The 271,125-nt window shown below is 43.9% G+C and overlaps 3 protein-coding genes, 2 long non-coding RNA genes and 1 pseudogene across 7 annotated transcripts in view; 4 read left to right on the top strand and 2 right to left on the bottom strand.

Annotated features, from left to right (window-relative positions):
• The window catches only part of Rtca (RNA 3'-terminal phosphate cyclase), a 21,183-nt gene extending 17,055 nt beyond the window's left edge, over positions 1-4,128 (top strand). The window contains exon 10 of the mRNA XM_059266135.1: positions 3,772-4,128. Within this exon, the coding sequence (XP_059122118.1) occupies positions 3,772-3,873 (102 nt within the window). The 3' untranslated portion in view covers positions 3,874-4,128. The remainder of the gene's footprint in view (positions 1-3,771) is intronic.
• Positions 4,129-28,995: 24,867 nt separating this feature from the next.
• Positions 28,996-58,036, bottom strand: LOC131913486 (uncharacterized). Its single transcript, XR_009379900.1, has 2 exons — positions 57,482-58,036; positions 28,996-29,162 (listed from the first exon to the last, which is right to left on the bottom strand). It is a non-coding gene; the product is annotated as an uncharacterized LOC131913486 (long non-coding RNA).
• LOC131913977 (U1 spliceosomal RNA) lies at positions 37,109-37,283 on the top strand (annotated as a pseudogene).
• Cdc14a (cell division cycle 14A) lies at positions 52,040-227,986 on the top strand. 3 transcript variants are annotated; one of them, XM_059266133.1, is made up of 16 exons: positions 59,185-59,408; positions 60,185-60,275; positions 78,563-78,638; positions 91,959-92,051; positions 121,355-121,434; positions 138,795-138,861; positions 142,548-142,610; positions 157,717-157,804; positions 164,358-164,588; positions 170,495-170,633; positions 192,014-192,173; positions 202,477-202,589; positions 203,815-203,862; positions 206,147-206,269; positions 206,929-207,277; positions 225,914-227,986. In XM_059266133.1, the coding sequence occupies exons 1-16, from the start codon at positions 59,360-59,362 to the stop codon at positions 225,941-225,943; spliced, it is 1,800 nt and encodes a 599-aa protein (XP_059122116.1). In that variant the 5' UTR covers positions 59,185-59,359; the 3' UTR covers positions 225,944-227,986. The 3 variants fall into 3 exon arrangements, with proteins under 3 accessions (XP_059122117.1, XP_059122116.1, XP_059122115.1); XM_059266134.1 differs by lacking the exons at positions 59,185-59,408; positions 225,914-227,986 and adding an exon at positions 52,040-52,215 and having other exon boundaries at positions 206,929-207,475; XM_059266132.1 differs by lacking the exon at positions 225,914-227,986 and having other exon boundaries at positions 59,186-59,408; positions 206,929-207,475.
• On the bottom strand, positions 110,435-111,068 carry LOC131913487 (uncharacterized). The gene is made up of 2 exons (XR_009379901.1): positions 110,985-111,068; positions 110,435-110,645 (listed from the first exon to the last, which is right to left on the bottom strand). It is a non-coding gene; the product is annotated as an uncharacterized LOC131913487 (long non-coding RNA).
• Positions 227,987-255,823: 27,837 nt separating the features above from the next.
• Positions 255,824-256,978, top strand: Gpr88 (G protein-coupled receptor 88). The gene has a single exon (XM_059264987.1). It carries the CDS (start codon positions 255,824-255,826, stop codon positions 256,976-256,978), a length of 1,155 nt encoding a protein of 384 aa, XP_059120970.1.
• Positions 256,979-271,125: the final 14,147 nt, after the last annotated feature.

Below are 271,125 nucleotides of genomic sequence, written 5' to 3'. Positions count from 1 at the left end.
GTGTTGTACTCTGTGTGAAATGGTGGGTGCTGTGAGTAAAATGAGCAGAGAGGAGGCTGTTTAGTGTATAGTTCTGTTCGCAGCCTGGGTTTTGAGCACAACCTGGACGATGTTTTTGAAGGTCCTGTGGTTCTGCAGCCATCAGTGAAGGCATTCTGCTTTTAATACCATGTGAGTTCATGTTTGTACCTTTTCTTCAGGACTCTTAACTAAAGAGAGAGAGAGAGAGAGAGAGAGAGAGAGAGAGAGAGAGAGAGAGAGAGAGAGAGAGACAAGAGTATATATTTCACCGTGAAACTAATGTTAATTTCTTTGTAGAAAATGTATAAACTACTTCCTCTGGGTAGTAAAGCCACTGTGGTGTTTTTTTCCCTTTTCAGATTGTGTCTCACTTTTTTACTATGAATACACACAGCTTCTTCTTTTCCTTTCCCAGTACCAGAGCATATTTTTATTTTGGAATTTCTCTTTTACTTTTTGCATGGTTTTAGTTTAGTTTTATTGAGTCAGGGTCTCAGTCTATATTTTGGGCTGACTTTGAACTTTGTAAATGGGCCAGTAGAACTTGTGGTCCTCTGGCCTCGCCTCTGGCGTGCTGGGGTACAGCAGAGCCACCACACCCAGATGCTATGTTCTCTGTAATATAATTCTGTAAAATTTGTGGGCTCAAATTTTATGAGGTTGCTGACTTTTTGAAATTATAAAAGTAATTCTCATGAGGCATGGTAGTGAATGACTGTAATCCAGCACTTGGGAGTCAGAGGTCAGCTTTGTATACATGGCATGTTTCAGGCCAGCCTAGGCTATAAGGTAGAGACTCTTTCAAAACAAGAGCAATAAAAGGATAAAAGAACTACATCAAACTCTCTAAAGAATAGTCTTTTTTTTATTTTATTTTTTATTGACAATAGTTATTTTCATACAAAATATTCTGATCATGGGTTCCCCTCTTTGATCTCCTTCCAGTTCCTCCCCACCTTGCCCATACTTCCACCTCAACACCTTTCTTAAGAAAACGGACAAAGTAAAAAAAGACAAACAAGAGTAAAACAAAGTAAACAACCCTAAAAACGAAGCAAAGAACACCACATATTCATATTCTCTCTCTCTCTCTCTCTCTCTCTCTCTCTCCCCCTCTCTCTCTCTCTCCTCCCCCCTCTCTCTCCCTCTCTCTCCCTCCCTCTCTCTCTCTCTCTCTCTCTCTCTCCCCCCTCTCTCTCCCTCTCTCTCCCTCTCTCCCTCTCCCCCTCTCCCCCCCCTCTCTCTCTCTCTCTCCCTCTCTCTCCCTCTCTCTCTCTCCCCTCTCTCTCCCTCTCTCCCTCTCTCCCCCTCTCTCTCCCTCTCTCTCCCTCTCTCTCTCTCTCCCCCTCTCTCCCCCTTTCTCTCCCTCTCTCTCCCTCTCTCTCTCTCTCTCTCTCTCTCTCTCCCCCCCTCTCTCTCCCTCTCTCTCCCTCCCTCTCCCTCTCCCTCCCCCCTCTCTCCCCCTCTCTCCCTCTCCCTCTCCAGCCAGTGCTGTATAACAAGACGCTGTGTCAAATCTTCACTCCCTCTATCACCAAAAATAATTCACTAGCTAAAGAAAAGTTAGCATCACAGCTGTGGAGGTGCACAGAGCCGGCCCCTGCTTTTCCTCTCCGTTGCAGTTCTTAGAACTTCTACCTGAGTTTCGGTTGTTGTCGTTGTAAGGAATAGATAGGTGTCACTTAAATCAAGAAAAGCCTGGTAAGGAGGCAGATAATATCTGATGACAAGAGTGAATTAACTCTTTTATAATGTCCTTCATTCCCTGTTTCTTGCTTTTTTTTTTTTTTTTTTTTTAATTGTTCTGAGAGTCCAAACCAATGATCTGTGCATTTTGGACAAGCATTCTATCATTGAGCTTCATCCTATTATTATTTTTTTTTCTTTTTCTTTTTTTTCTCTATTATTATTTTTAAGTTTATTTTTATTTTATTTTATATTTATGGATGGTTTGTCTGCATTTATGTCGGTATCATATTTGTGCCTGATTCCCTGAGAAACTAGAAAAGGGTATCTGGTCCGCAGGAGCTGGAGTTAGCGGTGATTGTGAGCCTCCCCGTGGGTGCTGGAATTGAATCTGGGTCCTCTACAGGAACAGCCAGTGCTCTTACGGGCACAGCCATCTTCAGCCCCCTGCGCTTACCTTTATTTCTACTTCTGCTGTATTTACACTTATTACTCTTCTCTGTCATAGACTGATGTCCTTGCTAGTTGCTATCAAGTTTTATTTATTGTAGCCTTAAGTTGTACAATACTTTGTATGTTTGTAGCCACTTACACGTTACTTAAGTGAGTCCACAGCAGAAAGTACCCTGAGCTGGGGGGAGGGAGGGTTGTGACTTTCGTTTCTTATTCAGCTGTGTGCGTGCATGTGTGTGTGTAGTGGGGAGATGTTTTTCTTGAAAAAGGGTCTTACTAAGTGTAGTTTAGGCAGGCTTCAAACTCAAGATTCTCCTGCCTCAGCTTTCTGCATGCTGGGCTTACAGGTCTTTACCATCCACACTTGCCTCGTGTGCGTGTGCGTGCGTGCGTGTGTGTATGTGTGTGTGTTTTGAAACAGAGTTTCTCTGTGTATCCTTGGCTATCTTGGAACTTGCTTTGTAGATCAGGCTGGCCTGGAACTGGCCTGGAACTCATGGAGACTCAAGTGCCTCTGCCTCCTGAGTGCTGGGATTAAAGGTGTGCACCACCACACCCAGCCCCTCTGTTGTATTTTAACTGGGTGACTTGGGCCAAAGTATCTTTGTTTTTCTGTGCTTCAGTGCAAATAGCTCATCTGTAACTTCACCTAGATCTTCTCTTAGGCTCTCTGGAAGTACGCTTAAGCATAAACTTGAAATAATTCCCTATCTATTACTTGTGTTTCATATTTTCATGTTTGTAATTTGAAAAATGCAGACACATAACTACAGAAGGAGTTTGCTCCCTTGCTCAGTGTTCAGTGTTTCTTCATTCCGGGGTCATTTTTGATGTCTACTTGTACAGTTCACTGTTACGTAAACAGAAACTGAAAGCTTGTGAACGTGGCTGATCAGGAAGACCACAGGATGATGGTTTCAGATTGTTGTATTTTAGAGACTCCTAAAACTTAAGGCGTACTTGAAATCCCTTTGCCAGAATCTCAAACCTATCCAGTTGTTTTGAGTTAAATTCAGTTTTGTTAATAGGAACTACATTTTCCTTAAAAATGATGCTTCCAGAGCACAGTGACAGATCACATACCTCAAAGCCGGCTTTAGCTAAGAAGTGAGAACTGGAGCGTTAGGCTCAATGATGAAGGTTGGTAGTCACCACCACCCTCCGCCCCACCCACCCTTTCTGAACTAACTTCTTGAATTATGTATTTAGAGGATTAAATTGGCAGGAAAAATTTCGTGAGAGCAAATAATGTCATATCTGACAGGTACATGATTCAGGGCCGTGTTTTAGAACAGCAAAGGGGAAGAGAAAAGGTCCCAGCAACACTCAGCGCTTCAGAAGCTCCACTTAGCTGCACGTGTCTCTCTCTGTGTTCTTAGTCAGTGGGTGTGGGGGAGCCTGATTGCTCTGTTCCGACAGACTCCACAACAGTGAACAAGAACCATGGCCCAGGACAAAATAAGCTACTGGATTTCTTTACAAGTCACTTGATTTTTATGTGTGTGTCTTCTTCAACAAATGGACTTGATATTAACTGTCTCCTTAACTTCGAGTTCTAGGATTGTCCTCTGTCCTCTTCGTTGTACTTACATGCTAATATTCTGCTTCCAGGCCAAATTCACTGTGAAGAAGTCAGAAGAGGAAGAAGATGCCTCTAAAGACACTTACATCATCGAGTGTGAAGGAATCGGGATGGCAAATCCACATCTCTAGGGGTTTACCTGAGCAATACCTCCATGTTGCACTAACTGATTTTCTATATGCTGCAACACAGTGACTAAGAAGTAAGATGTTGACTGAATTTGGAGGAGACGAAGCATAGTACTTTGAGATGCTGAGAATGCTTCATCATGTTAAGCTCACCTTGACTGTCTCCTGAGATATAGACAGTGAAAGACAAAACTTGATGAGTGTGATCGTAAATTTCAGTATTAAAGTATTGAAATCAGATGTGGTTTATACCCCAAATATGTGCTGCTTCTCTTTTTTTTAATGTAATAAACTAAGCCAGGGACATAGAGTTGATCTGTAATTTGTGTTACTAGTGACCTCTTCTGTAGTTTTACTTTCTGTAGTTTGAGCTACCTAGGGTCAACTTTGGTCCTGAAATATTAACTAGAAAATTCGACATAAATAACTTATCAGTTTTGAATGCAACTTCTTTCTGAGTAGCATGATGAAGTCTCATACCTTCTGTTCTGTCCCACCTGTGAGATGAATCGTTTGTCCGGTATGCCAATATTATTTTTGCCATTAACTTGCCCATGACACACTTAGTAGCTGTTTGCTATCAGATCAGTAGTTGTAGTACTACAGTGTTTGTGTTCAAATGATATTAGAATATTAAAGTCTCCAGTGTGCAGGAGCAGGGGAACTTGACTATTCAGGTGTGCCCAAAAGAAATGCTTCCATTAAGTAGCACATCACATCATCTTAACCTTAGCAGGTTCGGCCACATTCATCCCAAACATGTCTGTCTGGCTTGGAGTGTTCCAGAAGAGTTGAATGCCTTTAGGACAGAAAATGTGCCACATCGCGCTCTGCTGCTTCACACCTGCTACTTTACATCTAGGTTCATATCACTTCCTGCTCCCTGTTAGCAGCTGAGGTTGTGGCCTGAGTGAGCCTGGTCTGATGTTTCAGCTCAGTATGCTGTCTCTGTCAGTGCTGCATGTAGTTCATTAAAAACGTGGAGGGATCGGTCTTGGATCTTAGCTAGTGATATGTTAAACATTGCCCAAGTCAATCCAGAGAGGGTGCTGAAGTACCTTCAGGAAATTTGAATTCGTATGTATGGACCAGTCCGCTCAGAGCCAAACATGGTCATTATCCTTGCCAGTGGTTTCTATAGCCTGGGATAGTAGGTGCAGTTTGCTTCATAGATGAAGGATAATTATATATTCACAAAGTAAGTGAGCCTTGTAAGTTGCTCACTCTGTAATAATTGAGATAGGAGATAGAATTTTATCTTTGAAGTAGAGCTTTTAGAATTATGGTAAGTCGAGGTCTCCCTCAGGCTGGTGTGACCCTTTCTGCTGGTAGGATGTTGTCAGCGGTTTTGAGGGAAGCTGGAGTGCAATCTGGACGTCTGAGAGAGAGACTCACAGCTCAGCAGCGTGAATGGTGAGAGTGTGGTTGACGTTGGTAGGAATGCCATTGTTAAATCCGGTTCTCTACAAAGGTAGGGCAGCCTAAAGCTTTGTTACTCCCTCGGGAAACTAAATTACTTCTGTTGTAATTCTAACTTGATTTCTGTGTGTAAATAAGAGACCAACAAATAGAAAGAGTTGTGGGGATTTGCCACTCAGTACAGCTCTTTAACATTATTAGACAGGGTCCTCATACTGGCCGTGCACTCCCTGTTTAGCTGAGGCTGGTCTTGAACTCTGATCCTTCTGCCTCCGTCTCCCATGTGCTGGTATTACAGCACCAAATACACTAACAGCCTGGCTCTTTAAGAATATTTTAGGGACTGATGTAACTCAGTGATAGAGTGCTTGCAATTTGTTCATGAGGTCCTGTGCGTTCTCATGCCCACAAGAACTAAAACTAATATTCCTCAAACTTGTTGTTGACCAGGCCTTTGGTTTCCGTTTGCCTACATCGGGAGTTAATTTAGAGAACTGGTTTCCAACTTTTCCTGCTTACATATTGCTTCCTCAAATTGAGGAGGAGCCTGAAAGCAGAGCAGCTTAGTGGGTTCTTCTTTTTAGATTCTCTTTCACAGCCTGCCCTTCTTCCTCTCGACAAAAGTCTTTTTTTTTTTTTTTTGTCCCCAGTCTAATATTGCTGTTATTTTTATCTTGCACTCTTCTAGACTGTAAGAAAATCTCCAGGGCACTAGAAATAAAAACTTCATTTATTATTCTCTGAAAGCCTACTCAAAGATACACATTTGTGTCTCTGTATATTATGTAAAATGAGCTTCGGTGTTTACCTAAATCATTGCTACAGTGCATCTTTAAATAAAGCTAATGTTTATGATTGCCCCATAGATTATTTATCTCATGTGCATGTGAGCGTGTGGTATATGTGTGTGTATGCATGTGTGTGTATGGGGTGCCAGAGATTGACATCAGGATGCCTTCCTCAGGAGCTAGGGTCACAAGCACTGAACTAAGAGCTGAGTGGTGTGCCTTTAATCCCAGTACTCAGGAGGCAGAGGCAGAGGCAGGAGGATTTCTGAGTTTGAGGCCAGCTTGGTCTACAGAGTGAGTTCCAGGACAGCCAGGGCTGCACAGGGAAACTCTGTCTCAGGTTTTTTCCCTGTGTGCTGAGGGTCTGAATGTGGAGCCTCCTGTTTGTACCACAAGCACTGTACCCAGTGAGCGATCTCCCAGCCTGTTAGAATGCTTACGCTCTTTAAAGAAGGGAAACGACTGGCCAGCTTGGGAAGAACATTGCTGACATGAGCAGAGGATGCAAGACTATTGGCCTGAAAGTTGGAGAGGCAGCAGGTCAGGGTAGAAACTGAGGCAGTCTCCCACCAGGATTACACATGAAGCTTAATTTGAGTTTTGTTTACTATTGTGTTTTAATGGTCCTCAAAGTCAATCAGGATCAAAATGCTAATTTTGGTCTTGCAGATTCCTAATATGCTATATGTTCTTTTATTATTTGGTATTGCAAACAGGTGATCTTTTTTTTTTCTTTATTAAGAAATTTTCTACTCACTCCACATACCATCCACAGATTCCCCCCTCCTCCCTCCTTCCACCCCCCAGCCCTCTTTCCCAAGCCACCCCAGATCTCCACATCCCCCAAATCAAGGTCTCCCATGGGGAGTCAGCAGAGCCCAGCACACTGAGCCTAGGGAGATCCAAGCCCCTTCCCACTGCACCAAGGCTATGCAAGGCGTCACACCACAGGCACCGGGTTCCCAGAAGCCTGCCCATAGACCAGGGACAGATCCTGATCCCCCTGCTTGGGTGCCCCCCAAACAGTTTAAGCCAAACAACCATCTTCCATATCCAGAGGGCCTAGTCCAGTCCCATGGGGCCTCCACAGCCATCAGTCCACAGTTCATGGACTTCCACTAGTGTGGCTAGTCATCTCTGTCCGTCTTCCCATCATGATCTCGACGTTCCTCCCTTGCGGAATCTCTCCTCTCTCTCATCAGTTGGATTTCCAGAGCTCAGCCTGATGCCTGGCCGTGGATCTGCATCTGCCTCCATCAATCACTGGACAAAGGCTCTATGATGACAGCTAGGTTATTTGCTAGGCCAGTTGCCAGAGTAAACCAGTCCAGGCACCCTCTGGACCACTGCCAGCAGACCAAAGTGGGGTGGTCCTTGTGGATTCCTGAGCGCCTCCCCAGCACCCTGCCTCTTCCTATTCCCATGATGCCCTCATCTATCATGGTATCTTCCTCCCTGCCCTCCCACTCTGTCCCTGTTCCAGCTTGACCCTCCCATTTCCCTATGTTCTCATCCCCCACTCCTCTGCCACCACCACCCCCACACACCCAGTCTGCTCATGTAGATCTCATCCACTTCTCCTTCACAGGGTCATCCATGTGTCCCTCCTAGGGTCTTTCCCTGTTAGCTAGCCTCTCTGGAGTTGTGGGTTGCAGTCTGGCCATCCCTTCCCTCACATCTAGTATCCACTTATGAGTGAGTATACTATGTATGTCCTTCTGAGTCTGGGTTACCTCACTTAAGATGATGTTTTCTAGTTCCATCCATTTGCCTGCAAATTTCATGATATCATTGTTTTTTACTGCTGAGTAGTACTCCATTGTGTATATGTACCACATTTTCTTTATCCATTCTTCAGTTGAGGGGCATCTAGGTTGTTTCCAGGTTCTGGCTATTACAAATAATGCTGATAAGAACATAGTTGAGCATGTGTCTTTGTGGTAAGATTGAGCATTCCTTGGGTATATGCCCAAGAGTGGTATAACTGGGTCCTGAGGAAGACTTATTCCCAATTTTCTGAGAAACCACCATACTGATTTCCACAGTGGTTGTACAAGTTTGCATTCCCACCAACAGTGGAGGAGTGTTCCCCTTGCTCCACATCCTCTCCAAAATAAGCTGTCTTCAGTGTTTTTGATCTTAGCCATTCTGACAGGTGTAAGTAAACAGGTGATCTTATACTGACTGGAAACTAGTGATGTAGTTCCTGTAAAGTTAAAACAAAGTTAGAACAAAGAAGAGACATTGAGGTGGCCAGAGCTCAAAAAGTGCAAGAAGCAGTTAATACTCTTAGGGTTAGGAAGACAGAAGGACAGGTGCTGTCTGCAGAACTGAGGAGCTTGAAGGAGGGGCTCTTTGGGACTGACAGGTCTCTTAGGAAAGGCTAAGTGTCCAGCTAACTGTCCAGCAGCTGATGGGGCCTCAGAGCACTATGACTGACATCCAGGTGCAGGTGCAGCGTGGCAGATGCTTGCATGGTTCGGATAGCATGGCCTGGGAGGTGCAGAGCACAGTGGGGGACAATGTCCTACTGTCCAAGGGGCCTAGTGAAGGTACAGCAGAGGTGTGGCAGGTCTGGAGAACCCCAGCACCAGAGTTTGCTGCTGCAACAGTCCCAAGAGGAACTGGAAGCAGGAAAAACCCTTGATTTCTTTCCTCCTTCCCCTTTCCACCCAGGCTTTCCCTTTTTCAGAAGCCCTGACTGTAAGCCATGTGTTAAGGAAGTCTGGAAATTGTAGACAGCATCTCAACCATGAAACAGAGTTTTGAAAGGTATGCTTGGAGTTAAGAGACAGATCTATATTCATTCAGCGTCTTTGATGGTTAACCTACATTGTCTACTTCACTGGGTTTAGAAACACCATGGAAACACTTCTGGGTGTGTCTATGAGGGTGTCCTGGCTAGTTTTGTGTCAACTTGACCCAAGCTAGAGTCATCTGAAAGGAGGGAACCTCAATTAAGAAAATGCCTCCATGAGATCCAGCCACAGGACATTTTCTTAATTGGTGATTGATGGAGGAGGGCCCAGCCCATGGTGGTGGTGCCATCCCTGGGTGGGTGGTCCTGGGTTCTATAAGAAATTGGGCTGAGCAAACCATGGTGAGCAAGCCAATAAGCAGCACTCCTTCATGGCCTCTGTATCAGCTCCTGCCTCCATGTTCCTGTCCTGTTTGAGTTCCTGTCCTGAATTCCTTCAGTGATGGACTACTATATGGAAGTGTAAGCCAAATAAACCCTTTCCTCCCCAAGTTGCTTGGTGATGACATTTTATCATAGCAATAAAAACCCTAACTAAGACAGGGTGTTTCCAGACCTTAAATGTGAGCATCACTATGCCATGGGTTGAAATTCTAGACAGTACAAGAGAGAAGGCAAGCTAAACATCAGCGTTCATCACTGATTCCTGGCTGTGGGTATATGACCAGCTGCCTCACACTTCTGTCGTGACTTCTCTACGCGATGGACCGTGCCCTCCATCTGTGAGCCTCGACAAACCCTTCCTCTCGTGAGTTGCTCTTGTCGGGTATTTGATCACAGCAGGAAGGAAAGTGACTGACACAGCACCTATTTACATACCTCTATTTTAATAGCATGTTGCCTTGGCCTAATAAGACACAATCACCCTTTTCACAAAGATGTTTCCATCCTCTGAAGAGGTCAGTCACCATAGCCTTGTTTGGGTGATGATGTCTGCTCTGTGCAGTCCCACCCCGGCATTCTAAAATAGTGACTTTGTAAAGTCAACGACAGTAACAATACCTTAAAAAACTTTATTCTTCGAAAATTTCATGCATGTATATAATGTATCTTGAATATCTTCACGCCCCACCTTCCTCTCCAGCTTCCCCTGTGAGTCTCTCATCACATCTCCTTCCTAACTTCATGTCCTCCTTTTAATGAATATTTATTTATTCTTTTAACCCACTGGCTCTAATTAGTACTGCCATATGTACATGGATGTGTGGTCATCCACTGGGGTATGAGTAACCTACCAGTGGCCACACTCGCAAGGAAAAGTGACTCTCCCCCAGCATCCACCAACTAACAATAGCTCTCCAGCTAGGGGTGAGTCTCAGGAGCTCCCTCCCTCCCTCCCTGCTGGAATTTTTAACTAGCTTGATCTTGTGCAGGTAATGACAGCTGCTGTGGGTTCCTGTGTACATCAGCTCTGCCCTGTCCAGGGGACAGCACTTCTCATCTCCTCCCCATCCTCCGGCTCTTCTCATCATTCTGTCCTTAGTGTTCCCAAAGCCTGGGGTCAGGTGGGGGAGTGGATGTAGATGTCCTGTCTACCTCTGAGCATTCACAGTTACTTATTCTCAGCACTTTGAACAGCAGGGAGTTTCCTGCCCAGTTCAAGATTGAGTCCTCTGAGGTGTACCAAAGTGTGTGGTGTCTTCAGCAGAAAGGATTTAGTTATGGTGGGCGGTCAGGAGGAATGATAATAGCTTGTATTGTTTTAGATGCCTCCGGGTTCTTCCTGACCAGAAACTAACTGGTTGGGAGGTAGTAACAATCCTGACATAAAACAAAGGTGAACAGTAGTGAAGGAGAGGAGAAAAGCAAGCATCAATATACACATAAGCTAGGGAGACAATTTATGTAGTGGCTACAGTCCTGAGTTGTTATGTCTGTTACACAGTCAATGGAGTCTCAACTAGTCATTCTTAGTGGAACTAACTCAGTTCTTCACTCCCAACATTCTAAATATTAGCAATCATTTTTATATGTATTGCCATAGTTTGCCTTGATGCATAGTGCTGGTTTTTGGTTTTTTGAGACACGGTTTCTCTGTGTAGCTTTGCGCCTTTCCTGGAACTCGCTTTGGAGACCAGGTTGGCCTCGAACTCAGAGAGATCCGCCTGGCTCTGCCCGAGTGCTGGGATTAAAGGCGTGCGCCACCACCGCCTGGCCATAGTGCTGGTTTTGATGGGACTCAAAGGCCCCCCCCCCCCCCCCCCCCCCCCCCCGAGAGCGTCCTGGGCTGTGGACACTGGCTTCTCTTCCTCCGGTGTCAAGGCAGCCACTCCATTTACCCTCAGTAACTTGGAGCAATTTACCAGCAAAAATGATGAGCCCTTCTTTGTTGGCTGGTTTAGGAATACAAAAAGCTCAGTGTGGCCTGTGGAAATTCCATCTTCTGATTCAGTGAACCGTTGTCGGGACCGCCAGAGGAAGAATTCCAGTAAACTACTGTGATTAGAGTTGCAGGATGAGGAACAGGAGTTTGTGGGTTGGAAATTAACTGCAACCATGGAGGAGTCCTTCCCCATTTTGCTCCTTTGTCCGTGTAGTGCATTCTGTCTGTGGAAGGAAGAGTACCCCATGTTCCCTGCTGAGTCCAAGAATAGCACACATGCTAAAGGACAGAGTCTAGCTTTTCAGTCCTGTCCCCAACTAGCATTACAGTTGTGAACCCTTAGTAAGCTGTTTTATAGCCCTGTCCTCTCTGAAAGATGCTACTACCCACGGCAAGACCAACGAACCATAGCCGTAGTACAACCGTGTGGCTGAAAAATGGGTTTCTCCTCAGAAGCAAGAATATGCCGGACACCTGTAAGTCCACAAACACTCTCGACCATTTGTTGTTGCATAACAAATCCCACCCCCTAAATTTAGCAGCTTGAGACAACAAACATTTATTACTTCACCATTGATGTTGTTCAAGAATCCAGGAGCAATTTATCTGGTTATTTCTGATCTAAGGTCATAAGATTGCAGTCGGGCCTTTGGCACAGCTGCAGCCATCTCCAGATGTGCATGAGGGTGAAGAGTCACGGCTCACCTTACTCATCCCTGTCAGGCTTTGTTTGATATGTGCCTTGCTGTGCCACCTGGATCTTGCCATGACTTTTCACAACCTGACAGCTCACTTCCTCCAGTGGGAGTGATCCCAGGGATGAGTAGAGAGAAAGACAGCCCCTAAATGGAAGCTGCTCAGAAGTGCTATCCCATAATTCTTCCGTTTTTCTATTAATTACAATCAAGCCACCAATCCAACACATCCCTGAGGGGATGGAGTCTCTTAAGCACTTAGGCAGCAGGAAGCATAAGTCATTCCGAGGCTGTTACAGCAGTTGGAGTGGCAGAGGGACAGACCTGGGGTGTGGGAATCGGTTAAATTATCTTTGCAGAAACAGATCTTGGTTTACTACCAGGCCATGGCAGAGACTGAACTTCAGATCAAGGGACGTTTGGTAATATATGAACTGAACTGCCTGTCATAAATTGGGTGTTTCCTGAACCACCTATATGTAAAGGTTGTCCAAAGAGGCATCAGCAGTGTGGCATCAAGTAGAAATGGTACAGAGGAGATTAAGTAAAGCAGAAGCTGTGATCATGTATAGTTCGTGAAAGGTGACGTCACTTAGAGATGAGTGCACAATGCGTTAGTATTGATAGACACAGGTGTCTGCAGTACCGCACCCCCCTTCAGCTGCTGGTGCTGCTCAGAATGACAGTCCATTTAGTTGTCCGCTTGTCTGTTAGAGAGACTGAAATCCAAGTATTCTGACTGGTAGACTGTAACTGGCAGTTTGACTGAAGGGCTGGGGACCTAGAAAAATGTCTGGTAGTTTGATGACAAGGAGGACAGGGGAGAGCTATGAATGAAACATACTGAAGAGCAGAGGGTGAGCATTCTGTTTCCCATTTTACATACCCATGTGAATACTCAGCAAAAGGGTGTCCACCATGGAGGAGCCTTCCAGTATCCAGTGGACCAAATGACCTGCTCTGGGCGATGTCAGCCTCTTCTGCAGTTACCTCGGTGCTTTTTCAGTGACCATGATGGAGGGGATGCAGGTTATGCATGGGCTCAGCGGCATGGGCTTCTCTTTCCAAGACTGGTCTAGCTGTCCTGGTGCTAAGTGCAGCACAGAGCCCTCTAGGCAACACCTTGGCCTGGGAGAGACCAGAAGCCACCTCCAGGCAGGCTGGTGACAGTGGAGGAGACAGCGTCTTCAACTCTGGGAAAAAATGTGCTCAGGACATGGCTTGTCTTCCCCGACTACGATGTTTCAATCCACATAACGGTCTGTTCCAATGGTGTTTGGGACGGCATTCTTCTGATCAAAACCTAATTTCTAAGTCATCTCTGTGTTAGGAAAACACATTTTTTTCTTTTCTTGAGATAATGTCTTGCTATGTAGCCCAGGCTGGCAATGAATCCATAGTCCTCCTGCCTCAGCTTCCTGAATGCTGGGATTATAGGTCTATACCACCATGACTGGCTAAAACACACGTGTGTGTGTGTGTGTGTGTGTGTGTGTGTGTGTGTGTGTGTGTGTAGTTAGGCATGGTTATATCTATAAATACTTGTAATTCTGTAATTCTTAAACTTCAGAAGAGTAAGTTAAGGCCATCCTGGACTGTGAGACCCTGCCTCAACAAACAAAGCCAGCACACACAAAACCAAAGCATGATGGTGATATATCAAAACATTTGTCTAATTAGGATAATTACATGGTTAATTTTTTTTTCTGTTTTTCAAGTTACTATATGGCCCAGGGAAAGATATCAAAATAAGCTGGGAAGAAAATAAAATGAAGATGATTTTTATTTTTATTAGTTTGCTCTTGGGACAGGGGCTCATGTAGCTCAGCCTGGCCTTGAACTTGCAGTGTAGATGAGACTTCTTGAACACTCGATCTTCCCGCTTCTCCTCCACTACTGGGATTATCGGCCCGTACCACCAAACCCAGCTTGTGGATACGTTTCAAGCCCCAGTGCTCACAGGGCGGTTTTCCTGACTGGGGAAGAGAGTATTGGAGGCGCTGATGATTAGCCATGGCTGTGGTGCTGTTACGTTCCAATCTCTCAGGCTGAGACTGCGTCCGTGCTTCCCTTCCCGCCCTGCGCCTTCTCTGTCATCTCAGTGAGTCTGAAGCTTCAGTGCAATTCACATCTTTATAGATAGAAAAGTCCAGTCCACTCCTCTCCCAGGACAACATTCTGAATGGGTAGATCTGGGTGTGACCCAGGGATCTGTAGTTTTTATTATAGTAATTTAGTGAGTGTGTGTGTGTGTGTGTAAGTCAGAGGACAACTTTTGGGAGTTGGTTCTCTTCCACTATGTCAGCCCCACAGATCCAACTCGGGTTGTCAGACTTGGTGGCAAGCACCTTTACCCATGTCACTGGTCCCAATCTGCTTATATTTCCACAGGACTCCCGTGTGACTCAGATCTAAGAGGTCCCCTAAAGGTCACACCTTTAAGGAACAGTGGCCCAGATCTACAGGTGGTTCCGAGGCAGGAAGGACTGAGGGACAATCTAAGTTAAGCCGTGGAAGAAGCAGGTGCAAGTTGTTATTGTTGTTGACAGAATCAGATTTCAGAAACACAAGGAGAAAGACAACCCCAAATCTTTTTTTCCCCGTTTGCTTAGCACTGATTCAAAAAGTAGCACGTCCTTGTGCTCATGTTACCGGCTCGGGTCTGTGGAGCAGTTGTCTAGTGGCATGAGAAAGGCCCACAGCACAATGCATGCTCCTATCAGATTGCTCTTCCACAACCCTATCACAGCTGCCTCCAGAGCCGGCAGACACAGCTCTGACTCAATACCAGCCTCACTGCTTCTCAGTTATCTATTTAAGGTTAATAACCGAACCTTGGCTATTTCACTGGAATAACATAATCAACTTCAGCCATGTCAGACTCGGGGATTGAACTCGAATCATCAGGCTTAGCCACACACACACCTTTACCCACTAGTCATCTCTCTGGCCCTGGAATAATATTTTTTTTTAGCTGCTATAAGAAATATAATTTGATTAGAAATACTTAATCATTTTAGAGGTCAGTTCTTGCACAAACTCAGTGAGGCAGGAATTGTCCCTCCAATGCACTCAGCCAACTCACTGCCATGGTAAAAGTGTCCAGGGATGAGAAACTGGAGTTGTGTCACACTGACTGTTCATGGCTTCAAAGGAGGGTGTGTCAACGGTGAATGACGTGACCTTCCTGAAGAGGCTTTGAGCTGAAATAGGACATGGCATCTCATCTCCCTCCTGGAGCATCTCAGGTTTCCCCAGCCTCTGTCAATGACAGAAACTATAAAGAGAGTTTCTATCAAAGCCTAGGAGCCCGGATTCTAACCTGTCTGTTCTTTCTCTTACTGTGCTGGCAATCTCCCACCCCGACTTCAAGCTTTATTGTTCTGGTTGATGTAGACAACTGACCTTTCTTGCATAGCTCTGAGAAGCAAACACTTGAGATGGTTTCTTTTTTTTTTTTTTTTTTTTTTTTTTTAAAGATTTTATTTTATTTATTTATTAGGTTTACAGCATGTATGACTGCAGGCCAGAAGAGGGCACCAGATCTCGTTGCAGATGGTTGTGAGCCACCATGTGGTTGCTGGGAATTGAACTCAGGACCTCTGGAAGAGCAGTCAGTGCTCTTAACCTCTGAGCCATCTCTCCAGCCCTTGAGATGGTTTCTTAAGCAGGCTTCAGATTGTTTGATTGGTTTTACAGTTATTTAAACTGCACGTCATACATGCTTGCCAAGAGAGCCTGGAGGTTTAGTGGGCTGACCAAGATCGTCTTCCTAGCGTTCTATGGAGTTCTTCTGGCTCCGTAAGGACCTCACTCTGGGAATTATACTTTTGGCTGAACGATCCCTTTCCCCCACTGCACACTAGGGAGTCCTCTGTTCTCTACAGGACTGTCCACAGAAGAGAAGAGGCAAGGTGGGGTAACAGAAAAAGACCCCAAAACAGCACCGCCAACAACCCCCACAAAGGCTGGGGAGGGGGCTCTGGGAGGAAAGAGTTTGCTCAGCAAGCACAAGGATCAGAGTCTGGATCCACCAGTCAACAAATGCCAAGTGTGACAACGGTGCCAGTAACCCCAGGCCCGGGTGGAGAGAGGAGACAGCCAGATCCTGGGAGCTGAAAGGGTGGGTTTTAGTTCAGTGAAGGATCCTGTCTCAAAAACCAAGATGGTGAGCGAGTGAAGTAGGGCTCTAAGATTGATCTCTGGCTTCCACATGTGTGTACAGGTAAACACACACACACACACACACACACACACACACACACACACAGAGAGAGAGAGAGAGAGAGAGAGAGAGAGAGAGCGCCAAGAATGAAGCACAAAGGTGGAAGAACTCTCAAGTCACACAGTCCGATGACATGTATCGAAAGGCAGAGGCTGAGGAGAGATTACAGATGAAGCAAAGGAAACCAGAAGCAGACCCAGAATGCCATAGACACAGAGACCCTGAATGGCCACAGTCCACTTCATGCAGGTAGCACCTCATGGTGCCTTTGCTGAATGCTGGAACAAGGACCCCAGGGGGCTCTCTCTTAGACAGGCTGGTCCAGACTCACCTTCCCATCAGAGGCCTCAGTCTTGTCCCGTTCATGATCCACACACACATTCTAGCTGTTGACAAAGCTTCGGTCGGCTCTCCTCATTTGCCTGGTACGTCTTCTCCTTTGGCATACCTTTGTTAGTCACAAAGATACTTTACCTCTTCTCTACCCCTCCCCACCCTCTCCCCTCTCCATCCCTCTTTCTTTTCATCCTGTCTTCTCCTTTATTCCCTTCCTCCGTCTCCTTTCCTTTCTTGCAGGCCGACGGTTCCATTTGTTGTATGTCCCTCCTGGGGAGAGTCCTGCTTCTCTCTACCATCATGGTTTTCTGCTCTGCGCGGTCGCTTTGGTCATTTCCTTAGCATTTCCCCTCTTTTCTCTTGCAGGTATTATTTATTAATCATGCCCTCATGCTCTACTCCTTCCTCATCAGGGCTTTTGAACAAACCGGATACCTCTTTTTAGCAGTTCTCTTGATTCAAACTGCATCTATGGTTCTCAACATGGCAACCAACTTCAGAAATGTCTCATTGTTTGGAAAGAGTTTCTATCAAACAGCGTGGTTTTCCTGGGGTTTAGTTTTTAAGTTCACTTTTCAAAGTCTTTGGTTATTTAAAAAAAAGCCTAAGTATATTCAGGATGACGAACACGCCCTTTTGAGCAGCCAAGCACTGTTACAATCTCGCATTCAGCTACACATATAATTGCACAGGCACCCAAGAAAACAGGGCTCGGCTCATCGTGTAAGTGAGGGCTTTGAACCGAGCGGAGGCTGAATGACATCATGGTACATTGTGCAGATGAATGAATGTTCTCCAGTGATTCACACAGACAAATGAAGGGGGAAGTGAATCATGACAGGACACGTAGTAAAAACCCTGACACACAGACACAAACCTGGAACAGAGCAATCAGTACTTCTGTCTAGTTTGAACCAAATCCCGTTTGTCCCCTGAAATCAAAGCAATTAATTTGACTTTTGTTTATTTTCTGGATGTTTTAGAATTAATTTATGAAATTTAAAAATGCCTTTTTAGTTAAGAGTTATATGTGGGCCACAGAGATAGCGCAGTGGACCTTGTCACTGAAGCCTGGCCACCTGAGTTCCATCCCTAGGTGTTGGAGCCCACTAGGTTTCCTAGTGGCTGTACCCAGCAGGACTGCATAAGAGGTTGATTGGACCACGGGCCTGAGTACCAGGTGTTTGGAAGGGTCTACACTTGACTGTAACTAGCAAGGGGGAGGTCTTTTGCTCCACCCCTTGGCATTGTTATAAATAGACCTTTGGAATAAAGCTCTGGGCCGGTGGATAAGGATCCAGGCCCACCTGAGTCTAGCCTGTGTTTCTGTCCCCCTCTTTATTTCTACCTAAGTCTCTTCTCCCTCATTCCTCAAGAGTCCCTTGGGTAAATACATGTGGGAGCTGGTCCCCCATACCTAGGACCCACATAAAGGTGGAACAGCAGAACCAACTCTACAAAGTTGTCCTCTGACCTCCATAGTCACTGTGGCACACGTACCCGAACACACCATACACAGACATAAATTATAACCAGTAAAAATAAAAACGATGTATGGGCTGCAATGGTTAGTCTCGTCAACCCGACTTACCTGCGAAGAGGGAACCTCAGCTGAGGCTGCCTCCGTCACATCAGCCATGAGCATGTCTGTGAGGCATTTTCTTGACAGTTGATTGATGTAGGAGGGCCCAGGCCACAGTGGGTGGTACCAGCCCTAGGGAGGTGGGCCTGGGCTGTGTGAGAAAGGCAGCTTAATGTGAGCAAAGGAGTAAGCCAGCAAACAGCGTTCCTTTGTGGTCTCAGCTTCACACTCTGGCCTTTGCTTCCCTTGATGATGATCTATAACCCCTAAGATGAAATGACCCCCCTCTCTTCCAATTGCTTTTGGTCACGGTGTTCATCACAGCAATAGTAAAGCAAATTAGAATACATGCACACATGGGTTATGATGATTTTTCTGTATATGTTTATATAATATTGCAGCAAAAACAAAGGATCGTGCTTCAGCTTCCAAACAAAGTGGAGTAAGAGGGATTAGAGGGCTGAGAGATGCCTTAGTGGAGAAAATACTTGCTGTGCAAGTGACCTGAGTTCAAATCCCCAGAGCACATGTAAAAGGTACAGCAGTGTGCATCTGTCACCCCCGTGTTCCTACAGCAGATAGGAGAAGGAGACAGGAGAATCACCAAACAACAGAGACCTTTTCTAACAAGGTGGAAGGTAAAGGCTGGTCCAAAGATAGCCTCTGGCCTTCACAAGGGCACCATGACATTCGTGTGCCATCATTCATACACAAATATGAGCGTATGCGTACACACAGACACACGAGAGAGAGAGAGAGAGAGAGAGAGAGAGAGAGAGAGAGAGAGAGAGAGAGAGAGACAGAAACACAGACACAGACAGAGACAGACAGAGAGAGACAGAGATACAGATTAGAGCTACCCTCTTCCTGTGACAGCTTAAACAGAGAGCCAAATATAGAAATATAGCATAGTAAGTTTCAAGATATTCGCTATCAAGCAATGAGAGACAGTGTTCCTTAAGATATGAAAAACAAGCACAGATTTTTCCTTTCAGCCAGGATAATGTTCTCGGCCATAGCACAGTGAGAAGAAACCTGGGTGGATCCCGTGGAGACTGCCCAAGGTGAGGGTATATTAACATATATATAACATACTATATATGTTAATTGAAATAGATTTTTTTCATACAGTGTATTCTGATTACAGTTTCCCCTCCCCCTACTTCTCCCAATTTCCCCCCATCTCTTCTCCCATCCAGTTCATACCCTTTCTTTCTCTCCTTAGAAACAAACAGGCTCTTCATTGAGATTCAGAACACTGAGCAGAGAATCCAGGTCCTCAAATTCCACATAGCCAAAGCCTTTCAACCTGTCTGGATTGCTGGGTTCATGTGGTAAGCGTAGAGCGCTGATATTTAGTCCTCTAAAGAATTCCTTAATGGAGTCTTCTGTCACATCATAGGGCAGGTTCCCTAGGAAAGCAGTGTAGGGTGGCGATTTGGGAAGATATTGGGTTCCCGAGCAGCCCGTGGAGCAGTGGGAAGGATGGATCGGTCAATTGGAGGTGCCCTGTACACATTGTCATCGGTACTGTGCCAGATTGTTGACACATCTCCTTCCAGATCGTCTATTTCATCAGCCCAGCTGACTGGTTTGGGGACAGGGTGCTTCTGCCATCGGCACCCCCATCCTCAGCTAGAAAGTCTGTTAGGGAGATGGTCTTTCCCTTCTTAGGTTTTTTGTTTTTCTCCAAATAAATCCAGTCTTTAAAGTTGGAAAAAAGAAAAAAGAAAAGAAAAGAAACAAACAGGCTCAGGACGGTGGTAGTACACACCTTTAATCCCAGCACTCAGGAGGCAGAGGCAGACGTATCTATATCAGTTCAAGGCCAGCCTGATCTACAAAGCAAGTACCAGGACAATCAGGACTGTTACACAGAGAAACCCTGTCTCAAAAAAACAAAAACAAACAAAAAGAGCAAAAGAAAGAATAAAGAAAAAGAGCGAGCCAAAGAAAAAGCACAAGAAATGTGCATAGAGGCCAATATATACTTTTGCACACACAGGAATCCCATTAAACCACAAAACAGGGGGAGAGGATAGGGGGATGGGAACAGGAGGTCGAGTTGGGGGTGGGACTGAGGGGAGAGCAATGAAAGATATCTTGATAGAGGGGGCCGTTTTAGGGTTAGGGAGAAACCTGGTGGCAGGGAAACTCTCAGGAATCCCCAAGGATGACCCCCAGCTAAGACTCTTAGCAATAGTGGAGAGGGTGCCTGAACTGGCCTTCTCCTGTAATCAGATTGGTGACTATCTTAGTTGTCATCACAGAGCCTTTATCCAGTAACTGATGGAAGCAGATGCAGAGATCCACAGCCAAGCACGGGGCCGAGCTCCGGGAGTCCAGTTGATGAGAGGGAGGGGGGATTATATGAGCAAGGGAAGTCAAGATCACGATTGGAAACCTACAGAGACAGCTGACCCGAGCTAATGGAAGCTCATGTGTGGGAGGCCAGCTCCCACCTTTTAAAAGGGTTCCTAGTGATGAGGAGAGAGGGATAAGAAACTTTTACATAGGAAGATAGCAAAGAGGAGAAAGAAACACAGGACAGCTTCGGGAGGACCTGAATCAAAACCCAAAGGCCCCTTTTGCCTCCTCAAACGGGCTTTTTATAACAATGCCAAGGGGCAGGGCAAAAGACCTCCCTCTTGCTAGATCAAAGCACACTGCACAGCCAAGTGTAGACCCTTCCAAACACCTGGTAACCACACCAGTGGTCCAATCATCCCCTTATGCAGCCCTGCTGGGTAAAGTGAGCTCAGATTCTGGGACCCTGAGTAAGTTCTCACTAGGAAACCTCTGTGGGTCTCTACACTCACTGACTCTGGGCTGACAGCTAGGGAGCCTGCATGGGACTGACTAGGCTCTCTGCATGTGGACGACAGTTGTGTAGCTTGGTCTGTTTGTGGGGCCCCTAGCAGTGGGATCAGGACCTGTCCCTGGTGCTTATCTGACTATTTGGAACCTATTCCCCATGCAGGGATGCCTTGCCCAGGCTTGATGCAGGGGGAGGAGCTTGGTCCTGCATCAATGTGGTATGACATGCTTTGTTGACTCCCATGGGAGGCCTGCCCCTTTCTGAATGGAGGAGTGGATGGGAGGCTGGGGGGCGGGGTGGGATAGACAGGAGGTGGGGAGAGGGAATGGGAAGAGAGGAGGGAGGGAAAACTGTGATTGGTATGTAAAATAAATGAAAAAAATTAATAAAACGCCCCCCAAAACAGCAATTCATATTATATATGCAAAGGACCTGTACCATTAAAAAAAATGTCCTGACTTAACATTATGAGACAAAGAACCTTCAAAGGTGCCACTGAGTTCATTTTCTGTTGGTCATCTACTCATGCGCATAGGGCCTACCCTTATGAGTGTTTTTTTCCACAGTTAAACTCCCTCGGAAAACAACTAATTTTTCATTTGCAAGTGGCTCTCAGTTGGAGACCGCTTTCGGGTTAGGGATGGGTCATGGGTCCACTTCTCCTTTCAGCTCTAGGACTCCAACTGGTGCAGACCTGGGCAGGCCCTGTGCATGCTGCCCTGTCTCTGTGAGTTCATGTGCACACCACCAGCCCTGTTCTGTCTAGAAGGCTTTGATTCCTTGGTGTCCTCCATCCTCTCTGGTCTTACATTCTTTCCGTCTCTTCCACAGAGCTCTGAGAGGAGGGATTGATGGGGACATCCCTTTCTGGGCTTAGTGGTCTCAGGTCTCTCACTTTCTGGGTATTTCTGGCTGTGGGTCTCTCTGTGTGTTCCATCTCCTGCAGGAGGAAGCTTCTCTGCTGATGGCTGAGCAAGGCATGGATCTACGAGGATGACAGAATGTCCTTAGGAGTCACTTTATTGCCACTTTCCTTTGTCAGAACAGTAGTGTTTGGTTTGCCCCCGAGGTCCCTGGCCTGTCTAGTCTCAGGTTCTTGGCCATCCAAGCAGAGTTGGGTATGGGCTCCATCTCCTGGAGTGGGCCTTAACTCAAATAAGATATTGGTTGGTTACTCCCACAAGCTATGTGCCACATTACACCAGAATATCTTGCGGGTGGGTCACAATTGTAGATCAAAGAGTGTGTGGCTGGGCTGGTGTTTACTTTTTTCCTTTGGTAGCTTGCAGAGTGCCTTCCAGTACCATGAACACTTGTCTGTAGAAGGGAAGGCTCTAGATAGGGACCAGCTCGACTTCTCCATGTTCAATGCATTGTGTAGGTGCTGTCTTCAGCAATAGGGAGAGCCACTAGTAGCCTTGGCAACAGCCTGGGTTATTTGATGGTTCCCACGGGACCCCTTTGGCCAAGAGCTTGGTTAGGTGTAGCCCATACTGGAAGCTTCATTTGGTGACAAGAGATAGGCAGCTGGGGCTCTGTCTCCCCTGTTAGTAGGGAATTTTATTTAGATCCCCTTCATATATGTACATACTTTAGGAAGCTTCTACTGTATTGGGTTTCCTTACTATTCCTCAAAGGTCCTTAGTTTTATCTGTGCTTCCCCATATTCCTTCCCTTGTCTCCTTCTCCCCTCCTCCTCTCTGTTTGATTCTCCCATTCCAGCACATATACCCCCACCCATGGATAACTATCTATTCTATTTCCCCTTCTAGGGAGATCCCTCCCTCCCTCCCTCCTAGTCCCTAACTCTCTACTTAACCTATGTTTATATGTAGCTTGTCAAGCTGAGGAGATTGGTGGGATGTTGAAGGGACTTGCCTGCCTAGAGTTGGCAGGACAGAATACTAGAGAGATGAGAGAAAGCATCACAAACATGAAGTTCACAGGGAAACCTGCAGACATTTCCCCTCTCCTACTCTGTAGAGCACTGAACCTCACTACCTTAGGCTGGGAAAGAATCATTTGAGAGGATTAGAGGAGTCACACTCACACAGGGCTGGAAGGTGAGCCTGCGTGCCACTATGCCTAACCCTTGCCAAATTAGAAAATATTGTAATTCACAGATGAGTGTATTATGTGCAGAGTATTCAGGGTAATCATGCCTCCTACCTGGGTAGTACTTGGCCACCATGCCAAAGCTGAGACACATCTTAAAAGGACAACATTATTTTCTAGTAGCATAATTATGACCTAGAACCAGTTCAAGGAATTAAAAAAAAATCCAGTCACCAAAAAGATAAAGATCCCAACAGTGTTTGATTATATATATATATATATATATATATATATATATATATATATATATAGCCAAAGTCAAGCTTGACGGTACATGTTTAGCGTGCAAGCAGATGAACATACAGACATCACCAGGAAATGATGCAGGAAAATGTGAGCCAGGATTAGAAAACAAACAAAAAACAAACAACAACTCAATAGGAACTCACTCAGAACTAATAATAATGTAGGAATTAGCAGATACTGTTAAATAGTATTGTAACTGTATCCTGTGTTTTCAAAAGCTAAAGGGAAAAAAACCACATTGGTTAGAGACAAGGGACACAGAGAAAGAACTAAGTAGAATTTAGGAATGAAATCTACAATACTTGAACAAGCTACATCCAGTGGTGTAAGCCTAGACTCTCAGCACTTGGGAGGTGGATCAGGAGTGGCAGGTTAGTTTTGGCTTCACAGTGAGTTCAAGGTCAGCCTGAGACCATTTTTCAGAAAAGCCACGAAAGAAAAAGGTAAAAACTAACAAAACAAAACTAACAGACCAAGCAGCAAAACAAAAGACAAAGACAAAAACTACCCTAGGATATCTGAGATGACTAAGACACAGAAGGTAATTAAATAGTGCAGAAAAATAGGTTAGGGAACCTGAAGACACAGCAATAGAACATTCATTCCAAAGAGAAACACACAGAAGGAAACACTCTGATTTTAAGGGAAATCGGAAAAGCAGAAACTGTGGGGCAAGTCAAACTAGTGTAACTACATACGTGTAACCAGAGTGCTCGAAGGAAGGAAACAGCGAATAACGGCAATGTCCTTCTAAGTGTGATGGCAACTATGAACCTACGTGTGTAAGAAGCTCAGTGAACCCCAAACACAAAAAGAGAAACTCCAAAGTCATCAGGAAGGTGCAAATACCCCAAGGACACAATGACAGCAGATTCCTCTCAAGAGCAACAGCAGCAGGGAGTGTTTGGGAATACATTCAACGCACTGAAACTTTAAAAATAATTATAAATAAAACAGTGTTTTAAGGTGAAGACAGAATACTTTTTCAGACCTGTAAAAGCCAAAATAACTAATCTTAATAGGTCTGCACTACAAAAAACGTGTTAAACGAAGTCCCTTAGGTAGAAGGAAAATAATACAAAAGAAATCGGCACCTGTAAGGGGTGCGTATCAGAAATGGCAGTGCCACTAGTAAATGGATGCATTACTGTCGTCCTTACACTCTTTAAAGGGCAATGGGCTGTCTACACAGAAGCCTGGTGCGGAGTTGGGATGGAGATAGCAACCGTCTGTATGACGTCAGCAGCACAGGACTGAGAGAGGAGGGATGAAAGTATTCTACAGGGGGTTCTTAAGCTGTGTGTGGGGTAATTGGATCTGCTTCTGGCTTTGCATCCTGGCTGGTAAAGACACTATGAAAAATGAGTTAGATTTTTAATGTGATCAAGTTAAATCTATAGATCTGTAATTTTTTTAAATTCATAAACATGGTGTGTCTTCCATTTATTCTGTCTTCTTTAGTGGTTTTTTTTTTTTTTTTTTTTTTTTTTTTTTTTTTTGTATGAAGGATTGCAAGATTTCCTATGATGGTCCTGTAGCTATTCCAAGTGTGTGCATGTGTGTGTGTGTGTGTGTGCGCGTGCATGTACACACACACATACACACCCCCACACACACCCATGCTTTGTGTGACCAAAGTTTTCAGCTCTTTGGGGTGGATGTCAAGGTCCGCAGTTGCTGCATACGGCAAGAGTCTGTTTGGTTTCACAAGGAAAAACCTGCCAGGCCGTCTATGGAGCGGCTGCATCCTCGCCAGTCCTGAACGCAACTTCTGTTGTGGCTCATGCTTGTCAGCGTGGTCCTCTGATTTCACGGGATGACATCCGTTCTGAAAACCACATGGAGGCTAGTTGTATTCTCTTACTTTCAAATTCATGTTTGGGGTTTTGTTTTGTTTTGTTTGTTTTTTGGAAAAGGCTTCCCTCTGCAGCCCAGGTTGCCTTGTCTCTCGAGGATGGACTTGAACTCTCGATCTTCCTGCTATACCTCCCAAGTGCTGAGATTACCAACTGCATGTGCCACCAGGCCTGTCTTAAGTGCTTTTTTAAAAAAAATTACTTTTTAAAAGCAAGTGCACAGAACGATGGGGTTTTAGATGACACGTGCTTGGCCCCTCTTTACTCCCATGATCCTTCCCTTCCTTCTCACCCCTCCTTTCATGAAATCATTCCCTTTTGCTGTGAATGAAATAGGAGCCTGGGGGAGTATTTTATATCCAAACTATAAATATAAGAATATAAATACATATCTGGACCCCACACTACAGAAAGTAAATTATCCAGAGTCTGCCTTGCTGAGCTTAATACAATGCTCTCCAATCTCACTAATGTTCCAGCATATGGTATTATTTCATTCTTCTTTGTGGCTGGATAATCACCTGTCAAATAGGCACACCACATTTTCTCTTTGTCAAGACCAGGGTCCCATGCATCCCAGTTAGGTTTGCCACTCCCGAGCTCCATCACGAGCGCTCGACAGCACTATTTAACAACAGTGTAAGGGGCTGGAAGTTTAGCTCAGTGGTAACGTCTGTGCTTATCATAAGAGAGGAACTGGGCTCAGTCCTGGCATGAGACACTCTAAGATTCTTAACACCTAAAGTGTCAGGTTCTCTAAACTCTCTTTCCTGTGAAGACAAGATGATAACAACAATTTTTTTTTCTTCATGTATAAAAGCAGAGGGCTCAGAAAATGGCTCAAGTACGCTTACTTGCATGGCCTGTATGAGGCGCTGGGTTCTGTTCCCACCCTGGCATAAAAATAAAACAAGATAAATATGGTTAGTTTTTTGTCAACTTGATACAAGCCAAGGTCATCTAGGAGGAAGGAATGTCAATGGAGAAAACGCCTTTATCTGTGCAGGGCATTTTCTTGATGTGAGGGGGCCCAGCCCACTCTGGGTGGTGCCACCCATGGGCAAGGGGTCCTGAGGTATATAAAAAGCAAAGTGAGCAAGCCACGAGGAGCAAGCCAGTAAGCAGCATCCCTCCATGGCCTCTGCTTCAGTTCCTGCCTCCAGGTTGCTGCTTTGAGTTCCTGTCCTGACTTCCTTCAGCGATGGATTGTTAGTGTGTGTACTGGAAGTATACGAGGAAAGACAGAGAAAGACACTGTTTCTTTCCCAAGTTGCTTTGGTCATGGTGTTTACTGCAGCAATAGACACCCTAATTAAGGCAATAAATAATGTAAAATTGAAGATGTGTAAGGCAATGTTCTTTAAAAAGAATTATAGTCAAAATAGTCGTTTAGGTTTTTAATTATTTATTTATTTATCTATCTATCTATCTATTTATTTATTATTATTATTATTATTATTATTATTATTATTATTATTATTATTACTACTATGCAGAGTCTCACAACATAGCCCTGGAACTCACAACACAGACCAGGCTGACCTTGAACTCACCTGCATTTCACCTGTCTCTGCCTCCCAAATACTTTGATTAAAGAAAGGCATGCACGACCATGCCCATTCAGTTGTCCAGTTTTCCCTGTATATTCATATCCTTCAGGAAGGATGCTCCAAAGCATTACTAGTTAACTTTACTTTCTAGGACAGAAGTAGAATTCCCTGAGCAAGACCAGTGTGACTTCTAGGCTCTGGAAGATCTACTGTCTCCAGATCACAAAGTAGGATGGCGGAAATGAAAGCTCTATTGTTCTTCAGTGGACAGTGACTCTTCCCAGCCCCTCCCCTGGATATCATGATAAGCCTGAGTGACTCCTTAGTGTCTTCATTGGTGCTCTGGGCTTACTCATATCTACAAGTTCTAGGTCTGAGGCAAAAAAAAAAAAGCTTTTTCAGTAAAGAAAAATTAAACAGGAAATGCAACAAAAAAGGAATTAAGTAAAGAGAAGTCTGCCAAATACATAATTTGTTTACTTATTTCTTGAAGTGCTAGACGCTTGTAGATGCATGGCAAGTACTGACTGCTTAGCTACACTCCTGCCCTGCTTGTATCTGCTTGTTTGTTAGAAGATAAGGAAAATGGTGTGCATCCTGCCTAGTTTTATGTCAACTTGACACAATCTAGAGTCATCACAGAGAGGGGAACCTCAATTGAGAAAATGCTTCCGAAAGATTTGGCGGTAAGGCATTTTCTTAATTGGTGGGGGAGGGCCCATTCCATTGTGGGTGGTGCCATCCCTGGGCTGGTGGTCCTGAGTTCTATAGGAAAGCAGGTTGAGCAAGCCATGGGGAGCAAGCCAGTAAGCAGCACTCCTCCATGGCCTCTGCCTCAGCTCCTGCCTCCAGGTTCCGGCTCTGCTTGAGTACAGTGCTTCTGATAATGAACAGTGAGTGAAATAAACCCTCTCCTTTCCAGGTTGCTGTGGTCATGGTGTTTCATCACAGCAGCAGTAACCCTAACTAAGACAGGTGTGAGAGTCCCAGATGCATCCAGCTGGCTTTGTCTGAGTCAAGTAAATACTCTACAACTGAGCTTCATCCCCGTCCCTTAGCCTAGTCTCCTTTTCTCAGTCACTCTAGTAGCCCTGGGCATTGGTGGTTGGGTGGACAGCATAGTCTTTAAAACCTTTTTACATTTAATTGGTTTTAATATTTTTTTTGTGTGTGTGTATGTGTGTGTGTGTGTGTGTGTGTGTGTGTGTGTGTGTGTGCCATGGGATGTAGGTGGAGGTCAGAGAACAACTTGCAGGAGTCTATTCTCTCCCTCCACCATGTGGGTCTCAGGGATGGAGCTTAGGCAGCCAAGCTCGGCAGCAAGTGTCTTTATCTACTGAGCCATCTCTCCAGCTCCAGCATGGCCCCTTGACATTGCCTCCATTTCTTCATTTATCCAAGCACCAGATTCAGACTAATCTTGTACACAGCTTTGGATGAGCCCAGGGACTACTGAGTCAGGGGTTTGCACTGTATCTGGGCTGTGTGTGTGTGTGTGTGTGTGTGTGTGTGTGTGTGTGTGTGTTGAGTGAGACAGGATCTCTCTACATAGCCCTGACTGTCCTGGAACTCACTCTGTAGACCAGGCTCACAGAGCTCCACCTGCCTCTGCCTCCAGAGTGCTGAGATTAAAAGCACATGCCACCATGCCTGGCCATGGCTGGCTCTGAGAGCCTTATTATTAAACCTCGCTAAGGCTGGCATCATTTCTCTGTTGTCATGCCGTTTCTTCTGTGCTGTGGGATGGTCTGTATGTCAAGTGTGTTGCTGATTGGTCAGTAAATAAATCACTGATTGGCCATTGGCTAGGCAGGAAGTATAGGCGGGACAAGGAAAAGAATTCTGGGAAGTGGAAGGCTGGGAGGGAGACTGCCAGCCGCCATCAGGACAAGGAAGATGTAAAGTACCGGTAAGCCACAAGCCATGTGGCAAAGTAAAGATTAATAGAAATGGGCTAAATATAAGAGTAAGAGCTAGACAATGACAGGCCTGAGCTAATGGCCAAGCAGTTTAAATAATGTAAGAGTCTGTATGTTTATTTTATAAATGGGCTCTGGGACTGGCGGGACTTGGTGGCGGGAGCTGGAGAGAAATTCTCCAGCCTGAGAGAGATTTGCCCTGACCGTGGGCCAGGCCGGAAAACTCTAGCTACACTTCTGTGCTGTAGGAAACGCCCTTCTCCTTCCTGTCTCCGAGATTTTGTTCCCATTATCCCTTTGCTTTAGCCCTTTCCCCTCCCCCTCCCATCCTGCCTTTTCAAGTCCCTCACATTGATTAATACAGTCCATGTTAGCCTTCCTCTACGCTTTCTGAGCTCCCCAGCTCCCCACTCTAGTCTTCTCTGAATTTCTAATGTACTGTAGATTTCAGTCCTTAATTACGTACTGTCTCCCAGAATTATATGTTATCTCTGAGCAGAGCCAATTATTTTCATTCATCCACTCAACAATTATCTGTTGAGTAGCTCCGATGTGAAGCGCTCATTTTCTGTTATCGGTGCCTTGTAGCAGGTACACGTGCCGCAGTCCTGAACTTTAAAGTCTTAATCAGTTCTTCGGTCTTGGGGACAGGACAGATGGAGCTGGGAAAATAAAGAATCAAAGTGGAGCTCAGCTGTGAGTTAAGGGTAATTTGTTTTCTCTCTCTTCTTATCCTCCACCTCCCCCCTTCCCTCTCTTTCTCCCCCCCCCCCCCCCCACTACTTCGTCCTACTCATTTGCTTTCTAGGAAATGTATACCTAGGGGCCTGTAGAGGTGGCTGAGTTGTTAAGAGTACTGCTGGCTGTTCTTCCAGAGGACTCAGGTTTGATTTCCAGCCCTGACAACTGAACAACAGTTCTAGGGAATCGGACGCCCTCTTCTGGCCTCCCTGTGTACTTCATATACGTAGCATACAGACATACATGCAAGCAAAATACTCATCCACATAAAATAAAATATGAAAAAAGAAGTCTGTGGCTAGTGTTTAGTGCTTTGGAAGTTTTACTAAGACAAGGGCTAATACTGAGAAGAAGCCATTGTATGTTTGCAACTTGGAAATTATTAATCACCTCTCAGAGTGAAATATCTTTATAATGATAGGCAAGAAAGTACTTTGAAGGGTTCTCGAGCTGGGGACGGAACTCAGTTTGAGAGCTTGCTTTACATGCACAAGGCTCCAGGTTGGGTCCCCAGCACTATGCTCACCAAGCATGGTGGCTCATGCCTGTGATCCCAGCACTCAGGAGATGGAGGTAGGGAGATCAGAAGTTTGAGGTCATTGTCTACCGTGTAGGAATCTGGAGGCTGGAGGCCAGTCTAGAATGAGACTTTGCCCCTCCCTCAATGGAGAAGAGGAAATTATCTATAAATCTAATAAAAACAGAGCTATTAACAATATCAAAACTTCCTACCAGGCACTGTTCTTAGTGTTTGACACATTTGTTTATTTATGTAATCCTCACGACAGTCAGCTGTAGAAATGATGAGGCAAGCTCATTCCCAGTGAACCATATTTTAAATCCAAAAGGTGGGCGCCAAACCCACACCCTGACCACTTGACTACACTGCCAAAGGTTGAGTGACTAGATTCACCTCTGCATTTCTCTGCTGCTCTTGGGGCAAGGCCTGTGCATTACTATTACTATGGTGCTTTTTTTTTTTTTTTTTTTTTTTTTAGGAAATAAGACTCTCAAGAGAGTATTTGGACTAGGCATACCTAGAGACTTTTGCTTTTTTGTGGGGGCAACTCTGCAATTTCAGATGCAGTTGAGAGAAGCTGGCCAAGAGTGTGCAGAAGTACTGAGCAGAAGGGACTTACAGAGCAGAAGTCAAAACTGTGAAAGAGAAGGCTTGCTCAGCGGCTGTCTACCCTCCTTCCATGAACTTCTTTTTGAAGATTTATTTTATTTTGAGAAACTGTGCTTGTATGTGTCTGACTATGGGTATGGGCAATGTGAGTGCAGATGCTGTGGAGTCAAGGAGAGGGCTTTGGATCTTCTTGAGCTACACATGGCTGTGATCTGCCTGCCGCGAGCATTGAGAATGGAACTCAGGTCCTCTGCGTAAACAGCAAGCTCTCTTAACCTCTGAGCCATCTCTCTAGCTCCGACTTCCATGAGCTTTGCTGACGCATTAACACCAATGTATTGAGTACTATTGTGAGTTGATTATTCTTTGTGTGTGTGTGTGTGTGTGTGTGTGTGAGTGTGTCTGTGTGTCTCTGTGTGTATTCGTATGGTATATGTGCATATATGTACATGTGTGGGTGTGTGCACTTGTGCCCATGTGAAGACCAAAGGTGTCTTGCTCCATCACATTTTATATCACTCTTTTGAGTCAGGGTCTCTCACTGGACCTGGAGCTAGGCTGGCGGCCAGCAAGCCCCAGAGTGCCTCCCACAAAGTGTCCCTGTGACCGTGCTTGGCTTTCTTTTTGAGTGCCGGGATTCAAACTCAGGTCTTTATCTTTGTGCAGGAAACATTCTTACCCACTGATCCATTTCTCCTGCCATGTTCCCTCTCTTAATTATTCTTGAAAGTTGTGAGGGCTTAACAGAGGGAGCGTCGCCTGCTCTTCTGCATTGATTTAATTTAGTACTTTGGAAAATAACATTACAGAGCACGAATTAGCACGCTTCCCCCTTTAGGTAGGAGCACAAAGGAAGCAAGAAGTTTGGTAGATTCAACTCTGTATAAAGAAAAGAAGGCTGGGCATGGTGGTGCACAACCATAGTCCTGGGAGGCGAGGTAGGAGAGAGATACACAGTACAAGAACAGATAATAGTGAGTCCTGGGTTAGCCTGTGCTACAGAACGAGACCTGTCTCAACAAAACAAAGCAAACAAAAACCCACCACACAGAGCAAAGGGAAAACCAGGAATCCATTCTAGCTTCTATCCCAGAGACATGGCCAGAGATAATTATTAAGTTGGGGAAGCTTTACCTGGACCTTTGAAATCTTCTACATAATGTGCTCTGGTCCCTTTCCATCTCTAGAAAACCTCAGAATTTATTTTGTATCTTTTTTTTTTTTCTTCTTGTATTTGAGGGCAGCAAGATAAAGAGAGGGATAAAAGCCCACTCTCAATCTTGGGCCTGGTGACAGCAGGCCTGTGGGATATGCACTGACTGGTCCGGTTCTGGGATGATAACGTTCAATACTCGGAGCCACTGTGCAAGCCAGGGCTGAGCTGTATGGAAGCCCCCACGGAGCTTCCAGGCAATGGACTATGTTCTTCAGTCACAACTGATGCTCTCATTGGGAAGAGTTATCCAGTGGCATTTTTGGTTTGATTTCATAACACAATACTACCAAATTTGTTTCTAATGTTCTAGTTTTTTTTCCCTGTTCCTTTTTGCTATATCACAGTCGTGTGAAATGGCTGAAATGCTAGAAGTAAATTGTCCATGTGTCCTGTCAGAGGGTGAACGTTGTCTTTTCTTCCCTGCAAAGAGAGAATAAACCTTGAAGTCACTGGGGAGTTAGCCTAACATGGCTACCCCTGGTCAGGAGACATTGAAGGTAGTCTCTTTTCAGAAGGGTACACTTGGGGGGGTGGGGTGGAGTATTGGATAATCTCATTGTCCTTAGAGATACTCCCTGACAGAAATGTTTAGAGTAGCAGACAGCTGGGTTCACTGATTTACAAGCTGAAGTGAAGTCACTACAATCATGAAACTGGAGATTTGGGAGAGTCAACCACAGGCAATGTCAAAGTCAAGGTCTTGTACCAGCCGAGCAGAAGGATGGAAGGAGGATGCTGTTGGAGGATGAGCTTGGGAGAGAAGAGGAATATTTCCAACTCTTGAATTTGTCGGGGGAAAAGGACTGGGATGTGGCTCAGTGGCTCAGGGAACATGCCACTCTGGTAGAGAACCCAAATTGAGTTTCCAGCACCCATGATGGCTCACAACTCCTCCAAAGGATTCAGTCCCCTCCTCTGGCCTTTATAGGCATCTGCACTCACGTGCACCCTCTCCCCTCCCCTAGATAAAAATAAAACAAAACTTAAAAAAAAAATAGCAGAAGCCGGGCGGTGGTGGCGCACGCCTTTAATCCCAGCACTGGGAGGCAGAGGCAGGCGGATCTTTGTGAGTTTGAGGCCAGCCTGGTCTACAGAGCGAGTTCCAGGAAAGGCGCAAAGCTACACAGAGAAACCCTGTCTCAAAAAACCAAAAAAAAAAAAAAAAAAAAAAAAAAAAGCAGAGATACAAGGAATGACATCACTGAAGTGGCTGGAAGAGAGTTCCAGCATTGGTTGGCACAGAGTCTACAGAGAGAATTAGTTTAAATACAGGTGTAACCCAGGAGGACTCTACTAGGCAATTAGCAGAGACCCACAATGATGATTTTAATATTGATTAATTTTAAGATTGACTAGCTCCTTCCAGGAAAGGAGAAGTTGGAAAGCCAGGACTGTGGCTAGTTAAAATCAAGAAGCTAATCCCGCCCCTCCATTTCCCCTTTCAGCACTTATATTGCATGTTGAATTCTTTTTAACCTCACTTTCTCTTTTTCTTTCCAGGGCTAAGTCTGGAGTCCCCCTCCACCCCAGTTACTTTAAGATAGATATCAGCCAAAAGGATGGGTTTAGCTGCCACCCCAACTTTATCTCTTTCTGAGGTTCAAAGAGCTTTTGAGAGTCACATCAGTCACCCTACAAATGACCTTGAAGAGAGTAGAAACTCAAACCATGTTTATTCAGCGGATTTCAAACAAACTAGGGAATATACATTCTTTTCAAATAGGCATATTTGGGCATGGGCGTATTTGGAAATTGACCCTCTGTACTTGTCCCTAAAACAGACACCACAGTTTTCACAGGATGAATAGCAAGTGGAATTCAGGTTACACGTGACTATTCAGATTAAATCAGGGATAATATTTTCTTAAAAAATCAATTTAAATTGAAAAAAAATTTTTTTTATTAATCATGTATCTCTGAGTCTCTGTAGAGGTATGTGCATGTGAATGCAGAGGCCTACAGAGGTCAGAAGAGGCTGTTGCATCCCCTGGAGCTGGAGTTACAGGTGTCATGAGCTGCCAGATGTGGGTGCTGGGAACAGAACTCTGGTCCTCTGGAAGAGCAGTATGCCTTATTAACCACTGAGTCGTGTCTCTAGTCCCACACCCTCCATGAGTCATCTCTCCAACCCCAGGAATAATATTTTTAGTGACAATATGATTTTATCAATGACTCCACCTACATTTCAGAATCTGATGCTGAATTAGGCTGAATAACAAAACGTTTGTATTCTATTGGCTCCACTCTGGACAAAGACTTCTCTTGCAGAGTAAAGTTCCATTGCTGGAGTTATCCCTTCTGGAAGGGGAAGGGGATGGTCTCCTTTGATAAAGGAATGACAAAACATAGGCTGGAAAATGAGGCAAGATCTGAATAAAAATTAAATAAAGATAAAAATTTTTATATAACCCTGTAAAAAAATGGGGGCGGGGGACACAAACAGTCTTAGGCAGATAATTTCAGAGCCATGTTTATAAATTACCAAGTGAGGCTAATCCTCACTCGACCCTACCTGCCCTTTCTGTGTCTTTTCTTACAGCATCTTCTCAAACACAATCCTGCACAGGTGAGCGGGTACCCAGGGAGCTGCAAAGTGATAAAACCTTACATGTTATCCTTCCAAAGAGTGTTTGTTTGCTTTTTTAGGGCTGTGACCAAACCGAGACTCTCAGGCACACTTTGAAAGTGCTCTTCTACTGGGTTACTTCCCTAATTGAATGCTGTGTTTTTTGTTGTTGTTTTGTTTTGCTTTTTTATCATGATTCTCAAAATCAAAAAGCCCTCAAAACTAAAATAAGCAAATAAGTAACTAAATAAATGGATAATACTGTGAGCTTCCTAATGCTTCTTTCCTGCATATTATCTGCCTAAGACTGTCTTGTCCCCCCTCTTTTTTTACAGGATTATATAAAAACTTTTATCTTTGTTTTATTTAATTTTTATCCAGATCTTGCCTCATTTTCCAAAGTATGTGAGGTCACTTATAATAATAAACACGGACTTTAAAATAGTAACCTATAAATCAGGCCCAGAGAAATAAGAACCAGAGTAGAAAGTCATGGCCAGGCAGAGAAGTTGAACTCAAGTGAACCCCTAGAATTAAGTTTCAAGACTGGTCTAGGATTCCGGGTGAAAGTGAAAAGGGAGACGTGATATGTATACATCGATCTCTCCTCACCCCTCCTACCCTTTCCAAACACTCAGCTTCTCAGGGGTGATATGTATAGCTTTGCCTAATACATAGCCCCCCAGAAGAAACTTCTCATATGAAGCTATTTGTTTCAACATCATTACGGCTTCCACAAAACTTTTCATAATAATGGGCATAAAACTAAAAGGAAATAAGTCTCAATTGAATAAATTAATGAATGGGTAAGCTGTGCTTTAGGTATGAAGGAAATGGTGAGTGTACACGGCATGGCTCAGGAGACCCGTGTTTGTTTACCAATTTCTGTCGCAGTGGCAAACAACTAGGGATTTAAGAGTCCTCACGTGTGTGCTTTGGAAACATCATGCAATCACCTAGTCCACTTGCGTCATCCTTTGATTCATATGGAAATAGCTGAAGTGATGTTCACTTGATAATTGTTTGCTGAACGGCACAAAGCACGTGTTACTTCGGTTGTGTGTTGATGTTGCTCTTTACATAATTAAATACTTTCAATGAATGGGCCATTAAGAAAATAATAGTAGTGTCTAAGGAAACGTTTTATTTACCCCATTTATCTCCATCCTAGACAATATTGACGAAACTGTAATACATGCTAAATTGGTGGAGTTAATTCAGACAACGTGTCTCATCCCATCTTGATCCTATCACACATTGTCTGCAACACCCAAATGCCCTTCTGCCTGACTGTGGGAGTTCATTGGATCACTTCCTATTCCCAGTCCCTGCTCCCCTCTTGTTCTGACCCCAGCTAGAACCTTGGCCCAGTTTCCTGGAGACAATCTGTGTTTAGCCTCTGGCTCCTACCCTGAAGGCCTGTGGATGGGGGCTCCTGCCTTGCTTTCCTGTCCAAGGTCCAGGGTGCTGGGCCAGCTTACCATGCTTCTTTGTGTCTGTGAGTGGGTGTGCAACCAGACCAAGCTCCTTCCTGAGCAGACTGGAGTCGAAGAGCAAACCCACATGGTGATCACAATGGTTTAACAAAGTGAAAATATTCCAGGTGTATTCACACACACACACACACACACACACATACCTGGAAATGCTCAAACATGTACCCATCTGTCCTAGTTATCTTCCTGTTGCTTTGATAAGCACCACAACTAAAAAGCAACTTGAGGAGGCAAGGTTTATTTCACATTCCACTTCCATCACTGAGGGAAGCCAAGGGAGGAACTCAAGGCGGGAACCTGGAGTTAGGAAGTGAAGCAGGGACCATGGAGGAATGCTGCTTGCTAGCTTGCTCCCTCTGGTTTGCTCGGCTATCTTTCTTATACAGGCCCACCCCCCACCTGCCTAGAGTCAGCATCGCCAGAAGTGGGCCGGCCCCTCCTACATCAATTAGCAGTTAAGAAAGTACCTCCCAGACACCAGCCAACACAATCTGGTCAGTTCTTCAGTTGAGGGTCCCACTTCCCAGATGACTTGAGGTCTGTGTCAAGTTGACAGCTGAATCTAATATGACACCATTCATCCATCTGTCTGTCCACCCATCTGACAAATGCTCAAACATGTACCTACCTATCCATTTTCCTTTATGTGCCTGGCACTGAGAACATGGAAGCCAGCATGATCCTGTTTTTCTTCACAGTATTACATTACTAATAAAGGAAGAAGCCATTTTAAGATTTTTTTTTTCTGTGTAATTTATCATTTATTTAGCTGTGCAGAGGAAATAGCTAAGTGGGCAAATGGGAAGATTGATATGACAGAGATGATGTGATTTTCAAAGCCGTTACTAATTGTTTTCTATAGAGATTCTCAAAATGGAGTGCTCTTGCCACCCTGAGGCCCTCTACAACATCTGTAAAGGTTTTGTTTCAGTTGTGAAGAGGAGATACAGTGGCTAGAAGTCAGGGATGCCACTAACCATCCCACAGTACGTGGACAGCCACTCAAATGTCACTAACTGTTCCACATACACAGGACAGCCCCCCCCCCCATAATGACACTAACCATCTCTCAGTACACAGGACAGCCCCCCCCCCCCCAATGAAGGATTAAGGGTGTAGCTCAGAGGGAGGATTGCTCACCTAACATGTGCAAGGGTCCTGGGTTCCATCTCTGAAGACACTGTGAACAGAACTGAGGTTTAAAACCCCTGGCTACTGTGTATGCCAATCTTCATGTGTCCAGTGGAGCCTATCTACAAAGTTTCCTTTAGCCTGATACCCATTGCTGTTTCCAGTAACAGTGTCTGGCATTTGTTGCTGAGGCTGTGGCAGGCGCTGTGGTAATTCTTTTTAACTGATTATATTATTCAGCTCTGAAACCCCCAAAGGGTAGACAGACATCACTATCCGCCTGATCTTAGAGGTGAGATAAGTTTGGTGGCATAGAGAAACACACGCAAATGCTCACCTGGCAGGGGAGATGCCGTGATAATGAAGGTGGCTTTCCCAGGACGAGGCTTTACCCAATGCACTCCAGATGTGCTCACCCCTGTGCGGTGCACAAACGCCACTGCATAATTTGTGGCAGTGTGTGTGTGTGTGTGTGGGGGGGGGGGCTGCGTTCACTTTCTCCCCTGTTGAGATTAATAACAAAGTGAACAAATCCACACAAGGGCTGGGGGGTGGGGGGATAACACTCGCCTGGCATGCATGGAGCTCTGGGTTCAATGCCTAGCACTAGACAAGTAACTAAAAAGAGAAGAAAAGCTTTGCCCAAGGTCTCATTGCCAGCGGCAGAGCCGGGCTTTCTGTGGGGCCCGGGAATTGTGCGTCTTCTCCACCACAAGGGACACCTTTAGCTCAGATGGGGGACACCCCCCCCCCTTCAGCTAATTAGTACCTGCTTTCGTGAGCGTGTGTGGGCTACGGGCTTCTGGTGGGAATCTGAGGGAAAGGAGGCTGGCACACAAGCGCATAGGTGCAATCCCACTTTGGGGAAAGAGGGTTTTACACTTGAAAACAGCAACATCTAGTTGGGATGATTAATGAATGGTCCTCCCACACAACTGTGCAGTGGCCATATTAATCCAATCTAATTAAACCAAATCAACCCCAACTGTTAGTCATCTCCAATCCAGAGATGGCTGTGTTGACATGGAGTAAACGGTAGGACTAAAAATAGCAGATGCAAACTGACAAGTTCCGGCAGAGCCGGTCTGCCTTCGCTACCAAAGACATCACTGCTTCAGCATCTCTCTCTCTCTCTGTCTCTCTCTGTCTCTCTCTCTCTCTCTCTCTCTCTCTCTCTCTCTCTCTACTTCTGCTTTACCAATAGCCCCCGGGCAGTTATGATTTAGGAAAAAAAAAAATCTGGGATCAGACTGCCTTCTTTGTCAAGTTTGGGCGTCTCCTGACTGCAGAGCATTAGTGTGCCACCATCCACCCCTTCGCTTGCATTACAGTGTCTGAACACTCCCAGACTGTAAGTTGATCAAGTTCCTTAACCCCATAATCTAGCTGATAGAAGGTAATCGAATACCACCTCTGCCCATGTGATAGGGCAGAATTCCTCTGTCTTCTCACCTGAGTACAACAGGCTTGTGCCACCCAGAAGAATGAAAAGGTAACTCAGAATATGTGGGGTCCGTACAGCCCAGGAGGATACCCTTACGAAGAAGAGGAAGTATGGGCCCCACAAATCGCAGGTCAGTGTGAAGAAGGCTGTTTTGCTTGGCTCCCTGTGAGTTTTAAAAATAGCTTGTGTTGAAATAACCCATTGATTTGCCTGCTTCATTTTTAGGATTTTGAGGTATGTGTGCACATAGGTGTCTTTAACCCACCTGGAGGCATTCTTAGAAATGATAACTGGAGTTCGTATCTGTTCGTTGTCAGTGAGTTGAAACGCCTTTATGTGCATGGCCGCCAACAATGTCTAGTGGGTTAAATGTCAAAGAGGTTGCCCTTTCTCGAAAAAGGGAGTTTGACAGGTGCAGATGTTTTTGTGAGGTGCAGATGTTTTTGTGAGTAAGCGGCCCTTTGTCCTGCTTGTCATTGAGACTAGTGCATTACTTTTCTCCCATAAAATACAGTATGTCTCTTAGAAACCATTTCATTTCTGACTTCTCTGAATTCACTGCACAGTAGGTGACTGCCCAATTTGTGTGTGTGTGTGTGTGTGTGTGTGTGAGTGTGTGTGTGTGAGTGTGTGTGTGTGTGTGTGTGTTTCTTCCATCCTTGAGAAGTTATGGAAAAGTTAAATACTCTTTAAGACTTCAAGGTCTGCCATACATTCAGGTCAGTACTATAGTTCTATATATTAGAACCTCCAGGAAGGTTTGCAGAGGCCCTGCTGTTACTCAACCGCATTCTACAATCTCCTTTCTCATGGCTTACAAACCCTTCCTGACACTACAAGTATTTAGAACCCTACTGAGTGAGAACAGCATCTGGATCTGCTGACTGCAGCCTGGACCTGGAACGTTCCCCCAGTCCTGGGCCTGACAGCTCTTTCGTTTGTTCCCATTGGACAGAGGAGACAAGCAGAGTTTCCATGAAGCAATGCAGGGCAGCCGTACAGCTAAGAACGCAAGGGCTTGAATGCAGGGGCTAACACTGCAGGCCGCCTGATCAAGGCTCTCCTGAGTGCTAATCGTCCTCAGACCCAGGGTTTTGTTGAAGGATGGCGAATCAGGGAGGCAACAGAAAGAGAAGTGGGGGAGGGGAGTGGACGCTGCTGTGGTTATCAGGTTGCCTCTAATTTTCCTCACCTGAGTTTCATAGCGGTTGTGAAAGTACCAAATTGGTCCAGAAAACTGGCTAGCCTTTCCAAATAGATAATACTATATTTCATTTTTGTTAATTTTATTGAGAACTTCCTTAGTCCACGTTTTTATCATCACCTCATTCCTTCTTCTTCAGTCCCTCCCCTATCACCCACACCACTTTTCCTTTCCAACTACATGATGTACTCTCTCTCCTCTCTGCTCCCTCCTCTCTCCTCTCTCTCTCTCTCCTCTCCTCTCCTCTCCTCTCCTCTCCTCTCTCTCTCTCTCTCTCTCTCTCTCTCTCTCTCTCTCTCTCTGTGTCTCTGTCTGTGTGTGTGTGTGTGTGTGTGTGTGTGTGTGTCTGTCTGATGGTTGTGTCTCAAGATGTGAGCTCTCAGCTCTTCCTTTGCTTAGCCACCATGGACTCCACCCCCTGAAACCATAAGCCCCAAATAAACTCTTTCTTCTCTCAGTTGCCTTGGTAATGCTATTTTATCACAGCAATAGAAAAGTAACTAAGACATTTACTGAGTAGCTAAGGTTGACCTTGAACTCTCATGCTCCTGCCTCTGCCTCCCTAGGGCTGGGATTATAGGCGTGAGCTACCATTCCTAGCTCTGAATATATACTTAAGCTACAGGTAGCAGTGTATGCTGCAGACTCGATGTGTCATGTGATATAAAGGAGGGTACCGAGGATAAATCCGAGGTCTAAGGCCTAAGGCCCTTTTCCAGGGCCAATGTCAATCAAATGAGGTGATGCTTGTACAGGGATTAAGCTTCTTATTTTTAGCATCAGAAGTTTGGGGCCCGGAGAATAAGCTTTGCAAGACTGCACATAGATCATAGTCAAAAGCCACAGGACTAGATGAGGTCATAAAGGAGTGGCGGAGGCGGAAGCATACGGGCTCTGAGCTCCGAGGGCTCCAGTTTAAGGAAGCTGAGGAAATAAGGGGCAGAGTTGAGCAAAGCAGGAGTCCACTATAGACAGAAAAAGAACCAGCAGATTAATCGGAGGAGCCAAGGAAGAGGGTGATTGGAAAGGGAGAGAAGAAGCAGGGTTCAGTGTTGTTAGTAAGGAAAGTAAAACGAAGAGCAGGAATTAGGGAGATTAGCAAGCCCTGGTGACTGTCACTAGGGTAGCTTTGATAGCTTTGGTGGGATGTGACAGAAATCTGAGGGCAGTATGTTCAAGTGAGAATGAGTTGAGAACATTCCAAGATGGAAGCTAGAAAGATTTTGAGGAATTTTGCTAGGAAAGGCAGCAGAGAACCTACACACGCGCGTGTGCATGAGCACACACACACACACACACACACACACAGAGGTATGCTAGTGTTTGCGTACCTGGACACATGTGGAGACAGTGGACAAGCTGGGTGTCCCCCCTGCCTCCCTTGTTTTGTTTGTTTTTGATAGAGGATCTCTCACTAGGACCTGGGCTGGTGGATTAGGTGTGGCTGGCTGGCCAGCAAGCCCCAGGGATCCTCCTCCTCAGCTTCCTCCTAGCACTGAGATTACATGTGTGCACCATACCTGACTATTTACACGGGTGCTGGAAACTGAATTTAGAGATGGTTGTGGCTTGAGCGGCAACACTTTACCAGCTGGGCTATCTCCCCAGTCCAGAGAAAACAGCATTTTATTTGACTAATCCAGAGATGCTTATCATTTTTTTTTTTTTTTCTGGTGCTGGGATTTGAATCCGGGTCTCGTGTATGCAAGATGAGGCATTCAATAAATCAGCTACATTCTCATTCCTCTGTGTTATCTTTCGTACAACACACCGTCTCTTCCAGCTTGCCAATATCTGTATCTCTCTATGCCTGGGGTTGTTTTTCTTCCTTGAATCTTATGTGTGTGTAACAAAGAGAAGGGCCAGAATCTTATGTCAGGGAGCAGCTCTCAACCAATGGGAGATGGGAGCCGGTAGGTAAATCTCCTCCTGTTTGGGGGGAAGAGGAGGTGGGTGGAGCTTAGGGTAGTGGTTTTACACCATTGTGTAGTGTGTCCATGGGAAATAAGTTCCAGTTGTTCACGGCGGTTGTGAGGCTGGCTAGCAGACAACATCCATTGTCTCTTCTTCCTCCCTGACCTCCCTGTCTCCACTCTCCAGATGGTGTTTCCTGTAATTCCCAAATAAATGACTTGTACCTGAATCTTTGTTTCAGGGGAACCTAAGTTAAAATACTTTATATTTAAATATCATGTAAAATTCAGTGGTGCTCTAAGGCCCTGTGTGCTGGGAGGGCCACATGAGCTGGGGTGTGGACGTTCCTTGTTTCTCCACACCTTCCTGGTTCCTCTCTCCAGCTGGCTCTTCCTGACTCATATCTTTTGTAATAAGTGCTAACTTACAGTTTAGAGTTCCCAAAATGTGTGCTTGAAAGTCTCCTTTTTAACTAGTGCTTTTTTTTGGGGGGGGGGGGCAAGTTCACTCAGTGCATTAGAAAACTGCAAGATCACAAAACTGCTAACAATCCTAGGCTTCTTGTTCTATCTGTAGTAATAAAGCATAGACATATTTGGTCTTTGTTCCTAGTTCCTGACACGGAATGTCCAAAACTCTTAAAATTTCCTCACTGATAAGGGTGATAGGACCATCTTCTGTAATCTATAAATGGCTTTAGTCTACATCTGAGTTTATGGTGCTGGGGTGACCCTAGATAATTTCATGATGGTGGATGGTTGCTAAAGAAACCAAGCTCTGCCGGGTGGTGGTGGCGCACGCCTTTAATCCCAGCACTCTGGAGGCAGAGCCAGGTGGATCTCTGTGAGTTCGAGGCCAGACTGGTCTACAGATCGAGATCCAGGCAAGCACCAAAACTACACAGAAAAACCCTGTCTTAAAAAGAGAGAGGCCGGGCGGTGGTGGCGCACGCCTTTAATCCCAGCACTCGGGAGGCAGAGCCAGGCGGATCTCTATGAGTTCAAGGCCAGCCTGGGCTACCAAGTGAGTTCCAGGAAAGGCATAAAACTACACAGAGAAACCCTGCCTCGAAAAACCGAAAACACAAAACACAACAGAGAGAGAGAGAGAGAGAGAGAGAGAGAGAGAGAGAGAGAGAGAGAAACCAAGATCTCCATGCATTTGGCTCTACCCATCTGAGGAGGAGAAAGGGGCTGGAGATTTAACGGAATCATCAACGTCTAGTGATTTATCAACTATTCCTAGAAAGCAGGACCTCTTAATAAAACAAATGAGGTGGTCAGAGATCTTCCAAATTGGTGAACACTTGAGGTGCTCGGAGGGCAATGTGCCCAGCGAGAACATGGAAGCTCTGTTGTTCTTCCACACCTTTCCTATGCCTCTCCTCAGTGTGCTGTACCTGATGCGTCCTTTATAATAAACTGGTGATGGTAAGAAACGTTCTCCTGAACGCTCTGAACTATTCCTGCAAACCTCTGGACAGAAGAAGGAAACTGCAAGGACCCTGGAAGATTAGCTAGCTGCTCAGTAGGAAGTGTGGATGACAACCCAGGTCTTGCAACTGGTATCTGAGTGAGACAGTCTTGGGGTAGGCAGTCTTGGACTTGTGGCATTGACGACTCCAGGTGTCAGAATTCAGTTGAATGACAGGGCCCCCTTTCCATGCTGGCAGAGAAGTGCTTGGTGTGGAGAAACCCTTACACATTTCTGTTAGAAGTGCTAGGAGTAAAAATAACAGGGAACTCCCAGAACATAAATTCTCTTAAAAACACGCTTATTTCTTTGATTTTTAGTCATTAGTGCACTATAAGCAATGCCAGATAAAGGGATGAGGGGAAAAGGTTAATTTCATGCCAGGCATATTAATTTTGCATCTGTGATGTCTAATTATATAAAGTCTGAGGAAATTATTAAACAGTAGTGCTCAGGGATCTTGGGTAATTTTCCTTTTAGGATACTTTATGAATATTAATTATTCAACCAGGAATCTATGAAGGAGATAGATTTTTTTTTTGAGTCAAGAGTGGGTTTTTAACTCTCTTTGAGAGACCAGTTTTTTTCTGTGTAGTATGTTTGCTTGCTATCAAAATAAACTTCTATATAAGTATAGAAAGAACACCAGATACCCCCTTTTAGTAGTGCTAAACATGTCATTTCTCTTCTCTCTATAACTATTAAACTCGAAAGTGTTTTTAATTTAAAATAACCTGGCGGCTTGCCTGTTAAACTGTGGAGGCTCTTACTCTAGGAGTAGAACATCGATTCTTTCCTCATCTGAGTTTCAGTATCCTTGCATCCATGTTTTCTGAGAGAAGAAAAACCAGTGAAAAGTTTCTCCTCCATTCTTTCTTTACCACATCTTAAAATGTTGACATGGCCGCCAAACACTAAACCAGTACGGTGCACCGATCACTCATATGACAAGTTTTGCAAAAGCAAACTTATTTTTATTTATTTATAAGGCATCAAGCACGTGGAGAGCAGGAAAAGCCTCGACTCTGTCTCCTTAGGGTTATGGTTTAGGAGATGGCTCAGTGGGCCAAGGTGCTTGCTGCACAGGCCTGGAGACCCAAGATCACTCTCTGGAGGAGAGAACTGACTCAGTCAATGGCGCCCTCTGACCTGTGCACATGTGCACCATGGCACGATTGCCTGATGTACATAGAGCGTGCGCACACACACAATAATAATAATGAATATAAATAAAAGAGAGAAGTAAAGGAACAGATTCCTGAGGTGTTGGGAAAGGCAACTGATAGTAAGCAGAAGCAAAATTATTGGCAGAGTGCTTATGCACAGTCAAACTTCATGGTTCCATGGACCATGCGCTAAAAATGACGGTGTTTGTGTTAACTGAGCATGCAGGGTTTGCTCACAGAAAGTCAAAAGGTTACCCAACAGACACGGGGCTCTGGGGAAGGGACAGCAGTTTCACCTGGTTTAAGACAGATGGCCGCCAAGTTCCCCCAAAGCAACTTAGGAGCCATTTCCATGTGACCCGTGCATCCAAATTGTCATTTGCAATAAGGTCATTGGGGACCTATTATTTAAATATGAGTGAGGCCTTTAAATTGGTGAGAAAGAAAGAATGAGTGACTGTGAGGACAGAAAGACAAGGAATTGAAAGCCAGATATACGTACTCAGCAAATTAGAGGCCAGCCTGGGCTACATGAGACCCCGTTTAAAAAAGCCAAAACCAACTAAGAGAAAACCAAAGGAACTAACCAAGTAGCCAACCAAACAAGTGAAATGAGGTGGTTTATTCAGGTTTCTCTTCCACTTAGCCATTCTCCACAACAAATTCTGCTTTTTGAAAAAAATTACATATATTCTTTCTTGAAGAGAATTATTTGAAAGACGTATACTCAATGTGTGCTACATTTGCTGTGTTCTAGCAAAAATGGTTTCATCTTTGTGATGTAGTAAGGTGGGCGTTCTTGTTTCCACCTTATAGACCAGGAAGACACAGATGTCATCGCCTTGCCTGAGTTCCCACTACTAGGTGAAGGGACCAGCCTTCAGCCATAGACCATCTCCAGAGGTGGTGTTCCCACCTCCCTATTTTCTGCAATGTAGACTTTGCCTCAAACCGATCAGTCACCTCTCCTGAGCATCAGCTCTATGTACCCAAGCGCTTCATATGTGTGGCCACCTCACTGTCCAGTAAACGCTTTTAATTCTACATAATACAAGCCATGATTGGAAGACCCATTCTTACAAGAACACCCCATGGCTCTGTTTTAGAAAATGGCATCACCATTCATGGGGTAAAGGCTCACAGTTCTGGGAGCTATCATTTCCCCCTCAACTTCTGTCTACATCTGTTCTGCGTAGTCTGTCAGTTCTCTTATAGATGTCTTTATTTTGTCCCTGCTGACATCAGATAAGGGTGATGTAGTTGTGTATAAATCACATTCACCATACAGAGTCATACATCTGGACACCTATGAGCTGGTGAAGTGCTCCTCTCTCTTCTCTCTCTCTCTCTCTCTCTCTCTCTCTCTCTCTCTCTCTCTCTCCTCTCTCCCTCTCTCTCTCTCTCCTTTATTTTTTTTTATTTTTATTTCTTGGTTTTTTTGAGATAAGATTTCTCTGTGTAGCTTTTCGCTTTTCCTGGAACTCACTCTGTAGCCCAGGCTGGCCTAGAACTCACAGAGATTGGCCTGCCTTTACCTCCCGAGTGCTGGGATTAAAAGTGTGCACCACCACTGTCCGGCTCTCTGCTTTATTTTTAAGGCATGCTTCCACTATGTGGCCCAGGCTGATTTCAGTTCACAGTCAGTCCTCCCTGCTCTGCTTCCAGGGAGCTGGGATTTCAGGTATATGCCCCCACACCCACTACAAATGTCTATTTGTGAACGGAAAAAGGGAGTCTATAAGGGGATGAGGCGAATTCAATGTAACGGAAAGAGGAAGTACTGATGAGTTTGGCGGAGTAACCAAGTGAGGTTTCTGGTGCCTGGTAACAGAGTGGTGTTTGTCACATCTGAGACTCAGCCTCTGCTTGTGGTACCCTCTAGTCAGATGTTACACTGAAATGGAGCCCTGCAAGGGGATGGCCCTTCATTCTGGGTCATACTGTGATGTTTTTGGTATGTCCACTGATGTCCTAATTTTGAGTTTTAAAGTGAGGAGTGGGAGAGATGCTCCACAGTGAAGACCTTGCACCGCTCTTGCGGAGGGTCAAGCCCCATTCCCAGCATCCGTGTCCGATGTCTTACAACATCTATAATGCAACTCCAAGGAACCTAGTGCTGCTGGTCTCTATGGGCACCTGCACTCACATGTACATACCCACACACAGATATACATAATTAAAAATACAGTAGATCTTAAAATTTAAAGATTTGTATAAAAACTTAGAAGAAACTCTAAAGAAAATGTAAAAAGGTAAGATATTAACCACCTGTCCCAAACAGCTATTTCTATGGCTTAATGAAGATGAACTGTTCTCTGGATGAAATGTGAGATTTTATTTTTACAATTATATATTAAATCTGTAATTAAGTCCATAAATGAAATGTTCATAAAGTTTATTCATATGCGTTTTATTTTAAATCAAGTTTCAGAGTAGTTCCAGAGATAAATGGGGTGATGTTGAAGTTTTTCTAAAACGAAGACATTAGCTGTGTTGGAACTCACCTGTAATCCCCGTATTCAGAAAGCTGAGGCTGGAGGATTGATACAATTCAAAGCTAGCCTCAGCTACATACCGAGTTTTTCACTAGCTTGGGCTATAGAACAAGACCCTGTCTCATAAGGTAGCAGTAAAAACAAAATTAGAGACATTGTTAGTTCTAAATCTTTATTTCCAGTGCTGGGGGTTGAACCCAAGGATTTGTGTATATTGGACAAGTGCTCTACCATGGAGCTATGATCACAGCCCTGGAAAGTTTGTATCACAAAGCAACAGATGTTAACACAGACATAATAAACAAGTCATCTGTAGTCCAATTATTCTAAAACTATCATTTTAGTATATCATCTTTTAGCCATCATTTAAAACACGTTTATTTCTTAGATGATAATATTTAATATTTTTAAAATTAAATTTTAAAAAAGATTTACTTTTCTTCTATGTGTATTTGTTTGCCTGCGTGTATGTTTATGTACCACATTTGTGCAATGCCCTCAGAGGCCAGAAGAGGGTGTCAGAGCTCCTGGAACTGGAGTTACAGGTGGTGTGAGCCACCATACGTGAATGCAAGAGCTGGGAACTGGACCTTGGTCCTTTGCAAGAAAAACCAGTGCTAGAAAATGCTGAGTCACGTCTAGCCTCTTAAAATTACATTCTATCTATCTGTCTGTCTGTCTATCGTGTGTGTGTGTGTGTGTGTGTGTGTGTGTGTGTGTGTGTGTGCCAATATAGGCCATGTTTCACATGTGTTGATCAGAGGGCAGCCTTGCTCCTGACTACAGACACAGTGTGATCAGGTGTGATCGCACTTCGGCCCTCATTTTTCTGGAATGATAGTTTGGATTCTTACAGTGAGTTACCAAGTTAACTCAGCCCTTCCCTCCTGGCTGGGCTTGTCCATCTTACCTAGTCCTCCTCCAGAGCCCTCCAGCTCCTTCCTTGCGTTGCTTCTGTCAGGTTGTCACAGGAAGGAGAAAAATAATGAAATACATATAACACGACTTCTCACAACTGAAATATCAGTGCCCCCAAAGGTGGAATATAAGCCTTTCCTTGGCCTTGTCATCAGTGAGTTCTTTTTCTGAATCTTTTCGTTAGTGAGTTGTCCATACTGAGTAGGAAGAGGCAAGGGTCTGTTCTAGTTTTTACTTGGAACTCAGAGCTCCCAAAAGAGTTTCTTCTGCAACCTAGAGTTATTTCATCACTCACCAAAGAGGTTGCTATCAAAAAAGGAAGAAGAAGGCTGTGGCCCGGCACTTACATGTAAGTGTAAGGACCCAAACCCAGAACCCACATAAAAAATGGACAAGGTGGTGCATGACTGTAAGTCCAGCATTCCTAAAGGGAGACAGGCAGTAGAGACAGTCTCTCCAGAAGCTTGAGGGCCACCTAGTCTGGATATGCAACAGAAAAATAACAAAGACCCTGTCTCCAACAAGGTGGGAAGTGAGACTGACATCTGAGGTTATCTGTTGACCTCCACATACATGCTTTGGCATACGTGTACCCATGTGCCTATATTCACACACACACACACACACACACACACACAGAGAGAGAGAGAGAGAGAGAGAGAGAGAGAGAGAGAGAGAGACAGAGACAGAGACAGAGATAGAGAGACAGAGACAGTAGATGACAGAGAGACAGGGAAAGAAGAGGGAGAGGAGGAGGAGGGGAGATGTGTGCGGATTACTATAAATTTAGACCTTAGGCTACAATACCTAGTTGTTTCTATTCATGCCTTTCACAGGACTCTTATTTGTTACTTAGAATCTTTACTGTTTTATGGATACCGCACCATCAATTGCCGTCTGGTTATATGGTATCCAGTCTTTAGAAGCTTTCTCTGACTACCATTGCTGGAAGCATCAAGGGTCGACTCCTTCTGAGTGACACATTAGGTCATTTGCAGTCTGGTTCTTGTCTTGTTTCCAGCCTCACCAGCACTTGCCTGGCCCAACCACAGGAAGCTATGTCCCGGCCAAGCAACCCAGCATGGCTCATAAGGCACTGATGTCCAGAGTTGGGGCAAGAGTGAGTGGGACAAGGCAGGTGAGGCAGGTAGACACCTGGAGAACTTCTTAGCATCCAGAAGGGAAAAGCTGACTCCAGTTAAAATCCACTTGGCCTACATTGGAAGGATACAACAGACAAAGATTCCAACTGGACCAGTCTTTGGGTCCTAAAGATACAAACACAAGGCTAAGCTTGGAAAGTACAGTTGTTGCTCTGCTGAGATCTAGGGGAAGATGTGATGTTGCCCTGGAGACAGACATTGAAGGATTTAGGATGCATTCTGAAGACAGAGCAGGAAAGTCACATCAAGTAACTGGCTGTAGAGGATTCTTAGCTTAGAATTGTCTTGAGCAACTGGATAAATAAAGTATGCACAGAGCTGGAGAATTCTGGAGGAGGAAGCGTGGAGAGGCAGGATAAGCAGTGGTCTGCCGCAGTTCAAGTGTTCGGAGAGGGCTGGGTCTGGAGTTTTGTCATACTCTACTCTGTGGATATGGCACTACAGTAGGCAGTTGGTAATATTTACTGCAATGAGGCTTCCAGAGGACTGCAGATGCAGAACAGTGGAAGAGTGCTTGCCTTTCTGCATGGATAAGGTTTTGGGTTCAAAGCACAGCAAGAAAAAAAAAAAAAAGAAAGAAAAAAGAAAAAGATGCTTCTAGAACTAAAATCACATTAAGAAGCACGCATGGAGGGAAGGGTGAAGCAAATCCTCTGGGACAACCTGAGTAGGCACACTGTTAAGACTACCAAGGGAGGCTTCATTAAACAAAGACACAGGAGCTATGTCTGCAGCTGCTGAATGCCTTTCTCCTCTCATGAGTAGATGGGGGTGTGGGGGTGGAATCCATAGCACAAACAAAGCCCAAACAAAGCCTCTCAGGAGCCTAGGAAGTTGAGTAAGCATGCTTCCTATGCTAATGCACTATTTCTACATTGTTTAAAAAAAAAAAGACTTATTTTGCTGGGCGGTGGTGGCCCACGCCTTTAATCCCAGCACTTGGGAGGCAGAGCCAGGCGGATCTCTATGAGTTCAAGGCCAGCCTGGTCTACAGAGCGAGATCCAGGACAGGAACCAAAACTACATGGAGAAACCCTGTCTCGAAAAACCAATACATACATACATACATACATAAGAGGGACTCATTTTTTATTATTTTTAATTATGTGTAGTGTGGGGATGTGCACATGAGTGCCAGTATCCACAGAGGCCAGAGGCATTGCATCTTCCTTGAGTTGGAGTTACAGTTGTGGGCTTCTGAATGTAGGAACTGGGAACTGGGTTCTGGTCCTCTGTAAGAGCACTATACATTCTTAATGACTGAGCCATCTCTTCAGCTCCTAGAAGCTTCTTTATTTTAAGAGTTATTTATTTATTTAGAGACAGACTCTCTGGCCATTCTGGCCAGTTTTTAGAAATCAGTTTCTCACACATCCCATACTATTGTTAGTGAGATACTTTAATAAACAGTAATTCTTGTATATTCTGTTTTTAAATATTTGCTTTTTACTAAAAAAGTCAATGTTCAGAAGAAATATATTCTATCATATCTACATTTTTTCTGTTTATGAAAATGAAAGTTCAGATGCTGGGCATGGTGGTGCACACCTTTAATCCCAACACTCGGGAGGCAGAGGCAGATCTCTGAGTTCAAGCCCAGCCTGGTCTACAGAGGGAGTTCCAGCCAGTGAGCCAGTGATATACAGAGAAACCCTTTCTAAAAAAAAGAAAAGAAAAGAAAAAGAAAGAAACAAAAGAAAATGGAAGCTCAAGAATCTCAGAGAACTTTTCTTGTTATGCATTTAATTCCATTCTGTGAAAACTGGTCAGTTTCTCTTGTCTGGATGGCTAGAGACAAGAAAAACAAAACAAAACAAATGATTCTTTTCAATGGCCCCTGGTCCACGTTCCTGTTATAACTGCTTCCCTGAGGATTATTCATTGACCCGCAATCCGTTTTATTAGTATGCTCACTGTGCAGACCTGTGGTGGGTTCTAGATTCCTACCCGTGACAATTTCTCACCCAATACAGTTCACAGTGGTGCTTGTTGCTCTCTGGGTAAGGTCTGAAGTTTAAAAAAAATTGTGTGTGTGTGTGTGTGTGTGTGTGTGTGTATGTGTATGTCTGTGTGTGGGCATGAGCATGTGTGTGCAGGTGCCTGTGGAGGCCAGAAGAAAGAGTTGGATCCCTAGAGTTGGAGTTACATGTGGTTGTGAGCCAACCGAAGTGGGTACGGGGAATCATACTTGGGTCCTCTGCAAGAACGGTGCATGTTCTTGACCATTGAATCATTTCTCTAGCCCCAAGTCTAAAAGGGTTGTTTTTTTTTTTTTTTTTTTTAGATTTATTTTTAAGTGTATGTGTGTGTAGGTATGGGCATCAAGAGCTGTTGGAGGTCACAAGCGTTGGGTCCCTCTGGAGTTGAAGTTAAAGGCAGTTCTGAGCCTCCCAAAGTGGATGCTGGAAACTGAAATTTGGTTCTCTGCTTGAGCAGTGTGCTCTCTCAACCACTAAGCCATTTCTCCAGCTGCGAGTCTAAAGTTTGAGCCCAACTTACCAGAGTCCTCTCTCCTCTCCCTCTACTTTTTATTGTGTTAGCACCCAGTGAGTCTGAGCAGAACCCGTCCATCTTTTGATTGCTTCCCAACCCAAGTGCCTATTATTCCCTCACCTCGGGACTCTCTCCTTGCTCTTCCTTCTCACCCCCCACACTAACTTGTTCACCCAGCAACCCTGTGACATATACCTGCCTAACTCCTATTTTGCTTCTCGGTCTCTGGTGACCATTCTGTGGGAACCCTTCACTCACTCTTCCATTCTGCTTGGTCTCACCAGAGCTTCCAACTGCTCCGTCCTTACTCTACCTCATCCATCTCCAAATATGGAGTCTGAGTGCCCGCCCATCCATAGCCTTTCCCAGAATGTAAATTCTTTAAGAACAGGAGCTCAGATTTCTTCTCTAGCTCATTCCCAGCACCTAGCACAGTGCCGGACAGTAGAATATAGCAAATATTTGCTGATTGATTGCAAAGATACAAAAGTACATTGATGTCCTAAAAAAAAAAAAAAACAAAACAGACAAAGTTTACCTGAAATATGTGTGATATGTTTTAGAATAAGCAGAAAATATTTTGCTTGTATGTACATGATGTTATTTAAAACACCGTTATTAACAACTATGAGTAATTGTTTACATATAATTTGGAGACTAAGCTTGCATGGGAAAGCTTGGCCATACTAAAGATATAAAGTTTTTTCCACCCATGAGAATTGGTACAATTACAGATGTTGTCAATGACAAAGCAGCTACTAGAAATCTGTCCAGTTAATAGTAATGATAATTAATAATAATACAAATATTTTTTGTTGAAGAAGTAGAAATTAAAGGTCTCCTGTTAGTTTATTAGAAATATCATTTCTCTTGGAATTTCTACATAGGATTAAGGTGCCAGAAAATACAGCGTTACGATGTGCATGAAGGATCACCATGGAAACCGAGGGAGACAACATTTATGTTCCAGGCTTCTGGAACAGAATGAAATAAAGTGAGCCAGATCAGAGACATTTAGGAAAGCACTGAGGATGCCTGAATGGGGTCCTTAGTCTGGATCATACCCTAGAGAGAGGTCCTATGGTCAAGACCGTAAGGAACGAAAGACATTGGAACCTCAGCACCCAGTGGCTTTATCATCTCCAGATGATAAAAAGAACGTCTCTGTAAGTGTGTGCATTTCACGTATGGTCTTAGTTTGGAGTAAACAAAATAACAGTATCTACACCCAAATAGAAGTAATCATAGGAGGCTCATGGAAATTAGATTTTAAAAGTAAGTTTCTATTTCTAGGTCTTTGTTTTTTTTTTTTTTTTTTTGGTTTTCTGAGACAGGGTTTCTCTGTGTAGCTTTGCACCTTTCCTGGAGCTCACTTGGTAGCCCAGGCTGGCCTCGAACTCACAGAGATCCGCCTGGCTCTGCCTCCCGAGTGCTGGGATTAAAGGCATGCGCCACCACCGCCCGGCCTACGTCTTTGTTTTAACAGTGTTAGCTACTGTTTGTTATAACAATACGGTGTGACATCTTATTCAGTTCTGTTATTACTATGAATTAGAAATTATTATAATGCCCTGTTTAGTAGCAGAGAATATTGTGTCCCAAACAATGCACACACTGGACATCAAGATATGCCTGAAATTCAGGTTTCTGTTAGAAACCCAGCTTTTTCCCACTATTTTACACACCTTGATGATTCTCATAAGTTCATCTCTTCACACTTAAATTACTCATTTAAAAAATTCATTTTTCAAGTGTTTGTTGAGTAGCCACTTTGAGTCCTCTTCTTTAAAATTGCAGTAATAACCATATTGACTTCATAGGCAGGTAGCATGGAACCTGGGTCTCAGGTAGTCCAAACTGGCCTTGAATTCACTATGCAGCTGAAGATGACCTTGGACTCTTGATCTTCTTGACTCTACCCCTCCAAGTACTGGGTTTACAGACATTTGCAACTGTGCCTCTCTTTTCTTTACTTGATTATTATTATTACTTTCCTGGTAAAAATATGTTAAACAGTAGAGATGTGTTAAATATTCATTTAGGAGTGAAATTCAAATTATAGCATATAGCTCCCTAGTGATGTTCCCCAGCATGGTGATGGTGGTAGGGTGGTCAGAGTTGGGTGAGAGATCATTTGGGGAATATTATATTGCATATTTAAGAGAAACATTGCTTTACAATATTTATTTATTCATTTGTTATGTGTTTAGAGTAGCCCAGGGTGGCATGGAATTCACTATGTAGCCTAGGTTGGTTTTGAACTCCACCAAATCCTAGAGTCTTAGATTTGGTGCTGGGCTTATAGGCGTGACTCACTACATCTGGCTTCACTTTTACATTTCTTCTGTAATGAAAGTGTGAGTGATAAGTAATTACAGGTAGATAAATTCTATAAAATGCAAAAAATGCATTGTCATTGGCTGACTTGAGAATGTGAACTAGCACACTAGTAAATGTATCTACCTGACCAGGAAGCTTCCTCGTACTTTTTGAAATGGCACCATGTTTATTGGTTGCATTAGTCAAAGATGAAAATAACCACTGTTAAGACTAATGTTCATTAAACTAGTTTTCCCTTTTTAAAAGAACACTTATTTATTTATTATTCATGTGGGGTGTGTGTGTGTGTGTGTGTGTGTGTGTGTGTGTGTGTGTGAAGCAATGTTCATCAAGTGTGTTGTCCTGACCATTACCCTGGTTCCCCTTCTGAAAGTGATTTGAAGAGGTCTGTATGACTCAAGAGGAGCCACACTACATAACACATTACACATGAAATCTATGACAGGAGCCCTTAGCATTCCTCCGTCATCCCCCATCCCTCTTCCCAGATCTGGTTTCTGCTAAATCCCTTGGACTTTATACATTGTATTTGAAAATGGAACTAACCGATCTTCCACATTCCTTACGGTTCTTTGATTCCAGTTTGGAATTCTTAAACAGGCATTATTGTGATTTAGAACATGGCTGAGCCACAAGAAGATCTTAAGTTCTTTGTGGGCAGGTATTTTTTTTTTTTAAGATTTAATTTTTAATTATGTGTGTGTATTTGTGTGTGTATTTGCACATGACTAGATACATCCTATGAAACTAGAAAAATGCATTGTTGTTGGCTGACTTGAGAACGTGAAGGAGCCAATAATCAGAACACTAGTAAATGTACTGCCCTGAGCACTGGACTTCCTTCTACTGTTGCCATTTTCACTGGTTTGCATTAGTCAAGGAGGAGAATGTAACCTCAGAGGCCAGCAGACGGCGTCAGATCCTCTGGACCTGGGGATAAAGGCTGTGAACCCTCTGACATAGGTATTAGAAACCAAACTTAGGTCCTCTGGGAAAGCAGTATTGCTCTTAACCACTGAGCCACCTCGCCAGCCATGGGCAGGTATTTTATGAGCCACATTACTTATACATTTTCACATATCAGTTCTATTATAACAACATTTTTGTATATATATTTTATTTTTATTTATTTACTTTGAGGTACTAGGGGTTGAACTGGAGGCCTCAGAATGCTCGGCTGTGTGATATTCTCAGTGTTGCTTATGTGTTTTGCTAAAAGCTGCTTTAGGTTGGTTATCATATCATACAGGGGATTATCTAACCAATCAATTTAAATTATACCAAATTTAAATTTCTGAGGCCTTGTTTCATACACAATCTAAAAGTAATTCATAAACAGCAGTTATATTCTGTTTTCTTTTACCTTCTTAGATACTATGACTACTGACTGGACAAGTATGTTTTAATAAAATATTCTAATGATTAGTAATTAAAAAACAACATGTAATTTTCACAGCCAACAAGCCTTTGATCATCCTGAGTTCATTCTTCCTTGACCTCTCCCAGCGAAAGGGTATTTCCCTTTTTATTTTACAGCTAAATGACAGAACTTGGTTTTTAATGGCTTTCATTGTTTTTGTTCCCACCAGAGTCCTCCATCACTTTTTAAAAACATCTCTCCTTCCCACCTCTGTGCTCCATCACTCGTCACAGGTGCTCAGTACTGGCCTGCATTCCATTCTGGGACACAGTTCAGAGAAATGGGGCAAGCTGGTGAAGAGACTGGATTGGAAAGGGAGGGAGGAGGCTTGATGCTTGTAATGGAAGCAAGGGTTGAGGAATATGAGGAATTTAATCTGTGGAGTTCTAAGAGGCAGCCAGAGAGCTGCTTTGCATTTCTGAAGAGCTGTTGTGTGGGTAAGAGTGACTAGGAATTTTTGGGATAGCCTTGAGGGGAACACTTGGCCAGCAGGTGGTTGGCATAATTTGAAGTTGCACCCAGCGGTGAAATTCTAGCTCTTCATGCACACTGCATGGAATGCAGGGTAGCCTAAACAGTATGCTAGCTAGTGGTGCAGGGTTGAACGTCAACATTTTGTTCCCACTCTCCTCTTCCTTTCCGTACCTGCTAAATCCACGCACATATCACCTTCCTTTTCTACATGAAGTGACATCGTAAATCTCCCACTAGTTTCTTCATGTGCGATATGTTACTCTTTCCTGTCGCTTGAAGTGAAAGCTGATTCCTTCCATTTGTGTTAAGTTGGGTGATAGGGAAGAACTTTTCTGGTGCTACCTCCTCCATGGGCGGTAAAGGCATGCCTTTATTGTGAAACTATGACAGTAGGAACTTTGACCCCTGATAACTGAGACAATAATGGGTTTTGTGATCTCATCAGAATCTTGGTGTGTATGTGTGCTGGGTGCACACTGGTGGATATTTTTCTTGCAGATTTTTTTTTTTATTGTATGATTTAGAGAGGTCCTATTTTATCGACATTTATTTTCCTTTAAATCTATATATTACACACAGCATAGAATTAAAGAATTTTGTCACGATATATAGTAAATATGCTAAGGAAAAATGACTTTTTCATTTGAGACAGGGTCTTATCTCACACTGTAATCCAGGCTGACCTCCAACTCATGAAGTACTCTTGTCTTAGAATCTCATATGCTGGGACTACAGACACAAGCCACAACCAGAGGGCCATTGTTTCTTTAAAAAAAAAAAAAGATTTATTCTTATGTACATGTGTGCATGTCTGTGTGAGTATATGCTACGTGTGCATGGGTGCTGTTTTGTCTAGAAGAGTGTTGGATACCCTGGGGCTAGAGTGATAGGCATTTGTGACCCTCCAACATGGGTGACTGGAATTCAATTTGGGTCTTCTGGAAGATCAGGAAGCACTCTTGACTGCTGAGGCATCTCTTCAGCCCCCATTTTCACTTATTTTAAAGGCCTTTGTTAGGTCACAATTATTTCCTTGTGGTCAAAATCTCTAAGGAGAATGATATGAAAGGCAATGTAAAATCATTTTCGAAAACAGCAGAAGGGTATCCAATTAAATTTGACCCCTCTGAAAGTGATTTCGTAAATAATCCTGAGATTATTTATGAAATTAACAATGACGTGATGGTTAGATGTTGTGGTGTAGGCCTATATTCCTGGAAGGAGGACCAGGAGTTCATCGTCACCCTTGTCTACTACATGTGGAGTTCCGGGCCAGCCTGGGACTATATGAAACCTATCTCAATAAACCAAAAGAACAGCCAGGTTGGGCCAGGGGTGGTGCAGGTCTTTAATCCCAATACTTGGGAGGCAGAGGCAGGCAGATCTCTGTGAATTCCAGGTCAGCTTGGTCTACAGAGCTAATTCCAGGACAGTCAGGACTCTGTTACATGGGGGGAGGGGGGGAGAAGAAGCAAGGGCCTGCGAGATGGTTTGGTAGGTTAAAGATGTTTGCCATCAAACCTGAGGACCTGAGTTCCAGTCCTGCAGGGTGGGAGCAGTAAATGGCTATGGCCACTATAAATAAACACTAGCCACCATATCTATCTCCAACTTTTATTTTTACTGCTCTTTAAAAAATATAATATTCAGATGGAAAATTCTCTACAAGAATTTTAAACCAGCAGCTTTGGAAATGGGTTTAGAGTTGAGTTTACTTAGCTTTCTAGACAAAGGGGTGAAGCCTGTCGAGATCCACGTACTTTGTTTTTCCATATCTTTCGTACAAAAATATCAATTACAGTTTTTAGTAAAATAGTTTGAATTATCCAACATAGCAACAGCAAGATTTGGGAGAATAAAGATGAGTTTGAGAGGTCTTTGTCTTAACTCTAAGGCTTGTGACTCTTAGAACATGTAGCACACTTCAAAAAGGTTCAAGGCTCGTTACCACTTTCCAGGACTTTTGAGGACAGTTTTAAAATCCTTTTCTTGTTCTACTCTCTCTATTCCCCACATGTGAAAAGGGAAGCTGTTGGGCCTTGTTCTTAGTGATCCCTTTCCATGTATGAGGTTTGGGGATTCACTTTTGGATGTAAGGATAGGGTGTGTTTTTATCTGCCTCACCAACGATGTGTTTGGCTAGAATTACTGAGATGCTGTGAATAGTTTTTCTGCGTATCAAATTAGTATCCACTTACAGTTTGGCGCTTGTTCAGCTTTCTGGAAAGCCAGCAGAACAGGCTAATGGCCTAAGAGCCATGAGTTGAGTTGTTTCCCTGGCGGCAGTCACTTCAGTTGGCTCTTCGCGCTCGAGCGCCCCCTCTCTCCCTAGAGGTCAACAAGCGACGGAGAACCAAAGGCTTGCACAGATCCCTGTCCAGGAAGAAACCAGCCAGAGCGCATGCTCTGCTGAGAGTCGCTCAGTAGCGCCATTTTCGTAAGGGAAGGACTGACCACTAATTACCTCTCCAAGGCGCACAGCACTAAAGTTGTTCAAACTGGATCCCGAACGTTGCCGAACAAGCCCGGGGCCTCCTGGAGAGGAACCTTCGTACCCCTTGCAGCACCCCAGCTGAGACTAAAGAAATTATCTCCTGTTTATTTCTCTTGAGGACAAGTGGTCCTTTCCCTCTTCTCCACTTCGCCCAGAATAGCCTACAGTCCGAGACGAGAGCCTTAGGCTTCTGTGATGATTTTGTGCTCACACCTGTGGCCAAAATGACAGGACTTGGAGAACTGGATGGGAATGTTTTTTTTTTTTTTTTTTTTTTTTTTTCCCTTGAGAACAAAGCCCAAGTGAGAGCAGCGTCTAGTGCGTGGAGAGCATCAGTCCACGTATTCCTGAGCTAGGATGTAGCGCTTTTCTTGACATTTGCTTACAAAGACACACAGATCCCGTCGGTGGTGGGAAGAGGGGTTGATGGAAAGATAGTTGGCAGTATGACCGGACATGGAGAAGGGCTGAAGTTTATCAGTGTGTGTGTGTGTGTGTGTGTACGCGCGCGCACACAAGAGTTTAGAAGAAACTGAGTGAGCGGAGCGGAAGAAAAAGATCTTGAAGAGGGACAAGAGAAATCTGATGTAGAAGAAGAAGACTTAACAAATGCAGAAAGGGTAGAGGAGACGGAGCATCCCTGCCTGCCAGGCTGCAGCAGCTTCCTCGGAGGCGTCCACTTCTCTCTACCCATCTTTTTCATTCATAAGTTTCTGGCCCCGCCTGACATCCCCCACCCCCACCGGGGCTGAGGGCCAAGTTTCCTGTGTAGCAATTGGTGAAAGGCAACAAAGCCTTAGCAACCGGCTCCTAGTGACCCGCGGGGCGCCTGGTAACTGGGGCCCGAGGCCGGCGCGGAGAAAGGAGCCGAGCTGTCCCTTTAAGGGATGGCCGCGAAGCCGTGAAAGTGGAAGGGGACGAGGGAGGGCGGGGAGGCAGGTCTGGGGGCGGACCTAAGAAGAGGAGGAGAAGGAGGAGGAGGAGAGGGAGGAAGAGTTGCTGCTGAAAGGAGGTGGCGAAGGAGGAGTCAGAGCAGCTGCTGCCAGCCCCGCGGGCACCACCGGAGTCCTGCCCGCTGCCGCCGCACAAGTGGCCACGGGCGCGATCCGGGCCAAACGTCTCGTCCTCCATGATCACTTTGGGAGCCGGGGGAAGACTTTGCCCGGCTGTGCGAGCTGGTGTGCGTTGCCCAGGCTTGGCGGAGACGGTACAGCAGCAGCAGCAGCAGCAGCTCGAGCAGCAGGAGCTGCAGCTGGAGCAGCAGCAGCAGCAGCAGCAGCAGCAGCCGCCACCGCCACCGCCGCCGCCGCCGCCACAGAGTCCGGATCGCCGCAGCGGCTACAGCCTGGGGCGTGTGCGTCCCGCGCCCAGCGGGCTCAGTTCCCCACGGAATGTCCCCGGGGCGCCCCGCGCGCTGACCCTGCAGCCGCCTCCGCCTTGGGCGCCCGCCTTCTCCCTCAGGCGGGCTCGGTGATCGGGACCGCGAGCTTCCCGGCTCCGAGGCAGTAAGGGGAAGCCCCCCGGGGGCGGGTGACCTCAGCTGGCCGCGACCCAGCCCTCCCCCGTGCGGATCTCGCTTAAGATGGCAGCGGAGACAGGGGAACTAATCGGGGCTTGTGAGTTCATGAAAGGTGAGGAGCAGTCGCCCGGCATCCTCTGGCCCTTCCACGCCACTCCCCCCCAACTCCTCACGGCTCTCCCCTTTGTCCCAGCCTTTGCCCTGGGTTTCTCCTCCGCCCTGTGTCCCGCAGCCACTGCTGCTTGGCGCTCGGGCCCCTTCTCGCCACTCAGCTCCCGGAGGACCCCCTGCTTCCGGCTTCTTTCTCGCCTCCTCGCTCCCTCTGCAGCTTCCTCGTACCCGGACAGTGCGGGCTTCTCTGCCGGGGCTCCCCCTCCAAGCCTTTCTTGGGGGATCCTGCCCGGTTTAATCATCTATCTGCTAATCCTCTACCCCTCGGGGGCTGGCCTGTGCTTTCAGGACACCCTCCCCCCCCAACCACACCCCCTTGTCCTTGCTTCCTTCCTCTTGAAGTCTGCTAAGCTGCAGGGAAAGAAGCTCGCCTCTCCCCGTTCCTCTGCAGCTGAGGTCTGGAGGTTTTCGAACCAAACTTGTGTCTCCAGTTTTGCGGGTACCCACAGCTCTTGTCTGCACCCGCCCGCACGCAACCAGGGGGTGAGGGAACAGAGAAGATGTTCTGCCCCCTACTGGGTCCTGGTCTAGCTTCTTGGCAAGTTATGCTTTGGGGGCTGTGTTGCTTCCTGGAAGGTCCTGTTTCTACAAGAACCCCACGTGTTAAAAGGTCTTTAAATAATGTCTAGCAGTTATTGATCCTTCATGAATGATCGGCACTCCCAGCCCCACGTCTCTGCTTCTCATGTATTTTTGTCTTTTAAACTTGTCTTTCAGATCGATTATATTTTGCTACTTTAAGGAATAGACCAAAAAGCACAATAAATACCCACTATTTCTCCATCGACGAGGAGCTGGTCTATGAAAAGTAAGTTTCCCTCTTTTTTTTTTTTTAATTCCCACACTCCTCTGAACTGTTTAGCTTGCTGGTTCTTTGATAGGCAGGTTTATTTACTTTCTCCCAAGGGTTCAGGAGGCATTACTAGCTTTTTTTTTTTTTAAGGCCCATAGGCTTGGGGAGGTGTGCAGACAAAATTGGCATAGTTTGGACCTGTCAACATTGCAGTCCTTTTAGAATTTCATGGATATTAGTTCTTCCTACTCCCACAGTCATTGTGGATTCCTCACACTCCCTAGAGTGGGACCAGGCAGTCATACACTCTGTCATCGGCAGACCTGTAACTGGCTTGTGAATCAGTCACTAGGTATTTATGGAGCACCCACAGGATACAGGGCAGTGTGTGTACTACAGGTGCTTAAGCTCCGAAGTGCACAAGGCTTCTGTTGTATGGAAGGACGTTTTTGTTTGGGCAGCCTGTTTTCAGAAAGTGGAACACAGGGCTGAACGGAGCTGTATCCAAGTTGCATCTCTGAGGAAGATTTCCAGTGTGATTGAGTTATTTTAGTTAGGTGCCCTGAACTTGATGCTATTTTTTTTTTTAACCTTTGAGTAGTAGAGGACTGCCTAAATAACTCTATAACTCTCTCTCTCTCTCTCTCTCTCTCTCTCTCTCTCTCTCTCTATATATATATATATATATATATATATATATATATATATATTGTTCCTCTGGACTAAGACCTGAGAGTGAAAAATCAGAACCAGGAACTGAGTTCTGTGACCGCCCATAGATATAAAGGAAAAGGCTATTTGGATATTGTAAGCACAGTAAAACATTAATTGGAGAGATGATTTCCATTCGATGAAAGCAGTAGATAGCAAGGAGTAGAAAGGCAGGATTGGTTTATGTTCTTTTACTGAAAGAGCTGGTATTTGAGACCAGCCTCATCTACCCTGGTTTAGACATTTAATTTGACTTTGTTGCCGTCATAATCAAGTGGGCAGTCAAATGAGCGTAGTTCAATGAACTGTACAGAGCTCTCTAGGACTGGTCCTGTTAGAGAGAATGTTGGCAATTCTGCTTCAGGATTTAGGGGTGCCACTGGGCCTTGAAGAGGGAATTTTCTGGACTGTCAAAAACCTGTCTTGTAGCTGGGCAGTGGTGGCGCACGAGCCGGGCGGTGGTGGCGCACGCCTTTAATCCCAGCACTTGGGAGGCAGAGCCAGGCGGATCTCTGTGAGTTCGAGGCCAGCCTGGGCTACCAAGTGAGTTCCAGGAAAAGGTGCAAAGCTACACAGAGAAACCCTGTCTCGAAAAACCAAAAAAAAAAAAACAAAAAACAAAACAAAAAACAAACAAACAAAAAAACCTGTCTTGTCTGACAGAAAGTAATCCTTTATTGTTCCTTCCCCCGGGGGGTCTTGGAACTGTTATCTTCAGGACATTTCTCCCAGTGGTACTGGGAGGAGGGTGCCTCTTGAAGGGCAGAAGGCAGAGTAGGAATGAAAGAGCCTTTTGCTGCTGCTGTTCAGGATAGCCTAGAGCTGCCCCTGCAAAGAGGTCTGGATCCCTGATGTCCGATTACAGTCCAGCTCCTCAACAGAATAGAGTTGTCAGCAGCCTGTTCCCTGACCCTGGGCACCTGGATGATGTCACCACCATCAGTGTTTATTGAGTGGGCACTCTATTGTTGGGCACTGCCATGGCTTTCTTTTTGTCAGCTGAGGGCCTGAGGGTGCTAGGGACTGTGTCCGTGTGCTGTTATGGTCACTTCTGCAGTGACTGAAGTGCTAGGGTTTATTAATGTGCACATGAACAAGCTTCAGTTATTGAGATCTGAGTCACTTCCCTTGGGATTGCTAGGTGGTAGACTTCACAAAAGATTACAGTTAGTCAACTAAACACAGTGCGCGATGGCTTTTTAAAGATTCTAATAGTGAAAAGCTTTCTGTGATTTTAGTGTTTGTACTTTACGATACAAATTATATATATATATATATAATTTTTTTTTCCACCGTGTTCCTGGTGTCTTCCAAGGACAGACTTGCTTAGTGAGGCCATCTGGTTCACTTTGTTAGTCTGGATGTGAACTTGAAGCTACAGGAGGCTGAGCATGGTGGCACACCCCTTTAATTCTAGCACATGGGGAGCTAAGGTGGATCTCTGTGAGTTTGAGGGCAGCCTGGTCTACACAGAGAGTTCCAGACCAGTTAGAGCTACATAGTGAAATCCTTTCTCAAGGGGGGGGGGGAAAGCTAGGTGTGGTGGCTTATACATGTAAATCACTTGAGGGACTGAGGCAGGAGGATTGCTTAGAGTTGGAGGTGAGTCCGAGTTATATAGTGACTTCCAAGCCAGCTTGGGCTATAGAGTGAGACAAGAAATGATACTCAACTTGGACATGGCATGTACTTCCCTTAGTGTGGTGTGCCATACCATGCCACGGTAGTGATTATGGTCCTTACTGCCTGCACACATCCATCTTTTCGCTATCCCAGCATATCACGCTGTCCTTGATGGTCCAGAGAGTGACATGACGAACATAGATGTTTCTCTCACGGTTTCAAGGCGCTCCACATCTGTGAGGTGGATGACTAAGAGGACTGCAGTGAAAGGGAACAAAGCTACCTACCATGGGAGAAACCTCACCTCTGTACTAGGAAGTACTTGCGGAAGGTGGAGACATGTCCAGAGGACATGTTCATAAAAGGCTCTGGGGGATGTTAAGATTGGCCTGAAGGATGGACGGGTTTTCTTTTTGGATATGGGTGTGAGAGGCAAGAAAAGTGAGGAACAGGAGGGAGATGCAGGAAGCGTGTTCAGGGCATAGTAAGTCCTTCCCTTTGCCTGGTGTAGATACAGGTCGAATGGGGGAGGTGTGGAATATGACACCGAGAGGTCAGTTGGGGACAGACTGAATGCCAGGGTGAGGAACCCGCAATCACCCTGGCCTGCCTTGAGACTCTTAGAGGGGCTTTGGGACATGGCATGGCTGGATGCACGCTGATTGCAAACAACGGCAGACATTGACAGAGCATCACCCTCTGGGCCAGATGCTTTTCTAGGTGTTCTGTGACTATAAAATTCACATGTCCCCGCAATTCTGCCATCCTTTGACACAATGATGCCTAAAGGGACAGTGAGGTTGGGTACTGTGGCCAGTGCCAATGAAATAAGTGGTAGAGCTGGAGTTTGAAAACAGACCATCTAGTTCCAGAGCATATACACCCTCCATCCAAAAAATAACGTGGTAGCATCATTTAAGGCCCATTGGAGAGGGTCTAAGAAACCACACAGAGAAACTTTGGGATGTTCAGGAGGAAAGAATCAGCGCTTGAATTGAGATGGTGTTGATGGTGATGGAAAGGCGGGACATGCATCTGTGTGTGGGTGGTGGATGAGGATGTTGAGAAAAAGGAATGGAGCGCTTTTCAGGACAGTTCCTTCACAGTGGGCCCGAGGGCATCCTGAACTGAAACAGGGACCTGGGGCAGCCATCGGCTCTGGTGGTAAGGTCAGGTCTTCTGTCTCGGTCAGAATGAATTTGAGAAACGTAAGGAATAGTCATATCATTCGGAGAGGGCATACCTTAATTAATTGATTATTTCCTTTTCCAAGACAGGGTTTCTCTGTGTAATGGCCTTGCCTGTCCTGGAGCTCATTTTGTAAGTTACTAATTCGGACTCGCCTTAGTGTTCTAGGCTGGCCTTAAGTTCACAGAGACTCGCCTGCCTCTGCCTCCTGAGTGTTGGGATTAAAAGTTCGAGGCTGAGTGTACGCCTTTGAAATACTTAAAGTTGGGAGTTTCCCAAGGAGACCATGCAGTTTAAGGAATGGAGCTGTTTCTGAGGAGGAAGAGGTCAAGGTTTTTGAGGATGAAGGGAGTAGAGGAAGAAGCTATAAACAACTAGCCAGTCAAGAGGCAAAAGACTGGAGGGAGGAGAGGGGAGAGGCCTAGTGGGTGTGGAGTGTGTCTCTTGGCCTTCACTGCTTGGAGAGGTAGGATGAGATGGCCTGCAGAGTCCATGGGACCCAGGGTAGTAACCTGGATTCTCTCTGTGGAGCATGTCCTGAGGGCAGACACCCTAATGTGCATGTCTTCAAAGATGGAAGTGTGTTTATATACATCAACACACGGGGCCTCATCTAGCCTGGTAGCTATAATTATTTGCTGAGTGTCCCAATGAAATGTCACCTGTCTAAGTGAATTATCACCCCAGAAACTATTAACTGGGCTCTTTAAATATGAGAGTATGTTTAGTCTGGATACAGCTGTGTTTTGTGTAGAAGTTTGTTGAGTTATTAAAGAAAGATGGAATTCCATGATTGAAATATTGACCTTCTGAAAAGCCCGTGAACAAATTTAGCAAAAATGGTTTCAGGGGTTCAGGCAATGAAAATTTGAACTTGCTTTCTCTCTCTCTCTCTCTCTCTCTCTCTCTCTCTCTCTCTCTCTCTCTCTCTCTCTCTCATCTCACTATGGATTCCTAGCTGGCCTGCAACTTGATATGTAGGCAGACTGGCCTCAAACTCACAGAAATCTGCCTGCTCCTGTGTCTGTCTCTTGAGTACTGGGATTAAAGGCGTGCACTACCATGTCTGGATTCTACTTGGTTCTTAACAGGCTATCTTGTTCCATGAAGGTCTGACACATATTAATGAAACATGGATGATAAGAAATCATGTTTTGTCCTTGGGTTCTGCGTGTTTTCCTAGGCCAGAGTTAAAACAAGAGTATAGGCTAAAAATACTAGTGATTCAAAAAGTAATTCCAGAACTAGAGCCCTTCAAAGGTTTATCTCTGTTGGACTGAAATATCCAAAGCATACTCCTCTCCAGAACAGCTATTTCTTTGGTGTTGGAGATGGACCTTGTCCTCCAAATAGAAGCTAACTTTTAGTAACATGAGTCATGGTTTTTGGCTCAAAAGTTAGCAAAATCAAATGTGTTAATTGTCAGAACGCTTTGTACTCCTAATGATGATCTTGGGTGAGAGGTTGGATGCTAACGATGTGGAAAGCCAGTTTGCTGAGAAGGAAAATGTGTAGTATTTCTGCTTTCAATCATATACTTTTCTATTTTTTTCTGTCCTTGGGTTGGTTTTTTGGAAGAAAGGTACTAAAATTTCATGACAGAGTACTAAATAAAGATGCCAAGACTGAATGGAGTTTCTTTGGTGAATCCAAGAAATGCCACCATGGGTTTACATTTGTTAAGAGTGGCATGTACAAGGCCCTGGGTTCTATCCCCAGTACAGGAATAGAAGATTAAAGAATGAACAGTCTCAGTTAGATGTGGAGGTCCCTACTTGGGAAGCTGAGACAGGTAGATCCTTGAGTTCAAGGCCAGATTGGCCTACATAGTGAGATCCTGCCTTAAAAAAACAAAACAAGGCCGGGCGGTGGTGGCGCACGCCTTTAATCCCAGCACTCGGGAGGCAGAGCCAGGTGGATCTCTGTGAGTTCGATGCCAGCCTGGATTACCAAGTGAGTTCCAGGAAAGGCGCAAAGCTACACAGAGAAAACCTGTCTCAAAAAAAAAAAAAAAAAACCACCAAAAAACCCCCCCAAAAAACAAAAAACAAACAAAACAAAACAAAACAAGGGCTGGAGATGTAGTTCAGCTTATAGAGTGCTTGCCTGGGTACTGAGTTCAATTCCTGGCGTTACATAAACCTGGCATGGTGACACAGGCCTGTAATCTCAGCACTAGATAGTGGAGGCAGGAGGAGGGTCAGGAGTTTCAAGGTCAGCCTGGGATGCATGAGACCCTGTCTCAAAACACCAACTAACCAACCAACCAACCAACCAACCAACCAACCAACCAACCAACCAACCAAAACACTCTCAGTATGGTTCAGACCTTCTTGTTTCAAAACAGAATATCTTTGATTTAGTGCTGGACAATTTCATACGTGTAAACAGTGGGTCTTGATCATCTGTACTCTAAGTCCCCTCTCCCACTCTTCCCAGGAACCCCCAGATCCTCTCTTTCTCTTCAGTTACTCCCAACATATCTCACTGTTGTATCTTCTGTCTTTCTCTCTGTCTCTCTGTCTGTCTGTCTGTCTGTCTCTCTCTTTCTCTCCCTCTCCCACTAAGCCCAATTATTGCTTCCTGTTGGAAGACTGATCTTGTTGACTTGACCTTGTGTAGCTGATCATGACTGCCGTGACATTGTGGGTGCAACATCCAATCCGTGTTCCAAAGACAGCATTTCACTCCTCCCCATCCCCCAGCTCTTACGTCCAATTCTTCCCGCCCCTCCTCCATGATGTTCCCAGAGCCTTGGGTTAGGGATTGATATCATTGTCCAGCTAGGGCTGAGTACTCCGTAGGCACTTATTCTTAGTACTTGGCATAGTTACAAGTCTCTGCACTAACTACTGACCACTAAAGAGAGGAGCTTCTCCACCAAGGTTGAAGCAGCACTAATCTATGGGGATAAGCATAGACATTTAGAAAGCAGTCTGACAGCATCTTGGTTAGCAAAGCAGCAGCCACAATAGGTTCTTCTCTAGGGTATGTGACCTCCAGAGTCCTGATTTACAATACCAGGCCTGAATGCCTTCCTGTGGAGCAGGCCTCAAAACTAATCCAAATGCAGTTGGTCTCCACATAACCTTCACGCCACTATTGCACTGGTAGGCACATCCTGCCTGGCAGACTTGCGTTTTCCATCTTCTGTACTGAACACATAAGTTGTAAGTGTTTACTTGAGTGTGTATACACCTATGCACTCGATTGTTGCTCTGTAGCATGCATTATGAGGCGGTGCACTTAGTGACAGACATTTGCCGTCACTTCTTCTTCCCCTTCTTCTTTTCCTCTTCCTCTTCCTCCTCCAGTGCTGGTGAATCAAACCCAGGATCTCATGCAGGGTAGACCAGTGCTCCAACACTGAGCTCTAACAGGAGGCTACACTCAGTCCTCACAGCTAGTTCCACGGTTTTCTTTTTGGTTTTCTGAGACAGTGTCTCACTTTGTAGCTCAGGCTGGCCTTCAGCTCGCTATGTAGCCGAGGCTAGTCTTGCGTTCTTGATAATCCTCTTGTCTGAGCCTCTTAGGTGTAGAGATGACAGGTTTAAGCCTCTCTGCTCAACTCCGCACAGTCTAGTCTTAATTATGTGACCCACCACCACCAAACTTTGCTTTCGTATTTGTTTAAATACTTTCTGTTTTGACCTCTTAGGCTCTGGCAGTGTAAGGTTGGACCTTAATCTCCGTAGTGATAAATTGTTACTCAGTTGTTTTCTCAGCTTGCTTGAGATAACCCTGGCGAAAACACACACTTGGACAGAAGTGCTAAGGAGTCTTCTTACAGGGGTTGCTTCTATCAGGCAGCATGAGAGAGTGATCCAGGTGGGCTGTTGGAGATGGTGCTCTGTGCCAGGCCACCCCAGGGCGGTTTCATTATTTTGTTTGAAGTAGACTCCTAAGACATCAGATGTTCTCATTTGTAAGTTCATAAACACGTTCCCAAGCCCCACAGTAAATGACTTACTTAGCCACAGCTCAAAACAATTTTGTGCTTAAAAAAAAAAAAAAAAGGACTGAACACATGTTTTGTTGTTTTTTTTTTTAATGGAGTGTAAAGCAGCACAACTTGAAATTTGTAAGTGGCTGGAAATTGCTATGCAAGAAAAGAACATGTAGATGGAGTGAGAATTGGTTGCAGGGCACTGTGCTAATGCATCGGATAAACACAGGTAAAAGGGGAAGTGGAAACAGAATGGAGGTCAGCGCATGAAGCTGCAGTCTTCTGTGTTAGGAGTGAAGAAAACAAGAACTCGTTACTGCCCTGGTTATTGAAAGACTTCTTCATAGAGTGATGTTTGATGTGTAATGAGCACAGGGCATTTTATGATGTCTGAGGACCAGTACTACCAGTTCTAGGTCACTGTCACATCTCTAGACCTAACACTGTGCTTGGCGTAAGAATGGTGCCCCAGACATTCAAGTTGAATGAATGAGTGAGTGAGGAGGTCAGGCAGGCAGGCAGGCAGGGAGGGAGGGAGGGAGGGAGAGATGGAGGGAGATTTCAGGCAGAGTCATAAAAGGTGTGTTGAGGAAGAGGAAGAGTCTGTTTGGAAGGGACAGTTGAATGGAAAGCAGTCCCAAGTGAGGATGGGCTGGACTGTGGGATGCTGTGTCTCAGCCCACGGGGCTTCTGGATGAACGGAAAGGAACTGACCAGAGCTCGGAGCACAAGTGGTTCCGTACTTTAGAGGAGGAGTGTTTGAGACACAAGTTTCTTTAGCTTGGACGACTGAGAGAAAATGACAGGTTAGGTAGGTTTCTGTGTTTGAGTTTGAAGGAGGAGCGACCTGCTGGTGGCTGTGGTTCTCCTTTGTGTTGTTAGTGGGAACTGGACGTGAAAAGGGTTCTTTGTGATGCAGTCTTTGCCTTCTGTGGCCTTCAAGCCGAAAATAGGCAATCCCTGGCCTGGACACGTGCCAGTTACTGGTTTAAAGTCTGGAGAGTTGTGTGGGACAGCTGATCTCAAAGTCTCTGGAATTATGCTTTGAGCTGGACTTTCTACACTTAATTATGGAATTTATTGTTTAGTTTTTTTTAGGCTCTAATTTCAATGTAATGAAAAAAGTGTTTTTTGTTTTTTTTTTTTTTTAAATCAACCCAATACTTCCAGGACCACCAAAGAAATATATATTGGGTGGGGCCATTTAAGTTCTGTTATTCTTGTTGAAACGTGTTTAATCCTTGACAACCTAGATAAATGACATCTGATAAATGAACACAACTATTTGTGGTTGATGATGAAGTCCTCCATAAGAAATGCTTGTAATCCTAGTGAGTCTGAGACAGGAGGATTCCTGTGTGTTTGAGGCCAGCCTGGGCTACAGAGTTAGAGCTTGTCTCAAACAAACAAACAAACAAACAAACAAATGTTAGTATTGAACTGTAGTTTTAAATTTTTTTATTACTCTGTGTGTGTGTGTGTGTGTGTGTGTGTGTGTGTGTGATATGTGTGTGTGGGTGTACACATACCATGGTGTAAACACAAAGACCAGAGGACAGCTTTGTCCAGTCAGCTCTTCTTCCCACCTTTACGTGGGTCCCAGGGATTGAACTCTGGTTGTCAAGCTTTCTGTGGAAAGCGCCTTTACCTGATGAACTATCTCCTCAGCCCCTGAACTACAGCTGTAAAGTGAAGCCTTTCTGTTATTAATCAAGTTAGTGTTTTCGTTTTCAACATGTTCATAACTTGCTGACGAACGGAAGGATTTGCTAGTTTGGCCATCTTTTGTTATAAAATATAATTTTCTTCTGAGATCTAGAAAAGGTGCTTTATTTCAAATTGGTCTCCATCAATCTATGGAAGTAGAACATTCATCTACTTTCATCTGAGAAGTTGACGTTTCACTAAGTTACCTGATACAAAGAACTGGAAAGTTCCATATGTGTATTTTGGAAGAGCTGGAGGAGACCAACTCATGGCTTCACCCAAGCTAGGCAAGTGCTCCATTGCCAAATTAAGCCTACAAAAACCTTATCTGAAGTACCATGTAGCCTTAGACTTCCCTAAAATGAACCTATGTTTCTGTCTTAATGAATGGACCGATTGTTTTCTGTAGTATTCAGACTCCATAATTATGAATACGTTGACTAAACAGTTCATTGCTTCAGGTTTAAGGCTCTCTAAAGATTAAAGGGCCTGGGCAGGTGAGGTAGCTCAGAGGGTAAAGCAGGGTGAGCTAAGTTCTGCCTCCAGGACTCACATGAAGAGAATGCTCACGAGTTCTCCTCTTATCTCTGTACACATGTGGCATGCACTTGCACATGGACAGAGAGGCAGACAGACAGGTAGACAGGAAAGGCAGACAGAAACACACACACACCTGCACTTTTCTGGTATATCAAATAGCTCCTGTTAGCTCACATTTTGTTTTCTTTTGGTGTTATTTGGTTAATTTTTTATTGATAACGTCTATAAATGGAGTTTTTCTTTCCCTCCCTCCCTCCCTCCTTCCCTCCCTCCCTCCCTTACTCTATTCCTTCCTTCTCTCTTTTCTTTTCTGCCTTCCTTCTCTAGTCTCCTTTAGACAGGGTCTTGCTGCATAGCCCACGCTGCCCTGAGCTTGTGATGATCCTCCTGCGGCAGCCTCCCGCGCACCGCCGGGATGGCATGTGTGCGTCCTCACAGCTGGCCTGGAGCTGAGTACTTTACTAGCCCCTGCCTCTGGCGACCACTTGCTCCTTGATCTGCTGATGAGCCTAAACACGCAGTGGGAGTAGACACCAGATACCTTGTTTTCTGAATGTTGAGTTTGAAACAAGACTAGACTTTGTGTGAGACCGAGCCTCTTATAAACACGGCTAAAGGGCAAGCATGGTTCACGGCGAGCGTCAAACAGAAACAATCCCACTTTGGCTTTTTTTTTTTTTTTTTTTTTCTTTCTTGGGATTTGGGTTCACTTGGATTGCAGATTGGTGAGATTCCTGAGTTGGGAATCCAAGGATAACTGATTTCCATCTAACATTTATTTATTTGTGTGCATATAAGTGTGTTATAAGTGTGTTCATGGGTATGCAGATGCATATGTGTTTTATATGTGTACGTGTGTGTGTGTGTGTGTGTGTGTGTGTGTGTGTGTGTGTGTGATATGTTTGTGTGGTAGGCCTGGTGTGTTTGTGTGGTAGGCCTAGCTGAACATGAGGTCTCTTCCTCAGTTGCTCCCAGTTTTAGTTTTTGAGACAGGGTCTCTCACTGTTTTGGCCAGCCTGCCTGGCTAGCAAGCTCCAGGGTTGTTTTTTTTTTTTTTTTTTTAAATCGATCTGCCTCCTCAGTGCTGGGGTTACAGGTGCACGTGTCCATACTCAATACTTGGCTTCTACACAGATGTTGGGGAGCCAAACTCACGTCCTGATGTTCCCACAGCAGACACTGAACTGACCGAGCCACCTCCCTAGTGCCCGTAACTAATTTCTCAGTGGATACCTTTCTCTACCTTCAAAGGATAAAGAATCCATATAGGATCTACATTAGTTGTGGGAAGAAAAAGATTGGTTCTGAGCAGCAGAATAGATCTGAGAATATTAAAAGGCACTTTATTTGCTAACTGTGAGATTAAAGGCAGGCTGAACGGTCTTTTTGGGGAGCTGTGCGAGGCGGCTCTGTAAAGCAGTGTCTTTTCAGAGACTGCCCACTCTTTTCCCAATGCCGACATGGGACTTGGTTCCACAGTGCTTATGTGACACATGCCTGCAGTTCTGGGAAACCCACAGTAAATGCTCTGGGTGATTTAAGCTAGAAAAAAAATCTCTCAAATCGAATAAACATCAGTAATGAAGATGGGGTGTAGGAGAAGCTTGTGAGGTGCTCCAACTTTCCGCGTCCAAGAGGGTTGCTTGATCTCACCACTAACAGTTTCTGAATATGTCTATCTTTCAGGGTCAGTTTTGTATATTTAGCTAAAAAAAAAAAAGATTTATTTTTATGCATGTGAGTGTCTGTGTGTGTGCCATGTGAGTGCAGGCACCCTTGGGGGCCAGAAAAGAGCACCAGGCCTCTTGGAACTGGAATTACCGGCAGTTGTGGGTCACCCAACGTGGGTGCTGGGAGCGAATACAGGTCTTCTGGAATCTCAGTCAGTGCTCTTAACCACTGAGCCATCTCTCCAGCCCCTTAGCCTTGTTTTGTATCCATATAATAATAAAGTGTGATGGATCACCTCTCTGGTCATCCTTAGCCTGACACAGTTGAGAATGTTTGAATGAGGAGTGTTTTTCTTTTCTTTTCTCCCTTGTTTTTCAAATGAACCAACCATGTACCAACCCTTATTTATTTATTTATTCATCCCTGGATTGGTGCTAGTAATTGGCCTAGGAACTGACTTTTAGCTCAGCCTGTTTCATGGAGCTTGTCCTGCAGTGGGGTTTAGACAATGGACCTGTTAAATGTTGAAGAGTTAGACAGACCATTGTGAGCACTCTGAAGGAGGAGACTCCTAGAGCATTTTTCTCTTTTGACAGGGTTTGGTGTATCCCAGGCTAGCCTTGAATTTACCATGCAGCTGAACATGACCTGTTATTTAGCACGATGCCCCATTTTATGCAGTTCCGGGGATGGAACCCAGGGCTTTGTGCATGCCAGGCGAGCACCCTACCAAATGAGCTGCATCCTCAGCTCCCCCAAAGACTTTCAGTTCTGTGAAGGCATGCAACAGAGCCTGTGGGGTATGCGTGTTTGGAGAGCGACCAAAGAGGTGGGGAGAAAAGAATTCTTTGAGGAAGGATGACTGGACAGGGACCTAAGGCGTGAGTAGGTGTTAATCAGGAGTGGGTCGTTGCATACGCTGAAGGTCTGAAGCAGGGGCTCAAAACATCCCTTCTGGTTGGAACTCAGTGGTAGCAAGATGAGGGAATGTTGTAAAATAAGTCTCCACAGAGAGAAAACCTGGATCCTTGGAGGCAAGGTGGAGGGAGGGTGTTGGTTTTAATTCCCGGGGCTTAGAGAGGTAACGTGATCACTGCCACTGGTTTTAGGGTACCTTTCCCTTTTCAGAACCTGAGCTGCTTTTAGAAAGGTGAGAGTTAGCCTTTTATGGACGGTGGACCAGTCACCACTCTGTTTCTGCCAAAGCTCTGGGGAGTACTGTCCGCTTAGTCCTCTTGCTTCTTTGCTTCCAGTAGCTGCGGGTGGATAACAGGGTTAACTTACATGGTTTGAGAACGTTTCTGTGGGAGTGACTTTTATTCATAGCAGAGCATTCCTGGAGAAGCCCCCTCGTGCTTTCGTTAATTGGAGTCTTGAAGGGGCTTTGCCTTCACTGACTTGCTCCAGAGTGAAAGCACATGAAATTACAGAGCTTTAGGCTAGAAGGCTCCTTGATACTCTCTGGCCTTGCCTCTTGGCTTTAAGGCAGAGTGGTCACGTCACTTCTTTTGCGGAAGCAACAGCTGAGGGCTGACACAAGCCTGCCGTGCGCCTAGGGCTAAAGAAAGTGCTAAGGAGAGAAGGTTCCTCACGTTCTTGATGTGAGGCAGCTGGGGTTTCCTGAAGGGCTCTATCAAGGGACTGGAGTGAGAACAGATAATGAGACCAAGGCACCAGCCTAGGGATGCCCCGTGATCTAACCGGTACTGGAACCCTATGATACCAAGTGGCCTTTAGCTCTTTTTCAGGCTGTCCTGTCGTGTGCACAGGGAGCTTGCTCAGCGCTCAGCCACTGACATCTGTGACTGTGGCAGGTTGTGCTCTAAGGGCATGAGCAGACACTCTGACTAGGTGAGTGTTCGCCAAGTGATTAGGAGCTTCTGCAAATGGGATCACTATGAGTTTTCGTCATGATCGGAAACACCTTCGGGCTGGAGGGAAACAGCACCAGTAAGGCGCTCGTTAGCTGGTCGACCAGAGGCAGTCCTGGTTCATCTCAGCAAACTTGCGGACACGTGGACATCTGTGTAATCTGTGTGTTGGAAGGACAATGCTGGTTTAGTGTTATATGTATTTGCTGTAATACTGGTTTTTCTCAGTAGGTAGTGAATTACTCGTGGGTAGGGACTGGCGGGCAGTGGGCTTTCAGTAAACAACGAAGTGAGCAAATGAGCGGGCAGTCTCAATAGTACTCTTAAAACGTTAAAGATGGGCTGGGGAGATGACCAGTGGGTAAAGGCTTGTCTGATAACCTGAGTTTACATGGCCAGCACTCACGGAAGTGCCCAGTGTGTCTGTAATTCCAGCATGCCCCTATGGGGAGATGGTAGGCAGAGACAGGGTGCTCTGCAGACTTGGCTAGGTAGTCTGGTTCACACACCCATGAAGAGACTGTTTCAAACAAGGAGAGGTGAGAATCAGCACCCAAAGGTTAGCCTCTGATCTCCACATTCATCCGTGGCACACGTGGAGCCTCATGCAAGAACATGTACACACACACACACACACACACCACACAAATGAAAAGCAAAGAATTGGTATGCTTTATGCTCTTACAGTATTTTTCCATTCTGTTTTTTTTTTTTTTTTTAAAAACAATAGTCTTTTTGGTTTCATAAGTACTCTTTAATTAATTGATATGTTAACTTGTAGCATCTTGCTTAGAATGGGTGTCCATAAATTTTGTGGTGGGAATAGGCAGCGCTCACAGGATAGCATTTCTTTGTGCCGAGGGGTTGAACAGTTTCGCATGAAGCTTCTAAGGTGTAGAATCAACAGAGTGGTGCTCTGAGTGATAATCTCCCGAGGAACAGACTCCCGTAAATGACAGCTCACGAGAAAACCCAACGAGAATGATAAGCTACAGGTTTTGTAAATCTTGCGAGAAGAGCAGGACATGCTGGCCTGACCAGTGGCTTCTGGGTTCAGCTTCTGTTTCCTGTCACACTGTGGGCAGCTGGTGACCCTGGAAAATGTCTTCTCTGCTCCTGGGCTTCTCTTTCCTTGATCCTTTGATAGGGACACAGCCTTCCTCTCCATCCCTCCCCCACCCCCCAATCTGAGGACTTCACAGCTTCACTCAGTTCTCTGAATTTCTTTGCTGTCAATAAAGTAACTTGATTTTAGCTCTTTACACGTATTGAATAAAAAAAAACCTGTTGCCTAATGTTCATTTCTTAAGCTTCTTGAGATTTCATTTTAGTATTGACCTATAATTTGCCAACTTTGTTAGAGGAAATGAATGTGTTGGTGGGGAGATTGGTTTCTTTATTCATTCATTTGGAGAGGAAGGTGCTCTGATATGATAAAATTATCCATCTACCCGAATGAGGCTGGAATATTGCCCCCCTCCCCCAAGACAAAGATGGAGGAGGAGTCTTTGCTTGCCGTTGAGTTGAGATATTTTGCTGGGATTTGACAGAACAGAGAAGGCATTGGTGAGTGTTTGAACTACAAGTCCAGGAGACTACTCCACCTTCAGATTTTTTTCTTAAAAAAAAAAAATTAAAGAAGTGTGTGTGTGTGTGTTTCATGAGCTAATAAAGAGATGCTTTTCCAAGTTGCTTCCCTCCCTTATTTTTTGGAATAGTACCTCACTGAAAGCATTTTATCTATATCTATTTTTTTTGGGGTGCTAGCAATTCCTCAATTCGTGGTGGCCATTTTTGTTCCGATCTTATATTTTCGTATTGATTGTTATTGTCCATTATTGCTTCACACAGTCCAGTTCTGTAGCCTTTAGCCACATGTGGCTTTTGAGTATATTTTAATGGGAAATGTCTTCTTCAGTTTTCAGATGTGAAAACTGAAATTAAAGTTTGTCATTTTAAGTAGCCTACATCTATTTACCATGCTGGAAAGATGAGGTCCACATTTGATTTACTTGATTTTGTGTCATGGGAAGATACCCACTTATACCTTTCTAGAATTTGGTAAAATAGTTCTGTTCATTAACCATTCTGCTTCTAAAAGAGAATTTATGGAAGTGGACTTCATTGTGTAGCTTTGAGGGTGAGGACGAAGTTGATACTTAGTGGCTAGAATGAAGCTGGAATTCCATGACTTAGATTCTTTGTGCTTTTTTTAATTTAATTTTTTTGTTTGTTTTCATTTTCTTGTTTACGTGTGTGGGTGTTTCCTCTGCATGTGTCTGTGCACTGTGTGCACAAGGCACACAGAGGCCAGAAAAGGGCAGTGGACTTCCTGTGACTAAAACTTACAGAGGGTTGTGAGCCACCAAGTGGGTGCTGGGAATTGAACCCTGGTCTTCTGAAAGAGCAGCCAGTACCCTTAACCACTAAACAACCATCACCTCTCTAGCCCCAATTTGTGCTTTTCTGAAGCTTGTTCAGCATGAATTTCAAAAGCTGAGATAATGACCAACATTCCACATTTAATTTTTTTTTAAATTTTTTTAAAATTAATTTATTTATTATGTATACAGAAGAGGGCACCAGATCTCATTACAGATGGTTGTGAGCCACCATGTGGTTGCTGGGAATTGAACTCAGGACCTCTGGAAGTGCAGTCAGTGCTCTTAACCTCTGAGCCATCTCTCCAGCCCCCACATTTAATTTTGAATTATACAAGGGTCAATATGTATGTTCCAAAAAACCAGAACCCAAACCCAAAACAAAACTGCAAGGTATGTTTGTTAAAAAGTGCTGCTTCCAATGAACCCAAGAACAAGAAAATCTCTGCTGTAAAGACAGTGTTGCCCTAAACAATGCAGTTAGGTCCCTACGTATATGCGTTCTCATTTCCCCCCTGGTGCTGGGGGTGGAACCTTGTGCATGCTAAGTGTGTGCTGTGCCCTCGAGGTACACCTCCAGCCCTCATTTTAATGTTTTCAGTGGGTTTTTATTTGTATTTATAGCCTAGCACCACACTGGGAACTTTAGAACTAAATTAACACCACCTTGAAAACTTTAGAAATAAATAAGGAACTTTTACTTCAAATCATTAGAAGTTTCTTTTTCTGGGTCATTTTGTGTTATTATTTTTTTCATGAACCCTGTTGTAAAGGCAGCCAATTTTAGTTCTATATGTTCCACAACATTCCTACTTTGTTTAACATGGATAACACATATAATGTCAGTATTTTTTTTTTGTTGTTGTTTTGTTTTTCGAGACAGGGTTTCTCTGTGTAGCTTTGCACCTTTCCTGGAAGATCAGGCTGGCCTCGAACTCACAAAGATCTGCCTGCCTCTGTTTCCCGAGTGCTGGGATTAAAGGTGTGCGCCACCACCGCCTGGCCTTACCTAAGGCCAGTAGGTATTGGCAGACTTGTAGTTGGAGTGATGTATGTAATTTGGGTGGCAGAGAAGACTTACATGTCTTTCTCAGTAAGAGGGGGTTTCAAAGATGGGTTTCTGCAAACTTGGTGGTATTTAATACATTTGTGCTCTAGACTGAGTTGAATTTAGAGTACTAATGAGCATTTCTGCATGGTGACTCATTTTTAGTTGTATTGCATCTAGGATGTTCTTCCAAATCTGTGAAGTATAAATAGGTTCCTTGATGGGGAAGCTCATGTTGCAGTTGATTAGACAGACTCTTCATGTAAAATTCTCCATAATATGTGACGTTATGTGTATTTTGCTGAAAGAGTCATTGAAAAGGAAAGGTTTTGAGGACTTTGAGCAAAGCTTAGGTAGTGCCCCCTAGTGTGACTGCAAAGGCTTTGTGGAGGTTGCATTTGAAGGCCATCTTGAAGAAACTAAGGAAAGTGACCAGAGGAGAGGGTATTATCTGTAAGAGGACTATTGTGAGTGGAGGGTGGCATTAGGGATGGTGAACGTTTGGAGGTAAGAGGTGGATGTGTCATGTGGAATGAAGGTCCTGAGAGGGACCTGTTAGGAGACGGGATCAGCCTGGAAGCTAGGAGCATGGCGTGTTAAGCTTTGGCTCCTGGATGGTGGAGTCATCCTTCAGTAGTGAGGAGCCACTCAGCAATTTTGAGTAATAGGAAATGAAAGAAGGGAGATTGAATTGTATGATGAAATGCGCCATCATTGGGAAGGAGACTGAGAATTCCAACAGAGCATGACTAAGCTGAAGGGGAGCTGGGCTTCTGATGTGTCACTGGGGACAGAAAGGGAAGGGGTATAGGAGAGTGGTAGCGCATTTGATGTAATAATGTTTTTGCTGTAACGTGTTTGAGCGGTTTCATGCTTCTGTGATTCAGAAAAGCTCAGGGCTATTTTGAAGGAAAGATGTGTGTAGGCACACTGAGTTTGAGGTGTTGGAAAGCCTGTAGACAGTGGGTCCAGTAGGAATGTGAAGGTGAAGACCAGTCCTGGGTCAGAGGTAGACAAGAGTACTCTTTTCCATTAGGTCACCAATTAGACTCATGACAGTGAGAGATTTATGTTCAGGTTGATGACCGTATTCTGAAGGTGTAGGGGAGGGAAGGGGAGCCATTATGTCTTATAATACAGGACGTTTAAGAAGAATGAAGAGGGAAAAAGGACTACTGCAGTTAGATACATGAGAGTTGAGGGTGTTTGAGTGGAAGACATGAAATTAGAGGAATTCATGAGCTTTATGATGGAGTCAGGGAAGAAGTAAAAGCAGGAAAGAGTGGGTTCCACATGAGTTCATTCACATTCCTCTCTCCCTTGGCTGCCTTTCAACCCTTCCATCTAAATGGCACATGAAGGAGTTAAAAGGACTTAAGACTCAAAATTGCCCAACTAGTTCTCTGTTAAGAGATTGGTTAGAAGAACTGTAGGGTACGAGTAGGGTGGAACTCTGAGGTACCTGGATTGGCACGGACCAGACTACTTAGGGAATGAACCTATTCCTGAAGATAATTGAAATGTGATTACAAATTAGATGAAGTGAAAAGTGAGCATCTATGTTACTGAAAACTGTGCTTGTACTAAATGCTATTTTATATATGTATATATCTCAGTTTCTATGCAGATTTTGGACCTCTGAACTTGGCAATGGTGTACAGATACTGCTGTAAACTAAACAAGAAACTAAAAGTGAGTATTCTAGACCTGTTTGTGTTTTGGAATTAAAATGTTTAAACCAGGAAACCTGCCCAGTGGGATTGTTTTGCACACACACACATGATTTAATCAGGTGATTTAGATCTTTAGAAATTTGTGAGAGTTCACCTAGGAGTTGAAATCGATCCTCCTGATTATACCACAAAGGGCATGTTAACCTCTTTCTTTCTTCAGGACAGCCGCGACATGAGCTGAGTGAAGTCATTGCAGCCATGATCTAAGGAAGGGGCACAGCCTTTTAGGTCGTTCATGAGTTTCTGTCAGATTCCCTCATAGGATAATTTTTCCACAGCCTTCAGATGTGCTTGTCGATGCTATTATGGGGTGATGAAGGGTCTCATCAGGCACATAACCAGGTTTTGTTTGGTCAAGATGGAAAATTTTGCATATTGTTGAACGTCATCTCTGTAGAGTTAATAACCAAGTGAGACCCGTGAATCAGCAGTGATAGAATTAACCTGCTCTGACAGAATGTGGGCAGGCATTCAGTATTAGTCTGCAGTGTTTGTTTTACACGGGATCCTTCTCATTTTCTGTATGTATATATGGATTTTTGTTATGTAGACTTTTTTCCTTTTAAACTGAGTATATAAAAAAATTGACATTTACAGTATTAAGTTTACTACATGGAAACTAACCTTTATATTTTTCTTCCAATTTCTAAATGGACCTCTTGAATGTTTCAGTTTGAGAAACAGTATACCACGATATATGCTCCTAAGATAATCACAGACTTATAATGCTTAGTGTTTTGTTCTTTATGTTGGATAAAGTGTTTCTGTTCTACAGTACAGTGGCTTACACACACCTGCTCAGCGATTGCCTTTGGGTTTTTGGTTGAACTTAGATATAAATGTAGTCTGGCAGAGTATGCTTTATACATTTCCAGATTTTTGCCATTGATATCAATGTGGTGTCATACAATATGGTTATACAATGACATTTAGTTAATAATTACATAACAAAAAAGTTATCACACCCAACACACTTAGGAATTAAATCATGCAATATTACCTGACTTAAAAATGTATTGTATGTTCATTTAAGTAAACAAGAACCAAGGAGCTACTGTTTGTAGTTTAGAAAAGTAGATATTTTTATGATCATAGGGAGGTAAAAAATAACCTTTAAAGTGAACTTTCAATGACTGGAAGGGTCATTAGTCAATGCCTGACCCTCATGTTTTCCTCGGGAGGATCTGGGGGTTTCCTCTCCCTCCCTCTCTTCTCTCCTTCCCGTGCCATTTAGATGAAAGGGTTGAAAAGCAACCAAGGTAAAGAGAAACATGAATGAACTCGTGTGGAATCCACTCTTTCCTGCTTTTACTTCTTCCCTGACTCCATCATAAAGCTCATGAATTCTACTCTAATTCCACCTCTCTCTCTCTATCTCTGTCTCTCTGTCTCTCTCTCTCTCCATCTATCTGTCTCTCTCTGTCTCTCTCTGTTTCTCTCTCTGTCTCTCTGTCTCTCTCTGTCTCTCTCTCTGTCTCTCTGTCTCTCTCTCTGTCTCTGTCTCTCTCTTTGTCTCTCTGTCTCTGTCTCTCTGTCTCTGTCTCTCTCTCTGTCTCTCTGTCTCTGTCTCTGTCTCTCTCCATGCATATGTGTGTGGGGAGGGCGCTAGAGAAAGACGTGGAGTGTCTGGCTCTATCACTGTCCACCTCATTTCCTTGAGACAAAGTCTCTCACTGAACCTGGAGCTTACCATTTGGCTAGGCTGGGTAGGCCAAGTTTCTGGATCCACTTCTCTGTCCTCTAGGTCAGGGGTTGCCAGTCTGTGTGACCTCCCCATCCCCTGCTTTTACATGGGTACTATGGATCCAAACTCAGGTCCTTACATTAGTATAGGAAATGATCTTTCCCACTACGCTGTCTCCCAAGCCCCTATTTGCTAATTATGCTATCATGTAGCTGGCATGAACCATGCTCAAGTGACCATGGGACCTAAACTGTCTGGAGGTACCAAAGAGAAATAAATCATTATTAGGAAGATGAAGTCATGCATCTAACTCAAGAGTCTACTTACAGTGGTTGTAGAAGAGTGACTGGATTGGATTTTTTTTTTCTACCATATTCTATACCTAACAGTGAGTGTGTATAGAGACTTGTTTAAATTTTCTTTCATTTCCAAAACTTCCTTACATAATTATGAAAGTTTAATAAAGTTCTGACAGTCCCCTTGGTTCATTCCAATGATCAGGAATCAGCTATAGATGCCTGGAATAACATTTTTTAGCTTTAATTAATGGCTAATCTGTAGCTTTCTGAAGGATTGACTTTTCAAAACTCAAATGTTAATTAAGTGAACCATACCAAATAGAATATCTCATCAGGAGAAAAAAATTTATGTTAACAATCTAAAGCCAGAACTGTAGAATCTGTTTCTTATTTATAACGTAAGAATTCTAGCCAGGCATGGTGGTGCACGCCTTTAATCCCAGCACTCAGGAGGCAGAGGCAGGTGGATATCTGTGAGTTTGAGGGCTGGTCTCCACAGTCAGTTCCAGGGCAGCTAGAGCTACATAACAGCTTTTAAAAAAAATAATGTCTTAAAAAAAAAAAGAATTCCAGAGCTTCGTGGGAATAGTAGTTAGGATGGTCTCAGAAGGTTTATGTGAGAGAGCTTTGCAAATTTCAAAATTAAGCTGCTATGCCAAATCACGTTCCTAATGTCACATCTGTAAGTTCAGGTAGGAAGTCTAATAGTTCTTCTGGGAAGTTTTGAATACCTTCTTCACCCTTAGTGCTGTCGTTCCCCTACGGGGAAGCTGGTCAACACACTCTTAGGAATCTAAGTGACAGCTGTTGAGACACAGTTCAATCACAGGGAGAGATGGGAACCTAAGAGAGATGTGTGACCTGTGTCACAGGTGAAGTCGAGCGGGTGTCATTGTTCACACGCTTATCTTTGCCTGGGGCGGGGGTAATCTGGGCCTTGGGTTTAGAATCCTTCCTTGCTCACTCTCCCAGGTCTCTGGGGCCTTCTTTCCTGTCCAGTGGCTGTGCCTGCCACCCTGGCTATGTTATCATTTCCAGGAGCTTAGACCCCATGCTCTCCTATTTGGAATATACTCTTCCTGTTACACACGCCTCACAGTAACAGTCTCTGTCACTCTGCCAACAGCATCTTTACACTGGCCATCTCCCCGTCCTCCCAGAGCATCCATATCTGGCTGATGCGTCTGTTTCCTTGGCTATCCATGTTTCCTCATCTTGATTGGGGCCAGGATACCTTGCTACCCATACCTTTCAAAAGCCTTACCTTGCCAGCTCTGTCCTTGACATCTTCCTGTGGGTGATTTCATATACTGATTTACTGGGAATGGAAGTATCCTTGTCACCCTGAGCCTTGCACTTTACTCCACTCATGCATTCGATTCGTCACCATGGCCTGTCTGACTGAATGCCACATCCCCCTGGCTTAAATCCTTGGTGTGTGTGTGTGTGTGTGTGTGTGTGTGTGTGTGTGTGTGTGTGAGAGAGAGAGAGAGAGAGAGAGAGAGAGAGAGAGAGAGAGAGAGAGAGAGGAGAGAGATGTTTGCAATAACGTGTGTGTGGAGGTCAGAGGACACCTTACAGGAGTCAGTTATGTACATTCTGGGGATCGAACTCAGGTTGTCAGGCTTAGTGGCAAGTACCTTTACCTGCTGAGCCATCTTCCTGTCCTCCTTTATAGCATTATTTTAATTAGTAACTTCCTGTTAGAATTCTTCTCTATGTGATTTCTCAATTTCTTTATTTTTTTAACATTCAAAATTTTATTAATTTTTTTTAAAACACTGTGATTTAGGCACATGTTATTTAATAGTCTGGAGATTTTTATTCCTTCAAGTTATGTTTTTATTTATTTTTTTCATTCCTAATTTCATGGCAAAAAATAGATAATTTTTGCCATGAATTCTATTCTAATTCCCAAGTTTCTCCTTTTCTTTTTGGTTTTTCAAGACAGGGTTTCTCTATGTTGCCCTGGTTTTCCTGGAACTGGCTTTGTAGACCAGCCTGACCTTGAACTCACAGAGATCCTCCTGCCTCTGCCTCTCTGAGTGCTGGGACTTAAGGTGTGTGCTGCCACACCCAGCTTGTTTCTCCTTTCTTAAATGCCATAGATGTTTTTTCAACTCAGTGCTTTGAGATAATGATTTATTCCAAATTTACTGATTTTTTTTAAATGTGTCCATGCACATTTGATTGCCAGTGACTTCAGTTGTAATTATGTTGGTCAGAATGGGGAATTATCCATGAAATATTTATTTAAAGTGTCCCAAACAAGAGGCATTATCCCCACCATCAACAAAAGCATTGCTTGTTGTATACTGTTTAACAAATTGTTACGAACATGTTATGCAACCATGGGTCCAAGGTTGCTGTTTCTGATCAATTCTTACCATGGAGAGGCAGCAAAGAGGAGAAACTTCCTGGCGGGAACAATTGAAAGACTATGGACTGTTCAGTGGAAAGTGTCATCAGTGATTGATGGGAGGGCAGGAATTGTCAACCTGGTATTGCAAGGGATCTGTAAATCACGAAATTACATGTACACTTTGGTGTGTACTTATATTTTTCTTCTGGGAAGACTTGCAGCTCCTTATTGATTCTCAGAGGGATCTTTTGTTTAGACAATGCCAAGAACACTGAACTACAATGTAAATGCTTCAAGGCTGTATTAGAAGGAGACAAAATTGGCAGTAATTAAAAACTAAACACTACTTTCTCCTAATTTAATCAGTTAAGAAAAATCAAAGCTAATTGAGAAGCCTGAAAATTTAATAGAAGCAATACAATGGCACAAGCCTTTCTTAACATAGTTGGTATGTTATTAATCATTGATTTTATTTTTCTCCAGAGAAACAGAAACTCTCAGCTTGGGTTAAAAAACTTGAAGAGAGGAGACGTTTTCTAGGGCATCAACTTAAAAAAAAAAAACAACAACACAGCTGCCGCTCTGAATCAACAAAACAGTTACAGTAATCTTGGACAATGTAGAAAGGACTCAAAGAATATTCTGAGACCTGTACAAAGCTCCCCCATTACCTCTCCAGGATGAAAGGGCAGGAAGAGCAGGCATCCTGGAAGAAAGGGTTGTGTTGAAGCACCGAGGGGGCCTGGCAGGGGGTGGGTTCTGGGAATGCCCTTGTTGCTGACTGAATCAGGGCAGTAATTCTATCCTGGAACCCAGGCAGCTGCCACGCTCTCCGGTGCTTGTCCACAAGAACTCTTTGATGTCATGATAGACACCCTCTTTTTATAAGCACAAAAGCATGTTGAGGTCTCCTCATGCAGTTCTCTTGTGTTTCAGGTTGATGGGCTTGGGGGAGAAGAAAAGAGAGCTACGTTCTGGAGCCAGTTCATGTAGTTTTAAGAGGTAGTAGGATGGTAACTCATGGGAACACGCACATTTGGAGCTCGTAAAGCAAGGCATGGATGTTTTGTATGCATTCAGAAACCCTCAGGCTGGAAGACCCTAAGAGAATTCTCAAGTGCCTTCAACTGTATGATCTGAATGATCAAACACACACATGCGCATGCACATACATATACCCCCATACCCTTTGGGGACAGGGTCTCATGTAACAGAGGCTGGCCTGGAGCGTACTGTACAGCTGAGGATGAGGATGGACTTGAACTCGTTATCCTCCTGCCCCTGCCTACTGAGAAATAATTTTATGAGTGATTTTTTTTTGACCAAATGTGCCATCTTTTAATGCAATCTACTGGGTTTGAAGCAAAAATAGACCATAAAGAAACACTAGTTTTCTTTTAAAATAAAAAATTCAACCTGTTTTTATCATAGTTCCAAGCAAAACATGGACCATATTTTATCTTGTGCAGCCAAAGAAAATGTTCAAGAATGTCCCTTTCCTGAGAAAGCTGGAGGTAAACACATAGAGTCCTGGCGGCTCCCTGGAAGATCTGCTCACTTTATTGCTTTGGTAGTGACCCCCGATGGCTGTCGAGGTGCTGATCGCCGTGGGCATTGCTGGGCTAACCTAGTCATCAGTAAGAGAATGATGCCTTGGCCATAGCCCTGTGCTTTGCTCTCCTTAGTCTGCCCACCATCACTGGCAACACATGCCTGCTTAGAGATGTGCATGGGCTGTATTTCTTATTAAGGAGTATATTAATCTGGCTGTATCTTCCTTTCCCTGGATTGATTCACATAGCTTAATTAGACATACTGTCCTAACCAAATGACTCAATTTTCCGTCTAGCATTTCGAGCAACTTTATCGAAAGGCCGCTTAAGAATCGGTGTTCTTTATGTGACCCATTCGCTCTGTTTCTGTTAGTTTTGCACCTGCCTGTATCACAGTCTGTGGTTGGATGCTTCAGTGGTTTGTGGTGTCCTGACCTAAGCTGAACAAGTGCATGATTGGTGTATGTCACTGTCACCTAAGGCTAGGCTGTGCTATTCTCTTGTTAGCATGGCTTCCTTTCCTTCTACCTCTGCGTGTCCATGGCTTGTTTGTCTTGTAGAGTTAAGTTACTCCTACACCTGAATGCAGCCCTTCACATAGCTTTTCATTCAAAGACAGAAGACGTGTATGTGGCATCCTCCCCTTGACCTTTGTATCAGTCTGTCACGGTGTCACTTTGCCTGCTTGACAAATGCCATTAAATATATGTGCTGATACACCATGTACTTACCATGATTTATGTGAATCTCATAAAACTTTCATACTCAGGTAAGCAAAGCAGGTCTGGGGATCTCTCTAGGTTTGGCGATGTAAATCGACAGATGCTCTTCTGTTGAGTATTTCGGAATCTCTCTGGGTTTGGCAATGTAAATGGACAGATGCTCTTCTGTCTTTCTTCAGCTTGTCAAACGAAACAGTTATTGTAGAGCGCGTGTCCTGCGAATGCCTCCCTCAGTAGTTGTCCCCTTGTTTTCAAGGAGCCTTAGTGGATAGTTTGCATCAGATATTCATTAACTTGAGATCACATGTGTTGCTGGAGACAGAGTTCCCCTCATAAAGTCTTCCTGGAGCAGCTGATAGGAGTGGTCGAATTTCCTTAGCCTGGCAACCGGGCACAGCACAGTGGTTGGCATTCTGTCTACAGACATGCCCTGGGTTGGATAAGCTCTCTTAAGAAAAAATATTAAATTTGAGCAAGGTGCAGTGAGTGGCATGCATCCCAGCACTCGGGAGGCAGAGGCAGTGCAGATCTCTGAGTTCAAGGCCAGCCTGGTCTACAGAGCACGTTCCATGGGTACACAGTGAATCTATTTAAAGAAAAAAAAAAAAAAAGAAAGAGAAAGAAAGAAAGAAAGAAAGGAAGGAAGGAGCCGGGCGGTGGTGGCGCACGCCTTTAATCCCAGCACTCGGGAGGCAGAGCCAGGTGGATCTCTGTGAGTTCGAGGCCAGCCTGGGCTACCAAGTGAGTTCCAGGAAAGGCGCAAAGCTACACAGAGAAACCCTGTCTCAAAAAACCAAAAAAAAAAAAAAAAAAAAAAAAAAAAAAAAAAAAAAAAAAAAGAAAGGAAGGAAGGAAGGAAGGAAGAAGGAAAGAAAGAAACTTAAATCTGTGGTCAGCAACGTATGAAAATGCACACAGAATTTTGTATTTGGGCCTCCTTTCGTACGTTGACGGATCTGACGATGCTGTGCCCAGTTCTTGCGTGGCAACAGCAGAGTTGAGCTCCATGTGCTTTGGTAGGAACTGCTTTTGTTGTTTGTGACCTGGCCCACTCTGAGTTCTAGGACCCTGCAGGTATCTGAATTTTAAGCCTCTGGAATAACTCTGCTGGCAGTGGCTTAGTTATGAGACCCCTGAGGGACCTTGGTTGTGAGGTGGCGTTGCCTGTAATGGATAGTATTGGTTTATCGTGGCAAAGGTTTCTTAGGAGTCTGTGGAAATGTTTTTCTGTAATGTGCTTTTAAAAGGTAAGATAGCGTGATTTGGAATTCTTTCACAAGGGACTTTTTGTTTTTCAGGAGGCAAATTGATTCACTGCATGGTTTTGGAATCACAGCATTTTCAAGGGGAGTGGGATGGGGAGGGGGCATCATATTTGTGTGTAATATTCTTCCAGAATTTACCAATAAATGTAGACTAGTGGATTTCCCAGGCTTTGTTCCACTGAGTCAGGAACTCTGGGTGGGCCCAACAGCCAATGCCTTCTAAGTTCTCCAGGGCCTTTTGTACCAGTCCCCTGCAAGCATGAAATGGAATACGATAATATAATAATAAAATATAATGGAGTTTAGGTTTAAGTTTATTTTATTTATTTTTTTATTTCTGAAAAATTTTTATAACGCTGACCTTTTCAGCCCAAGACTTATTTAATAAATTCTGAGCCACAAAACTTGTTATGGCTTCATAATTGAGGTTTACACCAATTATCAGCCTCAGCAAGAGAGTTCTGGATTCCTCCTGCCTCCCACACGTGGTTGTGTAAGTGTTTGCTGCAGGCCTTTCCTGGTTCCTGGCTTATGTTCTGATAAAGTGCACCACGCCTTATTATATTTCAGCCTTGCTTGGGACCTCTGCTTTGAGACGCACCCCGAGTGCTGCTGAACCGGACCCCTCTGGCGTCACTCCTGTTGCCGTGGGAAATGATGGGATGTAGCAAATGGCTTACAGATATTAGCTGCTGCTGCTCCCGCTGCTGCTGCTAGGGCCAGTTGTCTGCTTCGATTGAGAAGGTTCAGAAGGCTATACGTGCCAGTTTCAAGATGGAAATCTAAAACATACAGATGGGTAGTGGCTGTCGCGTGTGCTTTGGCCGTGAGATGGCCAGAGGCCTTTTACCTTAGTATTCCTTCGGAGACGTCTTCCTTTTGGTGTGTAAGACTGACTTGGTTTGACCAGTGTTCACATCTGCTTTGCCCCTGGACAGTGGTTTTGTGATCTTCGAGCATCTCAGATGAAGGAATGAAAGAATCAGTAAGAATGGGGCTAGCTTCCTGGAAGCCAGATGTATGCAGATGTTCTCTTTGGAGAGCCAGGTCTACCTGGGAGACTGCAGAGGAGATGGGCCAGGGGTTAAGAGGAGGCTGATGTCCTTCCAGAGGCCTGAGAGGCTCTCCCCTGGACTCAAGGCAGAATCTCAGAAAATGTTGGTGGTTCATTTATAAAGTAGACTCCTGTGGTGCCTAAATTTGGTCTCTCCCCAAAGGACAAGGTTTTTCTATCTTGTTATTTACTTTTCCTGTTGCTGTGACAAAATCCTGAACAGAAGCCACTTATGGAAAGAAGGTTTGTTCTGCCCGGCCGCCTCAGGGCGCGGTCCATCATGGCGGGGAGGTCAAGGTGGAGGTCAAGAGTGTGAAGGGTTGTTCAGAAAGCAGAGAGACGAATGCTGTTTCCCAGCTTCCTTTCCTCTTGGGAATGCACTCTGGGCCCCCAGCCCGTGACCGGTGCCGCTCGCTCACATGCAGGGTGAAGCTTCCTGGTCGCTGTGTCTGGAGGTTTGTCTCCCAGAGCATCCTTGACCCTGTCCATATGAACCATTGTCTTCATGAGAGAGATGTAGGTGTGTCCCCACTGGACGGTGGTGCTCCTTCTAGGGGGCTGGGATTGCATAACAGGCCGGGTGTGTTTGCTTGAAAGGGTGGGTTTTTTTCATATTCGAAAGGAAAAACATTAAAGGTTTCTTTCTTATCAGTCCAGTCGCACAAAACGTTAGCCAGATAACTGACAAAATGTTTTATTATCTCCAGTGCTTTCACTGTAGTGTTAGGATGTCTTCCCGTGAACATTATCATTGGTGCCGCTAGGGGACAGGGAGGGTGTCTATAGGAGGGAGCTTGGCTGAGGTGAGGGGAGCATTAGACAGGGCTACAGCTGACCAGATTCTCATCTGCTGTCATCCACTTGGATTGGTTTTGACTTGGTGAGCAAGAATTCCACTCCCCGTGGTCTGACCTGGGGGGACAGTGGCTGGTCTCCACTGTGGTCTGACCTGGGGGGACAGTGGCTGGACTTCACTGTGGTCTGACCTGGGAGGACAATGGCTGGTCTCCACTGTGGTCTGACCTGGGGGGACAGTGGCTGGACTTCACTGTGGTCTGACCTGGGAGGACAATGGCTGGACTTCACTGTGTTCTGACCTGGGGGGGCAATGGCTGTACTTCACTGTGGTCTGACCTGGGGGATAGTGACCACGCTTCACTACATGGAAAGCATTTCACTACATGGAAAGCTCACCTGTAGAGCTTTGAAGACCTAAACTCTGAAAATTAAGTCCAAAAACATCTGAGCAGTACAAATGCTCCAAAAATTCCTCTATAAATCAGCTGTTAGCTTCAACAAACAAAAGTTTGCTTCCCTTGGCAGCTTTCCATGGGAAATATTTGGAAATAGTTAAAGTTTCTAGGGCTGAGGAGATGGCTCACACAAAGAAACACTAGCCTCAGAAGCTTGATGACCCGAGGTCATTCCTGGAACCTGTGGAAGGAGCTGGATGTGGTGGCTTGTGTGTCTGTCTCCCCGCTTTCCTATAGTGAGATGGGAAGTGGAGTCAGGAGGACTGCCAGGAAGACTGTGGCCAGCTAGTCTGGAGTCCACAGCCAATCAGCAGACACAATAAAAGAGACCCAGCCTTAATATGGTGGAAGGTGAGAACACTCTGCAAAGTTGTTCTCCGCCCTTCATGTGTGTTGTGATGCACCCCCCCCACCCTACAGATAAATAAAAGAATAGTTAATATCTAGATAGATTTTGTGAAGAATACTATCTGTTGTAATTTTTGAAAGCTCGTAAAATTTAAGAAGCTGTAAGTTTTTTAGAAAATTTAACCCGTGTTATCTTCACTTTAAAAACGTTTATTGACACTATGACAAGAAAGTCTTCCTCAGAATTCTATCCTTTAGCTTCATGGTTCCATCTCAAGGTGGACTTCATAGTTTATATAGTTTAGATTGAGAGAGAGAAAGAGAGTGAGAACAAGGAAACATAGAAATTAAAAAAAAAAGTCTTACCCCAAACCCAAAATAAACCAACAGAACCATGCAACTGGGTTGATGTGCACCCCTGTGATCCCAGCACTTGGGAAGTAGAGGTAGGAGAACAAGAGTTCAAGGTCACCCTTGATTGCAAAGTGAGTTCAAGGCCAGCTTACATGAGACTTACAAGTCTTTAGCTTACATGAGACTCTTGTCTAAAAGAAAGAAGATAAAACAAAAGCAGAAAAATAAACCCAAAACACCTCCAACTCCACCAAGAGATGAACATTCACAACGAGAGAAGAGCAGTATGAACTGTCACTCTTGACCAGTAGATTTAATCCACACAACAAAACCATAGTGTTGGTGTGACACCAAAATGCTTCCTAGAGAAGTGCATCAATAAAGGGAATCCGGGCTTCAGCATAGGCTGTTGATCATTCCTCCTCACAGTAGTTTAGGGACACATGCCATGCAAGAGCAGGAAGCTGGGAGCTGCTGAGTCCTCCTGCTCAGTCTGACCCATGTGCAAAGCCTCACTGGCGTAAGGCAGTCTTTAGAGATGGAGACTCAAAGGCCAGGGAAGTGTTAAAGATCCTCCTTGATCGTAACTTATTGATGGAGAGCACAGCAATAGAAAGACAGAGGTAGGTGGATCTCTGTGAGTTCAAGGCCAGCTTGCTCTACATAGCAAGTTCTAGACCAGCCAGGGCTACATCGTGAGACCTTGTCTCAAACAAAACAAGACAGATAGACAAACAAAACCCTCAACTTACTGGTGAAGAACAATAAGTGGCACAACATATTAATTAACAAACAGTAAAATTAAATAAGAAATGCCAGAAACTCAGTAATTCAAAATTGAGAAAGCAACGAGCCATGTATGAACAGCATTGATAATAACCTTTTAGTTTTTGTGTTTTCAAGACAGGGTTTCTCTGTGCAGCCCTGGCTGTCCTGGAACTCGCTTTGTAGACCAGGCTGGCCTTGAACTCATAGAGTCTTCCTGTCTCTGCCTCCTGAGAGCTGTGATTAAAGGTGTGCACCACCACCATCCAGTTAGCACTGAAGTCTTTAGAATAACTTCAGTATATACACTTGATGGAATTGAATTAAACACAACTACTTTTCTCTCTCTTTGCTTCATACTAAAAAAGAGCATTGATAATAACAGATTGAGTCAGGCACTAACTTTCAAAAGTTCAGTTCACAAGGACATTAACTGTTTTCAGAAAATGTGATTTGTAGTTATTCATGTCCGAAGAGGGGGATCAATGTCTTGACCTCTAGCTGGGATATGTGTAGCTACCAGGCTTCATGAATAAGTTAAAATGATGCACCTTGGTTCTTCGATTTTGATTTCTTTTCCTTGTAGAAAATAACATGGTAGTGGATTTTTGGTTGCTGGTGTTCACAGTGTGTAGGGTATAAAAATCTACTTCTGTTTTCTATGTGAATTTACAGACAGTATTCAAAGGCATTTGTGTGCCTGTATTTATTGAACTATGGGAACAGTCCCTGAAAGTGTAGTCTTATGTGCCTACATTTAAATTGTCATTTGTCACTATCCCATAATAGTCTTGCAGCCCAAGGAAATTGTGTACATTTAATTGAGCCACATCCGTGTTCTCTAGATTTGAATGGTGACTAATAATTTGATTGAATTCAGCAGATTTAATGGTTACTTTTCATGTTTAGCATGGGTTCAGCAAACCATTTGGCTGTCTTTTGGATTTACTTACTTGAGCATGTTGCAGATTGCCTGGCAGACAGCAGTTGCTTGATGATCGAGCTCATGAATTTAATATATGGCTGTTGATTTATGATGTTCATTGATATCCTTTTGATGGTTCCTCTTTTTTCCATTCATCACTTACTGTTAGCTAATTAAAAGGGGGCGATTTGAGTATATACTAGAAAGAAAATTTTAATTTTGGTCTCTAAAAAGAAAAGTTTTGGAGAAGACAATAGGGTGGTTGACATAGCTTAAACTGTCAAATATGAAAGGTCCATCAACATCTCAGGGAGAGCGTCATGCCGAGAATAAAGAGTGGCTGAGTCATATGTGTAAGATCAGGAATAAATGACCAGGCACGGTTCCCGAGAATGGAGAGTCAACAATTTAGTCATTTCTAACTGCACTGCTCGCCTTTCTCAGAGAAGTCCCTGTTTGTTAAATTGTCAATTCTCACATTCAGGTGGACTGCAGAAAAGTGAGTATCTCCCCCTCCCCTCCAGGCAAGTGAGCTAGGAAGGCCCCTCAGCTCCACACACTCATGTCCAGGTACCGTGGAGTCAGGAGTTGAAAGGTGGCACCTTGTAGGAACTGCTCCACATGCTGAGGTTGAGAGAAGATAGTGACCTGCGTCTGTCTGTCCTGTGCTAACACCCTTTGTTCTTCCCTTCTAGTCATACAGTTTATCAAGAAAGAAAATAGTGCACTACACCTGTTTCGACCAGCGGAAACGAGCAAACGCAGCGTTCTTGATAGGTGCTTACGCTGTGAGTACTTGATTTGGGATGCTTTCTGTGATCAAGTGGGCGGAGCCACGATGCTTCAGTTAAACCTCCAGCTAACACTGCTGTTAAATCTCAAGCCCCGTTCCAGTGGGACAGGAGGGGTACTGATTAGGAATGGAAAGTGGATTGACATCAATGGAGTATTTACTCTGTTATTATTATTATTAGTTATTTTGTTTTTGATTGCTCTGAGTCAGAGTCCTCTCTACGGCTGGCCTGGGACTTACTAAGTAGTCTAGTCTGGTCTTAAATTGTAGATAGTCTTCTCGCCTCAGCCTCTGTAGTGTTAGGATTTCATGCATGAGCCATCTCGTCTAGATTTAGGTTTATTTTTGGATAGTTAGTGAGAGACTCTTGGAATCATGAGTGTAGCTCGGATTCTACTGTTATCAGCATTTTAGTGCAAAGAACATCTATACCTAGCGAGGATATACCCAAGAGGAAAAGGTATGTATATGAGTGAAATATAATATTATGGAGGTGTTCTTTTTGTAGGAGTTGGGGAGATAGAGCACATTCTAGACAGCAAAGGAGAGGCTTATTATTGTTAATTTTTTAAAATCAATCCATGCATTCATCTATACAAACATTTGCAATAGAAAAATGGAATATAAACCATGCAAATGTTACAGCCTCCCTAATTTCTCAATATGATCTTTATAAAATGAAGTTTGAGTAGAAGTTTTGTTCTCTGAAAGCACAAACGTGTCAGTATGAGCATGTCACAGTTTCTGGAAATTTCTGGATATGCTGGGACTGGTCCAAAAGAAGACAGAAGTCACCAGGGCTAAAATGTGCCTCTACCCTGGACTAGCTCCTCAGGGCTGTAGGTGATGCCAACGGACGAATATGCTGGGTCACAGGCAAGGGAGGATGCTGGCATTTCCGCTCATCCCCAGGAAAGGCCGGTGTGTCTCTGAAGCCTGAAGCTTGCGCTGTGTGAGCTTTCCAGGCCTCATTTGCAGACCTCGAGGGAAGGCACCATGCTCTGTCACAGCAGGCCCAAGTTTCAGGGGGAGGGGCCCAGTGGCACTGCCAGCAGGGAAGAGGACAAGCTGATAGTCACATGTAAGCCTGGGGCTTGCTTCTGGGACTTGAGTCCCTAGTTCTTTTCACTTCTTTTGTAAACCGCGGGGTCATCCCTGGTGGTCCCCTTTCTTCTTCTATAGACAGCACGGGAGAGTATGAGGAACAGAGGCTAAGAATCAATAAAAGATGACTTTTTTGTCCTGAAGGGGTTCTGTGCTGAAGGGGTCAGGTCACCTTCTCTCTCTCCGCTTTATTTATTCTCCTTGTCTGTAAAATGGGTGGGTTGGCTACCATGACTCCTAAATTTCCTTCCACGTCTCCTTAGGATACGGGAATGATTTGTTTTTTTTTATCTTAAGAGCATACATGAAAAGCGAGCTCTTAGTGGGGAGGGTTGGTGAAATGCTAGTTGCTGAGTTAAGCAGGCACGCTATTTTTTTTTAACCTTACACTGATAATTGACACTCCCTTGATTGACAACATGATTAAATATGGAAAGGCTGTACTGATCTCTCGACTCAAGCCGTGAACCAAGCATGTCTTTCCTATGGGGCTGTGATGTTTTGTGAGCATGTTATTCTTAGGTCCTTTGTCATAAAAGACCTCTGTCAGGTATCCATTTGCATATTTCTCTCTCCCCCTTTCTCCCTCCCTTCCCTCCCTTCCTCCCTTCCTCCCTCCCTCCTCTCCCCCCTCCAACTTCCTTCCTCTCACCTTCCCACCTGTCATCCAGCTTTGTTTAGAGTGGGCTTTCACCAGCTACCGCTAGAGTTTTGAACTGAAGTCTAGCTATTACACATGCATTGAGCTCAGGAGAAAGTAGCCTGAGATAAACAAATGGAGGTGTTTCTGTCACTTTAAAGCGACCCTAGGAGAAAGAGCAGGTCTGGCCTGGTGGGAGAAGTGCTGAGCACAGCGTGAGCTTGTCTTACACCTAGTCACAGTCCTGAGTGTAAAGTGATTTTTCTTGTCTTGGCCAATTCCCAGCCGACCTTTCTGATTTTGTAAATGTGCTCCTTAGAAAGATTAAAAAAAAAAAAAAACAAAAAACTGTTATATAAAAATGACCTTCAGAATTGTGGTTGTTTCTTTTTTTTTTTTTTTTTTTTTTTTCTTCCGTTTTTCCAGACAGGGTTTCTCTGTGTAGCTTTGCGCCTTTCCTGGAACTCACTTGGTAGTCCAGGCTGGCCTCGAACTCACAGAGATCCGCCTGGCTCTGCCTCCCGAGTGCTGGGATTAAAGGCGTGTGCCACCACCGCCCGGCTGTGGTTGTTTCTTAAAGAGAGATTTATGCCTTTGCTTCATGTATCTGTATGCACTTAATTGTTGACACAATTCTTATAAGATTGTAATAGGAGTTCTACGTATCAGTTAATTTTATTAGTGTTGCTAGGAGGGGAAGTCTCATCTTATGAGGGAATCTTCTCTGGCTGTGAACAGGCCTCCAGCTTGGGAACAGCCATGTAACCCATGAGACAAAGCAGGTATATGTGTTTTGTCAGAGCGATGGCCCGAAGAGTGAAGACGAGTCTCTTTAAATGTGCCGTCAGCCATCGTTGGTGTGGCGTTGACTCACGCCTTGAGACAGGTCTTCTCTGAGCTCTCATTTTCTCATTGATAAGATTTGGATAATAGCAGGGCTTCCCTGCTTATTGTGCAGAATTATTATGAAGGTCAAACATCCAACTGTCTGTTGCATAGCACCACATTATACATCTAAATTATCACAAATTTATCGTGACAAAACATACCCTTCCCCTGTCTATCCCAAACTGACTCATTTCCCCACTAACCACCCATTTCAGAAAAGTTAACTCTTACTATTGATGAGCCAAAACAAAAGTTAGTCGTCACTTCTCTTCCTCAGTCCCCTCACCCCACATTACAGACTTAATCAGAAGTGTGACTGCCTCGACCTCTTAGAATGCATATTGAACCAGAGTGCATCTTTCTGTTTAATGCTGTTACCGAGGCTAAGACACTGCCACCTGTTTCCTTGATTACTCCCGTAGCTTCGAGCATTTCTTCCTGCTTTCCTTTCTGTATTCTTGTTTCCCTTTGAACTTACTTTCCTTGTAGTTGTCAGGGTGGTCTTTAAAAAATGCAAGTGAGATCACACCATGACCCTGGTCTAAATCTGGTGGCTGACTGTTCTTGGCATCTATTCCTTTTTGATTGGCACCTGTGTGGCATCATGACCTCCATGCCCATTGTCCTCCCGTCATGCTGGCCTTCTAACTGAACACCACACACCTTCTCTCACCTGAAGCCTTCGTGTTTCTACTTTCTTTATCTAGAACTTTTTTTTTGTTTTTTCGAGACAGGGTTTCTCTGTGTAGTTTTGGTGCCTGTCCTGGAACTCGCTCTGTAGTCCAGGCTGGCCTCGAACTCACATAGATCCACCTGCCTCTGACTCTCGAGTGCTGGGATTAAAGGCATGTGCCACCACGCCCAGCCTTTTATCTAGAACATTCTTACTTCTGACCTTTGCATACTTGTTTTTTTTTTTTCCCCCCAAAGTTACTGTCTTGGAGCTTTTTCTCAAACTCTGCCCTGCTCCCCAACCCTGTTCACCTCCTAGTTCTTTGCTATTTTTATTTTCCTGGTAGCACCCAGTCTTTGAAGTTACTCATGTGCTCATGCGATTGCCTCCTTATTATCTCTTTCCCAGACCAAAGGGTAGGGACCTTATCTGTTTTGTTCATTGCCCTGTCTGGAGGATGATAAAATATTTAACAAGGGGTTTGGTCCAGGCATTTGCTAGTTGAGTTGGAAGCTGGCCACAAGGCTGAGGCAGAGTCCTAGAAGCTTCCTGCTGTGCTGAATCCTGGGTAGGTCTAGGATGGGAGGTGACCACACGGAAGACACTAGAATGTCCAGTGTGGAAAGGTCAGGTGCCAAGCGCAGCAGCTGTTTCCTAGCTGTGTCTGAGCACCACACATGCAGTTCAGGGCCACATTGGCTGCAAGGTAGATGGCTATAAATAAACATTGAATGAATAAACCCACTGTGAAGGGGCAAGTTGGACGTAAGGTATAAATGGTGTCTTTCCCTTTCCCAGAATATCTGAGGTCATGTGTAAGCCAACTGATACAGAATCAAGGGATAGCTGGCATAACAAATAAGAATGGCTTGTCTTTTTAAAAACAAACTTTCTTTTTTCTAATTGTTTTGATGGTAAAATGCACATTCCATACAACTTATTATTAGAGACAAAATCAACAACAACAACAAAAACAAAAACCAGGGTCTTAGATATATCTTGGGGCTGTGTAGTCAGAGCGACTCTGAACTTCTGATTCTATAGTCACAGACCACCATGCCCACCCAGTCTCTGCAGGGCTGGGGATCGAACCCAGGATGTCAAGTATGCTAGGAAGCGTTCCACTGGCACAGGTATAGCCTAGCTCTTGGAACCATTTTTAAGCAGCTAGTTCCATGGTATTGGTTACCTTCCGGAGGCTGAGCTTTGTTTACAGTTTTTAGGTGGTTTCCAGGATGGCTTAGAAGATTTTGTGTTTGTTTCCTTGTCTGTAATCATGGCGAAGTCTAGTTAAAGCCCTTTCTTCTAGAACTGTTAAAAAAAAAGAAAGAAAGAAAGAAAGAAAGAAAGAAAGAAAGAAAGAAAGAAAGAAAAAGATAAAATACAGAGAAACCTCATGTTCATTGGGGACTCACAGTAAGGCCAGGCTGCTAGATGGATGTGGTCACTGGAGATCATAGTGATACATACTGGTGAGGTCTCTTCACTTCCTAAGGTAGCCTCCTTAGCTTACCTTGAAATCTTTTCCTTGCTGGAGAGCTACATTATAGATTAACAGAGTGTAGCCTGAGCCAGACATTATGTCTGCACTGGGGATGACCAGGCTGAGATTTGTGGACTTTCTAACCATACATGTTTGTCTTTTATTTTGTAGCTACACATAAGGCTGTTAGTATGGTTTTATTGTGCTAGTATGTCACCTTTTATTGTGCTAGTATAGACTCTGGAATCAGATGGCTCACGTTTGAATAAGGTGGTTCCTCGCCAGTGCGTTACTTGGCGTAGTTATAGAATCAGGATGCTTAGATCACAGGAACACCCAAACGTTCTCATGTGACTTGAAGAAAATAGCTTTCAAAAATTGTATTAATAAATAAAAAAATTGTATTAATGAGGGGCTGGAGAGATGGCTCAGTGGTTAAGACCATTGACTGCTCTTCTAGAGGACCCAGGTTCGAGTCCCAGCCCCTACCTGGCTGCTAACAACTGTTTGTAATTCCAGTTCTAGGGGTATCTTGCACCCTCTTCTGGTCTCTGTACATGAATGTGATGCACAGACACACATGCAGTCAAAATACTCATATACATAAAATAAAAAATAAGTGTAAATCTTAAAAAAAATTAAATTATTGAGGCTCTTTCCATGAAGTTCAAGATCAAGTTCTTATTCTGTGTTATTGTATTTAGTTCACAGGCCTGTAACAGTTAGACCAAAGAGAATTTGGTCCAGGCCGTGATGGGTATATATATATATATATATATATATATATATATATATATATATGAGAAATTATAATAAATGTGGTTTTTTTTGGTTTAAAAATTAAGTTTAGAGTTAAAGAATTAAGAATTTTTGGTTAGCTATAGTGGAGAATGCCTATACACCCAAGATTTGGGAGGTTGAAACAGGAGGAATGGTGAACTTGAGTTAGCCTGGGCTACACAGTGAGTTCAAGGCCAGCCAGCCTGAAGCAAGAGGAAACAAATTATTTTCAGTGATGCTGAGGATGCTTAAACAGAGATGACAACCCCATTGTCGCCTCCTGTGCTTACTTTGAAATCTTTTCCTTGCTGGAGATCTACATCGTAGATTAACAGGGTGTAGCCTGAGCCAGACATTATGTCTGCACTGGGGATGACCAGGCTGAGATTTGTGGACTTTCTAACCATGCATGTCTGTCTTTTATTTTGTAGACTACACATAAGGCTGTTAATACGGTTTTATTGTGCTAGTATGCCACCTTCTAATTGGAAGGTGCCATTCCCCATCTGGCTGGAAAGCAACACCGTGGCACAGCCAGATGTGAACCCACTCAGCAGCTGTGTGTCATGAGTAGTAGTGAACCCACTTGGCTTTGAACCCACACAGTAGCTGTATGTCATAAGCAAGCTTTTACTTATTCAAACTCCTGTTCTCTCATCTTTAGGAACAGGGGTAATAATATGATGTTTAATCGAGGCATGGAGGCTGAAGGAGGCCTTGCCTATAAAGGTGATGTTGCGTCAGTGTTCTGAGCAGTTAGAAATCCTTGGAAGTTCTGGGGTGAGGGAGGTTGTGTGGCCTTCCCAAGTTTTCTGTGTCAGTTGCCTCCTCCTGGTCCTTGTTTTGTGCTTAGACCCTTGACCACAGGACTGAACATCTGACAGCCCCCTCCCTCCCTTCCCCCTCCTTCCCTCCCTCCTTTTGTGACCCTGCTCCCTGCCAACCCATTGTGTGCACAAGTCCTTCCTTGGCTCAGTAGCAATCAGGTGGTTGTTAATCCGATTACTGCTTGTTATGATTCTTCAGATGTGAATATGAGCTTTTTCCATTCTTCCTCCAGGATGGGATTTTCATGTTTGAAGGAAGAATCTATTTTAACCGAATGAACTCTCTTGTGAGATGTGTAGTCAGGTCTTGATTACTTCAGTAAATATTTATTTAGCTCCTATGAACCTCACGACACCATGGTGGGTTCTAAAGAATTTAAATAAGTAAATAAATAGATATTAAAAAAAACCCTCAGCTTAAAATATGACCTTTAATCCCAGGAGCCAGAGGCAGGAGTTTGAGGCCAGCCTGGTCTGCAAAGCGAATTCCAGGACAGCCAGAGCCATTACATAGAGAAACCCTGTCTTGAAAAACAAAACAAAAAACAAAACAAAACAAAACCACACACACAAAAGGAGAACACATGAGCAGTAAATTAATTGTGAAAAATATGCAGTAGATATGAAGCTTGGAGAAATGGGAATTCAGTCATTAAATGCTTTGGAACAGATACCACACAACAGGTGCAGAGTTCAAAGAGTTGAAGGTAAATGACTCCTACTTTCTGCTGTTACTGTGAGGACTTGGGGCTAAACTGGGCTGGCGATCCCAGCAGGCCAAGTTGGTAAGGAAGTTGTCACAGAAGGGGAAAGCGCGGAGGAGAGGGTGGGGAATTTAAAAAGAGAATAATTTAACAAGAAGCTGGGGGGAGAGGCTTCCTTTTTTCTTTTCCTTAATTAAAAAAAACAAAAAAAGCTTCAATGTAGCTTCAACGTGTTTCCTTTCATGGGGCTGTGGAGAAGTCTGAGCCCCCTTAACTAAACCGTGCGTATTTCGCTGCTCAGCAGACCCCACCACAGGTACAGGACAGTTTACCACTTAATGTTGTCTGCATTTTTTATAGCATGTAAAACGTGTTTCTGAACTGTAAATGTTGTTGTGCTTGTTCTTAGCCCAGTGCTGAGGCATGGTTTCAAGTGTTCTTTTTTAAAAGTAGATTTTTTTTTTAGTCTTTAGATTGCTAGAAGGAGGATTCATAGGGATTTTCTTTTCTTTCTTTTTCAAGCATAGTGTTTGAGGCTTGAGGAACAGATTGTTGTACTTAAACTAGTATGTACAATTGGTATTATGTGGAATTTTAAATTTTATGCACGCTGTAATATTTATTTATTTATCTATTTATTTATTTATTTATTCATTCATTTATTTATTGTGTGTGTGTGTGTGTGTGTGTGTGTGTGTGTGTATGTGTGTGTAGATGTGTGTGTCACAGCAGCCCGACAGTAGAGGTCAGAGAACAACAGGTGGGACTTTGCCCTCTCCTCTCCTTCTGCCCAGGGGCTTCCAGGCTTCCAGGGGTTGAACTCAGGAGTCAGGCTCTGTAGCAAGTGTCTTTATCAGCTGAGCATCTTTCTGTCCCTACATGCTTATCTGTTGGGTATGAACCTTACAGTTTTGGAAATTTAATTGCTAAAACTATCACTTCATTATTCTTAGTGGTGGTGTTTCTTTTGTTTTTTGAGATAGGGTGCTACATAGCTCAACCTGGTCCAGAACTCACCGTGTAGCCCGAGCTGACTTTGAACTCCATATTTGCCTCCTGTCTCAGCAGGTGTCCTGGTCCTTTCTGCCTCTTCTTCCACAGTGTCCCCTGAGCCTTGGGTGGTAAGGCTTGTGTTGTAGATGTACATAGTGGGGCTGGGCATCCCATGGTCAGTTAGAACAGAATTAATTAAAAGTGGTTAAAGAAAGTGTACATGTGTTTACATTACTGGACATTGATGTCTGTGGCTAATTGCACATTTGTTTTGCTGTTCTGACCAACTGTGTTACTTCCTTTCTTTATGAACTTAGAATTCATCTGTGAATTATAACTCCTGAACTGCTTTAACTTATCGTGAAATCTGTAGATTCAACATGTTATTTAGAAGATAGGCAGAACATTATCAAGAACAGTGTTGTTCAAAATAATAAGGGCGTTTATATTAAGCACTTATTAAAGCAGGAACTCAGCAGATGTGAGAGATGAGTGGCCTGTCATCCTTCCCTGTGGCTTCCTTGTAAATCTAACCATAGCATCCTGCGGAGAGGAAGGGAGGGGCGGGACATGGCTGTGGCTGACTGGTTTCCTGTTTGCAGTTCCTTCCTTTAGTGGGTTGATAGGAAAGTACTCTTTTGTGACATTGCCTGTAAATGGGCCAGGTTTTTGTTCTTGTAAGCCTGTGTTTTTGGTTACTTTGAAACAGCTCAGGCTCCCTAAAAATTGTACGTCTTTCTTCAGTCTCTCCAAGACTGGTGTTCTGCTTGCTTTTTGCCCACGGCGGGCACAACTACCACCATCCCATAGTCAGCTCTCCTCCTAGCTGTGAGCTAGGAAAAGTAGCTGTTTCCTTTTGGTTTGCAGAAGACATCTGTCAATTTACTGCATAAATATTTTCAGTATTTTGTTTCTATCTACTCCTGCTGGTATGCTGGAAACAAGCCTCCTCTGGGCTCAAGTAAGCTACCAAACACATCTGCATGTCACAGAGTGAGCTCAGGGCCAGAGCGCCTGCCTAGCATGTTTAAAGTGTGGTTCAGTCCCTACCACTGAGATGGTTCAGCAGGTGAAGGTGCTCAACTGAGCAAATCTGCCATTTTGAGTTTGATTCTAGAGCCCACTTAAACACAGAAGGAGGGAGCCGACTTCACAAAATTGTCCTCTGAACTCCACATGTGACCCCCTCTATTATGTACACAACAACACTGTATAAAGAAAAAAAGAGAGAGAGAGAGAGAGAGCTAGGAGGGTAACAAATGTTCACATACCTGTTATCCCAGGATGATTGCCACAGGTTCAAGGCCAGTCTGAGATAGAGAATGAGAACCCCCCTCCCCCATGTGTGTGTTTATGCATATATATAACTATATATCTTTATTACATGCACTCATTATGGAAATCAGAATTTAAAAGCCCCTTAGAATCCTTATGACATTTCCTATGGTAGGACTGTGGCTTCTGATGTATTTACCATGTCTTCCGTGAGACCATGTCCTGAGCATGTGTCCTTGAACATCCCTGGTATTTGCTGTTCCCATTTGTATAGCTTTCTGGATGGAGCAAGCTCACAGTCAGACATGTGCTCATGCAGGCCCACAGGCTTCCTCTCCAACAGGACAAATTTACTAGGCTATATGAAGTAGGAAGTAAAACTTCCAAGTTTTATGCAAAGTGATGTTATTTAATGATCCTACTGGGGTACAATTTAAAAGTGTATGGGAGGGCTTTGCTGTTTTCTCTTGGCTTTGAAATAAACACGTTAGGTTAGAAGACTAGATCCACGTTTGCAGACCTGCTGGAGTGTCTCCATAGGACACTCATCAGGAGAGCCCTGCTTCAGGCCTGCTAGACACCCAGTTGGACAGATCCAGTGGCTTGTCCAAGATCAATTTCATTTCTTGAAGAGAAAGACCGGAACCAAGTCTCTAGGATGGAGCTTTGTTCAGGCAGAGATAACAGAAGCTCCTCTTTGAATCCTAGCAGCTAAAGGATTGAAGAGAGCGTGCAGGAGCAGTGGCCGCTCTTCTGTGAAAAAGTGGTACTGCAGTGTTTCAGATACACAGCCGTGTGGCTCTTCCAGGTGACGGCTGAGTGCTGATCCTGGCTTACTGGGTGAACACCCACTCACCCCTGAGTTCCAGCCAGATGCAACCGTAGCTCTTTTCAGATCTGCTCTGATGATGTTTGTGGATGATTTAGGGGAGGTCTGAGCGGGAGGCGGAGTGATGGGGGAATGGGAGAAGGAAGTGGCTGAGGCTAGTATCTCAGGATAGAATCTGTCCCCTTTCTGCCTTACCCCACATGCACACACGCTATTCAAATATATAATTGAACCCAAAAGTTCATGATGTCATAGGGCAGCTCCTTTCTTCTCCCCTGCTTCCTCTTTTGAGACAAGGATCTTATGCAGCTCAGGCTCAGACTCAAGTTGTAGCTGAGGATGGGCTTGGATTTCTGATGTAACTGCTTCTACCTCTCAAGTGTTTGGGATTCCAAGTGTGTATGCCACCACACACAGTTACACATGGTGCTGGAGACTGAACCCAGGGCCTTGTGCATGCTAGGCAAGCACTCTACCAGATGAGTCCCATCTCCAGCCCATGGGGAGGTTTTTACATTACAGTGTTTGGGGCGTGCTATTTTCTTTTGTTCTGTTTTATTAAAAAAAAAAAATCAGTGTGGGGATGTAGTTCAGTTGGCAGGATGCTTGCTGAGCATGCATGAATCCTTAGGTTCAAGCCCTAGCATCACTTGGGGCATAGCGGCAGATGTCTGTAATCCCAGCATCTGGGGAGATAAAAACACGAGGACCTGGACTTCAAAGTCATTCTCTACTGTACAGAGAAGTCAAGGCCAGCCTGGGCTACATGATAAGACTGTCTCAAACAAGACAAAATCGGGACTGGGGATGTTTTTGCAGGTCTTTTAGGGCCTGGATTTTGGCACCGAATGTGTGGGTAATTGTTTGGCTTCTTATGATTAGTGCTTAACTATCATGGTCAAGTTGAAGGAAAACTGCCAGTATTTTGAACTTCCCATTGCTAAATGATGATTTTAGTCAGCTGGGACTAGAGGCACAAGAAGAGCTGTTTACTTTAAATGCTCAAATAATGCGGCTTCTCCTTATCACGTTATCATTCCAATCATTTGTGTTACCTTCAAACTTCTCTCAAGGCTTTTCCTCCTTTTTTCCTGGCAGCCAAATGGGCTGCTGGGAGTAACCTTGAATGAGAAAAGCCCGTGCTTGGGTGTCAACTTGGGGCCCTGCATAGGCAGCCAGAACCTGCTAAGTCTGTATTAAGAGAGTCCAAATGTTCTCAAACCATTTTTTTTAGATTTATAATGGATTTTGGATTGCATAATTTTTTTTATTCATTTTATATACCAACCACAGATTCCCCCTCTCATCCCTTCTCCCGCTCCCCCCGCAGTTCCCTCCTCCAACAGGGTAACTTCTCCCATGGGGGGACAGCTAAGCCTGGTACATTCAGTTGAGGCAGGACCAAGCCCCTCCCTGCTGCTTCAAGGGTCCGACCATAGGTAATGGGCTCCAAAAAGCCAGCTCATTCATGCACCGTGGATAGATCCTGATCCCACTGCCAGGGACCCCTCAAACAGACCAAGCTACACAACTGTCTCCCATATGCAGAAGGCCTAGTCTGGTCCCTTTCAGGTTCCCCGGCTGTCGGTCTAAAGTACGTGAGTTCCTTTGAGCTTGGTTCAGTTGTCTCTGTAGATTTCCCCATCATGATCCTGACCCCCCTTGCTCATATAATCCCTCTTCCCTCTCTTCGACTGGACCCCTGGAGCTTGGCCTGGTGCTTGGTTGTGGTCTCTGTATCTGCTTCCATCAGTTACTGGATGAAGGCTCTCTTAGTCTAGTCGGAGCTGGTGGAGTCTGTTGCATAATTTTAATGTGTGAATTTTAGTTCAAGACCCTCTCCCGCCAAAACACAAGCTGAATGTGGTGGCACACACATGTAATTCCAGCATTTGGAAGCTGAGGCTGGGTGATTGAGAGTGCCAGGCTAGCCTGGGCTACATAGTGACACCCTGTCTCAAACAAAAGAACAAACTCTTCCAAAACCCTAAACCCAAACCAACCAACCAACCAACCAACCAACCAACCAACCAACCAATCAAATGAACAAAAAAACCCAAAAGGAGAGAAAGAAATTCCATTTGATATAAGGCATTCAATTATATTTATAGACATTTATATATTACATATTAAATTATATCCTTTTTTCCATTGTGGAAAGTGAATTAAGTCATTAAAAACCCTCTCCACCTGCAACTTCCTGAACAGCAGCTCCTGTTCAGCTTGCTCTGTAGACATCACTAAGATACTTAGCGTTTGAGCTGTGGTTGCTACATTAGTAAACATAGACCGTGACCCTGTGAGCCACTGGGACTGTGCCCACAGGAGCCACGAGGTCCCCAGGTTAGTGCTTGATCTTTTCTCCTTTCCCTTCCCACTTCCTCTTCCCCTGGCTCTCTCCCTCTCCCCCCCTTCCCCTACATCCCCCCATGCCCCCATCTCCCAAATCTTGCTCTGTAGCCCTGGGTAGCCTCAGTCTTTATTAATCCTCCTGCTCTGCGTCCTGTGTCTTTATTAGGTTTTTCCTTGTTGCTCTCATGCCTCAACCTTGCTGGCCTGGTCCTGTCTTTCTCAAGTCTTTCATGACAGAAGCTTGAAGGGCTTTTGACCTTTCATTCTGTAGATCCAGGTTATTTTATTTTATTTTATAGATAGTGCCTAAAGCTGGAGATTTAGTTTGGCGGAAAAGTCATGGTTAACAAAGTAGCTTTGCTGGGTGTTTCCTTCACCTTTGCCTGCAGGAAACAGTTAAAGTGGCTCCTCGATCCCATAAAGCTGCTTAGTGGGGGTGACATTCGTGGTTGACACGTTCAAACTAATGAGCAGAGGAGCAAGCCTTCCTGTGGGACTGAGCATACCGCAGGCTGAGTCAGATCTACCGTTCTGTTCAGCAGTCGGTGTGAGTCATTCAGTGGGCTTGTTTGGGGGAACTTCTTATTTTATCAAAGTAATACATACCTTTTTGTAGACAGCCTCTTCCTGGAGTTTCTCCTCCCTGACCCATCTGACTCCCTCAGCCTCCTGTCCCTGATGCCCACAGTGTCATTCCTACCATCTCACTCGAAACAAAGCTAGAGTGTGGCTTTTCTCCCGTTGCCTCTAATGACTAGGATGAGCTTCCCAGAGTCACTTCTCCGTAGTGTCTCCCCTAGAGAGAGTTTCTGGAGAAAAGAAGATGCTCACTCATATCCATGTCCCCTGTGCCCAACTTAGTGTCTGTCTCAGTGGTTTTAGTGAGTAAGGGAATGAATGAGCTAGGAACCTCCTTGCAGGGGATTCAGAGTCCTAGACACGAGTAATCACGTGTTGAGCATGTAAAAATGGTGCAGATGGAATTCCAGTTCAGTTTCTCCATCATTACAATACCCCGTGTGACAGACGATTCCTCATTATCTCTGATACCATTTTCTGAGATTTCAGCCAACTGCAGCCCTAACGTATTAAATGGGAAAATTCCAAAAATAATTCATAAGTTTTTTTTTTTTTTCTTTTTTTTTTTTCTTTTTTTTTCGAGACAGGGTTTCTCTGTGTAGCTTTGCGCCTTTCCTGGAACTCACTTGGTAGCCCAGGCTGGCCTCGAACTCACAGAGATCCGCCTGCCTCTGCCTCCCGAGTGCTGGGATTAAAGGCGTGCGCCACCACCGCCCGGCAATTCATAAGTTTTAAGTTGTGTACCATTTTCTTACTTCCTGGTTCTATCCCATGGAGGCTGTGAATTATCCCTGTGTCCAGTAGATCCACACTCTGTATCCTACCTGCCTGATAGTTACCCACTGTCTTAGTTTGGGCTTCTATTCCTGTGAAGAGATACCATGACCACAGCAAATTTTTTTAGTCGAGACAGGGTTTCTTTGTGTAGCTTTGGTGCCTATCCTGGATCTCACTCTGTAGACCAGGCTGGCCTTGAACTCACAGAGATCCGCCTGGCTCTGCCTTCTGAGTGCTGGGATTAAAGGTGTGCGTCACCACCGCCCAGCCACAGCAACTCTTATAAAGAAAACGTTTATTTGGGATGGCTCACTTACAATTTCAGAGGTCCAGTACATTATTGTCATGATGGGGAGCATGGTGGCATGCACACAGACATGGTCCTGTAGAAGTAGCTGGGAGTTCTACATCTTGCAGGCAACAGGAAGTCAATTGAGACATTAGGTGATATCCTGAACATAGAAAACCTCAAAGCCCACCCCCACAGTGACACACTTACTCTAACAAGGCCATACCCACTCCAACAAAGTCATACCCCTTAATAGTACCACTTCCTATGAGATTATGCGGGCCCATTATAGTCAAACTACCACATTCCACTCTCTGGCCCCCATAAACTTGTAATAGTATCATAATGTAAAATGCATTTAGTCCAACTTCAAACATCCCCATAGTCTATTACAGTCTCAACAATGTTTTAAAGTCCAGAGTTCAAAGTCTCTTCTGAGATTCATGCAATCTCTTAACTGCAATCCCCTATAAAATCAAAATAAAAAAACAGATCACATACTTCCAACATATAATGGCACAGGATATACATTACCGTCCCAAAACGAAGTAAGGAAATACTGGACCAAATCAGGACTGAAAACCAACTGGGCAAACTCCAAACTCTGCATCTTCATGTGTGATGTCAAAACACTCTTCCGATCTCCAACTCCATTCAGCGTTGTTGACTGCAGCACTCTTCTCTCTCTTGGGCTGCTTCCACTCCCTGTTAGCAGCTTTTGCCAGCAGGTATCCCACAACTTTGGCATCTCTAACATCTTGGGTTTTCCAAGACAATCTAGATTTCACAGCTTCATGAAATAGCTTCATTCAGGGACACCCCTGATACGTGCCTGGCCTCAGAGTTTTTCCTTAGTCATGGAGGCAAATTCCATAACACATTTCTTCTATCCTTAACTCTAAAGCCAGAACCACATGGCCGAAGCTGCCAAGGTCTGCTGCGTGCTGGGGCTGGAACATGGTCCCCTTGTTGGATTACATCTTCACCAGCTTTTTGTCCTTCACTGCCTAAGCTTGGCTGTCCTGAAGCTGGATCTCTAGACTAGGCTGGCCTCAAACTCAGAGAGATCCGCCTGCCTCTGCCTCTGGTGTGCGGGGATTAACGGTGTGCACCACCACTGCCCAGCCGAAGAGTTCCTTTTCACAAGTTGGAAATTTAGCTGGATGGGATTTTACCCTGAGGTCACCACTCCCTTTATTCCATTTCTTAATCTGTTTAGCTCCTTGAACACAGGATTTATCTTTATTCCACCTCCTGGTCCCCCCTTTCTCAATCTGTACATTTTTATTTTTATTTGCTCAGCTTGCTTCTTTTCATTATATGTCTTTATTAGAGTTAATACTAATAACCACACAACAGAGTCTCTAGTAGGCTGTTTTGAGATTTCCTCTGCCAAAGGAATTAATCTAAAACTCTTTACTTTAGCCTTTGGAAGATTCTTTAGATAAAGGCAATAGGCAGCCACATTCTTTACCAAGATATCCCAAGAACGATCTCTAGGCAATATACTAAAATTCTTCTCTGAAACTTCTTGAGCCAGAGCCTGACAGTTCAAATAACTCTTAGCACACACTTCCGCCAACAAGGCCATACCCAACTCCAACAAAACCACACCTCCTAATAGTGCCACTGCCTGTGAGTTTATGCGGGCCAATTACATTCAAACTACCATACCCACTATCTCTCTTGGTATCTAATCTACTGTCTTCCTATCTCATTGTTTATATTGCAGTGATCCTTACCATGTTACTACATCCGTATTATCTGCCTAACTTCATCTAATCACATAGGCACTGAATCTTACAGGGTGAAAAGGGTATAAGAAGATTTTGAGAGAATACATTCACATAGCTTCTATTATAGCCGGCTGTTAACAATTTTTTTCTGTTATTAGTTTTTGTTGTTAATCTTTTATTGGGCCTAATTCATAAGTTAAACATCATATATATATGATGAAAATACATGATACACACACACACACACACACACACACACATACACACGCACACGAAAAAACAGAACACAAGGCCAGCAGGATGGCTCCCTGGAACCTACATAAATGTAGAAAGAGAGAGCTGAACTGACTCCACATAATAATTTTCTGAGCTACACACATATACCTATACACATTATACCCAAATGCCATAATAATAAGAAATAATGAAAAAAAAAAAACTAGTACAAAACCCCCAAATCTATGCAGCATTCAGGTCTTCATGGTTTCAAGCTTCCCTTCTGGATTGACAGACATGTCCCCTGGGGGTAAGTGGAGGCCGCTCTGCTTTAATCCCAAGTCCTGGCCCTGGATTCCTCTCACCACTATCCACTTGCTTTCCATTTGAGTCAACTGCTTTCTTAAAATGTGGCAGTGATGGGTTAATGATGGGTCCATGAATCACGAAGCATTGGAGAATGTGTTAACATTATGGACTATCGTCTGCATTAGAATGAGGGAAGTCCTAAATCCCATTAGTTTGAATGTGGTAAAGAATTACTGTTTGCCGGGTGGTGGTGGCACACGCCTTTAATCCCAGCACTCAGGAGGCAGAGGCAGGCAGATCTCTGTGAGTTCGAGGCCAGCCTGGGCTACAGAGCGAGTTCCAGGAAAGGCACAAAGCTATACAGAGAAACCCTGTCTCAAAAAATAAAAATAAAAAAGAAAAGAATTAATATTTTTCCTTTCAGGAATGTCTGAGATTTTGAAAAAAATTCTCAGTGCTTGCAAGTGAATTGTGGTTTTGACAGTCAATTATTATTTTTTTAAGAGCCAATTTTTAAATTTAGTTTTTTTTCTTAGAGACACTTCAGTGAATTATAAGGGAAATTATGATAAAAATGGGAGTTAGCATTTTAAAAAGTTCTAAAATGGTTTTGTTTTCTTATCTCCAAATAAATACATGTATTTGGAAAAATTAAAAAAATTTTTTTAAAGGATATCCTGGCTTTGGCCTGCTGCTATGATTAGCACAGAGATTAACAAATGTACTAGATACAAGATTTTGTATCTGACATATTGTACTTCTGAATTCTGGGAAGAGGAAGCTGTTGATTAAGATCTTCTATTACACTGTTGGGTGGTGGCTCACAAATCCCAGTACTCAGGCAGAGGCAGACAGATCATTATGAGTTCGAGACCATCCTGGTCTACTACATATTGAGTTCTAGGCCAGCTAGGTCTGAATAATGATATCCTGTCTCAAAACAAAACAAAACAAAACAAAACAACCTCCCCCCCCCCCAAATCTGTTACAATTAACTTCTTTTGAGATTTAAGGACTATGGTTTGGCCTAGACCTCTAAATTCATAAGCTTTAGGATGGCCTCTGACGTCCACCCCAGCAGCCCGGAGACTCATGTCCCCTGCAGTGCTGCTCCAGTGTCCCTGGAATCTTCAGAGGAGTAGTCACAGTACAGAGAGGCTTCCTTCTCCCTGGTCCTCCAGCCTTCCCAGTCCCCACCCTCAATGCACCAGAACTTCTCAGAGGAGGCGGAGCCAGGAGGGATGGGATCCCCTGTTAGAGTTGGTGGCCCAGGACCCCGTGCCCTTGCTTTAGCACCCTAGCTTATTTGGGCGTTCCCAGTCCAAGTGCATACTGTGGCATGAAACAGCCAGCCACCTCTTTCCCCGGCCAGCATCCCTTGAGATTTCAGTAGACCTCTCTCTCCAGTTGTGTTTTCTCCCCCTGCTTCCATCTCTTTCTTCTTCTCATCAGACTACTTCTCTCCTGTTGCTTTTTCTTTCTTATTATCCCCCTTTTCTTACTTGGCTAATGCATAGAATAGCAATGTTGTGATAACTGGAACTTTTTTGTTGCTTGGAGTGGAATTTTGTTTTTATTTTTATTTTTTTTGTTTTTTTTGAGACAGGGTTTCTCTGTGTAGTTTTGGTGTCTGTCCTGGAGCTCGCTCTGTAGACCAGGCTGGCCTGTCTCTGCTGGGATTAAAGGTGTGTGCCATCACACCCGGCTTGGAGCAGAATCTTACACTTCCTCAAGCTTAGACCTTAATAAATGAGGCTGTGTGGAGCACACTTTTAATCCCAGCACTCAAGAGGCAGAGGCAGGCAGATCTCTGTGAGTTCCAAGCTAGCCTTTTTTATATAGTAGGTTGCAGTAGTAAGATCCTGTACAAACAAACAAACAAACAAACAAACAAACAAAAAAACCAAAGCAAAAAAACCAAAAGTTAATAATGAATCTCCAGGTAGCTTAAGTGGGAGTGTGCCATTTATTTATTTCCAGTGGGAAATCTTTGTCTTCCTTCCAGCCTGGTTCATTTCTTCATTCTTTCATTGAACAAGTATTTAGGAGCACTTGTGGCAGCCATCATCTGGGCTCTCGGGTGGTAGCAATGAACAAAAGGGTTAGAATCCCTGCCTCTCTGAGTTTAAATTTTGCTGGAAGAAACAAGGATGTAAAATGCAGTGTCATGCGCTGGCAGATGGTGGCTTATTTCATAGTGGAATCAGGGAAACCCTTTTTGAGCAGCTGACAGTTAGGACACATAGGAAGAATATTTTGGGGGGAGCTAATAGCATATCCCAAAGGCTTCAGGATGGGAAGGGTAGGGTGGGAGAGGAGGTAAGACCACGCCCGGGTAGCTGCAGTGAGATGTGCAGCTGAGCACAGGGAATGAGCTCTGTCCAGCTGCTATGTAAGGATGAGTTTGGATTTCACTCTCCATGACACCAGATGCTGTCAGGGAGTTTAAATGGCCTAACAACCTTTTAACTCACCTGCTACTCGATGACTTTCCTTCATGATTGAAATTTACGCAGTTCCAGTATGACAGTTTAACTGTTTACATGCTTGCCTTTCCTGTTCTCACTTTCATGTTCTGACATATAACTCAGTGTCTACAAGTCACCACATGAACACAGAGGTGGATGTGGTCCTTGAGCTTAAAGGGCCTTAGCAAAGCCTGCTGAGACTCTCTTGAAATTTTATTGATCTGCTGTTCTATTAAGGCTGATAGATGCATGCTTATTTGTAGGTCTGTGGCATAGCCAAGGTATTTAACATTAGAACAGTTGTTATAATGGTCCTCAGTCATAGCTATATGTCAGGAGTACCCATAAATAATCATAGTCAGACCTCATATTTAGTGAATTTTAATCTCAAGCTTACAGGTCCAGATAGCTATATCTTGAAGTATCAAGGTGTTTGTTGTTGCTTGTTAGTATACTGAAAACCAGGAGATCCTGTTGGGTTGAAAGATCAGAAATATGCATGGGATGGTCTATGTGGTCAGAAGCATGTTGGCCTTGATCTTGGCACTCTTCGTGGTTCCCGTATCAGTAACTCTTTGTTGAACCAAGTATGAATTATTGTGTTGGAATTATGGGGAATTCTCTGCCTTGATACTTTTCCTGTCTCTATGCCTTTACTGGTAAACCTGAACTACAAGCCTTGCTGCTGATGTGAATGAGAAACAGCTGGCCATAGGTGAGTGTGTGTGTGTGTGTGTGTGTGTGTGTGTGTGTGTTTGTGCTGTTTTCTTGAAGAAATGAGGTTTACCCACTAAAGGGAGCTAGAATAGGGTTGAGGCGGGGAAGGGTGTGTGGAGATGGGGATGGGAATTCCCAACAGCTACAGGGAAGGAAGATGGACCTTGTATAAAGTCAGTGTGTGGTAGGTCTGTGGTTGCCTTTACTTGTCTCTGCTCTGTTTGTGGAAATTAGTAAGCTATGGTATGTAGGAACTTGGTTTCTTAAAAACAAAATCTTTGCATGCTTAAGAGAGATCAATTCTTTTTTATCTTCCTGAAGGACAGTCCTGTCACGTGGCATGTGTTTGCAAAGTTTAGGCTAACACACCGACAAATGACCACAGGATCTGGTCTCCAAACACGTCTACTGGGCCAGGCTCTTGTTTCTCCTGCGTTCTCTAAGCAACAACTCTTTTGTAAATACTGGAAGAGAACAACCAGTTCCTTGTTTGTGCTCATTGTTAGTTTTCTATTCCTGAGTAAGTGCAAAGAACAGGAGCTTACAAGTTACTAGGAGATTGGAGACAGACCTGAGGTTTAGTTTACATGCAGTGGGGCTCTGCCTTAAAAAGTCGGAGTTAACATCTCCCCCGAAAACTACTTAAAACCCAGAGAAGAACAGGATAGACACATTTGAAAATTCACTAAAATTATTTATTATTTATTTTTTTGAGATAAGGACGTGTGATGTAATCTAGGCTGGCTTCAAACTTGTGATCCCCCTGCCTCAGCCTCTGAGTGCTGGGATTACAGGCATGCTCCACTACATTCAGCTAAAATTTTAATTTAAAGAACAATGTTGCTTAAAGTTCCTCAATACATGGTCGGGTTCCTAAATGGACATTGAATAGCCTGGTCTGCCTCCTCCCCTGCTGAGAGATCAGGCCACTTTTTGATGGGAAACAACCAACCTTGACTGGGTTCTGTCTCCGCTTAGCAGTCTTCCTCCTGTGTGTGTTTAGAAAGTGTTTTTCTTCCTAATATTTCCCGTTAGCTGTTGCAAGAAAATCTCTTACCTTTATCCTGCCTCTCATTGTCCAAAATTTTAAATCAGTCCTAATTAGAATGCCAAATGTTGAGGAGTAGACATTTTGAAGTAAAACTGACATAAATATAGTAAAGTAGTATTAAAAACATTTGAAGTTATTCAGGTTCCAGTGTGAGTCACTGAAAACCTATTTGTTGGTTTCCTCGAGGTTTTCTTATTTTTGAAAACTTTACTTTTATTTAGTATTGTTTTGTGTGTGAGTGTACGAGGTGCATGTATGATGCAGGTGCACATGGACTCTGGCGAACACGGGAGTCGCAGGACAGCTTTGTGGAATCTGTTCTTTCATTGTTACGTGGCTTCTGTGGATTGAGCTCAGGTTGTCGGTTGTTAACGTGGCTTCTGTGGATTGAGCTCAGGTTGTCGGTTGTTAACGTGGCTTCTGTGGATTGAGCTCAGGTTGTCGGTTGTTAACGTGGCTTCTGTGGATTGAGCTCAGGTTGTCGGTTGTTAACGTGGCTTCTGTGGATTGAGCTCAGGTTGTCGGGTTTGCAGCCATCACTGGCTCCAACTCTGAATTTTGATCTTAGGAAAAATATTTGCAGAATTTGAGGTATTTGCCTTTATATGTAAACTCGAAGTGTAGTTCATTTGTAAATAAAAGAATTGTCGTACTACATGACAGGTGTTCGGAAAGCTTAAATGTTAAGTCATGACTTGTGTCTGTCACCAGCATCTTGATCTTAAACATGTTCTGATTCCTTGCCTTTGGAGTCTGCCTTCGGACAGTGGATGATGGGTCGTATACAGGCTTATATTTACCTGTGTGTTGTAACATGTAGCCTGTGGTTGCTCCTGTAACATGAGGGACGTAGGTATTCTAGGGGCCACATATTTCCTCCCTTCCCTCTCTGTTGGGTTCTTTTAAGCATCCGGGTGTGGTTTGCTTTGGTTTGCTTGGCAAAGGCTTGTCTGTGTCCTTATGATTTAATTGTCGGTGGTGTCTGTGTTGGCACATGGTCTTGCCCCAGGCACCAGAAGGCCACAGTGCCTTTGAAACAGTGCTAGCAGGAGATGTGCCACGGTCCCAGCTGTATCATCGGTTCTGGAAAGACATCTATTGAGGCTGATTATGAAAATTCTGCTTTCCATCAAATTAAATGGGGAGACACATGTGGCTAATGTCTGCAATTCTCCCAGACTGCCCATCAAAGAACTCCCACTGGCTCCACTCTGATTGTGTCCATGAGAGGGGTGGAAGTAGCATTTCTCATCCAAATGAATTTGAGATACGTACAATCATGTCTGCTGCCTGTCATCTGTCTACTTAAACCAAACTCCAAATGAAAATGTAGAGATGTCATATGAGGGCATTTCAGAGCAAGCACAGCCTCAAACAAATCACAGTCGTTTCTAGACCCTGTTCCCCAGAAGATGCCAGATGAAGTATTTTTAGGGTAGAAGTAAGTGGTGGGTAGAAATGTGATGCCCGGTTCTCCCCGTCTCCTCGAGTGTACCTTGCCTCTTTGTGTGGCAGAAGTATTGTGTTCTTCATCGCTGACTTCATGGTCTGTGATTCCTATTGGACTCGAAGGCCAGGAAGAGTATCTTGTTTTCCTTTACATTGGGGTTCAGCCAGAGTGTGCAGGAGACGTGATACAGTCTTATTTTTGTGTTTTAATTAGAATACTCAATGAACGTGGTCGATTGAAAGTAGAACAAGGCCCAGGTGTTGAGAACACAGTCGCATTTCTGCTTTGAAACACCAGGCTTGCCTACTTAATGTTGGCGATTGTTCTGCACTATTGCTATTTCTGTAAGTTAGAACAAAAGTGGAATTGTTTGTGCATCTTAGAAATGTGTGGCTTTTTCCTATTTTTTAAATTATAAAGTTGAATGCAGATATTGTTTTTTTTTATAGTCGCTGAATAGAACGGGAGGATATGAATAAGAAGAAAACATTTTTACATTTGCAAAATGTAAACATTTAAACATTTTTGTTTATGACAATTAAATTTTAAATCAGCCTCCAGAAAAAAGCAGTTTACAAGTTAAGCACCTTGACATTCAAGATGTCTGAGAACCAAGTCTTAGGTGTCAAGGACAAAGCTTTAAAAGTTTCATGATGTCAGCTCTTTGCAGAGTTTCTCGGTGCATGCTCCGGTTTTTACAGGCGGGCTTTCCGTGGATATGTGTAGTTCGTTCTTTTCAGGTACCTGGAGCTGCTTGCCCCTCCAGTCTCTGTCATCTTGTTCTTTGTTCACAAAGTTCAAGTACAAGAGCCATGACCATGAACAGTAACAGCAACTCTCTCTGCTTTACATGGACTTGGTTGGAGAGGCACATGGACCACCTCAGTGAACCTGTGATATTTTGAGCGTGGATTTGATAAAGCAGGGGTTAGTGACATTTATTTTTAAGGTTGTTCATGCTAAGACGCTGTGAGACTTGGAGACAGAAAAGGCAGGATGGGGAGAGGGAGCAGTGTCTGACTTCCGAACGAGAGAGGTTCACTGACTGGTGGTCTCGTTGTTGTGATTTTAGCACTCACAAGGGGCACTTACCACCTCATGTCTTGATGTTTGCATGCCTGGGCAGCCTTTTGGGCTTTGCTCTATGAACGATCCAGATCCAGATGCACATGGAAACAGATGGTTGTACCAGTTTTCTTGCCACTGTGACCAAATACTCGATGGAAACGAAAAGGAGGGGTTGATTCTTCCTCATGGTTTTGGAGATTTTAATGCAGACATCTAGGTCCTGTAGATTCAAGGTGAGGCAAAGAATCACAGTGATGGGAAGGTGGAGGAGGAGGCTGCCCATCTCATGGTGAACCAGGAGCAGAGAATGAAGGGATTGGGAGCCAGGTGTAGCATGAACAGTCATACCTGTCATGGCCTACTTCCTTCAGTGAGGCCCCACCTTCTAGTTCTCAGCATCTGTCAACATAACACCGGTGGCTGGGGATCCAACCATATGAGTCTAGGAGGGACATTTCATATCCCAACCGTAAGAGTGGTTAAAAGGAGAAACTATTGTGGGACTAAATTTATCTCTTCTGTATGCTCTTGCTATGCTAGAGCTGTATGTCAGGTGCCATTAGTATGCTCCATGTATAACTCACCATTTCATCTTTCCAACAACCAGCATGCAAAGTAGCAATGTCTCAATGACACTGTGACCTTCTGCCTGAGGGAAGTCCATGGTCCAATAATGTCCCCTCTACACACTTCCCGAAACAAAAGTATATACAATTGATGTGGTGCCATTCACAGCCGGAAGAGCCTATGTCTGAACCCAGGCAGGTTGGCACTCTCTAGTCTGGCGATCAGTGTCTGTGAGTGTCCTGTTTCTTTACCCAGAGTTCCCTTTTTCTGTTGTTTGTTTATTTGTGCTGTAGCCAACTCCTTTTAGAGCACTCGCTGTGTGCCCTGTGCTCTGCTGAACCCTGCAGATCCAAAAGATGTGAAAATGACCTTCGTTAGCATTTACAGCCTAGCCGTGAGACAGACACAATCAGATAACCACAGGAACAAACTAGAGCAAAAGTTTGAAGAAGGGAGGCTAGAGAGATGGCTGAGTGTTTAAAACTTTGAGGCCAGCCCTGGGCTACACGAGACTGTGTTTAAAAACAAAAATTAAGCAAAATGACCTGAGTTAGATCCCTGGGACCCACAGGGTTATCCTCTGACCTCCACGCGAACACTGGTGAGCATGCGCGTGTGTACACTCAACACAATTTAATTAAAAAAAAAACTAAAGAAACCTGTGTTCATGTTCATCAAATTTGTGATTTAGAAAATACAAATACCCCTGAGGCTTTATTGGTTTTCTCAGAGAGTATCCTCTAATTTTGGCAGTTGACTTTCTGTTATTTTGCTTAATCTTTTAGTTGTTCTAAAGAGAGAAATTAGCTGGGAGTGGTCTTTCCTGGTAGGTTCTGCTGCTGGACACTGCCATGATGGCTTGACATTGACCTTCCGACCATTTCTGAGTTACATTTCTTCCAGAAGAGAGCTCCAGGAAACTGATGTTACAAGTTGAAAGAAGTTGAGAACTAAGGTCATCTGGAGCGTGGACACCATCCCTCCGCCTAAAAGAGACTTTCTTTAAACTTTCAGGCTAGGTGGTCAGGCTTAGCAGCAGGTGCCTTTACTGAGGGAGCCATTTCATCAGCGCCTTAGATTTCTTTTAAAGGTATATTTAGAATATAAGTAAATATGTTAGCAGTAAATTCTTTTTTCTTATTTTAAAAAAAAATACTGACACCCCCCAAAGAAAGCTAGAAACACAATAAGGCTTGAGGAGGTGTCTCCATGGAACGGTCGTTACCAAATATATGGTCTGGTTTAGACTTCAATGTGAAGGCAGTTATTGTTTTTAAGATTGTATACTGGGGAGAATAAATTGTCAGAGTACAAGAATTGTAAACTGAGAGAGTAAATTGTCAGAGCTGCAAATCCCGAGATGCTTCTGAAAACCACATATATTATTATAGGCTGTATGGTGCCAGTGACATTAGGCTCTAGCTTAAAAGATAATTTAGAAGCATTGCAAGTCAGTCCTGAGAACATTTTAAGTAATGTCTGGTGGTGGTCTGGTACTCGGGGAAGTTAGGAGAGATTTGTTATTTGACGCATTGTCACTGTGTGATATACATACAGATGCTTCCCAGTTGAAGTCATGTATTGTAATATTCACTTGTGTGTTGATTCAGTGACAGATTTTCCACTTGTAATGATATAAAACACGTTAAATTACGTTGATGTACGGTAACAGAGTGTCTGGGTGGAGAGACTTGGTAGTATGTGGTGATGTATGTAGCAGTAGAGTTAGTCCGTGGTAATTGAAGTTTAGGCATCACTGGCTTATTGATAAACATTACAGATTATTTTAGTTTGGAGTACCATAATTTTTCTTATGGTTTTTAAATAAAACTCCTTTATCTCTTAATAGTATGTGTTATAATCCTGTCTCTCAGAAATCATGTATGTAACAAATGGAAAAATCTTTGGTGTCTGGCATCGAAGTTAATTAAATTGAAAAAAATCACTTTAATTAGCAGTCTTGTGTTCGGTTAAAAATAAGTAACTATATATTAATCATTTTTTTATTGAGGAGGTTTGTAGGATTTTCTGGCAATGATAAAACACTTTTATATAAGTAATGTATGTGTCACTCACTAAATTAGAGTGGAATGAAACACTGTCTATGTCAATGATTTTGTCAAGTGGTTTCAATCAAAATTTGGGAAAATTCTTTCCGTTGGTTATGTATGTTAATAGCTAATGAGCGGGGTAAAATGTGTACACACACACACACACACACACACACACACACACACACACACACGTATATATTTCCTTTTAGAAGCCAAAAAGATAAATCAAAATATCTAGTAGGTACTTTGAAATTAGTTCCAGAAAACATTTTTAGAAATATTAGGCTTGTCTAGCACAACTTTGGGGCTCTTAATCAAATGAACTATTTTTAGAGAAAGGATATATTAAACATTTCATAACTAATTTAGTTACTTCCCATGCAAAAACAAATTTGTTCACACCTGTACAAAAATAATAATAGAATAGGATGTTCTCTTTTCTATATCACCTTGAGTCCTCACAAACCTCTATTGTTAACAGTTTGAACCCTCATGATTTTAAAAACCATGAACAGTTGTTTTGGGAACTGGGCAAAGGGAGTCCTGTCTTCAAGATGTTTGGAGTGGGGTCTGTGTTCAAATGCTGATCCTCCTACAGAGCAGCAGTGGGGGTTGGGACAATCCGTACATTTCTGGGCTTTGGATTCGTTGACTACAAGGCCCTTAAATGGTAGTTCCCCTCCAGGCTTCAATCAGGCCTCTCTTTGTCTCTCTGTCTCTGTATCTCTGTATCTCTGTCTTTCTCTCCCTCTCTGCACCCCGTTTCATCCTAGAAGATCTGGCCTAGGAATACATATATCATGCATACTTCCTCTTGCAAAAAAAAAAAATGGGATTTTGTATTTTAGTGAGCCACCATGCATGCATGCATCATTGAACAATGAACTCTTGTCTGAGGAGAATATTTCCCCACTCTCCCTAAGCACTTCCCTCCCGACTGTAAAAGGTCAACCCATAACAGACGCCCCAGGAATCTTCCTGGAATTTAGATGGGCTCTGCTGGGTTTCACTTTGCACCTATTAATAATTTAGTACTGGGATAAAAATAAAAACAAAGGCTCTCATCTTACAGTGTGAGAACATGGCTCATGTGTGCTAAGCCATGCAGGTGAGATGCAGAGGGAAGCCCTGTGGAGCAGCCTGTCTGAAGAGGTTTCTCATGTGGGTTGGGGTGACTGCCTCCTGTAGCACTATAGCTCAAGATTAAAGGGAATTAGTGTAATTGCTCTTTAGGAGGAAATGTATTTTCACTTTTCAATGGGAGCTGTATAAGCTTTAATTATCTAATCTAAACACAGCCGCTTTCTCCCGGCAGCTTTCTTTGGTGGCCGCCATAGGCAACATTCAAACTCAATGGCCTGCTTGAGCTTGAGAAAACACTGCTTTATCACTGGCTCTATTACATAACCCACCCAGCAGGGTACAGTACAGTTACATTGTAGCACTAGTTACTGCCAAGAACCCTTGAAGGGAGGAGTCGTTTAAATGGATTTTTAAAGTGATTTGAGCTGCAGCTGGACTCACGATTCTCACCGTTCTCCTGTCCTCAGCCGTCCTTTTGAAGGCATTTTTATCTTGGGTGGTGTTTGTACTTCAGACTCAGTTCACTTTGCCGGGTGTGTGCCTTGGTTGACCTCCTCTGTGTTTGCCAACGGGATATGGGAATTTGCTCTTGAGGTTAGGTGTGCTTGTGTGGGGGGATGCACACGCATTTGTGTGTATGTGCACATGCATGTGAGGCCAGATGACAACCTCAGGTGTCATACGCTGCTGCTGCTGTTCTGTCTGGACAGGCTGGCTGGCTAGTAAGTCCCAGGGACCCACTTGCCTATCCCTGCCTCCTCAGGACTGGGATTGTAACACACAGCAGCATACCCGGCTTATTTTTATATTTATTTATTTATTTATTTATTTATTCTGAGGGGTTCTAGGGATTGAACTCAGGTTGTCATGCTTGCAAAGTGAACACTTTAATGACTGAGCCGTCTTCCCAGCTACTAGATGTCCTGTTTTTTTTTCCTTTGTCTATTAAATTACTTTTCTTTAGAGAATTCACAAGGCCTACTAGTTTTGAAATCATTAGCAAGTGAAGGCATGCTATGTATTTCTGGCAGAAAGACTTAGCGTTCAAAGGCGCTTGGAGGGGAGAAAACCCGGGATTGCTTGCCTGCTTTGTAACTGAACGCACAGGATCTTGGTGTTGGGACAGAAGAAGGACATAATGCCATTGGTTCTAGGTAGAGAGGCTTTTAAGACTTAAGTTAGATTGAAACTACAGGTGAGAAGGAATAATGCCCTTTCTCCAGAAATCACATCTTCAATGATGCTCCGAATAAAACCTAACACACCCTGTAGCGTTCAGTCCTTGTCCTGTTCTGACATTCCACCTTGTCTCCCTCTCTGCTTCCTGCTGCCCATCCACACTGAACACAAGCTCTGTCCTAGGCCAACACCTTTGCCCTGTCCTTCCGATGACGGCCTCCCTGCTGCTTGCTGTCTGTCTGCTCTATCCATGAGCTTTGTCCCAAGTCCCTCACCTGCCCTTCTCATGCTTCTCCCTATCCCAAAGTCACCAGAACATTCTCAGAGACTCCCCTGACTGTTAATTATCGTCTCTGTGCCACAATAATGTAAATTCTATAAAGGGTGGTACCAGTACTCTACACAGAATCTGATAGGTGCTGTCTAGGCAATATGTTACCAAATAGAAATTGTTTATGGTTTTAAAGATTCCTTCTTGTTGGTTTATATATTATGAGTTTATCAATATGTCTCTGGCATCAGGAACCAGTGTGTTTCCCAGCATTCACTTTCATAAGTTTCATTATGATTTCACCAAGCCTGTAGAGAGCCACACTAGCTTTTCTTGGGACAGAGATGTCACTTGACATCCATGGGAAAAGCGCTCACTGTGAGTTCAGTGTCATAATCAGGCGCCGAGTTACTTCCTGGCCGTCTATGAAGGGAAAGGAAGCCACTGTTGGTGTCTGGTAAGGAGACCAATGACAGGGGTACCCCTCGGTGTCTGTTCAGTGGGATTTGTGAACCCTAGCTGGCTTCTTCAAGGACCTGCCCCCATCTCTAAACACCCATCCATTTGTAAGCCCAAGGTGGCTGCTCAGCTTCAAGCTGAACGGGGATGTTGGCAACTTGGTTGGCTGTCCAAAGAACAACAGCCCAGGCATGGAGACATATACCTGTAATCTTAGCATTGGGAATGCAGAGCCGGGAGGTCCACAGTGAGTTTGAGACCAGCTTGGTCTGCCTAGTGAGGACAAGCCACAGAGCTACAGATTGAAACCCCGTCTCAAAAAACAACATAAAACCAAAGAACAAAAGAACCAAAATAAAAACCTGAAACACGTAAGAGAGCAACAGTTTCCCCAAGTGAAGGAAGCAAAATGCAGATTTGTTGAGTAGTTAGTTTTGTGTAGTGTTCTAAATGTCATTCATTGTTTGTCTGTCATAGGTTATCTACTTAAAGAAGACACCAGAAGAAGCCTACAGAGCGCTCCTGTCTGGCTCAAACCCCCCTTACCTTCCATTCAGGTACAACTGCTGTGGGGACTTGGGCTTCATTTGGCTTGGCCATTCCTTAGAGTAGGGGTACGGGGCCTTGTAACTGTCCTACCACTGTGACCATGATGCTGTCCGACATGAAATGAGAATTTTTTTCCCTCTTCTAAGTTCTAAAGATAGTTCTTATTTTTATTTTTAGGCTCCTCCCTCCAACTAGAAAGAAAAAAAAACATGGCTTTTTCTGTATTTTGACAATGTATTTAAAGTGCAGAGATCCTGATTGATGAGCTAATTAGATTTCAGTAATTACATCACAGGTTTATCCATTCTTTCACCCCATGAGCACTGGCTGAGCTCTGTCCGCCTGGTAGGACTACTGATACATGCTAGGCCCACAAATTACCTCCAGGGACCACAGGCTTCATTTGGGTCAGATCTAAGAGCCTTTGTTTGTTATATTCATTGTCAGGAAAGTTCTCTCTCATTTCAGCGTTGGAAAAGAGTATTGTGTTAGTGTGTGTTGGGAGATGGAAAGCGTCCTCAGTCTGCCTCATTGCTGTGTAATGTACAGGAGTGCATTTAACTGCTCTCTTCCAGTCCGAGCTGTAGGTCATTTCATATCCTTTTCATTGTGGCTTTTTCATTCACATTATCTCAGGTTTGTTTTAAGAAACTAAAAATGCTCTAGAGAGTTTTATTGCGTTATTGTCAGACATCAAGAAATTATAGTCATCTCCTGAAAGCTACTCATTATATGAAGAGGATATTTAGAGTGCAGAGGCACTTGTTCCTTGGTTTAGGCCCTTGTGTCTTTCTAGAATTTTGACCTTGTCTGTAACCCAGCTTGTGTTTTTCTAACTCAGAAAGTTGTGTTTACACTAAACTGTACCTCTGCGTCCAGCCTCTTTGCACACCACGTGTGTAAAGTAGAAAGCACACAGTGTGGTGCATTCGGAAGTTAGTGAGGTGTTCAGGTGAAAGAATACTGTTGCTCTTCCGGGGTTGGCCTAAAGAAGTCGTTTCCCCCCAAATGCTAGGATGTGAGTTGTTTCTAGTTAGAGACTGCCTGAGGCCAGGGAATGTTATCACAGACCTCTGAACACCAGTTCTGGTACCCACTGTGGCCTCGGCCTCATTATCATCGGGGTTGTGTCATTCACAAGGCCTTTTACTCCTTTTATTTTATGTTATACTTTTGTCTTCATTGTCCAGATGGTTTTCAATTGTTGCTATTATATAACTGCTGTTAGCAGTTATCCATTTAAAGATTTCTTTTTAAAAATTACGTGTGTGGGGGTATGTGCATAGTGTGTGTGGGTATGTGCACAGTGTGTGTGGGTATGTGCACAGTGTGTGTGGGTATGTGCACAGTGTGTGTGGGTATGTGCACAGTGTGTGTGGGTATGTGCACAGTGTGTGTGGGTATGTGCACAGTGTGTGTGGGTATGTGCACAGTGTGTGTGGGTATGTGTACAGTGTGTGTGGGTATGTGCACAGTGTGTGTGGGTATGTGCATAGTGTGTGTGGGTATGTGTATAGTGTGTGTGGGTATGTGCATAGTGTGTGTGGGTATGTGCACAGTGTGTGTGAGTATGTGCATAGTGTGTGAGGGTATGTGCATAGTGTTTGAAGGTATATGCATAGTGTGTGTGGGTATGTGTATAGTGTGTGTGGGTATGTGCATAGTGTGTGTGGGTATGTGCACAGTGTGTGTGGGTATGTGCACAGTGTGTGTGGGTATGTGCATAGTGTGTGTGGGTGTGTGCATAGTATGTGTGGGTATGTGCATAGTGTGTGTATGTGCATAGTGTGTGTGGGTGTGTGAATAGTGTGTGTGGGTATGTGCACGTGAGTGCCAGTGCCAATGCTAGTGGTGGCTGGGACATTGGATTCCCTGGGGGCTGGAGATACAGATGGTTGTGAACCATTTGATATGGGAGTTGGAAATTGAACTTGGGTCCTCTCTAGAGCACTATGCGCTATAAAATGCTGAGCCAGCTTTCCATCCCCCCTCCCAGAAGCCCCAGTTATCCATTTAAATGTACTTTTTTATTGTTTGTATTTTTTCTAAAAAAGACTATTTTGATAGCTCGTGGAAGTTGTGCTTGTCATAGTTGCCTGTGCTCTTCTCTGAAATGTCCGAGTTGCCATACATATTAGTGATTTTCTGCTGCTGTGATAAAACACCATGATAAAGGTGATTTAGAGAAGGAAGGGCGGATTTGACCTTCCGGTCCCAGAGGGATAGCAGTCCGTGATGGCGGTGTGCAGGCAGCAGGCTGCAGGCAGCAGGCAGCAGGCAGCAGGCAGCAGGCTGCAGGCAGCAGGCAGCAGGCAGCAGGCTGCAGGCAGCAGGCAGCAGGCAGCAGGCTGCAGGCAGCAGGCAGCAGGCAGCAGGCAGCAGGCAGCAGGCAGCAGGCAGCAGGCAGCAGGCAGCAGGCAGTAGGCAGCAGGCAGACAATGCAGCTAGAAGAGCAGAGGGCTCACATCTTAAACCTCAGGCACAGGCAGAGACTGCCGAATGGGCCTGGCCAGTGGCTTTTAAACATCAGAGCTCATCCCCAGTGGCATACTTCCTCCAGCTAACTACACCACCTAAAGCTGTCCAAACAGTGCATCCAGCCAGGGGCTAAGTATTTCCAATGCCCAAGCCTATAGAGGCTATTTCTCATTCAAACCATCATACTGTATATTCTCACTGTTCCTAATAGAAGAGTTTTATGGCTACTGTGAATTTAAATAATGCTCTTCCTCAAAACTCATTCATTTAGCCAACATTTGCTTGAGCAGGCCGTTCTATGAAGCCCTTTATTCCCCCCAGAAGGTTGACAGGCCTCTTGCCTGTAGTTCTCTAGTATATTCTATGCATCATAGTGGTGAACACACCATGAACTCAAACGTCTTATACTTATTCGTTTGCGAAGATGACTTCTCTTGAGAATGGAAATTGACATGTTTTCCTATTTGTGTCCCAAGAGAAAACAATATATTAATGTATTGCTTTTTCCCATGCCAATCACTGTGGGAGTCTTAGGGATCTTAAGACAGTTAGGACTGGTTACCAGCTTTGGAGCAACTCAATATAGCTTATATAAATGAATGGCTATAGGAAATAATGCTAATGTCCTATTAGAGTTCCTGTGGGAGGACTGAGGACAAAGATTTGATGGGGGAAAACTGGGGTCCAAGAGCCCAGGGGCTGATTTTTAGGTACTTTTAAATTCATATGTCACAGGTTTTCAAAAATTATGCTATGTTTGGTATCAGTACATTATTATAATAAAATAATTGATCTGTTTCTTTTTCTATTTGAAGTTATAGTTCAACTTTATAATTATAGCGTTCTGCAAACCTGACTGACATTTCCCTAAAGGGCTGGGGCAGATAGCTCAGTTGTTAAAGTGCTTGCAGTATAAGCATGAGGAACGGAGTTTGGTCCCCAGAACCTGCATGAAAAGGCCAGCTCTGGTGGCCTAGATTCACAGTCCTAGCACTAGGGAGGCAGAGGCAGGTGAGTCCCTAGGCAGCTTTGCCTAATCGGTGAGCCCTAACTCAGTGAGAGACCCTGTTTCAACTTACCAAGATGGACGGCCCCTGAAACGGGTTCAGCATGCACCTTCATGTGCACGTGCATGCACACAACACACACACAACACACACACACACACACACACACACACACACACACACACACACACACACGCCCACAGTGCGCTCACACAGGAACACACAGACACGGGAGCTCACACAAAGTCACTGAAAATGAGACAGATTCAGAAGAACGACCTGTGCGTCTTTACCACTTCTCGCCCGACTCAAGCATATTTGACTTTGGTGTTGGTTGGTCATCTCTGGTGCACTCTGCCTCTTCAGAAGCGTCACTGGTTGCTTTACTGCTCAGAATCATTCTTAGGGTGCTCTCCTGAATGTTAAGGTATTTGTGTCGAAAATCGTTCTTTCACTTGTTCTAAGAATGGCCAATGTGTTTATCGAGAGCGAGTGTGGCCGAAAACTAGAGGAAAGGATATTTTAGTTCTTTGAGTCTGTGTGTCCTCAGGGCCAGCTTGGCAGCTGGCCTTTGCGGGAACAAGGGACCTTCAGTTCTGGAGGCAGAGCCAGCGGAGTTTGACTTGGCAAGCCTGGATGAGTCTTGTTGCGGCTTCTCCGTTTCAGAATGCCCCAAGCTGAGTCTACGCTCTCGGTCAAGCATTTGATAAAGTCAGATGATTTGCTTCTTGTCTAAAGACTCACAAGCCCCCCCCCCCCCGCCCTTAGTGAGTTGTTTTTGTGGTTAGCCAATGTTAGTGGTTTTTCAAATCTGCACTTCTAGAGACTTCATAAAAAAGCAATTGTGAAAGCTCCATGTTTACAAAACATGAAATATTGACCAAATTGCGTATTCTTCTTTGAGATTTATGTGTGTGTGCGCGCGCGTGCGCGCATGTGTGCGCATGTGCTGTGTGTGTGTGTGTGTGCGCGCACATGTGCTCTGTGTGTGTGTGTTTGTATTCATATGTGTGCAGGTACACACAAGTGGAGGTGTCATTCGTCAGGTGCTGTCCACCATTTCTTTGAGACAGGGTTTCTCACTGGCCCGAAACATATCAAGCAGGCTAAATGTGCTGGCTGATGAGCCCCAGGAGTCCACCCGTCTCTGTCTCCCCAGTACTGTGATTATAAGCATATCTGGGAGGCGGTGGAGAGGAGAAGCCATAATCAGAATATAGTGTATGAAAAATTTTCTTTTCAATAACAAAAGAAAGATCATGAATAGAAAAAAAAATCTTCAAAGTCTCACCCAAACCATTCTAAAACACCACCACCACTAGCAGCCAAAAAACAAACACAAACACCCCAAGCCTGCATATAGCATTGTATCTGGCGTTTTTAATGTGGGTCCTGATGCTCAGATGCAGGTCTTCATGTCTACAAGGCGAGCACTTGACCAGCTGAGCGGCTTCCTTGGGTCTTTGGATTTTTTAAAAATCAGCTTGATAAGGCTTTTTATTTTATTTTTGTTTGTTGGCGATGATTCCTAAATGTGCCAAAGTCTATTTGAGTTCCAGGAGAGCCAGGGCTGCACAGAGAAACCCTGTCTTGAAAAGTCAAACCAACCAACCAACCAACCAAAGAAAGAAAGAAGGAAAGAAAAATTAAGGGGAATAAAATCACTCAGAAAAAATAAGACCCAGGGACTTAGCTTCTTTCTTTCTTTCTTTCTTTCTTTCTTTCTTTCTTTCTTTCTTTCTTTCTTTCTTTCTTTCTTTCTTTCTTTCTTTCTTTCTTTCTTTTCTGTTTTTCAAGACAGGGTTTCTCTGTTTAGTCCTTGCTATCCTGGAACTCACTTTGTAGACCAGGCTGGCCTTGAACTCAGAGATCAGCCTGCCTCTGCCTCACCGCCTGGCCCAGAGACTTAGTTTTTTTACTTTTTAAAAAATAATTTATTTATTTTTATTTTATGTACATTGGTGTTTTGCTTGCATGTATGTCTGTGTGAGGGGGTCAGGTGCCCTGGAACTAGAGTTACAGACAGTTGTGAGCTGTCATGTGGGTGCTGGGAAGTGAACCCAGGTTCTCTGGAAGAGCAGCCAGTGCTCTTAACCGCTTAGTCATCTCTCCAGCCCGCAGGGACTTAGTTTTAAAGACATATCCAAGAAGCCTCGTGTGTGTGTGTGTGTGTGTGTGTGTGTGTGTGTGTGTGTGTGTGTGTGTGTGTGTTGGTGTGTTTTGTTTTTGAGAGTTCTTTTCTGGGTAGGTCCGGAAATACAATTTGTATGCCATGGCTCCCCCTTCCCATTACCCCCTTCTGGCCTCCCCTCTCCCCTCCTGCCCTAAGCCCTCACCTCCAAGCTTGCAGAAGAAGCTTGAGTCTCTAGCTGTGGGTCAGTGTTTCCCAGGCACGCTTACTCCAATTTGTCTGTACTTCAGAAGCTTTAAGAAGTTATCGACACCTGGGTTCCACTACCGGAAGTTCTGATGCAATTGGCCCCAGTTGGGATCTGGGTATTGGCTTTTGAATGCTTTCTGTGTGACCCCTAATGTGTGAACTTGTGGCCGCTTAAAGAGAAACGCTCTCCGATGATGCGTGGAATGATGCCCAAGTGAAATGATCCAAGTTTAGCACTTCTCTCTTGGGAATTTGTAAAGCATATTCCTATATAAAAGATTTGATTGACGTTGAATAGTGAAGCAATCTGTTTAACCCACCATTTTCCAAAGTACAGTTTCCCTCCTGATTAACACGAGGCAGAACTACTCTTCTACATTCTAAGGCAGCTTTCCTGATCCACATCTCGGTGGAACAAAATGATCTCTTGGGATCAGAATAATTTGCTATGGTTTGTAGAACTGTTTTTGTGCTGTTTCCTGAGAGTCTGGGAAATAAAAGTGGCCTTTCAAATAGTGACATTTTCATACAATATGAACAGGAATATCCAAGCTTTCTCCCAGAGCAGCCTGAGACCAGTCTTCCTTACCAGGACTCACAAACCTCCCACTGACAACCCTTTAATGACACTTACTTTGCAAATGGACTCCTAGTGTTTGTGTTAAGGGAGGTGTTTGTTGTGTTTGTGGATGACCCTTAGTGATGACTTGGTTGCTGAGCTATGGGGCTGCACCTTAATGGGAAATCTCCAAAGCAATTATTGTAGATCTTCTGGGCATGCCAGAACCTGCCGTTCTTTTAACAAAGGCTCAAAAGGGTCAGCCACTTAGAACTTGGCACAAGGATACTTTCCTCTAAAGCAAAGTAAACATAGGTCGGTAGATGTTGGATGTGATTATAAAACATATCTGTTCACATTAACCATACCAGATACCTTCTAGCTCTGCTATGGCATTACGATTTTTGTCAAGGTTTGTTTAGTCATTAACTTTTTACTTGACAGGGTAACAGCTCCTTACCACATGTATATTTTTCTCTTGAGTTTCCAAAATGTGGAAACGAAAATGTGTTTTGTGATGTTTTTGCTGTTTGCTTGCTTATTGCTTGTTTTTGAGACAATTTAGCTCTGGCTGTCCTGGAACTAGCTCTGTAGACCAGGCTGGCCTCAAACTCACAGAGATCCTCTCGCCTCTGCCTCCAGAGTGCTGGGATTAAAAGCTCGTGCTGCTACACTTGGCTAAAATGTTCTTTTGATTTTCTACTTGGTGGTCTTGGGGATCTGTCCAAGGACTTCATGGAGCTTTCATAAACTGTTGATTTTGGTGCTTAGCACTGGAGAAGAATCCAGTGAGGTTTGGGAACATCTGGCTTCTCCCGTCCAGCCTGCTTAGTCTGTTCTGAACAGCTATGCTGTGTTTTCTGGAGCTTGGGCATCTGTGAAAAGTAGATTCTTACCAGGTTTTTCTTCTTAATAAAATGGCAGTTGAACACCACCTACAGAATCTGAGGCCAGAAAGGGCTTTGTGACCCCTTAAATGCACAGGGAGGTGAGGTCCATCTCTCTCTCTCTTAAATCATAAAAAAAAAGATCATATGGTAGTGATTTGTGTTGTGAAATTTGGTTCAGACTATTTTTTTTTGTATTGTTCCTACTTTTGTGGCTCCAGATTACCGGTACCAATCTTTCTGTAGTGGGGTCAGTGGCAAACTTCTGTGTTCTCTCTGTGTCTAGCAGCCTCAGCTGATAAGATGGGATGGGAGAGGACTGCAACCACTTACCTTTATGACAGTTTCCCGTTCTTTTTATTTTTAAGGAAAAGTTGTGGGCTGGTGAGATGGCTCAGTGGGTAAAGAATTTATTGTGCAAGGAGGAGGACCAGAGTTACGATCCCCAGAACCCGTGTGTGTGTGTGTGTGTGTGTGTGTGTGTGTGTGTGTGTGTGTGTGTTTATAACCCCAGTACTGGGGGTGCAGGAGTGGAGGGTGGAGATGGATAGATTCCAGAGCTTGCTGTCAGTCAGTATCGGCAAATCTAGGTTTAGAGAGATGCAGTCTCAAAAAATAAATTATGGGGCTGGAGAGTTTGCTCAGTGGTTAAGGGCATTTGTAGTTCTTGCAGAGGACCTGGGTTTGATTCCCAGCACCCACCCACATGGTGGTTCACATCTATGCATAATTCCAGTTCCACGATATCCAATGCTCTCTTCTGACCTCTGACGGCACCAGGTGCACACATGCACAGAAATACTTGCAAGCAAAACACTCATAAAATAAAACAAACAAATCACTAAAGAATTAGTTGTAGGGAGCTGGAGAGATGGCTCAGCAGTTAACAGCACTTGCTGCACTTGCTGAGGACCCTGGTTCAATTCTCAGCTTCCTCGTGCTCATAGCCATCCATAACTCCAGTTCTAGAGACCCAAAAGCCCTCTTCCGACTTCTGAGGGCACCGGGCATGCATGTGGTGCACACACATGCAGGCAAAATATTCCTACACATAAAAAATAAATAAAAATTAACAATAAAATAAGTTAGAGAGCAATAGGGAAAGACCCCCAAAATTGATACCGGGCCACCAAACATGTACACACACGTATACATACATACACACTAACACTGCACACACACGCACACGCACACGCACACATGCATGGAAAAATTGTATTGTTCAGTGGGTGTCAGTCAAAAGTTGATCAGAGACGGAGAGCAAAGCTCCGTGTCTGTCTTCCTGGGGCTATAGTTAGCTCTGTTCACACTCTGTCTTGCTGATTTTCTGTGACCTTTTCAGCCATGAATTAGAACCAAGTTCTCATCCATTTCTGTTTCTTTAGACGAGTGAAGTGATTTGTCTGAAGTCGGATGTTAAGTCTGAAAAGTAGGAGAAGACCCCATTTCACGCAGCTTTGGACCCCGCCCCCATAAGGCCGTTTGGCTTTGCTCTTTGGGGGGCAGCTTCGTTGTCTCCACAAAATTATTTCTATCTTGTTGGTCTGAAAGATACAAGCGGCCCACGCTGTCTTTCCCTGCAGTTCTCGCTCAGATGCAATCAGCTCGATCAGAGGTTGAAAGTTCTCAGAGATAATATGGTATTGCAGCATCATGTGAGATAGACGCAATAGTGTCTAGTTCTCGGGGATTATATAGTATAGGGTCATACACTATAGACCCGACAGTGTCTGGTCTAGGGCGGTACTGTCCGGTATGTGCTACTGAACACTTGAAATCTGTTAAGTCCAAGTTGAGATAGATCGCAGTTGGATTAAAGGGGTGGGCCCATGGGGTGGCTCAGGGCATGAAGGCACTTGCTGCTAAACCTGGTGACTTGTTAGATCCCTGGAGACCCACGTGGTGAAAGGAGAGAACCAGCTCTTGAAAGCTGTCCTCCGACTTCCATGTATGCACCATGGCACGTGTGCACACCTGTGCAAGAGATACACTCACATGTGAACACACCGAATTAAAAATATCTTTTTGAAAGAAGGGAAAATATAACAATATTGAATAGGTGCATAATATATTTGATTAAACAAAATTATTATTAAAATTAATTTGGTTATTTTTAACATAGTTATAAAATATAGTAATATATTTGCCTCTATTTTGTGACTGTCACTGTATTTCTATTGGATAGTAATGGTATAGGGTATAGTATGCTGTTTTGAGAAATAATATGTATATATAGCTTTGAAAGATCAGTGGTTTCCAGCAACGAGAGGGGTTCAAAAAATGTTGAGTGAACTCCTAGTGCACTCATGATTTATTCATTCATTTGCTCAACAACATGTTTAACATAGCTGTGTGTGTAACTCTGCACACTATTCTCTGGGCATACAGACAAAGGACACGCTTTCTGTTTTTAGGAAGCTCACAGTTTTGTGATTGAGAAGTGCTTAGAGAAGTTCTTAGAGGACCCTTGAGATCATTTCCAACCTACTGCTTTCCAAATATTTCCACAGTTCCTAACTACGTAATATACAGAGCCTTTGCAGAGACTCATGGGCTCAAAGCACATGTAGACGAGAGGCATCTGTTAGTATTTGTTAGTCTGTTTGCCATTGGTCCCTTTTATCCTTTAGTGGAGTCCCCACACTGGATGCCTTGTCTCCATTCTTCACTTGGAACAACGTTACTCCCAGACATGCTTTCTTAGGACTCAGTGTCTCATCTCATTGACCTTACACGGTTGCTTCACTCTGAGTGGTTTCTTAAATTCTTAGGTTACAAGAGGTGGTGTGTTGGCCAACTAGCTTTACAGAGTGTTTGCCCATGCTTGTGTGAGTGCAGTCATTTACAACAGATCTAGGCTTTCAAGATTTCTGACTATTTTACAATCAACTCTTAGGAGCCTTTATAAGACATGTCTGGGACCGGAGAGAATCAGGCCCTTTCGTCTACTGACCTAATTGTGGATAGTGGGCTAGTCTCCTTTAGTGTATTTTTTTTTCTACTTTCCTGCAAACTAAATTCTAAAAAGAAAACCGGAGGTTAAAACAGTCTCAGCTGTTCGTTGTATTCAGATGTCATTCATCTGGTACATTTTGTTTGTTTGTTTTTGTTTTGTTTAACAAATCTGTGTTGATGCTCCCAAGATCAGTGTGGACTTTGATAATCACTCAGTAGCAGCTCTGTGGCTCAAGTGACTGTTTAGCCAGAAGTCACTTGTAGAAAGAGTTGCCAGGATGGATGAAGTGTAGATGATGCTGAAGAGCGAGGCAGAGCTAACTTTGTCTTTGGATGTGTCTCCTCCAAGGTTGGTGGTGGCACTAGTCTTCTTTATCGAAGGCTAGAGACACATGACTGTCTTCAGCGGCGGACAGGGGACCTGGCAGTTAGAAATCTTGGGTCTTTAGGTTTTATCTTACCTCCTGAATAAAGAGCAGCTTTGTGCTCACCGGGTTAGCAGAGCAAAGATGTGGTCAGACTATCATGACAGAGACGGCTTAGGGCTGGAGTTTTTCTAGGTAGCCAGAGGTGTGTGCGTTTCCCCCTCCTTTGTGAGGTAAGTAGGAAAATGCAACACGTCCTCTTATTTCCCTCAATACATATTTGGTTCAATGAATGTGAATAAGAATAAAGAAACACATGCATGAACAAATGAATGATGAAACAAACCAGGAGTTAAGCAAAAGGCTGGGGCCTGTAGCTGCGAGAGTTGAAGTACTTTTGCATATTCTCACCCTGACTGAGCGCCTGCCTCAGATTTCTCTTTTGTTTCTCTAAAGCACACCTGTTTTAGCACACGTGACGAAGGGAGAGAAAACTACCTGGAACATCGCTGCTTTTGGTTGTGCCCATCAATAATCATTGTTAGAGGAGACAGAAGACAATGGCCATAAACAGGCAGGAAGGATTTGAAATTAACGCAAAGAAAATTGTTCTTGCTACCGAGAAATGAGGCCTTAGGCTGCTTGAGTTAACAAAAGGAATCCTAAAAGATTATAGATCATTTTCTTAATGAGCTCCCAAGCTTCTTTGTTTAATTCAAGCATGTAGTTAGAGACATTTATTTATTATCTATTTTGTACCAGCTGCTAAGGTGACATTGATGAACAATAAATGTATAGATCCAGGCTGGGCGGCGGCGGCGCACGCCTTTAATCCCAGCACTTGGGAGGAAGAGCCAGGTGGATCTCTGTGAGTTCGAGGCCAGCCTGGTCTACAAAGAGAGATCCAGGACAGGCACCAAAACTACACAGAGAAACCCTGTCTCGAAAAAAAAAAAAATTGTATAGATCCAATACTATTATAGATACAGAAGCTGAGAGTCAAAAGTCAAAATGAGCATACCAGGATACAATTTTAGGTTGTAATTACATCCCAGTGCAAGGGATGGAAGTCTAGAAGCCAGATCTAGCTCAAGGTAGGGTTGGAGACCTCCCTGCGAGCCATGATCTTTGAGCTGAGGTCAGAAGGTGTCCGGAGACACCCTAAGCAGGGGGAGAAGAGTCACAGACAGCAGCAAAGGCAGAGAGAGGTTCTGGGGAGGCCACACCTGGCCAGATGTGAACTGCCCAGGGAAGGCGGCTGTGGCTGGGCACACCATGAGGGACCAGGAGGAAGGAAGCTGAGATGCAGGTGAGGCCATCCACCAAGGGCCTATGGTCCTGTTGAGGATTTCAACTTTGCCCTGAGGACAGACAGACAGTCAGGAGGGAGGTGTGCTTTTAAGAAACACCCCAGCTTTAGAAGAAAACGGGCAAGAATGGGTAGAAATGGTCACATTACTGGAATTGGGAGTAGAGTGCTTTCTGGAGACCCTAAGAGGAAAAACAGGGCGCAAGTGGAAATGAGGGATGAGGGATGGTGGGAGGTATATATTTTTTTAACCTAGGATGCCAGAAGGCTAGATAATTGTTGCTAGTGATTTTGGTTTAGGATAAAAATTTAAGATCTCTCTCTGTCTCTCTCTCTTTCTGTCTCTCTCTTTTTTTTCTCTCTCTCTAAGCTGAAGCTATCCTTGAACTCACTGTGCTCATTCTGTAGCTAAGGATGACCTTGAATTTCAGGTGTTCTCTGCCATGCATAACTTTATTAAGTGCTTGGGATCCAATCCAGGGCTCGTGCATTTAGGCAAGAATTCTACCAACAGTGCTATATCCCTAGCCCAGAGGATTTTTTTCTTACATAGTGAATTTGAGGCACCTAAATGAAAAGATGGTTATGTTATTTACAAAAAATTTTTTAGGCAGAGTTGTTTTTTTTTTTTTTTTTTGAGACTAGATCTTGCTGTTTAGTCTAAGCGGGCCTCAAACTCACAGAAAACCTTCAGCCTTAGCTCCCAGGTACTGGGATTACAGGCACATGCCACGGCACCTGGCTGCTGTACTGTTTTAGAGTTCCTTGACGTTGTACTAGAGAGATGGATTGAGGGCCACTGCACAGACGTAATTTCTGTAGATGACTCTGAGTAGGATTGGTGTCCCCTCCACCTACAGTATCAGCACCAGTGGAGAGCTTTAGAAATGCAGGGCCTCAGGCCCTGTCTCAGATGTTCTGATTCAGAAACTCCACGTGGCCTATCTGCCTGTTTTTGAGGAGCCACCCAGGGAATACTGATGCACATTTAAAGTCTAGAGAGAGGGTCTGCAGTGACAAGAACTGGGGCCTGGATTGGCATGGCTGAGGTCTCCCTTTAGAGGATAACTTTGCAAGGGGGTTTGGGGAGTAATGATAGAGAAGTAAAATGAACACTCGGGGATCCTGAGAAGAGAGTATTTAAAGGAGAGGGTGACTTCTTGGTGAGATGATGCTTGCAGAATGTCCCGTGGATTTTGAGGAAGCAAGTAAATCCAGAGACACAAGGCAGATGAGTGGTTGCCAAGGGGCTGGGAGAGGAGGAGTGACTGCGGACGAATAGTTTCTTTTGGGTGTGGTAAGAACGTTCTGGACTGAATGGCAATGGGATTGTACTATGCTCACACTAAAAACCACTGGAAAGATAGACAGTCTTTAGCGATCTTATTTTTAAGAGATCAAGAGGTAGTTGAAGGACCATATGGAATCAAGCAAGTTTTGGATGCCTGGCTCTTTTTAAAAGATGATGGAGACCTGAAAATATTTCAATTTTGTTGGCAAGGAGGGCGATATGGAAAGAAAAGAGAGAATCCAAAGCCTTGAGTAATGGACTTCAGAGCAGGAAGGGACTTTTAAGCAGAGCCCGGGTGTTTTCCAAACTCCCGAAGTCTTTTTTGTTTTATAACACAGCTAAAAATCATTCTTGGCATGGACTTTTCCAGCTCCAGTCTGCAGGTCTCACTAGGCACCTGTTCTATTTGCAAACAGCTCCTACTGTGTCACTGTTCTGAGAGGTTGATGAATATCCACAGGGCAGGTTGGTTTCTTTAACGGGAAGTGACATTGCTCCTGTGGGGTCAAACCTTTCAACGTCTTCAGTGAATGTTCAAATCTCCTTTGAGTCAATTCTTTCAATCTCACCTCTAGAAGGACCCAGTGTGGCCACTTCTCCAGCCCTACCACGCCCCCTAACCACCTCCCCCCCCTCCCCCCCCCCGCTTCATTTTGGAAAAAGGAAGCCTTTAAAGAGAGTTGATGGGTCAGTGTTCTACCTTCACTGGCGCGCGCGCGTGTGCGTGTGTGTGTGTGTGTGTGTGTGTGTGTGTGTGTGTGTGTGTGTGCGCACGTGTGCATGTACGTGTGTCTGTGTGTTTACTTTGGCCATCACTTCCCTGTTTACTTTCCTGCAACGGGTGTCTGAGCCAGATGCCCACAATCAGCCCCTCCTCTCTCGAACAGTCTGGGGACAGGACTTGGGATCCTGTTCTGTTAGCTAGCAGTCTTGAGACTCTGTGCACTAATGCATCTAAGCCACCTGGCTGGCACAGTAGGCTCTCAGGGCTTGTCATCTGTCCCGGGCCAGGGGATAGACTTGATGTTTGCTTTCCTTGTTCTCTTTCAGTTTGCAAACCTGTTTTTTTTTTTTTAGCCTGCAATGATAGCATTGTGTACCAACCCCGTGCATGGCTTGGTAACTCTCCTCTCACCAAGTCGCCAGAGCTTGCTTGTCAGTCATCCGTAGTAGTGGGGCCATGAAAGCACAAGAGAATCTCAACACTCTCTTGCGGACGCTCAGGCAGCCTGGGCCAGGCGTCTCCTCCAGTACCTCATGTTTATGTCCTCGTCCAAGTGCATCTAGGGGTAGAGGTAGACTTGGGGTATAAGGACCTCCAAGTCTCTCTTTCTTTCTCTGCGTGTGTGAGTTACTGCTTGTGTGTGAGCATGTGTGTGGAGGCCAGAGGACAACCATGGGTGTCCTTCCCCAGGGACTATTCACTTTGTTGAGACAGAGACTCTCACTGGCCTGGAACGTGCAAGGGAGGTGGGGCTAGCTGGTCAGCAATCCCCGAGGACTCCAGCTCTCCTGGTCCCCATTTCTGTCTCCCTAGTGCTGGGATAAAAGTACACCACCATACCACACCAGGCTTAAAAAAAATGGATCCTAGGAGTCTAGTCCAGGTCCTCAAATTCACAAGGCAAACACTTTCTCACCTGGGCTGTCTCCCCAGCCCTTAGTCTTATTTTATTTTATGTTTTAAAACTTGAAACACTTAGAGCATCAGCTTTAAACCTAGATTTACCAAGAGAATTCAGAGTCAGTGAATCTGCTTGAGAACAACATTGTATTTTTGTTTCCACTCTCCTAATTGCTGAGATTAGATTCAATTGCAAATGTTGGAAGTTAGAGTAGAACCAGTGGGGTGACTGTCACAATAAAAATCACAGACAGACATGTCATTGTCACATTACTGCTGTATCTTAAGATATTATCTACACTTACACGAATCTGAGCATGGTGGGGGTGGCCAGAGAGCTTATTGGTGCCAGGCAAGCGCACTCACACTGCCACACCCGCTCACAGATTAAAAAACACTCATCAAGATATTACAAATTATGTTTTTATATTTTGGTTAGCTTTGTTTAAATTTAACTGAGTCCCCTTCCTGGTAATCCTGTACTTATCTTATATACCAAATAGTACTACATGGAAGAATGAGTTTGTAGACATTATCAGATCACTGGTCAAGGGGTTGCTAAGATGCTATCTTCAGATAAAACCCTCTTTTTCTAAAGAGACGGGTGTGTGCAAAGGAATCTACATTCCTCTAAAGTAGCAGGCCATCTCAGATCTCAGACCTTTTGAAGGTAGCTGGAAAGGGAACTGTTGTGTTTGGACCAGTGAATTTAGATGGCGTTTGAAAACAACACGAACAGAATCAATAAAGCCCCTGTTGAAGTCTGGTTAGGCCTTCCTATTCATATGGGCTAACACAGAAGTGTGAGGGCTTAGGAGACATTTCTGTTAAGCTGTGGTAAGTCACTGTTTTCACGTTATGCTATTGGATACTGAAGCTTTGGGGTAAAGCATTTGCTTTTTAACTCACAGCTTGGATGCCACAGGATCAAGCTCCCTTGGATAGCTGGTGATTTAACACTTGGCTTTATATTAATTATGTGTGAAAGGCAGGGTTCTCCTGGCACCCTCCCAGGATGCTGCCCTTGAGCCAACCTTGTTTGGGACATCTGTGTCAGGCCCAGTTCCTGACAGCCCTTTTCTTGGGTCAGCAGTGGGGCCCAGCGGGGCCCAGCGGAGAGACCGAGAAACTCAGGGTCAAGTTTCGTGCTGTGGACACCTTGGAAGTTCCAGGACCAGTTCTTGCTTAGCTGACCTGAACTTGATACTTTCGTTTTAGGTTGCCTGAAACAGACCCGTTAAGCTGCTCTACAAAACAGCCTGGAGCCCTCAATTTTCAGTACAATAGGTTTAAGTATTATTTTTAATTCGAAACATTGTTTTGGTCTGAACAGATGGCTCAGTGGCTAAGAACGTACATTGTTCTTGTAGAATACTCAAATTCAATTCCCAGCGCATGCCTCAGGTAGCTCACAACTGCCTATAATGTCAACATTAGAGGATGCCTCCGACTTTCTCAGGCACACACACACACACACACACACACACACACACACACACACGCGCGCGCGCGCACACACACACATCATAATAAATATTAAATAAATAATTTTGGCTTGGTTCCTAGTCTTTTGTTTTGTTTTTTTGAGGCAAGGTTTCTTTGTATAACCCTGACTGTCCTGGAACTCGCTCTGTAGACCAGGCTTGCCTCAAACTCACAGAGATCCACCTGCCTCTGCCTCCCGAGTGCTGGGATTAAAGGTGTGCACCAGCAACGCCTGGTGGTTCCCCGGTCCTTTTGAGAGCTCTTTATAGTGCATTCAGAGCTCTTATTGATTCTAGTAAACTGAGTGAATTGTTAGGAAGATCATTTTCTTTCTTCTTTCCAGTGGAGGGATGGCATATATGTATTTAAATAACTAGTAGGTTCTATTGAACCGCATATGTTGGCCCAGAGCTTTGTACCTTTTTAAAAAGGCTTGGATTCACTGGTTTCTGACAGGAGGTTGTTCCCCCGCCAGAATGCTTATATAGTCCTGCCTGCTTCACTTGATGAAACAGCCCTATTCATCGTTATTAAGAGTAGTCATGAACCAGGTGTCCTGAGACACACCCTGTGATCTCGGTTCTCGGGAAACAGAAACAGGAGGATTGCTACAAGTTTGAGGCCAGCCTGGTCTATGCAGTAATTCCTATATATATTCCTTGGAGTATATAACAAGAGTGTGTCACCCTTCTACTCCCCACAAAAGTAATAGTGGCTGTAATATTGAAGTGCTTCCACTGTGCCGGACACTAGACAGAGGACCTCACGTGATTTTTGTGACATCTGATAGCCAGTCCTGTGGGTGACAGCGACAGTCGTTATCTTCATTTCCTACACAGGGGTACCAAGCTTCCGGTCTGTCAAGGAACTCATTCAAGCCTATACCCATGGCATGCAGGGTGGAAATATGAATGAAGGCTTGGGCTCTTGATCTGCTGCCAAGTTCAGCCCGCACGCCCACCTGACTTAGTATTTATTATTTGAGAATCTGGATGCATGTTTCTAATGCCTCTTATTTGTGTTTGTAGGGACGCATCCTTTGGAAATTGCACTTACAACCTCACCATCCTTGACTGTTTACAAGGAATCAGAAAGGTAATGCTATCCCTCTTTCGCCAAAGCTGGGAAAGGAATAACTGTCAACACCCTTGCCTGTTGGAAGGATCTAGAGTCAGTAAGCAGAAGGCTTTTCACTTCCTGAATAATTGATTTGTAAAATACAGTCAGCCCTCAGTTTCTGTGCTTTTTTTTTTAATTGAAAGATTTATTTTTTTTTTATTCTTTGAAAAATTCATGCATGTATATAATGTACTTTCGTCATTTTTATAGCCCGTTAATCTCTTTCTCCCCCTACCTCAGTCCCGCTTTGGTTCTTTATTCACAAATGCAGCCAACCTCAGATTGAAAATATGTGGAAGTGGAGCACCCACTTGTGTGTTGACGGGGACAGGAAAGTGGAGGGCAGTGGGGGAGGGGTGGAAGGGAGAGACTACCCTTCCTCATTTAAGCCATTTGTACCCCGAGACAAATTGACTCTCCGGCTGCCGCTGTGACCGTGGCATGGCTCCATCACCCATTTGTCTTATTTTCAAGCTAGCTCTTAGTGGGAGGGGCGTGAGGTTATCTAAGCCATGCTGTCAGAGGTTGGCTGTGCGCCAGACCGAACTGAATCATAAAGTCTGGGGGTGGGACCCTGTGGCCTGCGTTTGAACGATACCTCCGGGTGACTGATGCACTGTGAAGTTGGTTAATTAAGCATAGTTATTTAATTATTTAGGGATCTAATGGAAAAGTTAAGCAACGTTTGGCACAGGTAACTTTGCAGCCCGAGAAGCTGTACAGGCTGTACTATGAATTCTGTAGAGGGCTCAGAGGACACAGCTACATGGTGAACAGACAGCTGGCATTTGCCAGTCAGAAATGTGGCTTTCCGTGACCTGTGCAGTCATGAATTTAGAAGCAGTATTCTAGCTCAAGTTTTTGTTTTCTGATGTAACATAAATGGACCCTCCCTGTTTTGAGAGAACCAGTGTAAATATGCCATCTGTTCAATGTGTCTGTTTATGACTTTACTATTTCATTCTTAAGCGATTTTACTTGAAAGAATTTTGTTCACGTGTTCCGAGTGTTTTGCCTGCACATAGGTTATTTGTATCACGTGCATGCAGTGCCTGTAGAGGTCAGGAGAGGGCGTTACAACCCATGCAACTAGAGCTACGGAGGATTGTGAGCTGCAATATGCACGCTGGAAACCCATCCTGGGTCCTATGCAAGAGCAACACATACTCTTAACTGCTAAGCCATCTCTCCAGCCCCTTAAATAATTTTAAACTCTCAAAAACTTTAAAGTCGTTAAAATAAAACAACAACAACAACCACCACCACCACCACCGTGGAAACATTCAACCCCGCTCTTACCAATAGTATAGCCCAAATGTCCATCCATGAAACAGTAGTCTAGAGCTTTATGGACAGGTTACCCAACATACAAGCCATTATTAAATCATTTAGGAAACACGCCTGAGGGAAGGGCGCATTTATGGTCCTGGCTATTATTATTTTGCCTCTCCTTCCATCTGATGGAGGCTGTTCCTTTTGTAGTGCTTATGGAATTCACACAGTTCCCTCTGGACCATCTCTGCTCCCTATTATGGGATCTGGCGTCTCAATATAGAAATTTATGACATCCTTCCTGCCCTACAGGAAAGGTGTGGCTTTATTCATTAATAAAGGCTTTTCTAAACATAGTCTTTTCTCATGTTGGGGTGTTCCCAAGTACAGATGGTGTTCTAAAGGGCTCTGATAGAGACACATGTGCCCATGTAGAACCCCTTGCTTAAGGTGGCACATGCAGGGCTATTTTTATGGTACTGAGTGCATCTCCTTGGGGAATGTATATGGAGCATGGTCATGTTTTTGCCTTTTAAGGGTGTTTTTCAGACTTTGATATATTGCCGTTACCATAACACCTTGTCCATGTGTTGTATAAACATGCAGGGAAAACACATAGTTTAAAGATAAAGGCAAAACAGTATATTGTTGAGTGTCCTCAGTAATTAATAGCGTGTATGGATGAACTAGTTAGTTATTTATTTTAACTTAATTAATTAATTAATTAATTAATATTATTTTTGAGATAGAGTCTGCCTCTCTATGTAGTCTTGGCTGGCCTGGAACTTGCTATATATATATACCAGGCTGGTCTTGAATTCACAGAGGATTAAATGCATTTCTACCATGCCCCACCTAATTTTTTTTCTTTTGCCTAATTAGCTTTTTGAAAGTTGAAGTAATAATAATTTATAGAATGTGTCCCATTTATTTTGTAGGAATTATTCAGCTGGTTATTGTTGCCAGAATTTAGTATATATAAGAAACATCAGGAGCTGGGCGGTAGTGGCACACACCTTTAATCCCAGCACTCAGGAGGCAGAGCCAGGCGGATCTTTGTGAGTTCGAGGCCAGCCTGGTCTACAGAGTGAGTTCCAGGACAGGCACCAAAACTACACAGAGAAACCCTGTCTCGAAAAACAAACAAACAAACAAACAAACAAACAAACAAACAAACAAAGAACCATCAGGAAAGCATGTCAAAAACTGCCTTTTAAGGGAGGGTATCTTTCAGACTGATGTATTGCCACTATCAAAACAACTTGTTGTATGAATAAGCAGGGGACAACCACATAGTTTCAAGATAAAGGGAGAAGTGGATGGCTGAACTTTCTTTGGAATTGATAGGGTGTGTGTCCTGAGCCTGGGGATGCAGCTCAGCTGGTAGCATGCCTGTCTATGGTTATGGTGCTGCATACCTGTGGTCCCAGCATTCAGGAGTGGGAGGCAAGATGATCAGTATTTTAACGTCATCCTCAGCCAGTTCAGGGCCAGCCGAGGCTATGTGAGACTGTCTAAGTAAATAAATAACTTGGAGAAGCTGAGCTTGTGCCCTGGTCCCAGAGAAGGGACCCAGGAGCCTATTTTATAAGCAGTCTTGGTGTTTCTGGTTTAGAAGGTCCGAGTTCCACATTTTGCAATGCATACTCGTATCCACATACTGCAGCTTGGCTTACTGACTTCTTTGTCTATTTTTAATGACTTGATCAGGTAACTTTTAAATGTACCCGTGGTTTTATATTCGGCTGTTATCTCTATAGCTTCCTGGTTTATAAAAAAAAAGACTTCTATGTTTCTGAAAATTTTAGTTATGAACAAGCTAGCTAATTTAAAAGTTTTGTCACTGCTTTAAAAAAAATTATGAAATATTTCTTTTGTTAAAAAGGTCCATTCTTCCTTCTAAATTATAAGAGTAGATGGTATATACTTACATTAGCCCAAACTATCACTAGAAAATAAATACCTCCAAAGTAGAGCTTTAGGAATTTAGGGCTTTAAGTAAAAGTGCCTTTTCCATAAATATTACTTTCTGATAGAAGGAAGGTCAGTTTTTCTAAGAAGACCTGACTTCGCTCCTGGATGAGAAGTTGATTACTGTCATATATTCTGTCCTAAGTCTATAGATTTGGCTATAGCTTTTCCAGTATGTTCCATTTTATATATGTTATTAGTTTTGCATATAGGACTGACACCTTTTGGAGGCACATTTTCATATTTCCTAGAGTGTTTAGTTTTGGTGCTCTAAGGGACTCTGAGATATGGTAAAAAGCTAAAGTCCGAGGCTCTTGCATTGAGGTTGGTGGGACCATTTTGTGCTTAGACATCCTAGAGATGATGAGTAGATTTTCACTGGTGTTGTGTACAGAAGACTAACTCACTTCTACTTTTAGGGATTACAGCATGGATTTTTTGACTTTGAGACATTTGATGTGGATGAATATGAACATTATGAGGTTTGTACACTTAATTTTTTTTGGAATATAATTTCATGTTGGTTAAATATTTTAAAAAATCTAACACTATTACATTTTAAATAAAAACCATTTATCATTTTTTTAAAAAAATAGTGGTCAGCTTTGGTTATTATGGGGTAATCAAATTTTAATTTAGAGAAGCACTTTATCTATCTATCTATCTATCTATCTATCTATCTATCTATCTATCTATCTATCATCTACCTACCTACCTGCCTATCTATCTACCTGTCTATAGTCTACCTACTTACCTACCTACCTACCTATATATTCATTCTCTTGTCAAACTTTATTGACAATCTCTTTGTTCCTTTAGATAGGTAATTTTGAAATGTAGTTTGGTAGTGAAATTCTAAATTACCTTTACATTAAAAGTAAGGTCTCATTTAAGGCAAAATTAGGTTTTTGTAATACTTCCGGTGTTATGCATTTGATTTTGAAATACCATTGCATGCACTTAGTTCTAACACTTGGCTGCTCTTTCCCCTAGGGCACCCACCATTGTGAACTCTGTTCTTTCCCCAGGGCTCCATCGTGAACTCTTCCTGCTCAGTGATGCGTAGTGTTTAGGGATGCTTGTGTATTCTGGGGGTGCCATACAGCGGTGCTGAGGAACACTTTGGAGTAGGATGAGGGGAGGTCCAGAATCAGTTAACACTTTCTGTGAGCTGAGGAGCCTGTGGGATAAGACCAACATGGCTTGAGCGTAGCTCATCAGTTGGGTTTTTCCAGAACCATCTATTACATTTCTCTCCCTAGCATGTGAAGTAGTTTGTGCTGGTGTCCAGAGCATGTCTATTTGAATATCTTGCTTGTGTGTAATTTGTGTGCCCTGTGTTTGAAGATAAACTGTTCATCTTTCATTCAGACTTGGTCTTTTGATCCATTCATCTGTGCTAATATGGAAGGCCATCCTGCTGTTCACCCAGTCTCAAGACTAGAATCCCCTCCCCCCCTTTCACCCCATCCCAGTCTTGTGAGGGTTGCATTCCCATGGCTGGCCCCTGAGGATGCATTCCACCCCATTTCGCTCTCTCTGTCATTCCTTTGCCCTGGGTCAGAACTCTTTTCCCTGGACTGCTAAAGTTGCCCTGTATCTGAGTGCTGGTCCTTTCTCAGGCTTCTTCCACAGGCCTAGCGGGATGATCTTAAAACAGCGCTCCATCTTGGCTTGTTCCTGGCCCCGAAGTGAGATGAATGTCCCACTCTCTCAGCTCTGCCAAGCTCTGGCTGCCTCTGGAGACTCACTGCCATTCCTTGGTGGACTCAGTCCTGTTCCAGTCCCTTGGAGCTGCCTGTTTGCTGTTTCCCGAATGTCTCTGCCCTGGCTGAGCAGTTCTCCATCTTTCTGACCTCCTCCTCTTGATTTCATGTGTGTGCAGAGTCTGTGGAGACCAGAGCTCTCTTCTGGAATCCCGTCCCCTTCGTTCCACCTTTCACAACTTGTGCCTGTTTTTCTGACATCAAGGCCATCCGTTTACATATAACCTTAACTTCCTTACTGGGCTGCGAATTCCCTGTAGATGGGACATGGCTTAATGGAAAAACGTATTCTGTGTTCTTGTATAGAAATCCTTAAGTTCAGAAACATCTATGTCTATCAAAGTTTAGTACAATTTGTTAAAATTTGAGACTTTTATTCAAGTGTGTGTGTGTGTGTGTGTGTGTGTGTGTGTGTGTGTGGCATTTTTGGTACTGGCAGAAGTATCTTTTCATTTTAGAAAGAAAGACAGGAAGGAAGGAAAGAAACTCCAGAAAACTAGAAATAAAGGGCAGTGCATTTATAATGGACAAGACTGGTTGAAGCATGTATATCACTTATGTAGTCATTTTAAAAAGTAAATTGGCCTGTACTTCTTCTCTGGGAGTTCTTTCTATAACTTATTTTTTAAAAGGACACATAAGAGTCCTTATAATTTGCTACTTCTTTGTAAAAATAAAACAAGACCTAAGAAGGCTCTTCCATATCTCGTGTGTGTGTGTGTGTGTGTGTGTGTGTGTGTGTGTGTATGCATATGGTGTGAGTTGTTGAGGTATTTTACTTTGAAGCTAATCAAGCATGTATTTCATAACCCTCTCACTTGCATAGATGTCTTTTAAGGTCGTAGACCTAATTGTGTGTGAGTAATTTTGTCCTTTTATAATGAACCTCCAAATAAAGTAAGTTACAAGTGCTCATCCCCAAAGACCCCCAAGGCCTGGATCTCTGCCCTACGTGTATGAGCACGGAGGACATACCATTAAATGCTAAGGACATTTCACTGAAAAGAGTGGTTCAGGTGTGGGGGTAGAGAAAGAGAAGGAGGCATAAACACTACCACCCAGAGAAAAACAGAACACCGCAAAACCCTAGTTGATGCTCCCTCTGCCCGCCACCTTCTGATGCTGAGACAGCTATTGATAACCTTGCTCACAGACACAGTGCTGTGTGAGTCTCACAAACCAGCCACCCCAGCAATGAGCCTGCTAACAATGTGGTCCTCCTGCTGTCACCGGAGTGAATAGAACCCAGGCAGTAGCTGAGTAGTGGATTTTGGTGTCTGTCTAGAAAGATTTTTTTTTTTTTTTTTTTTTTTTTTGTCAAATGTCTTTTTTGTCCATGGAATGTCTGTCCCATCATGTATCTTATCAAACGGCAGGTCACAAATTAAAGTGTGGTTGGCAGGTAGTTCATAAATGTTTGCTTAGTGAATAATTGAATAAAAGGCCACTTTTGTGGTGGTCTGTGGCCCGGGCACTCCTTGTTATAATGTCCCTTGCTATTTGTGCTGCTCCAGGGAGCCTGGTCATTTGGTGAACTGTGAAATAGCCAGGTTTGTGTCCTTCGTTTCATCCAGCAAAGCCAGTATTCCAGGGGAGGACTTGCAGATTTCAAAGTAAAATTGTATTGTTGACAGCAATTGTGAGATTGACTGGGAATGATTTGGGGATATTCAGGATGAGTCTTTTCATAGGCACTTTTTTCTTTTTATTGAAAATAGATTTTTTTTTAAAATGCAGGTGGTGGCACACAGGGCTACACAGAGAAACCCTGTCTTGAAAAACAAAAAACAAAACAAACAAACAAAAAAAAAAGGGAAAAAAGGAAAATGGATTCCTCCCTTCCCCTCACATAACATACCGTGATTACGATTTCCTCTTACTCTATCCCTCCCATCCCTCCCCTTCTCCTCTCCCATCTGGATCCCCTTTCTGTCTTTCTGTCTCTCATTAGAAAACAAACAGGGCAGATGAGGTGGCTCAGCAGGTGAAGGCACTTGCTACCAAGCCTGAGGACCTGGGTTCGATCACCAAGACCCACATGGTGTGGAGAATTCTCGTCGTTCTCTGACATCCATACCTGTGCCTCAGCATGCACATGCTCGTGCGCGCGCACACACACTAAAAAAAAAAAAAAAAAAAAAGAAAAAAAAAGAAAAAAAAAGAAAGAAAACAAACAGGCTTCCAAGGGATAATAATAAAATAATATAAAATAAAAATAAGGTAAAAGAAAAACTAACATCAGAATAGGACAAAACAAACAAATTGAAGGAAAAGAGCCCAAGAAAAGGCATAAGAAACAGATAGAGACGCAGAGACCTACTGGGATGCAGAATGGGGAATCCCATGAGAACACTCAACTGGAGGCCATAATATATGCTTGAAGGACCTGTAGCATAAAAGGAGAGAAGAAAAAAGTACGTATAAATAAAATGGAATAAAATCAAAATAGAAAATAAGATAAAATTAAAAGAAAGAGACAGAGGGACGGAGAGAGAGAGAGACAGACAGACAGACATACAGACACACACACACACACACACACACACACACACACAGAGAGAGAGGGAGAGAGAGAGAGAGAGAGAGAGAGAGAGAGAGAGAGAGAGAGAGAGAGAGAACCTCCAAAGGTGCTGTTAAGTTCATTTTCTGTTGACCATCTACTGCTGGGCATGTAGCCTACTGTCTTAGTTAGGGTTTTTTGGTTTTTTTTCCTTTGGTGTTTTTCAAGGTAGGGTTTCTCAGGGTAGTTTTGGTGCCTGTTCTGGATCTCGCTCTGTAGACCAGGCTGGCCTCGAACTCACAGAGATCTACCTGCCTCTGCCTCCCGAGTGCTGGGATTAAAGGCCTTGAGCCACCACTGCCCAGTTTTTAGTTAGGATTTCTATTGCTGTGAAGAGACACCATGACTATGGTAACTCTTATAAAAGTAAACATTTATTTGGGGCTTAGTCCATTATTACCATGGTGGATGACAAGTAGGCAGACATGGTGCTGGAGAAGGAGCTGAGAGTTCTTGATCTGCAGGCAAGAGGAAGTGAACTGTGACACTGGGTGTAGCTTGAGCATAGGAGCCCTCAAAGCCCATCCCCGCAGTCACACTTCCTCCAACAAGGCCACACCTACTCCAACAAGGCCACACCTCCTAATAGTACCACAACCTATGGGGGCCATTTTCTTTCAAACTACCACACCTACCCTTAGGAGTAGTTTGCCTACCCAGTGAGACTCCCTTGTAGAAAACTAAATTTTTATTTGCAAGTAGTTATCAATTGGAGATTGCTTCTGGGTTAGGGATGAGGGCTTGTGTCCACTTCTTTTAGTTCTAGGACCCCATCTGGGACAGACCCATGCAGGCCCTGTGCATGCTGCCTCAGTCTCTGTGAGTTCATATGTTGATTTCAAGGGCCTTGTTTTCTTGGTCCTCTGGCTTTTTTCGTTCCCTCTGGCTCTAGCACACTTTCCACTGGAATGTTCCACAGCCTCTCACTTTCTGCCTCTTGTCTGTCTGTGGGTTTCTGTATGTGTTTCAGTATGCTGCAGGAGGAAGCTTCTCTGATGATTTTTGAACAAGGCACTTATCTATAGCAGAATGTCATTAGGTATCATTTTATTGCTACTTTTTTATTTTTATTTTTAAAGAACGGTAGTATTTGGTTTTTTCCTAGGTCCCTGGGATATCTAGTCTTAGGTTCTTAGTCATCCAAGCAGTACCAGGTATGGATTCTACCTTGTGAAGTGGATCTTAAATCAGATATTGGTTGGTTACTCCCACAGATTTGTACCACTGTTGCACTAGCATATCTTGAGGCAGTCAGTACACCATTGCAGATCAAAAGGTTTGTGTTTGGGTTGGTATTTACATTTCCCCTGGGTAGCACGCAGAGTGTCTTCATGGGGTAGAAGCTCTAGGTAGGCACCGACTGGACTTCTCCACGTTCAGTGAGTTGTGTAGCTGTCGTCTGCAGCAATGGGGCCTTGCTGTCAGTTTATCTTGGCAGCAGTGTGGGTTGTGTGAGCGTTCCCATGGGACCCCCTTTGGCCAACAACTCAATCAGATGTAACCCAATCCTGGTTTAGAGGCTTCATTTGGTGACAAGAGATGTCCAGTTGGGACTTGCTCCTCCATTATTTGGTGACTTCACTTAGACTATCTTCATATATGAATATGTTTTAGGAAGCTTCTACTACCCCTCACACAGCCCTCAGTTGTAGCTTTGTCTCCCCATATTCCCTTGCTTGTCCCCCCTTACATCCCCCTCCCTACTTGATCCTTCTGTTCCGGTCCCCACCCCATCCACCCATAACTATCTATTCTGTTTCTCTTTTCTAGGGAGATCTGTCTGTCATCTAGTCCTTTACTCTATACCTAATTTCTCCCCTCCCCCAACCATATCCTAGATGGTTTCTTTGTGTAACAGCACTGGCTGTCCTGGAACTCACTTGGTTGTAGACCAGGCTGGCCTTGAACTCACAGAGATCTACCTGCCTCTCTAGCCCACGTGCTGGGATTAAAGGCTTGCACCAGGTCCCTGCCTAGCCCTCTATACCTAATCTTTGTGGTTCTATGGATTATAGCTTGGTTATTAGTGACTTAATCGATAAATCCACATATAAATAAATGTATAACATATTTGTCTTTCTGAGTCTGAATTGCCTCACTCAGGATGATTTTTTTTTTCTGGTTTCATCAATTTACCTGTGAAGTTTATGATTTCATTTTTTAACAGCTGAGTAATACTATATTGTGTAAATGTACCACATTTTCTTTCTCCGTTTGTTGAAGGACATCTAGATTGTTTCCAATTGAACATGGCTGACCAGATGTAATTGTAGTAGGATGAAATGTTCTTGGGTGTATGTTCAAAAGTAGTAGAGCTGAGTCTTGAGGTCGATCAACTCCCATCTTCCTGAGGAACTGCCATCTAGATTTCCATAGCGGCTGTACACAAAATGAGCAGTGGAGGAGTATTTTCCTTGCTGTCATTTGTTCTATTGATCTTAGTCAGAGACACTTGTTTGCTAAACTACATTCAATACGTAATATGGCTTGAGAAGGCCAGGCACTTGGGAAGCTGAGGCAGGAGGACTGTCATGGGTTCAAGACTAGCCTGGGTTACTGAGACCCTGTCTCAAATAAAAACCAATTAACCACCAACCAACTAAAGAAAAAACCTTAAGTCAGTAAGCCCACAGCTCTGTGATATTAAAGAGTTCTTCCCCCATTTTTATGTTTGTGTATGGTGTGCATATGCATGGTGTTGCATATATGGGGACACATGTGTTTGTGTGTATAGGGTGGATGTACATGTGTGTGCATGTGGAGGTCCAAAGTTGATAAATCATCTATCATTCTTCTACCTTATTCGTTAAGGAAGAGTTGGTCTCAGTCACATTCAGAATTCATCAATATATCTGCTCATTAGCCAGCCTGTTCTATGAATTCCATCTCTGCCTTTGGAGGCTAGGATGACAGGCAAGCTGCCATGTCCACCAGACGTTTATGTGGGTGTCTGGGGATCCAATGCTGGTTCTCACACTTGCATGGCAGGTGCCCTAGCTGCTGAGTCATCTCCTTAGCCCTTGAAAGGAGGTTTTTATGATCAGAACACTACTTATGAATACAGATGATGGGTCAGCAGAGCATAAGTACTTGCTTCAAGTCTAACAATAAACCGATACCCGTTCCTCAAAGGTTATGTCTACTTTCACTCAGGATCTAAAGCATACCACCTGTGATTAGTCATAGAAATATTTTAAACATTCCAGTAGCCACATTTAGAAATGCTAAAAAGAAATAGTGAAAGTATTTTAAGTAATATATTTCAATTAATTCAGTATATCTCACATATTTTAACATAGAGTTAATACAGAGATTATTAATGAAGTATTTTACATTTTTTTAAACACTATGCCTTCAAAGTCTAGTGTGCAGTTTACACTATGGTATACCTGAATTTGGTCTGTTCACATTTTAAGATACAGTTGCCATGAGTGTCTAGAATGAAGAGTCCACAAGAATGGCAGGCTTGGCCATGTATGTCATGGTCCTCAGTGTGGCATGAAGCCTAAGGGAAGCTAGGCAGGGTTTATCTTCTTGCTTCATCTGATCTAACTGTTCATGTAAGAGTCCTTTCAGGATTGTCCAATTTAGGAGGTTTGGAGAAAGATGCCTCAGGAATTTGGCCGTTTTCATGTGACCCACAGATGGCTCATTCCCTTCAGGATTGAGAAAAAGCACCAGACATGGTCTTGTAAAATGTCTTCCAAATATGGTCTGTCCAGGTTCCATGTCAACCTGTCTGTCCTGTTGCTCATACTCACATTGCTCAAACAGGCAGAATTCTGCAGCAGTACTAGGAATATCCAGAGACAGCCCACCAGCCAGCCAGACCAAAGTCACAATGTGAATGATCAGCGAGCTCCCTGTACGAGTCAGTGTCAACATTGGTGCTTTTCAACAGGGGCTCGTAAGGTATTCTCTAAGAACCCGAGAACTAAGACAGCAGCCACTCCTGTGAAATCTAGCCATGGGTCAATTCAGAAAAATAACATAGACCTTTTGTCCTAGGGCGAAATGCGTAGATGAAAGAGCCCCAGTGTTCAAGTCACATTGTGACGCTTGTGTACCTGTGTATACAGGACAGTATGCCCTCTAGTGGTGAAGTCGGTGAAGTACATCCTGCTGCTTCGAGGACCTTGGTTTTAGTAAATTGTATACACACCGGGTGTCAGCAGTCAGCTTTTCCTGTGTTATTTTGGGAGGAAATCGTTCTTACCAAACAGACCTAAACTCCATTGGCCATTTATGGAGCTGTACTTAATTTCTGTCCACCAGGGAGGATTTGAAACTAGATCCTCAATTCAGTAGTTCCCTCTGCTCTCCAGAAGGCATTTTATTTTTGATAAATGGTCTGTGAGCAGGTGATCTCATAGGAAAACACAGAGGGAGGTTATCCACTAGCGGTACCTTGTTCTTAGTCGGGGTGGGGGGGTGGGGGGGTGGGATGGCTGAAGAGGAAATTTGGAGAGAGGAGCTTCAGTGGTGACATTTTTTTTTGTGTGGGGGGAGGAGCTCATTGCTGTGGTTCACATTTATTACCTCACTTAGCTTTGGGCCCATGCAGTTTCCAAGAGTTGCCCTAAGTAGGTGATTAGGTAGAATTTAGAGTTCAAGATCAACTTCAGACCCTAGCAACTACTTAGAGTGCTTCCTTGGTGCTACTCTATGTCTGTCGTTATCTCCCCCCACCCCAGTGAAACTTCCCCCCTTTGAAAGAATGCTTCTTTGTGAAATAGGGCTGTGAGTAGGAGGGCACTGTTCTCAGATTGTCAAGCTATTGGTGACCCGACCTTGTTTTCTTACCTGCTGACAGTCTGGCCCCATCTTGACCTTGGCAAGTGAGAGCTACACCTGGCTGTGGTCTGCCTGACGACAGAGCTGCTGCTGCTGCTTCCATAGGCACAGGGCTTCTTATTGGCTTTACCATGGCACCCAGAGAACCTGCTCCTATTTGCTCAACACCCAGTAAACACCGATCACACCTGTTGGCAACTGGGGCCTCTGCTTGTCCCAGCCCCTGCCCAGACAGCTCCATTCTGGTCACTCTGACAAGGAAACTTTGCTTTTCAAAAAATAACACCGGGAGCACCGAGATGACTCAATCGGAAAAATGTTTGCCAAGCAAGCATGGAGGCCGGATTTTAGATTCCCAGAACCTACGAAGGAAACTGGCTCAGCGGTGTGCCGTCTGGAATCCTAGCACTTGGTGGAGGCGGAGGAGAGGGTTGAGATAGGAAGCTTACCCTGTTTATGTGGCTCACCGAGAAGCCCCTCTCAGCTACCCGTGTAGCTCATCTCGTGTAGCGTTAGGTGGTAGAAACTGGTCACACGTTTGTGCCTTCCGTGTACTCTGTGTGCTTGTGGGCAGAAACTGTGTCTCATTTGACTTGGCATGAGTCAAGTAGCCTACTAACACCACAGGCAGTCAATTGGTGTTTAGGAAATGAAATAACAGACTGACAGGTGAGCAAAAGAGCATCGTGAGCAGAGCGCAGCGTATCTCTGGCGCCTTGTATGATCTAGTTTCAATGGAAGTTGACCAAAACCTTTTTTAATTTTATTTTTGAGATTATAATTTAATTACAACATTTCTCCCTTCCCTTTCCTCTCTCCAAACCCTTCCATCTACCCCTTCCCACTCTCCTTCAAATTCATGATCTTTTTTGTCCTTATTTGTTATTGCGTGCATCTGTCTATATGTATATACACATGTCCCTATATAATCTGCTTAGTCCATGTAATGCTGCCTGTATGTATGTTTTCAGGGCTGACCATTTTGCTTTGGACAAACAATTGGTGTGCTTTTCCCTGGGGAAGACCATCTCTCCCATTCCAAGATTTCATCAGTTGCCTATAGTTCTTTGTGTAGAGTTGAAGCCTCATGAACTTTTCTCTGTCCAGTTTGGTGTGTTCATTGGTATAATACTTGTACAGCCCATGTTTAGGCAGTCATGATGAGACTTCATGGGTGTAGCTTTCTGATATTGCTAGGAGACACAATCTCACAGCAAACTCCCTAGACTGAGGTGTTTCATTAGGAACCCATTCTGATTTTGTAGTAATCTTCCAGGGAACATATTCACTATGGTTAGACTACTTTTTCAGTCTAATGCTCTCCCAACTGAGCTATTTCGGCTTTAGACTACTTTTTCTTTTTTTTTTTTTTTTTTTTTTTTTGTTTTTCGAGACAGGGTTTTTCTGTGTAGCTTTGCGCCTCTCCTGGAACTCACTTGGTAGCCCAGGCTGGCCTCGAACTCACAGAAATCCACCTGGCTCTGCCTCCCGAGTGCTGGGATTAAAGGCGTGCGCCACCACCGCCCGGCCTAGACTACTTTTTCACATGATGTCCTTTTCTTTGGTCATCAGCCCATCTATGTGGCAAGACTTTATAACTTAAAAACAAAACAAAACAAAACAGTTATTTGCAACATAGACCGAAGATGGGTTTGTCTGTAATGCCAACGTAGTTTATTATATGACTCGGGTCTGTCAGGGCTGACTGTGACCTTCATTGCATCAGGAAACTGTCATACTAACCAGTGGATGCTGACTCCCAGAGTCTTCGCTTCAGCACATTCCGTGAGAACCAGTGAAGCTGGTTCGGTCTTCCATCTCGGGTCGACAGCAGGAGTCAGTGTGTGACGGGGCCAGGCTGTGCTCGCCAGCGGCTCTGTAGCACAAACTGGAATGCTGCTTGGTCTGTGGTCTTCCCTTGCTCATAGACCGTGGGCAGGACTGTGTACTCCTGCCCCCGGACTGGAGTCAAGCAGGCCTCAGAGTGCAGGTGTGTGGGCATGGCCTCAACCATCTGGAGCAATTATCGAGGTGCGCCTCCCTTGGGGATCTGGCGAGGAGAACTATTTGAAGCATGCTTCTGGAGCCATCCTGTTGTGTTTATTTCACCACTCGAAGACCTCAAGTTTGAGGATGTCAAATTCCTTCCCGGCTACTACAGCTGCTACCGGGGAGGGACCCAGGGCTTCCACATGTGCTAATTAATCACACGCATGGCTAGTTACAGATCACATGGGCTAAGTCTGTGAAACTCTTAGGTTTCCCTCTCCTAAACAATACCTCATGCTTGTCTTTTCCTTCCTCTTAATTATTGTTTGATTTCGTTTCTTTCTGTTCTCTGCCTTCCCTACTGTCTTTCTCTGTGTCTTTTTGTGTTTTGGTTTTTGCTTTTCTGAGACTGGGTCTCACTGTAGCCCAGGTGGGCTAGAACTCCTGGCAGTCCTCCTGCTTCAGCTTTCCAGGTGCTGGGGTTGTAGGTATGTTCTTTTTTTTTTTTTAACTTTCAAACTGTTTGAGGTGTGGTCTTTATAACTATTATGGTCTGATGTTCCTGCCAGCATAGGAGTGTCCCAAACCGAACAGGCCCGGTTTGGTCTTCTTTCTTGGGCCGCTCTGTGGCTAAACTCTAATTGTGAAAACATTTCCTTCCTCACTTTGTAAGGTGGCGGCTCTTACGTTTCTCCTCCTGCCATCTCTGGTCATCTTTTTCAACCTTTTAAATCTTTTTATTCTCTTTGCCCACCCTGGGATCCTGCTAGTATAGGACCTCGTGATTTCCGGTTGAACACACTTTCTGTGTTTTGTCAATGACAACGTGTGTCCTGCTGTTTCCAGGCCTCATCTTGGAGCGTTAAAGTGACATCAGCAAGCACAGCAGAGTTCTGCATCCTGTGTTTGAGTCTGCAGGGGTGCTCACTGGCCTGGATTAGTAGAACAATCTCTCTCTCTCTCTCCCATCTCTCTCCTTGCCCATGGCCTGTCTTCCGCATTGTCTGTCTCCCTCGACAGCTGTGCAGTCTCCCTTTCCCAGGCAGCCCACACTGGACACACCCCATTCTTTCAGCACGCTCTCATTCAAAAGCAGACCTTAACCAATAATCTGGAGTTTGGTGCTCACCTAGAGCCAAAGGACATGGAAACTTCATTTTAACCCAGCAACTCAAATATTGACCATGCTTTCAGCTCATAAAAGGTCCAGCTTCATGGCACTAGTCCTATTTATGGAATAAAGCTGTACTGTTGGTGCGAACTCATGGTTTCAGAGGTGAGGAAAACGCAAAATCATCTTGAAGATGAATTTTTAAAAAGCTGTCGCCGCTGTCGTGTTAGTCTCTGAAGCACTCTGTCTGCCCCCCTCTGTCCGGTGTGCCTCTGGGGTGGTGTGCAAGTTCAGTGCAGCTGTTCCTTAATGGCTGGACGGAGATGGTAGCGGCGCTTTCCTCCGGGGGTTATTGTGGGGATTAAATGAGCTACACGCTGTACTGTTTTGCAGAGTGGGGGTGTAGCTCATACTTGCTGTTATCATCGTTGATACTTGTCATTCCCAAATACAAGCACTGATAATGCCTTTTTATTGTTTTGTGTGTGGCACCAAGTTACAGTTCTTAACATAGGTTTTCTAGGAAAACATGCATGACAGAATGGTAGAAAACATAATGCTAGGCTAGACAACCGATATTGGGAATCTCATCATCAGCCTACAGGAATTTCTGTTTGTACTGTGGACCTATGGTAATGGTAAAAGTCCAAATATTTGGGCTGGAAAGCGTATTTGTAAGTAGTACACCAGAGACACAAATATATTTCTTGCAAGTGTAGAAATTCGTACTTTCAAGTCAAATTCCATTTTAAGAACAGCAACTTAGCTGTTCAAGAGAAATTGTAATCTTTTGTGGACTGGAGAGTCCTGTAGTACGGTGTTATAGCATCGAAACTCATCCATTCTAGAGATGACATGTTTGTCTGGGGCTTTTCTTGTGGTGTAGGTCATCTGCAGGTTTTCTAACTGGTATCTGGTGGGCAGTGAGCATTACATCAGCTTACCACGCTGGGTCAGTGCCATTGCCTCACACTCTTAGATGTTTCTTTACAGAATGTTGTAGGGCTGGAAAGTACCTGAAGTTTCTGTCTGATCTAGATTCTTTGAAGTTGAATTAGGAAAAGAGATTTGTGTCGTTTTAACTATTCTGTCATTGACACATTAGCATTTCTAGAAATGACTGTGAAAGGGGCATGGACCATAGTTCTGGAACACTACCAAATCAATCTTATATTGTAGTAGGTCACTTTAAAGCTGTAACTTTCTTACTATTTTTCTTTCAAACTTAAATCTAAGACCTAAATCTTGTTGTTTATTCTACAAACCTTCCCAGGCTGCTGAATAGAGCCCGATATTACCTAATGTTTATCATTTTAGGTAGAAGGGTTCACAAACACAATTCTGTTGATACTGTGAGTGAATTTATCTTGCTGATATACTACAGGGACTTTAGTTCACTACTCTAGCATATGACTGATTATAAAAGGGTTACTATTTAACCAAACAGATGTCTATAATCAAAATGAACAGATGTAATACAATATATTCATCTGACCTCCTCAGTGGCCAAGAATACAGAAATAGTGAACACAGAGAGCCACTGTCTTCTGCTGTTCATAAGGAATTGCTTTTGTCTTTTGATAGTTGAAGTTTATACTTATTCTTAAATTTGTACAGTGTATCAAGCTTACCCGTTACTCAAGGGGCATATTGACTCATTCATTTAGATGGTTTTGTTTAATTTCTTAGTGGAAAGTTGTACATTTGATTCTTTATTCCAATTGTTATAAAGAGATAGCTACACATGTGCTTATAAGTCTATAAGATTTTAGGGTCCTGTGAAGATAGTATGTTTACTACGATTAGGTTACTACAGTGGATCCATTTTCAAGATGCTATGTGCAATTTCTTTTATGATTGGAAAGATTTTGTAGTAGAAATTGTATTTTAGAATAGAAATTGGCCAGCCTAGTTTTGGTTTTCATGGACGTGGTAATGGATAACACAAATGAAGTAGTGGTTCTCATCTCCTTGACATTCTAATGCATTTAATACAGGTTTATTTTGTACTTACTGAAGAGCACAAGCTTTGGCTCAAACGCCTATCATGGAGGCTCTCACCAAATGCCAAAGGAAGAGTCCTTTGCATGGAATCCTGTTGCTTCCCTGATGAAGATGGAGACTTGGGTCTGGGTTGGAGTTGGGTGTGTGGTGGTGTGAATATTTGTATTGCATTACACAGAAGTCTCCCAGTCACCTGCAAAGCCCTGGGTGTAACCCAATCCTGGTTCCAGTCCTGACGGGTTAATAGCACAAGGAAAGGAGGAGGTACTGGAACCAGGCAAAGTGACCCATTTTCTTGGTCTTTAGGCCTTTTCTAATGATCACTTTGAGTATGCGGACCAAAGGCTAACAATTATCAGTCAGCCTGCAAAGACATTCCATTTGGTTTCATAGGATTTAAAAACTTATCAAAAGATAGCCAACATTTCAAAGAAAGATTTCACTGGAAAATCTCGTTGGAAGGTTAGACCGAGAAAGTCAGCTTCCCAGGGTGACCAGTTAGCCAGAGTTAGAAGCAGTGGTCTTATTGCCAGCCTTTGTTCGGGTTCGATGCCCCTTGCAGGAGACTTTGGCTGAAAGGTTTTTGGCGTACCTCAAGTGGTTCTCAATGGTACTCTATGTGTTGTGACCTTTTTGGGGGGGACGAATGACTCTTTCACAGGGGTCACTTAAGACCATCGGAAAACACAGATATTTACATTATAATTCATAACAGTTGCAAAATTGCAGTTACGAAGTAGCAACAAAAATCATTTTATGTTTGGGGGTCACCACACCATGAGGAACTATCACCACAATGTGGGTCTAAGCATTAGGAAGGTTGAGAACCACGGTTCTAAGGTACACTGTGCCTCATTTCCCCTTCTTGACAGTCTTTAAATCAGCATGGAAAGTAGACATCAGCGCTCCCCTCAACAACAACAAAAACAACCAGGAAAAGAACGGAACGTGTTTATTGTGAACCATTTTTTTTTCATTATTTAAAGCCTGCTTACCATGTTCATGAAAGTGCTTGCATTTTCCATTTTCCTTTACCTCAGCCTATTTTTTTTTTCTGGAATAAACAATATTTTCATCTTACTTCGTAGCAGACTGACCAGCAGACAAGTTTATTTTAAGCCAAATAACTTTTTCGGACAAGCTAAATTTTTCATCATTTGGGTAGAAACTTTTCTTAAATGAAGTGAATTTACAAATAGCGTTTTGTAAATCAGGTACATCTCGAAACTTCTATTGGTTTTTCTTTGTGTGAGTCCCATTGATCTAGTACCAATAGCGTGATAAGTGCTTTTATTTGTAAAGACTTCCTAAATTGCATAAAAATCATAATTTTTTTCTTTTCTTTTTTCATAAAATTCTGCCAGCGTGTTGAAAATGGGGACTTCAACTGGATTGTTCCAGGGAAATTTTTAGCGTTTAGTGGACCACATCCAAAAAGCAAAATTGAAAATGGTAGGTTGTTTTCTCCTTTACCACCTAAACATTATTATTTTAGTTCAATTTCATTACTTCCTCTATTTCTATGTACAGTTCTTTTCCTTTGCTAATATTCTTTGAGGGATATTTATTCATAATTTTCAAAATTAAACAGTGAATTAAATGCTAAGCTTCTAGTATGTGGAGCGATAACCCTGTTTTATTTTATTTTTTTAAAGCAGATTTATTTTATTTTTAGTTATGGGTATGTGTGCATGTGCGTGTGCATGCGTGTGTGTTTGTGTGAGAGATATAGATGTCCCATTTATGGCTGAGTGCTCAACTGACACTCAGCTTTCTAACCTATTTATGAATCTCGTGTTAACTGCTGCCCACAGCTTCTCTGACCACGGTTGAGAGCAGCACTAGTTAATGGGTTTGAACAAATGTTTAGAAGACAAGCAGTTTGGCCAGGTGTCCAGTTACCAAAATGACAGCAGACCCCCCCCCCCCCCCAAGTCAATGACCTCCCCAGTCATGGGCTTTTGACCTGGTTTACGGTACCATGGGTGAATTCTCTTCCATAGAACAGACCTGAAATTCCAACCGAAGGCTGTTGGCTGCCCACATAGAGTGAGTCAGGCACTATTGAACACACAGTGGACTCATCTTGCCTGACAGGTTGGGACTGTGGCCTGCAGAGGCCACAGCTGGGTAAGACCGTTGGTAATTTTTCTTCCTCAGTCGCCTGCACCTGCTGATGCTATGACGGTGAGTCAGCAGGGAGGAAGTGTCCAGGTCACTTCCAGCTTAATGTTTCTGTCCCTCACCCAAAGTATGTCGTGTCATCAGCAACGGGGCCTTGTGATCTAGCTATGGTGGAGAGCTAAGGAAAAGCTGTGATTTTAAACATAATTGATCAAGTAGCTGTTGCTAGGAGGAAGGAAAAGGAAGCCTTCTGTCATGGGATCCAGGCAGAAGGCGTTGTGTGAGTCTTACGGGCGTGTTTGTGTGAGCAGAGAACAACCGGGGCATCTGCTGAACCACCCTCATTCAGGTTGTTTCAGCGGCGGGGAACGAGCAGGCCTTCTCTTTAAAAATGTTTTATATAAAATTTGAATTGAGTAATGGGTTATAACTGTAGAATGAAACACATATTTTGGATTTTAGATTTCAAAACAATTCTTTTAATGGATAATGATGCTACACACAGAGAGAGAGAGAGAGAGAGAGAGAGAGAGAGAGAGAGAGAGAGAGAGAGAGAGAGAGAGAGGAGAGACGGACAGACAGACAGACAGAGAAACCACACACTCATGAGGGTTGGAGGGTAGCTTGAGACAGAGAATCCCAGAAGTTTGAAGTCTTGTAGGCAGGTTGAAGCCGGGCTCCTCTGTCCCTTACTGGTTGTGGAAGCTGCAGCGAGCTTCCTAACTTCTCCTTTGTATAGCCCAGTGAGAGGAACTGATGCACATCTCGGGCATCTAGTGAGGGTTAGAGACACCAGATGAAGGGCCTTGAGTCAAGTCGGTTAACAGCTACACAGTTGTATTTTCATCACCGATGAGCTAACCAACATATTCTCCTACATGGAGTAGTCATTTAACTCAGCTTTTCTTCACCTTCCCAACTTGAAAGCGAAGTGCTGGGAAGAGATGAGGTGAAGTCTCTTTTAGCTCTGAAATTAAACACGCATTTGGTCAGGCTGCTCTTTGGCTCCTCTGGGTCCTGTGCCTCACTGATGCCACGTCGCCATCTAGTGGTGAGATGGAGTAAGGGTTGGGTGAGCCACCCAGCAGCCCTGGGTAGACTGGTAGATTCCCAGAAACCACATTGCTAAAACTAGTCCCTCATAACAAGGGTCCGAACATAGGATATTTGAATTATTTCTTGGCTTTAATTAACTCAAAGTCCTTTTAAGAGAGTTTTTTCTTTTTTTTTAACATCGTATTCTCTTTCTTGGAATCTGAACAAACCTTACCTGAAATAGGCTCTGGTACAGACGCTGGGTTTAAATCCTGCCTCGCTATGTGTCGTGGACCAGTCAGCTATCCAGCCATTAGTTATTCTGAACCTGTGGGGTTAAATGAGATAATCCATATGGGGCACTTGGTATGGTGCCGGAGGGCACAGCAAGTCATCAATAAAATTAGGTATTGTTACAGTCATCATCGTCTCAATGTTCCGATACCACATGTTTACAAGTATACCCCAGGTGCTTTCTCAAAAGATACCCATGACTTTTCTTATAGTTTAGGTATACTAGCTCAACCCTCCATCTACTCCTCATGGGCATTTAAGTACAAGCAGAAATTCTCACACCTTGGTGTTAGGGGGAACAGATAGGCATCAGACTAGGCAGGGGCCATCATAAGGGATGCCAGGAACCCACGCAGAGACTCCCAGCTGTTGCCACAGCCAAACAGGGCTTCCCATGGACTTGGAGTCCCTCTGGTAGCCATTCCTCATATGGTTCAAAAGCTCTTACTTCCTTACGGCAACCACAGTCGCTTCCCCTCTGTCCTGAGTCTGTCGTTGGGAAATTATCGTACCAAGGAAACCAACAGGAAAACAGACCTGATTTCTGTACGTAGAAAAGGATGTGTTTTCTCCCTCTGTCCACACAGGGGGTGAGAAGTAAGCTTCCTGTAACCTGTTTGTGCCAATGCAGCCAGGCAGGGATTAGAAAATCCTGCCTTCTGGTTCTGCCTCCATCTTTTGTTGACCATGGCCAAACTCACCAGCGAGTGCTCCTCCTTGTAGGCTGTAGAACCAATTCTGACCAATAACTAAGATGACATCTATTGGTCTACGTGTCGTAGCTCACAAACGGGAAGAGAAGGCGGAGAACTAGAAAATAGGCTGTAGCCAGAAGAGAGAGTGTATCTGCAGGGTCCATGGAGGTGAATGGGAGCCATGGGAACCACGCCCAGGGACTCCAGCCAGAAGGGGTTCTTACTTACTCATTTAAAATGTTTAAAAATTACCATTCATGATATTAGATATTATTATGATATTTTTGAAAGAAGTGTGTTTGAGTAGAGTTTCCTCCCCATCATCTCTCACCTACTGTCCTGTTACCCCAGCGCTCCATCATCTCTCACCTACTGTCCTGATACCCCAGCCCTCCATCATCTCACCTACTGTCCTGATACCCCAGCCCTCCATCATCTCACCTACTGTCCTGTTACCCCAGCCCTCCATCATCTCACCTACTGTCCTGTTACCCCAGCCCTCCATCATCTCACCTACTGCCCTATACCCCAGCCCTCCATCATCTCACCTACTGTCCTGATACCCCAGCCCTCCATCACCTCATATACTGTCCTGATACCTCAGCCCTCCACCATTTCACCTACTGTCCTGTTACCCCAGCCCTCCATCATCTCATATACTGTCCTGATACCTCAGCCCTCCATCATCTCTCACCTACTGTCCTGATATCCCAGCCCTCCATCATCTCACCTACTGCCCTATATCCCAGCCCTCCATCATCTCACCTACTGTCCTGTTATCTCAGCCCTCCATCATCTCACCCACTATCCTGATACCCCAGCCCTCCATCATCTCACCTACTGTCCTGATACCCTAGCCCTCCATCATCTCACCTACTGTCCTGATACCCCAGCCCTCCATCATCTCACCTACTGTCCTGTTACCCCAGCCCTCCATCATCTCACCTACTGTCCTGATACCCCAGCCCTCCATCATCTCACCTACTGTCCTGATACCCCAGCCCTCCATCATCTCACCTACTGCCCTGTATCCCAGCCCTCCATCATCTCACCTACTGTCCTGATACCCCAGCCCTCCATCATCTCACCTACTGTCCTGATACCCCAGTCCTCCATCATGTCACCTACTGTCCTGATACCCCAGCCCTCTCTCATTACCTCCCCCTAGTCTCGGTTCCCACTTTCATGTCAGTTTGCCCCTCCGACCTTCTTTCCTCTGTTCCTTAGCACTGCTTTTCACCTTCTCATGGTCTTCTTTCTAGGTTTCTAGCTTTACTTGTATCTACATCCATTTCTATATATATATATATATATATTACAAACTAGGATCCATAGATGAAAGAGAACATGTGGTTTTTGTCTTTCTGAGTGTGGGTCACCTTGCTTAATATTATACTTTCCAGATCCACCCATCTCTATTTTTTCCTACAGATTTCATTTTCTTTGCAGCTGAGTAAAATCCCACTGCAAATTGGTACCACACTTTCTTTATCCATGTATCTGTTAATGGACATCTAGGCTGGTTCCAAATCCTTTCTGTTGTGAATATGGCAGCAATAAATATGGGTGTGTACATATCTCTGTAGTAGGATTGGAGTCCTTTGGATATATGTTCATGAGTGGCACACTGGGACATATGGTCAATCTAGTTTTAATTTTTTGAATGATCTACATGCGGGCTTCCATAACAGCTATACTGGTTTGCACCCCACCCACCGTGAATAAGGGCTCCTCTTTCCATACATCTTCAACAGCATTGGTGGTCAGATTTGTTGATGTCAACCATATGCAGAGAATTTAGTACAGACAGTTTGTCACAGTATGGAGAAGGTAGTGAGTCCCCTAAGGCAGCGGGTTGTGGAGAAGGTAGTGAGTCCCCTAAGGCAGCGGGTTGTGGAGAAGGTAGTGAGTCCCCTAAGGCTGGGGGTTGTGGAGAAGGTTGTGAGTCCCCTAAGGCAATGGGTTATGGAGAAGGTAGTGAGTCCCCTAAGGCTGGGGTTATGGAGAAGGTAGTGAGTCCCCTAAGGCTGGGGGTTGTGGAGAAGGTTGAGAGTCCCCTAAGGCAGCGGGTTGTGGAGAAGGTAGACAGTCTCCTAAGGCTGGGAGTTGTGGAGAAGGTAGAGAGTCTCCTAAGGCTGGGAGTTGTGGAGAAGGTAGAGAGTCCCCTAAGGCTGGGGGTTGTGGAGAAGGTAGAGAGTCCCCTAAGGCTGGGAGTTGTGGAGAAGGTAGAGAGTCCCCTAAGGCTGGGGGTTGTGGAGAAGGTAGAGAGTCCCCTAAGGATGGGGGTTGTGGAGAAGGTAGACAGTCTCCTAAGGCTGGGGGTGATGAGAGAAGCGAAGGAGGGAGAGTTAGAGGACTGAGGAGCACGGAGGAGGAGCCTCTGCTGCTCGGAGCTCTGAAGGGAACACCACTGCTGTACAGATCTAGGGCTTGAGGAGTGGAGACCAGGAGGTCTGCTGCCAGAGAAGACATCGGTCTTGTGCAGGGCATGCCAAGAAAAGCTGGGAGTCCTGGCTGAGGTGCAGAATGAGAAGAAAGCCTTTCTTCCGTCCTCCTGGCATCTCTCCTACATACAGGAAGGATGGTAGAAAAGTAGTCTGCATATAGACTCGGACACAGTCTTAGAATTACAGAGTACGACATTGAAGGGCTGGCTTGGAGCTGAGAGAAAATGAAATTGACGGGACGAGCAGGACACAGAGCCAGGAGCCCAGTGTGGAAACCCTCTGGCTCACTCTCTGAAGCTCATCATGGCTGTGAACTCTAAGGGAGGTCATTTCACTTGCCTGGTCTGCCAAGAATCTGCCAGTAATTGGGGAACCCAGAATGGGTGAATCCCGAATGATTGATAGGTGGTAATTGGGTGTGTTAGGAAATTAGTCTTCTGATCTCCTGGGGCTGCAAGGCTTACAGTGGCCCAAATTCCCAGTGGTCACTTTGGATTATTGGCCAAGAGCAGATCAGTGACCCCGTTGCCTCTGAAGCTCCCAGGAATGATCGCTTAGTGGAGGACATGCCGGGGCAATCTGGAGATTGTCACCCCACTAAAAAGGAAGTGTCTACTAGAAGGTACTCTCTTCCTTTGAAATGCTAATATTTTCAGTTGTACATGTATATATTTATGCTACACATATGATCGATTAAAATGATGTATATACTGTGGAGTGGCTGTCAGGTTTAACACATGGATCCAGTCCGACACACTGTTTTTAACTACACAATCAACACGTGGTACACCGGGGTGCTTGGTCATAGTCCTCTTGCCTAATGGAATCCTTTGGCCACCACCTCCCCAGTTCCCAGCTGTTACCTCAAGGGGGTAATTTTGAGAAATCTTGTATGCTGTGACTTGGACAGTTGCAAGTGATAACTAATCATAACCCTGTTTCACAGGGAGTTATGCTGTAGATGGGAACTGTGCCTCTGGATTAAAGAAAGCTTCAGCTGTAGATGAAATGCGTTTGTTAGGTAAAGAATAGTGTCCAGGGAGGAATATTGCCCCAAGTCACTCCAGCCCTGCTCTGCACATTTGAATACTTCAGAACTGCCTTTGTTTGGGGGCTCAAAGACTGGGCTCCCAGGATTCGTATTTTCAACCTTGATGAACTCTTTCATGGATTGCTATTCTCGACTTTAATGAACTCTTTCCAATACACAGAGAAGGTTTTTTGTTTGCATTGTTTCTGCCTATGGTGTTTATAGTTAGGCCAGCCGCTGCTTTGAGGGCTCTTCTGTGGCCTTTCACGCTCTCCTGAAACACTCTTTTCCTCCTAAGCACAGTGAGGTTCGAATACTTTGTTGTTTATGTGAGATGGACTGCGGCGTTCTGCTGACTGACTACCCCTGTTTGCCTACAGGTTACCCTCTCCACGCCCCCGAAGCCTACTTTCCCTATTTCAAAAAGAACAACGTGACTGCAATCGTGAGATTGAACAAAAAGATTTACGAGGCGAAGCGCTTCACAGACGCCGGCTTTGAGCACTACGACCTGTTCTTCATAGACGGCAGCACTCCCAGCGACAACATCGTGCGAAGGTTCCTGAACATCTGTGAGAACACAGAAGGGGCCATCGCGGTCCACTGCAAAGGTGTGCTCCAGGTCTCAGGGGCCAGCTGTGCTTGGGAAGGGCGAGCCCGAACCCCACTAATGATGAGCGAGACCTGCTGGTGATGGAAAACAGTGGGATGCTTCTTTTCTCTTTTGTATTAGACAGTTGGAACATGAGCCTGTTTTTCATAATCCCTTCCTAAAGGAGGGATTAATCGCCCTGGTGTGGCCCGGCTTTCTTGACAAGTCAGAGCTTGTACTTTCAACATTTTTAACTCAGGCTCATTGACTGAGCATCCTAAGCAGGGGCGGGGTAACATAGAGGTGTCCATAGGCTGGAAAGACCATCTTTCCTCAGGGAACTGTGTCAAGTGGTAAACGTTGCTGGTTCCCTTGTCCCCTTTCCCTTCAGAATGTTCTTTTCTCCATACTCTTCCACTATCTGACATTTTAGTGCTTCCATGTTGGAGTGTGTATGTGTGTGTGTGTGTGTGTGTGTGTGTGTGTGTTCACACATGTGTAGGCCAGAGTTTGACAATAGGTGTGTCTTCCTCAGTCACCCCCCAACTTTGTTTTTTTCCTTTTGAGAGAGGGTCTTTCACTGAACTAGGAGCCTGCCTTTTTGGATACACGGACTGGCCAGTGAACGCCAGGGATTCTCTTGTCTCCACGGTGCAAGTGAATACCTGGCCTCTGGAACGGGCGCTTTGAGGCAGGGGTTGCTCAGAGAATACCAAGTGTAGGTCTCAGTTTTAACAACTCAAAATGCAGGATTCCCAGTTCAACTTGAGAGTTTACGTAAACGTGAAAAGCAGCTCAGAGGCCACTGCAGGTTTTCCAGGTTGGTGGTCTCAAGATTTCAGCAGAAACAAATCACTCCTGGGAACCAGAGCCTCTAGTTCGCCCCCCGCAGCTCTTCACAGTGCCACGAGGTGGCGCTGCTCACATGGCTTTGTGTCCATAAAGGTTTTTTTTTTTTTTTTTTTTTTTTGTTGAATTTTATGCAAATCGGCCAGTAGGTGTTGGGGATGGTACCAGTTCTTTTCATGTGCGGAGCGCTGCTGTAACTGCCTTATTCAGACAGTGTGGCTTTGGTTCTGACAGAAATTAAAATACCATTTTGTAGGCCCTTGTTTCTATGTTTAAGATGTGAGTAGGTGGAGGAACTTTGCTGAACATGTGAGCTGTGGCAGCGATGCGAAGCTGCGTTCCCCTAGCAGCCTGGAAGAGAGGGAAGCGAACCCGCACGTGGCCCCCGATTTTAGGGATGGCTCCAGAAGTGGGGCTGCACCCACCTTGGGCGCAGCCCTTCCCTCCCCCTCCTTGATGAGAGACAGACCCTGGCTTGCAGGAGGGCCCTTTGGATGGTTAGGTGCTCACTCGCTTGCTTCTGGACTCTCTTCCCCAGACAGGGAGCTTCCTTGTTCTGAATGTGTTTCACAGGCCCCCCAAGTTCGTTTTATTGTAACCCTCCCGGCAGGATGGAAGATGCTCTAAATAGAATCTTGCGCCAGCTGCCTTCGGCTATCAGGCTGTTGAGATAAAGGACCCCAAGAAATTGACTTTTCCTCAGGAATTTGGTGCTGGGGGAAGGAATGGGCTGAAGCCTGGTGCCAGCTAGAGGGAGAGCTGTGTGTGTGTGTGTGTGTGTGTGTGTGTGTGTGTGTGTGTGTGGGCAGCTGTTGGGGTCCAGCCTCTGACCCTACATCTGGTAGTATAGTGTTCTCACATTGTTAAAGCTTGCTCAGATACAAGACAGGGCCAGACTTTCATGTATTTCATGTGTCAGCAGCACCCGAGGGCTTGTGGATCGTGGCTGTGAAGGTTTAGTAGGAGATACTCCTATCATCTCTTTCAAAGTTCAGTTTTCTATTTAAAAAAATCAGCATTTTTCATACAAGATTTTAATTTGGTCTTTTCCCTAGGCAGTTAGTTTTACTCTTACAAGGACGTGTGTTTATCTGTGTGTTTATAAGCCATATTTTGGACCAACAAATTCAAGGGAGAAAAAGACAAAGCTTTCATTTTTTTATTTAAGATAAAAAATACAATATTTTTCATCATGTTTTCCCCCTCCCCGACTCTTTCCCTATCCTTCCTACCTCTCTACCCACCCTCCTTCATGTTCTATTTCTCTCTCAAAACAACAAGAAAATAAAAAATGAAAATCAAAACATAAAAATCCAATAAGACAGAAAAAATGCTCAAACCTAATACAATGAAACCAAAGTTCCCTACCCCATAAAAACAGGACCAACTACTTCTGGGTATGGGATCTGCCCTGAGGTGCGGATAATATACACGATGAGAGTCCACTGGGGAACAGTGATTTTCCTTTTGTCGGAACAGGGGAGAGGTATTAATTGCAATTAGCTTCTTGGTTAGGGGTGGGACCCCCATGTTCACTTCCCCCTGTCAGTGCTGGGACCCTTTCTGGCCTGAACCTGTGCGGATCTTGTGACTGCTGGTCCAGCTCATGTGCGTCAGTATTGTTCTTGGAGTAGATGGGGATTAACAGAGATTCCCCAAGTGCATAATGTGCAGTGGGTGAGATGCTTTGGAGCACTAGGTCCTAAATGGGATGCCTTTTTAATCCCCCCCCCACACCCCAACACACACACCAAGGCTCAGGGATCTAAGTAGAAGTGGAGGTGGAATGTAAGAGCCAGAGATGGTGGATGATTCCAAGGAAACAGCGTCTTCCAGACAAAGCTTTCATTTAAATGTAGTGCCTCTCCTGATAATATGTCACGTCTAAGAAATACTGGGAAAAGTAAACTCTGCAGTTAAATATTCTCGTTATGGGCTTTCTCTGTATATCACTTACCTGTGAATGTTTACCTCTTAAGAAATGTACACACATTTTTTTCCTATCACAGCGGTGTTTTTTCCCCCATATTTCTGACATCACTTTTATAAAGTGTTGAAGTGAGTTCTTATAGAGGAAGGTCACATTCACATGTGGTGTTCCTTAAATATGAGGTGGCTTCTTCCTTTCTCCCGACTCGTTCACACAAGTAGGATTCTTTTATAGGGCTCACACCTTTGGTTTAATTGCAGATGTTTTATTTTTAATGGCGTACTTAGCTACCTAGGCTTGCTAATTACTTTGACATCTGCCCTGATTAAGTCAGCTTAATTTTCTGGAAATTCAAGCAGCACTCAGTGTTTTAATTGAACTAAAAGGAGGTGGAAGTGAGACTCCTCTCCTTTGCTAAATGAACTCTCATGGGGGACCGGAGAGAATGGGAATGTCATGTGTCAACATACAGCGTTACACAGAGGCGTGAGACACAGCCCTGTTGCAAAGGTACGGAACGCCCCAGTCAGTGTCTGCAGTCCACAGCGAGGTTCATTAAAGGCATGGCTGTGAATCGGAGACGTTTTCCAGCATGAATATTAATCTAAAATACAGCAATGCTCTTCTTCTGTTGTGCGCATATTGATGCCCTGTTGGGAATCAGAAAGAGGACTGGCAGTCTAAAGCACTTGGTATAAAAAAATAGCACCTTGCACACCTTTGTCAGGCTGTGCCAGGGAGCCCTTTAATTAAGGATGCTTTGCCATTTTTGTTAAAGTTTTAATAGAAACTTGGTGAAGTACTCTTATTCTGTTCACTGTGGTAAGAGCTCCCAACTATTGAGTGCTAAGTAGGTTCTTTTTATAGACCTAAAATTATAGACTCCTTTTGAAAGGGGGGAAGCAACTTCAGTTTCAGAGAAATTTGAAAATTCGCAGCCCCACCTTTCGGGTGTGAGTAGGATTAGGAACCTGCCTGGGGGCTCCAGGCAGCTCCCTGCACGAGGAGGAGCAGTGAGGGGAGGTCTCCACGAAGAAGCCCACCCGCTCTCTAGACAGGGACCCAAACTGCAAACCCCGGAGACCCGCTGGCTCCGGCGCCTGCTCTACCGTGCGTGCTCAGCTGCATTGACTCCACGCAGTTAGTTACACTAGCCTTGCCAGCTCTCCAGAGAACGAGTCTCACTGTTTCTCCACACTAAAGCGAGAGTCCAGTGGGACTATGGTTAATTTTACCCTCTTACTGATGTTGATGTTTGATCTGGGACAAAAGGGTGCTTGAGGTAAATAGGGCATATACACATACCTCATCTCATAACAGTGTATGCATGCTTTTTAAAATGGAGAGGGGAATGGGAAGGCAGCAGCGGGCAGCTAAGGGCACGGGCGTGACTCTCCTTTGTCCCTTCATTTTCGTGTTTGATGTGCGGTCTAGGCAGGATTGCTATCAAGGGGGTCAACTGCGTGTGTTGGGTAAAACCCTTTGTATTTTTTTCCTGCATAAAGTACAGATTTACAAGCAGAGCACTGCAATTTCATGGTGGGTGATTAGAAATAAAATATCTATAGATGCTTCTGGGGAGCAGTAATATAAGAAAAGGCCAGATGGCTCAGCAGGTAGAGGCGCTTGTGGTCGGGCCTGTCCACCCGAGTTTGGTTCCTGGGGTCCACACGGTGGAGGAGATAGCAGACTCTAGGAAATTGCTGTCTGACCTCTACATGCACACACACGCACACGCACACACACGCGCACACACACACACACGCGCGTGCGCACACACACACACACACACACACACCACAGATGAGTAAATGTAACTTAGTTAAGGTAACTACAGAAAACTGATTTAAAGACATTCCTTTTCTACATTTTAACACTTCTTGAATTACATTGGGTTTAAAATTTGATAAGCAATAGTGTATATTACACCATTGGGCTGTTATGGCTGTTTAATGTTGATTACTGTGCATTTCACAATACTGGGAGATTAGGGTATCTTCATTATTTGGCCAAGCTGACAGAGGGGCCCTTGCAAATGCAATATTCTCTTTCCTTTTCTTGAAGTCAGTGGTTTTGTTTGTTTATCGCAGCCCCTGGGGATTGATCCTAGGACCTCATTCATACGAAACAAACTCTCTACCACTACATTACAGCCCCAGCCCTGGACTATTCATACACAAAGCTGTTAACTAGATTCTGGGTCCCCCTCTCTCCTCCTCCCTCCCTGCTTCTTCCTGCCTCTTTCTTTCTGATCGGCTCTCACTGTTTATCCCAGGGTGGCCCCGACCCTCCCGGTCCTCCTGCCTCTGCCTCCTCCATTCTGGGGTTACAAGCGTGTGCTGCCACACCATGTTTTTCTATTTCCTTTTCTAATGAAATGTTTTCAGGGATGAACTTCAAGGTTAGAAATTGTATTGATTTTGAAATTCACTGTGACCCAACCAACATGTCTTTCTCATCCGTCCCTTGTTCCTTATGGCTGTCTCCCAGGCCCTCTCGGCCATCTTTGCATCCCTGCCTCTTTCCAGTTTTCCTTCTGCCCACCTCTCCCTTTCCCTCCCAGCCAGATCCGCTTGTTTCTATCATGTCATTTTTTTTTTTTTAACCCTAAAGTGTAGGGCAGCTTCATCTTGCACTTTCCATTGCTTAAAGAAAAACGAAGGTGGTTTTGTTTTGTGCTGTTTTTTCCCTTTTCTTTGGTACTGGGAATTGAACCAGGGGTGTTGTGCATGCTTGGTAGATACTTTGCCATTAAACTACATCTCCAGCCTGAAAAATGTACACACACACACACACACACACACACACACACACACACACACACACGCATTAGTTTTTCAAGGCAGGGTTTCTCTGTGTAGTTCTGGTTGTCCTGGAACTCACTCAGTAGACCAGGCTGACCTTGAACTCACAGAGATCTGCCTGCCTCTGCCCCCCCCCCCCCCCCCAGTGCCGGGATTAAAGGGGTGTGCTAGCACCGCCTGGTGGAAAAAAAAAATGTGTATTTTTACATGAGAGAAATGGAATGCTCATCAGCCACTGCTCTGTCATTGTGCTCGAATCCAGTCTGTGGACGGGGGTCCTTCCCCTGTTCTTCGGGGTGCAGTTGCTACACCTCACATTTCTTCTGTTTCCCTTCCTTACAGCTGGTCTGGGAAGAACAGGGACATTGATAGCCTGTTATGTCATGAAACACTACAGGTTCACACATGCTGAAATCATTGCTTGGATCAGAATTTGCCGACCAGGCTCCATCATCGGACCCCAGCAGCACTTCCTGGAAGAGTGAGTACCCTTTCCTAGGACTGCCTTTGGGTCTTGGCCCTGATCCTAACTGCCTCTTGTTCCCCGGCTGTGGCCCGATTACAAAATGACTGCATTGTTAGAGAAGGCGGTGCCTCTGGTAGACTATTGTTCCTTGACAGCTCAGGTGCTTGTACTTTCTATCTCTTAGATCAAGTGACAGTGAGAAGAACGCCACCACCCCTGCCTACCCCTTTTCTGTCACTTTCTGTGAAGTGGCTACAGTGCAATTTTCTCCTGTCATCCCACCTGGCACTGCTCACTGTTCATTCCTTTCCTTTGTTTGCGTGTCTAAAAGCAGAGTGACTTAAAAAAAAAAAAAAAAAGCCCTCACCCCTGGGGTCGGTCACTTGGTTCAGTGAGACAGCCAAGCTGCTCATGAAGCTGCAGTTTGTGGATTCATGCAAGAAGGTATCGAGGAACGAAAAGGTAAGAGTCACTAGATTTCCGTTCTGGCCCAGGTCGCTGCCAGCTTCATGCTCATTAGTTGGAAGATCCCTTGTACGTTCACTTGTACCTGTGCCTTGCCGTCCAACTCCAGGCCACTGGGTAGAAAGTCACAATTTGTAAGAATGCTCTTTACAAAGCAGCTGGTTTCCCCTTGAAATATTAAGCACTTACGTCAATTTACCCACAGAAGGAGGAGAGATTTTTTTTGGTTCATTTTGAGGTAACGTCTCAAATAGCTCTGTTTGGACTTGACCTCAATATGTAGCCGAGGATGACTTTGATGCCTCTGCTTCTACCTTCTGGGATGACAAGGTGTGACATGGTGTTGAGGATTGAACCCAGAGCTTTTTGAATCCTAGGCAAGTGCGCTGACCACCGAGCAACACTTCTAGCCTCATAGGGTGAGGAGATGAAGGTAATAGTTACCTTCAGTCCAGTTCTAACATACTGTCAGTCACTCTTATCTTAATGTAGATGCTTTTATCCCTTGCTTTCCTGTTGGAACGGCTCTGCTGACTAGCATTCTTTCCCACCGAATGGTTCCATTCTGACTTAAATTGGCTTAGTTTGGATGAGGCGTCCTAAGTAAGAAAGATGTTCCAAGTGAGCTTTTAACGTCTGAAATGATGAAGAAGTTCTGAGCCTGAGGGATTATTGGTTTACTAATCCTACAGGGAATAACTGCTAAGAAAATGAGCATCAGGAAATGAGCAGGAAAACCTTTTCTTGAGAGCGAGAGACGTAAGTGTAATGAGTTTTAAAAAAAAGTTATGCATAAATAGGGTTGTTAAAAAGACAGAAGTGTCTAGGTTTTCCCCCCATGGGAACAAACATAATTAATCTGTTGTTAGGATTTTATTCTTAATGAGACTCCCAGCCACAGGCTTCCTCTAGTTTTCTGTTGTGCATTTCCTGCAGCTGCAGCTTGGGGTATATGCCTATTATACTAATTGCTTGGTAATGTTGAATAAATGACCTCCAGGTTCAAAACTCAAAACCCAAATATTCCTAAACCTAGTTCCTTAAGGCATTTTCTTAGTCTCAAAGTGATCCATTGGAAGATCGCTCCTTCAAAAGACCTGTTACTTGCTCTAGGCTCTCTGCTAGGCACAGCTTACAAGACCCAGGACGCCACTGTTTTAGGTTATGTTTTTTCCCTCCTCGGGATGTTAGGGTCCACCATCCTCCCCCTTTCTGCTAGTGTCCACCTCCCGGTGCTCTCTCCACCCCATTTTTCTCTGCCTTCTCTCGTAATGGTACCAGAAGAAATTAGGGTCCTGAGGCACCTGTACTCTGGCTTGAAGCATTGCCTTTCATCTGTAGGTGCACACACTGTAAGACTTTGGCAACATCCTTCCATGTGAGTCATACTACAGTTTTCCAAGTATCTGCCTATGCAAACCGAAGTGCGGGAATGACCTACTTCCATAGCTAAGTGTTGTAATGCTTGGATCAGAACCTTCAGAAGGTAGATTTTTTTTTTCTGCCTTTGATGCTTTGTGAGGCATTTTAGACTTGTGTGGAATAAGGCCTGTGTGGCTCATGGGTTCTCCTAGGGCTTTCTTAGATCGTCTCCTTCAGTATTGTGGTCCAGGGCTAGTCTGCCAAGTATCAGACTTAACTTTTTACTCTCTTGTTCTCTCTTCTTTGGCCCTTCCTTTCTGTTTGGCTTTTTCCTAGCCTGTGGTTGGCATAGCCCCTGGGAGATGTCATTTGCTGCCCCCAGGACACACATTCATCCAACAGCTGTGCATTGTGTGCAGGCTTATTCCAGGCAGTCTTCTTGCTTCCGGGGTGGAGCTGTGTGTGTCTCAGCTAAGGCTCTTATGGTTCCTGCCTTTCCACTGGGAGAGGTATGCAATGGGTGGATATGTGATGACTTTTGATGGTAGGGTCTATGAAGATGTGATAGAAACAGGCAGAGAGGGTAAGAGGTAGGAGTGAGGCGTTCTCTCTGCATGGGGAGGTCAAGGAGAGCTTCATTGACGAGTGTTGCGCTCCCAGGACAAGAAGGAGCAAGTCCTGTCCACATCCTCATGTGTTCCACGCAGGCCACTGTTTCAGTCTGGAGTGAAGGCTAAATAAACAAGGTGCTACCGTGGTGCATGGCAACCCCAGAACTCAGAATTCTGAGGCAGGAAGATCACTAGTTCAAGGCCTGCTGGGCGACATAGAGTTACAGGCCAGCCTCGGAAATAGAGGGAGATACTATCTCAAAAAACCAAAGTGGAAAAAAAAAAGAGTGACAGCTAGCGACCATGGACTGTAAGAAGCTGGATGTGGGTGTTGGAGTGAGTTAACAAAGCAATCCCCCTGTATAACCTTTTCACACCTAGGAAGTAGGACACAGCAGCACCCCGCTCCAGGTCTTGGGTTCTTCACCATTCGGCACCAGTTCTTCTGCCAAAGTGACTATTGTTTTGAATCATCACACCGTGGATGAACTGTGCAGGGTTTTGAGCCCTGTCTGAGCAGGTCCAAGCAGTATGCGTACCTAGCTTTGTAAATCCCACATTCTTTGGTGCTCTTGATAGACAACGCCTGTTCACTTGCATGGCTGTGTAGCATTAGAATGTTTGACTACGTGACGTTTTGTTCTCTTGATGAGCATTTGGCTTGTTCCCGGAGTTGGCTAGCTTGTGCTCTTTTGCTTGCACTGTCTGTTGGATGTATACCCGGGATAGAGCCGTTGAGTATGTGTGCCTTGGGCCTTAGGAGAATTAACCAGCAGGTTCTGCAGGTCTGGCGGCTGAGGGGATGGGCAGAAGTCTGCACTGGAGCGGGGCTTGCATGGAGCAGGGCTTGCATGGAGCAGGGAGCAGAGTGAGAGGCAATATGGGGCCCTGGCCTTTGGGGAAAGATGAGCACACAGGAGTCTGAAGGGCTGTACTGGATAAACAGGTTTACTTTCTTTTCCTCCTTATACGCCTGTTATCAGGCTTAGAAACTTTATTTCAAATGCCTTCTTTTCTCGCCACTTTAAACATCGCATGGAAGTTTCTCCTAGGCATTTTTGTGTTAACAGCGATTTTTCTTTTCCTTTGTTGCCGTTAAGAGCTGACAAAAAGGCTTTCTCTGTTAAGTGTAAACAACTTAGAAGGAGTTTGTCTCCTTTTCCTTTCAACATGCACCCCAAGTTCTTAATGAGAGGACTTTCGGATAATTACTTTCTGCCTCACTTCTCTGTTATAACAGACACCTGGTAAGAATCAGTCTCTCAAGGAGAAAGATTTATTTTAACTCATGGCCACCGAGGAGTCAGCCCATGATTGCTTGGTCCTGTTGCCTTGGGTGACACGCTGCAGGGTAGTGAGTGCATCCTAGCAGGGAGAGCATGGGGGAGCTAAACAGCTGGCCACCCCTGGTTATGGCTGGAAAGCACCCCTCCCCCATGACTTCACTTCCCTGTGTGCTCATCCTCTTAAGGATCTTTCCTTTCCTGGCTGTCCCAGGGGCTAGGGACCAACCACATCGATCTTGGGGGAACGTTTAGCACCACAGTTGGCATTTTTGACATTTGCTGTTATATTTGTCTTTAGGTTTCGGGTTTTCCTCAGTCATCTCTCATTTCCCTGTCCATATCGCTCTTGTCTACCTTTGAGATCATCTCAGACACGGTAGGACCTTCCTTCCCTCCTTCCTTCCCTTTCTTCTTTCTTTCCTTTGTTCCTCTTGCAAACATTTATTGAGAGCCACCACGCAGGTAACTGGGAAGTCGCAGCAAAAGTGACGGCTTGATTTCTGACCCACGGAGCTCATGCTTTGGGGTTGAGGAGAAACGTGCGAACCGACAAATGTGTCAATTATACAGCTGCTCTGATGGGTGCTGTGCAGAAAGATAAACCCAGAAGGAAGACTGGGGGTGGGGTGGGGTGGAGGAGAAGGCAGCTTTAAGTAGACAGTGCTCGGGACCTGCATTAGAAAGTGCAAATCACATGGAAACCTTTTTCTGATTTTATTTTCTTCCTTCTGGTTTAATTTCTAATCTGAGAAGTAAACATCATATACCTGAATGGTATACACGATGGTCTGAAGTGTGTACGTATTATTGAATGGCTAATTAAGCTAATTAACAGACACATCACCTCACACACTGCCATCTGATATGGCATAAACACTTAAAAATCCACTCCTTCAGCAATTTTCATGTGGACGGTACATTTTCTGTTAACTTTTAGACACCCTTCTGAACCACAGCCCTGTTGAGCATAGGCCTCCTAACTAAAATTCTGCATCCTTTGGTCAACATCTCCCAGCCCCTCGACTGCCAGCCTCTGGTGGGCATCATTTCACTCTCTGCTTTTGTGAGTTTGACTTTTTAGAGAGACTGCAGCATTTACTTTTCTGTTATTGGCTTATTTCACTTAACACGATGTCCTCCAGGTTCTTCCGCTTGGCTGGACATGGCAGGATTTCCCTTTGTTTTGTTTTGTTTGGGGCTGAATGCAATTGCAGAAGGCCCTGCTTTCTGTGCAGGGATAGATATTCGGTTTCATTTCTTGGTTACTGTCGATTATGCTGTAGTGACCACAGGCATGCAGGTAGTTTTTTAACATACTGGCCCAGTAGTGAGTTACTTAGACCATATTAAATGTTTCTTCTTTTGAGGACTGTACATACTGTTCTCTATAACAGCCATAGTGATTCACATTCCTTACTGGGGCAATGCAGCAGTGCAGGAGGGTTTCACTGAAGGAACAAATGCCTGCCCATGAGAATGTACGGGAGGTCCTTGGGTTAAAAGGGAGACTATTAGGAGATGATACCAGAAGATAAAGAGACCAGGTCACTCAGTCTCCTAAGATTTCATCAGCTCTTTTTATTTATTAATTTTATTTATTTTGTGGGATTATGAAAAGTCAGTGAAGGTTTTGAATAGAAGAGTCATCACAAATTTTTATTTTGAGGTAAGTGTTAGTTAGCATATACTCGAAATAGTAGTGAGAGATCCAGTGTGCCCTTTGCCTGCTCCCCCAAATCCCTAACCCTTTCCAGACTGGAGTGTGGCTTAACCAGGATGTGGGTGTTGGTGGGGTCAGTGGAGCGTGTCGATCCCCACCAGGGTCCCTTGTCACTCCTACTTCTTCCCACCCCGTGTCTAAACTGGCAACTAGTCAGGTGTTCTCTGTGGACTTTGTATTTCAAGAGCTTCTGCAGTCTGGATGTGTGGCACACACATACACTCTCACTCAGGAGTTGGAAGGCTGAGGCAGGAGCAGCCCAGGTTTGAGGCCAGCGTAGGCTACATAGTGAGACCCTGTCTCAAATAAATAACAGTAATGATGAGACTTCTGAGCCGTAAAGGTATCTCTCTGTGTACTTCAATCAATCTGTTTTGGTTTCGTCAATGGTGTACAGTGTTCAGAATTCATGTCTTATTTGTTTGCTTTATACTCAAATATTTGTTTTGATGATTATAAATGGTATTTGTATTTCCATATCACCATGTTCATTGTAAGTAAGTAGGAAAACAGTTGATTTTTTTAAATGTGTATTTTATATCCTAAAAACTAGGAGGGGTGTGTACATGTGGATGTGGATGTTAGAGATGGGGCAGGGGACTTCTGTGAATATAGTGGTGCAACCCACCAACAGGACACTTTGATTTCCTTTCTAGTCTGTACCCTTCTGTTTCTTCTCTTGCTGCATAGACTAAAACTTCCAGCATTTTGATGAGTGGGACTCAAGCAGACCCCTTTGTCTAGCTCTGGATCTTTACTCCTTGGGGAGTGGGGGTGTGGATCCAGGCATTCATCATTAAGCTGATGTGAATTGTTGGAGGTTTCCTGAAGATATTCTTCACCAATTTGTAGATATTCCATATATTTCTGTTTTTCTGAGTTCCTCTGAATCTTGATTTTAAATTTTTTCAAAGGCCTTTTCTACTAATTGCTATGACCAAGGCTCACCTTTTCCTTCCCCTCTTACCCTTCATCCTTATTTTCTTCTTCTTCTTTTTTCTCTTCTCCTCTCTCCTTTTTTAGACAAGATCCCACAGTTGTCACCCAAGTTATTCTAGAATTCACTGTGTAGCCTGGGCTGGACTCAGATCTGTGATCCTCGTGCCCCAAGCTCCTGACAGCGGGCGTCACCTGTGCAGCACTAACCTGGCTTACAGTTTTCTTTTTTTTTTCTTTTTCTTTTTCTTTTTTTTTTTTTTCGAGACAGGGTTTCTCTGTGTAGTTTTGCGCCTTTCCTGGAACTCATTTTGTAGACCAGGCTGGCCTCGAACTCACAGAGATCCGCCTGGCTCTGCCTCCCGAGTGCTGGGATTAAAGGCGTGCGCCACCACCGCCCGGCACAGTTTTCTTCTTTAGCTTGTTGACATGGTGGGTTTCATAGATGTGTTTTGGAATATGGAATGAGCTTTATATTCCTAGAATAAGCCCCATGTGGTCATGGTATGCAATCCTTTGTGCATATCTGTAAATCTCACTTGTTGTCATTTTGATACTAGGGACTTTTATGTCTGAATTTGTAAGTGGTATAATACACTTTGTGTGTGTATGTGTGTGTGTGTGTGTGTGTGTGTGTGTGTGTGTGTGTGTGCTGTTTTTGTGTGAGGTTAATTCCAGCCTCGTTCATAAGGAGCCCCAGGTCTTGCTTTTGCTCTTCTGTTACAGGAAGAGATTATATACAATCCATATTAATTTTCTCTTTTTGAGACAGTGTTTTGCTTTGTTACCTAGGCTGTCCTTGAACTTGGCATCCTCCTGAGTGCAGGGATTACAGGCGTGTACCACCTATGTCTGCCTAAAGATGGCACTCATGATTTCAATTCTTCCTAGACGGTCGCTCATGTTTTAGATTTCCAAGTTTTTCAGACTTGGCAATGTTTGTATACGGTTTGTCAGCTCAGCATCCCTGATCTGAAGAGCTAGACCCTAGGGCAGCTCAGGATCTGTGACTTCAGGTAGAGGTGGGCTGCCTGTGGTTAGCTTCATTCCTGCTGTCATGTGTGCCCTTTGGTTTCTGTCAGGCTGGTTAGAAGTTTATTTTTATACCTCCTCAACTGGCTTTTTTGGTTTCATTAATTTTTAAATAATGGTTTTTTGTTTTTGCTTTTTCTGTTTCTCACTTTTTTGAAATAAAGTCTTTCTTTGTGGCCTAGGCTGATGTGGAATTCAGTATGTAGCTCAATGTTTCATTGATTTTTTTTTCCGCTCTACATACTTTGTTTTTAACCTTTTTGATTTATAATTTCACATTTGTTATTTCCTTCCACTTGTTTTTGGTTTACTCTGCTCTTCTCTCAGTGAATTCTTTTTTTTTTTTTTTTTTTTTTTTTTTTGGTTTTTCGAGACAGGGTTTCTCTGTGTAGCTTTGTGCCTTTCCTGGAACTCACTTGATAGCCCAGGCTGGCCTCGAACTCACAGAGATCCGCCTGCCTCTGCCTCCCGAGTGCTGGGATTAAAGGCGTGAGCCACCACCGCCCGGCTTCTCTCAGTGAATTCTTAAGGTGTGGCTGAGAACATTGATTCAAGACATTTTAATTCCTTACTAATGTACGCAATTAGGTTTTTTTTTTTTTTTTAGACACGGGCTCATTATGTAGCTCTGGGTGTCCTGGAACTCATTTCTCTCGGGATCTATCATACAAATTTTGATGTATTATTGTACTTACCTATCAATCACATCTATCTTTCCGTCCATCCTTCCATCCCTCCCTCCATCCATCCGTCCATCATCTCCTGACTGTTGTTCTACATACTTACCTAATGTTCCCTGTTGCCGCCCTCTATCTGCTGTCTAATCACTGTCCAGAATGCTGTCAGCTTAAAGAAAGTTTGTCTGGCATCTAGGGAAATGTTAGCTTACTTCCTGCTGTGTACCCTTACCATTTGAAATTGTTTTAACTATTCCACCAGTGAACATTTAGAACCACAGTAGAGGGAGTCACAGTCTTGTTCACTCATTATCATTAGAATCCAAAAATAAGGGAAGGTCCACTTTGTTCACCCATATTATTTCTTACTGGGACAGTTGCCCCTCTGTGCTGTCCTAAAGTTCCTCTTCCTATCTTTTCCTTTTGATTTAGGGAACTTATTACAGTGATTCTCTTCTACGGTGTGTGCGCACATATGTGTGCATGCTTGCGTGCATACCATGGCACACACTGGGAGGTCAAAGGCCAATCTTAGGTGTTCTCTTTGCCTTCCATCTTGTGTGAGACAAAGTCTCTTGTTTGCTGCTGTGTATGTCAGGCTGGGTGGCCCTCGAGCTTCCAGGGATCCCCTGTCTCTGCCTTCCATCTCTGCACAAGAGAGCTGAGACTTCGGGAATTCACTCTGGTGCCTGGCTTTCTGTGGGTTCTGCAGCCCTGAGCTCTCACACATCCTCACCCTTGCAGGGCCATCTCTCCAGCCCTCCAGGTTCTTTTAGAGTAGATTTGCTGGCAACCAGTCCTTTTAATTTTCCTGCATTTTGAGAATGTCTTGATTTCTTCTTCATTCATGCAAGATCATTTTTTCATCTTACTGTTGGCAACTTTCCTCTGTCCTCCGCGATTACTGCTGAGAAGTCCTGTTGCCGTTTTCGATGTTCTTCACCATAGATGATGTCATCTGCTTGGAAGGTGTTTCCAAAACTTATCTTTGCTTTTCAGGACTTAAAAAAATGTATGATTATTTTTTTTTGTGAATGCACAAGTGTGTGCAGCTGTGTGTCCACCATAGCACGTGTGAGGAGGTCAGAGGACAACTTTGTAGAGTTGGTTCTTTTCATCTTTCCATGCATTCTGGGGATGGAACTTGGTCGCCAGCCTTGGTCAGCAGCCTTTACCTGCTGCATCATCCTACAGGCCTAAGGTTTCCAGGATTTTGACTGCACATGTCATAATGTGGATTTCTTCCATCATTTTTAGACATTTGCTCAGCTTTTCAGGTTTCTGAACGTGTGCCTTGACAAGTTTGGAAATAGTAGTTTGGGGAAAATAGTTTCTCACTATTATGTCTGTCAACCCCCTTTCCATCCTGCTCTTTCTTCTCTCCTACACTCTGTTAGCGTGAGTATTTTTGTCAGGACCTACAGGCTTTGCTGAGCATAGGTGTTTAGTCTGTTTTCTCTTGGGTATTATTCAGAGAGGTCAGTTTCTGTTGTTCTGTCTTTCTGTTCGTTGGGTCTCTCTTCTCCACATCCTACTATTTAGTTTGCCTGCAAATTTTACATTTTTTCCATTCTAAAGTTTCCGTTTGGTTCCTCACTGTTCTGTGTTTCTTTCCTGGGGTTTGTTATTTTTCATGTTTCATGAACATTTGTAATCATTTGTAGAAGCACTTTTTTTTTTTTTGGTTTTTCGAGACAGGGTTTCTCTGTGTAGCTTTGCGCCTTTCCTGGAACTCACTTGGTAGCCCAGGCTGGCCTCGAACTCACAGAGATCCGCCTGGCTCTGCCTCCCGAGTGCTGGGATTAAAGGCGTGCGCCACCACCGCCCGGCTAGAAGCACTTTTATTATGGCTACCTTTCACTCTGTCAGATAATTCTGACATTTCTATAATTGTATCATTGGCATTTGTTGATTATTTTATTTCATTCAGTTGATGGGAATGTCTGAAGATGTTATCCTGGACATTTTCCTAGACTGTTATGAGGCTCTTGTGCCCGCTGCCCCTATTTTAAAAATGGTCTCATGTAGCTCCATCTGGCCTCAAACTGGCTCTGTAGCTGAGGATGATCTTGACCTTGACTTTCTGGTTTTTCTGCCTCTATCCCATGAGTGCTAGGATTGCAGATTTGCTTCCCTGTCCCAGCTTTACATGGTGCTAGGGGTCAGGGAGGCCACCAGCTGAGCCATGTTCCCAGCCGCTATGTGTCCTCTTACATTGCTTCACGGAGGGTAGGGTGGGCAGAAGATTTTCTGTCTTGCTACTATGGGTAGAGGCAGAATTCTGGATTCCCCGCCCAGTGTTTGTGGATACTGGAGGCTTGTAGTCACTGTTGGGTGGATGTGTGTAAAACAAGTCTTAAAAGGTCTTATTAATAAAATCAAACCTGAAGCCAGGTATTGGGGTGAACGCTGGAAGATAAGAGCAGAAGCAGCTACAGCTAACCTCACCTTGCCAATTTCTCATTTGATCTCATTTACTCAAACTGGAAGCCTCTGAGTCCTCATCCAAATGAATCTCAGCTGAACTGCTGCTCAAAAGCCTAAATGCTTAACCAGCCAAAAGCTTCTAGTTTCTGGTCCTCATACCTTATATACCTTTCTGCTTCCTGCCATCACTTCCGGGGATTAAAGGCTCGTGTCACCATGCCTGGCTGTTTCCAATGTGGCTTTGAACTCACAGAGATCCAGACAGATCTCTGCCTTCGGAATGCTAGGATTAAAGGCGTGTGCGCCACCATTTTCTGGCCTCTATGTCTGATGGCTATTCTGTTCTCTGACCCCAGATAAGTTTATTAGGGTGCACAATATTTTGGGGAACACAATATCACCACAGATGTGGAGCTGTAACCTTTTCCTGTGGTTCTACTGATGACATGATGGCTGGGCCTCCCTCTGGCTCATAGGCTGATAAGGGAGGGATGGGATGCCGGGAACTACCTGTTGGGATGGAATTCCGTGGTCTACCTTTAGCACCTCGGAGGAGAGTGGTGCTTACTTGTAAGATCTCATTCTCTGGCTCACTACATGGCTGCCTTCAGTGCTTCTGTGCTCAGGGAAGAAGGGAGTGGCTTTGCCCTTGACATCCTGGTAGGGGTGGGATCCTAAGATGCCCTCTCAGCCTTTGCTGGTAGCCTAGAATAGGGCTGCTTTTGTTTTTCCTTCTTTAACTGCGGTATTTGGCTGTACTGGAGCATTCACTGTGGAAAGTTTTTCTGTTTTCCTAGGATCCTCTTTTCTGGTCCTTTGATTATGGAAAGCAAGATTTTGTTGATGGGAAAAAGCCTATTCCATCATCATTTGTGGACCATTCCCTTCTTTAGAAGCAAATGCTGGATTTATATGGCAAAAAGAAACCCCTGCGACCTCATTGCTATGGTCTCTTGAGTCTCATGGTTCCTAAGCAGTTTACTTTCATCTGTTTTCTGAGTCTTCATTATCTGAGTTTGTTTCATATATGAAATTTAAAAATTTTATTTAGTGGGAAGAATGAGGGAAAGTATGCGTACTTCACCTTCCTACAAGGGGTGCTGCGGCCTTATCTTTCGAGAAAATCGGTGTGGCTATAGTGTTTGGCTTGATGTCTGCTACGGTAGGCTGCGTGATGTCCCCAACAGGACAGGGCACATTGCAATCCCTCGTTCCTGTGGTGCAACTTTATAAGGAAACAGGAACTCTGCAGAACTGATTAAGGATCTTGGTTTTGGTGAGAGTATCCTGAACTACCCAGTGCACCTGGAGCTTAAGGTCTCTGAAAAGAATCAGGGACTCACTTAGAGAAGGCAATAATGCAGAGACTACATCGATGCACTATGAAGGTGGAGGGAGGGGACATGTTAAGGAATTTGGCAGTCATTGGGTGCTGATAAAGACGAGGAAACAGATTCTCTCCTCAGAGCTTCCAAAAGGAACTAGTCTTGCCTACACTTTGGCATTAGCTCACTGAAACTACAACTAGATGTCCAAACTGCAGAGTAATAAGGAAGTGAACTTCTGTGTTCCTTTGAACCGCTGTATGTGGGGCCCTCTGCAGAAGCTTGTGCGTCTTTGCGTTGTCAGGAAATACTGACAGAAAGATGCACATGCTCCAGCGGCAGGTGAGAACCATCTGAACTTCTTGCCGTTGTCCTGCTTTTTAATTTGGAGCATTTGACGTGGGGGAGTCCTGTGGTGCCAGCATTGCTCAAGGAGGACCAGGCTGCAGCCTGCACAAGATGAATCAGATAGATGGGGGTCGGCATCAGAGAGGCTAAAAAGGAGACTGCAGCAATCTGTCAGCGAGACAGGCTCACTCAGAGGCGAGATATGGGCTGAAGAGTTAGAGACACGCACCAGGAACATTTCAAGGGGGAAAAAATAGGCTTTGAAGACCGATTCTATGAAGGATGGGGAGTGTGAAGTCAGCGATGACGCAAAAGCGTGAATAATTAACAGGGCCATTAGGAAAGAAATGGGGTGGCAAGTGTTCACAGTTTCTCCGTCTGTCACAAATGATGGAACAGGCATGAGGGACTACATTTTTTCTTTCAGAACTGAAAAGCCAATCAGGGCCTTTTGAGCTGTATCAGTTCTAAATCTGTGTCTGTAGAAAAGCTGGTTAGTCATATCCTAATTTCCCTGAAAATTAGAAAAAAGTATATGTCCAGGTGGATGGATGTGTCCTAGACACACACTCTTCTTGTGTCACTGATGGGGAGAGGTGTCTGACGGTGGCACTTCTGCAAATTGTTGATCAATTGAGACACCTCAGCAGTTCCAAGCTTCTCCTTTGTTACGGTCTGATAGTTTTCTATTTAAAGATTTCCCTAGGATATAAATAAAGCTATGTTTGTTCAAAATACACATCAAGTGTTTTTCCTAAACCTAAAACCAAAAATACCAATCTTAAGCTATAAATATCATCACGAACCTAACATGTTTCTTCTATTAAATGCCCTCTAGATCCTTAGGATGACACACAGATATCTCTCTTGTCGTTAGTCCACCCTGAATGCTGCTTCTCAAAGAGCCTACAACTTGTAGACATGTGGAGTCAGGTTGTTTATTAGACTCCATTTCTTGTCCATGTCCCACTCTACTCACCTCTCCCCCCCCCCCCCGAGAACCTGCACAGAGCTGAAAACCTAGACACCACAGGGAGCTCTGTTTTGAATTATCTTTCCAAAGTAATAGTTTTGTGTTTGAACCCCTTTTCAGCTTTATTTTTTAAAGGTTTATTTTGTGTATGTGTGTGTGCCTGCTTTTCTGTATGTGCACCAGGTGAGTGCAGTGCCTGTGGAGACCAGAAGAGGGCATCGGATCCCCTGGAACTGGAGTTGCAGGGGGTTGTGAGCCACCTGATGTAGGTGCTGGGAACTGAACCTGGGTCCTCTCCAAGAGCAGCCAGTGGTCTTAACTGCTGAGCCATCTTTCCAGCCCACCCCTACTCCACTCCAACCTTTTTCAATCTGTGGATTCCCAAATCCACCATCCTGCTCTGCTAGCAAAGCTATTAGTTGTAAGCTGTCATCAGTTAGTTCTTTTCCTACATCTTCAATTAGTTGCAAGCTTGCTCTTCAGTGTCCCCCTGACATCAGAGTGCCTAAGAGTCATTTGTTAAACACTCAGCCTGATCGAGCAGCTCTGGGGTGGCACTTGAATGTCTGCATTTCTAACATGATTCACCTGTGTGCCATGATGCTGGTCCTTACTCCATATTCAATTAACAAGGGACTTCAGCTCATTTTTACTCTGTTCTACAATGTCTTAGTCAGTATTCTATTGCTGTGAAGAAATACCATGACCAAGGCAACTCTTATAAGAGAAAGCACTTAATTGGCACTTGCTTACCCTTTCAGAGGTTTAGTCCATTATCATCATGGTGGGAAGCATGGGTGCATGCAGGCAGACATGGTGCCGGAGAGGTAGCTGAGAGTTCTACATCAGGATCTGCAGGCAACAGGAAGAGAAAGCCACTGGGCCTGGCTTGGGATTTTGAAAACCTCAAAGCCCACCCCCAGTGACATACTTCCTCCAACAAAGCCACACCTCCTAATCCTTCTAATCTGATAAAGAAGTTCCACTTCCTGATGACCAAGCATTCAAATATATGAGCCTATGGGGCCATTCTCATTCACACCACCACATGCCACAAGTTGTCAAGTTATACCACATCTTTCATTGGTGCTTAGAAAACTTGGTGAATTAATTTCACAATTGGGTTGAGTTGGATGAGAAACTAATAGTTTGACCACTACTTTTTGTTTTAGGAAGTTACTGAAAATAAGATAAACTATGTAGAAAATGGGAAACTGGAGCTAGGGAGAGAGGTCAGTTGATTAAGTGCTTGCCACATTAACATGAGTGCTGGTGGCCATGTTAGAGGAGCAGCAGGTGGCAATTGAAGTTCAAGGTGTCAGCCCACCAGGAGGAAACTTCCTGATGGATGAATTTTGGTTAGGCAAGGCCCGGAGACCACAGACCCCAGAGTGTCTTTTGCTTCTGCTGTGCCTTTACATGTTTGCCCCTGACAGCTTCCTCTGGTATCTGGCATGGTGTGAATGGGTGTGGGAAGATCCCCACCGCCTGTAATGTAGTATGTTTATCTCATGGAAACATCCTGTTCTCCTGGGCATTTTTACCTGTAGATTATTTTGAAGATGATTTGTCTTAAGATGTATTGTCTAATTGATAATAATAATGTTACTTTATACAGAGTTTTGATGAATAAAAATAAATACAAGAAAGTGTCACACAGCTAGAACACATGAGGTTCTATTGAGGAGCTGTATAGACTGTGGCTTCGGTTAATGATTAAGAAAAACAACTGAGTCCCACTTAGCCCAGCTAGCTTAAATTCTTTTAACTTTAATGTTGGGAGATGTGTTCACAGGTTTCAGAGTGCATCATAGCTGAAACACAGCTTTGAAAGTAACTTAAAGTTAGACTAGATGTTTTTGTCAAATAGCTTTGAGGTGAAAAACCTAAGGAGACAATCTAAAGTTTTAGAAAGGCACATAGTTGAATGTAGAACTCTTTAAGGTCAAGGAACAAGAACAAAGCAGTCCAATTATTATTAGCTGATGCACTTTTCTTGCTAGAATTGGTTGATGACCAATGGGTATAACTCCTTATACCCATTTCTGCCTTCAATCTCCTGACATAAAAATTTATTAATGAGTGGGTATGTACCCTAAAGATTTAAACTAGAGCTGACTGATTCTTTTTCATATATAAAAGTTTAAATTTGTGATTCTTTTAAGATTCCTTATAAGGTTATCTTTCAAGATAAGTAATAAAGTAATTGGCCCTTTCTTTGAAACTGCAAAATGCAGCCTGCCAGTAAAAGACCTGAGTGAGAAGAACACCTTGCTTGCCCACACAGTTAATCTATAAAGTTGCTTGGGTATGAATGTATGTGAGTTCTTGGGATAATTTGTTTTTCACCTATAATACATAAAACATTTAATCATGTAAGGGATATGGAAATCATGCTTTTTTTTTTTACTGTTTGTTTTGTATTCATTGTAATCATTCACTTGAAAACCAGAATGTATCCACATTGTAATTTTTATATTGCCTGAAAGATTTTGCTGGGGTATATGAGCTGTAAGAGCAAGAATAGAGATGGAGTTAAAATGGACTAGAAGGAAAATATCAAGAATGAGAGTTAGAAGGAAAACATCAAGAATGAGAGAGTTAGAAGGAAAATATCAAGAGTGAGAGAAGGAAATCACTAGGAAAATAAAGAATAGAGAATGCAAAAGAAGAATAAAGAAAAGGTCTGAAGGAAACCATCAGGACAGTGTGTGAGTGTCTTTTTCCCTAACCCACTCAGATAAAAAAGTCATAGTATGCGCCGACACCGTGGATTCCTTTCAAGCCCTGGGCTATCTGGAGGCTAGTCACCTAGGCAGCAATACATGAGCACCAAATTCTGTTCCCCAACACCCACTTAAAAAGCTAGGTATTCTGGCTTGCACCTTTAATTTCAGAGCTGGAGAGGAGAGGTAGGAGGATCACCAAGGCTTGCCAGCCTGCTAGTCTAGACAATTGGTTAGCTCCCAGCTCCATAATGAATTCTGTCTCAAAAAATAAGGTAGATTGAGATGAAAAAAGATACTTGAGATTGTCCTCTGGTTTCCAAATACACACACGAACATACACATGTTCACCCATGTGCACTATATTCCACCACAAAAAACATGGCTTGGGGTGAGGCTTAAAGGTATGTTGGAGTGCTGGCTAACATGCATGAAGCCCTGGGTTTGAACCCCAATTGAACTATTTATGTTGGCTGTGGTGGCACATGCCTGTAATCTCAGCAGTGGAAAGATGGAGGCAGGAGGATCATCCTCAGCCATCCTGGTAATTACTGGGTTCATGGTCATTTCTTTTTATGACCTTCTTTTTTTTTTATTTTCCCGAGACAGGGTTTCTCTGTGTAGCTTTGAGCCTTCCTGGAACTCACTTGGTACCCCAGGCTGGCCTCGAACTCACAGAGATCCACCTGGCTCTGCCTCTCGAGTGCTGGGATTAAAGGCGTGCGCCACCACCGCCTGGGTTTTTATGACCTTTTTAAAGGTACATTTAGTAGTAGGTCAAGGAGTGCAGCTTAAATGTTTTAATAGTAGCCGGGCGGTGGTGGCGCATGCCTTTAATCCCAGCACTCGGGAGGCAGAGCCAGGCGGATCTCTGTGAGTTCGAGGCCAGCCTGGGCTACCAAGTGAGTTCCAGGAGAGGCGCAAAGCTACACAGAGAAACCCTGTCTCGAAAAACCAAAAAAAAAAAAAAAAAAAAGTTTTAATAGCAACTTTAAACATTTAATATTTGGCCTTTCCTAAAATATAAAAACTTGAAGTCTTAAGTATTATTAAAAATTATAATCAACAGTAGAAGATACTATGGTTTGTGTATCAAAATAGTAAGCATTTTGCTTAAGTTTTAGTTTACATTATTTGTCAAAAGTCACATTTTTAGTTACATAAACTGCTGATTTTATTTTTAATGTTTACTCTTGAACCTTTCAATTTATTTAATGGCCATCAGTTGACATTAAAAATTACTAGAGAAAAAAAATAAAATCTTAATATTGATTCAAACATCAACAGCAATTGCTAGAATTTTCAACTGCTGTGGCACAAGAAACTTACCTTGAATGCTTATGCCAGTTACACTAGATAAAAGTTTGGATAATTAATTTTTTTTGTAATAAGTTATTAAATTAAATATTACTTTTAACCATAAAAATTTAACCACTTTTAGATGTATAGTTTATTGATTTTAAGTACATTCACAGTATTCTGATTTCATTCCCACTATTTATGGAATCTTTTTCTTAATCATTCGAGACAAAAACTTTGTATCTATTAAATGATAAACCTCCACTGACCCCTTCTCCCAGTTATCGGTGACCCCCATTCTCCCTTCCTGCTATATTAATTTTCATAGTCTGGGTACCTCATATGCTATCTGGCTTATTTGACTTGGTGTGTTTTCGTAGTTCACTCACTTCATAGCAGTTAATTATACATGTCACAATCATAGCATATTCTTTGTAGCATGCATCTGCATTTCAGCTGTCCCCCTTTTTTGTATTGATGGGGATTGAACCCAAGACTTTTGCATGAAAGGCAAGCACTTTATAATTGGGCTATATTTCCAGCCCCTTCCTTCCATTTTAAGCCTGAATACTATTCCACTGTATGTTTATATTTTGTGTACCCATTAACGTGTTAACGGACATTTGAGTTGTTCCCAACTTTGGAATATTGTGAGCATTGCTAGTTTGAGTACCAGTGCGTGAGTATCTGTTTGAGGACCCGTGCTCAGTTTTGTTTTTTTGTTTTTTTTTTTCTGGACTATGTGGAATTCTTTGTGTAGCTTTTTAAGGCATTGCCGAGCTGCTTTCCATAGCAACTGCTCTGTTCCACATCTCCACCAGTAATGCATGATGGTCCATATGCAGTCAAATGATGCTTTGTGTCCTTGTCCCAAATGGTCAGGGATAGGAGTTGAAAGAGGAGCATGGTAGATTGTTAAAAGGTTTGCATTTTGGTTTAACATGCAGGTGGTCTAGCAGCTGATCATGGGAATTCTGTATCTAAAAGTAGATTTATCTACTTGAGTCTTTTAAAGTCTATCCCAAATCATTTTACCCTTCTAGTAACTTACTTGTATGCTTCAGGATTGCAAGCCTTCCCCTATACCATCAGGAATGCTACACAGTCTTCCACTTGGACTTCCATCACTGCGGGGCGTTTACCCACCAACCCCACAGTTCCCCAGAGTTTTCTTGAGTTTGAGCAGTAGGAAATAGTAGATAGAAGGATTTAGATTGAGGAGATAAACAGATAGAAAATACAGGGTAGCCTTGAGAGGGCCTGGAACCTATTCCAACAGGCCTTGACTGTCTCTGCCCTAAGGTATTTATAGAAACGCCAAGGGGGGGTGGAGCTTTTAAGACACCCCCCCCTCCCCCGGCACAGCCAAGTGCAGACTATCTCAGACACCTGCACTCAGGCCCGTGGTCCAATCATCCTCTCTCTGCAGACCTGCTGGGTAAAGCCACGAGGAACCTGAAAACAGGCTCCCACACATCACCATGTGACTTTCTGATTGCCTTCCTCCAGCTCACTTTGTGCCTCTTGTTTTCTTCTTGTCCGGCATTTTTTGATCTTGTTAGGCTGTTTCACTAATGCATACTCTAAGTTAGGAATCACCTCTGTGTCTGTCATCGCTCTGCAATGTAAGGCTACACACACACACACACACACACACACACACACACGCACACGCACACGCACACGGACACACCCACACCCACACCCACACATATCACACCACATACATATACAAGCTCAAAATAAAATGGCTTAGGTTTCTAAATCAAATGACCAAATCATGGCTTTGGATGGACACTGGGGTCAAAGTTGGTCCACCCTGGTCAGCAGTGTGGCAGAAGGAGTGATAGCATTGAAGAGCTGGGATAATGTAATACAGAATTGGCTTACCTTAAGGCAGTGAGGCAGAACGTGTTATCCCCAAATAGAAACAGCTGCTCAGCGACTTCTGTGTGTCCTGTACTCAAACGCAGAAATATTTAGAACAGCACAACTGACCTGAGTTGTACTAAAAGCAGATATTTACAAAGAGGCATCCAAACCAATTACACATTGGCACATATTGAAGCCAAATTATTTAGTTATTTTCTTATATCCCACATTGGTCTATCCCAAATCTGACTAATTTGGGCCAGGATGCAGCCGAAATCAATTACCCCAACCAACCTTGGCTACATCTTCCTGGAAGACTGCATTCAAATCAAGATAAACCTCTTCCTGTTGCTCCAAAGCACATCTATTAGCGGAGGGCCAGTCATTTCTTGCTCTTGGGAAAATGTGCTACAGTATTGGAAGGCTGGCTTTCAGCAGATGTGTTAGCTGTACAAGAACTGAGTTTTCAATGCTAAATACTTTAAAATACATGTTTTACTTCTTTTGTTTGAGATGAGGCTTTTAAGGGACGACAGACACCACTCTAAAAGCTAGCACAGTGTGCGTCGTCTATGGAAAGGGATCTGCGTGGAACACCGCTTCCTTTTGCTCAAGAAGCAATTGCGTACATCATTGCTTAGCAACGCTTGGTTCAGCTCTGACATCTTATTCATCTTTAATATTCAGGTTCATATCACGTCTTTCCAGAGACAGGGCAGGTTGAGTCTTTTAAACCAAGCAAGTGGAAGTTGTCACTTTGCAATTTTCATCCTGGGCCTGGCTGTCAGCAATATTTGAGATTTCATCTTGTAACTTATGTTTGAATTGGACGTGTCTTTTCACTTTTAGCCTCTTTTAGGTCCGTCTGCCTCTGTTCCCGTTTCATACTGTATTCTTTTAAATTTTGAAAAACACTACCATAACCTCTGTATTTGGAGCATCGCATTTAAATATCTTAGCGTGACACCTGAGACCCATCATGAACAAGAATGCTTCTCCACATCCTATGCTGCAACCAAATTAAACAGGCCTGCATTCTCTGCTAGGCCATCTCCTCAGCTCATGCTTGCTTTTTGGGGGAGGATAATCTTGGACGGGTGAATCCTGCTTGTCTTTCCAGATGGGGCCTTGCATCACTTAAGGACAGGGATGCATTCTGAGAAATGTGCCCTTAGGCAATTCTGGCAGCTGATGTACTTTGTAAACCTGGATGGTATAGGTTGGCCAGTCACCAGCATGGTTTTTAAAAGGAGGGATATGCAACTTCTGCATTGTTAATATGACATTGTGCTTAATGGTAGACTTCCTTTTTTATGGGGGGGTGAGGTGAAGAGAGGGAGGGAAGGAGGAGAGGTGTGTGTGTGTGTGTGTGTATGTGTGTGTGTGTGTGTGTGTGTGTGTGTGTGTGTGTGTGTGTGTGTGTGTGTATGCAGGTGCATGCGCACACAGACACTTTACCTCTGGGCTCATAGGGGATGTCTGATTCCTGTAGATAGGGCTTGGCCCCTTCGCCTTGTATGAGTCTGAGCCACAGGGCCTCAACATGCTGGATTTCAGTTGTTTACTTTCCCCATCTTAAGAAACTTCTTGAGGGTCAAGGATTCTGTCTTTTATCTTAAATTCCACCTTTTCCTCTATGTTTCATGTATCTGAACTTGTCAACATTTGTGATAAAGCAGAATCCTCCCTTGCAATAAGTTCTTGAATGTTCCTGGATGAATTCATCATCCATCTTCTGCCCTGTTCTTTCTCTGTCAAGGACTCCGCACTTTTGCTGCTGTTTGAAGCCCATCAGAAGAGTCACACATCCGATCAGGACTGTGATAGATGTTGGTGTGATGTAGAGGCTGGGGGGAGACGAAAGGCAGGATGCTTTGAAGATGTAAAAATGTAAGAGGCCAGGCTACACTTTTCTAAACATTTGCACAAAGGAAAGAACGTCATTTTAAGGTTGTTTTAAATGGTATTTTTTCAGCTGATATAGAAAATCAACTGTGACTCAGTGGTATGCTAACATCATCAGTTTTTATATCCTAGGTTTAGAAAATACAACTTGTGGAGCCGTTTCCAAAAGCAATTTCTACCACAATAGAAGACAGAGACAGCCCTAACTCCTTAGTAAACTGGTGTGGCTAGGTTTCTGAGCTATTGTTCATATTAAAAAAATCTCATCTAAGTTTTAAACTATTTATTTAGAAACATAATGGTATAGTCTATGATTTCATCACCTTTCTAGTCTAATTGCTAAATATTTTGTTAATATCTTTCTTGTTAGCTATCATAGCATCGAGACAGTGATCATAGCTTAAATATTTTATTTTCTCTCATTTTGACAGAAAACAAGCATCATTGTGGGTCCAAGGAGACATTTTTCGATCCAAACTGAAAAATAGACCTTCCAGTGAAGGAAGTATTAATAAAATTATTTCTAGCTTGGATGATATGTCTATTGGTGGAAACTTATCTAAATTGCAGAGTGCGGAAAGGTTTGCAGAGGTGAGTTTTCCCCAGGGGGAGTCTACCTCCTTCACACCAGTATTCTTCATGTTTCCCCCACTGAACACATGCCACATGGATCTATCTTTTCTTTCTTCTTTAAGCATTTGTTTATTTATATATTTGTGTGTGTGTGTGTGTGTGTTTCTGTGCATGCTACATCACCTATGTGGTGCTCAGAGGACAACATTTGGGAATTAGTTCTCACCTTTACCACGTGGGTTCTGGGGATCAAGTTGAGGTTGCCATCAGGCTTGGTGGCAGGCCTCTTTGTCTGTAAGCAGCCCAGAGACCTTATCTAGTCCCTGAGCTCCTGGGAGGGCTGAGTTCCTAAGCTTGGAGTCATTGACCTCTAGAGTACAAAGCAGAACAAAGAAACCAGTTGTCTTTATAAAGGAAGAAATAAAGTCATCTTTGAGGGAGAACAATTATAAGGAGAGCGATTCTGATGTAAGGACTATTTATAGAAAGCCAACAGAAAAGTATAGTTTCCATTTGAAAACAGAAACAGATAACCAAGAAGATAACGTTGGATGCTGCTTTTGCGGAAGCCGTACCTAGCACAAGCGGTACTTTGAAAGCCTCTGATTCATTTTGATTTCTAAAGTGTGCGGAGGGAAAGCAGAGTTAGGACAACTTGTTTTATCCAGTCTCCCCTCTACCAACTCCCTTTAAACAGCCATTCTTTAGCAGCTGATCTAGTCTGCATTACCGCCCGGTGAATTAGGTAATATCTCTGTTTTGTAGTAAGGAAATTGGGTTCCGGAGATGTGTTGACTTCACTTTTAAGGCGTGATTCGATCTGTGTCTGTTTGATTCCAAACTCATGAATTTTTTTTCCCCTATTGTTCCCAACTACCTCTGAGGTAGCAGGAAGTGACTTACACAGAATTTGGGAGCTGGAAGTAACTGTACTAGTATCATTTGTTCTAATTCTTTTCTGTGGATAAGAAATGAGAGTTCCAAAAATGTGATTTGCCCAAGGGTCTTGAATTATTGAATAGTCGAATCACTTTCAGAACTGGGTATTCAGTGCTTAGTTTAGCTTGCTCTTTCTCCCCCAGTTCCTCCAAGAAAGGGTCTGTAGCCTAGGTTAACCTGGAGCTCAGGGTGACTCACCTGCCTCAGCCTCCTGAATCTGGGATTATAGGCACAAGCTGTCATGCTTGACCTGACTAAAGTAGCTCTTTGAGTAACGTTGTGCCTGAGGTAAAGCTAAGAATTTGGGTTGTATTTTTATATTCCTAAAGAGGCAAAAGAAACAAGAATGGCTGGGGAGACGACTCAGCCAATAAAGATGTTGCCTTGTGGTGTGAGAACTGGAGTTCAGATCCTCAGAAGCCACAGAAAATCAGGACAAGTGTGGTAGTCACTATACTCTCAGAACTGGGGAGGCAATGGCAGGGGGTGCCCGAGGCAAGCTGGCTAGATACACTAGGCAGGGTCAGCACACTTAGCTCAGTGAGAGACCCTGCCTCAGTAAGTAGAGTGGAGGGTCATCAAGGAAGATAGCTGATGTCAACTTTGGAACTTTGGACATTTACAGACATGTATATGTATACACATGTTGCACGTCTCACAGACACATGCATAAATAAAAGAATCTGGTGAAGTATTTAGGTGATAAGTATAGTTTACAGTCCCTCAGCTGGATGCCCATTGAACCAGACTAGGGCTCTGAGGAAGCTTAGCCCCCAAGAGCCCTCCTGGAAGGAGTGCATAGCTGTCTCAAACCAATGCTTGACATCCCCCCCAAAGACTTCTCTTGGTTGAGAGACATCCAGAGCTTGGTGAGGGGAGGGGGAGCTTCATTCTAGGGCACGGATGGGGGCCGCTGAAGGAGCTGGTTTTAAATCTTGTCTCCCAGGACCGTCACAGATGGCATGGCTGAGTTTACTGTTTGAGTTATCTGTCCTGATGAAGTGTAAATCTTAGCAAGGTCATGATGTCCAGACCTTTGTGGACTTTTTCTTACCTCTGTTACAGTCTGGACTATGAGCAGCAAATGAGAGGATCTGAGCTACATTTTAACGAGCTAATAGTCCTGAACAAGAACACCTTTTCTTCCTTGTTCTGGGTTGTGACTTCCAAAAGACGAGTGTAACATTCATCTCTCCATCTGAAGAACACAGCTGCCTTTCACCAACAAATGCTTTCTAAGTTACAGTCTCTTTTAAATTACTATCTACCCCAGTGGTTCTCAACATTCCTGATGCTGTGACCCTTTAATACAGTTCATGTTGTGGTGATCCCCAACCATAAAATTATGTTCGTTGCTATTTCGTAACTGTAATATTGCTCCTGTTATGAGTTGTAATGTAAATATTTGTGTTTTCTGATGGTCGTAGGAGATCTCTGTGTGAGGGTCATTTAACCACTCTAGGGGGTTGCGAACCCCCAGGTTGAGAACCACTGATCTAGCAGATCATTTCATTCTCCATTTTTACATTCCTATTTGTTCAATTCAAGACTAATTACCCTTTACCATGGGAAGATCAGAGGATGCAGTATGATTGAAATTTAAAATATGTCAGCTTGAAGTATAAGTCTATATTTTGATGTCTCTCCCCCAGCTTAGTTCATTCAAGCTCTTACAACAAAATACTGGAAACTGTGTGGCTTATAAACAATAGTAATTTATTTCAAGGCATTCTGGAGGCTGGGAGGTCCAAGGTCAAGCAAGGCCTTGGCAGTCACTGTCTAATGGGGGCCTATCTTCTGGTCATAGATGGTACATTCTCCTTGTCCTCATGGGATGCAGGGGAGAGGCAGTTCTCTGGGACCTTCTTCACTCCTGAGGACTGTCTCATGATCTAACCACTCTTGAGAGACCCCACCTCTAACTATCATCACGGTGGGCTAGAATCTCAACGTATGAACTTTGGGGAAATGCAGATAATGTGAATTTTGGTAGTGCCCATCAATAGTTGTTTTCATTTTAGCCATTCATAAGTGCTGTTGTTCTTACCGTTAGAATAAGGAAATGAAAAACAATAAAACAAAACAAAACCCCCTCAGGTCCCGGAATACAATGGGATATTAGCTACTTACTTCATTGCTGGGACCAAGTACCAGGCAAGAAACACCTTAGGGAGAAAGGGCTTATTTTGGCTTGTGGTTTGAGGAGACAGAGTCCATCACTGCAGGGAAGGCATGGCGTTGGGTGTTTCCATGGCAGCGAGAGCATATGGCAGCTGTTTCTTCATGTCACAGAGAAGTTAGGCCTGGAAGCCAGGCAAGGCTCTAAAGCTCAAGTCCCACCTTCCCCTATTCCTCTCAACATCCTACTTCCTCTAACTAGGCCACGCCTCCTGAGAGCTCCACATCCTCCCAAAACTGCACCATTGGCTGGGGACCAAGTCTCCAGACACAGAAACCTGTATGTTACATCCATACTGTAACAGATGGTATGGTCTTCCATAATGGCTTCCGTGTGGCCTTTGGGCTGCATCCTACAGAGCCTTATATAATGAATACTTCTGGACTCTTTTTCCAGATGTGTCTGTCTAGTACCAGCCATGGAACAGTGCACAAGGAGGGGAAAGTAAATGGACTCAGCCGAGTTGGTGATGTGTTTATTGTTTTGTGAATCTGTCTTGGTGTATAAAGGAGGAGTCCATGGTAGTTCTGGATTTATTTACTTCGTATATAAAGTAGAAAAGGCTACACTCCTCTAAAAGTTGCCATTATAAAAACAACAGATTGAAAGCAGAGAATCTCCATTACATTTGGTTTTGTAGATCTACAGCAGTTTTTTTGTGATTGGTCATTGAGAATCACTGTAATGGCTGAGTTAGAGGGCCAGGGTAAAAAGAAAACAGTAACCAGAAGGCTGGGGCTTTCTGGTGAATTTCTCAGCACACTCCGAGTTGTTAGGAATCATTGGGCGCTAATGCTGTGTGTGCCCTCATAGGCCTTCAGTGCTGGGTTGGGGCAGCTCGTTTCCTTCACCACCCCTGTGGGGCAGCTTCTCCCACGCACCCCCCACTCCTGCTGAGCTGTGAGCTTTTCTTCTATGCTGAGGCTTTTTAGCCCTTTCCCAGATTTAGCTCATCTGGAAAAAGAGCTAAATCAAAAAATCACGTTTTGATTCCTGGGCTGCACAGTCTTAGGAAATATTACTTGAATGAACAAAGAAAGCTTAGCATTTCAGACCCAAGAATAAAAGAGAATAGACCTATGAAATTGATACGGATGCAAACGGCCCAATGACATCACACGTTGAAACACAAAACAATACCAAAAATAAGGGTTCTCTATGATTTTCAGGGGCACAAGAAGCCATTGTGGATTGGAATTCTAGAAGGAAGTGGCCAGAGGAAGGAATGTGAAGAGCTTTATTTAGAGTACAAATATTTGAGCTAAACTAGGAGTTTAGGGGTGACAACCACCTAGGTAGCACCCACTGTGTGCCAAGAACTATTTTAAGCACCTTATGTAGATTAACCATGTAACCATACAGCACAGCCACCAGAATGAGAACCCTTTGAGAAAGACTGAAAAGAGGCAGAGGAAGATGGGCACCTGCCCGAGGTAACACACAGTCTGTAGTGAGTTGTCCTTTGAACACAGGTGCATTGGTTCGCAGACTGTTTCTCCATGAGTCCCCAGTGAGGCTCTACTACATTCCACACAGGACTTAGGACCATATCTTTGCCAGCTCCTTCTCTGAAACTTCTCTCAGAGTCACAATGAGTTCCGTCTTTCATTTAGCTACTCTAGGGTTGTCTTCCAGCATCCATCTCCCAACCAGGAGATGCTCTTGACTTAGAGATGCTCGTTAGATGCAGATCTGATCATGTGAATTCATGATTGACCAGATAAGAAAGTAGTGCTACATCTTTGAGAGTCACATCTTTGAGCGACTGCATTTTGTGCCCATCAAGTGCTCATGAACTGGGTACCTCTTAGAAAATTCCATAAGTCAAGCACATTTCTAAGACTTTACTTTCAAGTGCCTTGCTTCCCCTCTCAGGATGGAGAAGGTGTGTCTGTTCCCATCTGAACGCCTCCAGGAGGGCAGTGGTAGCACCCAGATTGAAACTTTGGGGTGCCTCTTCTGGTTTTAGTTTAGAGGGTGTTGCTGAGGTCCACAGAAGACTAGAATAAGGGGCAGGGAGCTGGTGATGGGGAAGTGGTCCAGCTTTCAAAGGTCCTGGCCAATGCAGTAAGGACAGATTTGGTGAGCTCTAACCAACCCAAACTAAGTTGCCTTCTGTCTTTTGTCCCTTCCTCTTGTCTTTCTGTCCCTTTGGAGGTATTGGGATGAGACCCAGAGCCTTGTGTATTCTAGCCAAGTGCTCCAGCTCTGCCACAGAGCCACACCTCCAACTTCTGAAACCCAATCTTCCTTCTGATCTCAGGAGTTTATTGTGAAGGTATCTGTGTCTTCCCCTAACTTTGACACTGTACAGGTTCAACGCATGCACACTGAAAAGAACGTTCGCCCTAGGGACCCAGCCACTTTTCCTACCCAAATTGTTTAAATTTGCTGACAGTCCACTTCTCATATTTGTCTTCAAATCCTTTGACTTCTGTTTTTACTTACTTCTGTTTCAAACTCCTATGTTAATTTCTTTTATAGAATCTCTCATCTTTATTCCCTAAAGTGCTACATTTTATCTTAAGTTCTTTTCATAGTGGCACATTCAGCAACTTCCCTTGTGGCATATTCTGCTACCATTTTATTAACGTGTTGGCCAGTAGTTACTTTATCTAACTAAAAGCTATGGACACCATTTTACTACTATGTTCTGTCTTGTCTGCATAGAACTGGTGGAATAAAATAAAGCCCGTTGCCTTTAGGGGGCCAAGGTGTGAGGGTCTCCCTCAGAGTCAGGCTTCTTTGTCATTGATCTCCAACAGCCTGTGGGTCAACTCAGGGTGAGAAAAGCCCAAGGTTGGGTTCTCTACATTTGTCATTTGTCACATAGTTCCACCGCCATGCTACACCTTCTCCACTGTGGTAGATTGGAATTTCTCTGCAACTCTGAGCCCAAATGAACCTTTCTTCCCTTAAATTGATTCTGTTGGGTATTTTAATCACACCAACATGAGAGTAACCAATACAGAACCCTAATGGCACCTCATGAGCCAAGTCTTCAAACCACCGCCTGTCTGCCAATTCACTAAACTGATTTATGCCTCACAGTGTCTGGAGTTGAATTCTCTAGTTAGTCCTCCCTCCACCCCCCACTCTCAACACTCACCATAGGCTTCTGAGACCTGGTCATATTATAGAATTGATTTCCTAATAAATACAGGGCTCAGTTATAGTCATGTCCATATATTTCAATCTGTATCGCAGGAGACCAGAAACTGTTTCTGTACAGTTGTTAATTTGTTTTGTGGTTTTGAAGATTGTATATCTTAATGCAGTCATGTTTTGAGTAAATATTATATAACTTTCGTTAAGAATTTGAGAGCACAGAGAAGCACAGTAGCACAGCACTCTGAGCCCAGCACTTGGCAGGTGAAGGCATGAGAGCAGGGGTCTCAGGAGCTTGAGGCTAGCTTTGTCTAGATAGTGATTCTGGACTGCATGAAGCCCTGCCTCAAAAGAGCAAAACCAAACCCAAACAAAAACCGTGTTAATTTGTTTACTGATGGTTTTGTGATTATACCTCCGTACCTCCTAGTCTCTCATGTAGCTAGACTCTTAAATCAGTCTTTTAATAAAAACCCAGAGCCAGATATTGGGGTAAATGCTGAAAGATCAGAGAGACAAAGGAACAAGCCACTGCCATGTCTCACCTCTAGGCCTCCTCAGCCTGAAAAGGCTTCAGCTGATGGACCTCTAGCCAAATGAGCTTCCTCAGCCGGAAAGGCTCCAGCCGAAAGAGTCTCTGGCTGAAAGGGACTCTTCTGACGAAAAGCCTTTAGTGCCTGTCTCCTCACACCTTATAGAACTTTCTCCGCCCAGCCATCACTTCCTGGGACTAAAGGAGTATGAGCTTCCCAGTACTGGGATTAAAGGTGTGTGCCACCACTGCCTGGCTCTGTTTCTCCCCTAGACTGAGTCCATCTCATGTAGTCCAGGATGGCTTTGAACTCAGAGATCCAGATGGATCTCTGCCTCCCAAGTACTAGGATTAAAAGTGTGTGTGCCACCACTGCCTGGCCTCTATGTTTAATTTAGTGGCTTGTTCTGTTCTCTCATCTTCAGGCAAATTTTATTAGGGTATACAATATATCACCACACCCTCAAATACCCTAAAATCTGTGCATAAATAATGACATGGTCTATCCTTTGCTAGGTTTCTTTAGACTTTTTCTGCATGTCTAGACTGCCCTTTACTTGGCCTTCTCCTTCCTCACGTCCTGTTATCTAAGTTTGCTGCATCCTGGTCTAAGCCATCTTCTCTCATCAGACTATTACAGAAGCCTTTTAACTGTCGGCCTCACTCATGGTCCCTTCCTTCCCCAATTCATCCTCCAACCATGGGGCAGCTAGAAGAAAATGTTTGCAACATACAAAAATGCATTTCTAAACATATACAGAACTCTGAATGTGATGTATACAAATAAAAATTATGAAAACCTCATGGTTCCTAAACACAAAACATGTCTATATCCATAGAAATGAAATGCAAATTTACACATTAGGATGTTATTTATATCTCAAGCTTCACTAGGTGAAGTTTGAGTATATATTTTGGAGGGCGATATATTAACATTTAGAAGATAGCTTTAAAATGAGCTGAGCAATTCCACTTCATGAACTTTTCTTTCACAGCACTAGGGCAGTGTTAGACAATCATTTGCATCTAGAACGATGTTTGTTAAAGCTGTGTACGGTGCTGAAAGGCAGGGAACAGCCTGACCTAAAGTATTTGTTAACGAGGCAATTTGGTATGTCTAGACAACAGAACTTTATGGGGCTATAAAACGACAGTGCAAGGTTCTTTTCCGTTTCTCCTGGAACACCATAATAAATATGTATTTTTAATGAAGAAATAACTTAGAAAGCTGCATGCGTAATGCAGCCTGTTTTTGTAGGGCAGAAGAATGTCAGGGTGACAGGTGAGAGGAGAGTGTGCCTAGCAGAGTAACTGGAGAACTGTGCCCAGATTCTTTGTTTTTTGCTTTTGATAGTAAATCTGTAGATGATTTAACATTTTTCAGGCTTAGCTGTATTTTATTTCTTAAGGCAAATATGTGATAAATATACTATACATACTCTATTGTCTGTCATCTATCATATCTATCAATCTATCATCTATATATGTATGTATGTATGTATGCATGTATGTGTCTATCTATCTGTCTGTCTGTCTTAGTTAATTTTCTATGCTGTGATAAAATTCCAAGACCAAGGCAGCTTATAGAAGGAAGAGTTTGTTGAGGCTTACAGTTCCAGAGGATGTGTCTATGACCATTTTGGTGGGGGGCATGGCAGCAGGCAGCAGGCAGGCGAAGCTCTGGAGCAGTAGCTGAGCACTTACATCCTTAAGAGAGCAACCATGAGGCAGAGAGAGAGAGAGATAACCCAGAAACATGTGGGCTTTTGAAACTTCAAAACCCACCCCCTCCTCCATTAAGGCCACACCTCCTCATCCTTCCAAAACAGTTTCACCCACTGGGGACCAAGTATTCAAATATATGAACCTATGGGGCCCCCCATTTCATTTCCTGGCTCCCATCGGCTTGTAGCCATATCATAACACAAACTATATTTAGTCCAACTTCCAAAGTCCCCATAGTCTTTCAATTCTAAAACTGTTTGAAAGTCCAAAGTCTCTTCTGAGACTCAAGACCATCTCTTAACTGTAAGCCCTTGTAAAAATCAAAAGGCAAACTCTATACTTCTAACATACTGTGGCACAGAATATACAATGGTATATTGTATATACATGGTGAGGAAATACTGGACCAAAGCATGATCGAAACCCTGTAGAGCAAACTCCAAATCCTGCAGCTCAGTGTCCAGTGTCAAATGGCTTAGAGGAGTCCACCCTCCCAGCTTTGCTGACTGCAGCAGTATTCTTCCTCCTCCTTCTAAGAAAAGACAGTTGTCTTCTCCAGGGAGTGTGAGCTGGGACTACATCCGTATTGCTTTCTTCTTTAAGAGTGAGACTTTAGTAAGCTAAAGGAACGGAGGGAAAACAATATGTTAAATATAGATAGTTAGGTGTGTGACAGTTTGTTATAGTATTATTTTATGATTTTGAAATCTGTCATAATTTAAAAAATCTTTAACCTGCTGATCATGATGCGTCAGGTTGTGTAATGAGACAGGAGTATCATGAACCTGAACTAGTGAGACTCTGCCTCAAAAAAACAAAAGGCAAAACCAGAGAAAAACAAACAAACAAAAAAATCTGGCATTTTAAAATTTGCTACTTAGTGAAGAAAAACAAAACCCATATGTAATTATTATTTTAAATATCCTGTTAATTTTATTTAACCAAGTGTCTTTTAAAATTAATTTTATTTTCAGGTATTATGTAAACATGGCTTAAATCATGTTTAAGAATATAGAATGCTAGGAAAAAAAATCCCGTTTCACTTCCCCCAAACCTCTAAGCAGACCATACTGCTGGTTTCACTGTTGAATTTCTAAATACCAAAATGTATTTTAAAAAATAATTTTTTTAAAATTTAAAATAAAATACCTTTCTTCTTCCACCTCCTGGTTGTGGTAGATGGGAGCTAGCTCTTCTACCTCTCCACAGCACCTCTCCTTTTGAGTTACCATGGGAAGCCCTTCCTCTTGGATTACCATGGGGAAACACTAGCCTGCCATTTCTACTTTTCAACTCACGGAACTTCAGCTGGAAGCATGCTTTCCTGATTGAGTACTGTTGGCTCTTTAACTCCCAAGAGGGCTCAAGTGCTTCTGTAGGGCTAACTGATGCAGACAGTGACTGTGTAGATGTCTTCAGTGATTTCATCATGCATGCTTATAAATAGGTTATGGACTTTGCAGTGGTGGTTTCTGTAATATCTGGAAACATTTATGATGTGTTTATAGATCAGGGTTATGCCAGGCTGTTTTCCAAAGCCTAGTGTGTCCACACGAGAGTCTTCTTGGTTTTGATCCATTGCCATAGACAGGTTTTGGACACTCCTATCTCCAGCCCGTGCTCCTTTGATGTGGAAGGTGACCCATATATTTAAATGCTGAGTGTTCCATAGTGTGTACTTAGTGCTGAATTCATAACACACTCAGATGACTTCATCTACAGCAAGACCATTTCCATGCCGTTATCTAGAACTGTAGATGATCTGTGCTCTGTTAGGAAATCGGTATAAAGCTAAACTGTTTGTAATGACCTTTCTGTGGGACATGTCTGTTTTTCAGAGTCATTTAGAAGACGAAGATGTGGAAATGAAAAACAACGTAACACAGGGAGACAAACTACGTGCCTTAAAAAGCCAGAGGCAGCCCCGCTCCTCGCCATCCTGTGCATTTAGGTAACCCATGTTAAACCTTTCAGTTCACAGTGCTCTTCCATTTGTGGGAAGCATTTCGTCCTCACTTCAGAGTATCGCTCTACAAAGGCCAAGTTTACCTGTTTTCTGATGTATTGCTCCTTTGCCCCCATGCCCAGCTGTTGTATGTTTTATCACTGTTGGCAGTAGCTAAAATTTAAATGCTTATGAAAACAGTTCTTACGTCTCTGTGTCTGGAATTCTGCCTCGAACTGCTGAGCAGTTATTTCTGGTTCTCTGTTCTAAATTCTGTTTGGAGATTCACAGGCGCGTTTTTGGTGCTGTGGCAGCTCTTACCTGGTGTGCCAAGGTTTTGAAATGAAGCCAGTGCGTGGAGTTAGAGTAGCTTGTACCAAGTTTTGGTATATCCCACGACTTGCTTTCACCTTTGATTTTTAAGACTTGAGTAAGTGATTCCTCCATGTGCCTGAGAAATTATGAGCCATCTTGAATTTGAAGTTTGAAATTAGTCAGCAAAATCAGATCTGGGAGTTGGCTTCTGACCACAGAACAGTTGAAACCTTGTGATTGGGTTGAAAACAAAAGAAATCTTCCAGGAGAAGGAAGGGTTAAATTGGAACAACAGTTCTCAACCTGTGGGTTGTGACCCCTGGGGGGGAGTCGAATGACCCTTTCACAGGGGGGGTCACATATCAGATTTTACATTATGATTCTTAATAGTAGCACAATTGTAAGAAGTAGCAATGGAATAATTTTCTAGTTGGGGCTGACCACAATATGAGGAACTGTAATTGAAGGGTCACGGCATGAGGAAGATTGAGAACCACTTTATTGGAAGAAAGTATAATTTAGCAAATATCTATGCATAAGGACAAATCCATCCTGTACAGATCTCAGAAACCATGTTTAGATGTGAGTTTTCTTTTGAATTCTCTGATATTTTCTCAGGGGGTAGATTTCAGTTTCCACGATAACACCATGGCACCATCAGGAAACACTTCTCTACTGAGCAGATACAATGGCACCTTCTTGTGAAAAAGCAAGATGCTATAAGTATTTCCTGGTGAAATAACAAACATGAATTATCTGCTGGCATTAGGATTCATTTGTAAAGTGTATGCTGATATCTACTGGCATGGTTTTTCTCTTTGATGGTTTAGTATCCTTATGTCTCTGACTCAAATGCCATCTTTGTTTAACTGTGGGGATCTGGTGATACCTGAGCTGCTGTCTTTGATTTCTGCAGGTCAGACGATATGAAAGGACCCCAAAGGGCAGTGGCCCAGACTTTCAGGTACTGACAATAAATATACATTTCTAGCTGCTGTAAATATATATGACTTTTTAGACATATTTTCCAAGCATCAGACTCCATGAAAATAAACATAACTACTCGACTTTTTTTATCCATTTATTTATTTTGGAATAAAACTCAAGGCCTTGCACATGCTCCATCACGAGCAACATCCTTAGCCTACCTTATAGCTTTTCAAATCCTCTTTCTTCCTGATTTTAAAACAAGCGCTCTCTCTCTCTCTCTCTCTCTCTCTCTCTCTCTCTCTCTCTCTCTCTCTCTGTTTTGTTTTGTTTTGAGGTCAGTTCTCTCTACATAGCTCTGGCTGTCCTGGAACTCACTATGTAGACCAGGCTGGCCTTGAACTCACAGAGATCAGTCTGCCTCTGCCTCCTAAGTGCCAGGATTAAAGACGTGCCTGGCTTAAACTCTATTTTAAAATGGTTTATTAATTTTTATTTTATGTGTAAGGATGTTTTGCCTGCATGTATGTATGTGCACCACGTGTGTGTGCCTGGTGCCTGCCCTCAGAAGAAGGCATTGGATCCCCTGGAACTGGAGTTACAGACAGTTGTGATCTGCCATGCGGGTGCTGAGACCCAAACCTGGGTCCTCTGCAGGAGCAGCAAGTGTTCTTAGTCACTGAGCCTTCTCTCCAGCTCTGAAATATGCTTCATTTTTAATTCCCGCCCTGCCCTCAGGCTGGGTGCTGGTGGTGGTAACCTTTGTATTCTTTGAGCTCCCAGCACCTTCCTGTCTTCAGTAAACTCCGAAGTGCTCTGTAACTTGCTTTCCAACCCAGAGATGGATTCTGACCCCCATCCATTTGTTAGCTCTCTTTATTTTTGTATTCATTTGCTCACTGCTGTGTAGTTTTCTTTTTTCTGTCACCCCTAAGAGGAGGAAATATTAGTGCTTCTCTCTTAAAAAAAGTTCTCTGATCCTCCTGGAGTTGGACCCAGACCCTGGTATTACCAGGATCCATTGTGGCGGCACCTGGCGAGAACACTAGAAATGGTTGGCCGGTATCGTTGATAAAACAGGACAAAGGCGCTGCCATTTTCTCTTTGAGGATTTCACTCTAACCATGTTGTCTAGTGGGAAGTTCTGTTCGGCCCAGACTTCTTCAAAAGCCGGAGTCTTTTCCTGGTGTAACTTTCCACTTTTGTTTGAGGGGAAAATATGGCATAAGCGGTGCTCAGGAGGGTGGGTGGTGAAGGAATGTGGAACACGGCTTTGTGAAGCAGAGACGAAAGCACGGTCCAGTTTCATCACAGGATTTATCTATGACAAAAGATATTTGGTGTTAAAGCCATGACTGTGCTCCGACTCTCTTTAGTGGATGCAATTTTCCCTTGGTGCCCACTGGCACCTTGGTTATAGAGCACATGCTGGGCCCTTGGGAGTGGAAAGGAGGGACAAGCAAGTCTTTGCTCTCAAGGAGCTTCTGTTGAGTGATGGAAACAGGCAAGAAGGAGATGATGAAGGGCAGTAGAAGAGCTGTGACTTACTGTGAGTGGGCCAGTTGAAACAGGCTGCTGCTGATCCTGCTTGAGGAGTCGATAATGCCCTGCGGTGGGAGGTGATAACTACACGGACCATTAAAGGGCAGGTGATAAGAGTGAGTTCGGGGGAGTGGAAGACCAGAGGTGAGGAGAGGCAAGGAGAGAAGAGGATTCCCTGTAGGGGAAAAGGGGTCCACAGACTTTACAAAGGGGTGAACAGTCTGGTCAGGACACCCACAGCTAGCTGAGCATGTCTGGTCAACTTTCCTGTTTGTTTAAGGGGACAAATACACTGGATGCAGTTGCACACACAGAGGACAAACGGTATTGTCCCTCATCTGTTGTGTAGAGACAGGTGAGAGCCAACTAAAGCCAGGCCGTTATGCCCTTTGCCTCTGTGGGTTTAATTTTGTGGGACCCACTCAGAGAAGCAAAGTCTGATTTTAGAGGTTTTCACAAGCCAAGCTGAGGACGTCAGCAGGCTTTGTGGACATGGAAGAGAGGTTACAAGGTTTGAATAGCAAAGTAACAGAATGAGCTGTTTTAGATTTCATCAGAGGGAAAGTATGGTCTGAACTGTTGAGAAATGAGAGGAAAGTACAAGAGCAGTGGTGGCCTCGGACTCATGGGGCGGTTGTCAGCTGGAAAGGAAGGGGTGGGTTTGAGGGGGACTTTTAGGGCATTGAGCTTTCTTCATTTACCTTGTTATAGTTCACTGTGGAATATTTTAGGTAACACAACTGTGGTGTGATGCTCTGTCCTTTTCTTCTCCTCCAAAGATTAAGTTCTTCCCCACAACCATCTGTGTCTACTGTGAAGACCCCCAAAGTGTGTTTGTCCCCTTCAGCGACAGCCAAAAGGATAAACAGAGGCTCTTCATCTTCGGGTGCAAATACAAGAAGGTAATTTTTCTCTACCTCTTCCAGGGCTCTAGCCTGAGGTGAGAAAGGTCTGCAGGCAAGGAATAAGGCTGCAGGTCTGTGAGAGGAGGGGCTGGGAAGAAGTGGAGAAACCCCAAAGAGTCCGCTATTTTTCTGGTGTTTCTGGTCCTTCCTTCCTGGCAGGGGCTGAGGCTTCAGAAGGGATGGGTAAGTGTGAACCATCATAGTCTTCTGGTCCCTCTCCACTTTGCTTCACGTGATGTAGATATAGTCAGCCCTACTAATGATCAACAGTCTTGTTCCTCGCCCTGTGTGTACAGACAGTGGGAACCAACTCAAATGGGTAGAAATGCTTGATGTCATCCTATGCTAGAAGAATATGTCTGCGTTAAATCTTGGACTTAAGTCAGCTTCCAGGCTCTCCTTATATTTACCCTTTGCCTCTGGCAGATACAATTCTAAATGTTCTATTTAAAGACCAGTCAGTGTTTAAGCCAGTTTCTTGGGTCTTGATTAACTTTTTGACCAAGGCACTTAACATGTATGAATAAGGCCACAAATGATAGTGTTATAAAGAGTGATGAAGCCATTTCGCCTTCTGTGTGGATCAGTATCACCTTCATTGCGTTCCTGTGATGCTGTGTTTACATATGTGAGTGTACATTGTGTTTCTCCCCCAGCTTCCCCGTAAACTCCCGGCTAGCCAGTTCTCTAGGGAACTTGAACGCTGTGACGGATGACCCCGAGAACAAAAAGACCGCCTCACCCACCAAGGCAGCGTTCATAGCCAGCCCGTTCACCAGCTTCTTGAATGGCAGCTCCCAGCCACCTGGCAGAACTTACCCTGAGCTCAACAACAACCAGTATACCAGAAGCAGCAACAGCAGCAGCAGTGGTCTTGGGAGCAACCTGAACAGCTCCCCAGGCCCCCTGAGCGCCAAGCCTGAGGAACACACCACCGTCCTTAGACCCTCCTTCCAGGGGGGGCTCTCTTCCTCCTCAGCGAGATTCCTGAGCCGTTCTATCCCTGTAAGTTCACAGACACCACCTCTTGGTCCTCAGAACCCTGAATGCAACTTTTGTGCCTTGCCTTCCCAGCCGAGGCTGCCACCAAAGAAATTTAATAGTGCCAAGGAAGCCTTCTGATCGACGCCTTCCCTCTGTGTTGTGCAACTATCCATGCGCTACATTCTGCTGGCTCCTCTTCAAGTAAATGCCGAGTTTCAACCGGGTTTTCCTCCTTCTTTTCTCCCTCTCCCTGGTGAGGTGGATTTTTCCTTAAAAGGGAGAGAGCTTTCATTCTATGGATCGTGGACACCATAGGCTTTGTTACTTTTCAGTTAAGTTTCCGAACCATTCTGAATATCTGGTACCAGGCAAGGTACTCGATCCATAGCCTTTGCTTTGCTCAGGGGGGCTTGTTGAGAATGGCTTCTCCAGTCCCCGAGGTCAGGATCTGGGGTAAAGAAATGTGGGGCATGCAGGAACAGTGTCTTCCCAAGGTTGAGCACCAGGCCTCCTGCACGGAGCTGAGCCATTATTCTGGAAGTGGCAAATGAACTTGTTAGCCAGAGAGAGGAGGCTAGGAACCTGGCCTGCCAAGGTAGGAGCACGTAGTCTCTAGGAAGACATTTAAAATTAGCCACCCCTCTTCTGGAGACAAGTGAGAACAGCAAATGATTTTTTTTTTTTTTTTTTTTTGCCAAAAAGATCTTTATTTAGTCACCAGGCTCCCTTTTTACTAGGCCCATTGGTGTGAAGATCTATTGGTCAAGTCTCTACCACAAATTTAAAATTTTGATTGTGTCAAGAGGCACTGATATCCATAGGATGTGAATTTAGTTTTGAGAGGGGAAGAGGGCAAATAGAACTATATCCAACATATGAAGGGGCTGTGATGGTGGGCGTCTTGGTTGCGCTCTGGGCAGGAGCAAGCCTGGTTCCCTGGGAAGGCTCTGTCTGCATTCTGCCACGGCCCTGCTCTTTAGCTATTTGCTCAGCCCATCATTAGGGCAAGACTGCTTTCTACAGGGTCAGTGAGGAGAGGAAGAAAAGGACTGCTGAGTGCTTGTGGCCCACTCAGCAAAACACAGCCTCCATGGTTAGGCCATGTTGGGACCCAGTTTCCCTAGCCTATATGAGGATATATCCTAAAATGAGAGTGCAGTGATGCAATGTGTGTGTGTGTGTGTGTGTGTGTGTGTGTGTGTGTGTGTGTGTGTTCGTGTGTTCTGTGTGTATGTTTTCATGTGTAGGCTGTCTGGATTCATCTCTACTATAAGCTTCTTTTCAAAAATTGTTCTTTTTTTTTCCCTACATGCCATACAATCGTTTCTGTAAGAGAAATTCTAGCATATATAAATGTCCTTGTCTGATTTTTATTTCTATGAAAAATTTCATCATTATTTAAAAATTTTAACCTTCACATTTATTTTATGTATACAGGCATTTTGCCGTATGTATATAGGTAAGTATGTATGTGCACCATGTGCCTGTAGTGCCAGCAGAGGCCAGAAGAGGGCGTCTCATCAATACTTTAGATTCTATTATAGATCAGGATTCCAATTAGCCATCTGCCCACTCTTTGACCTGATTCTGATCTGACTCTAATCCCTTTAAATACATTGAGGAGATTTGTGTCATAAATATGGAAAGCCATGGCCAGGGTAGAGTGGAGGTCGGGGTTGCAGGGTGAGCGCTAGATGTGAGAGGACGTTGTATTTAAGCTTTTACAACTGTGTTGATACATCCTGTACTTCACAGACTCAGTAGAGTTCAGCCAATATTTTCATACGTTGTTTTGTGGATCAGCCTCTTTTTTAGAACTGAGCGCAGATCTTTATGTTTCCAGGAAAAGTGTCATATAAATAATTATACAAACAGCTCATAGATTACGCTGCTCAAGGCTTGTGCCATCCACACTTAAAGTGTGATGCCAGGAGCATCAGTAAATTGGCAAAGTCTTATCTTCTGGGATCCCTGTTTAGGAGGGAGAAGTGGGTACCCATTCTCCTCTGCTAATTGGAGCCTAGGGGAAGGGGTGGGATTCTTTATGCAGTACAGATCCTTCCTGCACCCCATGATGTTTACGTAAGTGAACTTTGGCCTCATTCCACGTTGCTTCTTTTTCCCTTCTTCCTCCTCCACATCCCTCTTTTTCTGGCTGGGATGGGGTGAGTTTCCAGTAATTAATTATAAAATGTGGGCATTTGGGCGGCCAGCACCCCGCTTCTTCTGTTATTAGTGCATTGTAAAGAAAGGCACTTAGGACTCGAATTGCCGGTATGGCTACCCTTTCCTCCCTCTCACGCCGGTCCTCTCCGCAGACCTTCCTTCCTTTATCATTGCCTCTGCAGCCTTCTGTGGCCCCCTGTAACGTGGAGTTAAGTTCTGCCCTTGATGACTGGTTGGTAGGACATCCAAATGAACATGGAGCTTCCCACTTCATGTGGAAATAAGTAGGGGGTCGGAAACTGCCCTCCTTCATAGTGCACGAAGCTTTTCTGTGAGACTGGCCTTTGCCAGTCAGTGCTGCTGAGGATAAAGCAATGCAGGACCCAAGAGCAAGTAGGACCAACTCACTCAACAGAAGCATTTTAAGGGAAGTCAAGTCCTTGCCCTGGCAAACACGAGTGCCTGAGTTCAAATCCCTGGAACCCGTGTACAGCTGGACACAGTGTTCCCGTGGTGAGATGGGAGGCAGACAGGAGAATTTCCAGGAACTTGCAGGTTAGCTAGCCTGGCCTACACATCCCAGTGACATATGACAGGAACTCTGTCCCAAAACAAGGTAGAAGGTCAGGACAGCACCTGAAGTTGTCCCCTGACCTCCACACGTGCACTGTGGCATGTACATCCCACCCCACCACACACACAGCCCACTTTAAACTTCTTAGATGAGAATATGGAGTCGGCATGGTAATATCCTCCCTGTACCTTTAAGAAAGACCCAGAAACTCTTGGGGGGTGGGGGTGATGGGTGTTTAGAGGGAGTCTAATATTTTAAAAGCTACAATTAGCATCTCTTTGGAAAGCTGCAATTGCTCTCTCCCTTTTTGCTGCAGCTCAGCCCCCAGAAAAATGTAAAAATGACTTCCTTGTTCTGTCATTAAAGGCTTTAAGATGGAAAACAGGAATAAATGTTGAGGAATCCTTGCAGTTGTGACAGAGTGCCAAGGGAGAATCAGGTTTTCATTTCCTTATCTTGACCCCTTGGCTTAGTCTTGTCTCCACTGGCCAGTGCAAAAGCCCAAGATTTCACGCTTGGTGACCTCCTTGCTGTAGAAAGCAATTTGCTTCCTGACTGAGAGGTTTTTCAAGTGCCTGAGAAATGAGGGGCATGTGACAAGGGTGTGGGTGGGGTGGAAGTGTTTTATTAAGTTGAAATTGCTTGTGGTATCTGTCTTGAAGATTTGCTATGTTACATTTTTAATGACACTTTTCACTGAACTGCTGCTGCTCATCACCCCGTCCTCACCTGACCCCCAGGTCTGAGTTCCGGCATGATGGTTCCTCCTAGAAACTGTTCTATATCCCACTTTGGTCTTTGTTGTAGCACTTCTCAGGACTGTGGATTTGTCCCGTAGGCTTTAAGCACTGTGGGAGCAGAGATGGTACCTTGATTTCCATGGTTACATGCCTGGATCCTGTGATATAGTAGGCACGCAGCAGGTATATGTTGATTGGATAAAAGGATGGATGGAAGTTTAAGTGAATGAGGACGGTAAGAGTGATTACTTCTGTTCTATGTTTAAAAATCTCAAGGGGCAGAGAGATTAAATTTCTGCCCAAGATTGTCCTGCAAACAGACAACAGAACCATAATTTGAACCTAGGGCAGTTTAAATCCTGCAAATACAGTATTTTGAAGGCTTTATGTTGTGTATGGACTATTACAGGGGGTTAAAAAGATAGAGTTGTAAATGACAGACATATGAACAACATCTCATTTTTTTTTCCCCAATGAGCAGGGAAACTGTAAGGAAAGGCTAATGTTTTAGTCATTTGAGTTTAGGGTTGAAAAGGAGCCTGTGAGGGACCCTAGTGAAGGCAGGAAGGTGGGGGATGGCTGTTCTGTGCAATGGGGAGAAGTACCACTGAGTTACACCTCAGTTCTGTAGTTGGGGTCTTAGGTTCTGAAAATAAGTTTACCTGGGTTCAAATTCTGTTTCTGACACCTTTTTTTTAGTGGAAGTACTTGGCAACTTATTTAACTATTCTCCATGCCTCAGGGAAATAATGTAATTATAACAATCAGAGGCAAATCAATTTTTCTTGTTTGTATGAAGCTTGTGTAATATTTCAGAACTGTTTAAGATAAGGAATATATGATTTTTTTTTTGGTAAATTTCATACAAATATATGGCTGTGGCTTTGAAAATGACTGGTGATTTACAGAGTGTTGAAGCTAATGTCACGATGTCCATTGTAGTAAAACGGTTTCAGTGTTTGCTTGAGAAAAATCCTGTGAAGTATCATGCAATTGCTCATCAACATTGCTGGTGCTTGTCAGCTGTTATTGCTAGGGAGAGTCATGCGACTTCTCAGGACAGCTGAAGGCCGGGACAACTGAAGGCCAGGACAGCTGAAGGCCCGCTCGGCTGAAGACCAGGCTGGGGGTTGAGCTGAAGCCAAACTAGGAAGAAGCAGAGTAGGAGGTGTGGGGGCCTTTAGAGCAAGAAGGACCGACAGAGCTGATGTTTTAGTTGTACAATTAATGCTTTGAAAATAGTATTATAATTTTTTCTTTTGAGAAAGGGTCTCGCTGTGTATCGCTGGCTGGCCTGGAACTCTTTATGTAGACCAGGCTGGCCTGGAACTCTTTATGTAGACCAGGCTGGTCTGGAACTCTTTATGTAGACCAGGCTGGTCTGGAACTCTTTATGTAGACCAGGCTAGCCTGGAACTCATCTGTCTGACTCCTGAGTGATGAGGTTAATGGCATGTGCCGCCATGTCCAGGTCAATGGTTAACTTTTTAGTGTACAAAGTTGTGACCTTTTGTGTGTGTCTATTGTTATGTTTTGCTCATCTTCACACCCTCGCCACTCCCCTCCTTCCCCTCCTCCCTTCTCTGCTTTCTTTCTTCCTTTCAAGTAGTTCCTCTGCTTTCATGGTGTGTGTGTCTGTGTGTGCACACGTGTGGGCATGTGCACGCATGTGTGTATGTGTACGTGCATGCATGAGTGCATATGTGTGCATGTGTATGTGTGCGTGTATGTGGGGCATAAGGCGGAAAACATGACTTGTCCTTTTCCTGCTTTACCTTCTCTTGTTCCTTCCTTCTCCTTCCCAGCAACCCCTCCCTCCACTTTCATGTCACATATGTATACATGTATGTTGGTATGCACATACTAAAACCTAGATTCTACATCTGAGGCAAAATGTGGCCCTCGTCTTTATGGATCTAGCTCAACATGATCTCCAGTCCCATCCAGTTTCCTGAAAATGGCATGTTTTCATGCTTTACATCTAAATAAAACGGCATTGTATATACATACTGCATTTTCTTTATGCACTCACTGGTTGGCGGGCATCTTGCTTGGTTCCATATCTTAACTACTGAGAATAATGTGGCAGTCAACATGGGTGTGCAAGCATGTCCGTGCCATGCTGACTTAGAGTCTTAGGAGTGCTATAGTGAGTCAGGTAGTAGTTCCACCAGATCCACAGTGACTCCACTAGTATCTCAGTCTGCTTCCTGTTGCTGTGATAAACAGGACCAGAAGCCACCTGGGAAGTGGAGGGCTTGTTTCAGCTTACACTTCCATGTCACAGTCCTTGACTGAGGAAAGTCACTTCAGGAACTCTAACAGGGAAGGAACCTGAAGGCGGGGGCTGATGCAGAGGCCATGGAAGGTGCTGCTTACTGGCTTGCTCAGCATGCTTCCTTATAGAACCAGCCCCAGGGTGCCACCCCTCATAGTCAGCTGGGCCCTCCCACATGGATGTCCATCAAGAAAACGCACCACAGGCCAATCCAGTGGAGCCATTTTCTCAATGGAGGTTCCCTCTTCCAAGGTGACTTAAGTTGGTGCCAGATTGACATAAAACCGGCCAGCACGCCCACCGTCAGTGGATAAGGGTGTCCCTGCTAGCCTCATCAACTTGTGTTGCTCCCCACCCCCCCCACCCCCCGCCACCCCCCCACCCCCCCCCACCCCCGCTCCCGAGACAGGATTTCTCCTTGTAGTTTTGGTGCCTGTCCTGGATCTCGCTCTGTAGACCAGCCTGGCCTCGAACTCACAGAGATCCGCCTGGCTCTGCCTCCTGAGTGCTGGGATTAAAGACATGCACCACCACTGGCTGTCTGCTTTTTGTTTTCTTGATGACAGTTATTCTGACCGAGGTGAGATGGACTCTCAAGGTAGTTAGTACTTGATGGTCATTTGCTTGATGGCTGGAGGGTGTTAGACATTTCATGCGTGTTTTGTCACTTGTGTTTGTGACAACACTTGTGTTTGTCTGTGTGGCTCATTTGTCCATTTTTCTGATCAGATGATTTAGGGTTTTCTGGTTTTTCTTTTTTTGCATATTTCTGGATATGAAGCCCCTGTCAGATGTATAGCTGGCAAAGATTTTCTCCCCCTCTGAGGGTTCTGTTTCTTTTTCAGCACAAAGCTTTTTAATTTCATGCAGTTCCGTTTGTCACTGTTTTTCCCCTCTGAGCTATTGAAGTTCTTTTCAGAATGTCCTTGACTATGCCTGTGGAAAGATCTGATTTGATGGAGATACTTTCTTCATCTGTGTGGAAGGGAGCTCTTGGTGGAGTACCAGAAGCAAGGAGACCTGTCAGAGCCCTCTCTGCTACGCTTGGCGCCTGTGTATGGATGATATGTGTGTGTGGGCACACACGTGCCATAGCATTTGCATGTGGAGCTCAGAGGAGAACTCTATAAACTTGGGTCTCTCTTTCCTTCTTTCTGTGTGTTCCAGGGAGAGAATTCAGGCCATCAGGCTTGTTTGAAAGGTGCTCTAAGGCTGAGCCATCTCTCCTAAACCTATATGTAGTTTTGTAAATGAAAACTTAATCACCTCAAAAAAATTAGGGTCCTTACATAGGCATGTTTTTTTTATGATATTCGAACATGAGGTGTTGTATAATAGTGTGTTCTTATTTTAAAGAATGTACATGTTCAGTTGTAAGATTTCAAGAGATTGTTCTTTTCTGTTTTGGACTTCCCATTAATTGCCGCTTTGTGGGGACAGCCTTTTAGAGCAAGAGGCTGGAACAGCGGCTGTCGGGCGCCTATGTTTGATGAGACCCTTTCCTACATACAATAAGATCTTCCAGAAGCTGCTTTGAGCATCACCTACTCAATTTTTTTCTGGTGGTTTTTCTAAAATTGTAGGCTGCATGGAGCCGCTTTGTTGTTCATGCAAACCTCAATTGTCAGGTATCTCAGGAATACTGCCCTGGTGAAGGCTGCAGGTACCATCAGTAATGGCGCTTGTTCTTTCTAGAATGTTCCCAGGATTCTTGGTTCCGCTGTTTTCTCACTCCCTTTGTCATGTTGGCATCTTTGATGATCTTAACTCCGTCTCCTTTGCTTTGAATTCATATTTTAGAATTGGCGGATGTTTTCTGTAAGGACTTGGTTAGTCTCTGTTGGATTTATGCGTCTTCATTTACCCTGTATTATCCCCAAACACTGTGGTCTTTTGCATTCTTCCTGCATCGTATTCTCACCCACTCTTGGCTTCAGGGAGACATTTCTTAAAGCCCTCTGCTCCCTTCACCCATTTTCCTTCCTTGAAGGTGTCTGCTCTTGTCTGGCTCCTCTTCTCAACAAATTGAACTCACTCAAGGGCTTCCCTTTTGTGTGTCTATCAGTGAATATCTAACACTTTATTTTATTGACATAAAATATTTGAATTCTATACGTGAACATCCGTATTTGTATATTATTCATATATATCAAATTGTCTTAGTTTTCAACTTCCTTTATATGGACATTTCACGAGGTTCTTGAATTTCATGGTTTTTTAACATGTTGCCCAGACACACAAAGTAATGAAAAGTTGAAAAACCTACTTGATCTAAAGTTGGAAGGAAAGTTGAAAGGAAATACATACTTCTTCTGACTTTTCCTTAGACACTACGCTTGCTGCCTCCTTCATTTCCTCTATCTCCTACTTATCTTCCTCTTCCTCCCCCTCCTCACACCTCCTCCTCCTCCGCTGTCTCCCCTCCTAATTTTGACACAGGTCTTACAATGTAAGCCAGTCTGACCTCAAACTGTCGCTTTTTCTGCCTTAGCCTCCCAAGTGGCCCGATGGCAGCCTGTGCCGCCATGCCTGCCTCATCTTGGCACTTAAATCCCACAGTCGAGTTTGAGTAGAGTGCAGCCCTGTGTTCCCATGGCCTAGGGCCCATTCTTACGCTGAGCTGGCTTGGGTGTCCCTTTGCTTGTGAGCACTCTGGAGGAGTAAACTGAGTAGCCAGTGCATCCTTAGGTTCTTCCGTGTTCTACGACAGGCAGACTATAGGTATGTTCTAGAGACAATTGGTGCTTCATGTAGGGCTTGGGATGAGATAAAAATAATGAATTCCAGCCTCGTATATAACTAGTTTGATGAAAATCCACTGAGTGATTGGCAAGTATGTATTCAAGCGTACGTCATTGTTAATTTGGAACATTAGATGACAATGATGAGCTACTGGTTGATTGATTCAGTGGCTGCTCCCAGTGAAATACTCCTCCCTTTCAGTCATATGTAATGGGTTTTCCTGATGTCGGCTTGATGCCCATTCTCTGCTTTGAAAATAATGACCCCATCCTTGCTTTAAATATGTTACTTAGTCATTGAATCACTGTGAAAAGTTTACTAAAATAATAAACGACAAACCAAAGGTGAAATTCATTAAACGTTTTGAATTCACATGTGTTTATTTGAATGTTAGCGTATTTAATAGTGGAGACGATTCTAGATTTCTATGGCTGTGGTTTTTTTTTGACCTCTCGTCTTTGTTTTGACCTTGCTTTGGATTGGATGCATTTTCTTTCAGTGGAGAGATACCGAGACACTAGTAATAGTAAGAACATGAACTGGGTCCCAGCATTGAGTCATCTCTTTGGCATTTGCTCAACACTGCTGTTCTTTTGTCCTCTTCCAAGAGACCTGGGCATTTTACATATGATTGAAAACAATATCCCATTGTTTCAAGGTCAGCGAGGTGCGGGTGATGCCTTTAGATTTGCATACAGCTAATTATGCAGTGTTTGCAGATGTACCCCGCTGTAATTTAAGTCTCCAGTGCTAAACAATGGGTTGACATTGACTTTCTCTGTAAAGCCCATCAGCTATTTTCGTCCCTCCATTTGAAAGCACTTTGCAAATACAAAATTGAAAGTAAGTGGCAAAGTTGATTTTAACAAAAAGTACGGCATTGAGGTGGTTTATATTATCTTAATTGCCTTTATTATTAAACTTAAATTTACTCACTCATTTTTTCATCTTCTTTCTCTCTCTTTTCTGCCTTGTGGTACTGAGGATTGTTCTAGAACCTGTCACATGCTAAGCAAGTTCTGTCCTCACATATATAACTGAGTTAGTTATATCCTCAGCACTTTTTTGCTTGATATTTTTGGGAGCAGGTCTCACTAAGTTGTCTGGGCTGGTCTGAGCTTGCTCTGTAGCCCAGGAAGCCCTTACTCGATAGATAATTCCGTACAGGCATCTCCTGACTCCATTCATCCTCAGCCCTCATTTCTAGTCCTTCTCTCACGGAGTTCCCACTGCCAACCCCCACTTAAAATACCCACTTTCCAATTTAAGATTCTTTCAGAGTCTTGTAGGATTGGTTGTATTGCAAGAAGACTTTTCTTTTGCCTCGAAATTTCTTAGTCTCCATAACACCTCTAGGCGTAGACTCAGGCCAGTCTTTGCTCTTTGGTCTCTTGTGTTCTGTCTTGGAAGACTCTCAACTGTTCATTTTTCAGATGCTACTTTTCTGCCTTCCCTTTACTTCCTCCCTGAACATTGGAGAGAAACAGGTAAAACCTCCCATCCAGCGTGCAGCTGCCTACCAGCTGAAAGCCCCTAACACAGGAGGAAAGTGAGTTCAGGGTATTCATGCTGGAGCCTGTCAAGGTTCTGTTTGGGAAAAAAAAAAAAAAAAAAAAAAAAGAAAGAAAGAAAGAATTGGCAAGGTGAGGTAGCTGTGGCTTGTTCTGCTTCTCTGATCTTCCAGCATTCACCCCAATAACTGGCCTCAGGTTTGATTTTATTAATAAGACCTTCTAAGATTCCTGCTACATCGTCCTCAATATTTCTGACCTGTTTTATATTTTTAATCCTGAGTTCTAACTGATACTGTGATTGAATCCCCCCTTTGTTTTCCAGGTACTAGTTGTCTTTACAGTATGTGCTCTCGAGTGTATGCCTATTTATGGAGTACTGTGCAATGATTTCAGTGGCCTCATCTTTCTTACCTAGCATCTCTGATTCCTTGGTGGTTAAGGCCACCCGTCTGAATTTAGACCTCCCTGTTTGAGTTGCATGGCTTCTTGTTCTATGATCTGTTCCTTGAGGGTCTTAGATGCAAACAAAGCTCTCCCTGATGCTTTGCGTTTCTGCCTGGGAGACATTGTCTTAGATGCAGTTGGCAGGTTCACACTGAATTCGAGGCTGTGTGTGTGTGTGTGTGTGTGTGTGTGTGTGTGTGTGTGTGTACCAGAGGTTGATGTTTGCTGTCTTTATCATTCTCCACCTTATTTTTTGAGACAGGGCCTCTTACTGAGACCCTCCCTGACTGACAAGGCCGAGTGTTCTGTAAGCTCCAGGGCTCATCCTGTCTCTGTCTCCCTAGTCCTTGGGTAACGGGTGTGTACCATGGTGCTCAGCTTCAGTATGGGCACTGAGGATCTGAGTTCAGATCTGATGTTTACATGACAAGCACATTGCTCATTGAGGCGTCTTCCCAGCCCCAGATGGGAGGTGGTTTTTTTTTTTTTTTTTTTTTTTTCCTGTCGGCTTGCTTCTCCTTCATCTAATGAGTTTCCTTTTTTTTTTGAAGTTTCATTTCATTTTTTTAAGTTTATATAATAATCATGCCTATTTATGGCATCCAATGTGATGTTCTGGCATGCAGTGGTTATATCAGGGTGACAAGCATGTCTGCTGCCTTGACCATTTCCTTTCTTCTGAGTTCTGTTTATTCTTGGGGTCTTTCAGTCTAGAAACTGGTCTGAATGACCCAGGCTCTTGCCTTGGTGAGCTGGGCTCAGGCTTTCTTCTCAGGCATGGATGTAGCTCTGAATAAGGCCTGGCCTGAGGATAGTGGCCCTGGGTTCTCCCAGCCTTCTTTCACAGCTGGGAGAGCCTGAGCCACCCTTGGCTTCATGCCTGGGGATTTTGGCCCCTGTGTCTTTGAGAACGGAACAGCTGGCCACCTCTGTTTGTCTCCAACTCTGTAGTCAGTGGCTTACCACTGAGGCTTGGTTTGTTTCCAGGTCACAAAGATGTTGATTTTGCTTTGCGCCCTGTAGTGGTTTGGCTTTCTTCTTTATATTTTACAAATATTTAATTTGTCCATGGAGGGGTTTGTTTGGAGCAGAGCTTGCTGGTCTATCTTGACATTAAGTCTGCAGCTCCCCATTTGGGGGCCTTTTGGAATTTGTCCAATCAACTTTTAAAGATCATTGCACTCTGCTGGTGAGCATTAATCTCCCGATGCTGTCAGGCAGTTCCTCACCGCCTTGGACACCTCCGGCTCCACCTACCTGCCATTTCCTTTGTGCTGTATTCCCAACCTACTCAACCTTCCTTCTTTCCTCTGCCTTCCAGACTCTCCTGTGCAGCTTTCCTTGGCCACACTTGACTATAGCAGTCAGACTTTTCTGAAGCCATCCTATTTTGATCATTTTGTCCACATCACTCCTCTCTTGCATAGAGAGTTGCTTATCTCATGGCTGTGGGCCCTGGATCCCTGCATCCCACAGTCCTGAGGCGAGACAGGCAGGTAGGAAACATGACATCTAACTTTTGGATATCTCATATCTAGCTTTGGGATATGTTTACCTATTTGTTGTAGGCTTATTTATGATATATTTTTATAATTTTACATATTGAGTAGGTCATTTCTTTCTTTCAAAAATTTTGAAATTCTCTCTCACTCCCCATTCCTTGACTCTTTTTCTATATATGAGGCCTATTTTTATTACAGCCCCCTCTCATATACAGAAGGCATTCACATGGGCTAGGCATCCTTGCACAGACAGCACATCACTTAGGAAGTCTTTGAGTCTGCCACAGCTGCCTCTAGGTCCCCTCAGGCCTCCTCATGAAGTGCCTGCTTTTCAGAGTCCTTCCATTCTTACGTCTGCTGTGAGAGTTGGTCTTCATGGACTATTAAATAGCCCCTCTGTATTTTCTCCCTATCACAGGCATTTCTCGCCTTTAATGCCTCACATGCCGTTCGTTGTCCATATTAGTCTCTAAGACCGAGTTGAAGCTGTATTCATTTGTCATTGTTCAGGGGTTCTGCTCCATCCACAGGAACAAGTCTTGATCTCTTGGCTTGCCACTCCAGACTCTTCCCCATCAGGCCTGTGCCTTGTTTTCTGCGTCCTTATCAGCAGCTGCTCTTGGGGTCTTGGCATCCTTGTATCCATGCCCTGCTTGAGCCTGAAGCTGAGCACATGGCACCCACTCGGTGTTTTGTTTTGTTTTTTTTTTCCTTTCTGTGACTGGTTTTATGTTTCCTGGCCTGCTGAAACAGGTTCTTTCGATGACACCTCGGTGACCCATCCAGGTAGAAAGCCTTTTGGCTTCCCAGTTCCCGTACAGCAGTTCACACACCTGTCACTCACACAGTCACATATCCACGATTTTCTCTCCTCTGCTGGCTTTTGAGCTGCTCAGTGCATCGTTGTTTCCTGCAGCTCCACAGTGTGGAGAGTGCCTAATGGCAGCATTGAACTAAAGGCTGGATGATGCTGTATCTGTGCTCATGTTAGGGCACATGAGCCCAGAAGGCCCCATACCCCTGTTAGCCTTGCTCGTGTGTGAAACGCTAGTCAAAAGAAAGGCAAGTTTTCAGTTTTAACATTAGTGTACAGTAATCCGGAAGTTGTCAGTGTTTTGAAGGAGTGTGGCTTTGCTAAAGCAGAGAATAAATTTAAAGCGAGCTTGCATCCGTGTAGTTTTGGGGTTCGGATGAACTGAAAACACTCATGTCATGGTTGACGGAGTCAAGCAGGTGTCAACAACTCATCATCTGACAGTGAGCTCTTTGTGATTGTTGAAAAGCCTATATTAAATTCCCCCAGAAAAAGGCTCTATTAAAAGCCATGTAGGAAGGTAAAAGAATATTTTACATCGTGTTTTAATTAACCAGAATTGTCTTGTTACACCGTGGGGCTTTTGGAATACACAAAGGACAGGAGGAAAATGTATATACCTTACCTTTCAAGGCCGATTTTATCACAGCTGTTGGGATTTTTGTGCTGACCATAAAGCCTTCTCCAGCGGTGTTTCCTCCACCATCCCTGAAAAGTTTGCATTATGTCGCTGGAAAGGAGCTCTTGAAAGTGTTGAGAAACCACACTTGAGGACATATGTATCGGTGTGCATGTTTTGTGTGTTAATTCTTAAGCAGTTAAAAAGAAGGCGCAAGTGAGTGTACAGACATGAGAAGGACGTAGGGAGGAACATGAGGGGAGCTGTAGATGAGAATCCCCAGTGTTTACTTGTTCTTTAACACTTCGGGTGCTAGAGTAGAAATAAACCCCCATTACCAAATACATAGTTTTCTTAATTACCTAAAATGGTAAACTATTTTTGTTTCATTTTTGCCTCTAGAGTTGGAATTCACACTGAGGATAACAAAGAGACCACATTTTTCTTTCTTAAGAGATTCGGGGAAATAGAGAAATAGAAATTCAATGTAGCAAAAGGCCGCACAGGGTTCCAGAAATGGCTCTGACTCCCTGAGGGGCTAACCCTGAGAGCTGTTATAAAAACCATCGGAACAGCAGACACCTCCCTACACATCTGCTGTCAAGATGCTAATCTTCCGTCATCTCTTCTTCTTTGTTGCTTCTGACAGCCAGCTTACGGTTGTATTTACTAACCGTCTGTACTGCAAGTGTATCTATAATCAGGAGACAATTTTCTGCCATGACTGAGTAGCTGGGCGGCTTAAGAAAGAAACACCCTCAGGAGAGCGAAAACTTTAAAGTTAATGCGTACATCTGCCAAAACAGATTGGTAGTGAGTTTCCCGATCAGAACAAGCAGTCTTTATCTCTTTACCTAATACTTTGTTTTACGTCAAACGTTTCAGGGAATGGGGCTTCTAGGTGGAAGCTCCTATTTTGACATAGAACACTTTGAATGTGTTTTGTATTTGAATGTATTTGAATGTGTTTGTATTTTCACATAGAACACTGAAAATGCCAAGCAATTAATTTCACCCTTGTTTCCCAGGTCTAATATTGCTGCATTATTTTATGGTTTCCATACTAGAACAGTGAAGTGCCATGCATTCATAACGGACTTGATCTAGTCTGAGAGCCCCATGGAACTTACTGACCAAGTGAACTCCAGATTAAATATGTCAGTTATGTGAACGCTTGTGAACATAAAATGATTTTTACCTTTCAAGTCTCGTGATCATCTCCATTATTTTCATCATGGTCTTTATTTATTTTAGAAATACTGGCATAAATATGTTTGGGGAAAAAACCCAAAATGCTTTCCAAGCAGAATTAAAACATTATTTACCCAGAATACTCAAAGTGTAGATTTGCCTTTGACACAGGGTCTCTCTGTGTAGCCCTGGCTGATCTGGAACTCACTGCGTAGACCAGGCTGACCTCTAGTTCATCGAGATTCTCCTGCCTCTGCCTCCCTAATGCTGAGATTAAAGGTGTGGGCCACCACATCTGGCCATGTGAATGTTCTTAGAATGATTTGTTTTTACTCAGTTCTGAGGAAACATAACTTTAAACTCTACTATCTCCTTTAATGTAACACATATGGTATCTGTTTGTAATTTATGTAACTTGGTTCTCATTGGGGTGGAAGAGCCCATTACACGGGGTAGGTAGTGATTACAGGACAAATGTTTGCTGGGCTTCCAGGCTTCAGACTCCATCGTTTACTAGTGAGTGATCTGGGGCAAATAACTTCACTGCTATGTGCCCCAGTTTCCTCGTCTGTGAAATGGGTGGTAGGAAGGATGTAATGAGTAGATACATAAAAAATAGCTAAACTGTGTCCAACACCCAGAAAAGTACTCAGTGAGTCTCTCAGAATAGATGACCTGCAAGTAATGTATCTCATTTATTAAGAACTCCAAATAATTTCTATTTCATCTGGTTTAATAAAGTTAATGGTAGCAATGATAGTGTTTTTCAAATACAAAGCACATTTTTATTATAAAAATTAAAAATCTAGTAACTTGGTTGCTATCTTTGTTACATTAGTACTGGTTGAACACCACTCATCTGAAATGATTTTGAATTTTATTTACATACATACACACACACACACACACACACACACACACACACACACACACACGGAATGGGGTCTGGATATAACGGCATTATGTTTGCTATACACTCTGTGGCTATAGTGTGAAGGTAGCAGTCTGCACTTTTGCTGTGGTTTGTTGTTTGTGCCTGTGTGTTGATTGTACCCATCATATGAGGTCACCGTTCAGTGTTTGTTTATGTCTGCTCATTTTAGAGTTCAAAGCCTTTGGAGTTTGGGTTGTACTTCTGTGACATATAGACAGTTAGAAGACATTCTGTACAGTTTGGAGTCCTGTCGGTGTCTGTGCAAGAAGCCTGAAGTCATGATTCCTTATGGTGTACATCCAGTTAACCTGTCAGCTAAGGAGGCGTGGGCATGCATCGTCTGTGCTGAGATACCACATGTAGCATACGTGACGCTTTTCTTCAGGGTCTTCCCGGCTGAGCACAGGCCCATGAACCTAAGCTCATTCTGTAGGCACGCAGTGCTTTGGAATCCATTGTTTCTGTCACCCTACACTGTTCCTCCCCCAGATAAAAGGCCTTGAAAGTGTTAGTTGTGATTTCTTGAAGTCAGCAGATCTTGTAGATGCTGGTGTTTCTCTTTCCCCTTTAGTCTTTTTCATTCAAGAGTTTTATTTTTGCATTGAGAATAAAAGGAAGTCAATTTCTTACAAAATACTGAAGTTGCAATAATATGCTAAACACATTTTTACTGACATTTTATTTTATTTTATTTTATAACTTTCCTTGTACCCTATGAAGAAAGAAACCGTGGGGTATGATTTGTTCCTCGAACCTTAGTATTGCATTTTCATCCCACGCTGCCTGATACATCTATAACTGTTTGTCAAACAAGTGACCTGGCAGGACAAAAGGGCCTGCTTCGGCCAAATTTGTTTGCAAAGATCTGCAGAGCCATTTCAGCACTGTGAGAGAGCAAGCTAGGTGTGGAAAACACGAGGCAGGAGGGACTGTGTGGACTGTATTTGAAGCTGGACCAAATCGCAGGGTTTGTGGACTTTGCAAGGCAAAAAGCAAAAGCTTTAGTCAGGAGACCAGTGAATACATACCTCGTGTGAGCAACAGAAACCTGAGGGATTCTAAACGAGTTCCGTTTTCCAGATCAGGGAGTTAGGAAATTAAAACTATGAACACACACCTAGGTTCACGGCATACCCTGCTGTCTGAAGGAAGTTTTAGTCACCTGACTGCTCTTTGCTGTATTCTGCACTGATTGGCGACTGACGAAGCCCCGAGGCTTTAAGAGATGCTTGCAGACACAACTGTGTTGTGAATTTGCAAGCTGTGTAAGGAGTTTCTAATTTCTGTTAGTGAGAGCATTTGCAACTTTTCTAATTGGAGCAAAAGCACAAGTTGAACATTGCAGAGCAGGCACAGTGTCTGTAATGTGCAGGTGTGGTGACCTTGCTGCCAGGGAGACACTTGACTGGCTGTGCCTCTGACTCATTTCCAGACTTCAGGAGACGCCGGGGAAAGCAGCTAGGGCAGTGATTACTAATACAGCAGCTGCTGTCCCACAAGCTGGAAGCACGCAGGTTTGATAGCATTAGCCCACCCCACAGGACACTCCCTCTGCTTACATTCTGGTGCGTAGTTCTTATCATCTCCCCGCTCTTTTGAAGCTTGGCTATATAAACCGTATCCAGATCAAGGAAGTTAACCTGAGAAAACCCTTTTCCCTTTTTCCTTTTTCTTGACCACTGAGCCTCTTTTAGCCCAGAGAACCGCCCTTTTTTTCTTCCTCCTGTCCTTTGCTAGTAGTACACAATGTCAATTTTACACTGTGCACATTGCTGTCTAACTAAGTAAATATCTCCACCTTTATTTCCTGTGTTATGACAGTGGGTTTTGCCTTTTGTGAATAAGGACCGTAACTGCTAACTTGGGTTAAAAATGTTTAGTAAATGGCTATTGATACAGAGTAAAGTTTCCTGGGACTTGGAAGCTGAACAGTTGGTTTTGTGTTTTCCTAAGTTCTTTGGAAAGTAAGTGACTGTGTGTGTGTGTGTGTGTGTGTGTGTGTGTGTGTGTGTGTTTGAGAGAGAGAGAGAGAGAGAGAGAGTGTGTGTGTGTGTGTGTGTGTGTGTGTGTGTGTGTGTGAGAGAGAGAGAGAGAGAGAGAGAGAGAGAGAGAGAGAGAGAGAGAGAGAGAGAGAGAGAGAGAGAGAGAGACTAATAGCTATGTCATCACCAAACTGGACCAGTCTTGAAATCAGTGTGATCTATTGATAAAATACATCCTGTTAACAAAACGCTGCAGATCAGTTTGAAAAATTATTGTGAGAAAAGAAAGTGTCTTGTAGAGAACCAAGTAGTCTTTGTCATTCTGGGTATCTGAGGAGGGGAACCACACAAAGGGCTGTTAATGCTTAGAATTGTCTGGATCGTCTGTGTAGCTAACCACTATGTGCTGCTCAAAAACAGCTCTGCTGAGCTTCCCGCTGCTTTCGCTCCTCTCGGGGTTTGTGTCTGCTGTCCTGGCACTCTGACGCACGCCCCTCACGCTCCTCTTCTATCGGTGTCCAAGTCGATGTGCAAGGACGTGTATTGTCACCGGCGCTTACCTGCTGTGAAGTCGTTACAGGACCCTTGTGCTCTCCGTGCCTTTGGGTCCTCAGATCAGAGTCCAGAGCTAGTTGTACTTTCTGTTCCCGTAATGGAAAAAGATTTATAAAGTTTTATTAAACTCAAGCATTCATAAGGACTGTATTTAAGTGGCCGCTAATTCTGTTTGATAAACGTTTACATGCCACTTACGTGTATTAAGTTAAAAAAAATCCAAAGTTTGTTCTAACAGCTCTCAGTTAGTTATAACTATCATTTAATATTTTTGAGTAGGAGTCAATATTTCTACTCTAAGGCTCGAGAATCAAATTGATGGCATACTTTTACTTTCAATTATTACTTGATTGTAATCACAGTTAAACATTATTAAGTCTTTTGAAATGAGAAGATTTTCTAACGATCACTTTACCTAACCCAGTGTCTTGCTTTCTTAGTAAAAGCGTTCTCTCCCTTCCCCTTTGCTTCCTTGGTTCATTTCATGTGTCTTTTATATAACAGACCTGAACTGCCTTGTGTTGAAGGCGGAGGCTGTATGACGTTTTTGCAGCTTTATGTGTGATGGAATTTAACCTCAGCTTATGTCTCTCCTTACACAGTCCCTTCAGTCTGAATATGTTCATTACTAAGGCCTTGCCACACCAGTGAAGGCGGTTCCATTCTGAGACATCGGGACGTGCAGTGTGGACAGGAACGGCTGCTCGCCCGGAGGATGTCTCTGTCTGCTTACCTTAAAGAGTGGTAGACATAGCACCGTTGGGAGACTTGAGACCAGAGCACTGGCTAGCGACTACTACAAATGCACTGTAATGCTGTTTATGGAGGTGTCCACACCTGTAAAGACAGTTTTAATGTTGAATTTGGTATTTTAAAAGGTTATTTTTAATGTGTTTCGGTAATGCATTTGTTACTGCATTTACATGTACAGTGTTACATTATATATGTATCATGAACTTTATAAAAGACTATTTTGATAATTTTATAAGTACATCAGATTATGTAAAAGCTAGACTATATTTTGATTTAGACTTTCCTGCTGTTTGCTACCAAAAATTTGTATTTTAAATTTGTTTAGCTTTAGTATGGTTTTGTCTACAAAGAGTAAATAATTCTTCCTTATTAAGTAAAAGTGAGGGAGCACATGTCTAGAAAGTGATTTTTAGTACTCCCCCACGAGTCCAATAGATCAGAGCATTCTCTGCTGAAGTCTGCCTGAACTGGAGTTCATCCAAATTCATCTCGACCAAGAGTGGGGATGTTGAGAGGGTTTATTTAGGAAAAAAAAAACCTTCCCTTTGTTTCTCTGCTTGAACCTTTTGAGTAGGAGGCTTAAAAAAAAAAAGAAAAAACTTTAGCATCTCTTTAGTATCAGAAATCGCTGTGAGTCTCTCCTGAAAGCATGACTTTTTTTTCCTCTGTGAAATGACAGAACATTCCAAATGCTTTTATTTCTTTCCTCCTCTCATGAGTGCTTTAAAAAAAATGCCTTAAATCATCTATTTTGCTTATACATTCTTGTAAATAGGCAAAGGAAGGATACAGATTTTAAGAATCATGTCGACGGTTTGTAAGAACACTCTCAGTAAATGTACAATAATGCTGTTAAAGACCAAAAAACAAACAAACAAAAAACAGCACTTCAAAAGAGTTAATAACTCAGAACATTCTGCTTTGGGTACGAGGTGGTCATTGCCTTGTAAGCATGCATGGTCTGATGTCATTTTCAAAGCAATGAAGGAATAACCCGAAGAAAATGCTGCTAAGTAGATCTGTACACTAAAGGAGATATTTTAATGGAGCACCTCCCCCAGATGTACACACGGGTCTGTCTAGAACTGATGTCAGAGAGAAAGAGCCCTCAAGGGTACGTTCAGCCCTTTCATGTAAGTGTGATTCTGTATTTGTTTCCAGAAGCCAATTGGCTTCTTGTCCATATGAGATAAGAGAGTCTTAGGTACCGATTCTCTCCCAGGCTGCTTGAGAATGGGCAAAGGCTAGTTAAATTGATTCATGCAAAGTGCTTTATTCCAACTGTTGAGTTATTTATAATGTATTTATTAGGAGGTGGTATCTTCAGACTAGTATATATGCTTCAGTAAGACACCTTGTTCACGTTTTACATTTTTGAAAAGGCATTGGAATGAATGTTTGACTCAGGTGTGTTAGCATAATTTCCCATAACTGCAGTACCAAATAATTGCACTCACCTGATGGAAAGTTGAATTATATGTGTTTAGAAAACATAGAGAGGAATTAAATTGTATATCTTTTCTAAAGTTGAAAAGTAAAATATTTTACTATGAGTTATTATTCTAAAAAGTTGGTTCATTGTATAGAGAGAGAATACTATTTCTTTCAAATTATCATTGAAAAGTAATCGAGGCAACATTTGAGGTGTGGGGGAAGAGAACCATATTATCATTTTTAGTTGTTCTATGAACACTAATGAGTGCAGCTACTAAAATGATTGTAAAGTTGACTACTGTAAATTTTCCACAATTCTGTGTGTATGTATGTCCTATGTATCTACATGTGTATGTCTTAAGCTTATTTATACACATGTACATGCATAAGGCACATCAAGAAGGAGATGTATATAATATAGAGATTATATAGCAGAGAGATTCTCCACTTATAATAAAAATTGTTTGCCATGTATTTTGTTATGAATAGTCTATCTTCCAGAAGATATTTTGTTCTATTTTGAAGTGTAGAAGAATACACTGCTAATAAATAAAAGTTTTATGCAATTTACTCCTGGACATTTGTCATTTGGATTTTGAGTTGTTGGTGACTCCATGTGGTTGGCTATCTTTGGCTTCCTGGGGCTCAGAATTTTTGATTTTCAGCTGATCTTGTATTGTTCTCCTTATGCTGCTCCTTGTGCACAAGGCCACACGCTCAGAGCAACTTTGTACTTCGAGTCTCACAAATATCAGAGAATACTGGGTTTCTCTTCTCTCTCTTTATGGCTCTGAGTTTCCTTTCTGTGAATAAAATACCATTAAGGACCCAAGACTATGGTCCTGCTATGTCATTTGCATCTATAGATGATGCTTGTCCAGCATGCTGGATGTTAGTTCCTTTTGAAGAAGAATGAACATTTTTCTTAAAGGAAAAATTACAGAACTAAATCAGATGAGCTATTATGGTAACCCCATCCTGCCCTTTTCCAGAAAGCACAGGGAAACCCTTTTCTGTGGATGGGAAGGGGGTTTTATGTCTGGTTTTGTTTTGTTTTGTTTTTTCCTCTTCCTAGTGCTGGAGATAGAGCCCCAGATTTCATGCTAGGCAAACTCTTTAACTGCACTACAACCCCAGCTTATGTCTAGAGGTGGGAATTTACAGTTAGCTCATTCTCACACGGAACAAAACAGCTGAGGTCAAAGATTATCAGGGGATGGCCTCTTACAGATTTTTTTAAAAAATGAATCCATGGACCTGTTTCAAAGAACAGAAAAATCGTTGGTACAGCTTGAATTACTGTGGAAAAGGAGGTTAAAATGAATGGACCTAGTTCACCTCAACAAACTCTTTATCCACTGGTCATTGCATTTATGTGGCATTGTTATCCTTGAATGCAGAATGATTTGTCAGTCTTAAAACACATCTGGAAAGGCTGACCAGTTATTTATGTTTTTAATCCATGACTCAAATATAGCAGGAATATAGATTTACCAAGAACATATATATGTGTGTGTGTGTGTGTGTGTGTGTGTGTGTGTGTGTGTGTGTGTGTGTAAACACACACACACACATTCCTTTTTCTTTTCAAGACAGGGTTTCTTTATGTAGCCCTGGCTCTCCTTGAACTCACTCTATAGTTCAGGCTGGCCTCAAACTCAGAGATCTGCCTGCCTCTGCCTCCCGAGTGCTGGGACTAAAGGTGTGTGCTGCCACCTCCCGGCACATGATATATTTAAGACTGTTCTTATGTGCATACTTTCTTTGGTCACATGTTCAGCCATCTCTATGTGAAGTGTTTCTCTGTGAGTCAATTGGTTCATGAATCCGACTGAGCTCCCTAGTGCTACAAGGACCTTGTTGTCCTCTTCCTGGTGCATAGTAAAGCAAGAATTTGGTCACTGGGTGTCTTTCCTGAAGATTAAATAGGAGTAATTATAATTACAGAAAGAATTTCATAAGATTGAACTACTTTATTTACAAAGGGATTGAATATAGAGGGCAGCAACCACGACATACCAAGGAAAGTGGAAAATAATGTATTAAGTTATTTTGAACCGAATTGAAATGTTAATGTATTCCTACCTGGGTCCTCCTCTATGGATTGAATTATGATAATCAGATCAAGAAGGAGAGAAATAGCTTTTCCAGAGAATTTTAAACTTTTTTCTTTTGGCAAGTAGAAAGAAGGGTATTTAATGCAAAAAATATATCTTTTGGAGGGACATTTTCACACCCATGCTTTGTTTCAGCTTACATATCACTAATATTAAGGCAGGTGACATTACCATTAGCTATTTCTCCTTGAGTTTTAAGCAAGTTGACCAAAACATGTTTTAGCAGTTACCTATTAATAACAGTAAAAATGGCTACAAACCCCGAAGCAAGTAAAACCTAGTAATAACTACAGCTTGAAGCGTGTATGCTAAACCTCCAGAACTGAGGAGAATGGAGATCATCCAGCAAGCATGTGTCTTTGTATTCCTCCTCTTCTAAAGGATCTAGGGCGGGGCTTCAGCAGGTGCACGCAGGAGAGAATGCTGGGGCTGGACGCCAGTTCCCAAGCAGCTGATACTAGGACTTAAGAGTGAGCTATGACAAGATGTCTGTCATCCTTTCTTAGTCTAAACAAGTTGAAAACACACCTTTGGTCCACTCCAGAACTCTTACTGAGATTTACTGTGCTCAAAAAATTTAAGAATTTTTTTCTTAAGTTAGATGGTCAATTTCAACATCCAGATCCCCCAAATAATTATAGAATAAAAAAATTGAAAAAAAAATCAAAACCAGAGACCATTATAGTATAATGACTATCTCCTTCCTTCCTTCCTTCCTTCCTTCCTTCCTTCCTTCCTTCCTTCCTTCTTCCCTCCCTTTCTCTCCCTCCCTCTCTCTCTCTCTCTCTCTCTCTCTCTCTCTCTCTCTCTCTCTCTCTCTCTCTCTCTCTTTCATTATCTATATATCATCTATCTATCTATCTATCTATCTATCTATCTATCTATCTATCTATCTATCATCTATTTGTCTTCTCTTTACCTGTCTACCACCTACTTGGCCTCTAAAAGGTACACTGTAACTTTACTATAACTATACTAGTTTTCCCTCAGTTCTGGAAGCTATGATCCTGTTGACTTTTGCCTGTTGAATTCTGAGGCAGCTGTAACAGGTACATCGTCTATGCGGCCAGCTGGGTTAGACAGACCTACCCTTTCCTGACCTGAGGAAAGGTATAATTCTCTTCCTCTTTCTTCCTTCATACCAGTCTTGGGCACCTAATCTTGGGCTTTTCATGCTAATTTTGGTCTAGCTAGGGGTTCATGTCACATTGAGACCATGTGCCTTCCATGGCCAGATGGAGTCGCACAGTAACACTGAAGAAACAGACGTGCCTTGTTAGGAGACACATTAGTGGTAGAATCAGGGGCTGAGAGCCTTGTGTCACCAGGAATCCTTGCTTGGGGTACAGGGGAGTCTCTTTCCAAAGGCCAAATGAGGGACAATGTCGTGTCATGACAAGAACTGGAACTGCTGAGCACAACCTTAGTCAACTAAGATGACAAATGGAGACTTCTGGATAGCTTGATCTATTTTAAAGTCAAATCTGCTGGGAAAATCATTCTTAATTAAGGATTCCTGGTTAAGTGACAGGTTGTTAGGATTGCTAATTTTAAGGTAAAACAAAAGAGGAAAAGTTCACCCACATGGTCTGCAGGAGAGAAAAAAGTCAACTGCTAAGTCAGGATCTTAGACCAGGGAAAGCTCTGTGTACTGGGGATCCCCAAGACCCCCCCCCCCCCCCCCAGTTTCTTTGGCTCAGGAAACCCAAGAACACAGAGTAAGTGGAGAACGGGGAAGACCTGAGGCTGACATCTCAGGCCTCAGATACAGTTTTCAAGGAGTCATCTAATACGGTCCAGAACACAATCCCCGGGTAATGAGCGGTGTGCTGCCGACTAGGAAACCCATCGGAGACCGAGGAACCGAGGGTGTCATGGCTGCTGTGTGCTGCTCACCCTGCCCAGCAGCAGCAGGATTCCAGGCTCTTGGAAGGAGAGCAAGAATTCAAGCCCAGTCGGTTGCATAGCCCAGGCCCAGAAAACCACTTTTACCATTGCAGAGAGTTTTATTATTTTATTTTTATATTTTAATTAAAATTGAATTCTATCAGCTTCCCCCCTTTCCTCCCTGCTACCTTTCCTGGAACCCCTCTCTTGTATGTGCCCCCTCTCAAGCTGATAGCCTATTTTTTCCTTGAATATTATTGTTACATATCCGGGTATGTCCGTATATATGTGCACAAATATATGTAAATACAATCGCTGAGTCTGTTTTTGTTGGTGGTGTGTGTATATGGTTTCAAGGCTGATTACTCTGCACTGGACAACTAATAAGGAAGCTCATTCCTGGGAGAGGCGAATTCTCCTTCCAGAAGCAGTCATAAGCTGCCTGTAGTTCTATGTCTAGGGGCGGGACCCTGCAAACATTCCACCTTCCACGTTAACGTGTCTATTGACGTAGCCATCGTCCTGATTATGCAGCTGTTTCTAGGAGAGACTTTCACAGCAGACTTCCTCGTATTCTGGCTCTTAAAATCTTTCTGTGCCCCCTCCTCCTCTCCCCCCTTGTCCCCCTCCACTTCCACTCCAGAGATGAGCTGCTATTGTAAAAGCTAGAATGGGAAGTTTTGTACAACTTACCTTTGGAGTTCTCAAGCAGAAGCCCAGCCCAACCTTGTCAGTAGGTCTTTGTAGGGATGGCTATTTTAACACTTGAATGCGCATCCTGTACCATAGCCTAGGAAATCTGTAGGAACTAAAGCATATTGAAATGAGTGTGTAGTTCCTCAGGAAGTTGACGCCAATCCTCTGTCCTAGACTTCTTTAGGGCAGTGAAGACTTGTGACCTAGCTTTGTTGACTCTAGTGCTCCAGATGTGTTAGAGCAGAGGTTCTCAACCTCCCTAATGCTGCGACCTTTTAATACAGTTCCTCATGTTGTGGTGACCCCCAAGCGTACAATTGATACTTCCCAATTGTAATTTTGCTGCCGTTAGGAGTTGTAATGTAAATATCTGATATGTAGGATATCTGATAGGTGATTCCCGTGAAAGGATTGTTATGACCCTTGAGGGGTAGCTACCCACAGGTTAAGAACCACTGTGTTGAGCCGGGCGGTGGTGGCACATGCCTTTAATCCCAGCACTCGGGAGGCAGAGGCAGGCGGATCTCTGTGAGTTCGAGGCCAGCCTGGGCTACCAAGTGAGTTCCAGGAAAGGCGCAAAGCTACACAGAGAAACCCTGTCTTGAAAAAACCAAAAAAAAAAAAAAAAAAAAAGAACCACTGTGTTAGAGCTTGAGTTTATATTTTTTAAATTCATAAATCTGAAGTGGTAATGGTTTCTTTCACTTTCTATTGTTCACACGCACACACACACACACACACACACATACACACACACACACACCAACAAACTACTGCTTAGTATCTCCATATTCCACTCATTTCAGGCCAAAATAGTGTAGGGAAAACTCATCCAAATCTTTGGTTTTAACAATTATCTTTGGCGATGTGGCTCAGTGGAACAGCAGTTATTCAGTCCATGCAAACAGAGGGAGAAAAGGTGTGTGTGTGTGTGTGTGTGTACTGAAGATTTTGCTCACATCTATTTCATTTAGTTGTTAAATAACCAAAAAAATATATTAATGTAGTTTTAAAATAGTACAATTTAAAAATATTAAAGGCAAAACTAACGATTTCCGAAACAGGCCACACGGAACTTTTTAAAAAGATATACTTAAACTAATAAAAATCCAAGTTAAAAGAGTGTGTAGGTTAGTTACAGAACTAGAGCACTGAATGTGTGTGCTGGCTGGCTCACAGTGATTCTGTTGTTAAAAGTACTCCCAGGCTTCTCAGCTTGGCCAAGTCCACAGTGCACCCATCCAACAAGGGGAGTCTGGAACTGACAACATCTCACTCAGAGGCAGGTTCGTTATCCGAGGACTTGTTCTGCTTGGAACTCCGACTCACAGGACCAGTGCAGAGGAGACCACCCGAGAGCAGGCTGAGTGGAAGGTTCTCAGCACTTGCAACTTCTTTTTGCACGGGTATCCCAGTTGCTCACCGTCTTAAAACTTTTAAAAATGTTTAAAGTTTATTTTTTATATTTTAATTTTTATTTTATCTCATGTGTATGAGCGTTTTGCCTGCATGTATTTGTCTGTGCATCACATGTATGCCTGGTGCTCACGGAGGCCAGAAGAGGGTCTCAGATCCCCTGGAACTGGAGTTACAGAGGGTTGAGAGTCACCATGTGGGGGATGGGAATCATGCCTGGGTCCTCTGGAAGAGCAACGAGTACTCTTCAGTGCTGAGCCATCTCTACAGGCTCTATTTAAATGTTTCAACCAAGTCTTTAAAAAGTGTTTTTACATTTGAAACTATTTCCTTTCGTATTTTAACCTATGTATCTCTTCATCTTTTCATCACTGTGCTCAAATGTCTAACAAAGCCACTTAGAGGAGAATTGATTTTGTTTATGGTTTGTGGGTGTGGTTCATCCTGAAGGGAGGGCGTGGCGGAGAGGGGCCAGGAGTGGTCGGAGGCAACGGGAGGAGCGGGAGCAGAAGGCTGCTTGCCCACATCAGAGATGGGACAGGGAGGGGTGCTGGGCTAGAGACGGGATGGCCTGAACTTCTCCGATGCGTTTCCTCTAGTTAGACCTCAAGTCCTAAAAACTTCAGAACCTCTCAGACCAGGGCTGCCAGTGGGGGATCCGGTATTTAAACATATGAGCCTGTGAAGACCATTTACATACAAATCTTTTTTTTAACATAATAAAATATATTTAATAATAAAATGTAAGATAAAACAAAAAATAACACAGTGGAATTGGGCAAAACAAAGCAACAGAAGAAAAAGAACCCAAGAGAAGGCCTAAGAATCAGAGACCCACTCATTCACACACTCTGGAGGCCCATAAAAAACACTAAGCTGGAAGCCCTAATAGTTCGCAGAGAACCTGATGTAGACCAGGCACATGCTGCCTCAGTCTCTGAGCCCTGAGGGGAGAGGCTGGATGGAGACACCCCACAGGGGCTGAGTATTCAAAGGTCTCTCACTCTCTGTATAATGTCTGCCTGTGGGTCTCTGGCTTTATTCCCATCTGCTGCAGCAGGAAGCTTCATGACCGGGCAAGGCACTGGCCTAGGAGTATAGCAGAATGCCATTAGGAGTCATTTTATCACAACTTGGTTTTATTTTGTTTTGTTTTTAGAGGAGTCGCATTTGGTTTTACTTAGGTAAGTCATCTACTCATCTTTTTAAAAATTGTTACTGTTTTTAGTTATGTGTATGAGTATGTCTCTACATATGAGCAGAGTACCCGCAGAGGCCAGAGGTACCAGATCCCCTGGAGCAGGAGTTACAGGTTAATTGTAGCAGGAATCTTAAAAGGTCTTATTAACAAAAACGAACCCAGGGCCTGGTATTGGGGTCAACACTGGAAGATCAGAGAAGCAGAACAAGCCACAGCTTCCTCACCTCACCAATTTCTCAGCTGATCCCGTTTCCTCAGACTGGAAGCCTCTGAGTCCTCATCCAGAATGAACCTCAGCTGAACTGCTGCTCAAAAGCCTAAAAGCTTAACCGGGCTCTAGTTCCTGGTTTTCACACCTTATATACCTTTCTGCTTTCTGCCACCACTTCCTGGGATTAGAGGTGTGAGTCACCATGCCTAGCTGTTTCCAGTATGGCTTTGAACTCACAGGGATCCGAATGGATCTCTGCCTTTGGAATGCCAGGATTAAAGGTGTGTGCTACCACTGCCTATCTTCTATGTTTAATATTATGGCTGTTCTGTTCTCTGACCCCCAGGTAAGTTTATTGGGGTGCACAATATATCAACCACACTTGATGTTGGTTCTGAGACTTGAACTCAGTTCCTCTGGAAGAGTAGTACATGCTCTTAACTGCTGAGCCACCTCTTCAGCCCTCATCTTCCTCCTGTTCCCAATTTATTAGAGAAATCTAGCTTTAGGCACCAAAAGCCTTATTGAGCGCAACAGCTGGTAAGTGCCTGGCTTTCCCTCCGGCATGGCCAGAACAGAAGGTCCATACTCACAGCAACACTTCATTAGCTCCCCAGTTGGAAACACGGCTGCTGACAGAGGCCATATTTGCCACTCAACTTTCGGTCACCCGGAAAGGGACCGGCCTGACTCTCGGTCTGAGTGGCTCACATTCACCCCTGGGCTTCCGAACCGTCCTTGGAGTGCGACAGTGGGGCTGGTGGGGCTAGAACTGGACTCACGGAACAGAGGATCTTGTTTGAAATCAGGTGATAAATACTTTCAGGTCAACAGATTTTAGTTCCCAAAACAAATGCATACGGAGAGTTGTTAGAAGAGGACGCGAGTGTCTACGCAGTACATAGCAGAACGGGTGCTGCCGGGCGGCTGCGGACAACAGCACACGTGGCAGAGAAGCGATAAACACATGCATAAAATACTGCAGTGTTTTATGCCCCATCCTCAAATTTGTAAATCTCTGGAGCAACTTCCGCCCAGAGATGAGTCTGAATGCCAGCACTGTAGGGGTGGGCCGCATAGGATGGAGTGAGGCGACATGGTCGGGGTTACTTTACATCCACCAGATGGTGAGCACAGAAGACTGGTTTGATCCGTGTGGTTTAAGTGGCCTCCAGAGGGGTGTAGTAAGAAGCAGAAAGGAGATGATGACCGTAACTCGTGAACTCCATGGTACACCCTGCTTGTATATCTGACAGCTGTTTACCTGTATTATGTGGCAGAGAACACAACACACACATGTACACACACACACCACACACACCACACATGCACACCATACATGCACACCACACACACATGCACACACACCACATACACCACACATGACATATACACACACACACCACACATGCACACGTACATGCACACCACACACACCACACATGCATGTTGCTGGAGAATTTCTCTCCAACTCCCGCCACCAAGTCCGGCCAGTCTCAGAGCCCACTTATAAAATAAACACACAGACTCTTACATTATTTAAACTGCTTGGCCATTAGCTCAGGCCTGTTATTGTCTAGCTCTTACTCTTATATTTAGCCCATTTCTATTAATCTTTACTTTGCCACGTGGCTTGTGGCTTACCGGTACTTTACATCTTCCTTGTCCTGATGGCGGCTGGCAGTGTCTCTCTCTCAGCCTTCCACTTCCCAGAATTCTTTTTTTTGTCCCGCCTATACTTTCTGCCTAGCCAATGGCCAATCAGTGATTTATTTACTGACCAATCAGCAACACACTTGACATACAGACCATCCCACAGCACTTCCCCTTTTTTTTTTCTTAAAAAGGAAGGTTTTAACTTTAACATAGTAAAATTACATATAACAAAACAATTATCAAGCAAGAATTACAGTTACAATATTAAAGAAGAGATCCTATCTATCTTATATTTGTAAGTTTAAGGTTTTATATCTAACTTATCTTTTATTATAACTAAGGAAAATTGTAAGTATCTAGTCTTTAACCACATCAAAGACCTCAGAAGGATATACTACTACCTGAGAAATGGAGAAGGATATAAGCAACTTTTAGGAGTCTTGTAGGGTAGACAGAGACAGCTGGCAGCTTGGACAGTCATTCAAAGTTCTCTTGTAAAGTTGGGGCATCTGTCTTCAGCCCACAGGCCTAGAGTCTCTTATTCACTTTTTTCTGTGTCCTGTAGAATGTCTGGCAGTTTTCTCTGCAAAGCAGGAACCTGAAGGACCATTTTGTCAAGCAAAGTTCAGTGGTCACCTTTGTATGGGTCCTGCATGTCCAGTTGATCAGGCAGTCCAGGCAAGAACAGTTTCTTGCCCAAATGGCTATTTTTGTCAAGGTGAAGATAAACTCCGTATGGAGTGTCTTCGATGCCCATCCTCCTCTCTGAAGTAAATCGGTGCTGTCAGGAGCAGACATGTCTCACTGTCCAGAAAGTCTAAATTTTTAAAACATTTTAAATGCCATATTCTGTAGGTCTTTGAAGTGTTTGAAGACTACCTATCTATCTGAAATATAACTATGTATACCTAGAAGACTTAACTAACATGGCTACAAATATGATTATCATAGATGACTAATTATTAATCTATTTTTTAATTATCCATTATAATTTTAAATGAGTTACATAAACATAATACCTCAAACAAGAATAGAAATATATATACAGTATAACAAAATTAAGTTTAAATTTGTATCAATAAACTAAAATCTATAGCAATGTAAAACATTTTAAACAAGTTGTTACTCTTTAAAAGTAGGTTCATTAATCTACTTTCATCCTATCATATCTAAACTACCCCCCTTTTTGTTTTAGAAAGAGATTGTATTTATAATCAACCTGATTTAAATAAAAATATTGTTTTTTCTCTGTCCCACACCAGAGGGCTCTTCTGATTTGGGACACAAGAATCTCTTAACCATTTTTTTTTTTTTTGAGCAATATGTCTGGGTTTAGAGGGGGAGTGAGCCAGTTCCATCTCTAAAGCCAGCTTGGTATATTTGGGAATTTGGGCGTAGCTTCTCTTACTACTTCCTGCTGGAGGGGGGCGCTGTATCTTATGGGGACACGAAGAAAATTTTAGGATCATGGAGTAGTCCATGAGGCTGTATCGTCTGAGCCAGTTGCCTTGAAACCATTCTGGATGTTGAATCATCTGGGCCATGGTGTCACTGGAGACCTTTCAGGGGGTCTTGGCTGGTCAAACCTGATGTATCTTAATCTGGAACAAATCCATAGTCTCTGGCTTTCTGTGGAAACAAGAGCAGAAACTCTTTTCCAAAGCAACATATCCTTATATCCAAATTTTGAAGTCAAGGTACCTTTAAAATATACATTTTGGCATAACTCAACAGCTTTTACAATCAAATGTTTTTCTGCAGTTACGAATATCAAAGAGAACATAATCCAGATTCTCTGTGTGGTAGTCATCTTTACGTGGCTTTTTTTTTATATTAGCTTGAGCCTATTGCTTTAAAGTGCAGCCTTCTAAGCCTGAAACGGCGTAGTGGCTGCTGGCTCCGCCCACTTCAGCTTCCCAACATGGCGGCGGTCCGCTTTCCGCCAGCTCTGGGAGCCATAACTCTCAGAAATAGTGGGTCTACACTTTTACCAAAGTAGCGTGTAGCCCAGAAACCTCTTTTTTTGTTTTGTACTAGCAAAGGCTAAATTCACCACACAGTTTAATGTGCTACTTGCAGAGGCCTCATTCCCGCCATACTGCAGGTCGAGCATGCACGCCAGGAACCCGCCAGTAGCTCAAACCGGCAGCTGCCGCTCATTTGAGAGAGACAATTAGGAAGCTGTTTTTAGTTCCGTTTTAGAATCTTTTTTCTAAGTTTTTAGGTGGAAACTCTTGCCACCACGTTGGACGCCATTTGTTGCTGGAGAATTTCTCTCCAACTCCCGCCACCAAGTCCGGCCAGTCTCAGAGCCCACTTATAAAATAAACACACAGACTCTTACATTATTTAAACTGCTTGGCCATTAGCTCAGGCCTGTTATTGTCTAGCTCTTACTCTTATATTTAGCCCATTTCTATTAATCTTTACTTTGCCACGTGGCTTGTGGCTTACTGGTACCTTACATCTTCCTTGTCCTGATGGCGGCTGGCAGTGTCTCTCTCTCAGCCTTCCACTTCCCAGAATTCTTTTCCTTGTCCCGCCTATACTTCCTGCCTAGCCAATGGCCAATCAGTGATTTATTTACTGACCAATCAGCAACACACTTGACATACAGACCATCCCACAGCACAAGGAAAAGAATTCTGGGAAGTGGAAGGCTGAGAGAGAGACACTGCCAGCCGCCATCAGGACAAGGAAGATGTAAGGTACCAGTAAGCCATGAGCCATGTGGCAAAGTAAAGATTAATAGAAATGGGCTAAATATAAGAGTAAGAGCTAGACAATAACAGGCCTGAGCTAATGGCCAAGCAGTTTAAATAATGTAAGAGTCTGTGTGTTTATTTTATAAGTGGGCTCTGGAACTGGCGGGACTTGGTGGCGGGAGCTGGAGAGAAATTCTCCAGCAACAAATGGCGTCCAACGTGGTGGCAAGAGTTTCCACCTAAAAACTTAAAAAAAAAATTCTAAAACGGACCTAAAAACAGCTTCCTAATTGTCTCTCTCAAATAAGCGGCAGCTGCCGGTTTGAGCTACTGGCGGGTTCCTAATGTGCGCTCTCGACCTGCAGTATGGTGGGAATGAGGCCTCTGCAAGTAGCACATTAAACTGTGTGGTGGATTTAGCCTTTGCTAGTACAAAACAAAAAAAGAGGTTTCTGGGCTACATGCTACTTTGGTAAAAGTGTAGACCCACTATTTATGAGAGTTACGGCTCCCAGAGCTGGCGGAAAGCGGACCGCCGCCATGTTGGGAAGCTGAAGTGGGCGGAGCCAGCAGCCACAGCGCCAGCACCATTTCAGGCTTAGAAGGCTGCAGTTTAAAGCAATAGGCTCACGCTAATATAAAAAAATAAGCCACGTAAAGATGGCTACCACACAAAGAATCTAGATTATGTTCTCTTTGATATTCGTAACTGCAGAAAAACATTTGATTGTAAAAGCTGTTGAGTTATGCCAAAATGTATATTTTAAAGGTACCTTGACTTCAAAATTTGGATATAAGGATATGTTGCTTTAAAAAAGAGTCTCTGCTTTTGTTTCCACAGAAAGCCAGAGACTATGGATTTGTTCCAGATTAAGATACATCAGGTTTGACCAGCCAAGACCCCCTGAAAGGTCTCCAATGACACCATGGCCCAGATGACTCAACATCCAGAATGGTTTCAAGGCAACTGGCTCAGACGATACAGCCTCATGGACTACTCCATGATCCTAAAATTTTCTTTGTGTCCCCATAAGATACAGCGCCCCCCTCCAGCAGAAAGTAGTAAGAGAAGCTACGCCCAAATTCCCAAATATACCAAGCTGGCTTTAGAGATGGAATTGGCTCACTCCCCCTCTAAACCCAGACATATTGCTCAAAAAAAAAAAAAAATGGTTAAGAGATTCTTATGTCCCAAATCAGAAGAGCCCTCTGGTGTGGGACAGACAAAAACCAATATTTTTATTTAAAGCAGGTTGATTATAAATACAATCTCTTTCTAAAGAAAAAAAGGGGATAGTTTAGATATGATAGGATGAAAGGGTAGATTAATGAACCTACTTTTAAAGAGTAACAACTTGTTTAAAATGTTTTACATCGCTATAGATTTTAGTTTATTGATACAAGTTTAAACTTAATTTTGTTATACTGTATATATATTTCTAATCTTGTTTAAGGTATTATGTTTATGTAACTCATTTAAAATTATAATGGATAATTAAAAAATAGATTAATAATTAGTCATCTATGATAATCATATTTGTAGCCATGTTAGTTAAGTCTTCTAGGTATACATAGTTATATTTCAGATAGATAGGTAGTCTTCAAACACTTCAAAGACCTACAGAATATGGCATTTAAAATGTTTAAAAAATTTAGACTTTCTGGACAGTGAGACATGTCTGCTCCTGACAGCACCGATTTACTTCAGAGAGGAGGATGGGCATCGAAGACACTCCATACGGAGTTTATCTTCACCTTGACAAAAATAGCCATTTGGGCAAGAAACTGTTCTTGCCTGGACTGCCTGATCAACTGGACATGCAGGAAGGACCCATACAAAGATGACCACTGAACTTTGCTTGACAAAATGGTCCTTCAGGTTCCTGCTTTGCAGAGAAAACTGCCAGACATTCTACAGGACACAGAGAAAAATGAATAAGAGACACTAGGCCTGTGGGCTGAAGACAGATGCCCCAACTTTACAAGAGAACTTTGAATGACTGTCCAGGCTGCCAGCTGTCTCTGTCTACCCTACAAGACTCCCAAAAGTTGCTTACATCCTTCTCCATTTCTCAGGTAGTATTATATCCTTCTGAGGTCTTTGATGTGGTTAAAGACTAGATACTTACAATTTTCCTTAGTTATAATAAAAGATAAGTTAGATATAAAACCTTAAACTTACAAATATAAGATAGATAGGATCTCTTCTTTAATATTGTAACTGTAATTCTTGCTTGATAATTGTTTTGTTATATGTAATTTTACTATGTTAAAGTTAAAACCTTCCTTTTTAAGAAAAGAAAAGGGGAAGTGCTGTGGGATGGTCTGTATGTCAAGTGTGTTGCTGATTGGTCAGTAAATAAATCACTGATTGGCCATTGGCTAGGCAGGAAGTATAGGCGGGACAAGGAAAAGAATTCTGGGAAGTGGAAGGCTGAGAGAGAGACACTGCCAGCCGCCATCAGGACAAGGAAGATGTAAGGTACCAGTAAGCCATGAGCCATGTGGCAAAGTAAAGATTAATAGAAATGGGCTAAATATAAGAGTAAGAGCTAGACAATAACAGGCCTGAGCTAATGGCCAAGCAGTTTAAATAATGTAAGAGTCTGTGTGTTTATTTTATAAGTGGGCTCTGGAACTGGCGGGACTTGGTGGCGGGAGCTGGAGAGAAATTCTCCAGCAACACATGCACACCATACATGCACACCACACACACCATGCATGCCATACACATACACCACACATACATGCACACACACCACGCATACATACCACACATGCACACCATACACAGTAAGACACACCACACACCACACACACCATACACACACATATGCCACATGCACACATATACCACACACACACACACACACACACACTATACACACCATACACATAGACCACACACACATACCGTATACACACCATGCACACACACACACACACACACTATACACACCATACACATAGACCACACACACACCACACACACACCATATACACACACACTATACACACCATACACACACACACACACACACTGTATACACACCATACACACACACACACACACTATACACACCATACACACACACACTACACACACACACACACACACACACACACACACACACACACACTGAACAGCTCTTTCTTTCAAACTAATTTGATCTCTTCAATCACCTGAAACATTTCCTAGTGCTTGAAAATTTCTTTTCCAACTAACCCCTCTCTCTATCAGATTGAAATAAAAAATTCAAGTGGATTTTTAAAAACTTATATTCAACCTTTTACTGGAAAAAAGTCCACTTTTGGACAAAAACCAAGCCAAAGCAATTTTAACTCAAGTTGGTTTTCCTGGAAAAGCTGAAGACGTAGTTCAGAAAAGAAACGCTTTGGCTTCTTTACAAATCCACACTCAAAACTAACAAGCTCAGTCTAAATATCCTCTGCTTCAGTGGTTCTCAAATAGCTGAGTGGAGAAGAATCGTCTGGTTCTTGTTTTATTCCAGAGCTGGTTGGAATGCAGACTCTGGCTCCTAGCCAGGGGATTGGGAGCAGATCTAGGTGGGCCTGGTACTAGAGATTGGGAAACCACAACTCACTGAATTAATTCAGAGCAGGCAAGTGCAGAGATTCCTAAATTGATAAGATTGCACTTCTTTCAGAAGAATGAGCTTCTGACTGTAGCCCCCTTTCAAAAGAGCTACTAGACTGTGAGACAACTCCATTATTGTCCCTGTGACTTTGGTAAAGAACATTGTGTTTAAGTTTCCACTTCCTTTTTAATAAGATACAATCACAATATCACCACAGGTATGAGTCTATTGAGGCTACTATAGCAACATACCATAGTGGCGGGAATGTATAGATGACAGAAATTTATTCCGTACAGCTCAGGAGGCTGAGCGGCTCAAGATTAAGTCCCCAGCAAAGTCAGTGTCTGGTAAGGAGCTACTTCCTGGTTCCTAGTGATGCAGGTTATTTTTATCTGAGATCTCTTGCTGTATGGGCACTGAAGCAATTGTGAGACTCTGCCCTCTAATGTCATCTCATCTTCCTGTTGTGGGATATTTGTACACTGTGTGAAGATGTATTGCTGTGATTGGTGTAGTAAGGCAGGAGAGAATAGGTGGGACTTCTGGGCAGAGAGAGAATTCTGGGAGGAAGAAGGGCAGAGTCACCAGCCAGACACCGAGGAAGCAGGATGGGCAATATGGAGATGAGGTAATGAGCCTTGTAAAAGAATGTAGATTAAAAAATACAGGTGAATTTAAGTTATTAGAACTAGTTTGGAACAAGCATAATTAAGGGCCAGCTTTTATAATTAATCTCTGTGTCATTATTTGTGGGCAAGTGGTCCCAATGAAAAAGTACTATTACATCTCCCCAGACATTCCATCTCCTAACACCATCACCTCGTGGGCTAGGATTTCACCTGAGTTTCTGAGGAGCACAACAATTTGGGAACAATATCAATGGTACTTAAACATTTTTCTTGAATTTGTAAATTCTTTTGAGAGGCCAATAAAAACTGTAAGCTTCTCTCTAGAAAAATGAAAAACTGCACATTTTTTGTATATAAGTTTAGAGTCAGTCATCAGTCTTTTAAAATGCTTACATTAGTTTCTGTCTTAGTCAATGTTCTATTGCTGTAAAGAGACATGATGACCACAGCAACTCTTATGAATTAAAAACATTTAATTGGGGCTGGTTTACAGATTCAGAGATTTAGACCACAATTGTCATGGCAGGAAGCATGGCGGCAACAGGTATACACAATGCTGGAGTGGTAGCTGAGAGTTCTACATCTGGATAAACAGGCAGCAGGGAGGGAGGGAGGGAGGGAGAGAGAGAGAGAGAGAGAGAGAGAGAGAGAGAGAGAGAGAGAGAGAGACTGGGTGTGGCTTGAGCATTTGAAACTTCAAAGTTCACTCCCAGTAACACGTTTCCTCCAAGTCCACACCAACTCCAACAAGGCCACATGTCCTAGTCTTTTCAAATACTGCCACTCCCTATGAGTCTAGTGGGACCATTTTCCTAAAAAGCACCACATTCCATTCCATGGCTCCCATAGGCTTGTAGCATTGTAGCTGAATGCATTGTATGCATTCAGTCCAACTTCTCAGTATATCTATTCCAATTATGCATTTTGGGACTGAGGAAATAACCACAGGATGAGTTTGGGGACACACTGGACCTACTGTGAGTCAGACTTCAGCCCAAACTCCATTTGGGGTTTTAGTTCTAAATGCAGTCAAGATGACAACCAAGAATGCCATCACAAGACCACCCCTTGTCAACATGACACAGAATTATATCTCTTTATGTTGTGATTACTTTCCAAACCAAAACAATAACCATGTCACAATAACATCTAAATATAGTATAACTATTCACAAACAATCGCAAATACACTGATGTGTAGATGTAACCAACCGTCTTATTAAATAAGAAACACAGAGCCGATTCAGAGAAGAAAGCCAAGAGGTCAGAGCTAAGAGCCTCACCCTTCCTGATTCAGCAATCCTCTTCAGCCAAGAGAGCTCTCCGAAAAAGACCTACTTCCTGTGTGTATGTCTTTATATAGTCTAGTTGTTCTGCCTTCTCATTGGTTGTAAACCCAAACACGTGTGCTGTGGGATGTATGGCAAATGTGTTGCTAATTAATCAATAAAACACTGATTGGCCGTTGGCTAGGCAGGAAGTATAGGCGGGGCAAGGAGGAGAATAAAGCTGGGAAGTGGAAGGCTGAGTCAGAGAGACACTGCCAGCCGCCACGATGAGAAACAGCTTGTGAAGATGCCGGTAAGCCACGAGCCATGTGGCAAGGTATAGATTAAAGGAAATGGATTAATTTAAGCTATAAGAACAGTTAGCAAGAAGCCTGCCACGGCCATACAGTTTGAAAGCAACATAAGTCTCTGTGTTTACTTGGTTGGGTCTGAGAGGCTGTGGGACTGGCAGGTGAAAGAGATTTGCCCTGACTGTGGGCCAGGCAGGAAAACTCAAGCTACACACGTGACTGCCTCGTCACTGCCTGTATGTACCGCCCTCCAGGTCCTTAAAGGCGTGCGCCACCACCGCCACGCACTTGCTATGGCTCTAATAGCTCTGACCCCCAGGCAACTTTATTTATTTATACAATTAAAATTACATTTCAGTACAAGTAAAATACCACCACACTGATGATAAATTCTGACTCCTTTGTCTAAGTGTATGCATAAATATAATCATTTTAAGCCCCACCCCTCTACCAGGCCCATCCAGGTCTGGTCCAGGTGATGTCTGATGTCTATATTTTCCTTTGTAAAGGTAAAACAACTTGTTCAAAGTTACTTGGATAATAACAGACTCTGGATTTGGCTTTAACCTCTTAACCTCTAGTAAATGGTTTAACCCTGGTCCTGCCGACATTTTGGGATGGATAATTCCTTACTGTGGGAGAGGTGTCTTGTAGGTTATGAGATGTTTATCACACCCTTGCTCCTATACTCATGGGATATCTATAGCACCCCCTCAACCCAAGTTTTGCAAACTCAAGATTTCTCCTGAAGTTTCCAAAAGTAGCCTGGTTGGTACGTGTTTGTTGTGGGGTGGTCAGTTGTATTTGAAAAGCGTTGCTTTGTGGTTCACTTCTGCACCCTATAAGCTGATGTTGCTGATTGATGATTGCAATCCTCTAAAATGGGACAGGAGAAAGGAGGGTCCTTAGGACATGGTTTCATATGCCCCCATCGGAAAGAGTTCAGAGAAGAACAGGCCAGCTCAGGAGTCTATAAATGCCCAACTCCTAAAAGCTTTACCTCAGGCTTTCTTGTGGAAGTGAGAGCTTATATGCAGATGAATGACAGCTAAGTCTTGTCCAAACAGACAACCAAAACAACTAAGGACTTGATTCCATTGAAAAGTCTATAGTCTAAAGAGGTTCCAAGTCAATATGATTTTTGGTGGCATAATATCTGAGAGAGCAAGATCTGAGGAAAGACAATGCATTTTTAGCCAGTCTTAGTGTTGAACTTCATGAGGTTGTTAGGTAGCTTGGCTAAAGAAGGGAAGGAAGAAATTGGAAATGAATAATTTGTTACTGCTGCCATAAACCCTTTTGTTTCCCAAAGTACTCCAGGCCATCACTGCCTTGTATTGTGGAGGACTGTCAACTTCAGTTTTGGGAAATCACCCTGGTCCTTCAGAAACATCTGGTTCTGTAATGGGGAATGTTTCTAGCAAAAATTCTGCTTAAAAATAATCTGGCAGCATAAGCTGCAGAAGGTGATTACATGAAACCTTAAAGTATTTTAGAAAAATATTAACAACACTGTTCTGTGTGACCCTAATACTAGTCTCTTTCTTGAGAAGATAATTGAGGTTGAAGTTGTGGTTATATAGACACCCCCTTTAGGGCCCTAGGCATGAATCTTTAGTCAGGCACTCTGATGGAAAGGAGAGCTTTGCCGTCAACTAGCTTACCATGTAAAAAGGGAATCCCGGTACCCAGGAAACAGTGGGGGCACTCTGGTGCTTTGGAATACACAGGTAGACAACCTGGTAGTGGCTGAAGCATGTGACAGCTGCTTGATTACGTTTTAGGGACTAGGAGACAGAGAAGGCCCGAATGAGGGCAGGCTATAAACTCTAAGACCTGTGCTTCAGAGAGGCCTCAGGTACCAAAGTGTCCAAAACCTCCTTATATTGGCCAGTCTAGTCTTGACAGAAACTAGAGTTACCTGGAAAGGGAGAACTCAGTTGAGGAACTGTCTTCATCGGATCGGCCTACGGCCATCTTCTTGACTGCTGGTTGATGTGGAAAGGCCCAGTCCCCTGTTGGCCGTACCACTCCTGGAAAGGTAGGCCTGGGCTGTATGAGAAAGGTAGGTGAGCAAACCAGGGGAAGCAAGCCAGTAAGCAGCATTCCTTTCTGCTTTCTGCTTCCAGTTCTCAGCTTGGCTTCCCTCAATGATGGACTATACACTGTAAGATGAAATGAACTCTTTCCTCCCTCCTCAAATACTGGTATCAGCTAGGGATCATGTGATCAGACACATGATCCCATGGCCAGGGCATGGGGTGGGCATTTCACATTCAAGCCATAACAAGATCCAAGTGGGGATGGTTTTTATATATGGGCGATCCTCTGGCTGGCTGTTAAGGAAATGCTTACCTTTTCCTGACTCTGAATCTCTTGGCTCAAGAAGTATGGAAGTTTTGTGGGAGACACGTGGACATAGGAATTCACTTCACAAAACAAAACTAGAGGGGTTTTTGTTTATGTTAGATGAGCTCTTAACTGCAGGGTCAGTGCAACTGTGGCCAAGGCTTGAGTTCTAAGCGCTCAACCCTCAGAATTCAGTTCAGCTTCTTCATCTGTTCTATACAAAGGATTTCCTGACCTTAGACACTGTTAGTAAACTGCAAAAGCTCTGGGTTTGGTGTCCCGGGTTTTGGCACCAAATGTAAGTAAATTGATGGCTGAAACTGCGAGGAGACAGTTCAGCCCTAGAGGGCGAGGTATCCCGGATACCTCAGAGCTGCTTAGGACAAGAGCTCTGCCTTGAAGGTGTCCTAGACACCTGGAGCTGTTTAGCACAGCTCTGATGGCTGAGACTGTAAAGAAACAGCCCAATCTTGGAAAGGAAGGTTTTCTGACTTCTCGGGAGAGTCAGGCCTGGAACTGCTTCAGCAAGGAAGGGTATCCTGACTCTTTGGGAAGGTCAGGATATACCTGGTATGATGGTATGGTGGGGGATGGTTTCCCTGCAGGACACAGCAATCCTGCTCCTCTCCTGGAGAGCCACAATCTCTGGCTCAGTGTTACCAGCTCTTTCTCGCTCAGTCCACTAAGGGACGTCCCAGCAAGGCACTTCTGTTTAGCAGTCAATGAAGGTCTTCACCCAATACTCTTTTGAGAAAGAGGTTTATTTGGGAAGAAGGAGTCCAGGAGAGTAACTGCCTCTACCAGGGTGGAGAGAACAGCTCACAACTGACCGGGCAGGGTGGTTTATATAGGATGTCTAGGGGGCGGAGTCAACTGTGATTGGTTAGTTTATTTTCTGCCCAGGGATTGGCCAGTTTTGTGAGCAAGGGGCAGAGGGGCAAACTGTGTTTCTTTCACTGGCCTCTCTTGGCTTTTTGACACTACCTCTAAGGCCAGGGCACATTTCTTTCACTGACTCTGATTCTAGGGGCCAAGAGTGTTATTTTGGTACTAGTCTCAGAGTCAGGGCATGTTTCCTGGGTTCTGGGTTTGGGGATAAATTGTTCACTTCTCTGACTCAGGTCCCAAACACAGGCTGTGTTTCTTTTCCTGGTCCAGGGCCCTAGGGCCAGGATTCTACTGTCCTGCTCTGTGATTGGTTGATTTCACAAGTCAGTTGGACAGGGGCAGAGGTGGCTCTGATCTGAGCTAAACTGTGTTTCTCTCACTGGCTTTATCTGAGCCATCCTTCCCTAATTCTGGGCTCCAGGGTCAGGGTGTGTTTCTCTAGCCAGCCCCTTTCCCTACAGACACAATGAGATTCTTTTTCCTATGGCTGGTCCCATGCCCAGTTATTTATGGTTTCATTATAACCTTTAGTACTTTGTCTTACAATAGTTTATCCTTATCTGTATGCCTTCCACTGAAGACTGATCTCACTGAGGGCCAGGAATGGATCTTAATTATCTTTACACTTTCACTGCCCAGAACACAACAGGGATCAATACATTTTTGTGTGAGTGTGTGCATTTATGTATTGGGAAAATAAGTAGATGAACGGATAGGTAGAGATGCACTTCACTGTCATCATGCTACCCTTCACAACACAAGAAGCATGCAGTTGGCTGGGGCTATGGCTTAGTTGGTAAAGTGCTTACCTGTGGGATGACTCAGCCCTAACAGGCTTGAGGGCCAGACAGCCCAAACCAGTAATAAGATACTTTCTGAGAGCCAACCTGGGTCTGCTTAAGGGCCTTAGCAACAGCAGCTGAGGCATGATCTGAGATGACCTGGACCAATGGAGCCATGTCACACCAGCAGATGCATATTCATCAGACCTTCCCCTGGAGTGGGTTGGAGGGTATATAAAGCTTGCCTCTTCCTGAATAAACTGAGCTTTTGTTTTGACATCCTCCCAGAGTCTGTGTTGTTGACTCTGCACCTACCCACCTTCTTCTTCAAAGGGAACAGCACAGGACCCTGCTACACTTGTCATTCAAGCATGAGGACTGAAGTACAGTCTCCAGGACCCCTGTGAAAGGTCGGCACAACAGTGCATGCCAATGATCTTAGTGCTGGGAGATAGGAACAGAGGATCCATCCGGCTTGCTAGCCACTTAGTCTCGCCAAATGAAATGGGCTCCATATTCACTGAGAGACCTTGTCTTAAAAAGTCATGTGGAGGCCGGGCGGTGGTGGCACACGCCTTTAATCCCAGCACTCAGGAGGCAGAGCCAGGCGGATCTCTGTGAGTTCGAGGCCAGCCTGGACTACCAAGTGAGTCCCAGGAAAGGCGCAAAGCTACACAGAGAAACCCTGTCTCAAAAAACCAAAAAAAAAAAAAAAAAAAAAAAAAAAAAGTAATGTGGAGCATAATTGAAGACACCTTGAAGGGACTCTAGCCAGCCCAGGCCTGGCAAATATGGCTCTGGCAGGCCTTGCCATTCTCCCCAATTCCATCTGCCTTGCTAAAAACCATTAGATTTCATTTCTGAAGCTAGCCCCCAAGGTCCATTCCCTTATTTGACCAATCTCTCCTCCTGAGACTGATTACCAAGGTCCAGATATGGAAGCATTGAAGTTCAGCAATCAAAAGCCCCCTTCAGCTCACCTAATTAACATGCCCAATTAAAATTAAATACTTCATCCTAACAAGAGGTTTCCCCTTGTATCTTTATAAACTGCCATTTTCCTATGTACCATGTCTGTCTCCTCTCTATCCAGAGATAGTCCTTTGTCATCCCCCTCCATTCCCAGGACAAATACCCCTTCCCCTCTTTTCCTTATTCCCTTCCCCTTTTCCCTCTTACTCTATCTCCTGTCTTTGTCTCTTACTCCTTGATCTCTGTCCTTCTGGGGCAAATAAATCTCCTTTGTGCTGAGAACTTGGTCTTGGGGGTCCTGAGCCGTTACTTTTCCCTACACACCTGACATTAACCTCTGACCTCCACAGACATGAACACACACACACACACACACACATACACACACACACACACACACACACACACACTCATACACACATGCAAATGTACAGACACACACACAGCTAACACTTAAAATTTATACAATATAATGATAAAATGTCAATAGAAGTAGAAATTATTTTATTAAAAGTGTACATAATAAAATTTCCTAGGAAAAGTTGATACTTAAATAGACTAACTTTAAGAGTGATTAAAATTATAGTAAAAAACATCAAAGAAAGTGATCAGTTTAACAGTTTAGCTGGACAGTAGTGGTGCATGCCTTTAATCCCAGCACTCGGGAGGCAGAGCCAGGCGGATCTCTGTGAGTTCAAGGCCAGCCAGAGTAAGATCCAGGACAGGCACCAAAACTACACAGAGAAACCCTGTCTTGAGAAAACAATACAAAACAAAACAAAATAGAACAAAAGCCCCCAAAACAACAACAACAACAAAAACCCAGTTTATACACAAGCTTTACAAAATTTGTAAAAAACTTTGCAGAAAAAGAAAAAAAGCCACATTTTAAGTTATGACTTTATCACTATGATACTAATAAACAAAAAACAATGAATATATAAACTATGTAATATAAAAATATAGTAAGTGTAACCCATTATATCAACACTTAAAGGAGAAAAAGCATCAGTCCATATAAAAACTCTTAGTAGGCTTGGACAGAAATGTTCCTGACTCAAAGGCAATGTATCAGAAAACTACAACTAAGGTCCTATTTGTGGTGAATTCTTAGAAACTTTGAGGGTATTCACGAAAGTGATGGCTACAGAGCAGAACACATAACGAAGATGGAGTTTAGCTAGAAGGTCTGGGTGGAAGGAAGGCTGGTAGAGAAGAATCAGGGTGGCTTGTGGGTAAGAGAGAGCCTGGAGGAAGAGCAGGCTAATTAGGGAGAGGAAAGGGTGAGAAGAGAACCAAGAACGGAGCATCCAGGACCACTAACTAATTAACGGACCCATGACACCTGAGTGTTGTGGGCCAGTCCGAGGGAGCCTAGGAGCAAGAGGAGAATAAAAAGAGGCTGGGCAGGAGGGCGGGAGGATGAGTGTTCTGGGCGGTGGACTCCTCCGGTTCACTAATTAGAGGCTGCTGTTGACCTTAGCTGAAGCTGTGGTGAGAAGTGAAGGCAGTGTGGGTGGACATTCAGTGGGAGAACAGGAAGCAGAAGCTCTTCCACTACAAGAGGGAAGTGAGCTGTGCGGAGCCACCCTGAGAAGGCAAGGAAGTCCAGGGAGACTTCAGGAGGTTGTGGTGAAGTCAAGCAGCTTGTGAGTCCACAGGGGTACGACCAGGGCAGGAGAGAGGCTGAGAATACACCAGAGAGGGATAGATGGACCAAGCCTCTCTGCAGGCACTAGGAAAGTGACTATAATAATGATAATGTTAATAATAGTAATAATAAATAAAAATCATACCCCATGTTTTTCCAAGGAAAAACAAGTAAAATCACATTGGCACTCATTCATTAGCCCGAAAAGTATTTATGAATCATCCATGCCATGTTGTGTTGCACATAAGAAAAACACCCCTCCTACGCTATATTACTTAAGTCCAGTGACCTAAAACAAAAACAAAATGAAAAACCAGACCAGAATCTGGCCTGTCAGGCCTGGGCTAAAGAAAGGAGTTATGCCTTTGGCAGAAATACATATGTCTTCATGACAAGGAGTTCTCAGATTGATCCTTACCAGAGGACAGCGGAGACCCAGAACCTGGAATTCTGACACAGAATTCCTGTACGACTAAGGTAATGCACGTCAACTTTGACTGAGATGGCATGTTCGAACTGTAGCTGACCGAGAAAGTTCTTGTGGCCCTGCTGTGTTCCATGGACTGAAGGCTTTAATACAGAAACATGATGGTCAAGGAAGATGAGGGCAGATGCTCCATATGATTGATAGGCTGGACATCCAAACTTCTGTTCCAGTGAGACCAAACTCTGGCTTCTTTTCATTCAGCTTTTGCTATTTCTACTGAAACCCAGGATCCAGTCAATCCCGTTTGGTCATGCTTCTTTTTTTTTTTTTTGTTTTTTTGTTTTTTTGTTTTTTTGTTTTTTTTTTTTTGGTTTTTTGAGACAGGGTTTCTCTGTGTAGCTTTGCGCCTTTTCCTGGAACTCACTTGGTAGCCCAGGCTGGCCTCGAACTCACAGAGATCCGCCTGGCTCTGCCTCCCGAGTGCTGGGATTAAAGGCGTGCGCCACCACCGCCCGGCCCTGGTCATGCTTCTTAACATCATCAGAATGCTTCACAGTCATTAACATGACTGGTTTTAAAAAGGACAAGTAGGGGAGGTATGGTCTGATTTTCCTTCTGAAGTACTCAAGGACAGACTGGGAAAGAAAGGTTTCTGACATATGACCCAGGGCTTCACTCCATGTTGCACACAGGAGGTCTGTACCAAGTGGCAGAATGAAGGAGAAGGTTAAATGTGTGGATAGGGATTCAAAGAAAGTTTGGAGGACAAGGTCCTTTGACATCGCCGATGGAAACTTCTGTCCTGGAAAGGTGGGAATAAGCTGCAAGGGTGACTGATGGACGTCCTACTTAGAACCCAGGACATCTGCAACTCCAGGCAACACTTCTCTAGTCTATGCATTACCTATTCTCCATTGAGTTAAATTTGTAAAGAAACAGTTTAGCCAGTGGTTGGGAGGGCATTTGGCATACCTTTTTGGGGAAAAGTTCCCATGTGCACAGGTAAATCACCAAAGCATATTTGAACACGAGTGCAAATCTCTATGACATCCTACATCATGAAAAGCTCAGAGATCCTTGCCACTCACATTGTAGAGTGTTCAGGGAACTTCCTTTTCCCCAACACCCACTCTCCAAAACTAGTCTTTAAACTTTAGTGTAAGCTTTCTAGCAAAACTGAACAAAAGGTAGAGTGGGTTCTGGGGACAAGGCTCAGTTAGTGAAGCGCTTGCCAAACAAGTGTGAGGACTGAGTTCAGAGTCTAAGCACTCACATAAAAAGCCAGTTACTGTGGCACATATCAGTAATCCCACCTCTGGGAAAGTAGGAACAGATGACTCTTGGAGCTCAGTGGCAAGCCAGCCTAGCTCAAGCCATGTAGGATCAGTGAGAGACCCTGTCTCAAAAAATATGGTGGAGAGAGATTAAGGAAGACACCCAACTTCAACCTCCAGTCTATGTACCAGTGACCTACACACACACACACACACACATACACACACACACACACACACACACACACACAGAGAGAGAGAGAGAGAGAGAGAGAGAGAGAGAGAGAGAGAGAGAGAGAGAGATCCCACACAACTCCTGTCTTGCACACACAGTTTCTCAGCCATCAATATCTTCCACTAGACAGGTCCAGTTGTCACAGCTGATGAAGCACCCTGACATATTTTCACTGAGTCCATAATTTACTTGTGGGTTCTCTGGGTGTTGAGTGTCTTGTAGATTTGGACAGCTTTACAATGAAGTGTTCCACTGTTAGAGCATCATACAGAAAATTTCTCTGCCCTGTATGCTTATTTACCCCTTCCACCTCCCTGTCCCTAGCCCCTGACAGCTGGTGATCTGTCTCCAGAGTTTAACTTTTTCCAGTATGTAATACAATTGGGATTGTGCAGTACACAGACTTTTCAGAGCCCCATTTTGCTTACTAATAAGCCTTTCCAATTTCTTTATGTGTTTTATGTTTTGACAGACAATTTCTCTTTATTGCTAAGTGGCATTCCATTATCTAGATGTACTATGGACACCATCTTCAGATCATCTGACCATTGTATCACCATATCTGTTTCATCTCACCAAAACAGAAGCCAAACTTTGGAGAGGTGTCTAGCAATGAGAAGAAAAGAATTGAAATTTATGATTTAAGTTAAGGCTCACATATTTTCTGTAGCTAATTACTCATGTTCCACTTTGCTGAATGGGGGGAGGTGAATTTCAATTCAAATGTAAAGTAATTCTCCCTGAAAATATACTGGAGTATATTTATCTCTGCGGAAAAAAAGTCTTGCCTCCAAGATGAATCAGACTGAGATGAAATTTTACTCTAACATTTAAAAGAGAAGGAAAAAAAGGAAGGAAAGAAAAATCAGTGAAAAATAAGAGAGAGAGGGAGGAAGGGAAAGAAGGAGAGAGGGAGAGGAGAGGAGGAGGAGGAGGAGGGAGAGAGAGAGAGAGAGAGAGAGAGAGAGAGAGAGAGAGAGAGAGAAGGGCAGAGAAGGGAAGGGGAGGGGATGGGAGGAGAGGAGAGGAGAGGAGAGGAGAGGAGAGGAGAGGAGAGGAGAGGAGAGGAGAGGAGAGGAGAGGAGAGGAGAGGAGAGAAACTTGCTAACTAACAGAATTCTCTGCAAGGTATTTCTCTCCCTTTTACAAGTTAGCAGTTACTGAATAATTCATGACAGCATGGAAAGGCTGTCTATTCCCTGGGTGATGGATAACTGAGCAGAGAGCGAGCGCTCCAGAGTGGGTTTGCCACATCAGCCAGTGTGCTCGCTTCTGAGCACAGGGTGCGCTCCTCTCCAGCTCAGTTTCTCTTGCAGCCAGCCAGGCATCCTCGAGGCTGCTGCCTGCCCACCCGCCTGGGCTCCTAGCCTACCACTTTACTATCTCCAATTCTGCTGCCAGCTGAGGAGACTCCCCACAGCTGCTGGCTCCTGCCTGGGACCATGTGTGTGGATGCTGCTTGGGAGAAACAAGGCACTTGCTCCTGGCATGGATCCCAGCTCAGTTTCTCCTGTTGACTTCTGGACCACAGATGCTGCTGCTGAGGAGGTATTTCCTGGCATCTCTCCCTCTGCTATCATCAGCTAAGGACTGGCCACAAATCAAGGTACCTTCTTCTCCCTCTCCTTGGCATTTTTCCTAGCCAGGATATCTTCACTTTCTCCCGGTAACAAGGGGCTCCAGCTGGCAACAAACATTCTTAACTCGTGTGTGTGTGTGTGTGTGTGTGTGTGTGTGTGTGTGTGTGTGTGTGTTTGGGGAAATTGTTCTTGGTGTTGGTATGACCTTAGGGCTTCCCTGCTGCTCGCTGAGTGTAAAGCGGACCTTCTCTGTCACTGGAGACATTTCTGAGGCAGGCACCTGTCATCTGCCACCCCCGTTTCTCCTTCAGCTCCCTCTCTCCCCATCCCCCAACACATTATTCGGCTTCAGCCTTTGTGTCGGTGGCAGAGGGCTGAAGGGATGTCTTTGCCTTCCCAGCAGGCAAGTGTCAGGATGGGCCGCGCTCCAAGAAGCCAACGCTAGGGCGCAAGGTGTGAAGAGTTGTCCAGAATGACCAACTCCTCCTCCACGTCCACCTCCTCCACCACCGGGGGATCGCTGCTGCTGCTCTGCGAGGAAGAAGAGTCGTGGGCCGGCCGGCGGATCCCGGTATCTCTCCTGTATTCGGGGCTGGCCATCGGGGGCACGCTGGCCAACGGCATGGTCATCTATCTCGTGTCGTCCTTCCGAAAGCTGCAGACCACCAGCAACGCCTTCATCGTGAACGGCTGCGCGGCGGATCTCAGCGTCTGCGCCCTCTGGATGCCACAGGAGGCGGTGCTGGGGCTCCTGCCCGCCGGCTCCGCGGAGCCCCCGGGGGACTGGGACGGTGGCGGGGGCAGCTACCGCCTGCTCCGGGGCGGGCTGCTGGGCCTCGGGCTCACCGTGTCCCTCCTGTCTCACTGCCTCGTGGCGCTGAACCGCTACTTGCTCATCACCAGGGCGCCTGCCACCTACCAGGTGCTGTACCAGCGGCGCCACACGGTGGGCATGCTGGCCCTGTCCTGGGCGCTCGCCTTGGGTCTGGTGCTGTTGCTCCCGCCCTGGGCGCCCAAGCCCGGAGCCGAGCCCCCGCAAGTCCATTACCCCGCGCTCCTGGCGGCGGGAGCCCTGCTGGCACAGACGGCGCTGCTGCTGCACTGCTACCTGGGCATCGTGCGCCGCGTGCGCGTCAGCGTCAAGCGGGTCAGCGTGCTCAACTTCCACCTGCTGCACCAGCTGCCCGGCTGTGCCGCCGCCGCCGCCGCCTTCCCCGCCGCCCCACACGCTCCGGGCCCCGGAGGCGCCGCGCACCCCGCGCAGCCCCAGCCCCTGCCGGCCGCGCTGCAGCCGCGTCGAGCGCAGCGACGTCTCAGCGGCCTGTCGGTGCTGTTGCTCTGCTGCGTCTTCTTGCTGGCCACGCAGCCGCTGGTGTGGGTGAGCCTGGCCAGCGGCTTCTCGCTGCCGGTGCCCTGGGGCGTGCAGGCGGCCAGCTGGCTCCTGTGCTGCGCCCTGTCGGCGCTCAACCCTCTGCTCTACACGTGGAGGAACGAGGAGTTCCGCAGGTCCGTGCGATCAGTCCTGCCGGGCGTCGGGGACGCGGCTGCAGCCGCCGCGGCCGCCACCGCGGTGCCAGCCATGTCCCAGGCGCAGCTGGGCACCCGGGCGGCCGGCCAGCACTGGTAACTCACCTGGCCCCAGGGAGGGAGGGCTTCCTATGCCATCTACTGCATCACCTCCTCCCTTGTAAGCCATGCCCAGTCCCAGAGGGGATCCCCGCGGGGGAAGATCTTCCCCTAAATGGAGTCCTAAAGGAATTGTGCAGGCCACCCGACCTTTATACCCTTTGTTTCTGTGTTTTAGAGACGCCCTTACGTCCAGACACTCAGACTGCAAGGACTTGTAAACTGGCATTTTAAAAGAACCAGTTAATTTATTTCAAGTTTGCTTTTGGAACAGAGCTTTCATAACATACAACCCTTCCAACCTCCATCGTTATATATATGAAGCGCCTTGAGTGTATGAGTGTGCATGAGTCAAAGGGAATACTACTGAGGACGAAATTGTGTGTGTAGACAGTATTTTAACCACGCCTCCTTCCGTTATAGTTTAGTCTTTGTATATTGGCCTGGAAGAGTGAAACCACAGGTGTGTACACCAGTGTGAGTTGCCATCGAGACCTCAAGCCCTTTATTCTTAAAAGGGTTATGGAGTCAACTTTGAAATGAATGAAGAGTCTTCTCAGCCAGTGAGGAAACAAACCAAATTTATTATTTTGCTCTCCTCTTTACTCACTTCTAAGGTGGAAAGCTAGCGTTGGGTGTTATATTGAAAAATTTCAAGTTTGTTAGTGGATGGTCTGAAACCAGAAATGGAATTCTGGAAACAACAATAAAAAAGGGGGTTATCTATTTTAGGTACCAGTTTCACATTTTCTAAAGCATGCACACTTCTTGCTACCCACATTTGTAACCAATTTCTTCGCCTCTGAGTGTGATCGCAGCTTTGAACATTCTGTACTATAATGGTTGCTAAGGAGAATGAATCCTGTTTTCTCTTTAAGATATCTCAATGCACACGATATAATTAAACACTAATACCATAATTGCATAGCTAATGTTAGCTGCTATTGCATGCTCCTAGATGCTAGAACGTATTGGGCATGTGGTACACAAAGCAATACCCACTAGACAAGGACATTTTACTTCTTCCAGACACCAGAAAGAATGGCCTTTCATCATTTGGAAAGAGACACAGATACACCTGTGGCTGCCTAGAGCTCTTGTCTTGACCTGGTTTGTGAGAAAACTCCCCTTTGGGACGTCAGCTCCTAAATGAAACCAATGATCAAGATGATATGTTAATACAGATTGGCTCGGCAAAGCCACTTGTGTTTTTTGGGGGTTAAGCAAGTCTCACGCTAGGAAGTATCACTGTTTTATGTTGTTCATCTATATTACCAAGGCTTTTAATATTAGTATCATGTCTGTTGAAGACTGGATGGTACACTCCGTTGTACATCAGAGGCGCCTTTCAAATGGGACTCTGTTCTCAAATGCATCAGCTGAGGCCTGCCATCTTCATCTTTGACTTCTAAATGTGTTTAGATACATTTTTCCATGTGCAAAACCACGTGAAATCATTTCATGAAGTTAAACAGGGAAGACAGTAATAAGAGGCACAGAGCAGTCCGCTAGCCACATTGAGTCGGGGCCAAAGAGCCTCAGTGAACTTTGTAACTCAGGAGCAAAGGCGGCTGGCTTTGTTGCACTCTCGGATCAAGAACGGTAAGAACACTTGTACGTTTGAATAACTATGGGAGATGCAGGTAATGGACATTTTTGGAGTAAAACAAAATACAATAAATATGTTTGTCACTAACAATACATCAGCAGTCATGTTATTAACCAAACTCTGTGCATGAGCCATTTCTTACACGAACTTTTCATCTGTTCCCAGCTTCCTGGATTCAGATATTTAATTAAACTTTAGATAATGCTTCTCCTGGGTCTATTTCTTCTTTCTTTGGGTATCTTCTCTCTGTCTCTGTCTTGATGATACTGTACCAGAAGATACTGTGTTCCCAAACATCAGTAATACAAAATGACTTTTAATTGCTCTAAAATGCTTCCTACTTCATATAGTTAGGTGAGGTCCTTGCACTGGTCTAGGAAAAGAGCTAGATATGTTTCCGTTCTGTAAACATCGTGGAAGAGGTCACAGAGAGATGGAGATTTTCCATTTGAGGGTGCAGTGGGACAGCTTTCGAAAGCCTTCTAGTTAGCATTGCCCTTGTTTCCCATTGTGGGTGATGCCAAGTTCCCTCTCTGTCCCTATAACGTGCCACACGTAGAAAGAGATTTGCAAATGAGGATCTGATACCTTGCCATATTTCTGGCTAGCACTGAGAACTGTTGGCTGGCACCATGCCGCGTGGGAGACCTACTTTCGATTAATTTACTAGTAATTAACTCCACAGGACTGATTCACTTTTAATTTTAAAGCAGCACTGGTGCATCTAAAAATGCCTTCCTAGGCACTGCCTGTGAGTGTTGGAGTCACTGCTTTGACAAATTAAATTAATGGAGATTGTGTCCTTCTTTAAATGAAACCACATATTATCCACCCAGGAATTAAAACAAAAAAATCCTAACTGCTATCCAGGCTTCCCTAACTTGCTTTCTTGTGCTTTTTTCCCCTGTCTGTGCATGCCTGCTAACACGTACAACACCTTCCTTCCCTCTGCAGTCAGCTGAAGGGCTAAGTTCCAGGACAGAACAGGCCTTATCTGCAGTACTTTCTTCCTTCCAAAATGAAGGCTGTTAATACACAAGAATTCCGCTTGGTGCAGGGGCATTCGCCGATGTCTTTCCAACTCAGATACATTTCTCTTTGTCTCAGAATTGCAGAAAAAGATTTCCACAGTGGAGGATGGCATGCAGCAGAGGAAGGGGTGAAGGGCAAGGTGGCTTTCTTTAAAACCACTGATGAAGCTGTTGAACGGATCTGCTTGCCAACAGGAAGTTGGTCTGCTTTGAACTCCGAGTGGGGGACAACCTTGTCCTTCTGGCGGTGACATACTAACTGACTTGGGCGTTTCTCATGTCACCTTTGTTGCATAGCCCAGGGGTCCATACGACGCTTCTCCAGCTCTACAGAAGCCTTGGGGGCTGACTTGACAAGGGCCCCCGTGGCATGACTCTACATGAAGAAGGTGGAGGGGCTGGGGAGAGGGCTCAGTCAGTAGTGTTTGCTGCACAAACGTGAGGAAGGACCTGAGTTCAGATCCCTACAATCCACCTAAAAAGCCAAGCACGACACAGCATGGCTGGGATGCCAGTGCTGGAGAGGCAGAGACAGGTGCATCCCTGGGGCTTGCTGGCTTGCCACTTTGGCTGATGTGCAAGTTCAAGATTTCAGTGAGAGAATCTGCCTCAAGAAATAAAGTAGGGAGTAATTGAAGAAGACACTTGACATCAACGTTTGGCCTACACGAACACACACACACACACACACACACACACACACACACACACACACACTTACATACATATGGATATTGTACACACACATATGAATGTCTAGAAAAATCATGATCTCCCTTCCTTTCAAGGCCTGTCCTTAATGTTTATGGCTTGTGGGACAAGAGTGGTACTTCAGATGGAGCTTTGGGTCTACGGGAGCGTGACAATTTCTTCCCTGGTATTTGCCCTTTTAAATATCTCCAGGAACCTCATGCAGATGTGTGTTGCTCAGCCCACAGACCTGAGTTCTCCCTGTATTCCCATTTCAGCCAGATGCCTTGTCACCTCTGGCATCTAGTGGTGGACGTACATGGGTCAGAGTAGCCCTTAGAAGTGGTCTCTGGGTGGGGTACTCCTGGGTTACAGGCACCTGCATCTCCAGGCTGGCATATGCCCTTGTGAGATGGAGGTCAGAGGAGGGCCCTTCCCTTAAAGTGCAAGACCTAGGTTGGAGTCCCAGTTTCTCTGAGTGCAATGATGCCGTCGACACTCTTGTCGATAGGCCCTGTCCAGGCAGCCTTGCCCAGCCTGTCCCACCTACAGGGCCTCCTTAGTGAAGCCCCATACTGAGGTTCCCAGATACTTCAGAAGGCCTGATGCAGAGTTGATGGTAAGGGGAAGACTGCCCTGAAGTAGAGGTTGAATATGTCTCTCTTGGAAGGAGGTGATGGGTACTTGGGGTCCCCAGCACAGTTCTTCCTATTGTTGTGCACCTTCGGGATTTTCATAAGGACACATGCCTTCGAAAGTGTAGCCAAAGCTAAATAAATAATCAAAAGAAAAAGAAAGAGAAGAAAGGAAGAGAAAGAGCACAGTTAGGAAAGGAGCCAAAGCCCGAGATCCCACAGCGTTCGCTAAATGCTGGACTGAAAGGTTGGTCTGACTGCAGACCAGGAGACTGTAGCTAACACAATGAAGGTAACAATCAGAACTTGGAAAGAAGTGTGGAATCCTCTTCAAGGTGTGACCACCCCGTAAGCTGTCTCTCTGACTCCGATCTGTTGTTAGAGCCCAGCTGTCACGCACACTAGCTCTTAGCACAGGCCAGCTCCACGTCAGCCTCAGACCCATCAAGGGCTTTACTAGGTTTTCTAGCTTTTCCCTCTGGGAAAGCTCATTCACTGTCTCCCTCCTCATTGGGACTACTGTGCCCCGGCCTTGGGCTCCGTCTCCACAGAATTCATGCACAGCCTCAGTGTCACATATACCCTTCTTATAGTAACCTCTTAAAAGTGTGTGTGTGTGTGTGTGTGTGTGTGTATGTGTGTGTGTGTGAGAGGGAGAGAGAGAGAGAGAGAGAGAGAGAGAGAGAGAGAGAGAGAGAGAGAGAGAGAGAGAATCTTCAAAATTAGATAGGAAAGTTATTTTTCTTTCATTTATTTTTATCTGTTTTGTAAAGGGATTTTTTTCACAACCATTCACTTGAAGTACACTATGCATTTAATATATGTTTGCAATCGATAACAGTAATTTTTATTTTTAAATTAACTTACATTCATATGCAAAAACATGGAAATTATCATGGCATCTTCATAGCTATGTGTCATGAGAAAGACAGTTTTTAAAGAAAAAAGATTTGGCTTGTTCTCTTGAGTATTTATTTATTTTTTCTTAATGAAATAGACCCAAGAATAAATTCTGGTTCCCAACTCATATCTTGCCAAAGGCTCTCCAGGATAATAAAATATGGAAGTGGGAGACAGGTGTAAAGTAACTTGGGAGACTGCCCCTCCTGTTCAGCTGAGCTTTCTTTGGACTGCGAGTGCCCAAATAATGACACAGAGAGCTTTTATTAAGTATGAAACCTTGGCCTTAGCTTAGGCTTATTCTAGCTCTTATAACTTACATTAACCCGTTTATATTAATCTATGTTTTGTCACGTGCTCATTACCTCTCCTCTATACTGTACATCCGACTTCCTCCAAGTCTTGCTGGCGAATCCCCTGCCTCAGATTCTTCCCAAAGTTCCTCTCCCTGGCTGGAAGTCCCGCCTGTCCCCTCCTATCTAGCTATTGGTCATTCAGCTCTTTAAACCAATCAACAGGTGCCTTAGGCAGATGAAGAAGGGCAGAGACATCTTCACACAGTGTGATCAATTATCCTGAAACACCCCTGTCATCCTCAAACTGTCTACAGGACTAAATCAACATTAAGATATTCTGGTTCTAATCACCACTTTAAATTCAATACTGAACTTCTCTAGGTATGCAGTTACTTCTGCGGGTCTTACGTAGCAAAGCTGTGGGTTTTGGTTTGAGAAAGCCTTGTTTATATATTGCTAAGCAGTGACCAGGCACTGTTGCCAGAACCTGGGAGAAGTGACTATGGGGTGTCTTTACCTTTTCTCTGCAGTTCAAAGGGTGGCAGCCCAGGAGAAAGTGCCGGGGACCACCCAGGCTGAGGTTTTGCTATATTTATTAGTGAGAAATTACTTGAATTTTCAAACAGTTTGTCATATAATTTAGACCCAGTTTCCAGTTTTGTGTTTTCAAAGATAGGAAAGTGTGTGGCATCTTTTGTGTAGTGAGGCTGAACCAGCAATCTGCTTTTAGCCGAAAGGCAGTTCAATGAAATGATGGCATGGTTTTCTATATCTTAGCACTATAATATACATCCCATCCAAAAGGTTTTATTTAACTTCATGTGTGTTGTGCGCAAACATCATTAAAGGTTAGAGGATAACTCCCTGGAGAATGTATGCAATGGTAAACCAAACTATCACCCTTGTCTTTGATAAAGTTGAAGTTAAGTCAGTGGGATGGCTCAGCAGATAAAGATGCCTACTACCAAGACGGATACACTGAGATCTGAGCTGAGACTGGGGGATGTGACTTAATAATATGGGTGCCAAGACAGCTTCACTAATCTTTCCTTACCAGTCTAAGCTTAGCACATATGGGTTGAATAACTTTCCTTGGTCCAGACTGAGAGAAGAGGACAGAGACCACATGCCCTTCACAGAAGACCTTGCTGAAAGAGAGCCGCTCTGTGGAGAAACTTGGGTGGGTAACTATTTCCCATGTAGTAGGCAACTCACTTCGCCCTGCACGAGGTTGAAAATAGGGAAGGAGGTCAGCAGTGTCAACAAAAATCTTCTCTCTTGTGAGCCGAGAGAGAAGTGAGAAAATGACATTCTTCTCTCTCAGTATGCAGCCTGTGGTTTTGGAGCCAGGGATAGGCAGGCATAGGATAGAGTCACTGTGATGAGTCATGGCACTGTGTTTCTATCCAGCTTTACCAGGCAGAAGAAATACCTTCCATTTTCTGACCGCAGGTCATCAATTATATAAGGCACTTGGTATCATGACTCCAAGGGCAAGTGGAACAGTAAATAAGTGTGATCTCCAGGATACTTTTTAAGACTGTTATTAAGTATGATTAAAGAAAGAGATGATCAGTTGGAGAAAAATGGGTAAATAGAAAAAACGATGTTTAAATATCAGAAAGATTGTTAATGATGATGATGGTGATGATGGTGCTTCCTTTCACAACAATAGTAAAAGACAGGCATTAATCTAGGTGGCACATTCTTTAACCCTAAAACACAGTAGACATAGGCAGGAGGAGTACTGCTAGCTCATGGCCAGCCTGGGGTACATAGTAAGACCTTTTCTCCAAAGGACAAATACGACAAGGCAGGTATTATTGCTGTGGGATGTTCTGTACGGCAAATGTGTTGCTAATTAGTCAATAAATGAAACACTGATTGGCCATTGGCTAGGCAGGAAGTGTAGGCGGGACAAGGAGGAGAATAAAGCTGGGAAGTGGAAGGCTGAGTCAGAGAGACACTGCCAGCCACCACGATGACAAACAGCATGTGAAGATGCTGGTAAGCCACGAGCCATGTGGCAAGGTATAGATTAATGGAAATGGATTAATTTAAGCTGTAAGAACAGTTAGCAAGAAGCCTGCCACGGCCATACAGTTTGTAAGCAATATAAGTCTCTGTGTTTACTTGGTCGGGTCTGAGCGGCTGTGGGACTGGCAGGTGAGAAAGATTTGTCCTGACTGTGGGCCAGGCAGGAAAACTCTAGCTACATATTACTGTTTGTTTTATGACTGATGGTCTTCCTCACTGTCCATAAACGTCACTAGCAAAGGAGACTGGTGACTGTTGAACTCAAGTCTCGTTGACTCCAAAGCCTGGGCTTATAAACATCCTGTCAAATGCAGAATCCAGAACAAGTGCTGGAAGCAAGATTTGGTTCAGTGGGTGGGAGATAGATTTCAGCTTAATAGGAGGAAAAAAAGAACTTTATCTCAAATTATAAGTGCTCAAAATAGTTGGGGCTGTCTCGGGAGATTATGACTTTCCCAGCACCTGAAGGATGCAAGTTAAGGTGGAAGATTAAATTGCTAACGGGAGCCTATGCCAGGTGGGAAGCTTCCCCATGTTAACTCCGAGTTGCCTTTAAAGGCTGGTTTCTGTGATTACATAAGAGCTTTTCTGCTCGGAGATGACAAACGCTTCCTTGTGCAGGGCCTGTGATATTTCAGCTGATTAGTCACAAGGAGCATGCCTGCTCTACATCTTACCCTCACCAACCAAAGAGAAGCTAGCTGCAGTGACAGCAGCCGTCCCTCTTTGGGCACAGGGACACCAACAGGACATTTTTTTTTTTTGTCACTTTGCCCGACTCATACTTCTTCTGGTCAGTCTCCTTTTTGGTCCCACCTAATCCCCACACTTTTTTTTTTAAGTGGAATATAGGCTGGAAGAAGTGTATCTTAACACTTTCTCAGGCTAAATAATGGAGACACAGTGTACTAGCTATACACATTTAATTTTATTAGGACAACATTTATGTTGGAGGAATAGAAAAGATTTCAGGATAACCCCTTGGATGATAAATAAGCTAAGGTCGGCTTTCTTGGAAAGTTACCTTTCCTGAATGCTGTTCTCAGCTGAGGGTTTTGCATGTGACACAGTCTCAAACAGATCTTAACCAAACCCTATTGTGATGACTGTTTCTGGTTATCAACTTGACTATATCTGGAATTAACCAAAACCACCAGTGAAGGATTTTTGCTTAATTTGAAGTGGCAAGATCCACTTCTGATCTGAATCTTTTGAAGTGGGAAGACCTGCCTCTAATCTGGGCCACAGCTTCTGCTAGAAGCCTATATACAGTCATAGAAGAAGGAAGCTTTTGCTCCAGGTCTGCTTGCTTCCACCTTGCTAGCAAGTCCACTCCTTCCCTGGCATTAGAACCTACTTCTTTGGGATTCTGGAACATACTGAAGAGCAGAGGAGACTTCAAGTCTCATGGACTGAACAACAGCTGCACTCCTGTGTAGATGTAACCAACCGTCTTATTAAATAAGAAACACAGAACCAATGCAAAAAAGAAAGCCAAGAGATCAGAGCTAAGAGCTTTACCCTGCAGCTAGCCTCTTCAGCCAAGAGATCTCTCTGAAAAAGAGAGCTACTTCCTGTGTGTTCGTCTTTATATAGTCTTTCTGTTCTGCTTTCTCATTGGTGGTAAACCCAAATACATGACTGCCTCATCACTGCCTGTCTGTAGAGACTTCCAGGTCTTCTATGGTTGGTATTGAGATTAAAGGCGTGTGTCTCCAATGCTGGCTGTATCCCTGAACATACAGAGATCTACCTAGCTCTGCCTACCAAGTGCTGGGATTAAAGGCGTGTGCCACCACCGCCCTGCTCTACTATGGCTCTAATAGCTCTGACCCCCGGGCAACTTTATTTATTAACATACAATTAAAATCACATTTCAGTACAAATAAAATACCACCATACTCCTGGACTTCTTGTTTTGATAAGCTGGTCAAGAAAATCTCTCACAAAAGCGCCTAGCAGCCTTTTCATTGATTCTAGAGTAAGTCAAGTTGGCAGCTAATGTTAACCAACACAAGCACTGACATATCTTGGTATTAGCATATAGAGACAGTGCCACTGATCTTATTTTACTATGAATGATCATGATTTTATCATCTTTATCATTGTTCTCAACATCGTCAACAATTGTTTGCCAACAGTTCAGAGCTGTTATGTGTAAATTGATTTTTCTGTTTAACAAATTATCCCAAACATGACTTTAGATTACAAGTATTGGCCAGCTCGTTGTTCCATGGGTTAACTGTTTGGATGGGGCTATCTGGGCAATACCTCTGCTGTTCTCAGATGAATCTGCTCATCAGCCTGCAGTCAGCTGATAGTTCATGGAGCACACATCTTCCTGGAATTCGACTAGCTTTGGTTGGATTTGCACTTGAGTGGCTGAGCTAGCCCAGACTCATTCACACAATGGCACGGCAGAGTCCAGCTTCTGTTATATTTGCTAATGCATATTGGCCTAGTTAAATCACAAGGTGAAATCAGCTTTAAAGCCCATGCATTGGGCAGCTAAAACCCAATAGGACAGTGTTGAGAAGTGGGACCTTTAAGAGGTGGCTAGGCCTTCAGGGCTCTGCCTTCATGGATTGTGAGTGGGTTGGTTATTATGGGAGTGGGTTCCTGACACAGGCATGAAATTGGATTCCTTTCCTCACTCATGTGTATTTTCTTGCTCTTCGGCCATAAGAACCTGCAAAAAGAAGATCCTCTCCGTGGCCCAGCACATAATCTCGAGGCTAAGGCAGAAGGATCACAAGTTGAGGCCAGCCTGGGTTATTGGGGTACATAAAGAATTCCAGGTCAGCCTGGGCTACTTGAAACCTTATATTAAAATACAATATATATAAACAAACGAACAAACAAAGGCCTAAAATAAACAAGGTCAAAAAGCTTTAGAGCCAAGCCCCTAAACCTGGAGCTTCCCAGCCTCCAGAACTTCAAGAAATCTCTCTTCTTTACCGATGACTCTGTTTCAGGTACTGTGTTATAGCACCACAAAATGGATGAAGATGTTTAATCTTGCCCTAAGGTTCCTTCTGTCATGTAGCAGAGCATATTCAGAGGTGCCCTGGTTTGGGATATGACTTTTTCAGTGTGTGATTGCTCTGCCTCCCACAGACAAGGAACTCAAACTGGATGTTGGTGTTTGACTGCCATGGAGAAGTTCAGAAAAAATGAGGCAAAAGGCAAAATGTTATGGATCTAAGCATGTTTTCCTTGTACTGTCATAGTTTGGGGGTCAATGTTATGACTGGTCTTTAAAAGCTTAACAACTCTGAGTAAATGTGAGAAATTTTAGTTCTCTTTTGAGATACTCCATTTTTTTCTCCATATTACTTTTAACCAAGAATCAGGTTTTGGTTTTTTAGTGTTTATGTCACAAAGCAATTAAAAACAAAACCCATTCAATTGTATTTCAGATATGGTCCCTTCTGAGCCCCCGTGCGTCTGTCCCTGGGACATTCAGGCCCTCTGTCAGCTTTTTTAGTCCCTCTCCTTGTGTGCCCATGTGACAAGAGTCTCTGCAAAGCATGTCATGTGTGCTGCCACTGTATTCCAGTGACATTTCCACTGACATTGTTGACGCTTGAAGCTACCTACCTTGTCACTGAACCACTCCTCCCATCAGCCCCAGGATAGTGTATAAGTTACACTGGTTCAGGAGACCATGTTGATTGAAAGATCCTAACCCTTCAGGCTTACACCCCCAAGCCTCAGAAAGAGAGAAACTTCAAGCACCAGGAAATGAGAAACTAAAAATCTAGTTCCAAAGGCCACCTGACTCAGCCACTACTCAATCACCCTTGTAACAATATAACAATGTAAAAAGATTTCTGTTAAGAGATGTGCTCAACTGTGACTGGGATAGTTGCAGGTGTTCCAGGAAGGACCACTGTGACCTTTGTGTAAATTCCACTCCCGCCCTGATACCCCCCTTGAGGTTTACGTAACTGTACCCCCTCTGTGATCACCCTGTGATCAGGCCATGAAATTGTATGGGAATTGTAATCTTGTGGGTTTTGTTGGTTTTTCCTTTAAAAGCCCTCATGGGGCTGCAGTAAGATGCGACTCTTGCTCTTGGGAGCAGAGGAGCCCTTCTATATAGAAGCTTAATAAATCCTCATGCTGTTGCTTCAACTGGACTGGAGTCTGGGTTCTTGGGGCACCCACTTGAGACCCTAAACTTTGGGGTCCAACATTGATAAACATAGTAAAAACATAAAATTATACGAGCTTGGATTTGGGGGAAAGAATTATTGTCTCTGTCTGTTTCTGTCTCTTCCTCTGTGTGTGTGTGTCTCACATGAACTGAGAGAGAGAATGAGAGGGGAGGGGAACTCACGGAGGCCAGAAGGTCATTTTCTGGAATTGATTCTCTTCTTTCACCATGTGGGACCTGGGGACCGAACTCAGGTCATTAGGCTTGGTGGCCAGTGTCCTTATCTCACTAGCCCAAGGCTAGCTTATTAAGCAATTGTATTATTATAGAACATTATGTCATTGGCAAATGTCTTGGCCAAATTTTGTATTTTTTTCCTTTGGACCAAGTTTCCCTTACTGGGGTTTGAGTCTACAATGCCATTTCAAAAGTACGGCGGTCCATTGTTGTCCTTAGGAAAAGCGACACACAGCCCAGAAAAGGCTGTTGGAGGCCCTGAGCTGGGATGGAGACGAAGGGAGGAATGCATCTTGTCTTAAAAATTATCTTTCCACATTAAAAAAAAAAATCAATCTCACTCTCTATCCTGGAGAAACCACAAGAACGGGAGAGCTCATCTGCAGAAACTCTGAAAGCATAAAGGGACGGTAATCTGCTACAGCTAAAAACACATCCCATCTTGATGCATTTCCATCGTGCGTGTTGCTAGCAGTGTGTCCAGGCTTCATCGGTAAGAAAGATACCGCCTGTGAGCCTGCGGTCAGGATGTGGGTGCAGCGCGTTAGGGGACTCTCTGTAAGGTGTACACATTTTAGCTGTCTCCATTAGACATTAGTCACTTTCATACAGCCAGGAGGCGGCAGACCTACCACAGTTTGCTTCTGGTGATTTACATGAGCCTAGCACACACCTGTGTGAAGTGTCTCCTCAGCCTGTGCCTCCTGCAGACTGAGATCAAGTAGGGGAAATGTCGAACAAATAATTCATTAAAATTGGATACAACAATAGGAGAAGGTGCGGACTGTTATGAAGATGTCGAAGTGGGAGAGCAAAATTAAAATGCCAGAAAAGCCCGAGTGTCAAAATTCAAATAGAATCAAGTTAGGAAAATTGAAAAATTTGACTATATGAGAAAACAAAGATTATGACCCAAGAGACCTCAAATAAAAACTGGTCGGAAATTCAGGTGCAGGTCATTACAGACAGTAAAATGTAAGATCCAGAGCAAAAATGTAAACACCACTCAACCTTTAGAATGATTACCTTCCACAATGGGCGTCCCCAGATGTCAGGGGATCAGTTGAAAGCCATTATCTTAAACTGTTTTTGGAAAGCAATTTGAATTCAAAATTACGGACTGCTCCCAAAGCATGGCTGCTATCAGAATATGCACTTGTATTCACAGACTTCTGTGTGGGCAAATCGTTGCAGGCTGAGCTGAAATCAACAAAATGCTCTTTCAAATAATTTATGTTGGGTTGCAGTCCTTAGCCTAGGGGCCATCAACATAGATTGCCAGCCCTAATTCCAGTTTAATTGATGCTAAATTGATGACTGGATGACAATGCTAATTTTAAATCTCATCTAGGACTAACATTTCAGGATGCCAGTCTGACAGAACTGTTAGCAAAGATAACAGGGTAGAAGAATCCAGAAGTATGTCAGGGAGTGTATAGGTTTGAAGGAGACGGGATAATCCGGTAGGACATTAGTCCGTCAGTTGAAAAGTGTCCGATATATTCTCTAATGAATTTCTTACAGCAGAACAAACTTGCAGACGTAAATAATTTCTTGAATGAGCTCTTGAGGGACTCCTACAGTCCCAGGGCTGCAGCTACTGCGCTTAGATTATTCAGACAAGCTCTGACCATTGGTCCAACTGCAGTCTATTTTTTGTTTTCCCTCCATGTCTTTCCCTCCCTTCCCTTCTCTCTTTTGCCCCCTCCCCCCTCCCCTCTTTCTTTCTTCAGGTACCACCTGCTCAGGGAGGCACACAATCACTGATGATACCTCCGGTCTTCATGTTCTTGAGTAAAGACATATGAAGCCGGGTTGTTCCGTTCACAGGCAAACGGAATTTTAAAGTTTTACTGAGGAAGGACTTTGTAAAAACCATTGATGTTAGTAGAGGCTGTTCACCTCTCAAGGAAGAGTCTGCTGGTGCTATTTCACAACAATAAAAAGAAATTCAGAAGTGGAGACCTGCAAGCCCAGAGAGTTCTCTAAGATGCCTTTTAGCTATGGGCTTAGGGTGATTTGGGCAGTGCTGTTTTTCAGGGACAAGAAGATTTCTTTGCTGTTAACTCATGTCTCTTACTTCTCGTAAGAGTTGAAAGGACACTCATAAGACCTTCTGACCCCTGCAAGGCCATGGCTGCAGTAAACACATTGAATCAGTTCCTCAGGCTGCTTTGAATGAACTGCAAAGAGGAAAATTATGTATTTACTGAATAGGAGTAGGATCGCTGAGACACTGTAAGATTTTTAAGCTTTGATGTAAAATGCATGAGACCTCTGATAGAGACTGCCAATCTGAGACTTTTTATTGTCCTGCTACAGTATGGATTTTCCTAAGTAAGCAAATATATCTTTGTCTACAGGGATACTACTAATAAAATAAAGAAACTAAGTAGTGGAGTATAGTTTCCCTGTTGAAACTATTTGAAGGTGGCTTGCCAATAAGTCATTTAGGTCAGGCACTGTGGGAAATTATGGACTAGCTATTTATGACTCTAAGATCTTGTATACAGCTCCATTGCTAGCCAGAAAATCTTTGGACAGGGAGGAGTGT

The sequence above is a fragment of the Peromyscus eremicus genome, chromosome 6 (genome assembly GCF_949786415.1).
Source record: "Peromyscus eremicus chromosome 6, PerEre_H2_v1, whole genome shotgun sequence".
NCBI classification, from domain to species: Eukaryota; Metazoa; Chordata; class Mammalia; order Rodentia; family Cricetidae; genus Peromyscus; species Peromyscus eremicus.
This window is presented reverse-complemented; position numbering and strand designations above follow the sequence as displayed.

Excerpts from the sequence above, each read along its gene's own strand:
- Gpr88 (XM_059264987.1), top strand. The coding sequence starts at position 255,824 with ATGACCAACTCCTCCTCCACGTCCACCTCCTCCACCACCGGGGGATCG.
- Cdc14a (XM_059266132.1), top strand. The coding sequence starts at position 59,360 with ATGGCAGCGGAGACAGGGGAACTAATCGGGGCTTGTGAGTTCATGAAA. Across the intron at positions 170,634-192,013 it reads CAGCAGCACTTCCTGGAAGA|AAAACAAGCATCATTGTGGG; the intron begins GTGAGTACCCTT and ends TCATTTTGACAG. Across the intron at positions 203,863-206,146 it reads GCAGTGGCCCAGACTTTCAG|ATTAAGTTCTTCCCCACAAC; the intron begins GTACTGACAATA and ends TCTCCTCCAAAG.